Source organism: Stegodyphus dumicola, chromosome 4 (genome assembly GCF_044657685.1).
Source record: "Stegodyphus dumicola isolate Sdum_Otavi_A_Nest chromosome 4, ASM4465768v1".
Taxonomy (NCBI): domain Eukaryota; kingdom Metazoa; phylum Arthropoda; class Arachnida; order Araneae; family Eresidae; genus Stegodyphus; species Stegodyphus dumicola.
The window spans coordinates 33,730,124-33,964,848 of NC_140771.1; the positions used below are offsets into that span (position 1 = coordinate 33,730,124).

General features: G+C 32.6%; 2 protein-coding genes and 2 long non-coding RNA genes across 11 annotated transcripts; 3 read left to right on the forward strand and 1 right to left on the reverse strand.

Annotated features, from left to right (window-relative positions):
- The first annotated feature begins 9,793 nt into the window (after window positions 1-9,793).
- Window positions 9,794-20,876, forward strand: LOC146997516 (uncharacterized). 2 transcript variants are annotated; one of them, XR_015040602.1, is made up of 2 exons: window positions 9,794-13,810; window positions 19,854-20,876. It is a non-coding gene; the product is annotated as an uncharacterized LOC146997516 (long non-coding RNA). The 2 variants fall into 2 exon arrangements; XR_015040604.1 differs by having other exon boundaries at window positions 19,857-20,876.
- Window positions 20,877-25,018: 4,142 nt separating this feature from the next.
- Window positions 25,019-44,265, reverse strand: LOC118180538 (uncharacterized). Of its 3 annotated transcripts, none has more exons than XM_085814710.1 (2): window positions 43,648-44,265; window positions 25,019-25,659 (listed from the first exon to the last, which is right to left on the reverse strand). In XM_085814710.1, the coding sequence occupies exons 1-2, from the start codon at window positions 44,107-44,109 to the stop codon at window positions 25,597-25,599; spliced, it is 525 nt and encodes a 174-aa protein (XP_085670836.1). In that variant the 5' UTR covers window positions 44,110-44,265; the 3' UTR covers window positions 25,019-25,596. The 3 variants fall into 3 exon arrangements, with proteins under 3 accessions (XP_085670836.1, XP_085670835.1, XP_085670837.1); XM_085814709.1 differs by lacking the exon at window positions 25,019-25,659 and adding an exon at window positions 28,560-28,874 and having other exon boundaries at window positions 43,648-44,257; XM_085814711.1 differs by lacking the exon at window positions 25,019-25,659 and adding an exon at window positions 38,235-38,370.
- A 1,554-nt stretch (window positions 44,266-45,819) lies between these two features.
- LOC118192339 (uncharacterized) lies at window positions 45,820-101,114 on the forward strand. Of its 2 annotated transcripts, none has more exons than XM_085814712.1 (8): window positions 45,820-45,969; window positions 46,398-46,526; window positions 67,076-67,271; window positions 72,361-72,550; window positions 75,594-75,642; window positions 80,883-81,085; window positions 88,130-88,256; window positions 90,449-101,114. In XM_085814712.1, the coding sequence occupies exons 1-8, from the start codon at window positions 45,862-45,864 to the stop codon at window positions 90,665-90,667; spliced, it is 1,221 nt and encodes a 406-aa protein (XP_085670838.1). In that variant the 5' UTR covers window positions 45,820-45,861; the 3' UTR covers window positions 90,668-101,114. The 2 variants fall into 2 exon arrangements, with proteins under 2 accessions (XP_085670838.1, XP_085670839.1); XM_085814713.1 differs by having other exon boundaries at window positions 98,886-101,114.
- A 19,563-nt stretch (window positions 101,115-120,677) lies between these two features.
- Window positions 120,678-165,933, forward strand: LOC118192337 (uncharacterized). 4 transcript variants are annotated; one of them, XR_015040605.1, is made up of 5 exons: window positions 120,683-120,869; window positions 133,572-133,694; window positions 146,471-146,532; window positions 158,163-158,272; window positions 163,169-165,927. It is a non-coding gene; the product is annotated as an uncharacterized LOC118192337 (long non-coding RNA). The 4 variants fall into 4 exon arrangements; XR_015040606.1 differs by lacking the exon at window positions 158,163-158,272 and having other exon boundaries at window positions 120,678-120,869; window positions 163,169-165,933; XR_004758745.2 differs by lacking the exons at window positions 120,683-120,869; window positions 133,572-133,694 and adding an exon at window positions 144,177-144,739 and having other exon boundaries at window positions 163,169-165,928.
- The last annotated feature ends 68,792 nt before the right edge of the window (window positions 165,934-234,725 follow it).

Genomic DNA, 234,725 nt, shown 5'->3' on the forward strand with positions numbered 1-234,725 from the left:
AGTTGTTTACTGAATAGTTGCAAAAGGCACCCTGATGCTGATGGCAGTCATAGCGGAAGATGTAAATATGTGTAGCACATGATATTGGGGCCCTTTGAACTCTTTGAGTCGTATTTCCAAGCAGATGTACAGTGAGGTATCATTATATATGTGTTAAATCCTATCTTCCTAATCAATTCTTAGAATTTTAATAATTGAGATATTTCCAATAACAATACTAAAAATAAGTATTTGGTTGGCTCAAATATAAGACATACTTATATATAAGATAATTCTATGGATTTAAAAACATTAATTTGAGAAAGAGTTTAGATATAAGATGTTTTCAAGCATGAACCTGAAAACTTGTTCCTGAACCTGAAAAGCTGAAAACCTTAAGCTGTTCTGACTAATTCAGTAGATCCTTATTATTATGGCTTTTATTTTGTAAACAGTGACAAGTCTATCAACAAATAGCCAATGCATACCATCGTCAAATCACTGGCAGTCTTAATAATGATCATTTATAACTTGCTGGTTTCTCAAAGTAGGCCATGTATTTTCAGAGTTTTATATAAATGTCAACAATTTATAATCACTTTTATCAAAAGAAGAACTCTGAGTATTCCACATGTAAATGCATTTTCTTAAAAAAGGAAAATAATAATAATAATAAAAAAGTTACAAATGTTTGATTTATCAAAAAAATATGAAGGTGCTATATCTTTCTTCTAAGAAAACTTACTTTACGTTATATTAAAATATGCAAAAATGGGTGTTAAATGAAACTGCATATGAAGAAAAGCATTTGAAAGTGCAACATAAAAAGGTACACTGCTCCAAAAAAAAAAAAAAAAAAAAAATGGGACAGTGCTATATCTCCCATTCCACTGGGCCGATTGACAAAATTCAACCTGCGTTTTTCATGTCTCGAAAGCGCGACTTAGGATATATATTAGATTTATATATAGCACTATTCTAACATAGGTATTTTGACACAAAATCGGATTTTTTCTGAAATAACATACCAATTTTTTTACATATTTCGATTCTACAACTCAAATTATGCCAGAATACCAAGTTTTGTAAAAATCGTACGAGTAGTTTTTAAAATATTAGCTCTCAAAATTTTAGCTCTTCAATGTTAATTGAATTTGGCAAATATTTATTAATATCTCTCTTTTTATTAATCTTTTTTGATTTTTTTCTCTCACATTTCGAAATTTAGGTTCATTCCAAATAAAATTTACCCATTTTTTGTGTTTTATTTTTAAAATTTCTATTTTAAAATAATTTTTATAAATTTTTCGAAAAAAATTTTGTATTATAACCTATAAAATTTTTACCATCATCTTAAAGTAGGTGTATTTTTAAGCATATCTGCAAAAAATTAGGCTTTTTTATTCAGAATTTTCTAAGATATACACGAATTTACATATTTTCGCGGTTTGAAATTTGGCATATTTTTTTGAGCGATAATAATGCCAAATGTGGTCTATGGATTTTTGTTACACTGAATTGCCACAGCTATTTTTAACCTTAAATTTCAAGTAAAATTTTACAGAAAATTAATTATATCTCTCAATAATTTTTTCCCTCAATGATGCATAATAAATATTTATTAATATTATATTTAAAGCTATATTTTAAATTATAGATGATATTATTCAAATTTTTAACTATTTTTTTTTAATTTCTCTATATCTTTTAAAAAAAAATAAGAGTAAATTTTTGTATGAGTAAATTTTTACCTTCGGCGTATTATCGTCTGCTGCTTTACTTCGTTTAAATCGAATTGTCTAAAAACAGAGAATTTTCGTTTGATGTTTCTTTGAATTTTATGACAGTAACTGCATAATTTATTTCTAAACAAATTATTGCTTTTGAAGTGGCTGAAAGAGCGGCTGATACATATTTTTAAAGCACAGTATATTTTTATAGAAACATAAGATTTAGAATAATCATTTTTATAAAAGTCAAATTATGATATAAACATACAACCCTCTAGAGACTGAATTAATGGAAGTTCGGTGGTTGTGTAGAAATGATCTGCAGCTACTTAATGGCTGGATAAGTCAGCAGATTCTGTGGACAAGTAAGAATAATTGTATAAACGACACCCAACATTCTGGATTCAATTAACAACGAGGATACGATGTTTATTAAATGAATTCAAGAAGTTTTAAAATATAAAAAATCAACTAATTTTTTTATCTTAAAATGTATTTTTGTGCGTAGCGTATTTTCATTATATTCTTAAAATTCTAATTTAGAATGTAATTGTCAAGAACTGAATCCTAATCATTAGTAATATAATAAATCCTTCTTATAAATTGCAAACATTTATAATTTTATATTAATCTTGCACACGATATTATTTATTTACACTTCAATTCTTACCGTCAGCTCTAGTAGAAGTTACAAATCAATAATATTTAATTAAGGATTGGATTGGATTATTTAATTATCGTAAAGCACACGAGGGTTATCTACCTAAAGGGAGGGATTCCTTCGTGGAGGACTTTATAAGGGAACTGGCTCGTATACACGTTACACATGGGGAAAACCACGAAAACGTCCATGCAGCCAGCCCGTTTGCTGGATTCGAACCTCGGACCGAACTACCAGTGTTCAGCATCTTTACCACTCGGCTGCTAGTGGGCTATTTAATTAAGGAACAACCATCTAAGTTTAAAAACAGCATACCGTAGCAGCAATTCAATTATTGGCGCAGCATCTTTCACGTTACTCCCGATTGGCAAGCTACATAATTTTTAATGAGTATTCGGGTTTTGCTAGTAACTTCACTTAGAAATTGCGCTTAAACTAGGTTAGTTGGTTATTTGAACATAGAAAGAACATGGGAGCTATTTGATTAAGATGCTTTCATAGAGAACCCGTTGTAAAGAGAACCTAGAAAACTACGAAAACCAACCATGCAAAGCCTGGGTTAGACTTCGCAACAAACAATTAGTATTTAACAATCTTCAAATGCTAGACAACTGGTGAGGCTCCAATTAAATCTCCAATTTAATATTTTATTTGTAAATATTTAAAATATTGTTGTATTCTTAGACACAAAAGGCAGAATTTAAGTTTTGTTAACTCGTTAGTAAACTACCAAGCCATAGTGCAAATGAATATTCAATTGTTTTTGCAATAATTGTATTCACTTAATATTCTTGGAATATGAGCTAAAGAAGGAACGTTCTCGGAAGATTAAAGAAATGTTTAAATCCAGTGATATTAGGTTTGTCTTACAAGCTCAGGATCAAAACGATTCTGCAATTGCCCGAGTAGTTGACTTGTAAATGACTGTGAATTAAGCAGTTGACTTTTAATCTTACGTTTTCAATCAGAAAACCTATTCCAAATGTTTTGTATTGCATGAAAATGCATCTTTTCATTATTCAATAACCAGTCGGAGAACCGCTTGTGTTCCGAAAATAAGTATGTGTACTCAATCGTCCTGCATGTTCTTCAAATTTGTCTTCTTGTGATTTTTTTCTTTCCCAAAAACTAAAGTTGCCTCTCAAAGGAAAGTTTTTTGACATTGAAGAGACAAAAGGAGTATGACATCTACTTTTAGAGGCATGTCAAAAACAGATCTCTACAAGCCTTCTCTTCCATTACATGTTGTGCAGTCAGACAAAAAGTTGCATCAGCGTAAATTTTATAATCTATTTTTATTCCACTCTGATTACTTTATTAACATACAGTGAATATATACTAAATCTTTTACTTTAGCTTAAGTAATTTGGAAGTTTTGACGGAATTGTTGTCGGAACTAGGACTTAGAAAATAAGTCAAATTAAATATTTCGATAACCCAATAAATTCAAGGTCGAAGTTTCAATATTGTATTTTCGGAGGGAGGGGAAATTTTTTCAGTTTTGGTCCATTATCCTAAGTATATTTGCTTCGATTCTTTATTTTTCCATAAAAGCGAAAAATTTACGCTTGGTATATAACGCATAGCTTCAAATTAAAATTTAATAATATACAGAGTGGTTATAATTAAAGTTCCACACTGAAACGGTCATAAAAGGAAAACTGCTGGATCAAATGTTATCAAACTTGGTAACCGTGTAAAGGAGGTCATGGGAATTTATTTTCCGCGAAAAAAGAAAATTGGAAACCTCACCACCAAGGGGAAAATGGCGCTGTATGCAATATTGTTAAATGAAATATGGGTCGGAATCTAACTTAACCTTTTTTTACACAGGTTTAACATGTTGCATATCCTTAAGAAACTTTGAAGTAGGCAAATTACCATTTAAAAGTGTTGAATTCGATAAAAGTCGAGTGCGCCATCCGTGTAAGTGAGAAATTCGTCCGTGAAAACCACGAATTAGCGATTAGAAAATGCGAGATCGCAAATCACTCGCACAAGTGCGTACAATCTGGAAATCGTTTTCTTACAGATCGCTAATTTGTAATTTTTGAAGCCTGAATTCGGCACTAAAACATGAAGATACTGATTCAAAACGCTTTTAATTGATTAGGGCCAAAGAAATCCCTCATGTTATCTACCTAGTTCCATTGCATTCTCCTACTGCATTCGATTGCATATTAATCATTCCACACCATTTAGTGTTGAATGACAGCTAGTTTTATAACTGAACCATTTTTCTCTGAAGAGCAGGCGACAGCTGGACCACTGTGATTGCAGCTCACTTAGAGTCAATGTTAAAATGTTTCGTGATACATGAACTGCATGGAACAGCAGTAATATGACATTTTAGATACTACGATTTTTATGCAGGGCTGGGCCCCACCTCACGTGTGTCGCACAGTTACTTAGGAAACATTTCAAGAATGAACGTCTTATAGGCTGACAATTCCCCTCTTCCCACCAGACCTCAATCTCTGTGACTTTTGGCTATGGGGTTATCTCAAAAGCACTGTTTATGTGATATTCTAAACAATTTGGCAGAAATGAAAAATGTCCGTAACATTCCTCCTGATATGCTAAGAACTGCTGTTAAGAATGAAGTAACAGGATTTAACTTGCTCTCGGGAAATGCTGGACGTTACATTGAACATGCTTTGTAACACGTTTCGGAAACTATTAAACACATTTTAAATAGATGTTTTCATGTCTTTAATATATTAATTATATTAAAGACATGAAATTTGTATTTATATATATATATTAATTATATTAAAGACATGTCTTTAATATATTTCATTTACCAATATTGTATACAGCGCCAGTTTTCCACTGGTGGTGAGTTTTTGAACTCTTTTTTTTTCCCGCGGAAAATAAATTCCCATAACCTCCTTTACACGATTCCCAAGTTTGATAACATTTCGTCCGGTAGTTTTCCTTTTGTGACCATTTCAAATTGGAACTTTAATTATAACTACAATGTAAATTAAACTTTAAAAGTCTGACAGTTTGGTTCAAGTCCCAGCTTTAAAAATATATATATTTAAATATAATATTTTATATTAATCCTCTTAGAATGTTTTAAGAAGCTAATTTTTCTCTCGCGTTATAGATTGTATAAAAAAACGTGATCTTTAATATGATTTAGATTGTTTCCGCCAATATAAGAATCGGGTCACTCGGTGGTACAGAATAAACCCTGCTGGACTGTTTTATTTCTTTGTCATTTAGCAAAAATATCTTTCTTAAAATATTTATGCTTTGGACTTTGCTCTATACTTTGTTTATAGTTAAAATGTCTAGAAAATGAAAAGCTGTCTTCAGCTGAAACGCAGTTGATGCAATTGATATTTAAAAAAAATTGACAAGAATGCAAAATTTATTGAAGTCTAGCAATCGAAAAATCTTAATTTTTTTGTGTGAGCACTGAAAATAACCGTAGAAGGAAAGAAGAAAATTAGGGAGAAAAGTAAGCAAAAATTTGCAGGGAAATTTGGCTGTCAGACATACCAAAATGTTTCAAAAGGTTGGACGCTTTTGAATATACCTTCAGGATACTTCAAAGAATTTAGGTGTTCAAAGAGAAAACACTTGGATGTGTACACCACCACCACCACCAAATACCATCAATTGAGCTTGTGTTAACAGAAAAGACAAAAACGATATTATTACAGATTTAATAAATTACAGATTAAATAAGTGAAGAGCGACTGGTTGTAGACTATATGGTTGTATAAATTTAAATTACGTTATAGAACATCATATCGTATCATAAATGGAGAATCCCATGATTTTCTCAGTCGAATTATTTGAAGATTCAGGAGTTTATCCAGTGATGTATGTGGATGTCACCTAAAGACATTTTGTTTTCCTCCTGATGAAACAGCGGCTGAGCGGTAAATCGCTGAACACTGGTAGTTCGGTCCGAGGTTCAAATCCCACGAACGGGCTGTCTGCATGGGCGTTTTCGTGGTTTTCCCCATATGTAACGTGTATGCGAGCCAGTTTCCCTTAGAAAGTCCTCCACAAAGGCATCCCTTCCCTTAGGCATAATTAAATAAACCAAAACCTCTTGATGAAGCCAGACGTTCCTTTCATCTCATACCTTCAAAATGTTTAGCCTCTAAAGACTGATAAAGGCTCTGACCAAATACTTCGTGATGAACTTTCTAAGAGAAACCAGCTAGCATACATGGTACACATGAGAAAATCCACGAAAACGCCCATTAACTAGCCTGTTTACCGGGATTCGGACCCCGGAGTGAACTACCAGTGTTCAACAATTCTCTACTGCTCGGTCATTTGTGGGCCTTTATGAAATGGAAGGCGATAACTTTATTTAAAAGGATTGTCAGAAATACCAAGATATTTCGAAATGTTGGATGCTTTTTAATATACTTGCAGAATGCCTAAAGAAAAAGTGCAAGAATAAAGTAGAATGCCTGAAGAAAGAGAAAAGAAAAAATAAATTTTTGCGTAAAATTTAATATTTCTACTTTTTTTTTAATTTAAAACTTTTTAATCTTATGATATTTGATTCATGTGATTTCAAAAATAAAATATTTGACTAAAATATGAATAACATTTTAAGAAACCAAATGTAGGATGAAACTGTGTAGAGCAATGGGCACAATGATTAAACTGTTTAAAGCAGTGTATGCAAGTCATCCTATGTTAAAATGTCCGTTATACATCTCTCTTATTTATATAATTTCTTTTCTGAACGGAACATTGAAAGGCGTGTTAACTGTGCTTTACTGTAATTTCTCTTTTAATATATGCAGTTTTCAAATGCATCATAGTCTGGGTTACAAAACATTCTTTGGAAAGAAACGCAATTCAAATAAATAAAATCAAATTCTGGAAAATTTATATTAATAAATATATTTAAAATGCTCAGTTCGAAGGAATAAATAGAAAATTTTAAAACAATTATCTGAAGAGACAATGCAACACAAACAATTTAAAAAAAGTATAAAAATTAAAAAATTTCCTAAAATAATAACTATGACAAATAAATATATATAAAGAAAACTATTTGAAAAAAAAAATAAATAAATAAATAAATAAACGCTGCACCATTATTGACGCAGTTTGAATAAGTAAATAGAAATTTTTAAAACAGTTATTCGAAGAAAAACATGTAACTTAAAGAATTAAAATGAAATTCGAAAAAGAAAAAATTACTTAAAATAATAACAGTTATAATAAAAAATATATAAAGAATATTATTTGGAAAAAAGAATGATGGTGACTTTTTTTCCTCTCACGGGAAAGAAAACAAGGTTGCCATATATTAAGACGTTCGCCAAGTGAACTATTCCTGGCGCAAACTGAACAAAAAGTGCCAAAATAAATTTGTGAATTTCTCCGTAAATTTCGCTCCAAATTTTACAAAATTTCATATTTAGGCGTAATTTGAGTTATAGAATCGAAATATGTAAAAAAAATTGGTATGTTATTTCAGAAAAAGTCCGATTTTGTGTCAAAATACCTATGTTAGAATAGTGCTATATATAAATCTAATATATATCTTAAGTCGCGCTTTCGAGACATAAAGAACGCAATTTGAATTTTGTCAATCGGCCCAGTAGAACGGAAGATATAGCACTGTCCTTTTTTTTTTTTTTTTTTTTTTGAGCAGTGTACATTGGAATGAAAGGCATAAGATTTGACAGCTGATTGAATGATTTCAGAATTCTGTTTGTAAAAGTGCAGTGATTTGTGAAACTGTAACTATTGATTAAGAAGGGTTATATAAGACAGGTGTTCTCTATATATACTCTGTATATACAGCCACATAAATGAATAGGTATTCGGGAGGGGGGAAGTGTGAACATGGGGGGGAAGTCGGTAGGTTTCTCCAATAATACTGTATAGTTGGAAGGTTATGCTGGGAAAATGAGGTACTATTTTTCATTCTGAATCTAAAGGCAACCATTCTTGGAACTGCTTATACACAAAATGTTGCAAGATTATGGCACTACGCTGGGTGGTGGAATAAAAATTATGATATGGACAATTTGTGGAGTTCATGTGGTAAAAGTCCTTGAGATGAGAAAATACATTTGATGCTGTACTGAAAGCAAGCATAGACACATGACTGCCACAAAGAGTACATGAGAAGTAAAGATGAACGTAGCATTTCAGAAATGGGAATCATAATTACATTTATCTGCAGCAAGGAGACCTCGCTGATTCTAGATAAGAGTACAAGGTATTTCTCCTGTCGTCTTAGCATGCCTTTGTGGTGTGGTGGTCTGCACGCTGGGCACGTATTTCAGAGGCCCACAGTTTGATTCTCGGCGAAGGCGTTGCTCATTTTTCATCACTCTTGCTTCAAAAAATAACTAATGTATCTACAGTAGCACCCAAAATAAAAGGGTGGTGAATGATGATTCTTCCACACCCAGGAATTGGCGATTGGGTCCCCTAAAAACCCCAGTCGCCCTTTAAAAGGGGGAGTATATAAGGTATTTCTTCCGCCTTCCTAGAATGCCTTCATGGTGTGGTGGTCTGCATGCTGGGCACGTATTCCAGAGGTCCGTGGTTCGATTCCCGCCAAGGATGTTGCTCATTTTTCATCTCTTCTGCTTCCAAAAAGTCCGAATGTCTCTACAACAGATTTTGTCAGATAATTGAATATATATTTTTAGAACTTACGTGTTCGTGCTTTGTGATGCTATTTGCAGAAATTGCAGTATGCAAAAGTCCATTGATCACATTTTTGATCTATCAGCTCTAAGTTAATAAACAATATCAAGTATCATACAGATTATTTAAGCACGTAGTCAGGATTTCATATTTCAGAAGAGCAAAATTTTAAAAAAATTTTAAATTACAATGTCTATTATCACAGGAAAGGCATGAATTTCTTAGTATGAGGGTATATAATAAGACATTGCCAAACTGTAGCTCTCAGGCTCCTTCACTGCAGCTTGCAAGCTTCATGAAACTCTTAGTCCATTAAATATGACATGCCTGCAACAATCAGTAATTTTATTTCTGAAACAGAAATTTTGCAATGATAGGTTTCTTTATCAACTAGTAGTTTAATTTTTAAAATTATATTATGTATATAATAAATTAATCCATTTTAAATCGTACATCCCACACTAATCATTATGTTGACAGATCAAATGACAAATAATTCAGTTTCTGTGAATTACAATAATGACCATGTTAGAGCGGGTATTGTTCAATAAAACAGCATAAAAGACAATTGCAAAGATAATTTTAAACTAATGCACTTTTTCCCCTTAGGTTATTAATTCAGAAGTCAAACAACAAAAATCAGCGTTATATTTACAAATTTTTTTTTTTTTTCCACAGTCTGTGAAAAAAAAAATTTTGTAAATATAACGCTGATTTTTGTTGTTTGACTTCTAAATTAGTATTTGATCGGTGTGTTGTTGTGTCTTACCCTTAGGTTATATTTTATTTCAGGCAATTTTTTTTCTGCAAACCTTTTATGACCTTTCTTTGCTCAGCCGCAATCTATGTGTCTGAGAAGCTTTGCTATTCTTTGTATAGTACTGCTTTCTTCCAGTTTTCATGTAACTTCAAAACTTTCAAAAGGAACCCTTTATAAGCAGAAAAAATGTAGTCACACATATTATCGTTGTTTCAAATTGGGATGTATTTAAGATCTAATGGACTCATATGTAGACGTTTTATGACTGATGACACTTGGTCAATATATCACAACCTTCCTATGTACATTTGTAAGCAAGTCATGTTTTTTTTTTTTTTTTTTTTTTATTTTTTGTTTAATGCTTGCAGTCACTCACAATAATATGCTGCAAATATGATTGCTAGGCATAAATAATCATTTACTTCGTCTGTGATTGTACATATCAAATTTTCGGAGATTGTGGGGAGAATAGACTTATTTACTGGATTGATCATGATTTCAGCTCTTAATTCAAAGCCACTAAACCAGGTTTTGCCAAATTTTCAAGCTTTCGTCATATTTTCGTTTTAGTTCATTAAGCAATAAAGAGTGCTTTCCCTCCATGTGTTATAAGAATACATGCCAAATTTCTCTTAAAAAGCCTTTTGTGAAGCCATACCCCTGTGTGGTTTGCCGTAATTCGTATTAATATAAAATACTAAATATATTAAATTTGCCATAATTCGTATTAATATAAAATACTAAATATATTAAATTTGCCATAATTATTCGTATTAATATAAAATACTAAATATATTAAATTTGCCATAATTATTCGTATTAATATAAAATACTAAATATATTAAATTTGTCATAATTTGTATTAGTATAAAATACTAAATATATTAAATTTGCCATAATTTGTATTAATATAAAATACTAAATATATTAAATTTGCCATAATTTGTATTAATATAAAATACTAAAAAATATAAAATAGGTATTAATATAAAACTTCCTATAAGGTAAGCAAAATCTATCAAAACTGATTGGACAGTTTGCACAGCTCCTTCAAATCAGCTGTTCCAAAATCAAGCAAGCTTAGAAAATGTTGCATAAATTATTTTTATTATGCAACAGAAGAAATAGAAAATAATACATATATACATTATATACAAATGGTAGAATTCTTCATTCTTCAACTATTATGTTAACATTCGTGATATTTAATTATTCTAGACATCCTTCTTATTTAGTCCACACTTAAAAGTTTCTTACCATTATTTATTATAGTTTATCTGTATGTTTTGTATTTAAGTGGATTTCAGAATAATATTTGGAAAACTGCCATCTGTTCTACAACATGAATGTGTAAAATATTTTTATTAAACCTTTCATAATATATCAGAAAATGTCCATCATAATATAAGCTCAATATCAATCAATTCAGATCTATTAGATACAGTCAAAAGTCTTTAATATGGACTCGTTGGGACTTTGGTGATTCCGGATTATCGATTTTTCCGGATTATAGATCATCGGTTTAAATCTGGTAAGATGGCATGCAGAAATTAGACAATTAAAAATATGAAATCGTAATTTATGAAATAAAGAGCAATTGTGATCTTAAGGGTATCAAAATTTACAAAAAAAAAAAAAAAAAAAAAAAAAAGCTTAATATTTATTTGTTTACTTTATTAAACATTTCTTTTAACATGCACATGCGTAAAGCATACATTATGCACAGTTGAAATTAGAAAACTATTTTATGCGTATTCGTGATATTTATAATGACGAGGAAATTGATTTAAATCATATCGGAGTACATCGAGATGAAACACTACATTTAATAAGGAATTATAAGCCGAATAAAATAAAAACATCTGCCCTGAAGATAAGGATAGTGCTGACAGATCAACTTCCAGTTCATTGCATGCCACAACATCCCCCCCCCTGCAGAGCAGCATGAAATTGATTTTGGAATGATTAGAGAAACAAATCACCTTTCTGTTACTTCCTTCATGCCTTTATCCATTTTTTTGCAGCAATTCCACTTTTTGTTTAATGAACATCGAAACATGCTTTCGCCTTGTAGATCCTTTGGCAGCTCCAGAATCGGAAATTCTATTTGAGATAATCGAAAGTTCAAGCTTACATTTAGCTCATTAAACTTTATTTTTATTATCCTAATCAGAATTTTTATGATGCAGTTGATAACAAAGTAGATTTCATTGCAATTGCATCACCTGCTTTGCATTATTTTTTTACATGAAATTATTATTTTTTTTTTTTACATTACGATTTACTAACAATGTATCTCAAATCTTGCTGAACAGTATCAGGTAAATGTAATGTTTTTAACTAGCAAAGGGGGGCACCAAAGATAGGCTGAATCTTGAGTTACCTTGAATTTGAACCTGAAATATTTTTGAATTTTTTTAATATCAAACCTCTTGAATCCTACACTTGAGAAGGAGAAATAAAAGAAAAGAATGTTTACTTAATTTTAGAAGTTTTTAAATAAAGAAAAATTTGAAATTTTCTTTAAGAAACAAATTTTAGAATTTATTATTTAAAGATACACCTGTATCTTTAAATAATGAATTCCTTAAAGTGATGAATCTTTAGGTTCCTTTTTTTTTTTTTTTGACACAATTTAATAAACATATTTGAGTAGCATCTCAAATTGTTCAAACTGTTCAAAATTCAACAACCGTGGATGAATACTACAAGTGGTAGGCCGCTATAGTCATGTTTGCATCATAGCATTTATGTAGGATGCTGTGAGATTTTAAAAATGTACAAGACATACTGCTAGTAGCTTATCTGTATCTAAAATTATCCAGGTGATTTGAGAGCTAACTTCAAGAATGTTCTATCAAGTGTAGCACACAGATTTCTTTAAAATTCTGGTGGATTTCCTTGAATGCTATGTTAAAACAGTGTGGCAACAACAGCTGTCACAAGATGATCTTCATGATTCAGATGTCACTGAAATTGCAAAAAAATCTAACCTTTTTTTTTTTTTTTTATTGAATTTTCACTTTTGTACAAAGTAAAAAGGAAGTATTATAATTTATATAAGAGAGTATTATAATACTCTTTCCCTAAACGAATCATAAAACTGATTGAAAATTGATTCAGAAGTGATTTTTTCATGTCATCTATATATACGTACGTATATATGTGTGTATGTCACATAACTCAGAAACAAATAGCTCCAGAACTATAAATTTTGTATGTGGGACTGTATATATCCACTCTGTTACTCAGCTCAATTTCTTTATTCTTATATGTTTGAAAATTGTGCATTTTTAGCTTTAAAAAAGATTGAATTATGTTGTTGTTATTTTCCCGGTTAATGTTTTTATGCCTTTAGTTAACCTGCATGTTATAGTTATAGAATTATCAACAATTTAAAAGTTGCGTAAGTGCGGCTAAGCCTAATTTTTTACTATAGCAACCATATTTGTTTACATTTAAAACTTAGCAGACTAGTGGATTTGTTGCCAATCTAGAGAAACTAAGCTTTGCAACAACAAAGTAAGGTCTTTTATTATTGCGAATTAAATTATGTTTAATCCATTCTGGAATTATCATTTAAGTTATTAAATTATCCCATATGTTGACTTAGCATAGCGTCCATAACAAATTAAATCAGTTTCTACACCTACAGTGTCTTTTTCTCGAGTCAGACCAAAAGTAAACTTTCAGTCTCATGCATCAAAAAATCTCTCTTTTCTTGCCAGCTGGCCGAATTGCTCTTTTTTGCATAGAAACTTCAATTTTAATTTTAAAAATTGTTCTTTTAATTTTTTTAGACTGTATTTGGTGTTTTAAGTTTTTCTATAACTTAAAATTTTTAATTAAGATATTTTGTGTTTTTATTATTTTTGCCTTGCTGCGAAGCGAGAACTGAATTATTTGAATGAGAAATATGCTTCTAATGAAATTCGAGGAAATAAGTGTTTCTTATCATCAGAAAATACTTTTTGCTAATCTGTTTCGGACAGAGGAGAATGTTTACGAGGAGTGCATGCACATTAGGTAAGCAGCGCTGAATTATCTGTGAAAAACTGTTTTTTATTTGTTTAATTTCTTTATACATCATTTTAAATGTGTTATAGTACAGTAAGACCCCGCTTACGTTCCATCGAAGTAGAGCGTAATGCGAAACAGCGCTAAGCGAGGCTATCTTAACATGTAAATAATGGGGTTAGGGGAAGATGGATAAAAAATGGTTAGGCATTAAATTTAATAATGTTTTTTTTTTATAAAAATAAAATCAAACATTTATTTCCTACAAAAATAAAAACAATATAAATGCATATACTTTTAAAAACAAATAAAATTCTCAGTCAGATCATTCAGTCTATTCTGGGTTTCCAATTTTCTGCCTTTTTGTTAAGAAGGCATTATGATAGATTGGCTTAATGGCATATTGCATTCAATTTCGTCGTCAATCCATATAGACAGTCATTTTTCCATTTCCTCTAGAATGTTATTTCTAGAACGGGTAATTCTAGTTGCAGAGCTTGACGTAGTTGCAGTTGCCAATGACAGTATTTTTTCTTTATTCTTAAGAATTGTCCTTATTGTTGAAGTCGCCAAAATCAATGCAGCGCTAATTTGAGATTGACGTTCACCAGAATCTAATCTTCTAATCACTTGCATTTGAGTTTCCAGTGAAATGCTTTTTCTGGTTGCTTTCTTTTCTTGTTTTTTATTATCACCCATGATAAAAACTAAAGATCATAATATTTGTCACTGTATTAATCGTTATAGTATTATACAAATTTAAACTTACAATAATGTCAACAAATGTTTCAAATGATAAAAATGCATCCACCAAGCAAGAAACACAACTACACTGTTTCAGATATGTTATTTGGAAACCTAGCACTGCGCACAATTTCGGAGAATCCTCGGGTTGAAATAAAAGAGCGTTAAACCGAAACAGCGTTAAGCGGGGTCTTACTGTATTTGAATAGACCGTGTGGCAACGATTAGATAATTCTTGAGACGATATAATTTTTTTTTTTCATTCTGAGTTATAAAATGAACGAAATGTAACACTGTTAAGTGATCCTAGCGTCACAGTATCACTATGGTAAATACATATAGTGAATTTTAAAAAGCGCATTTATTTTATTGTGGTTTATGCGCTATTGACGAAACAGAGTTGATTCAATTCAATAAGTTTAAATGAAATGCAGGAAAAAAATGTGTATAATTTATTATTCTGTACATGGAAGTCAGGTATTTAGTTAAGCTAATCTTTCCAACCATTTTTCCAATGGTTGAAAATTCCCCAATGTTTAGGGATTCATTTAGCATTCCCTAATGTTTAGAAATCGAAAAATCAAGTAATTTAAAAAAGAACCCTTACAATCTGAGTTTGAAATTTCAAAACTTTTTGAAGGTTTGCAGGATCTGAAAATTTGGATATTAGACAAAATGTAATAGATGATTCTGTTTGCATTTTAAGAATTAAATCAGTTATTTAGGGCTAGTTTTGATTTCAGTATATCAGTTAACTGAATGAGAAAAAATATTTTTTGTGCAAAATCCTGAAAATGTTGACAAGATATTTTAAAAGAATTTGCTTTCTTGAATAGCATATGTGTGAGCCAATCTCCCTTAAAGTCATCTACAAAGGTATCCTTTTTCATTAGCAAATAGTCTTCATGCATTTGGCCATATTTGGACAAACAAATTTTTCTCAAATAGCAATTTCTCCAAAGCATATGCTATCCCGTTTCTTTTTTCCAGAAAACTGCACATGAATTAAAAAATTATGAAAAATCACTGGATCTATTTTTTAAAATTAATACTTTATTCTTCACTCAAATGAAAAGTCCTATTATGTTTTTACATTTGTAAAGCATTTCATGATCCATTCTTTTGATTTCAGTTTATTTCTGCTAAATTAGTCACCAGTTTGAATATCTGGGATGGAAACTAGAAGAAATATTTGCTTTTTTATTTGTAATACAGATGTTCAGTTGCATCTTACAACTGAGGCATAAGCGTTCCTGAATATAGAACAAGAGAATGTCCAGATAATATAGACTTTCTCAAATTTTCTTTCAGGAAAAATACCATTCAGAGATTATATAAATTTAAAACTTTCAGATTATTAACAGAACCTGAAGTATTCAGGCTAAAAGATAGAAAGCAGTAATATTTAATATTGACAAAATTATGTTTATCTCTTAAATATGTTTTAATTTCTTTACATGTACTAGTTGAAAGTATATTTAATTCTATAAAAGGTATAATGATCTTACTGTTCTGTAAGTGGTATAATGATCTTACTGTTCTATAAGTGGTATAATGATAAGTGGTATATAGAACGTGCTTGAACACTGATACCTAGATGTTGCACAGACTAAGAAATCTTATTATTTTCAAGAAACAAAATCACATGTGAACTTTTTGAGTCAAAAAATACCTCTGAAGCCCCTAATGGTAAATACCGTATTTATGCGAATCTAATGTGCCATCGAATCTAATGCGCATCCCCATTTTAAAACTTTAAATAATAAAAAAAATTTTTGTCGGCGAATGTAATGCACATCAATGGTATGATAATTTTATTTAAATTTAGATACCATATTTTATACAACAATGGATTTATACATAAAGTAGCAGAACACAGAATTAACCTATTAGTGGGCTATTGTTATGTGAAACAATTATTGTTAATTACCACTACTGTATATATGGTACCTATCGTAAAATATGAACATGAAATAAATCGTAACATTTCTATCTAGCTAACAGTTTCTACAATCAGTGATTAATAGTAAACGTCTTTATTCACTAATGTTTTCATCACTGGAATCCTCGCAGCTCTCTTCGTCAGAAGCAGATTCATTTCTTCTTTCCTCATCATCATCCTCAGCGTTCCAGAGCACGTCATCTTCACTGCCATTCAATGAATTTGAAATGCAGCATTTCTTGAAAGATTTCACAATCATTGGTGCTTCGATGCTTTTCCAGGCAGCAGAAACCCAGTGTGCAACAATGTGCGGTGCAGCACGCTTAATTTTTCTTGTCAGGGTTAATTCACGGTTTGGCTCACAAAACCATTTTTCGTACTCCGCCTGAACGTACCCCTTAAAAGGTTTATTTATACTAACGTCCAGGGGTTGTAACACAGACGTCATCCCTCCAGGAATGATAACAAGATCACTGCCTAGGCTGTGCATCTTCATTTTTAAGTCGTCGGTGAGATGACCACGAAATATGTCCAGACAAAGCATTGATGGTGGATTGGAGAGCCCACCGGGATGGCGTTCCCATACATTTCGGAGCCAATCAAGCATTAATGATTCCGTCATCCACCCCTTCTCTTGATTTCGAATCAGGACATCATCTGAGGACAGCTTTTCATTCTTAGGGGTTTTAGGGCATGTTTTCCGTTTGAAGATTAAGAAAGGGGGAAGTTTGCACCCGTCTGCTGTTATTGCCAGCATCACTGTTACGCGTTGTTTTTCACATCCCGAAGTTTTGATGAAAACTTCCTTAGTCCCCTTCTCTGTAATGGTGTAGTTATGAGACATATCAAACCAAATTGGCGTCTCGTCAGCGTTGCCAATTTGCCCCATTGAAAAATTCTTTTCCTTCTGAAGTGTGATGACATACCGCTGAAATGTTAGTAGTTTTCCCTCAAAATCTGCAGGAAGCTTTTGGCATATTGTTGTACGGCGTCTTAGAGATAAGCCCATCCGCTTCATAAACCGATCCACCCATCCACGGCTAGCCTTAAACTCTTATTTCGGTATTCCAAGAACTTCAGCCTCCTCTTTTGCTTTATTTCTTATGGTGCCACTAGTCACAGGTTTTCCATTCTTCCTCCTTTCACGTACAAATTCCAAAATGTTTTCTTCAATTTTAGGGTGTCTTCCTTTGCGAGGGCCAGTGAATTTCTTTTTACTAGCTTTAGTTGCAAACAACGCCAATTTCTGTTGCCGCCACAAGCGAACATTGCTCTCAGCTATGTTGAACTCTCTCCCTGCCTTTCTATTGCCATTTTTTTCAGCATAAAGAATTACTTTACGTTTGAAAGTAGCGTCATATGACATTCTTCTCTGTTTGCCCTCCATTTCGTGACTACGTACTCTGCAGTTTATATCCTCTATGCAATAATGTGTCAACGATAAATGTAAGGGTAAATGTAGTCGAGAAATACAGTAATCCATTGCTACGATTTAAATTTGGTTGACGTCATCGGTGAACTTTGCACTCGAATCTAATGCGCACCCCAATTTTGAATACTACATTTGGCCAAAAATGATGCACATTAGATTTGCGTAAATACGGTATTTCAAGGATAATTAAAATTGATCCAATTTCTGCTATATTGAAAGTTGTTTTACACTTTTTACATCTAAATTTGCATTCGCACTGCTCTGTTGGGGCAAGACGCAGAAAAATTGCTTTTTGCATGTGTCAGTTCACACAAAGATAGAAACTTTCGCTTTAAAAAGTTTCATACTCACCCATTAGATGGCTCTTCATATCGGAAACTTGAGGGAAACAGTGTAGTTTTGTGTGATATTTTGGCTTCCTACAACTGTTTTTTTTTTTAAATTAAAATTGATCCAATTTCTGCTATATTGAAACTTGTTTTACACCTTTTTTCCTTTATGTATAAAAAGAAGCAGAAGTTCATGGGCTATATTAATTTGTCAGAGACAACTGCAGCAAGGAGGTTCAAATAACTTTAATGAGGAGATGTGCTTAAAGAACATTGAAAGGCCTTTTTCAATTACTTTCGCGTAGAACACTAAATTTGAACATAATACGAATTCCAGAAAAGAATCGTAGAGATATCTAATTTAATTTATTTATGCATTTTGTTGAATAATAAAAATTCTCAATTGCAATTTCTGATTTCAGAGAGTAAATTTTTTGCAGAGGAATAAGACACTATAAAATTTGTTACAGGATGTATTTAGTACTTAATAAAACTGGCTTTATTAATGTAATAAAATATATTTTGTTATAATGTAGGTAGGATCTATAAGTTTACTAAATATGATGCTTGAAAAAAGAGAGCAGTTTCTGAAATGATAATAATAATAAGGATGAGAAAATTATATATTTTTTTATCCTTAAATGCAACTAATTACTTCAAATAGTCATTCATTTATTAATGAAGAGTCTTTATTTAAAGTTTTATTTTATAAAGTCACTTTCGTCTAAAATTTATTGAAGTAACTGCATTTTATATTTTTCTTTTCTCTTTTGGAAACTGAATTCCATAATTTGCTACTACTCAAGCAAGCATTCTTTAAACTAATAAAAAAATATTATCACGATTAAACCTTTGGCTTGGGTAAAACTTCTGTGACATGGAGCCATTAAAATGCCTAGAAATATCTAAGATTGAACTTTGTTTTAATTAAATCTCACATACTGGTGAGCTTCCTTTCTATATAAATAATAGTTTTACTAATTTTTTAAATGAATGATATGCTCATCACCAGTTGTTTAAAATAAGTTACTAAATTTTAAATTGGGTAAGGCAACCTTATAGTAATATCACTTTTGCTAGTCTGCCAAAATGGCTCTTACACAGATAAACCTGTAAATTGTACCAAAGCTTATTGTTATATGAAAAATAATTCACATGCGAAAATAACATTTGTAGTCATTGAAAAATAAATGCAAATTCCTTGGGGGGGGGAGATTCACGGTAAGTAAAATTTTAGCGAGTTTACACATTTCAGAAGGAAGGAAAAAAGCAACGCCTGAACCTGTAATACATAGTAGCTATTGAATTTCATTCTCAGTGCTAGGGTCTCATCAGGGAAAACTGGTTTCTGTTCTTCTTCAGCAAACTGAATAAGTATTTTTGCTCTAACAATAAACTTTTTTTTATAAATAATTTTTTAAAATACTAATTCCGTTACAACCATATTTCATTTATGGTTAATAAATATCGTCAGTTACTCTTAATAAACTTCAGAAACTTCTTTTAACTAGTTTATTTAATTACTGTACAAACTTATACATATTTAATTATCGTCTGTATTTTTTTAAGTAAGATGATTCCATTTGATTTCATATTTTCCTCAAGAAGAATTTTTGGAAGCATATTCATTTTAAAACTGGATATTTGAAACAAGATATCTGAAACAGACACAGAAAGTGGCAGAAAATTGAAGTTAAGTCAACTCGTGCAGTCTCCAGTCATCCGGAAAGCATTATCTCTGAACTCATTTTGATTGATTAGTGCTTTATGCACTAATGTCTGAGTGTGAACTGGCTTTGATAAATATATGCATACCGTAAATGTTTGTGCACTGACTTACTTGTACAACATGATTTTAGTTATAGTTATATTCATTTGGTTTGTCCAATGCTGAACAAATAGATGATCAGCAATATGAATGCTAGAATTTCATTTATATGCAGTTCAGCATTAAATTATCAACACTGATTGTTTGCTGGGATTAGTTCTGGCCAGACAATAAAAAATTTAAAGAAGAATGGCGAAGTCCAGAAATGTTACTAATAATTTTAGATTACAGAGAGGAAATACCTGAATTTAAAATGAGGAATTAATAGGCTATTTTTAAGTTAAATTATAAAGCTGGTTTTCATATTTTTTATCTTATACATATCTGGCTGTAACAAAGTAACTAAAGTTTTCTGCCGAAAAACATTCTCAATAAAGTTAGGGGGAAAAAAAAAAAGAAAGCAGTACCTTTAGTGCGAGTAAGTAGTTACCACCCAAATCTATGGTTTTCTGCCAATGTTTTAGTAATTTTTCACCCAAATAGCACGGCAACGTTGCAAACTTGTTGCGGATGTCATTGCAATATGTCGTCTTTAAGATGCCCAGATGTCCATAAAACACCACTGTTTTGCAACCATTGCAAAGACATCTTTATTATGTCTTTGCAGATGAGGTTTTTATTTCACAGATTGTTATCACGTCTTTCTTGAGTTATTTCGGTTGTGAAAGCATCGTATCACAACGTCTTAACGACGCTTAAATGTTCGCAGAACTCGACCTTTTTGCAACAGTTGTGAAATTGTTATTATGTCCTTGTGTTACATATTGATTTATGCAGAAAAATAAACTTGATAATTAATGCATTTTTCTTCTTTTTTAAAATTTTGTATTCCTTGTATTTAACTAAAGTTTAAATATTTTATCTTTCCTGAAAACCAGAAGATAATACAATTTTTTCTCTTTAGAATAATTATGCGTAATTAATATAGCCTTAATTATTTTCAGCACTTTAAACTATATTTTTTAAATAACTTAAATTCCAAGTTACGATTATTTAAAATTTCATCATTTTTTCTTTTAATCCTTTAGTAAAGTGAGAGTAATTATGAAAGTTGTTATTATAAATATATAACATTAATAGTAGGTTTTAAGTAAATAAAACTCAATCAGATATAAATAAAAGTAAAGATATATATGTGGGTAAAAAAAAGAGAGTTTCTGATAACAGCATTATCACATTTATTTCTGTTGAATCTCAGAGACATTGAAAATTGACCCCGTCATGACAAATTAGGAAGTGGTTCTAAGGTAACATAATCAGTATTTTACCTAAACTCAAGTACAAATTTATTCGTGTTTCACAGTAAAAAATATAACCATTAACTTCTATATCTCCAAGATATGTAAATGAAAGACTGTACAAAGTAGTTAATAAATGTGATCAAAAATATTTCATTCAAAAATATACCTAAATCTAATAACCGAAAAAAACTTCCCATATTCATATCAAAAATGAAATAATAACCTAACAAACAACATACATGACAGCACTATTTAAGAAAAAACAGGAACTAGTAGTGTTTGAAAGTATAAATAGCAGAAGGAAGGTAACAGAACTAAAAATTTTACTTAATAAAAAATTAGTTGTGTTTTTTTAAATAGTAAGCAATTAAAAGTGCAGTAATTATGGATTGCAGTATTTACTAGTAATGCTAATGTTTTTTAACAACATTTCTTTCGATCATATGTTAACGTATTTACTTATTTTCAGTTTCTACATTTTAGAATAGTGGTAGATTACATTGATTATTTCATGCACTTTTTATAATACTGTACAGAAATAATTTAAATAATATAGTATATGATAGTATGCTAAGTACGTTAAAGTAAGCTCTTGGTTAAATAGCACACTCTGAAACTTTATGTTTCTATTTATTATGAATTCCTTTGTTATCACAAGCACATAAAAAGTAAGCGAAGAAAATAGAATATACTTAAATTTAATAAAAAATAAAACCTAATTTCCAACCTTCATTTATTGACACAATCTAATAAACATACATAACTGTAATAGAATATACTTAAATTTAATAAAAAATAAAACCTGATTTCCAGCATTCATTTATTGACATAATCTAATAAACATAACAGCAATATTTAAAAAAATGTGAATTACACAGTGTTTAGAAGAATAGATACCAACGAAAAGTAATAAAAGTGCAATTTGTAATCAATAAAAAATATTTAGTGTTTTTTAATATTACACAATTAAATATCACATAATTATTGATAACTATATTTCATAGTAATGTTAATGTTTCCTTAACACTTTTTTTGATCATACATTTCATACACTTTAAAATCATTAACCTTTTCTGCATACTATAGAATGTGTATTATTAATTTTAATGGTTCTTGTTAATACATATACAGTCAAAAGTCATTAATACGGACTCGTCGGAACTTCGGTGATTCCGGAATAGAGGTTTTTATAGATTATAGATCATCAGTTTAAATCTGGTAAGAAGGCATGCAGAAATTATAAAATAAAAAATATGAAACCATAATTTATGAAATAAAGAACAATTATGATCTAAAGGGTATCAAAATTTACAAAAAAAAAAAAAAAAACTTAATATTTATTTGTTTACTTTATTAAACATTTCTTTCAATGTAAGTTGTTTAAGTTGCTTCGTTTTATGTGATAATACTTTCTCTTTAATTCTATAAACAGACATAATTTCTTGTTCAGTTACAAAGTTCCGCTGTTCAAGTTCTATAATTGCTGTGTCGAGAATACCAACTAATTTGTCAATGGAAATTTTTTCGTTTTCAATAACCTGTGTCACTTTCTTCACTTTCGGAAGCGAATTATAATGCCGATGAATTTGATTTAAATCATATCAAAGACGGAGTACATCGAGATGAAATACTACATTTAGTAAGGAATTATAAGCCAAATAAAATAAAAACATCTGCCCTGAAGATAAGGATAGTGCTGACAGATCAAATTCCAATTCATAGCGTGCTGCGGTGTCCCTCCCGCCACCGCAGAGCAGCGTGAAATTGATAAACAGATTTCGGAACGGTTAAAGAAATAAAGGCTATCCCTTTATCCATTTTTTTGTAGCAATTCCACTTTTTGTTTGATGGACATCGAAACATACTTTCACTTTGTAGATCCTTTGGGAGCTCTAGCATCGGAAATTCTATTTGACATAATCGAAAGTTCAAGCTTACTTTTATAAAATTGCTCTAATAGACTGCAAAATATAATAAGCCGGATCCAATTTGAAGATTAATTAACAACGCAATCTGCAACATTAACTGAAATAGATAATTAGATAATTTTAGCTTATACCGTCTGTTATACATTAAATGCACATGCATAAACATATTATGTGCATGCACAGCTGTAAAGGTCTTACGCGCATCCGTCAACAAGACGCATGCGCAGAAAGTTTGTAGCTTTGAGGTCCGAATTAACGACTTTTGACTGTATTTAATTCATCTTCAGCCGTCATATTAAGTACTGATACCAGTCCAATAATTTTTTGTATTTTGAAACTAATGAACATACCGTAACAGCTTCCTTTTGGTTTTACACGAATTAATTCTGAGCACCAACATAACAATCGTTTAATATGAATAATATACGATACAGCACTTAGGACGTTAAAACCGAATTGCTAATCCGTGTATCCAAATATTGCACTGCTGGAAATAATGAAGATTGGAAAACACCAACTACGGAAACACATAAAACACCAAAACAGAACACTATATTCACGATTAGCATTGTAGCACATTGCTTTTGATATTTAAGATGACGCAAAAGTTACCACGATCACTTTGCAACGTCGTGTACTACTTGGGCAAAGCCTTTGGCCTAGAAACTTGTTAACCGCAAGTTCAAAAACAGATCAACCTCATTTCGGGCATCCAGTTCCAAATGGAAGATACCGCCAGCAAGATGTAGCTGCAGGTGTGAAAAAAGGTAGAAGTCAAAGGAGCTGTGTTGGGGCTATATGGTAGTTGTGGCAAAAGATCCCATTCGAGTCTGTACAGAGTTCCGCCGGTGAATGCAGACACATGTGGTCTTGCATTATCTTGATATGGAACATTACCTTTTTGTGCCGTAGCTCAATTTGATGTTTATCCTTTATAGCAGCATCAACTTGAAGTAGCATCTCACTGTACACCTTACTGTCGAGGGTTTTACCTTTTTACATATACTTTTTGTGGATAATACCACAGCAGTCCTACCAGATACAAAGCATGATCTTTCTGTTAGTCCAACTGCGCTTTGTGGCACTGCCAATGGGCTCACAGGGCACAGACCAGCTCCTTTTCGGCCTGTGTTGTTGAAGTAAATAGACTTTTCATCACAAGTGACAATACGGTCCAGAATTTTGTTCTTGTATTGATATTCAAGCAGCTAAGTGCAAGCCCAAACAAGTCTTTCCTTATCAGCTTGAGTGGGCTCATGCTGCACCCAGTGATTGTACATGTCTGTCAAGTTTTATGCGATGCATAATGGACATAGCACTGACATCTTAACTCCATAACAACCTCTTGAGTGGTTGCATGCTGATCTTCTTCCACAAGTTCTCGCAGGTGCAGCTCATCAACATCAGTAAGCTGAGCAGAGTGCTCTGTTTCTTAAATGTCATATGATAGTCAGTTTCTTGCTCGCCTTGAAGTCAATTCACAATGGCCTCAGAATATCCTGAGAACATTTGGGGATGCAATATATACTCACAACTGCCGAATTTAGGAACCAGAATATCCACACCCTATCTTAGAGGTTATGTTGCACTCATCAAAAGTGATGGTATGATGTGGATTTTGTGCATCATTTATTTTACACCTGTACATCATTGACAGTCTACGGGTCCAATGACATGCTTACAGTGATGGCTTGTAACTAAAATTAGTGGGGGTGCTGTTCCAAAAAAATTTAACTTTTGTTTTAAAATTGTGTAGAAGGAAACAAACGTGTATAAAAATAAAATTTTTATTTAGGAACATCATAAAAGCTTACGAGAAAAAATTAAACATTTCTTAATTACTTTAACCTAAACTGTTACAGTTCAATCTGTATCTATTTATTTAAAAATGAAATCGATTCTTGTTTTAATTTGTGCGAAAAGATAAAAAATTTTCTCCTTGATCTCTGGATGACAACTAAGGAAATTTTTCTTTATTGAAAGCAATGCAAGCGCATTTAGTCTTTCCAAATTTCTAGTGCTTCTTAGAAAAGTTTTCATTCTTTTCAATGTTGAAAAACAGCATTCTGCTTCTTTCTGATGTAGGCATGGGAACTTTCAAGAGAATTTTTATCAGTTTCATAATTTCACTAAGAACATCATCTAGATTATTTTCGAAAGTAAATTTCAGTAGCTCAATTAATTTGCAATATTTATGGGTATCAGACCTACAATAGAATACTTTTAGTTCAGTTTCAAGTTTTTCTTTGTCAATTATTGGATATGCTTCAGTGGTCAGTACTATTTCTTCTGTAGACTGAGAAAGAAACTAGTCTGTTTTATCGGGCGTTGCGCACCACCGGTGGCCCACACTAGTCTGTCTCATCAGGTGGCACGTACCACTGGTGGTACGCATTCGATTGTGTTATTAGACGCTGAAAATTAAAATAATGAAAAATTAACATTTATTTATTTCATAAAATAATAATAAAAACTTTAAAATTAATAAATGAATAAACTTTAAAATTTAATAAAAACTTTTTTAATAACAATTATAATTAATAACTATTAGCAAACGTACAACTCGTATACAGGTTTGAAAGGTAATAATCGTGCGCCGCCAGCTAAAACGCGGCAAAAATTCGAGTGCCATCTCATGGCGAAGAATATAAAAATTGGCCCTGGCGTGAACATGTTAAAGCTAGCATTTCACACCACATGCTCAACATTTCCCAGCACACACTTCGGTCAACTGTGGAATATGCCATCTTGTGACTTTAGATGGTACCTGAAACTGATGTGAAAAATGTTTTGTCATAATAAAATTTGAAAAAATTATTATAAAGTTGAGGCTAAATGTGTAATTCATTAATGCAGTGCCCTTGGGCAGTTGAAGCTGAAAGACATTCTCATACCTTTATTAAGTTTCGGCTGACTGGTTTTGCCTGTTTTTGAAATAGAGTTTTTTAATTCTGGACATCCTGTATTTGGTAATTCACCTTCTGTCCAACAACAGAATATTATCTTAAATAATTTTTAAAATAACTAAAGGGAAAAATAATAGTAATACCAATAATAAAAACTATTTTAAGAAGAAACACAACCTTTTCATGATCTTGTGTGTAAAACATCAAGTAAAAATTATTGCATATTCAAATGCATAATAGAATCAATCTGCCTTTACAGCTCAGTTACAGTCCTTCAACCAATATCAAAGACTGCCTAAGTTTATATTCGTGACATACTATAATTATCACGGAAGTACCATTTGTTTGAAGTTTATTAGTAAATTAGACTATTTACTTTTTCACAACTTATTTTTTAAGAATAAAAAAAGTGGTCTCAAAGGAGGAAATTTCCAATGGAATTTCACAAAATTTTCAAATTTAAAATTAGTAGTTCCTGGATTTCAATCCACACAGCATTAATATTGGGTCATCCAAAACAGATTCTGTGTTTTTTTTAATTATAAATACAAATGAAGTAATACAAAACATAAGAAACATTAAGTCACACAAGCCCTTTTCATTCTATGACTTCTTGTCATCTTTCAGACTGCTGGAAAAATCCTTTTTTAAAAAATCATTAGGTTTATTTCTAAAGAAGGTAACTGACAAGCTGTTTAATAGATCCCAATAAAGTAAACTCCAGGCCAATCGAAGAATTTTCAAGTGACCGGAAAATATGAAAATCCAAGAGGACAAGATATAATGAATATAAGACATGATATAAAATATCTAAGTTTTTGTTAGATATTCAACGAAATGTGGGGCTGAGCATTAATGATGGAAGACAATACTTTCACAGTTGATCAGTTTTGGATGCTTTACATCAATTTCTGCTTTAAAAAATTCTATTCAAGAACTGTATTTTTTGAATTTATTGTCTTATTTCTAACATATAATTCTTTTGTACGCCTACAGTACACAAAGCACTGCTTTTTTTTGGTAGATGCAGTCCCTACCTCAATGTCGCTAAAGGAGGTTTTTTTGGCTTAGCCCTTGTTCTTGTAACGTTATTGTGTAATATTTACTTTGCATCTCTAGTAATGAGCCATTTAAAAAATTTTTAATTAGTTTATTTTTTTCCTCGATAAAGAATCGTGCCAAACCTCAAGCAAGTATATTCATGTAAACTATGGAGTAATCATGCATTGTAGAAACTTACATACCCATTCTTCTTCGAATGATCAGACACTATACACTTTTTGGAATATTTATTCAGTGTGATAATTAACTCTATGACTCAGATTTCCAGCGATAGTCTCTTTTAACTGATCCTCATTCAGAGTCTAAAGCAGGAATTATCTCGAAACATGAAATTTTCGCACTTGTAAGTTTTTAAACAATCTTCAAACTGTGTCATCTAAAACAGCATTTTTTCCATATATAGCACAATTTTAGGAGCAGCCTGACTAGCATTTTTTAAAATAAAGGAGCATAATAATGACAGAATTGAACTTTTGAATTCTTCAATCTAAATATTGGACTAACTTATTACTGGAACATAAATTATGCCAGAATATGCACTAGAATTACATTAAAACATCCACTTCGATCAACATCACTCTGTTGGTAGTAACAAAATAATTAGAAGAAAATATGCTTGAATTTAAAAAATTGCAGAATTTTTATGATCCAATAAATGTCTCCTAATGAGAAAAAATTTAACAGTTTTCATGCGAGTGAATTAAAGAAAAAGTTTAGAGTTGTTCCTGCATATAAAACATGGAATAATACACTTTTAAATTTATTTAACAAATTCTGTCATATGTAAAATGATTTAAGTTTTCCATAACAACGAAGTTTCTTCATCAGCTTAAATAAAAATCTGTGTACAGAAATTTATTAAATACTAATTTAATGTAAAAACCAGTTACATTTAATAATAATTATTATTTTATAAATCACTCAAAAATATCAAACAATGTAAAAATTATTTAAAATTTCCTTGTATCTTAAATGCTATGAGATTGCCTCAACATATTTTCCTCTCTCTATGCATGAAAGATAAAAAAGTGATCTCAAGATGTTAATGTTGGACTTTACAATAGAATTGCATTAAATTTGATCATACAAAATTTAATTCATTAAGAATTTTTCTCACATCCTGTTAAAATTAATTATGATCAGCTGCCACATTTGCATTGTTCAGTCCTTATCAGAATTTGCATATCAGATAACAACTTACCTCATGAATAAAATACACATGAATAAAAATATTACTTTTACACTTCACTGCATATTTTAACATATAAAAGTTACTCTTATGACAATGCAAAAACCAATGTTTTGATTTGCCTGAATATCTTAGTGTTGATTAAAACTAAAACGTATCAGAGTGATGCTAAAATTTTATTTACAGGGTACATTGTACAAGTACAGCAATATGCACCTTATAAGTCTTTAAAAACACGTAGTTAAAAACTTTTGTACTATAAAAAATAAAATTCTTTACATTGTATTATGTAAAAACATTCTGTTTACAAAAAGATACATTATCTCTTATCAGGGCATTTCCCTCCCTCTATTTCTGCCATCAAATCTTTCCATGGATCTTCTAACATCGAAGGGTTTATGTATTGTCTTATATCTGGAGTATGTCCTGGATTAGAATCACTGGAGTTTGGACTTTCAAAATGTTTTTTATTCTATTGACAGAAAAATAAAACAAGATATTAGCATATTTATATGTGCATATAATTCAATAATCATAGACTGCAAGAAAGAATGAAATTAAGATTTGTCTTACTTTTTTCCTTAGAACTTACAAAATATTTATTTTGTGAAACATGAATATTACCATTACTGTCATTATATTAAAATTTATGCTTATAATCAGTTCCCACTTCCTTTTTAGTACCTCCTCATTTACTGCCAGGAGACTATCAAATGAAATACTGTGTAATGTTTTTTTACTTATTTTACTAAGTAATGTTAGTGCTAAATTGAGCATATATATTCCTTTCTATTAGCTTTGCGTATGCAACCTTTGTTTTGAACTTGTGATGGAACCAAGTTTCATATTTGAACATATACAAAATTAGGCCATGTGCTTGGAATGAAAATATAGATTGAAGGCTAACCTTTACTCATGCTGTATATGCACTTTAAGTTATAATGGCCTAGCTTATTTCGCTTGTTTACATGATTTTTTTAAAAAGAATGGGTGAAGTGTCTTTTTGCATTCCTCAAGGCAGAGAATCTGCATACTCCCAGACCTGTCTAAAATGAGCATTGCATGTGGAACATCATGTGGTTTTTAGAGGCAGTGCTGAAGAATGGTTATCATTTTTTGATTTATTTAAAACGGCGATAATGGATAATGAACGTTTATCGGGTGCACAAAAGCTACATTAAATTGTGAGGCCCACCACGCAATTTTATATTTCCATTGAAATTTTTGTTTTTTGTTGCATGTACACAAAAAAATCTTAAATAAATGAAAATTTGAAATAATGATAAAAAATCTCATAAAAATGTAAAAGAAATTGCAGCAGTAAGTGATAATTTTGCCAAGATCTAATCTTAATTGTATACAGAAACTGGATGTCAGACTAACTCGAGACACTAGTCTACACACGCTTGGGTCTATCATAATTTTGTTATCACTGCACGAACAGTTATTATTTCAAACGAAAATCTGTCAAAGAACCTGTATGTTAAAAAAAAATCTTCGCTAAAGCAGGAGTGGTTTCATTAGACGGAGCAGGGGAAAATATACTCGAAGTTTATTTTGCTAGGCATCCATTCAGCCTCAATACCTTTTTGAGCAAGTGCAAAATAGCTGTCAAACTGGTGTCGAAGTAGATCCAGCTTTAATATCTTTCTGCCCATGCGTGAAATAGTTGTCGAGCCAGTGTCGAAGGTCGGGTTTTTTGTACATGGTGCTGATAGTTGAATAAAAGTCACATCTGAAGACAGAAAGTCTGAAATTTATTTAAGTATATGTTTACTATTGCAAGTAATTTTAAACATAGTAAGAAATTAATAAAATATTAAATTCATAAAAGTTATAAATTTTCAAGTGTCAAATGATCACTATTTGCATTAAATTGGTATTTTTACCAGGGCTTTGAACTGAATGAATGATTTCTAAGAAAAGTTGTTGATGTAAGCAGGAAATTTAATGATTGTTGGGGGAAAATTTATTCTTTCACAATGCAGAATTCAAAATTAATTAACTGGTAGAAAGATAGTCGCTTATTTAAAGAACATAGCACTAAAAGGCACCACAAGACAAAATATACAGTCAAAAGTCATTAATTCGGACACCCATAATCCGGACCTCAAAGCTAAAAACTTTCTGCGCATGCGCCGCGTTGACACATGCGCATAGGCATTTACGCGTGCGCGTAAGACCTCTTACGACTGCGCATTTGCGTGTGCGCAAGCGCAGAATACGTTTTCGTGTGCGCGTTTTATGTATAACAGACGGTATAAGCTAAAATTATCTAATTATCTATTTCAGTTAATGTTGATGATTGCGTTGTTCCTTAATTTTCGAATTGGATCCGGCTTATTATTTTTTGCAGACTGTAAGAGCAATACTATAAAAGTAAACTTGAACTTTCGATTATTTCAAATAGAATTTCCGAATCTGGAGCTCCCAAAGGATCGTACAAAACGAAAGTATGTTTCGATGTCCATCAAACAAAAAGTGGAATTGCTGCAAAAAAAATGGATAAAGATATCAAGAATGTGACAGAGAGGTTAGTGACAACGAAAAAATTTCGATTGACAAGTTAGTCGGTATTCTTGGCACAGCAATTAACGGGACTTGAACAGCGAATCTTTGTAACTGAACAAAAAATTATGTCTATTTATAGAATTAAAGAGAAAGTATTATCACATAAAACGAAGCAACTTAAACAACTTATATTGAAAGAAATGTTTAATAAAGTAAACAAATAAATATTAAGCATTTTTGTAAATTTTGATACCCTTTAGATCATAATTGTTCTTTATTTCATAAATTACGGTTTCATATTTTTAATTTTAGAATTTCTGCATGCCATCTTACGCGATTTAAACTGATGATCTATAATCCGGAAAAATCGATAATCCGGAATCGCCGAAGTCCCGACGAGTCCGGATTAACGACTTTTGACTGTACTATGTAAGTTTCAGTAAGAAGTATAATGTTTTACCCGTCGCTGCTATTGCGCGGTTGAAATAAATGCATATAAAAACATAACTATGGCAGATATTTTATATTAGCTGATGATTTTGTGTAAGGAATATTATGAAGATTATTTATGTAAAAAAATATTTATCTTCAACAATAATTTTGTTTAAAATAATTACTTTCGTACTTGAAGAAAAATTTTAGATCAGGTATTTTTGCCAAAATGATTTAAATGAAAAAATAGACATCTTTAGAGGTGATCTATGTTTGGTTAACTTAACATTCCATCAATTGGCTATTTGTGTGGGGATGAAAGGGAAAACAGGTGTTGTGCTTGTATTATGTTAGCAGGAAAAGGGTATTCTGCCTTTTTTACTCATGCCTTTAGATGTTCTAGTTGATCATTAGCTTTATAAATGCCTAAGACAAGGTACCTTACATTAAAAAGCAACATTACCTGTTGGTTCAACTTTTGAAAAATTCAACCTGTAAAATGTGTTACCTGTTATTCAAGAACACAAAGTTTTTTTTTATCTCAGCCTCATCTTATTGAACAGTACAATGACAAAATGAGAGGCGTGGATTTATGCAACAATTTAGTAGCCAATTACAGAATAAGAGTTCCAGGCAAAAAATGGTGGTGGTTAGTATTTACTAATTACATTCATGTATCCTTGACAAATGCATGGAAAATATCACGACCTTCTACAACTGGAAATACAAAGTCTCTTTTAGATTACAGATGTGAGATTGCATTATTCCTTTTGCAAACTGTTGACAGTGTAGAGTTAGCCAGAAACACATCAGCAACAGCAAGACCTAATAAATTCAGCAATCAAAAGTCATTGCATGAAAATGGTAGACATTTTATCGTAAAGTCTGAAGATAACAGAAGACTTTTGTACAGAATGCTATAGCTAGACTGTTTATAGATGCAAAGTATGTAATGTAGCTTTACAACATGATTGCAGAAGCTTTTTATGCTTGAATCTTTCAATTGAAAATTATCTGTATTTGTGAAAGAAATACAATGTGAATTTTAATTGTAAATTAATTACAAGTAAAGTGATTTGTAGATTTATAAAATGTTATACAGCTAAAAAGTAATCCAGTGCTCCACTCGAAGAAAACTTCGCACCAGTACAATCATACTCACTAAATATCTGTATTCTTATTTAGTTAATGGGATAAATTACCTGCGTTTAAATCACATCTGAAAACTCAGCAAACAATGTTTGATTAGGCAATTGAATGACTGTTTATTACAACAACAATCCACCACTGTGAAAGCAACTTATTGCCATGTTGATTGCATAGAAAATGAAAACACTTTTGGATTGTTTGGAAGCAGTTATAAAAGATGTTTTGCCCAATAAAAGCAAATTATTTTCAAGTAACAGTCTTTCACTGCAAACTACAGTCAAAAGTCGTTAATTCGGACACCCATAATCCGGAATGATCTATAATCCGGACCTCAAAGCTACAAACTTTCTGCGCATGCGTCGCTTTCACGCATGCGCACAGGCGTTTACGAGAGCGCATAAGACCCTTACAGCTGCGAATATGTTTGTGCGCATGCGCGTTTAATGTGTAACGGAGTTATACGCTAAGCTAAAGTTATCTAATTCAGTTAATGTTGCAGATTGCGTTGTTCCTTAATCTTCGAATTGGATCCGGCTTATTATTTTTTGCAGACTGTTAGAGCAGTTTTATAAAAGTAAGCTTGAACTTTCGATTATGTCAAATAGAATTTCCGATATATATTTACTACAAAGCGAAAGTATGTTTCGAAATCCGAAATCTGTTTATCAATTTCACGCTGCTCTGCGGCAGAGGGGGGGGGGCAGAAACGTCATTATTAGATTATGATAGATTAGAAAGATTATGTCAAATAGAATTTCCGATATATATTTACTAATATGTAATTTGTATCTACAAAGCGAAAGTATGTTTTGAAATCCGAAATCTGTTTATCAATTTCACGCTGCCGATTGGAAGTTGATCTGTCAGCACTATCCTTATCTTCAGATGTTTTTATTTTATTTGGTTTATAATTACGAAAACATTTCGATTGACAAATTAGTCGGTATTCTCAACACAGCAATTATAGGACTTGAACAGCGGAACTTTGTAACTAAACAAGAAATTATGTCTGTTTAATAGAATTAAAGAGAAAGTATTATCACATGAAACGAAGCAACTTACATTGAAGGAAATGTTTAATAAAGTAAACAAATAAATATTAAGCTTTTTCTTTTTGTAAATTTTGATACCCTTTAGATCATAATTGTTCTTTATTTCATAAATTACGGTTTCATATTTTTAATTTTGTAATTTCTGCATGCCATCTTACCAGATTTAAACTGATGATCTATAATCCGGAATCGCCGAAGTCCCGACGAGTCCGGATTAACGACTTTTGACTGTATATATCGTCACACAGATTACATATCAGCTGAAATCGTAGTAGCTTGCAAGATAAAATTAGCCAGTTCAAATCATATCCCTTGGCATTTGACGAAAGTACAGATATTTCAGACACATCCCAACTTGTGATATTTATTTGTGGTGTGAATAATTCATTCCAAGTGACAGAAATGTTAAACCTTTTAATATAAAATTTAAAAAAAGCACACATAACTACAGGAGAAGATGTTTTCCAGGTAACAGAAAAGTGTTTAACTGAAAATAGTTTACATTTTGAGGCTCTTTCAGGATTAACAACAGATGGAGCATCTGCTTTTTAAAATAAAGGAGCTATAAAATTACTTATGCTAGATTGCAGAGGCATTCATACCAATGATATTTTTATTACTCACTGTTTGATACATCAAAGAAATTTATATGCTTCAGTATTATCCATGAATCATATTATGAAAGTTGTTATTCACATGCTCTTCTGCATTGGCAATTCAAAGAATTCCTTAGCAAATTATCTTCTGAATATGGTGATGTTGTATATTTTACCAATGTTAGATGGCTAAGTCATAGAAAATGCTTAAAAAGATTTTTTAATGAATGGGAGGAAATAGATATGTTTATGAACGAGATTGCAAGAACCTTTCCTGAATTTAACCAATGATGACTAGATGTTAGATCTTTGATTTGTAATATATATAACGAAAGAACTTAATTAGCTAAATAAGGACTTGCAAGGGCAAGATAATTTAATAATTGATGCTTGTAATTTCATCAAATCTTGTAATAAGTTATTGTTATTTGAGTGCCAACTTAGAAATAATAACATTCAGAATTTTCCGCTTTTAAATAACTTTCAAAAAAGCAAACCTAATAATTTCTTGAAATATGGTCATGAAATAAATAAACTTATAATTGCATTTGATAAACTTTTTAAAGAATTAGCAAAATATGATATAATGTTTTAAATATTTTGATGTCCATTTCATGTTGATATGAATACTGTTCCTGAAAAATCTGGAAAATTGCTACAGTGCAATAATGAAATGAAACAAATTTTTGTGTTCACATTAAAAATTGATTTTTACAATACTTATGATTACATTCGAGAGATATTCCATGCTTCTGGATTCACATGTTTGTAAAACATTATTTTCGAAGATGAAATTTACGAAGAGTTCATCAGATGCTTCATTAACTGATGCCAATTTAGAAAATCAGCTAAGGTATGCAAAGTCAAACATAAATAGATTTACAAAAAGTGAGCGAAAGAAAGGATAAACAAATACCTCATTAATTAAGGCTAAAAAATTTATCATATTTGAATCATAGTACAGCAGTAAAGTTTTATTCATTTTGTACTGTATTTTTTAAAAGTATGTTTACCTAAAATGTAGCCTGCTGTAACATTTCTCATCATCGAAGGGGCTTGTGAAACCATTTGGGTTGGCAGGTCTGCAAGTATACCCTTCTATTGGCCCAAACATAATGTAATGTTTTTCTTCATTTTAATATACCACTCTCAGACTTGATCACTTTTTGCAGGCATTAGTAATGTGGCCATCATGACTCGACTTTTATCAAACTTCTTTAAGCCTGCTGAATGACAGTGATAACTGATTTTATTTAAACTTTTCATGAGCTTTGCATGTGTCACTAAATTAGGTTAAGTTATTTGACTTTGTGCGAGAATACTAGTGAGGTAATTGGTTAGTAAATCGTTACATATCGGTAAAATGATAAAAACTAAAGATGCAACCAGCTCTTTCAACTTGGGTTCATATGAATTACCAGTATTCAGCAGCTAATGAAATAGATCCATTTGATGTTAATTCACTGTTTGTTAATGTTCCAGTTGAAGGACCATTAAAGTGCTTTTATACCAGACTTTGAGAATTTTATTTCACACACAGTCAAATTCATGATTTAATTTTTCTCATTTTTTTAAACAAGACCCACTTCATTTTGCAAAATAATTACTATCGCCATACTGAAGATGTAGGTAATACCTTTGGTAGAATACTTGTTGACATTTACATGACCTATTTTGAAGTAAAAAATTATTTGACAGATTATCTTCTAGGTTTTAGATTTGATATATTGATGACACACACACTTTTTCACAGTGACAAACATGGTTTATCCAAGATTTTATCTGTTTTAAATTCATTTGATCCAGCCATCTAGTTGAATTAAATCTGATATTGCCCTTCCTAATATTTAATTATTTGCAATGACTGAATTCAGCTCATAAAACATTGTCTGTCTGTTTGCCATCCTATGCTGAATCATATCATCCTGCTACAAAAAAGGCTTCTTGGTAAAAGTACATTTACAGGTACCAAAAATTGGCGATTTTTAGTGGTACATGGATACCGAGTTTTGCGCACACCCATTTACATGTTGACCTATTTTAACTTTTAAAAAACCAGATAATTGCACAAACTTAGCATTACGCACTCCTTTGACTTTGTCCATGTACACATCGATATATGTTCATTTAAAAAGTCAAAGGAGCACCCAGTTCTAGGTAAAAGTATATTTACGGAACATTCAACTACTCAGGTTACCATAAATGAAACAACAACTTCGCGATAATACAAGGGGTACCCTTCAGTCTACTCTAAGTGGCTTCTTTTTTCTCTTATGAATATTCTGCTCTTAAAGTGTTTAGAATCTTTGCTCTCTTACGAACTCGAATTATTTGAAATTGGTTGCTACTGATAAAGGAATGTTTCCCACAGTCATTAATAAAGACTTTAATCTTTTTTTCCCCTGTGACCAAAATACACATTCTACTATTAGATACCCTGTATCTGCTTTTGTTACCTAAGTATATCTTGTATTTGCTTTTGTTATAGGTATACCCTGTATTTGCTTTTGTTAATAGTATACCCTGTATTTGCTTTTGTTAATGAGTATGCCACCTGACAGAAAACCATCAGATGAATTTTATTGATCCTACTTGTGCTAACAATCAGACGATAAAATAGGTTCTTATGCTGTAACTTGTCAATGATGAAATGGCCGCTAAGCAGCACCATGTTGCACCAGTTATGAATAAGTGCTATATAACAACACACTCATAATGTGCACTTTTGCTTGATGTAATCTCGATTAATTCTTGACAAGCCATCTTTTGTTTTTATGAACAAGGATATAAATTGATGATTATTTCTGCACTTATTTTCTTGCATTTTGGAAGAGGGGATTTGGAATGTGCCTTTAGCAGAACACAATTTTTTTTTGGGGGGGGGGATGGGAAGCACCAGGCTTTGGCAATATTAAGGCCAGAAGTGATGGTCATTTTATTATGGAGGTACCTAATAAGCGGCTACCATCACTTGCTATGACCCTATGGTATGTCAGTTAAGAGTCACTAACCATTTTTCCATCTGGATGGCAGGATTATTTTCAAAATTATGGAATTCTGCCATAAAAATAAATAAATGTGTATGAACAAAATACTATCAGCTGAATATGACTGTTAAAATAGTAACAGATTGCAACAATAACCTGTAGAAAGTTTGTATTCATAGCGTTCTAAATAAATCTTTCGATAAAAGCAAAGGACCTAACAAATTAGTAACAAAAGCCTTTTATGAAGTGTAAAAAGAAAACGGGTGAAATACTGATTGTTTATTAAATAGAAACATCAATTCCTTCAAAATTTCACACAAACTACTGGGAAAACTTTGTACAACCTTTGTTAACTTTACTGGTTCAGTGGTAACCAATTTTCATGGTCAATGGGATAATATTTAAGTACTATAAAATGTCAAAGGAATCATCTTAACCAAAAAAAGAAATTTCAAAATAAGAGTGAAGCAATATCTACTATGCTACTGAATTGTGATCTGAGAAAAATGGGTACAAATTTCTGTCATGTTTAAGAGATATCAGGACAGAGTTTGTGTGAATGAAAAATAGGAATGGCTATGAATGTCGTTTTATATTTGATTATAATAGTAAAATTATGACTACTGACAAATACTTCACATGACAGATGCCAAATAAGATCATTCAAACTGCTTTTTCTAACATATTTGCAATACAATGACAACCATCGAGGAATGAATATGATAGGTCTCTTTCAAGACCACATCAGTGCAGTTTCTCTGATATTTTTCTATAATTTAATACAATAATCTGATAATGCAATAAAAGCAAGCATGTATGATTTCGGGTGAAGTACAGAATCGCCCAATTATTTGGCGCATATCAATGTGTACATGGACAAAAACAAGGAAGTGCACAATGCCAAGTTTGTGCAATTCTTGTTATTTTCAAGTTGGTGGTTTTGAAACACGTGCCAAGAAGTGGGCGATTCTTCACTTTCCCTGATTTCTTTGTATTTATTTATGTACTGCAAGCAGAGCCAGATTTAGACTTGATAAGGCCCTAAGCTATTTGAGATATGGAGCCCTTAAGAAGTTTGTTATATGTTTTAATACTATTTACCTACCATTTAATTTTTTGGGGGGCCCCTAAGCTATAGCTTGTGTAGCTTATATGTAAATCCGTCTCTGACTGCAAGGGTTCCCAACCAGGAGTGCTCACACCCTTGGCACCATGAGGTAACATTCTAGGGGACGTTTTGTCTAAAATAAATGAAGTAATTGTTTAAAAGTTATTGCACAACATTGGTGCACAAGCACATAAAAAATTTGACATGCATATTTTTAATATCACTGTGTGATGTGTATGTAATTAAATTGTGGATCATATGGAAACATCAAACTCATTTTATGAGTTAATAACCCATACTTTTCAGTATAAATAATATATCACACGTTGAACTGAAGAAAGATCTTTTAGAACTGCACACAAATCAAGCTTTTGAAATACAGTCTGAAAGTAATACTTGGCACGGTATTCACGTTAGCAATACTTGGATCAATATTCATGTTAATTTTTGTACTATTTTCTTGTGTCTATGTGTTATTTTTGTTTATTATTAATTTGATATTGCAACCTTGTTTTCTTCTTCTTTTCTTTCTTTTAGAATTAAACTGTGATAGAATGTGTGAGAGTACAATAACATATTAAAAATTTTTTTAGGGTTGCAGCATATGAAAAAGTGGAACCTGTGATGTATTGCTATTTTTCATGTGGTTCAAGAATAATAGCTTGTTGTGAGAACATTTTCTCCGTGTTTGACCACGAGAAAGGCACCATTTTAAAAAACTATATGTTATGAATAGTCAGAGATGAAATTATACAATGAAAAAATTCTATTCTAACAACATTTAGAAAGCAATAAGTTTTGTTTAATGTGGAAACAGAGTTTTAAGCAAGTGACAACAAAGTGAGATTTGTCATTTAATATTTAATGGTTTAATTGATGGAATGTGTCTATATAGGACCTAGAAAGTTGTTGTATATTTTGCAGTTTGGTACACCTTGCACCAAAAAAAAGGAGGGTCTTGGGACAGTTCTACATCTTCCATTCTATTGGAGCGATTGTCAAAATTACGTTTTCCATCTCTTGAAGCGCGAGTTAGGATATATGTTAGAGTTATATATAGCATTGGTCTAACATAGGTATTTTGACACAAAATCACACTTTTTCTAAAATAAATAACATATAAATTTTTTTCCATATTTCGATTCTGCCACTCAAATTATGCCTACATATTAAATTTTGCAATTTTTGGTGAGAAATTTAATAATTAACTTGGCGCATTTTTTTCAGATTGTGCCAAGAATAATTCACTTTGCAAACTTCTTAATTTATAGAACCTGTTTTCCTTTTTTCAATGCACATGAGTGGGGAAAAAGGTCATTTTTCATACTTTAGTATCGCTTAAAACGAATATGCCAAATTTCAAAACACGCCAATATGTTAATTCACGTATATCTTAGGAAATTTTGAATAAAAAACTGCAGGTATGCTTAGAAATACATCTACTTTAAGATGGTGGCAACAAATTTATAAGTTATTAATCAAAATGTTTTTCAAAAAATTTATAAAAATTATTTAAAAATAAACATAGAATGTGAAAGGAAGAATCAAATTAGTTTAATAAAAAAAGAGATTAATAAATATGTACCAAATTCAATTAACATAGGATAATAACATGGAGCTAATTCTTTGAAAAGTACTTTGTGATTTTTACAAAACTTGGCACTCTAGCATAATTTGAGTCGTAAAATCGAAATATGGAAAAAAATTAATATATTAGTTAAGAAAAAGTTCAATTTTGTGTCAAAATACCTATGTTAGAACAATGCTATATACAAATCTAATATAGTATATGCAAAGTCACGCTTCTGAAACATGAAAAACGCAACAAAAAAAAAAAAAAAAAAGTCAGATTTTGTGTCAAAATATCTAATGGATGTCACGCTTCCAAGACATGGAAAACGCAAATTTAATTTCGACAACCGGTCCAGTAGAATTGGAGATATAGAACTGTCCCCCTCTTTTTTTTTTTTGCAAGTGTACATGTAATATTTGTTGGATTAATATGGTTTCCAATCACAATATAATGTTGTTCTTCGGAAAAGTGCAGTCACCCACTGCTTGGCACGTTTCTAAGAATTGCACTAACACTGTATCCATGTGCACATCAACCTATTTTCACTTAAAAAGTCAAAGAAAATTGACAAAAATCCAATTCTTCTTAGTCTTGTAAAAAACGAAAAACAAATAAGTGGGCGATTCTGCACTTTACCCATTGTTTTTTTGGTAGCTGTACATTCTCATTCTAACCTCAATCCTACCTGTTCATTACTGGAAATTAAATAAAGGCTAAGCCCTAAATAAAAATTCTATGTCAAAATTCAGCACACAGCCACTAGAACGTTTGCTACATACAGCAAACATGATCACGAAATAACAAATCTTTTATTATTCCCATTCTGAGAGTATGGAAGAGTACGAGTTCTGTATGGAAGTGCTCCAAAGTTTTAAAAAGAGCTTTTGCAAGTATTTTTTTAGCTAAAGCTTCCATTTCCCCTCCCCCAAAGTTTTGCATTCTGAACATTTAGTACAGTCAAAAGTCGTTATATCGGACACCCATAATCCGGAATGATCTATAATCTGGACCTCAAAGCTACAAACTTTGTCGCGTTCACATAGGCATTACGAGTGCGCATAGGCAATTACGAGTGCGCGTAAGACCTTTACGGCTGTGAATATGCATGTGCGCATGCGCATTTAATGTGTAACGGATGGCATAAGCTAAGCTAAAATTATCTAATTCAGTTAATGTTGCAGATTGTGTTGTTCCTTAATCTTGGAATTGGATCCGGCTTATTATTTTTTGCAGACTGTTAGAGCAATTTTATAAAAGTAAGCTTGAACTTTCGATTATGTAAAATAGAATTTCTGATATATATTTACTAATATGCAAAGGATCTACAAAGCGAAAATATGTTTCGAAATCCGAAATCTGTTTATCAATTTCACGCCGCGGCGCGCAATTAATTGGAAGTTGATCTGTCAGCACTATCCTTATCTTCAGGGCAGATGTTTTTATTTTATTTGGCTTATAATTACTTACTAAATGTAGTATTTCATCTCGATGTACTCCGTCTTTGATATGATTTAAATCAAGTTCCTCGTGATTATAATTCGCTTCCGATAGTGAAGAAAGTGACACAGAGGTTATTGAAAACGAAAAAATTTCGATTGACAAATTAGTCGGTATTCTCAACATAATTATAGGACTTGAACAGCGGAACTTTGTAACTGAACAAGAAATTATGCCTGTTTATAGAATTAAAGACAAAGTATTATCATATAAAACGAAGCAACTTAAACAACTTACATTGAAAGAAATGTTTAATAAAGTAAACAAATAAATAAATGAACAACAAATTATGCCTGTTTATAGAATTAAAGACAAAGTATTATCATATAAAACGAAGCAACTTAAACAACTTACATTGAAAGAAATGTTTAATAAAGTAAACAAATAAATATTAAGCTTTTTCTTTTTGTAAATTTTGATACCCTTTAGATCATAATTGTTCTTTATTTCATAAATTATGGTTTCATATTTTTATAATTTCTGCATGCCATCTTACCAGATTTAAACTTATTATCTATAATCCGAAATCGCCGAAGTCCCGACGAGTCTGGATCAACGACTTTTGACTGTAGTCATATCTACATATAGAGATATAAATTATCCATTTTAGTAAAGTCTCTTCTTGTATTTCTAACACCTAAACCATGTATTTCGTATGGTAATATTTGTACCTGGTGATTTATATAAGATGATCAGTGACGAGTCTATATAGCTAGCAAGTAAACTCAACCAAATATGAGTATTCTTATAGATCGTAGTAACCATGTTAAGAAGCTATTATGTAAAAAGTTTTTCATTTGTAATTCTTTTTTTCTGTGTTGGACAATGCATAATGAGAAAAATTTATCTTTGTAGTTGACTACCCATACGTAGTACTGGTATTGGAAGCTTTCGCAATATATGTTAAAATATTCGGTACTGTTCAGTTTTGAGAGCCCTTATAAAACGCCAAACTATTGTTGATGCCAGTGCTGCCAAAAATAATTGTGGCAACCCTAACGCAAGAAAGTATAATAGTAAATAACTATTTAAGATTGATGTTTTAATTTAGATGAAAAGTTAAATTCATGTAATACTTTTTTATATTATAATTTATATAAAAAAGGCTAAACATGACTGAATTGAAGCATAAGAGTAAATAACTATTTCAGATCATTATTATAGTTTATATAAAAATTGTTAAACATAACTGAATAGATAGATGCCTGCATCACTACGGAGTTATCGCTAAAGCATAATTTCATCTCGTTGGTTGTTCAAACATAATTTTCTATGATGAATGATGCCTTTTCTTTGAAAAAATTCTTGGTAAAGGTGCAGAATCGCCCACTTGTTTATTTGCCGCTTTTTACAAGGGTAAAAATAATTAGATTTTTGTCAATTTTCTTTTACTTTTTCAGTGAAAATACGTCGATGTGTACATAGATAAAGTCAAGGGTGTGCGCAATGCCATTTTTGTGCAATTCTGGGATTTTTTTTTTTTTAAGTGAAAATAGGTCAATGTGTACATGGATACCGACTATATGCAATTCTTAAAAACGCATCAAGCAGTAGGTCATCCTGCACTTTACCCAAAATTCTATTGCAGACTTTTTGTCATGGGCAATTCCCAAATTGTTAAATCCATAGGATAACAAAAAAAGGATTTAAAAATTAAACTAGTATTTCAATGGCGTCTTAAGAAAAATAGAACTGTATAAACTTGCGCAATCTGAAATCAGCGCATACACTAGATTTGGCGCACTGTTAAATGGGTGTGTTTGCTAGATTTGGCGCATACATTTTCGCTGCAATTTTTTTACGGTCCTCAAAACAGAATAGTATCAAATATTCAATCACTGGTAATAAAAGTCCTTTCTAAAAGCATGAACATTTCCAGAGACACTATAATAAATTAATAACAAAAATATGCATTTTTATAACACTTTTACAATTTGTGTCTTTTACTGAAAGTTTCTTAAAATGCAATAATAAAAATTGTTTCAGATATGTCCCAATTTTAATTCTACTTCAGAGAATGTGGACTAAAAGTTGTTGTTCCTGTTAAAATTTAGTCGTAAATGATAGTAAAATAATAATAAAATCCTCATGGTGTTAGGTTTGTTTTGTATGGCAAATATGGGGAAAATCTGTTTTCATGAAGTACTTAAGATTTGGCTGTTATTTTGCAGTACATAAAACTCTTTTATAGTCAAGTTCAATGAAGGTAATTTTCCTTAGATAGAAATTAAAATGAATGAATGTAATTTTACTCAGTACCTTTGACATAACTTAAGCATTGTCAAGACATATATATAAAACCAAATGTACCTATATAAAGTACCTTATTTTGAAACGTACCTGAAACCTTCGATTCTTGTATTGCAAACTATAAGGACTGCCTCGCGAAACATCTCCGAAATAACTGGAACTGTTGCTGTCAGGACTGAAGGATAAATTAGATCCGCTACTTATTTGCTCGCGAGTATTAGAAGAACGATTGAATGGCTTGGAGGAATTTTGATGAAAAGGTGGCGTACAACGAGGAGAATATCGTTCGACCGGACTACTATAATTTGGACTTCTTGCAAACCCCATTTGATTAGGTGTGCACGGTGAAACCTGGCGATGGAATGGTGGCGTACCACGAGGAGAACATCGTTCGACTGGACTACCGTAATTTGGACTTTTTGCAAACCCGATTTGATTAGGTGTGCATGGCGACTGGAAACGATGATTATGTGGGGAGTGAAAACGGTTACTTTGTTGGAAAGTTATTCTTGGATTATTAAAGTTATATCTTGGTGAAAAACTGTTATTCATTTCAAATCTTCAAAATGACCATGCATAGAGTAGCATCTAATTCGGACACGCGCGTTATAATCATACGATAAACAAACGTTCTAAACTTAACTCTTGTTCGAGGCTATGAAGTTTAGTTTCCCTCGTGATCACTAGGACCGCTCTAATGGCTGACGAGGATATCCGGGAAAAAAAAAAAAAGAGCTAGTGTTCGTGGCTAGTCAACGCCACCTAGTCGTTTTCTACTGCCTTGGTGGCGACATTTTATTAGCCAACAGAAGTAAATATCGTGTAAGGAATAACAGCGAGGAAAAAAGGAAACTGAGTACAGGTTATTTTTGTTTGGTAATTAATTGCTAATTTGGTTCTCTTATAGTATTAAAAGTCTTATAGTATAATCATTCACATTCATATCTCTGCGCATACTATCTATCTTGTTAGAAGGGACTCATCCCTCTTGTTAGAAGGGACTGCTTACTATTTTGCAGCGTTTTCTGCTCGGAAAATGTAAATATTGAAACATGGATGTGAATATATCCCAGTTCAGATTAAAATACTCATATATTATTTCTTATTCGTATAATAAACATTAAAATATTAAATGTGCTTATCATATTTACATATATATATATATTGCTACAAATATCCCAGAACAAATAAAAATACTGATAAATATGTTTAGTTTGGGACTTAAAACTGTTTAAGCCATATATCTTTAGGAAAAGTAACACTGCTACTCTACACGCAAATTTGAAGCTCCTTTCAATTCAGACTACTGCACCACGAAAGCACTCATTACAAAGATGAATGTCATGTTACTAGAGAAGAGTCCTAGAAATTAGAAACTGTTTGACACAAATTTAGTAGTTCTGTTCATGATATCATGTTTCACATATCTCGGCAGTATTACGTACCTTGCCGGTATACGATCTTGCGGTTTCCTCTTCAAAAAAGCGACCCAAAGCTATTTCACAACCTGATTATGCTCAATTGCCATTTAAACGGCGACGGTATGAACCAAGGAGGCCATGATCATCAGTCATGACGTCACGTTTCTGACATATTTTCGCCTTCAATTTTGTGACGTCATGCTTACTCCATCTATTCTAAGGCTACTATAAGTATCTCTAGTAGCTCTAATCTATTCTAACCTCCTTCGTATGAACATATGGACGCCCAAGTGGATGCCTATCTCACGTTCTTGAAACCCAACCGCCTCCTCGTTCCTCCCCGATCTGCTACTGAGAAAAATCCTTTAATAGGGTAAAAGTAAGGCTCCTCTAAAATAAAAGTATAGAGGAGCCTTAGGTAAAAGTATCACTGCTGTCTCCCTAAAAGAAGTACGTCATCATATATCATACATAGCCCGAGACACTGCTATCCCAAATTATACGCCACCAGCAGTCTATATTATGCAAAAAATAAGAAAATTAAATTCTTTTCAGAATTCTGATTTCAGAAATTACACCTTTAAAAGATTTTAAGTACATGGAAAAAGAAGCCTATCTGTTATTTTATAAGAAATTACTCTAATTTCTTTAAATACCCTTGATTTCTAGTTTTTATTTCAGAATAGTTCAAAATTTCTTTTTATTTAATATTTTATCTCAACAAATGTAAGTAAGAGATCATGAGAAGATTCGAAAGGAAATGTTTAGAATCTATATACTCTCATGCATATAATAATAATAAGTTTCACTTGCATCTGAGTGGCAATTGAATCGTGAGAATACTTTTTATTTTCATTGGTAGAAAACATGTCGGGAAGTTATAATGGCTGTTGTTCATATGCGTAAAAATTCTTTACCTGCTACTCGTCAGTGGTATGGAGATGCCAATGAGGATCACTCCAGAGCAATGTTACGAAGGTATTTCTATCAGGTAATGCTCACATATGGTAATTTACCGCTGTATTAAACTTATAAACGCTGTAATACCACACCCTAGTTGTACAATATGATAAAATTACAATTCTTGGAGTTTTGTGTGTTGTTTTATATTTTAATCTCAGCATCGGATTAGAGTTTTATTTTTATTTATCAGAATCATTAATATAGAAGACAAAAGTGACTGTTTATGAGTACGTAAATATTAAATGTATCTCTATTGCAAGAAAAGGAATCTGCTATAAAAATTGCTTAAAGTGTATATTCTAACTTGCGTGTTTGATTTAAGTTGATAAAAATGAATAATTATTGTAAATGCAATACAATAAAATGTGTAGAAATCTGTATTGTGAGTAATTTATACTGATTGAAGTGCCTACTATTTTTATGTTGTTAAATTTTAATTGTATTTTCTTCTCCCAGCATAAGTTATGTTCAGCGTGCAGTGGGTATTATGGACCTAATTATGGGCAACCCTTTTGTGTCACATGCCATGCTTTTTTATATCCTGAAGATGTAGATATTCCCGACGGAGGTGTAGTATATCAAGAGGTAGGTTGGAGTGACTGCTTAATTATTTTTAAATGCCAGTTTAGTTTTTGTGCAATAATGTAATTCCTTAAATTTCATATTCGTTGTTTTTGAATTAAACATTTCCCCCTTTTGTCAGTGACATATTTTCTTCAGTAATTGAAATCTATGTATGGAAAAGTTCTTTATTAACTTCTAATCATGAAAAATAAATTATTTGATAAGATCTTGGCTCTGTTTCCCCCATGTATATTGAATACATATAATTCAATTTCCAGTGTAAAAAATGTAAAATATAATTTTTTAAAAGTATTTTATATGAAGAAACGATTGAAAATTTCCTTGTTAAAATACTGCTTCAATTAAAGCTTTTAAAAGTTATAATATGTGCCATAAATGCCTTTATTATTTCATTTCTTATCCCTACAAGAATTTCATTTTGGAGTGAGTGTATATACATATATATAAAATGAATGACTCGTTCTTTGGTTAGATTGAAGGGTGTCCCTTGTATTAATGCGAAGTTGTAGTTTCATTTATGGTACCCTGAGTAGTTAGTTGAATGTTATGGAACCCTATTATGATGTAATTGGCTACATGATTGTGGCAAATTTTTTTATGATGGGAAAAGATTTGTAAGGGCTTGTAGTGTGTGTTGGTTAGAAAGTACATTGCTTGTTTTCACAGTAGAATCGCTGAATGTTGTAAGACTAATTTGAAGTTTCTGTACAATTTAGAACGAAAGGGAAAAAGAGCATTAATTGACTGTGTAAATGAAATGTTTACTTAGTAGCCATTATAAGTGTCCTGTTTGTAGGAAGGAAATGTGTATGGTCGAACATAAATATCGCTTTGAATGAGTTTGTCGCAAGAAAGGTTCATGCAAGAAATACCGCCAATAATCCGGAACTACAGAGGATATTTTTTACTCTTATTTTTGTGAATTTATGTGGCGATGCCGATATATGGATTCCAGTTCAGATAATTTTAGGAAGTTTTTGGATGTTGTTAAAGAATTTTGTGTGCCACAGACTGAAGACGCAGAAATTTCTAAATAAGGTAAGTGAATATTTATTTTGTGTAGTGCTTAGATGCATAAGATAAATGGAAGCACTTTCGCAGAGAACCCGGTAAGTATAAAAATCGCCAACTTTAACAATAATAGTTCAAACATGGTAACCCGGTGGATTCATCCTATTCGCTTGTTCGACGGTTGCAACCATTCCTCTTACGTTCATTTTGTTGAATTATTGTCGTAGTTGTTCGCATTTACCAATTTAAATTATTCTTCACTTATTTATTATTATTTTTTCTTATTTTCATGTTATTTTTGATGAACTTTTAATAATAAATGCATAGAAATACTTTAATATAATTAAGGATGTTTTCGGTGACAGGTACTGGTTCACGGAGGAAAATATGGCGGGAAGGGGGTCAGTGATAATTGGTAACACGGCTGTTAACGTAGCGTTAAGCATGCAGAACCATGCGGTTCCAAACCCTAAAATATTTTGACTTCATGGACTGTCAAAGTATGCATTTTAAATAATTAATTAAGTAATGTTTTTATTATTGGCTATTGTCGTCTAAAACTATTTAGATATTAAATAGAGAAAAACAATATTTATGGCTTGAAACTTTAACCGTATAATATATTGTTAATGCTTTTCCAATAATAACCTTTGAGAAGATTTCAGGTGTGACACACAATTAGATTAAATTGAAATAAAAAATATTGATTCTCTAAAATGACAGAATAGTTTTATGGATCCCTAAAGTCATCAAAATTAGCAAACCATTACTTGTGTAATGAATCCAAGTGCAAATGACTCTTCAGAAATAATAAAATGTACGATTTTCTAGTTTTATTAACAATGCTTCTGAAGAGAATTTTAGTACTCTTGAAGATTATTGGTATTGTCAAATATATTATGAAAAAGACAGGCAGTTGTTTCAACACAAAATGCTTTAAGCTGTTTGCAAGTAAGTTGAAAAAATAACACTGTAAAACACATGTATTAAAAGTCATGCATTCATTAATTTATTACAGGGGCATGGCTCTTATTGAAGTAAGACTGTCACTGAATGATTGTTTGAAATCAGACAATTCTTGCTGTCTGAAACCTATTTTTAAATGATGTAAATATGCAGTTGTGGCTCTCACCGACATAAAAGTTTGACCACCCCTGATCTATTAAATACATCTATTGTATTTATACATATTATACTAATTATCAGATACAATTTTGAGAATATCAACAAGCAAAACACTTAAAAAGGAAAAAATAAAAAGACGCTTATAATAGAAATATTAGTATTCTATATGAATTGCAGAAAGTACATATAATGAATAATACCATGACCAAACACTTAAAAATAAAAGAATAGATTAAGTATTCCCTATCTTGATACTTGAGAAAGCAATCCTGCCATACAACACATAGTTAACTTTTGATTATACGATATTGCAAGCATTTTTTTACAAGTGGTAAAGACAGCTGAATACTGGTAGTTCAATCTCGGCTCAAATTCCGATCAATGAGCTGTCTGTGCAGGTTATTTTTTTCCGCATGTGTTTTGTGACATTTTCGTGGTTTTCCTTAAGTGATGTAAATATGAGCCTATTTACCCTAGAAAATATTCACAAAAGCATGCCTTTTTCAGCTAGCCCTCTCATGCTTTGCATATTGAATTAAACACACAAACCCTTCGTATTCTTAAAATGATAAAGTAATTAAGTTCACATTACATGCAACGAAGCTTTTTAAAAGCTAAGATACTTTCTTTAAGAATAGCAGTGCTAATTAGTGTTGTACTTCTCAGTTATATGTGAAATAACATCTCAATGTTGCTGCTTGTGACACAACATTTGTTCCACGTAAGTCTTCTTATGCAGTCATAAGCATGAAATAAAAACAGATGGCGTGAAAAACCTAATTCATACATCCTTAGTGACTGATATTTGACATAGTTTTTATGTTGCATCTGTGAACTACAATATCAGATTTGATTGAGTGAAATTGTGACTAAATTTCAGAAGACTTTGGTAAAATTATGCTGTGAAAATTTAAAAGTGAAATTAAAGTCAAAGATAAATTGAACAGTACAATCAAAAAAGAAATGTCCATAAATATATTAATAATAAATAATGATAAAATAAAAATTTAAAATATTCATATAATAAATATTTGCAATAAGTGTAATTAATATAAATATATGCATTTGAAATGATCTAACTTGGACCATATTTGCAATTTTTGTAACGTTATTAAATGTGGACTTTAAATAAAATTTTTAGCGGCATACATCAGTTGGGTTTATTTAAATTATGGAAAAGCATGGGAGAGATATCCGCCTAAGAGGAAAGATGCCTTCAAGGAAGTCTTTCTGAAGGGAACTGGTTTAAATCCATGTTACATATTGGAAACACAATGAAAACAATCATGCAACTTGCCCATTAGCTTGGCTAACCAAACTATCAGACTTCAGTCACTTTACTGTTTGGCTTCTGATAATCTGTATGATCAGTTGCAAAGCAGTGAACAACAAATAATATGTTTCTTGGTTCTTGTTATGAGTTACACGCAAGAAAATAAGTCTTAATAAAAATTAATATGCCAAATTTAGAGTGAATATGTTGGTTTTTTTAGGCAATACATGAACATACACAAAATTAGTCGGAGTAGAATATAATTTATTAATCCCGACTCGTCGGGACTTCGGCGATTCCGGATTAGAGGTTTTTCCAGATTATAGATCTTCAGTTAAAATCTGGTAAGATGCCATGCAGAAATTATACAATCAAAAATATGAAATCATAATTTATGAAATAAAGAACAATTATGGTCTAAAGGGTATCAAAATTTGCAAAAAAAAAAAAAAAAAAAAAAAGCTTAATATTTATTAGTTTACCTTATTAAACATTTTTTTCAATGTAAGTTGTTTAAGATGCTTCCATAAAGTTCCTTTTTGTCATATATAGTGCACTTTTCAGTGCCATACTTCTTGCATAATTTTGAGACGGATAGGCCTTTTATCCATTTTTTGCAGCAATTCCACTTTTTGTTTAATGGACATCAAAACCAGGGATAAATAGAAGGGCTGGGTCATTCTTTTGTTCAAACCCTCGCCGACGCGAGCCTCATGGAGGGGGTTAGCTGGAAGTAATCTGACATATCTGTGTTGCACCTACTCTGATTTCACGTGTTTAAAAGTGTAGTTTCATTCAGTTACGAGACGTTTTTCTGGAGGTCGCATATCCCAAATTAATTTTAATCATATATATTTGTTTTCGGTACAACTTTGATATACGCCCAAGTTTCACCAAATGTGGCAATATGTGTTTTGCGCTGGTTTTTGGTGCAATCGCGTGTTGTATGGCAACCCTGTTGACATAAAAAATATCTTTCGCTGGAGCTCGTTGGTTTGCGAAGATAGGGGGAAAGATAAAATGGTGGAAGTTGTTGAATTGAAGTTCGGCAAAAGGAAATATCATCGTGGCCATCCTGCTGAGGGGCAGTGGGTATTTGGAGGTGTGAAAGAAGGTTTGGGAGATTTTTTTTAGTGGCTGTGCATGATAGAAGTAGAGATTTGTGATTATTTGTGAACCATAGTATGAATTTTCTGGATAGTATGCCTGGCTGTCATATAAATACGATAGTGATTACATGGCGGCGTGTTAAAAGTGGTATGAAATTGGCATTTCCGCTATTCGGAAAAGCATTAATTCATGGTAAGTGCATTTTATTTTATTCTTGTTCTTATTTTGTAGAATGTTATGTTCATCGTTTTTTTTAGTATGACTTTCTGTTGTTGTTGTTTTTTTAATTGTTTGCAATTTATTTTGTTGATTAGTGCTTAGTGTCTAGCTTGTGCAAATCGTAGATGTTTTTTAAAGTTGAAATAGAACGCTGTGTACAAGGTAGTCTTTGAAATTTATTGTTAATTTATTAAAGCGAGGTGTGGGTAGTTCGTAGATTCGTTCGTTGGCTAGATTGTGCCATTCGTAGATTTTTTTTTTTTTTTAAGTTAAAACATATTGCTGTGTACATGGATTGTTCTGAAATATTTTTGGTTAGAAACTTTACATTTTTGCTATCTAAATTTTTTGTTTTTGTTTCGTATTTTAAACTTAAATTGTGTGTTCAAAACGTGGTTTTTGCATGTGCGAAAAACCGCGTTTTTGGAGACATTTTAGGCTTAAAATTCAATACGTAGACAAAAAATTTAGATAGTAATATGGCAGCGTGGAGTTTCTCACCAAAAATTTTTGGCGAGAAATGTGACGACTTGCATATCAGAGTAGTTCCATGTTTTCTAATAATGCAAATATTTAAAACACTTTGTGTGTGTATATATATAGTTTTAGTCAGTTTTCCATTTAAATTGTATATTTAAAGTATCCTTTATGTAATATGGCTCCTTGTGCTGTAGCAACATGCCATAACCTTATAGAAATACGAAAGGAAGAGATATTGTATTTCATGCTTTCCCAAAGGCGAATTTGCTTTTGTCGAAAGAATGGATACATAAATGTCGAAGACGGGATTCTATTAATGTGAAAAACGCAAGAATTTTTGGTGAAAATTTTCTGTGCAGTGATTATGAAGATGACATGACAAATTGCTTGCTTGGTTTGTCGCAAAGAAACTGTTGAAATGCAATACTGTGCCGAAAGTAAATTTATCGTGTGCGGTAAACGAAATAACACCAAGAAATCGGAGACATTTGAAAAGAAAACTAATGCAGAGTGCTTTTGAAAGATTACATGAATTAAGCCCAAAGAAAATTTATTTTGAGGCCGAGAACGAAATTGATGCTGACAATAATAAATCAAATGAGAATGATTTTGAAATAAAACTCACAAGTGACAATGCCCTAAGTGTAAAGATAAACAAGAATGTATTGATAATTTGAAGAACAAAATAATATCCTTAGAAAATTGTAATAAAATATCAAAAAATAGAGATAAGAAAAATTTTAAAATGTTTGCTCAGTGACAAAAAAGGTGGACGACATCTAAAAAGAAATTTGTATCGGAAATTCAAAAATTGAAATCCCAAACAGTGAAATTTAGGAATAAAAAGCGCAGATTGGAGAATTTGGAAAAACGTCTAAAGCATATTTTTACAAAGACGCAGATTAACGCATTGCTAGAAAAGAAGGACAAATCAGGTGGACTAGTGAAGATATTTCACGTTGCATTGTCATAAGAGCTCTGTCATCTAAAAGCTACGATTTTTTGAAAGAAAAAATGGGAATGCCTTACCTAGCACTAGCACATTAAAGAGATGGGGCACTAAATTTTCATGTAGTCCAGGAATTCAGAGTGATGTCCTTGCTGTAATGAAGGAAAGATGTGAATATTTGAATTCTGTAGAAAAAATATGCGTTCTCAAATTCGACGAAATGCATATAAATTCTAAACTCTGCTATGACTCTAAACTGGACCAAATTCTCGGTCCTTTTCAAAAAGTGCTGTTTGTTTTAATCAGAGGTCTCATTTCGCAATGGAAACAACCAATATTTTTTTTTTTATTTTAACACTCCAATGAAGAAAGAACTTCTTTTTTCACTCATAAGACATATTCAATCATCTGGAGTAGAAGTGAAAGCCGTAATGTCTGATTTAGGAGGATCTAGTACTTTGTGGAAAGAGTTACAGATTTCGATTAATAGTTCTCAGTTTCCAAATCTAGTATTGCAAATGAAAAAAATATGAGTTTTTGCAGATTTAGCGCACTGCCTCAAATTACTGAGAAACCACTTTTTAGATAAAGGATTTGTTTTAGAAGATGGAACTGCTTTAAATGTTGGTATTATTAAAGAGGTTTTAAATAGAGATTCAGGAGAAATTAAATTGGTTCACAAATTAAAAACAAATTATTTAATGGTCGAGGGAAACGAGAGACAAAAAGTTGCTCCAGTGAAAATATTATTTTCTAGAACTATCGCGAAAGGTATACTCCACCTCACAGGAAATCAAAAAGCATCTGACTTCTTTGAGTTAATCGACAATTTTTTGATGTTGTGAATAGTACCAAGCCATACCCTCCTTCAGATAAAATACTTAAAGCAGCATTTGGATTAAATGAACATCATGAAAAACAAATCCAAGTTTTGGAATTAATGAAGAAAGTCATTGGTGGATGAAGTGTTCTGGGAAAATCCAACATACTGCCTTTCCAAAAAGGAATAAAAATTTCAATAATTTCTCTTTTTGGCTTACACCAGGATTTGAAATCATCGTATGATGCTGCCCACCAGCGGCCGAGCGGTAAAGTCGCTGAACACTGGTAGTTCGGTCCAAGGTTCGAATCCCGCGAACGGGCTGGCTGCATGGGTGTTTTCGTGGTTTTCCCCATGTTTAAGGTGTCTACGAGCCAGTTTCCCTTAGAAATTCCTCCACGAAAGGCATCCCTCCCATTAGGCAGATAGCCCTAGTGTGCTTTGCCATAATTAAATACACCACCATCATATGATGCTAAATATATTTTAACCTCTAGATTAACTCGGGATGCACTTGAAAGTCTCTTTAGTCAGATTCGAGGGCTTGGTAGGTTTAATGACCATCCATCACCTAGTGAAGTTATACGCCGCTTAAAGCAATTAATACTCGCTAATAAGCTGCCAAATTTATCTTCAAAAGTGTGCATGACTAAAGAGAGCAGAAATATTGATTCATATTTAACCTCAGAAATACTTGAAAGGGCTTTGAAAACTGAGGAGGAAGATGCTTTTCCATTAAATACTATTGATGTTTTGGATTTGGATTTCATCGAGGAACCTTCTCCTATGGCTTGGGAATTAGAATTAAATTCCGCCAGACAATTTTCGACTGCCGAAAAAGAAGCATTAACATATTGTTACGGATTTGGTACTTAAATAGCTAATGTTGGTTGAATTGTAAATTAAATGGTTTTATTTATTTATTTCCCGCACAGTGCAGCGCGTGACGAATATTAAAAGAAAGCTAAGCCGAAAAATTGAAAATACAAGAGTGCATGCATTTAACATTTAATAAATATCTCTTTTTGATTTCGAGAAAGTTACCGCGTGCGATTTAAAAATCTTATAAAAAGGAGGAAAACCTCTCAATTTAGTTAGTGATTTTAGTTAGCTTGTTGTTGTTTTAAGAGATTGTTTAAAAAAACTGCTCTTGTTGATTGTAGCGAATTCGCGGATTAGCTTTCTTTAGCTGTTTTGAATTAAGTTCTATTGAACGTTTGAGTAATTAAAATATACCTACTGTGAGATATTGTAATACTGCATGATAATTTGAGGAAATTTAAGCATATTTGTTGTGATAATAATAAATTTTGTTCATTTTTCATCGGACTTGTGCATTCATTTCGTGACGAACCCGTACGCACGCAACAATATGTTGCAGGTTATATTGCCTACCGTGCGCAAGTCAAAGGCCCATCATTGGGAACAATATCTAAAAATAGTGCTGATGAACCAGTATTTAATTCAGAATGGATTAAATTAGGTTAAATCCTTAGGAGGTTTGACTACACCTTCCCATTCATAGATGAATACAGTTTACGAATTCGAAAACATATTTTGTGCAGTTCATGGTACAACTTACTATAAAGGGAAGCATGTAATTGGCTCTTTAATTAATAAACTGGAGAAACATTATCCTGAAGTTAACAGAGAAGCAATTCGTTTATTTTGCAGAGTGCGAACTTTTATTAGAATACTTTTCTTAAATAGAAATGCATATGTTTTTTCCCAAAGAAAAGCAACCCAAAAGGCAAAAAAGTGGATTGCTTTGAATGTGGCAGCCAATAAATTATATTTCAACAACTTGTAGTTGCATTGTGACTGTACAAGTAAGCATATATAATATGTTTTGATTTGAAATATTTCTAAATGACATTTTAGAAGTTAATAGTGTAAAGCATATTTCAAATGAGAACTAATTTAAGTTATTTTTATTGTATCCTGTGTTATTATTGATATGATTTTGTGCTAGCTTAGCATTCTAGATGAAATATAATAGTACAACATTAAAGTAATTGGCATAAGAAGACCTGCCTTTTTAACATCCGCTTTTGAAAAATTAAATAATTTTTTTAAGTACTGTGAGTAAAGTTGTTTTGTCTAAATTAAGATAACGATCTTGCATGTATTTATTTAAATGTAATATTGATGTAAGCCTAAGTTACAAAATTATTTAAAAAATATATATTATTTTATCGGGAGAAAAATATGCCAATGTAAGATTTACAATTAGGCTGAAACTCAAACTTAGATTAGCAGAAATTTTGTCATATATAATCATATGTGTTTAAAACTATGCCAATTTAAGGTTTTTTTTTTTTTTTTTTTTTTTTTTTTTATTCATTTTAAATAGCTGTTATTATAGTTATCTTAGAAGCAGCAATAGAGTTCTCTTATTTAACAAGCAGATAAAGAAATGATTAGAAATAAACAGGCATTTAAAGAAAAAAAATCTCTGCAAATTAAAAAAAAAAAAGGAACGTTATGCTAATAGCACATTTTATCTGTTATTTTAAAATTGAGTAAGTACTATTAAATTTTGTAATGTTCAGTGTAAAATGCATACTGCAGTAACATTGTCTCTTCTAAATTATAGCTATCTTTCACACACAGCTCATTTTAAACGCTGGTTCTTCAAATTTAAAACACTAATTTCTATGTTGTCAATTGTATCTCTGTGCTCAATGTCATCATGGCTACGTCATCACTCCCCACTGCCTGCTTCAGGGGAAAAAGCTCTATGGGCTAGCCCTTCTCTTTTAAGTCCTGCATCGAAACATGCTTTTGCTTTATCCTTTGGCAGCTCCAGAATTGGAAACTTTTTTTGACATAATTGAAAGTTTAAGCTTAAGTTTTATAAAATTGTTCTAACAGTCTGCAAAAAATAATAAGCCAGATCCAATTAGAAGATTAAGGAACAGTGCAATCTGCAACATTAACTGAAATGCCTTAGATAATTTTAGCCTAGCTTATACAGTCTGTTATACATTAAACATGCATGCATGTAAACGCATTATGCGTTTATGCATGCGCGTAAAGTTTGTAGCTTTGAGGTCCATATTATGGACGTCCGGATTACAGACTTTTTACTGTACTAAAAAAACTTTTATGTAATTAGGTAGTTGCAATTAAGTTTTTTTTTAATGAGAATATATATTGATATCATTTATGTGATGATAATAGGTTTTCAATCATAGTTTTTAAAGTACTTTAAAATTATGCAATGAAGCTATTAATCATAAAATTGGCTTTTTGATTTTATACTTTCACAATTTCTTTAGAAACCTCACTGTTAAAAACAGGAATATTTTGGAATTTTATAATATAGAAAGATATTCAAAGACATATCTGAATTTTACTATTTTTTTCCCCATTAAATAGATAACTTTGCCAAGAAAAAGGGTCATTATTACATGATTATTTTACTTTCATTATATATTGTTGAATTCAATACAAATTTATTTTCATATATCACGTTTAACCGGTTAATTTTGAATTTTCACTTTCATTTGCTTAATATATTGTTTTCTCTGCTAACTTGAATTTCTGTTACTTATTCTTTAATTATTTTGATTATATGCACTAAATACCACATTTATGTGGCTTACTTCCATGTGTTTTAATATCTGATAACCATACGCCGATCATCCTCAGCATCAGTGAACTTGCCGACTAAAACTGCAACAGCACCAATGGGTTCTTTGCGGATGAAAACCCAGACAAACTTCCTTTTTTATGTTATTTTATTGTTTGATTTAAAATGTAGTTTATTGAGATTATGCATTTTTTGTTTGGCTCTACTGTAGAATTGGGTGATCTTTTGACTTTTTAACTGAAAATAGATCGATGTGTACACGGATAAAGTCAAGGAGTGCGCAATGTCAAGCTTGTGCAATTTTCTGATTTTTTTTTTTTTTAAAGTAAAAATATATTGATGTGTAATACTGAGTTTGTTCAATTTCTTTGACTTATTATTTCGTCTTTGGGTAAAAGTGCAAAATAGGCTGCACCAACAAAGTTGAGAAGGCAGAGCTGTGCGACGTTCATAAATGGGTGGGACTAAGCTTGTGACATCACAATGTATTCTTGCATTTATGCTATGCATACTTTATATTTTCTCTAAAAAATAACAATAATGACTTGTTTATTATTGTAAATTAATATCAAATTCTTTAATTAAGATACAATAACACGGTGAACAAATATTAATTAATTTTAAGGCATTGGCCAAACTAAGAGAGCTTTAAAATTTCGCGTTAAGGAACATGAGGCATATGTTAGAAAAAAGGGAACACAGAAGTCTTCTGTTGCCCAACATTGTTGGTCCGAAAATCACACTTTCAATTTTTCTGCTGCCAAAATTATTCAAAAAACTTCTTCCATTGGTGAACTGGATTTTCTAGAGGCATTTCACATTCAAAAAAATCTTTCTGTTCTAGTTAACGACCCTAATTCCAATCCATCTTTGCCTTCAGTCTTTAAAGAAATTATGTTTTAGTTCTGTTTTCATCAACAGATGGTGCCAGTGGCTTGTATCCTGTCCAGGCTTTCTTATCTTATCTAATCATTATACCTTATTTCGTTCATTTGCGTTTTTGCAGCTGAGGATGAAGGTTCGGTTAAACCATCGAAACTAGTCCTGTGAAAATTTGAAAATATAACGCTGATTTTTGTTGTTTGACTTCTGAATTAATCAAATTACTTACTTTAAATTTACATTTCTAACATTTAAGCTTAGGTGTTACTGAAAATAAGTATAATAAATTTCTTATATTTAAAATTGCCATGGTACAGTAAGCGAATTCTACCAATTATTGAAACGATAAACAACGTCGCAGTCTTTAATACTTGTATTTCTTACAGCTTCAATATTTTCAAAGATTTTGAAGCTTTAGTATTTATAAAAATAAAAAAGAAATATTTTTTTAAATTAAAATTCATACTTTGGAACATTTCAAATTTATCATTTTTACAAATTATCTTATTGCTACGTAATGACATAATTCCTTACATACCAGTAATAAGACAATTTTTCATTATTTTGTAAAAATTTTAAACTTTACATTAATAAAAAAAGAAGGAACTACTATTGTATATGCACTTGGTTGGCGAGAAATTTCTCTCCAAACATCTTTGGTGAAAAACTCCATAGTGCCATAATTACTATCTAAACGGAACGTCACGGTGCACAATGAATTGGAAGTTGATCTGTCAGCACTATCTTTATCTTCAGGGCAGAAATTTTTATTTTATTTGGCTTATAATTCCTTACTAAATGTAGTATTTCATCTCGATGTACTCCGTCTTTGATATGATTTAGGTCAAATTCCTCGTCATTATAAATATCATGAATGCATGCCAAATAGTTTTGTGGTTGCAATTTTCTAATTTCGACTATGCGTAATGTATGCTTTATGCATGTGCGCGTTGAAAGAAATGTTTAATAAAGTAAACAAATAAATATTAAGCTTTTTTTTGTAAATTTTGATACCCTTTAGATCATAATTGCTCTTTATTTCATAAATTACAGTTTCATATTTTTAATTTGATAATTTCAGGCATGCCATCTTACCAGATTTAAACTGATGATCTATAATCTGGAATCGCCGAAGTCCCGACAAGTCCGGATTAAAGACTTTTGACTGTACTACAAATTTGGAACACTAAGCAATGCTTCACATATACACACATCTTATCAATGAACTCGTATAACAAGTGAAATTACGATACCAAACACTATGTATTAAAATAATGAGGTAAAAGTTACTTACAGTGTCAAAGTTAAAAGTTTTGCTACTGTTGAGTAGATCATCCTACTATCGATATTTATTGTAAGTCGGAAAGCATTATCAACGTATCAAAACCAAACGATTAAAAATATAATTTAAATTAAAAAAAGTCTCAAATATGATTTACAATTAAAACAACAATATAAGTTTAAAATACACAAGTGATATGTTTAACATTGCACATAAAATACGTTGCATTACTGCTCGTTATCACACACAACCTCGTGTTTCCTTGTACACAATGGTCCATATTCGCTCGAAAAACATCAAAGAAATGCACAAACTCTGTGTCCATGTATACATCAATCTATTTTCACTTAAAAAAAATCAGGGAATTGCACAAACTCGACATCACACACAACCTCGTCATTGTGCACTACATTGGCTTTGCCCATGTACACATCGATCTATTTTCACTTAAAAAAAAAAATCAAGAGAATTGCACAAACTCTGCATCACGCGCAACCTCGTTATTGCTCACTACATTAGCTTTGCCCATGTACCATGGATCTATTTTCACGTAAAAAAAAAAAAAAAAAAATAAATAAGACATTGAATAAACTCTGCATAGCTCATATACTCAGAAATCTGCTTTCACTTAAAAAAAAAATCAGAGAATTGCAGAAACTCGCACATAACCAACTCCATCAATTTGAGTTGTAAAAAAAAATGTTTCCAGAAAAATGACACAAAACGAAAATAAAGCTACCAGAATAAAGTAATTACCGAATATTCAAATTGCCATATTTGACAAGCACCTGATATTTTACTTAAGTCAATAATAATTGAAACTTACCTTCAGTCCTCTCCTTTTGCAGAATATATTGCTGTGATCCCACTGTGAAATATATGCATCTACTGGCATGTGTAGGATTTATTCTGTTTCCTTCTCCATATGTACTCAGCCAGATAGGAATCAAACTGTCCTCTTCTCTGACGAGGACTACAGAAACTTCTTTTGATTGCTGCCCAAGTTCCCTCAATACTGTTGGTATGCCCACCTGTCTTTGGACCTTTGAAACACAAGCTATGATTGACTTTCAAGTGTGCATATTCTTTGGACTCGAAATAGCCGTAGGCTTTCCAGCAATCCCATATAACAGTCTATCCTGGCAGAACATTCTGTTTAATGATTTCCAACAATGGTTTGGCATCTCTGCTTTCAACCACTCACTGTCCCTCTCTCAAGCAAACTAAAAATCCATTTCCCTTCGACTGTTTTCTCTCTATAATATTTTTGCTTGTCAAACTTACTTTCATCATGTTCCGCAATCACGCCTTCCCCACTTGACATCGCATTCTCCTTTAAGCATAACTCCGCGCACACTTCCGTACAAAAACTTTTCTGATCTCGCATCGTATTTTTAGCAATACGTAATTCTGTTCATATAAAATCATTTCTGCACTTCGCCAGCCATATATAGGTAACTCGCAAAACACCACACCACACCACACATGCTCAATTTATTCATCATAAACCACGAGTGCTTTCGAACAGACCTTGAAATTTGATGCTTACATTCGCCTCCAGTAACTCTGCACAACCACTCAAAACCAGCTATACGGTTCTTTCGCTCTGCTATTTTCATATCAGTTTCACAAATTGGGCATTTATATGATCTCGCAATCAAACTTTTCTCCATACACTACTTGATTACACTTTTCTTACCTCTTCGCTTCAACTGAAGAAAAAAAAATCCAGATTCAGATAATCATCCATTCCAGATTAAGAAGATAATTCATCCATTCCAAATTCTGCAGTAAGCACTGAATCAGACACACTCATCAATAATCAAAACTTAAAGCAAAAATCTTTTTTTTTTTCTGTATTTTGAGAAATTATGGTTATAATTTTTAAATCATGCATTCAATATTTTCAGTTGTTTGGTAATGATTGTTTACAATTGTTTGGTATCTTAATAATACATTTGTGAGAGATAACTCGTTGCGTTAAATGCTAACACTACCTTACACAAAAGTAGATCAGTGAAAATATAATTTAAGTTTTCTTTAAATATGAAGCTATAACATACTTATAACTTGTTTTTAAGAAGAGATGTAACCAATATTTTGTCATAAAAATGTGTGTAAGTAAATGCTAAGACAAGTAAGCAACATATCGACTGATGCAGCCTATTCTAGGATTGAGGCTTGTCTTTGTGTAGTGACAGTTTTTGCTACAAATATCACCACTACACAAAGCTAAAAATAACAAGTCAAAGAATTGCACAAACTCGGTATCCATGTATGGCCTAAAATCTTCAATTTTTGCAAAGGTGCACCCATAAATATATTTTTACCCTTTCTTTCTTTCCATAAATGAGGAATTTTCAAATTTTATCCATTTGAAACAATAAAAAAGTGTTTACTTGAATGACATAATCCAGATGCTCTTTAAGTACTCTGTGCACTGATTTTCAGTTGGATTTCAGAAAGGTTTATTCTTATGGTTCAAAACTTTATGTTGTTTCTCTCTTGGAGATCTTTAGCTTTTATTGTTTAAAAGTTGGGTGTTTTTTTTAATTAAAATCAACAGATTTAGTTTCTAGACAGATTGCTTTCATGTAAAATTATGTCTATATGTTGATTTAAATTTTAAAAATGAGTAATGCTGTTGTGTTATGCACCTGCCATACTTTTTGGCACCTTTGAAAGAGAAGCCAAGTACGTGCCAAGAATCAACAATAGCACCTTCTGAGAACTATATATGTATGAGTGTGTGAACAAGAAGAATTAAACACACACACATTATTACTATAGTACTGTGGAAATGCAGGGTAGGTGCATAACAAAAAAAGTATAAAATGAGGATATGCCCAAAAAAATGATGACATATTTTAACTTTGCGTGTTATCCATTTTTGGAAACTTGGAAATGTATATGAAATATCTGTCTGGCTCAACATATCAATTATATAATTAACAAAATTAGTGATCTGCATTGAAATTGATATCAGTAATAGAGTTATGGATATCAATAATAGAGATATTTGTCACTGGTGATAAATAAAGTCAAGCTGTAATTAGAAATTATGAAATATTAGCAGTAATTATTGATTTGGCAGTGCGAATGTTGTGACTGCAAATAATCCAAACTGATAATAGATAGATAAATATTATTTATCCTGGAATATTTACTGTAAAGCAATAGCATTCACATGCATATTAATTTTAATTCATATTAGCAGCAGTAGACATTCATCATAGGATCAGTAACAAAGTATAAACATGGCTGTCACATTTTACATTGTATAATCCTTGCAAGTTCAGTGCTTCAAAAATAGATACAGTCAAAAGTCGTTAATTCGGACACCCATAATCCGGAATGATCTATAATCCGGACCTCGAAGCTAAAAACTTTCTGCGCATGCGCCGCGTTGACACATGCGCATAGGCGTTTACGCATGCGCGTAAGACCTCTCACGACTGCGCATTTGCGTGTGCGCAAGCGCAGAATACGTTTTCGCTTGCGCGTTTTATGTATAACGAACGGTATAAGCTAAAATTATCTAATTATCTATTTCAGTTAATGTTGATGATTGCGTTGTTCCTTAATTTTCGAATTGGATCCGGCTTATTATTTTTTGCAGACTGTAAGAGCAATACTATAAAAGTAAACTTGAACTTTCGATTATGTCAAATAGAATTTCTGAATTTGGAGCTCCCAAAGGATCGTACAAAACGAAAGTATGTTTCGATGTCCATTTAACAAAAAGTGGAATTGATGCAAAAAATGGATAAAAACATGAAGAATGTGACAGAGAGGTTAGTGAAAACGAAAAAATTTCGATTGACAAGTTAGTCGGTATTCTCGGCACAGCAATTAACGGGACTTGAACAGCGGAACTTTGTAACTGAACAAAAAATTATGTCTGTTTATAGAATTAAAGAGAAAGTATTATTACATAAAACGAAGCAACTTAAATAACTTACATTGAAAGAAATGTTTAATAAAGTAAACAAATAAATATTAAGCTTTTTTTTTTTTTTTTTTGTAAATTTTGATACTCTTTAGATCATAATTCTTCTTTATTTCATAAATTACGGTTTCATATTTTTAATTTTAGAATTTCTGCATGCCATCTTAAGAGATTTAAACTGATGATCTATAATCCGGAAAAATTGATAATCCGGAATCGCCGAAGTCCCGACGAGTCCGGATTAACGACTTTTGACTGTACAAGAAAAGAAATAGCTGTTTAAATGCATCACCAGAAGGCGTTAATTTTTGTAAATGTGATATATGGAATATCAACTAGGATGTTATAAGGATGGAATATGGCTAACTATTATTTCACTTAATTAATTGAGATAAATTCATTAATGATATTAACTTGTAGATGTATACTAATCTTGAAAAGGCATAAAAAGAAAACTTGTTTCTGAAAAACTCTAACCACGACCAGCGAAGAAGACTCCACATGATACCACTCTTGCTTTCTTTTTTCGTCATTTCAAGAGGGCAAAAAACCCACCAAATGAACTATTTAAAACAAGCGTTTGCTGCCACACAGTAGAATAAAAATTCAAAGTAAAAATGTGAGGTATGCTTTCATACAACCCACAATTAATTATGTTTAATAGAAAACCAGTACCAAAAATGAAGTTTTCTCTTAAGATATCTGCTAAGATTGAAATAGGCATTGGCTACAGAGCAGCTTAAATTTAACCCTCTGAGCATTATGACCGGCTTTATCCGGTCATCAGAACTTATACTACTTAGCATAAATTAGCTTGTAATTTAAGATATTTTGCTTTCTTTCTTTCTTTAATAATGCAAATATCATCTTAATGAATGTAAGTTTGTGAAAATACAAACTAAAATAAGTAATTACATAAACTCAATAAATCCTGTTTAATACCGGTTTTCATGACGGATCTAAAATCTTGTAATGCTCAGAGGGTTAAAGTAATTGTATTACTCATATACTTATATTCTTTATAGCAATGCATCACCATATATTGGCTTTAATAAGAGTTGAGATGTCACATACATTTATCTGTTCTTTCACTTTTTTATTTTATCACTTAATCTTTTAATTGTCTGGATACTTTATGGATTCACCTTTAATTTTTAGAATTATTTTAGTAAAAATAAATTATTGCATTAACTTCAATTAAATTCAGTTCTTGAACAGGAGATTCGACAGAGTTTTCATGCTTAGAGATTGTCAAATAAGGCAATGTTTATAGAATTAGTACAAATCCTTTGGCTTATTTTTGATAGCAATCAGTAATAACAAATTGAAATGCAATGTTAGCTTTGAAATAAGATGGTCTAGTTTCATTTGCTTTTTATTTTTAACCATCATCTTCATCATTGTCACTTTAGAGAGTAAGTGCCTTGTGGGTTATTAAACAGGCAAATAAAATAATGGGTACTTTTTACTTTCTTGTATGAAGTAAAGGGGATTTTATAATTATAAAAAATTTTGGGTGTTATATTTCAAAAGATATATCAATTTAAAAAATTATTTTGTGTATCGTCTACATACATATAGAGAATAAAGGATTCTTTTTTTTTTTCCAAAAGGATTGTAAAGTGGGGCAAATAAAATAATGAGTGCTTTTCTGTTAAAGCCATGTCGCTTGGTACTTTTTACTTTATTGTATAAGTAAAAGAGGTATTGTAATCATGAAAAATTCTGAGTATCATATTTCAAAAGATATATTCATTTGAACAATTTTTTTTTTGGGATGTCGTCTGTACATACATGCAGAATAAAGGATTCTTTTTTTCCAAAATGGATTAAAAAGTGGGGTAAATAAAAATAATAGGTACTTATGTTAAAGCCATATTGCTTGGTACTTTTTACTTCCTTGTGTGAAGGAGAGGAGATACTGTAATTATGAAAAATTTTGGGTATCGTATTTCAAAAGATATATCCATTTGAACAATTTTTTGGTGTGTCATCTGAACATGCAGACAGAATAAAGAATTCTTTTTTCTAAAACAGATTATAAAATGGATTTTTACTTCCTTGTAAAAAGTAAATGAAGTATTGTAATTGCGAAAAATTTAAAAATTTCGAGTATCATATTTTTACAAAAATATCCATTTTGATTGCTCTTGAATCCATTTGAACAATATTTTTGTGTGATATCTGTACGTACGGATGGAATAAAGTACTCTTTTTCACAGCACCGCACCGATTGTAAAATAATCCAGCACTGATTGTAAAATGGATCCAGAAGAGTTTTTTTTGGGGGGGGGGTGATGTCGATTCGTACGTACGTATATATGTAATATGTATCTCACATGACTCAAAAACGAGTAGCTTAAGAATGTTGAAATTTTCTATATAGGACTGCCATAACATGTAGTTGTGCACCTCCTGTTTTGGCTGCAATCGGCTCCACCAAACGTATATAAATATACATATACATACTCACTCTGTTACTCGCTTTGGTGAACTTTGTACCTTTTTTTTCTTACGTATTGGTAAATTGTGTATTTTTTGCTTTAAAAATGATGAATTATTTAGTTAATCTGCATGCAGTAGTTGTAGAATTATTAAGAATTTAAAAGTTGTTCAAGTGCAGCTAAGTCTAATATTTTTTACGATAGCAGCCATGTTTGTTTGCATTTGAAACTTAGCAGAATAGTGAATTAATTCTTTCTGCACCTTCAGTGTTTTTTTAGTAAATGGGACCAAAAGGAAACTTTTAGTTTTGTGCACCGAAAAATCCGTTTTCTTGCCCACTGGCCAAATTGCTTATTTTTGCTTAGAAGCTCTTTTAATTGTAAAACTTTTTTTTTTTTTAAACTACATTTGGCATTTTTATGTTTTTCTGAATTTAAAAGAAAAATTAAGGAAGATGTGTGTATGAATGTTATGTATTTTTATTTTTACCTTGCCACAGAGTGAGAACTGAATTAATTGAGTAAGAAATATATATTTAATGAATTTCAAGGAAATATGTTCAAGTGAAATGCACCAAAAAAATGTGTATAATGTAATAGGCCATGCAAGGAAGTCATGTAAGTGGCTACATCAGATTTTTTATGATGTCTGTGTATACATATGTACATTTTTATCTCAAATAGCTCAGAAACAATTAGCTGTAGATCATTGAAATTTTGTATATGGAACTGCTATAGATACAGATGGGGGGGAATTAATAAGTTGAATGTTGTGCTGCCAAAAGTGTATGGTAAGGCTTCCAATCACCATAGAAATGTAGCTAGTTAATATTGTTACATTCCCTTAACTGCTTATAAATTGCACTGAACCAAAAGCTTTCATAGATGATATGTCTACTTTGCCATCTGATCTGGAATCTGAATGAATGAGCTTCTCATGTTCATCTCCTTTTATGGTTACTGTTTTTGCAGTTTCATGTAAGAATGCTGCACTTTTTTAAAATAGACATCGAAGTACGTGGGAGAATGAAATGTAGTTCCTGTTTATTACAACATGACCTTTAAAAAAAAAAAAAAAAATTGACAATTTTTCTAATTTTAAGGCATATTTTATGCAAGTGCCTTGTTGATGAAAAGAATGTGAATTTTCTAAACTTTCAGTTTATTTTTTATTATTTACCTCTTTTTTCCCAATATAAACTACAGAAATTCTCTGAAATGAAGTTGTATATTTATAAAAAGTTTTTTACCTATGCACAATTCATAAATATTTTCTCTGTTTTACTGTTGTCTTTTGTAGTTTTATGTGTTGTAAATAGTTTGCAGTTTTCTTTTGTTAATTATGAGTTGATATATGTATGTAAAACATAAAACTGACCTTTCAATATGTAATTTTCTAAATATATAAAGAAGAGTGATTCAGATGACTCAGGCAATGAAGAACCAGCTGATTTTTATGAGACTTTGCAGCAAAGACGGGAAAGGCCACCAGCAATCCTCCGGCAGCCCAAAATAGATAAACTCTCAGAATGTATATCAGCTCTTACCTCTCCAAAGAGAAAAGAGGTTTTTGAAGAAGGACTGATGGAAAATCTACCTAGTGAAGGTATCTGGTGAATTAATTTTAAATATAATCTATAGCATTTTTAATTCATAATAAAAATGCAGTGTTAACTTACTGTATTGCATTATGCAGATGAGATTTGTGTGCTTTTAAAAAAATTTCATAGTAATGCTTTTTTGTGATTATTTAAATTTAGACTGTTTTAAAAATTGTTTTATTTAAGATCTGCTACTTTTCTGTTATACTCTTGCCACTCAAGTAGTCAGGTTTTTTAATTGTAAACAGTGGTACTCTTCTGTTATTGGGGTGGGGGGGGCTGGATCCAGAAATGTATGTATGTATGCATATGTGTATGTCCATATTTATGTGTGTGTGTATAGAAATGTATGTACACACATGTGTGTATACACATTGATATCTACATGCATACATGAACACATCCATCCATGCATACATACATTTCTGAATTTGGTTCCAATAGCAGAAGAGTACTGAAACTATATCTCTAAGTATAATAGTTTATAGATGACAAATATACATATCGTGTGGCAGAGGATGGTTAATAGATCAATCATCACCTGCTAGACATTAAAAAGCTTGGCAGATGCATAACAGAAAAGAATTCGATATTAATATTTGAACTAATTTAAATTTATTTGACTATTCATCTACATCTGGGGACCAAACCAATCGTTGATTTGCTTCCTTTGTGCAATTTATTTCTTTCAAATTCCTTGGTTTGTGTGTTAGTTTTTTGTATTTTATTGCAGTAGATTAGAAAATCTGGGATTTACTGAGTGATGAACAAGTAACAATTATATTCTTTCAAGATAAAGATCTTTCGTATATATAAAGAAAGATTGTGTTTAAATAAGCATCAGATGAAAGTCAAATATGTGTGAAAGCTAAATGGTTTTGCTTATTTTTAAACATGCAAAGAAAAGAAAGGGATTTGAAAAGGAATGTGGTTTGAGAACTCATGCATTCTGTTTCTCACCAGTCTATGATTTATTTATTTGTGGTACAAATAGCAGATTTCCATTGATTTAGCAAGCAACAGCTTCAATTAAATTGCAACATGGTGGTAGACTGGGACAGTTATCTCTGAGAAGTTTTTTTATGTCTTATCCTAAAACTAAGATCAGTGGTACTGACAAAATCATTGAAATTAATGAAAGCTTGTACAGTGATGAAAGTACAAACCATAGCATAAGTCGTGCATTTCCTCCACAGTGGGGAGGTTTGTATTGATGAACAGGTAAATGTCTCCTAGCCGAAATTCCAGATCATTCTGCTAAGACTAATGGACACAGTAGAGAATAATATACTAGATGGAACAATATTTTCAAACTGTGGGAGAAATTACAAATTATTGGAGTTGAAAGCTGCAGGATATGATCACTCACAGTGAATCATTCATTTAATATTATTGATCCAGTCATGGTTCTGTTGAATGTTTTGGGGGCAGTGCTAAGTGGTAGCACAAATGTCAAAAAAGCACTACCCTTCAACATTTTCACTCCTACTTTGTACATTTTATGTGGCACTGCTTACATCTGAATGACAAAATGTTTTCTGTCATATTAGCAGATATTTGTAAAAAAAAAAAGTGCTTTGTAATAATAAATTGCCATCTGCAAACTATTCTTATAACTAGAAACTGTTTTTAAAAAAATTACCAAATTGCATAGCAGAGGCATAACAGAAAAGTAACCAAGATCTTAATAATCCATAAATTATGAAAATTTTGTCATATGCCAGAAAGTGTTTTTAAGTATAGTGTAAAAAATATTTGACGTGAAAGTGTAAGAAATGTTTGATGAAATTTGCTTTTATCATACGGATTTTTTTAATTCTGCTATTTAGTAATTTATGCAAAAGAATTCTGAATATCAGAAGTTGGTTTAAGAATGAAAAATGCCTCTGAAGTATATGTAAATCTTGCTTCAATTTAAGAAGTAATGAAAGTTTTTTAAAAAATGCAATTAAAATTGAGATAATATTTTCACTTTAATATACAAAAGATGTAAATATTAAAACTGTATAATTCATTAAAAGTTAGAAATAAATCATGGAAATTAAAGAATGCTAATAGTATAAAATAGTACATAAATTTCTGAAAAGGAATGATTAGTTTTAATAGCCTTTTATTATTATCATATTTTTGATGTCATCTCAAAATAAGATGACAACCTAGATGCATAAGCTTGTGTAGCATTTGAATGTTTATCTTATATAAGAGGCTTGCCTATTTAAATGTAGAAGTGTTTGTCATAGGATTGAGTTCTGAACTGTTTTGGCCATGTTAGTAGTTTTTAGAGAAAGTTATTTTGTTGTCTATGGCTTTTATTTTAAAATGTCTATGGCTTTGTCTATGGTCGTTTTTATTTTGAAAGCATAATCAAAAATACTTTTGGTATAAATTGGAATAAAAAAGTTCTCCATTAGTTATATAATATAAAAGAATATAAAGCTAGCATATGAAAGAATATGAATTAGAATATAAAAGCCTTCCATTCGTCGTACCCTTCTTTCCGAGATGGTTAGTTGCATTGCACCTGTGAGGTGTGTAGTTTTGAAAGCTAAGTGAATTAATTTTAGTTTATGTAGTTTTTAACCTGTTTATAATTCTTTGGAGATACAAAGTAGTAAACAGCTTGTTTAATTAATACATTTTTTTCAGTTAAAGCATCACAACTAATTCAACAAAAATAAAGTAAGGCAAATGAAAGTAAATTTATAAAAAGCTTTGAGAATCTTATATGGGATATACTGGCTCCAGTATCACATAGTCAAGATAAAAGTGTTATTTTAAAAGGTGTCTGATTCAGCACCATCTTCTCCGAACTGGAAATTTTACAAGCATGACAGTCTCTATAAAGTGCGGTAACATGGCTCAAACAAGTATTTTTTCCTCAAGTAGTACATGTATACTTTGTATATTTTTTTGGTTGTTGTTTATTATTTTGACATGGTTTCCATAATTTCCATTTCGCAACCTGATTGCTAGACACTATAGGTGTATTTTCTGTGGCTTGAGGTTGTTTCATGATCTCTGCCAATCTAAGGTGAAGTACTGAGGGTAATTTTTTCTTCTCGCTGCTGCTCAGAATCATTTCATCCATCACAAGATGTTTACCCAATTGATGCAAAAAGGGCCTTTGGTTTTTCAGGTTGTCATCATTTCAAAAGAATTTAGTCACATTGCAGCCAGCTACTGGGTGATTACAATATTTCCTGTATGTACTGTTAATTTACAGGGTACCAAAGTTGTCCTAGTATTGCAGAGAATAAGATAAAAAAGGAAAATGTAGAATTCATAAAAATATTACATCCGTAATACTTGTGCCAATGGTCGCTTTACGCCTGTGGGGTGAATAGAGCTACTGCAGCTCTGCACCAACATGTTTGAAGCTGACTGTACGCTGATTTCAGTAATCGTAAGTTAGGAATATAACATTAAGCCCTTCCTTTGGAAGTGTGTTAATGGCAGAGGAGGCGGAAGTGAGGTGAGCATGACTAACAAAATATTAAACCATGACAGGATGCTTATTGTTGAAAAATATGATGGAATGTAATGCTTTACTGTAATAAATGAGCTTAATGTATCTTGTGGTCAGAAATGGTCGGTAAGTGAACTCGTAAAATAAAAGCTGCTGATTAATTGTCGGAAAGTTGTAAATCACTGAATTTTGTAAAAGTTTAGTGTTTGGATATTGCACACAGATATTTATACTAATCATCTGTTCTGTGTTTTATACAACAGCTATACATCATATTAAGTAGGAATTTTGAGGGGGGAGAGTTCCTTTTTAATTAGGTTTTTGATAATATTAAATTCAGTAATTTTTTTAAAAAGAAAAACATTAATGTATTTATTTTTTCTGTAAGGGGAGTTTCAAAATATTGAAACTCATTTTTATGTGTGAAAATGTTCATGCATTTAGGTTATATTATATATGTAAGTATTTTCATGGCAGTTTTCTGTTTCTTTATTCATGCTTTAAGCATCCTATTTGTACTTCATGAGTTGTGATTTTTAATGGATGGGAAAACTTGTAATATTATATTCCATGCATCAATTTATAATTCATGTAAAGTTTACAGAATTATGCAGCATCATTTAATACTTATAAATATTAAGATTTATGTATTGCTAAATTAAAAAAAGATACCTTAAAAAGGAAGTATCAGACCATTTTATGGAATTTTTTTAAAAAGATGATTTATGTACACTCTAGGACAGTGGTTCTCAACCTTTTTTATCCAATGCACTCCTTTCATCATTGCTATAAGATCACCTCCTTTCTTTTCCAAGACTTAAAAAATACACACACACACATATATATATATAGAGAGAGATTGAGAGATAAGAAGTAGTCAATCAGGTGAGAAGTAAGTACAATTATACTGAAAATTAGAAATTAATGCAAAGTGCTGCTAAATTTAAATGAAGTATACTGATTAAGATGGTCCAACTCATCAGGTTGATGGTTAAGGTGGTCCAACTCATCAGTAAGAAGGCATGAATTACACCGAATTTTTGTAATACATGAAAACAGCAAGGTAAAAATCTAATATACTAAAACATATAGTGATCCTAATGCATAAAATAAAAATTAGAAAGTAAAAATGCATGGGTTAGTCTCCCTAGTTTGGCCAAACTAGTCTGTCCAAAATTTTTATTAAAAAAAAAGAACTGATTTATTTATAATAAAAGAAAAGCTTTGTGAAAATAAATATGAATATATATAATATTTTATGCGTGCAATTTTTGAATGTTTTCACTCAATTATCAGAGAACTACACATATGTAGCAGTAGCATTGTGCACATGAAACATTATATATATTATCATTGCATAGCTGTTTATGACATGATATAAATAGGCTGCTATATTTGTTCTTTTCGGCCACTTTTAGCAAATGACGCACCCCATTGACAAACAAGTACCGAATTTTCTTATGTCTTGCAAAATCACATAGATTGTGTCTGAATGCTATATTTTATCTCTAATAGACATACCTTTTATACTTAAACTTTCATTTTAAACTTTGTTATATCTGGGGAAATTGCATATTTATCTTATAGTCTCTCTCTCTCTTTTTTTTTTTTTTTTTTTTTTTTTACAGTTCTCACTGTCATATTTTCATTCTTGGATGATTTTTCATTATGGAATTGTTCACAAGTGTGTAAACGCTGGTCTAATGTAATTGAAGCTAATAATTCTGAAGAAAAGTGGCGACAATATACCAGAGTGCGCTGGCAGTTGTTTAAGCCATCTTTTATTGTTCCTTGTTGGAGGACCATGTATACCAAATTGTGAGTCGCTTTTTCTGTTTTTCAAGTATAATACTATGTTTAAGACTTACATTATAGAAAAATCAAATTAATTTCGTTTTACTTATACTGTGAAATTTTTGTTCACAAATTTAATTTGTTTCTAAAGACTGTTAATCATTATCAGAAATTTTCATAAACTAGAACTATTTTACCTATAGGAATTAATAAAATGGATTAATTTATTCCTGGACCATTGATGATTGCATATTTAAAATTAACTATACTACTTTCCACATAAGGTCATACCCCTCCCACCCCCCAAAAAATTAATCTTAGACAGGAAAAGATAAACACAACATTAAGCAGGCAAAGTAGACAAAAATTAAGTTTAATTGTATTATTATCCGTATGAAGAAAAATGGGTGTCATAAATGGAAAGTGATTAGGAAGGAGTGTTGTTATTTGGATGAGAAGTCCCCCATTTCATAAGAAACAACAGTTAACTGTCTTTTCAGGGCATCTTCGTATATCTTTTCTCTCTCTCTCTCTTTTAATATCATTCAGTTCTGCTTGATACTCACTGGACCTCCTATTTTTAGCCCAAAGGTGTTAGCCCAGAAGGACTATTAATTTCATTTTGGCATTTTGCGCTGAAAACTCTAAATGTCGGTTCACTTTTCAAATTGTTGTCATCAAATATTATCACCCTGTGTTATATTTAAAGAAATTAAATAATGAAGAATATAAATGTATGCATGTTTCTCGCATTGTGCTAAAACAACGGCAACCAGAGCCATCAAATTTTGAATAACGTAATTTTCCACCGAATATGGACATCTGGAAGCCCTAATTTGGAATTTGTTTTATTATCGATTTCATATTTTGCAACATCTCGACGAATTTTCGATTAACAAACTCAAATATTTCAATAGAGCAATGGCAAAACTGTATTGGGGGGGGGATATTTTTATCTCCAGCATGCGAGACGGTGTATCGGAAATTCTAAAGATATGCTCATTAAAAATTGTTTTGCGATATTGCTGTTGAATGGAATTTTATGGTTTAAGTGCAAAGAACATGATATTTAATAAATAAAGGTTGTTCCATCTCTGTTAGACTATTGCTGTCTATTTGTACTGGCTTAACATTTGCAGCGCTACATAATGTCAGTGTCGAGAGCCCAGTATTAATCGGTAAGTGATAGGCATGCACTCGGTCCACACTGAGTCTCTGTTTCCCTGTCCAATCAAAGTGGCAGTCAATTGTAATCCTTACTCACTCTTTGCCTGTTCAACTGGCATTATTATACGTGGGAAAAAAAAATAAAAGATAAGTTTTTCAATGTGACTTTTATGAATTAATACAGTCCACAACTACCAATTGCTATCAGCAAAGGTAACATAAAAGGATTAAAAAAAGTCCATTTAGAGGTAATGTAAAATCTGAAAGCTTTCGGATTTTTTTTTTAGCCCAAAGGACGTTAGCCCTTTTAGCCAGTGCGCGAGACTGTATCTGAAATGCTCAAAGTATGGTCATTTAAAATTATTTTGTGATATTGCTGTTGAATTTTATGGTTTAATTGAAAAGAACAAGATATTTAATAAATAAAGGTAACACACAAAATGTTAAAAAAACACCCCTTTGGGTGTAATGTCAAATCTAAGAGCTTTCAGTTTTTTTTTTTTTTTTTTTTTTTTTTTACAAAATTTGTGCAGTGTAATTTGTTATTGTCTAGGTTGTAAAATATTTCTAAAGTGAGACATGACACTGGCATTAAAAATGGTTATACTGTAGTTTCCCTTTGCATTTTCTCAATGATATTATTATATCTTGTTGCTGGAGACATCAATTATGTTTTGGTAACCTTCTCTGCAAGTAAGCAAATGATGGTCATTTGCGGTTTTGCAGCTGAGGATGGTGGTTCGGTAAAACCATCGAAACTAGTCCTGTGAAAATTTTGAAAATATAATGTTGATTTTTGTTGTTTGACTTCTGAATTAGTACTTATTCGGCGTGTTATTGTGTCTTAAATGTCTTAGTGTTTTTGTAATTTTGTTAATCAACAGAGTTCTGGTAATATAAAACTTATTAAAATGTTTACATGTAACAAATAATAATTCTGTTATTTTATTATATAAAATTTTGTGTGAGTTGCTTAATTTTATATTAATATACTTGTTTGATTTTTACATTATTTATAAAACAATAATTTTCCCCTCTTTCATGCATTTAAAAAGATGCTTTATTATGAATCTGTTTATTAGCAGTGTGCTATTTCACGCTATATAATAAGTAATCAATGTATTTTCTTCTTTTACATAATTATATATATATATATATATATTATATACCTATGTGTGTGTATGCATGTATTACATTTCACAATTAATTGCTTTCCTTTCCCATTTAATTTTTTTTTATTTACAATTTTTATTTATTTTTCTCATTTTGCATTTTTTGTATTTTCATTAGCATGTTTGATCATTGTTACTTTCTGTCTGCCATTAAGTTTACTATTTATTATTATTATAAATTGTTTTAAAAAGCAAGCTCTAAAAAGTAAAGGCATTGAAGACTTTGTGAAGTATTATGTTTGTTGTGAGACGTATGGATGTCTCCTATTGGATACAAATCACATAATTTGCTTTAAATGCTCTGATTGTCATAAACTCAGAACAACTTATGTACAAAATCTCCCTGTATAGATAAAATGCTGTCAGGCGACATATCTGGGCTTGTTTGGAGATAATGTAGATAGGCTTAAATTACTTGCTTCCTGGCTTTGATAATTAGAATTAAGCAGGAAATATATTAAAATGATATTCTTGAGTATTAATTCTGTATGAGAGTCACAATTCTAGATTTTTTTTTTCACCAAATAATTCGATCATAATGAAAGACATTCATAATCCAAAGTTCCACTGTATTCAGTATTTTTTAGACTTAAGTTATCTAATCTGATAATAAAAACCGTTAATGAATTCTTTTGAAGACAATATTTTGGGGGAGAGGGAAGTAGATGTAAATATTTTGGAGAATTATGAATAATTACTATAAATTTCTTATAATATTTTATTTTCAGAGCTCAAAGTGCACCTTGCTTATTGTGCCTACATCAAATGACAGAACAGGTAACCAATTTTTAAAATCTGTACCAGTATAAACAAGTAAATACTGAAGAACTAACTTTATTTTGTTTTTCCAATTCTTGGGTGCCATTGATTTTTTAAGAACTTGTTCTTAATTTTAATACCACGACCAAAAAAAAGATAGATTCTAAACAAATGAATGAAATAAAGTACAGGATAAGTCAAATTAAATGTCAGGATTTAAAAGCTATACTACCCAAAATGTAATTGAAGTATTAATTCAAAAGATACATACTGTAAAAGGTGTAATTTTAAATATTTCACCAAAAATGGTGCCGTAAGTGCAATCACTCGAAGCATCTGGGATAATGAGTTTGTATGAAGACAAAGAAGGAAGATGCTGTGCCTTCGTAACTTGGTGATGGAACAGCATTTTGCATGCTTAAGTATCATGTAAACAAGTGTATCATCATTGTTCAGCACCATTTCCGAATGAAATATGGACAGGCATTGCTGGATGGTAAGGCCGTTCATCATTGGTATTCATAATTTTAAGTCAGGTACTGCATTTGCAAAGGAAAATCATTAGGTTGTTCTTTAGTGGGAGAAAACGTAATTCAGTCTGTTCAAGACAGCTGTATGAGAAGCCTTCAAAAATCTACTTATCAAGCTGGATGAAAGCTGAGTGTACCGCAAAAAAAAGTTTGTAAGAAACGTCTGCAGATTAAACCTTATCGTTTAGTTGGTGCAACAACTGAAACAAGATCTGGCTCCTGAAAAGATAATGTTCAGTGATGAATCAACATTTTACACTTTTGGATTAGTGAATAAGCATGAGGTAACAATTTGGGGGTACTAAACATCCACATGCGACAATACAATGTGAACATGATTCTCTGTAGATTGCATTACAGACTTGATGTGTGCCATGCAACAAAAGGAATGTGTATTGAACATTTGTTCGGACTAAATTCAAAACTTGATTATAATACCTGTAAATGTGGCTCACGTATTCACACATTTAAATATTAGTGTTATACCTATATACCTCATAAATGCAGAGGAGACTCATTAAATACAAATATACAGTGGCAAGCAAAACTCTGCAAATTATTTGAATATCATATACTAATAAAAATACTGAGGAAAATCACTTCTAAAATCAAGGGAAGAATGGAATTGAAATTAAAAAGTAATCGAGAAACTAAAAATTAATAAAAAGAAATATATTTTTTTAGTTACATAGCATTTAAAAATAGTGATATAAATATAATACATACATTAATTACATTTTCTGTTGTAAAATTTTGAAATCCCATCATTTATTTTGTCTTGCCCTCTTTTTCAGTAGATGTAGCAAATAGAATACATTCACTACCGACATGTGAGGGCACTGCTTTCCACAGACCAGTACTGTAGATTTGTATAGTAACATCCAGAACTAATTTTTTTTGCGAGAATTCGGGGCTATTTTAATCAAAAATATGATTTTATTACTATATAATAATATTATGTAAGCAACTGAAAACCTGAGACCACATGTCACAAATATGAGCCATAGTTTCTTATAGATCATTCCTTAATATGATTGCTGCTCTTATGGTCTTCATTAATGAAAGTATTAAAATGATGTTTCAGTAGAATTCAGTTGCTAGGTAATGGAATCAAGAATGTAATATAGTAGCATTTATGAAGGATTTTCTTTTTATTAGAACAGCAGTTATAAAGAAGAAAATTGAATTAATTAGAGAAAACAAAATCTATAAAAATTAACACCATGTTAATTAATACCTAGTTTGGTAATCTTGAGTGTCAGTCACAGCCTTACAATACCTTGCGATCAAGTGAACCAAGCTTTTTAATTCTGAAGCTGTTATAATTTGAAACCAGTTTGAATTATTGTTTCTATTAATTGGATTTATTTCTGCATTGTTTCTGCTTAGCAAGTGTCTTTACTTAACTGCATAGATTTTTGCTTGGCCTAATGCCATGCTATTCTAGCAATGGAATATGATTATCTTATTTCTTACACCCAGCAGCAAAATGATGTGCTGCTGAATTCTCTTGAAGTATAAATGCTTCATTATCTTGGAGAAGTTCACATGCCAAAAGTTTCAATTTGTTCTCAAGTATTTCACGTGTGAATTGTTGAGCATTTATACTGCTATTAATGATTCAAAATTTTCCCATATCATTTGTGCAACCCCTGATCCTGTCACCAATTCAATATTTCGAGATAAGTGTAATACAGTCTGGATGCAAATTTTATCCTTTCTACTCTTCACATACTAATATTGTCATTCCCAAACACCAAGGTTTTGGGCATTCCAAATAACATTGTCCCATTATTCTGCCATCTAGATTAACAAGACATTCAGCCCAGTTAAATTTTTTATATGGGAAAGGGTGGAAGTTAAAATGCCTTTTTTTTCATGGAATTCTAGCATTTATATAAAATTCGTGCAGTCTGCACTGAACAATCCTTGACTCAACTTCAGATTGGGCTGTACCATCTCTTCTTGTAGATACCCAGTTTTATTATTTAGATACAGTCTCTTATTTTTCTTTTATTTTATTACCTAGAAAACTTATCTACTACTCTCTTGTTTATTCTAGTATCACATAGTATTATGCATCGTTTTCTGCTTTTAATAGTATGATTTTGTAGAAGATGACTGTTCAGAAATTTCAAAATGCTCTGATTAAATTTCATCCAATTTTTCTAGTATTTTCTTTTCAGCTATAGCCTTATTCACCTAATAGTACTGTTTAATGTTTTTTCCTGGATGATCAGTTAACCCTTTGAGCTTTTTCTGTAATTTTATTGCATTTTGAAAGCTCAAATTAAAAATTCCAAAATTAATCAACAAAAACAAACAAAAAAAAAATATTTTGCCACTATCTGAATTAATTTATTTTATTATATAATTAACAAGCTCTGATTTAAAAGCAGTAAACATAGATTCATTTCAATTATTATTAATTAATAGCCAAACATGTGAAATAATCTTAGTTGGATTCATTAAAATCATTATGTACTATTTTCCTGTTTTATAATAACTACTTCAGGCAGTGGCCACACAAGCAACTAATTTCTGTATATGTTCATAATCCCCAGATTTTAAGAAACAAGACAGAAGATTTTGAATGCATTGTTTGGTATATATTTTAATTTGAATTTATTGCAGGAAACAAAAATCAGTCACTCAGGCTTCTTTTTACTATGCCTGATAATTTTGGTTAGTTTCTAAAATCATTCCTTGATGTTTATCAGCCTTTGTATTGCCATGCTTACTGTTCTCAGCTTGAGCGAAACAAACAATTTCTGAAAGCATTCTGTTTGGGTAGTGGCTCAGGTGGTATCTGGGGCTACTGAGTAATGAGCAATGGATGGCTAATTGCTCAAGAAATTATTGCAGATTTTTGGCACATGCACAAAGCTTTAAAAGTGCTACTCTTCATTGGAGTTGACCTACAATATCATGAGCTGTAGATGGCCTTCAGTTTAGTTTGGCTGCTAGTTTTGTTAACTGGAATACATTTTCTATTTTTAGTTAATAGTATTCAATATCTTTAATATTTGATGATTTAAAATCTGGTGTATTATGATAGATATTCATTGATGGTTGTTCATTTCCTTTATTATTGTAACCTGTATAAATTGTTTCAATTAAAAAATAAATGTAAAAAGTTCAAAATAGCTCCACAAATTAGTAAAAAATCTGATGTGTACACCACATGACTTCCTTGTACGGAATATTAAATTATACGCATTTTTTCTTGCATTTCATTTAAACTTATTAGAATTGAATTAAACCTATTTCGCCGACAGCGCATAAACCACAATAGAATAAATGCATTCTTTAAAATTCACTTAGGTTTTCTTAACAGTATTATATTTCGTTCATATTATAACTCAAAATGAACAAAATTTATATCATTTAAAGAATTATCTAATCATTGCCACATGTTATATTCAAATACTATAATAAAGCTAGAACTATGTATAAAAGAAATTAAGCAAACAAAACAAAAAAGAAACAGTTTTTCCCAGAAGATTGAGTATTTCTCATTCAATTAATTCAGTTTTCACTTCGTGACAAGGCAAAAATACATAAAAACTCATATCTGTATTAAAAATTACGAAGTAAACCATAAATGCTTATTTCCTTGAAAAAATTCCAGAAAGGATTAAGCATGATTTAAATAATAAATGAAGGCGTTATTTTTGTTGTTGCGAAGCTAAGTTTCTCTAGATTGGCAACAAATTCGCTATCCTGCTGTTTCAAATGTAAACAAGAGCAATGGCTGCCATCAAAAACATTATTAGGCTTAGCAACACTTAAACAATTTTAAAATTGTTGATAATTCGAAAAATATTCCATACAGATTTACTAAAGAAATAAAAACCTTAACCGGAAGATAAGAACAACATAATTCAATCATTTTTAAAGCAAAAAATGTACAATTTACAAACATATAAGAGTAAAGAAACAGATCACTGAGCCGTGTAACAGAGTGGATATATATATATAAATATATTTATATATGTTTGGTGTGGCCAATTGCAACCACAATACAACATGCACATCTAACATGTTATAGCAGTCCTATATACAAAATTTCAACGTTCTGAGGCTACTCATTTTTGAGTTATGCGAGATACGTTCGTACAGACACCACGAAAAATTCTCTTCAGAATTCATTTTAAGGCAGTTTTATAATTTTCTTGGTGGAAAAGAGTGTTTTATTCTGTCCTTACATGCAGATATCATGGAAATACATTGTTAAATTGCATTTGAAAGAGGTCAAAATGCGATATTTTTGTTGAAATATGCTGCCTGAAACTTTTCGCGATTGCAATACTTACTTTTTACTTCGTACGAGGAAGTAAAAAAGGAAAGAAGAAAAGAATATGAACAAAAATTTTAATTTGCTTTATTTTAATCTGTATGAATTATTTTTATGTATAGAATAAATTAAAATTCTACATATTACCAGAAATTTCATAAATGAAATTCACTGGTTGCTGAATATATTATTATTAATAGATGTCTTTCAAGAATAATGTTTTACAATATTAATGCTATTATTGGTTGTCTTTTGTTGTATTTTCCATTTAATAATTATTTGCAACTACTCCTTCAAAGTATATTCAGCCTTTCAAAACAAGGTAAAAACAACCTGCTTTTCCTGAAAAATTCACTGGTTATCACATTTCACATTTAAATTACATATTTATGTAAATTTTATCCTATAATTTGTAAAAAATGTTTAATTAGGTTCAGCCAACTGATGTACATAATTCGTGGAGGAATGTAAGATTAATGAATGAATTGAAATCACTTCACTCTGATCCACCTGAAGGTATTAAAGCTGTGCCGTTAGATGAAATGTGCTATCACTGGCAGGCGACAATTACTGGTCCTGATGATAGTCCTTATGAAGGTGGAACCTTCTTCTTGTATTTGCAAATACCTCCAAGGTAAACTTTGGTTCTTTTTTTTTTTTAAGGCAAGCAAAATGCTCGTTCTATATATAAACATATCAACATAATCACAAGAAAAAAATAAAGAAATGATAAATTAATTTCCATGCAAAATTACTTTTTCTTAATGACGGTTATCTACACTTTTGATTTCTTTTTTTGGAATTTGATTCTCTTTTTTTGGAAATTTATGCTGAGTAAAAATTGAATTTTACTATTTGTATAAGTTAACTCTCATTTAAAATTCTTAGATTAATTAAAATGTAAAATGCACATCTAATAAAAATATGTATAGTACGAAGTCCAGGATCAGAGTAATCGGACTTTGGTGATTCAGGATTTTTTTAAATTTCTGATCGACAGTTTAAATCTAGTAAGATGACGTGCAGAAATTATAAAATTAAAAATATGAAATAGTTGTAATAAAATAACGAAGCACCTATGACCTTAAGGGAATCAAAATTTACAAGAAAAGCACAACATATATTTGTGTCAATAAACATTTCTTTCAGTGTAAGTTTATATGAGGTGTTTTTTTTTTTTTTTCGCCTACTACTTTTTCTTTCTTCTTTTCTTTTTTTAAATGGTTAGACATAATTTCTTGTTCAGTGCAAAGTTTCATTGTTCAAGTCCTGTAACTATTGTTTTGAGAATACCTACTACTATACTGGCAAACAAAATCTTTTAGCTCTCAAAAACATGTTTGACATGACTGTGCTATCAGTAGTGATATTTTCTGATACAGATTTCTTCTTTATTAAATGATTGATAACTGAGGCATTGTTATTGCAACACCTTCATTTATTAATTCTCCACATTTCTTCATAAATTTCATAAGTTGTAAAATTTTTCTATTTGCTTGCAATATTTAAAAACCTTCAAATTCATGGCTATCATCATTATCAGCAGAATGCAATATGGTAGCCTGCCATGAATTTTACTAAACATTACAAAAAATATTAGCAGACGTGTTCCCCATCACCATCACTGCACACAACAGATTTTATAGTAAACTATAAAAAAGAGAGAGTTTCTTTTTTCTTTTCGAAGGGTCTGTTTATAAAATTTAGCATAGAGTTATAGAGTCTACTTTATATCTGCATTTCAGCAAGTGCGACATTCATATCCATAGGTTGAAGGATAGATGCTTATTTGGACTAAAGAATAAGATGGAGACATTAACTGTACTCAAAGTATGAGTGAAGCAGTTGTCTATAAACAGGGCAATTTTTGCTTCATCTCCAGGAAACCAACCAGTTTTAAGTGTTCCTGAGACTTGCATATGTAATAATTTTTAAACCAATCATTCATTAATGTCTATGTCATCCTTTATTATTATTATTATTATTATTTTACAATACATGATGGGGAAAATCTTTGCTTTCTTACATGCCATTTTGTGTTTTTGTTTTTTCGATTCTGAAAATTTTATATTAGTGCATTCTTGGAGCATTTGCATATGCCAAAATCATGAGTTTCATTTTGGAATCTTTGATAATAGTTTGGTGGGACCTTTTCTGCAAAGGTTGCCTAGGTATTTTGGTCCACATATTTGCCAGAAAAAACCAGTTTCATCAGCAATATAAATCTGTCCTGGGGATAATTTTTTTGCTGTTAATGAGTTCAGTGAATTCATCTGCAAATTGTTTAGATGTTTCAGTATAAGATGCAGCTTTTTTTGACTGAATTTATAGTTCCCTTATATCGTGGTAGTTTTAAATTTAGTTAACTAACTTGTTGACTATGTGCATTCAATTAAAAAAAAAAAAAAAGATTTCCCCATAAAACATTTGGGCTTGACCTATTAGCAATACATCTTTAATGGCACATTCTCGCTCCAATACTGTCTCACCCATTCAATAATAACTTAGTTTTAGGATCATCAGTTTGGGCATAATGAATGATTTTTGTGTTATTCACTGCGAGTAAGATGTCAGACTCCACAAAGGCGATATTCCTCACACAATTTTAAGACATTATGTGCCTTCACCGTCTTTTTAAGTGATTACACGTTTTGCTTGTTTAACATCAAAACATGTGTTTGCTTTGAAGATCCCTCTACAACTTCAAAATTAGAAACTGTGTTTGGAATAACAAGAATTAAAACTTTAGGTTTGATAAGATAGCTACAATAATAATAGCCTTCAAAATATAATAAGCTGGATCAAATTAAAAAATTAAGGAATAGTGCAATTTGCTATGTTAACTGAAGTTCTTTCTCTCCTTTTTTGGTGCTATGCTAATAAAAGGAAACTAACATAAACAGCATCCTATCTTGGACAAATGCCTTAGCCTTCACTTATTGTCAAAGTCACTCAGAAAAATGCTAAGTCTGTGCAATTACTCGAGAGCCACAAGTGTAGTCGTGGCTAATGTCAATGCAGTGTTGCAAACAGCTTCCATATTGCATTAAAGTAGTTGCACATAGGTACTAATATTTTTATTTAAAAGCCTTCCTCTTTTTTTTTTTTTTTTAAACAGCTTAGATTCGTATTTTTATAAATATTTATTTCATTTGCTTCAATATGTAAAATAAATTTTGGCTTATTTCTTTCCCCGTACTTGATACTGGATGTTCCATCTCAAATCTTTCCCCCCTTCAATTTTTTTCCGTCTTTACTAAATTTCTGTCGATAATAGTTTTCCTTCCCCGATTTTGCAAATTTGGGATTTTTTTGGATATTAGATCATCAGTTTAAATCTAGTAAGATGTCATGTAGAAATTATAAAATTAAAAATATGAAATCATGATTTATCAAACAATGAAGTACAGTCAAAAGTCGTTAATCCGGACTCGTCGGGACTTCGATTCCGGATTATCGATTTTTCCGGATTATAGATCATCAGTTTAAATCTGGTAAGATGGCATGCAGAAATTACAAAATTAAAAATATGAAACCGTAATTTATGAAATAAAGAACAATTATGATCTAAAGGGTATCAAAATTTACAAAAAGAAAAAGCTTAATATTTATTTGTTTACTTTATTAAACATTTCCTTCAATGTAAGTTGCTTCGTTTCATGTGATAATACTTTCTCTTTAATTCTATTAAACAGACATAATTTCTTGTTTAGTTACAAAGTTCCGCTGTTCAAGTCCTATAATTGCTGTGTTGAGAATACCGACTAATTTGTCAATCGAAATGTTTTCATTTTCAATAACCTCTGGGTCACTTTCTTCACTATCGGAAGCGAATTATAATGACGAGGAACTTGATTTAAATCATATCAAAGACGGAGTATATCGAGATGAAATACTACACTTAGTACGGAATTATAAACCAAATAAAATAAAAACATCTGAAGATAAGGATAGTGCTGACAGATCAACTTCATGACGTTCTCCTCTGCCGCAGAGCAGCGTGAAATTGATAAACAGATTTCAGATTTCAAAACATACTTTCGCTTTGTAGTAAATATATATCAGAAATTCTATTTGACATAATCGAAAGTTCAAGCTTACTTTTATAAAATTGCTCTAACAGTCTGCAAAAAATAATAAGCCGGATCCAATTCGAAGATTAAGGAACAACGCAATCTGCAACATTAACTGAATTAGATAACTTTAGCTTAGCGTATAACTCCGTTACACATTAAACGCGCATGCGCACAAGCATATTCGCAGCTGTAAGGGTCTTATGCGCTCTCGTAAACGCCTGTGCGCATGCGTGAAAGCGACGCATGCGCAGAAAGTTTGTAGCTTTGAGGTCCGGATTATAGATCATTCCGGATTATGGGTGTCCGAATTAACGACTTTTGACTGTATTTGTGATTTAAAAGGTATCAAAATTTACAAAAAAAAAAGGCTTAATATTTATTTGTTTACCATATTAAACATTTCTTTCAATCTAAGTTAAGTTGCTTCGTTTTTTGTGCTGATACTTTATCTTTAATTCTTTAGACAGACAATCTCTTATTTAGTTACGTTGTTGAAACTGCTATTTTGAGAATTCCGACTAACTAGTCAATCGAAATTTTCTTATTTTCAGTAACGTTTTGTGTCACTTTCTTCGCTGTCAACAGCGGTATTTTCTAGTTCTTAGAACCATACTACAGATTTCGCCATTCATTAATTGGTTGATGATTGAGAAGCATTGTCATCACAATGAAAAACTTCCTTTATATCATTTTCATTTATTACCGCTTCTCCACATTTCTTTACAAAATTCGTTAATTGGAAAATTTCACCTTTGTTTTGCGATATCTGAAAACCTTTAAAATAAATTAGCGGCTATCATCTTCAAATTTAACTATCCTTCACTATACATATTTGGCTACGATCATGAGCTTAGTGACTAACGACAAGTTGTTCCGATAAATTTTATCTTGCTTCTATCGCACACTGAGACAATTAAGCCTGAATTGTATTAATTTAATTATACTTATGTCTATATCTTGCACATGTTAAGGCTTATCAAAGTTCTGAATAAATAAATTTCCACGTGTACTTAAGGCGTATTGAGGCACGCTAAGTATCTTACTGCCGTTTGCAGTCTCTATGGGTCCTAAATACTGCGACTCGGTGCGGGCATATGAGCCCTGGCGCTCGCTGGTTCCGGGTTTATGTGAATTACACATCAGTTATTCTTAATTCAAATACCCTTAAATGTAATCTTTGGGTCTATGAGTATCATCAACAAAATCTATTTTTAGCATATGGAAAGAAATTTTTGGTAAATTTTTCCTTGTCAACATTTTTTAGCGCATTTAACTTAAATCTGTAATCATCGCCAAGCGTAATGTCAACATAAAAGGTTACCATATTCCTTTTTTATTCAATTACTAACATAAAAAAATTGTTTAGGCATCGCTACATGAGTCATTACTCAAGTTGTTATGTTTTGATAAACATGCGGTGATGAAAGTACAGTCAAAAGTCTTTAATCCGGACGTCCATAATCCGGAATGATCTATAATCCGGACCTCAAAGCTACAAACTTTCTGCACATGCGTGAATGCATAATGCATTGACGCATGCGCGTTTAATGTATAATGGATGGTATAAGCTAAGCTAAAATTATCTTAATTATCTATTTCAGTTAATGTTGCAGATTGTGTTGTTCCTTAATCTTCTAATTGGATCCGGCTTATTATTTTTTGCAGACTGTTAGAGCACTTTTATAAAAGTAAGCATGAACTTTCGATTATGTCAAAAAGAATTTCCTAACCATTCCGAAATCTGTTTATCAATTTCATGCTGCTCTGCGAGGGTGGGGAAACATCTCGGTGCGCAATGAACTGGAAGTTGATCTGTCAGCACTATCCTTATCTTCAGGGCAGATGTTTTTATTTTATTCGGCTTATAATTCCTTACTAAATGTAGTATTTCATCTCTATGTACTCCGTATTTGATATGATTTAAATCAAATTCCTCGTCATTATAAATATCATGAATGCACATCAAATAGTTTTCTGGTTGCAATTTTCTAATTTCGACTATGCGTAATGTATGCTTTATGCATGTGCGCGTTGAAAGAAATGTTTAATAAAGTAAACAAATAAATATTAAGCTTTTTTTTGTAAATTTTGATACCCTTTAGATTATAATTGCTCATTATTTCATAAATTACTGTTTCATATTTTTAATTTTATAATTTCTGCATGCCATCTTACCAGATTTAAATTGATGATCTATAATCCGGAAAAACCGATAATCTGGAATCGCCAAAGTCCCGACGAGTCTGCATTAATGATTTTTGACTGTATAATAACTAATGATTCGCCAGGTTGGCATCAGGTCAACAATGTATCTATGTGGAATGCTTCGGTTTGACATGTGTGCCAAAGCAGATACGCAGCAATGGAGCCTAATTACTGATCGTATAAATTTATGTTAAAATGATTATTTCTTTAATAACAAGGTATTTTATTTAGTGTCGAAGTGAAATTAAGAATCGGAATTCTCCAGATGTTCTATTATGCGGGGAGAGGGGTAATCAAATGTGCATGCGTGAAGCCTACAAGAAAAACGGTTTTGTTGGTTTTGAGGTCCAGGTTTTAGATCATTTTGAATAATAGAAGTCCAGACTTTGTATTGTAGTTGCTGCTTTTTAAATGATTGCATGAAATGGGCAGAATTAAGGTAAAAAATAACTGTAATTAATAAACATTGCAATTAAAAAACTGTATGAGATTAAACAACAAGCATAAAATTAAAAATGATATTTTAGTATAGTAGAGAAATACAGCCTTTGGAAAACGTACAATGCCGTTTAAAATAAATTAAATAAAATCTAACTGTTGATGGACAGTACATTTTTGGCATTTTATTTATTATACCATTTTACATTCTCTTTCAAGCACTTAACAGTTTGGATGTCTAATGTTTAACACTTTAGATACAATCATCAAAAGTATAAGAATGATTTTTTGTGAAATATTCTGAATCCCTAAATAGTGTCTGTGCAAGTGATGGTTTAAAGACTTTTGGCTAAAAAGAAGCCAAACCAAAGTTCAAATACCATTGACGAAATATACGAAGACAAAAAAAGTGCTGAGTGGTATGGCTTTAATGGGAAAGAACCTTAAATTTTAAAATGTAATGTTTTTAATTATTGTATTATGTTTTGTAGTAAATCTATACAATTATTTAGCTTTCATACTTAATAATTTAATTATGTGTGTAGTTACCAAAATTAAGTTGAATTTGGATAGAAATCATCTTGGACATTTTGAACATCCAGATGAATTAGTTGACCTTTAATTTTTATTGGATCCCTCCCAAATGTAAATATTGAAATATTAACTTGTATACAGATGCATCAGTACTCCAGATGTCAAGATTGCTTGGGATTATAGCCATTTTAGTCATAGTCAGCCTGCATATTTGTAGTTCTAATGTACTTATGTATAAATGATTATTTCTCTTTATTTAAAAGGAAAACAGAAATATTTTGATGGATTTTCATTGTTTACATTACTAGGATGTGCAACTTGCAATTCACGATAAATCTAAAGATCAAATTACAGGTTTTTATGTCTTTGTGTTTGAATTGTTTTGTGCACTTATAATTTTTTAAAAATTTTTATTTCTTGCATAGTTATCCAATGGTACCACCTATTGTTCGCTTCATCACGAAAATATTTCACCCCAATGTTAGCCGCCATGGTGATATTGGAATAGATTCAATACATGACAACTGGAGTCTCATTTTGACTATATCTAAGGTATATTAGTTGTAATTGTTAAATTAGAATTAACATCCCTCCTTTTTTAAAATTTTAAGTTCTTAAATCTTTTTCCCAAGTATTATTATTATTAATTTTAAATATAATAGGTGCTGCTTAATATGATTGAAGTTAATGTTATTATTCAAATATTGTTATCGAATTGCCAATGTCCCTCCTGTATGTGTATGAAAACATGGAAAGTACATTGCTTATTGTGATCAACAAGTCATTTTAAATTATCAAAATGCTATAGAATAAATATTTTAAGCTGAAATAGAGCCTCCAAATAAAAGATGAAATAGTCACTTAAAGTTAAAATATAGTATAGAAATAGCCTAGTTACAGAAATATGATGCCAAATAAGTGATTATGTCACCAGTCAGCTGATTTTAATTTGAAGGAACCATGTTCAAAGAAGACAGATTGACTAGGCCAAACCATTTAATATGTGGAATTGTAGATGATCTTGTCCTTTTGTGCCAAAATAGCTTTTCACTATTTTTGAGTTTTACAATTTTATAAGTCCATGATATAAGTCACTTATATCATGGAGTCTTGCAAAAGGCATAATGATTTAAGTTGACTTTTTAAACTACTATGATCAACTCCCAAAAATGACTTAATGCAATACTGCTGGTAAGTTAAAATATTTCTGAACAACAGCAGAATTGTAGCATTAATCAGGGCTGCCATGCTACTCGGAAAACTGAGAAAAGTCAGGGAATTCGAAAATTGACCAAAAAAGTTGGGGAATTTAAATATTTTAGTCAAAATCTGGAAAAGTTGGGGAATTTCATACTGCGATCCTCAAAATAGCGATTTTCATGCCAACGCTGGAAGGAATGATTTTCTTGGTGAATCATGTATATCGCATGAGCATCATTCAGACAGCTTGGAGTAGAGCCATTTTTTGTAACGCCAGTCAAATTGTCTTTTAGAAGCATCTTTGTTTTCCAGTAACCTCAAGAATCCAAGCTTGCATGTATGCAAGTGCATGTTAAATGAAAGAAAATCCCCCACCCCATTCTCGTATAAAACAAAATCTTTTAAACCATTTATTCTTTCTTAAATGCCGTATTTTTCATTTTGCAGTAAAATAAAAAAGTAATTTTTAAAAAAAATCTGAAAGGCTTCAGATTTTAAGTTACGTCCAAAGAGGTTTTTTTTAACATTTTGTCTGTCACCTTTATTTATTAAATATCACGTTCTTTGCACTTAAACCATAAAATTCAGTTCAAGAGCAATATCGCAAAATAGTTTTAAATGGAGCATTTCTTTAGAATTCCCAATGCAGAGTCTCGCATGCTGGAAATAGAAATGTTTTTTCTGTACAATGTTGCCATTGCTCGCTTTGAAATCCTTGAGTTTGTTAATCAAAAATTCGTTAAAGTTTTACAAAATATGAAATCGATAATAAAACAAATTCCAAATTTGGACTTCCACATGCCCATATTCACAGTAGGATTACTTTATTCAAAATTTGATGGCTCTATGTACCGTTGTTTTATCACAATGTGAGAAATATACATACATTTATACAAATTTTTCATTTTTTAATTTCTTCAAATATAATGCAGGACTCTAACATTTGGTGGCAACAGTTTGAAAAGTGAAACGCACATTTATAATGAACCAACCCAAAATCACAAAACAAAAACAATGGTCCTTCAGGGACAAAGCCCTTTTGACTAAAAATGCCATCTAGGCTAACCATTTAATATATCTATATTCGCCAAACCATCTATTTTTGTAATTTAGTTTTTAATCCTTAAGTAACTATATATTATTGCTATTCATACAATTTAATGTGTCTTCTTTCTTCTAAATGTATTTACTAATTATTTTAGGCAATTTTCTCTGGCATACTCGTGAAAATATACAGCAGCATTTTATCAAACTGAATAATGAATATGTAAAAATAGTCATAATTTAAAAGATATGGAATTTAATATTTTACTGATTTAATTTTTTATTTAAATTTTGTATATTACAAAATAATTAAACTTGTAAATTTCATATTATGTGTATGATAGGTTTAAAAATACTTTTTGGGGATGCAATTAATAATACACAGATATTGCTGATAAAAATAGGCATGAAAATGCATTATTTTGTAAGTAGTGTTTTCATTTTTCCCAAGTATGTTCATTGGTCAATTTTTAGATTCTTATATAATTTATTTTTTATAGATATTAATAAGTATTCAATCACTCTTGACTGATCCTTATTGCCATGTTTGTATGGAACCAGAAGTGGGACGTTTATATCAAGAAAACAGAGCTACTTTCGATGGCATTGCCAGGTTGTGGACATTGCGCTTTGCTATGTTTCACAAAAGACCCCCCATTATGGAAAAGCCTCCATATGAAAATGGAATAGAAGAAAATGGGTTAAACCCAAATTTGTGAGAAAACATTCAGCCTTTTAACCAAAAGAGGGATAAACTGGTTCTGGGCCAGAATCTCAAATATGCATAGAATTGAATGATTTGTATGATAATATTTGTACACGTGTTTTATATGGATATCCTTAAAGTTGAAGTGAATGATGTGAGTGGTGACAGGATTTCAGTGGAAAGCAAATCATGTAAAAATAAAGTAAGCTTCATCCTTTTTCTTTTAAAAAACAATAGGAAAAGGTGAAAATGTATTAAGTTCTAAGCCTTATAATTTCCAGGTGAAAGGAAAATAAAGAGGCTGGTAATGAAAACTAATTCTTTGGATATATTGTATAGATACAACTGAAAATCATTTTATTAACTTTTAGGTAGGTGAAAAATATTTATTATTGAAGATCTTAGCACTGAAGGATCAAGATTTGCTGACCAAATATGATATCAATGATATGGAAGGAAACTATAAATCAATATTTTCTAGGTCATATTTTTGTTTTGTTTTTTCACTGAATGATATAAATTCAGTACTTGAATCAATGTAGCTTAAAAAAATCAAGATATCTGACCTAGATTTTCCATTTTAAGTTAAGCTAGTAAATCAAAGTGCTGATTTTGCAAAAGTGACATTAAGTTGTTTTTACAAATAATATGGGAATGTTATTTGGCAAAACATGTGTATATAGGTATTGGTTCGTATGAGAGTTATTGGTCTAGAAATGATGTTTCAAGGATGTTTTGTACAGTTTGTTTTGTAAATATAAAACTGGCTATCTTCTGCAGAGTGTTTTTATTTTTAAATACATGTAGGAAACATGTATTCAGAAATTTTTCCATGACTGTGCAAAATTGTGTTATACCTCAGAATTTGGCATGTAATTTTTATATCATTAAATTCAAAATACATATTTTCCAGAAATTGCTAAATTTTCTCACCTTATTATTAACAATTTCCATTAAAAATGTTAATTTGTAGCATCTGTTTATTAGTATTTTTTAAGACAATATTTAATTTTTTCTTTGTTTTATATGTGGCTGTGTTAATCACTGTATTCATGGATTTAGCGATATACTATTCTATTCACCACCAAGCACCTGCCTTTTATATATGATTAATCATAAATATGTGGAAAGAGGTTTTGCCTTTATCTGCAGTAATTACAAGTTATGAGTATGCCCAGGAAAGTTTTTTTTTTTTTTTTTTTTAATGTAAATATTGCAGTATGTCTTCTTCTTTTCCCGTGCAGTATTAGTTCAGCTAAATTTTGTAACATACACATTACACATTCATTTATATTCTAGTTTTTACTTGAAAGAATAAGAAAATAGAAATTGAAAGATGTAAATATTTTGGAATAAACAATTATTCAAATTTTATTTTATGAATGCATATTTATTCAATTGCAGCGTAAGGAAAGGAAATGCAGAACTATTGCAGATTGAAATCAGTAAATGTTAATACTTAAGAGGGCTGTGTTAAAACTCTCTCTCAGTATATATATATCATTCATATATATATATATAGTACAAAGTAATCCAGATGTCCATTATCCGGAATGATCTATAAGCTGGGCCTCAAAGCCACAAACTTTTTTTTTTTTTTCCTTGTATGCTTTACGCATGCGCATTTAGCACAAAAAAACGAAGCAACTTAAACACCTTACATTGAAAGAAATTTTCAATAAAGTAAACAAATAAATATTAAGCTTCTTTTTTTTTTTTTTTTTTTTTTTTGTGAATTTTGATACCCTTTAGATCATAATTTCTCTTTATTTCATAAATTACGGTTTCATATTTTTAATTGTATAATTTCTGCATGCCATCTTACCAGATTTAAATTGATGATCTATAATCTGGAAAAACCCTTAATCCAGAATCGCCGAAGTCCCGATGAGTCCGGGTTACAGACTTTGTACTATATATGTATATATATAGCATAAAAATGTGAGATGTTAGAAATGTATGAAAAGTTTATTTTTTTTTGTGAATCAGTAGTTCCTCCCCCTTAATCAGCACCATTCCTCATGTTCTGTTATATAATGCAGCGTATCTCAAAGCTTCTTCCTAATTTTAAGCAATTGCTTTGTTATTGTTTGCAGTTCAAGTTAAAAAGGTATCATTTTTATTTTTTGTGGCAGAGTTTTGCAAATTTAATCTTTACTCAAGCTTTTATTATTTAATATCAGCAACTGTCTAAAGTATCACATTCTTTTGCTAATTATGTATTAATGCATTTATGAGAAAAGGACTGCATATCAATAAGCAAATGACATATTTCAAATCTATTTTTCATGTAAAAACTGAGGCCTATTGTTTTTGTAGCAACATGCAAATTGCAAATTTAAAATTTTCTGAAATCTTGCTATAGAGTAAAATATTTACTAGAGGTTATTGGTTTGCATTATAGTCTTTAGTATTCGGCATTGAGTTAAAATAAGTTTAACATAAAAGAAAATAGCATGGTTATTCCGTCTTCCATTGAAAGAAGATATTAAGTTATTTATTGATACATAGTGTTTATTAAAAAATTTTCAAACAGATTTTAAGATTGTAAAAACATTTTTATTTCTGGTTGTATCCCCTCCCCCACTGAGTAGTAATAGTCTGTATGTGTTTTTTATAGGAATAGCAATATGGTTATTACCTATTTAAATCCAAAACAGAGACAGTTCTTTTGCTGCTGCTCTCTGAAAAATGTTTTATTGCAGTTTACTTTTAATTATTAGTACATAATAATGTGAACAGCTATTTTTATTGTATGTTCAGTTACAAATAGTTTAAAACAAATTCTAAAATTTTGTTCTACTTTATGCGTAACTTATTATGGATTCCATGTAATTGTTTTCTAGATTTTTTTAATGTAATTTTCAAAAACTTAACTAGTAAAGATGGCATATCAATGTATCAAAATTTAATGTTCATTGTTAAACTATATTTAACATTTTTAAATTTTTCTTTCCTGTTTATATATATATTACTTTTTAAGTGCCATTTATTATGTGTTGCTTTTTTTCTCCTGCCAAGATACATGCTGAAGCTGTGCCACATATTTTCTTGTTACTTGTTTTTCTTTGAATTTTTAGTTATGTTTCACTATAACTATTCTCTAGTTTGGAAGTAAAATTTTGTGTCTGAAATTAAGTTACAAAATTTTCACTTCAAAATTTGTCTAATTTTTCGTAATTACGTAGCTTAATTTTGATGTAGAGCATTAGTAATGAATTCATTCACATAAAGTATTTTGTGAAATTTTCATTAACTAATCATTTTGCAGTTAAATTTTTCTATAGTAAAGTGATTTTGGTACTTATGTATTAGCACAATTACTGTGCACAATTTATTGATTTTTTGTAGAAGACTGGCGTATAATTGCAAAAGAAAAAAAAAACCATTTTTTTTTTACATATGTATGCATTATTACATGCATATTTTGCATTAAGTATTTATCCCCAAAATCTATCAATAAATCTACTTTCTAATTCTAGAGTTTTTTACCCAAGAACGGCTATTAGTTCTGAAATAGCATTTTGCATCACATCGCTATAAATAGCTGTATAATTTTTCAGATTGTTGCCGCCAAATATTATCGCCCTGTACTATATTTAATGAAGAATTTACATGAATATATGTATGTTTCTAACACTGAAAAAACAATGACACCTAGAGCCATCAAATTTTGAATAACGTAGTTCTTCACTTTAACGAATTTTTTTTAAGGAACTCTGTGATTTTAAAGTGAGCTGTGACAACACACTGTATGGAATAAATTATTTTTTCTCCAGCATGTGAGATTGTCTGTTGGAAATTCTAAAGATGTGCTTTTTAAAAATATTTTTAAGCCAAATGCTCTCAAAATTTGTATGTATGTATAAATGAAATAAATATCCCTTTGGACATAATATAAAATTTGAAAGCTTTCAGATTTTTGTTTATTTATTCCCCCCCCCTTTCTGGTGAAAACTCTATGGCAGTTGCTTTTTAAGTTCTGTTCAAAGCATTATCCCTTTTAACAATTTTTGACAAGATACATATTTGTACAGAAATATTATCACATATTCTTCCATTGAAGGGAAATCTCACAAATGCATGTTTTAAAATTGAGTTCAAGATAAACAAGTATCATGATTTGTGCTTAAAAATTGTAGAACTTGGTATACAACAAAAGGAATAACTATGCAAATGATGATACCATTTGTGAAAATTGAAGAATACTTATGGACAGGCTGCTAGAGTTGAATTCATTCTAAAAATTTGCTGATTTCTACTAGGTAATTGTACTAATACATAAGTACAGGTTTACTCTCTTCAGTTTAAAATGGATATAGAACTGCTGTACCTTGATTTACAATTGAAAGTTGGAAACCTAAAAGCTTTAAATTATTTGGATTTTAAATTATCTCTACTGGTAACCCCCCTATAACACTAGCAGTAGGTTCCTAAAAAGTGCCATATCATTTGAATATGTGTTATACAAACCAAAAAACTATTAACAAAAAGTGTTATCTCCTAAATTTAATATAAATGTGGCATGTGTGTGTGTGTATAGAGAGAGATAGATATTCACTGGTTATCAAAATTAAAGCACGATGACAGAAATAAAACATAACTGATACTAATGAAAAATTAACAGAAATTTGTGAAAAAGGAAACAAATTATAATGTTTGGCAGTTGATAATTTGCAAAAATATTGAACTCAAAACCAAGTTTATGAAAATTTTAAAATAATGGAAAAATTAAGTCGCCTCTTGTGGATTTTTTTTTTTTTTTTTTCTCTAATATGTTGTATGGTCACCTGTGACAGTATGCATACCTCACATTTTGATTTCATAGACTTTACCAAAGTATTGATCAAATCTTGTGGACTTGCATATCATGCTTCTAAAAGTGCATTTTTCAGCTCATGGAGTGTCTGGTGAGGAATTTGTCGTGCTGAAATTTTGCACCCAAGGCATCCCCCACTTGCTCACTCGGGTGATTAAGGTGGCCAATCCGTTTGAGTTATATCTTCTGTCTGCAAGTATTCTGAACTGATGATGATCGATGAAGCTGAGCAGTGTTATCCATTAGCAAAAACTCTGGGCCAACAGCATCCCTAAACAATCTAACTTGGGGTTCCAATATCTCATCCACATATCTCTATGTGGTTACAGAACCTCATTGAAGGATATGAAGCTCAATGCAGCCATTTGTCATGATTCCTCCCCAAACCAATAAAGTGCAGTTGTGGAAACGGGATATTTCACGGACAAGGGAAGGCAGGTTGCATGTTCCTTCCTCACACCATATCAAAACGTGTCTAGAATCACTGTTCAGACTATATCTGGTAAACAATGCAGTTTAAATGGCCCCCTCTGGAATTGGTTTTCTTGTGCTAACCTCATTAGGCCTTGCACCAACAGAATGGCTAATTCAAGTTCCTGGGGCAGCTTGAGGGTCTAAAACCAACTTGTTTGCCCTTTGAACAGGCTGTCCATCAACTGATCCAGTGCCTAAAAAGTGGCTGGAAACTCGATATGACACTTTGAGGGATATTCATAATCTTAGGTGGCCTCCATTTGTGTTTGGCCTCACTCGATTTCACCAATGATTTGTCATTTTTGACCTTCACTTAAATGATGCCTTTGAGCCATAACTACTGCATACTGATCACTCTCCAAAACTACATTCACTTTAAACAACACTACAGGCCAGAATTCCAACATTCATTTATTGCTCATCACATCAATCATTGGATACGCATGTTTCCTGCGCTAACATAGGCAGGGAAGTGCAAATTTGTGTTTACTTGTATTTAATTAACATAAATAATTACAGCATTGAGCATTGATTGCAACACTGATTTAGCATATTTTTTCTCATCATCCTTAAATTTTGATGACTAGTGTGTATAAAATATACATATAAACACATTTCATACTAAACTACTAACATATATTTCATACTGAATCATACTGTATGAAACTAACAGCCAATACAAAAGGGAGGGATGTGTTCCAAAAACTTTTAAAGGCAAAATATTTGTTTTAATGGTTTCTCACCCTTGCTTGATTTAAGTTTAGACCATTTTCAATGTCAGATGTCGTTTCTCCTTTTAACAAAGGATTGAAAAAGTATATTTTCATCCCCAAAGAAAAAATTTTTCTTTCAAAAGTTGTTTTCTTAATTTCAGACTTTGTCAATAATTTTGCAATAATTATTCATAAAAACGATGAAGCTAATTAAAAGCACATACCCAAAAAGTTTTCATAATTTTCCCTCCCCAAATCAAAATTATGTAGCAACTCGGCACTTGAAGCACAAAATACATGCTGTATAAATGATAAGCACGACTTAATTTCAAAAGAATTTGGAGTGATAGAATGTGATTATATCCAGAATTTATTTTTCTATGCATAAATAAATAGATTGTTATTTTGTACTACACATGATGACGTATTATGTAACTTAATTTTATAAATGTTTAGAATAAAAATCATGTTATCAAAATATGTACATGCATAAAGTATTAAAAGAGGATTTATGCATATTCATGTGCTAAAAATGAAACCGTGCTGCAGTGCCATATGAAGGTTTCTGCAATTTCCTTATTGTATAAGAGTGAAAGTATATAATAAGAGGGATACTTCTATATGTGTGTGCTTGTGGGAAATGGTTCAGATGTTGATGTTGTAGTTGTTGATGATGATGATAGATTCATAAAGAATTTGGAGTAGTGGTTTTAAAAGATTTATTTTGTGAAAAAAACAATGCATTTGTTGTATACGAATATTTGTGGTGAAAACACAGTAAATTGGCATTGTATGCCCACTCTCTAGTGAATTTTTATATTTCTACTGTGTATAGAAAGAAAGTGTAACCAATGGAGGGTAAGCTTGGAAAACAGCAAAGAGTGTGAAGTCCACAAGCCCAAGATAGAAACCCAGTTCAGAATGATTTAGTTCTACTTCAGCCATATCCTTATTGGTTAATGTTCAAAAATTTGAAATTACTAATGTCCAAAATGTTATTATGTAAGGATCTGCATCCTTAGCATCATGCAGGTATCATATGAAAAAAAAAGTTTTGAAATGGCATAATTTAAAGAAATTAATTACAAGCAGTTCCTGTTTTTTAAGACAAAAAAGGGATGTAACCAAATTAAAATGGAGAGTTTAGGGACTACTGCCTATTAAAGTTAGAATTTTGATTTACATTTTCTTATATATATACACACACACACTTCTTTCATTTTTTAACTAAGAAATATTTTTATGAAAACAGTAATTCATCAAAAGTATTAGATATTAAGTATTACATAATGTTTTTCTTCTCTATCGGCACTAATCACTTTAAAACAGAGGCATCTTTTAGCAAAATATCCTCAGCTTCTGATCTGCTTGCAGCTGACTTCTAGGCTGTAGCTTTTGAAAAAAAAAAAAAAAAAAAAAAACTGTTATTTTCTATAGTTTCCCTTTAGCTTAGTGAACTTTTTAAATTTCACCAAAGCCTGAAGTTTTTTCTCAGTAAATAGATCTTCCATTTAGGAAATATAGCTCCTGTTGTTTAGCTTATTGTTTTTTTCCCCTTTATTTTAAAATTTTCCCCTGGGGATTACATTTTACTATATGGTATGATCCCAAGGTCTGTGCTCTACATAGGTATTTAGCAATAACACTTTTTCTGGTTTTTGTTTGAAGTGTATTAGAAGGAAACAGTAATGTAAACAAACATGCTGTGTTATAGTGTTTTTTTTTTTTTTTTTTTTTTTTTAAACCATGTTGGAGTAAAATTGTGTTTTAGGAATATTGTGTTGTATGGGGGTTATGTGTATTTTACAGTTTTCTAAAGCTTTTTTTTAAGGAAAGAAGCTAACCTTTTAATTCTTGTAATTGCTTTAGTATGATGTAATTATTTTGTTATCTTATTTTTTAAACATTAGAATCATATTGTGATAAATTTTTCTGTAAAGTTTAAATCATGTAATTTTACCAATTGTGGTTTTGAAATTTTAGCTTTGATGTGAAATGACAGTGTAAACAAATTGTAAAAATTTAGATGTAAAAATTAATAATTAAATGTTAATTTCATGTGTAAAATTAACTCTAAACTTCATGTGTAAAATTAACTCTAACTAACTAATTTTAGAAACTCTAACAGTTTCTAAAATTTAAATTAATATCTAAAATTTTAGACAATTAAGAGCTAATTTAACTTTTAAAAGAAAATAATAATGCTCATGTTTCATTTCTTGCAGATATTTTATTCAACATAATGAATGCAGTTGAAAGTCTTGATGTTTTGATTTCATTTTTTATACAAATAGTTTTTGTACTTTGTTAGTTTTATGTGAATATGAAATGTATATTTAGTCTAAAAAATGCTATGGTGATATATTGCTGCAGTGATTATAATTTTCCTTTTGTTTAAATAGAAAAAAAATTTAATTTTTTATGAGTAAAAAGCATTGTTTAAAATTTGAAATATATTTATTTATAATTTAAGTGACATGAAAGTGTTTCAAACTCATAAATACTTTATCTAATTCTCAATATTTAAACCAGAATTGTACAATACAGATATTTTTACTTTCACAAAAATTTGTTGGGAAGTACTATACCTGCGAATGATCAATGGTAATATGTGCCTTTTTAATGTAAAAATATTCCTGGAGCAATCCAAAAAACATATACAGTTTGAAAAATAAGTGAGGAATTGATAGACTTTTTGAGGTATTTTCATAAGTAGTTTTTAGTGGAAGGGTATTATTATGGAAAGAAACAAATATAATTATTTTCAAGTAACTATATTTGTTTAAAAAATTATAATTATTCATAAGAACTTAAAGTTTCTCATAGATCAGTTTACTGTAATGTTTGCCATAAGAATTTCTTTCTTTCTTTTTTTTTTTTTCTTTCTTCTGTTGGAAACTTTTGATGTATAGCACTTTTAAGTTCTGTGTTAGTTAACATACTAGAATTGCATATATAACTTTACATTTTGTAAATAAGTCTGATTATAGCTACAGGTAGAAGATTTGTTATCCAGTTAATTTTTTATTTACTTAATTATCTTAGCAAAGGCATTTTTTTCCACCAAGTCTGCAAGTTCATCTTTGAAGAATTTGCAGTATTTCTTCATAGTTGAAGGAATATGATAGTCTTCTCTTATTATCAACACATATTAACTTTTAAATATGTAAATTAAATGTTAAACTGGATGTGATAGTTTGTTCCTTTATGTATAAATCTCTTTTATAACATGTGAACTTGAAAACTTGTTTTATGGTACAGAGAAATAACTTATATAAAAGTTGTTTAAGACTCCTTCCGGATAAATTATTGTAATTTATGTGCATGTAAAAGTATAAAAACAAAAATCGTTGAATGCAATTTTTTTGTACTAATTTCTATATTTTATACATATACAAAGAAATAATGAAAGTTAGAAATACTGTAAGAATATTTATCATGGAAAAATTTTTAAAGATATTTTTAGGTAATATAAAAGCTTCTCTGCTTGTTAAACAGGTTAGTTATTATATGCATTATCATTAAAAATTTTATTCCATTTTTATTTTAATCACAAGTTTAGTTTGAACAGGGTTAAAATTTATCAATAAATATCTTGTAACGATATTAACATCTGAAAACAATTAATGTAATTTTTTTACCTTTCTCTTTACTGCTGCTTTTTTTTTTTTAATATATATTTATTTTATTTGTACTTTACTTCATTTACAGCATCATTAATTGGAATGTTAATGATAAGATTAGGTTTCATCTGTCTCTTATTTCACTACATAAAATGTGAACTGGGTGAACATTGAAAATTTATAATTTTCTAAAGATTAATAAAGAAAATAAGAGTAGTCAGTTTTGTAATTACAAATCTGAATTTTCCTTTTTTTGTAATTTAATAATTTTTCATTTCATTTGTAGTTGAAAGCTAGTAACCTTTAACATGCATAAGTAATTTTAAACTAATATATTATTATTCTGTTTCAAAGCATGCCTATTCATTTTTAACTCATTTAAACAATTAATTGTAATAAATGCATTTTATGAAAAAGTTTAAAATATTCAGTAAATTTCATTATAAATTACATATTTTTAAATTTCAGTTTGTGTTTTACTTGTTTCTTTAAAATTTCTCATCTTTGTTTTGTCATAGCTGCCCTTCTTCCAGACCTTTAATCAATAATTGCATTGTTATTCAAGTGAATAATTTTAATTTGGGCAATCTTTAATTGTGAAAATCAGTACTGAAATCTGGACCCTTACCACCGAGACTTAGTTTTGTTGCAATTGTTTAAACTGCCATTCTATAATTTATCAGTACCTATAAATTATATTGTCTCCTGAAACATATTGTTTTCTGTAATTTTTTAATATATTTCAAAGTTATATTTTTAGAATGTTATTACTTCAGCAATGTAATTGAAAACTCTGATGAGTGCAATAAAAATATTTGTATCATGAAACCATTTTCAGTAGTCTCATTCTTCACTAACCACATTATCAGCAGTTTTCAAACTGCACCTTGGGATGCCATAGGTGATTTTAAAATTTACCATGCAATATTGCAATATTTTAAAAGAAATGAAGTTTAATCTATTTAGTTTAAGATCTTTAAAGTCTTGGTGCTATGATAAGAACAGCATTTAACACACACACCATTCAAAACCAGTGTTTGTGAAAAGCACCTACCAACTCATCAGTTGGTTTGAAGATTACTTTCCAAGGGATGTTTGAAAGTTTACATGTATTTAAGGCAATTTTAAAATCAAAGCTTCATCTGTGCTTAACTTTGGAAAAGAAATATTCTCGAGCTGTCTTGTAATAATAGTCTGAAGGCAAAGCAGTGAAGAACTGATTTTGGATATTATTAAAAGCTGAATAATCCGTGTTCAGTGCCATTTTAATATAAAGCTGAGTATTTGGTGGTCATTGTTATAAAAAGCAAGTATTGTGAGAATGTATAATTGCAAATAAGTAGGCTATGTCCACCCTGATTCCAAGATTTCAGAAGCTGTGTGCAATGAAAAAATATTCACATTTCTCACTGATTGCAATTCAATAATTGAATTGTTTAAAATGTATATTTAATTGGTACATTTTATGTAAATAATTTCTGATACGAAAAATATTTCCTTTATTTTTTAACTTAATGATGTAAATGCATCAACTGTAGTATGCGTAGTTTTTAGGTTCTGACTTTGGGTGCTTTCTGATACATTAAGACGGGGTTTTTTAGGGTCTTCTCAGCTGCTCCTGGAAAGTAAAATAAATAAAACGTGAATGAAATTAAAGAATGAGAAACAGGTAGTATTACAAGCAGAAATTTAGAAATTATATTTTGAAGGTAGAAATTCATCAAATTCTGTGTCTCATCTAGCGGATATGCTTGGCAATTGCTTAGAACTGCATATTCAAGAAGTTTCTTGCTCATTCTCAATTGCTTGAGAATTCTTGGAATCATCTGAAAGCTTCTCAAAACCTAGCAAGTTTGTAGGATTAATAACAAATCTGTCTAATTTTAACATGTTAAACCTTTAACCATAACTCGTCATTCTGGACAGGAGATTTCCGGAATCAGCTACAATGGCCGAGATTTAAACATCGGTATTTATCGGCAGCTATTTGTTTGTAGCTCCATCATCTAGTTTGCTCTGCCAGGCTCAAACAGCAAACAACTTCCACAGTTCCATTTAACCTACTTTATGTTTATCTCAAAAATCTGCATAATCATCTGGAGGGGACAAGTTGTGTGAATAAGCTGGAAGGGACAGAAAAGATGCAAATTAAAAAACAGACTTGCTAGTTAAAAATAAATCGTCACAAATTCTAAGGTCATAGCGATAATATCATTTCTTAGTGATTCTTCTACGACTTTTCTGTAGATTTTCTGCACATTTCTGTATTAGTTATGTAATTAATAAGTAATCATTGATAAAGTATAACCTATTAAAAGCAGACTGTGTACGACGTGTGACTAAGGGAAGTCACCATATCAGTTCCTCCTCCTACGGTTGTTTTGAGATAGTGATCATATGTGCAAAAAACAACTCCTGGGGTCTCTTTATGTTATACAGTCAAAAGTCGTTAATCCGGACTCGTCGGGACTTCGGCGATTCCGGATTATCGATTTTTACGGATTATAGATCATCAGTTTAAATCTGGTAAGATGGCATGCAGAAATTATAAAATTAAAAATATGAAACCGTAATTTATGAAATAAAGAACAATTATGATCTAAAGGGTATCAAAATTTACAAAAAAAAAGCTTAATATTTATTTGTTTACTTTATTAAACATTTCTTTCAATGCAAGTTGTTTAAGTTGCTTCGTTTTTTATGTGATAATACATTCTCTTTAATTCTATAATCAGACATAATTTCTTCTTCAGTTACAAAGTTCCGCTGTTTAAGTCCTATAATTGCTGTGTCTACCGACTAATTTGTCAATCGAAATTTTTTCGTTTTCAATAACCTCTGTTACTTTCTTCGCTATCGGAAGCGAATTATAATGACGGGGAATTTGATTTAAATCATATCAAAGACTGAGTACATCGAGATGAAATACTACATTTAGTATGGAATTATAAGCCAAATAAAATAAAAACATCTGCCCTGAAGATAAGGATAGTGCTGACAGATAAATTTCCAATTCATTGCGCGCCGCGGCGTTAAAGATAAACAAAGTTTACATAAACAAAGGATGTCCATTTATCCATTTTTTGCAGCAATTCCACTTTTTGTTTAATGAACTTTGAAACATACTTTCGCTTTGTAGATTTTTTACATATTAATAAATATGTATTAGAAATTCTATTTGACATAATCGAAAGTTCAAGCTTACTTTTATAAAATTGCTCTAACAGTCTGCAAAAGATAATAAGCCGGATCCAATTCGAAGATTAAGGAACAACGCAATCTGCAACATTAACTGAAATAGATAATTAGATAATTTTAGCTTAGCTTATACCGTCCGTTATACATTAAACGTGCACTCGTAAACGTATTTTGCGCACACGCACAAGCATATTCGCAGCCGTAAAGTTCTTGTGCGCATACGTCAAAGCGACGCATGCGCAGAAAGTTTGTAGCTTTGAGGTCCGGATTATGGCTGTCTGAATTAACAACTTTTGACTGTATCTTAATTTAGCTGCATAGTATTTAAAAATTATATATGGATAGTAAAAATTTAAAATAAGTAATTAGTGAATATATTTTGAACTGAACTGCATGTAATGATCAACTTGCAGAAATATAATTTATTGTTACGACTATAATGGTGCTGTCAGGGTTAACGTAAAACATCTGTTGTAACACAAATTAGTACGTTTTATTGAACTTTGAATTAACCTTCCGGTATGATTAACTTTTGATACTATCACACTGAGGATAAATTGAGATGTTATGGTTAAAAATTTGTAATATAATTCAATTTCATAGGCATTGGGCGCAGTTTAGATATCTTCTTGTTTAACTTTCCGTTACTATCTACACCTTTTGGCTACCCATGCAATACAGTTCGTAAATATCATTAACTTGTAAGGCATAGAATGAGTCTAAGAGTATTCATAAGTGGGAAGATGACTCTAAAAAGGGCTTCATGAGTCAAAAGGTTTAGAAACCCCTGCATTCTGAAATAAAAGTGTTTGAAAAACCATTGTTCTATGTGATAAGCCTTTTTTTTTTTTTTTTTTTTTTTTAACCCATTGATGAGACTTGTTTGTGTTTTCCATACATTACCTCCTCATTTAAAACGTTTTCTGTTTTATTTCCGTTAACGATCTAGAAATAATTTTCATGATCTCATGTTTATGGCAATGAACAGCAAATTGCAATCAATAAAATTCCGATTTCCATACTCAAGGACCTTATTCCGGATATGAATTCCTGGGGTATTTATAAGATTCCTTGCCAGTGTGGTTTAATTTATATTGGCCAGACTAAGAGAGCCTTAAAATTTTGCGTCAAGGAACATGAGGCATATGTTAGAAAAAAGGAAACACAGAAGTCTTCTGTTGCTCAACATTGTTGGTCCGAAAATCACAATTTCAATTTTTCTGCTGCCAAAATTGTTCAAAAAACATCTTCCATTGGACAATTGGATTTTCTAGAGGCATTTCACATTCAAAAAAATCTTTCTGTTCTAGTTAACGATCCTAATTCCAAACCGTCTTTGTCTTCGGCCTTTAAAGAAATTATGTTTTAGTTCTGGTTTCATCAACAGATGGCGCCACTTGCTTATTCCTGCTCAGGCTTTCTTATCTTATCTAGTCATTATTTCCTATCCTGTTCATTGGCGGTTTTGCAGCTGAGGATGGTGGTTCGGTAAAACCATCGAAACTAGTCTTGCGGAAATTTTTGAAAATATAACGCTGATTTTTGTTGTTTTACTTTTGAATTAGCAAATTGCAGTTCAAATCGTGGTAGTAAAATGAATTTTGATTAATTAATTTTTAGATACAATTTTTCACAAGTGGGTTAGAAATGACTGTCATTCTAAGAATTAATTAAAAACTAATAGAAAATAAACAAATTTTAATCACTCTCCAACCTATAGCTGTTTCCTCCATTTCTGTAATAAAATTAGCTTTAAAAACGAGATTGCTATTTTTTAAATTGGTGCTGTTATCTTAAATTTTACGGTGTCTGTTTTTATTTATTTTCAATTCTACTATCAAAAAATACACTCTTAGGGGGGGGGGGGGAAAGACGCACCAAGAAGGAATTATCCAAATGGGACGAAAATCGGTAGAAGTGATGTACATGAACAAATATATATATATATATAACAAGCAAGGTTGTTAATACAATACTGTATGACCAATTTGGTCTAGATAACATTTTGCGCAATATGCTGCAAAATAAGTAAATTAGAAATTGTAGTAAGCTCGCCTAAAAGTTACCAGGAGCTGTGGCTCCAAAAAGTTCAATATATATATATATATATATAGATAGATTACAGTTTGAGAAAAAAATGGATGATTTATTGAAGTGAGCTTCACAAAGTGAAAAAGTCAGTAACGCGTTTGTCCACCTCTGGCCCTTATGCAAGCAATTATTCGGCTTGGCATCGATTGATAGAGGTTGCGGATGCCCTCCTCAGGGATATCGTGCCAAATTCTGTCCAACTGGCGCTTTAGATCGTCAACATCCCGAGCTGGTTGGAGGGCTCTGCCCGTAATGCTCAAAACTAGCTCAATAGGAGAGAGATCCGGCGACCTTGCTGACCAAGGTAATGTTCGGCAAGCAGTAGAAACATGTGCAGTGTGGGGGCGGGCATTATCTTGCTGAAATGTAAGCCCAGGGTGGCGTGATATGAAGGGCAACACAACGGGCCTTAGAAATTCGTCAACGTACCGCTGTGCTGTAAGGTTGCGACGGATGACAACCAAAAGAGTCCTACTATGAAATGAAATGGCACCCCAGACCATCACTTCTGGTTGTCAGCTGGAAGACGGTCAGTTTGGTATCACACCGATGTCCGGTGCGTCTCCAGACTCGCCTTCGCTGATCATCGGGACTCATCGCTGAAAAATATTCTACTCCAGTCAGTGATATTCCAGTGCGAATGAGCCCGACACCGCTGTAAACGGGCTTGACGTTGTGCAGAGGTGAATGGTAGTCGGCACAAGGGGTGCCGTGACCTCAGCCCACATTCTGTGAGCCGCCTATGAATGGTCCTTGCGGTCACTGAAGCACTAGTTGCACGTACAATCGATGGTAATGATACATCTGGGGCTGTGAGTGCCGCTCTGACGATTTGCTCGGTCTTCACGTTCTGTCGTTTCTCTAGGCCTACCGCTTTCTTCTTGACGCTGTGTGCGGCATGGTTGCATGGTTCACCCATTCCTGCCAACATTTTATAATAGTGGCATCACTCCTGCTCAAATATCGAGCTATTCACCGATAAGACCAACCGGCTTCTATGAGCCCAACTACACAACCTCTCTCAAATTCTGACATCTGCGCATATCGTTCGCGCACCTGTATGCGAGGCATTTTTACTGTCTACCAGAGTACACGGAATGAAATTCGTGAAGAATTTATCACCTGGAATCGTAATTTCTCCTGTTAAATATCCTGCCAGTTGCTCAGATCAGATGCGCTGTAGCGACAACCGTTCATTCATTCACAACCAAAATGTAAAATTTTGCATTTTCCTTCGAAACCTGTATGCATATCAATTTGTGTCCAATTTGCTTTATATCTTCTCGGTGCGTTTTTTTTTTTTTTTTTTTTTTTCCTTAACAGTGTACAAAGTTCAGCTACTACGTTAAGACAAATATCATTTTGTATTTGAACTGGTGTATCGTATGTTACATGCTATATATTAAATTTATATTAATGCGTGCGTACGGGTTCGCAATAGATTGAATGCACACGGGTCCGATGATATGTTAATAAAATTTATTTAAGAAAAAAAAAAAAAACCTCTTCAAAGTTCTGCAATATTTTACAGAAGTACTCATACAGGTGTTCACAGTATCACAGAGTACAATCAGTAGTTAAATTTCAAAGTACTAATAATGTTAAATACAGTGCAACTAAAAGGCGAAGCTTTCAATACTCCGAAGTCGCTCTTAACTAACAGCTCAGAATAACAACTGAGGGCAGATGTTCCAGCTTGGCGATATCGCTGTAAATCCGCGAGAAAGCCATTTATTGAACGTTGAAAGACTTGCCCCTGTATTCTTATTTTTACGGTCGAGCATCCTCCTCCTAGATTTTCTTGTTATATTATAGGGAAAAAAAAAAAAAAAAAAAACCTACAATTTCACTAAAACTATCCGCATACGTACAAAATTCGTTGCACTCCTCCCTAGGAATACACGTCTCGAGCAGTACAATCCCTGGACAATAAACCATACTTAAAAGTACGGAAAATTATTGCAGTACTAATAATGTAAATTTACAGACTTATATACAAATAGGACCATGGTCTTGTATACTATTTGCATTATATACACTATATGAACTACATACTATGACCACAGTAAGCTTGTCGTAATGAACGACCTTAGGGTTAGAATTCGATGACTTATGGATCCGAACTAGGACATGGTTCAGCCTATTTAGAACTGTGTAAGGACCGTCCCAAGGTGAATGTAGTTTAGGACAGAGTCCTTTCGGTGGAATCAGATTCCATAACCACACCTTGTCACCTCCGTTGAATCGATGTCCTTAAGTACTCGTGTCGTATCGGGTCTTCATCTTCTCCGTCGCCAATTTAACACGCTCTCGCATAAAATTATGTGTCACTTCAAACCAGGGACCTTAAACGTACTCCTCAGGCGATAAAGGTGCATTCCCGAGGACGACCAAACAAGAGATCACAAGGCAGACGAACGCCAGTACTAACAGAAGCTGGAATTGTTAATAGCCAGTAGTCTCGTGAACAGCACTGCGATAGACTAGTTAAAACCAAGAAGGTTAGAACAGAAGGAGGGAAGATTCAACTCATACGGTGAAGCTTGGAGGCCATGTTACTGTTATCTCTATGACTTGTGCTAGGACGTCTGTAATTGCGACATGTTTTTCTTTTCTTTTTGAAGCATGCAAGCTTGTGTTGCGTATGGATGCACAAATATATTTTCGAAAAAGATTCCTGGGATTACTTTTAGCGTTAAGTATTGATTTTCTTTTTCTATGAATTTTTAAATACAGTAGACTCCCGATTATCTGCGGGCGGATTATCCGCGCCTGCCACACAAAGTTCTTTTAATAAGCATAAAGCAAAGAAAATAAAAATGTTCACAAAACTGAGCGAAACGTTAAATTTGCTAAACGTGCTTATTTATAGCAAAAATATCCCAGGCCTTCTCGGAACCTTCCCCTCTGATGAGTAAGTGATTTCTTACTCACCCTTGCAGTGCCCGCTCCACCACCCTCTCTCGTCTTAATCTTACTGACACGTCCGCTTCCTCCTGCTCGCCATTGTTAGTTTAAGCCTGATAGGTTTGCAAACCGGTCGGAGTTAATTTCTTATCTTTTATTGTGTTCAGTGCTTGTGCTTTTTGGTTTTGTGTTTTTCGTTACCGATTTAAAATGTCAGGAAAACGAAAGAAGGTTGTGTTGACGATTGCGCAAAAACTAGAATTAATTTCCAAAGTAGCAAACGGCGCTACAAGGCAATAGATGGAATTGGATTACGGAATCGCGGAAACAACAGTGCGTGACATTCTAAAGCAAAAAGACAAACTGGTGAACTTTGCATCAATGTCGAACATTGCTTCCGCAATGAAAACGCGAAAAACTATGAAGGGTTTTACCTTTGATGGCTAGACACGGTATTGTATGGGCTAGACACGGTATTGACAGAGTGGTTAGCTCAAGTTCGAAAAGAGGGTTACTCCTGTAAATGGTCCTATCATTGCGGCGAAGGCAAAAACCTTTTTTGAGTTGTCAGACCTCAAAGGAAATTTTGATGCGTGTTCTGGCTGGTTGACTCGTTTTAAGCAGCGACATGGAATCAGAGAAATTGGACTTCATGGGGAGAAACATAGTGGTGACCAACAAGCAGCCGACGATTTCCACCATGAATTTGAAGAATTTGTTTTAAAAGAAGAGCTATCTTTTGAACAAATTTACAATGCCGACGAATCGGGACTTTTGTGAAAATGTCTTCCCACTCGCACTTTAGCATCTGAAAGTGAAAGTAAAGCGGCGGGTCATAAAAGCAGCAAGAAAAGGATCACTATCATGTCTTGCAGTAATGTTACCGGTGAACATAAACTTGTTTTCATTGGAAAGAAACAAACAACAACAACAACAAAAAAAAAAAAAAAAAAAAAAAAAAAAAACGAGATTTTTCAAAGGCACAAGGATAGAAAATTTGCCCGTTGAATACTTTAACCAAAAAAAAAAAAAAAAAAGGGGATGGAAGAACCGAAACATTTTTCAAGATGGTTCGAAAAAATCTTTGTTCTTCAAATGCGCAAACAACTTAAATCGAAAAACCTGAAAAAGCTGTGTTATTGATCGACAACGCACCTTCTCACCCAGCAACAAGCGTGCTAAAGTCTTCTGATGGACAAATTTTTACCAAGTTTCTCCCCCAAAACGTTACTGTGATAATCCAACCTATGGACCACGGAGTCATTGCAACAATAAAGAGAACACACCGAACCAAGCTGCTAATGACCAAAATTGAAGAAGGTTATGATCTGAAAGAGTTTTGGAAACACTAAACAATCTTGGACAGCATTTACGATATTGTATCTGCATGGGACTCAGTGAAACCGCCAACCCTCATAAAATCATGGAGAAAACTCATGCCTAATGTTGAAGCCAACAACAACCTAACCCCTTTGAGTTGTGAAGAAGAGAATGAAGATGTAGACACGCCCACGGCAACTCTTGCCGATATGGTGAAAACAGTTCCGGGTGGTGAGAATGTCGTTGCTAAAAACATTAACGAGTGGTTGGAGTGTGACGTCAACGAACCTGGCTTCGAACGCTTGACAGATGACGAAATTGTGAAGAAAGCAAGGGAAGAGACCGAGAATGAAGGAGAGCGAAGTGAAGGCGAAGAAGAGCCCATTGTGCAGATGCGGAAGACTCACAAAGCGGCTTTGAAACAAGTCGACGGACTGCTGAGCTATTTGGAAGAACAAGACGACGCGGAGTTGGTCGAGAAACTTATGCTACGAAAAATGCAATCTCGGATCAAGAGAAAATGCTTCCAAAGCAAGAAGCAAACAAAAATGACTGATTTTTTCTAAAAGGTGTAGTTTTACAGTTATGCTTTTGTAATTACATAATACATTACAGTATTAAAACAATACATATGTTTTAATTTTTCTGTGTATCCTTGACGCCTCTCGTAAGTACAAAGCACTTTTCTGTTTTCATTAACAAAATACATTTTAGGTTAGTTTTCAGTGATATACTAAAATATTAAGCGTTAGTTAAACATTTCCTGCTGTTTATTTTACGTTTTATTGTACATAAAACGATTTTGCAAACTTGGAATGACTGTTTTCTCTTTTGCTATACCCGTTTTTAGCTTTTCTCGGATTATCCGCGATTTTTGTTATCCGCGGCGGCCGCGCCACCCAATTCCACGGATAATCGGGAGTGTACTGTATGATAAAAAATATCACAATGTCATGTTGTTTTCTTTCCAAATTTGAAAAAAAGGGCTTCATAATAATCAAAATATGTTAAATACATTTTAATGTTTCTGTTTATAGCTGGTATCTCTGTTCCTTAACATACAATGATATATGCTGGGATTTAACCTGTATAATTTAAACGTTTTAGGTAATTCGTTGTATAATTTTCATGAAAAGAAAGAAATTAATTGTTACTATTTTTATGAATTGTAAAGGTGTTAAATAAAGTATTACTTTTCGTTATGTATTAATTATTATTCATTTTTAAGTTTCGTGAACTGTTATGAACATAATTTGTGCATTTTATCAAGATAAACTGATCTGTTGTTAAAAATTGTTTGCATAAACTTACAAATTTCTGGGCAGTGTAGTGATAAAAGTAAGTAAAATATTAACACAATTGAACATGTGGGAAAGGCGTATCCAAGAATTTATGCAGGTATATCTTCTGTAATTCGGAGCTTAATTCAGGGAAATTTGTTTGAGATTCATAAATATGAAACACGGATAAACTGATATCATTAAATTCACATAAATCTGTTTTATTTTATTAATGTTTATTTCCTTGTTGTTGGTTCTGAAAAAGATATATTATACTTAAGACTTTCATTTTAAAAAAATGCAACCTGTGACTATTTTTTAGATAATTATTGCTTTTTAAATATGTGAATTAATCTTTTAGTGTATTGCAGCTTAAATATGAAGTATTTAAGCGTACTAAAATAAAATAACTTTCTTTCCTATCTCTTAAACTATGTATATGAAAAGATTCTTTAATTATTTATGATAATATTGTGAATAAATCAGAAATATCACTTTTTAAAGGAAAAACTGGAAAAGTACACCCAACAGGTTGCTAATAAAACCTAAACAAATCCTTGAAATAGGCAGAAACATGATTTTTAAAGGATTTAATGCATATGCATTTAGATTTCGAACTATTTCTTACCAATTTTCTGTACATAGTAAATTATGGATATCATCTTTATTACTTTAAAAACAAAAATTTAACAATAGCGAAGCATTTCATTATAAATTTAACATATTTTTACTCGAAAATACATGCACGGAACAGCTTAAAAACACGTACGTTTCACTGCCGTAATGCAATGCTTTGAAGTTACAAACATGGATGCCGCTTGTTCGGTGGAGTTTCATTCCCCGATAGGGGAGGAAACTGCGAACCCTCCCTCCTTCTATTCTAACCTCCTTAGTTAACACCCAGGTAATTTCTTTTCCCAGTCCTGCTAATTTCTGGAAATCACCGACGAGAGGCTATTAAGGATGGTTCGATGAAACCTTTCCACCATGCCCGTCTGACTAGGGATGTAAAGATGTCATTTGGGTTTTGCGATGCCAAATAGTTTGTAGAGTTCTTAATTACATATGTGATAAAATTCCTCTCTTGATCGGAATGTAACTGAAAAGAGACTCTCGAACCGGGAAATCCAGCACTGTATGCCTTTGCTACCGTGACAGCTTCTTGATTAGCAATAGGATACGCTTCAGGCTGCTTTGTTGAAGTAATCAATAACAACGGGGATGTATTTGTAGCCATCAGCATTTCGCGGCAGAAGTGATATGATGGCTAAGGCGTTGTGTTCAAAAGGTGCTCTTAGCTTGTAACATTGTAGCTTCTCTCGACTGCGTTTCTTTTGTCCTTTCCGATCCGCAAAAGCATCGTAGGATTGGCACCAACTTTTGCATGTTATCCCTTGCATTACTCTAGTAGAAGTGTTACGTAGGAAAAAAATTAAATTTAACTTTAAAATAAATTAACTTCTTTTTGGTACCGTGACAAAAAAAAAAAAAAAAAAAAAAAAAAAAAAAAAAAAAAACTAACTACTACTAAAAACTACTAAACTTTGTAAGTACATAATCAAAACTTTTAAATCTAAAAGACATCAAAGAAAGATATCCTCCCTGGTGTTTTGGTAGAATCACGATTAATTATGCACATCCACCCCAAAATCTTTAATAGGCTATCTCTCACTAAATGAAAAACTAATTTATATCTCCAACCTGAAAACACATAAATTTGAATACAAAATCTAGAGATAGCCTTAAAACTTTAACATTTCAAATACCACACAGATCTCTTCAAACACCGGGGAAAGATACAAACTCACAATTAAGAAGTTTACTCAACATAATCAAAATAAATTCTGTAAACAGATCGTATAGTCACCAACACTAAAATTGATTTTTTTTTTCTACTACCGCAATATAATTACCCAGGTTCGGTTGAAAAACCATGTTTCCGTAAGGATCACATGGGTGACCTACAGTAGACCACAATTAATACACACACACAAAAAAAACATACAATATTAAAGATAATAAACACATTTATTGAAAATTCCCACACATTATAACTTAAGATAGCTGGCCAGACTACCCCTACAAAATCTTTTAAAGTTACTCATAGTTTTTTTTCATATCAATCTCATATTTAACATTAATCCATTAATACAAAAATCATCGTGAAACACTTCACAGTTCTTAATCATTTTAAGCGGGAACTCAAGAATATTAAACTCATTTAAAAAAACTAATTTAGAATAAAACATATTGAACATAGCACTTAAACACTAAAACAAAGATTCACTTCCTCCAATTAGTTTAATTGACTTCTGACTATTAAACATTAAATAAAAAATTACTAACTCAGCTGGAAATTTGGTAAAAATATTCAATTTTTATCTACTTAACATGTCAACTCTTGCCTTAGTATTAAACATTTCCAAATTTAAAAAGATTATGTATCAAAATAAAAAGTCACTCACGAAATCGGCGTACCACCTTTGAGAGACTCAGGGAGCTGCCCAAATCCACTGATCCAATTTCAAATCACCGAAACAATAACTACTAAATCTTCATCGTTGTTTCCTTTATAATTACATTAATAATTTCCGGAACCGGAGCCTTTTCATAGTTCATAGTTTTCAAATTCCTCCGTTAAGCAGCACATTAACTCAATCAACTTCCCGTTTTCGAAGTTCCACTGGAGATAAGAGAAGGGGGTCGAAACTGGAGACAAAAGAACAAAGCAGACCTCAGGCGATGACGACTTTCCATATTTCCATCTCTTCGAAAGCAAAATAGATACTCCAGCACGAACGAGCAGTTCAGACTGTTCCACAAATGGGAAAAGAAATCTCAGCGACGAAATTGAAAATAATAGGCCGCAAGAATCGCCGCCGTCAAACATGTCGAGCACCCACACTGTCTCGGACCCTCCGTACCCAGAAATCTCGGAGATAAAAACTTAACTGTATACCGCGGTCGACCACCGAAGAACCGCCGCATTTTTCCTCCGCACCATCTCAGCACCTCCTGACCGCGGCCGGCCCCGTAGGAGCCGCCGTCCAGGTAGCAAACCCCTAAGGCTCCAAAAACCTCTTAAAAGTCTTCTCTAAAAATCGCTTTTTTTTTCAAGTCCAAAAGATGCTCTCCTGCCTTCCGTGCAACGGCTTAAGAAACCTCGGTTTAACTCTCCAAGAAACGCCTCAAAATTACTATTGGTTCAAACAACACTAAAATTAAAAATTTAGCCAATCTTAAGGAAACTTAGAATCCCTTTCGCCAACTAGAAGAAAGGTCATAAATCGCCACTGAAATTCTCAGAAATTCAGAACTTTCAACAAGAAGACAGACCCTTTCTTTCCCACGCAACAGAAGAATGTTTCCAACCTATAACTCTGTCAAAAATCGCTGCCCCTTAGAACTATTCGCCTCTGAACGAGAAAAACACGTGTTTTCAACCCCCGCGAAAAAAGGGGAAAAATGCAGCTGGACAGTGACCTCTAACCTCCAAGGAAGCCGAATCGTGAGAAACGGAAATACACCCGCGCCCTTTTAACTGTAACACAATTCTGCCAAACTTAAAGGGAGCTTTGCCGTAAAGTTTAACAATATTAAATATTATACATTAATTTAAAAATAAGGATAATACAATTTCACAGTAAAATAATACGCAAAAATTATACACAACAAAAATACATAAGAATTTTCCATAACAGAAGCACACTCGAGCTCTTTACAGAATCTTCATTATTCCAAACTGGCCTCTTGTTCGTCTGCTATGTAATTGTTTAAGGGCGTCCACGATCCGAGGCATTGGAAGTATCAGCTGCCATCGAAATGCCTTTCCATCATACGATTCGAACTACGGTATAAAATGTTGTTTCGAATATGAAGAGAGTCCCAGAGAGCCCAGTTATAGTTTTATTTTAGAACTATTGATGGAATTGTCCTGCCAGGTAGGTTTCCCGTTTGAAGATTCCCTTAAGTGAAATATGGTTTTTGTCACCGTCTTCCAATTGATCTTTCCTGACTTCTTCATCACTCCATAGGTTTCAATAAGCCGGTGTTGAAGTGCGACCGGATTAACCAGCTCGTATTTCACTTCAATCCTGACACAACGTCGGCAGCTTTCTGGGCAGGGCATTGGCGTTTCCGTGTGGCGATTCTATCCTGTGACGAATAGTTATGTCATATTCTTGGAATTTCTGTGTCCATCTGCCTATTTGGCCTTCTGAATTCTCGAAGTAAGACACGGGTCAACGATGCATGATGTGTGCGGAGCAAGTATTTTCTGCTGTTGAGTTGATGGAAATGTTCTACATCTTTAACTACAGCGAGCAATTCTTTTCTGGTGACACTGTAATTCCACTTCGGTTTAAAAGACATTTGCTTCGGTAGGCTACCGCACGTTTTTGACTATATATTTCTTGGGACATAACTGCACCGATACTGTCATTGCTAGCATCCGTGTCAAAAGTAAATTGTTTGACAATTTGAATATATGTTAGGATTGCTGCAGATGTTAAAGCCTCCTTCAGTCTGTTAAATGCATCCTAACAATTTTTTGCCGATAAGATCCTCCCATATATAACAGACCTCCCATAGTTGTTATGACGTTATAGTGACCTCGCAATGTTACATTTTCGTCACATTACATTTGTGACCACGATACAACGTCACAGATGTCACGTTCTGATGTGGATATGAATGTCGCACGGATGTCACATAGACGTCATAGCAAACATTTAACGTGACCGCAAGAAATTTCTCAGTTTCCCCACCCAGCCTGACTGTTCTTGACCTTGCTCACGTAATTCTTCTTTAACGGGAGGCATTGTTACACGCTGATCTTGCACTCTTGATTCATTGTTAAATGTTTCGATACCTTTAGAAATAAATTATTTTTATGCTAACAACCTGCAGTGTTAGTTATTTCTTTTTTTATTAATAATATTGATAGTTTATAGCGTTTCTTTATTGATGTGATACTTATAAATTGTGGAACTATGTTCTGTGGTGAATGAATTCACACTCTACCGTATCTAGTGTTCGCAAGAGACCAAAGAGAGCGTAGCGTTTTTTCTGTCTTGCTTATTTTCGCGACCGTTATTTTAGTTCTGCTCTTTCTGTTATGTTTCTGTTAGCTGAAACTCTCGTCACTGCTAAATTTTCAGGTTAAGCACTGTTTATTGTATATATTAACGTGGATGTATCAGTATAATTAATTTATAATAATAAAAGCATAATTTAAAAACTATGAACAAAGAGAAATAATGAATTGGTAATCGATTCACTTTTATTTGCTTTATCAAGAGTGCGGAAGCAAGAGCATCAGCAAACGTTTAGTTGGTAGATGTAATTCAACTTCTGTTGATTTTAATATTAAAAGATAATGTGAAAAAGGAATTTAATCTATGCATTTTATTGCAGTACTCTGCTATTTTTTAGAATTTCACAAATTAATTAACTATTTCCATGCATGATACTTTGCGTCATATTACAAATACCATACTCATTTTTCACATACCATATTTCCGTACTATTGCATATGATGCCATACTTCCATAACCAGGTTCTATTATATGTAATAAGGTTTTTAATTATTATAATTTTAAAAATGGCATATTATTTTACAATATTGAATTTTTTCTTATGTTCCCCTTTGTTAAACTTCCAAGATTATTACTAAATTCAATACATTAGATATTTTCTTCCAGTAAATTCTGAACGTTTTTAGGTATAAATATGTTTAACTTCTATTGTTCAAGTAACCCAATTTTTTTAGTAAGAGATTTAGAAAAAGTATTTCTTAGGTTAGGTTATTTGAATACGGCAAAACGAACAAGGGCTGCCTACCTAAGAGGAGAGATTCCTTTGTGGAGGACTTCTTAAGGCGAATGCGCTCGTATTTTTTACATTACATATTAACCCTTTCAGTCCTAATGGGTTACATAAGTCCCATTAGGTATTTAAAGAAGCCTAGAGGGAATTACACGCGTCAATTTACTACGTAGTTGATGTCCCACTGGTAGTGAGCATCATTTCTAACATCCCCCACTACAAAATGTTCTTATAGAGGCTTAGTGAATTTGTCTATTAGAAGGGGAGCATGTGCTACGTCTTTAGACTTCTTTAGTTTCTGGTTTTGCATAAAATACGTGCCAAAAAAAATTGTCTAGGTAAGCTTGTTGACATTCGATTTCTACTTATAGAATATATTTTATTTATGTAAAGATGGCGTGGTACTTTTCCATTTCGCCGGCGCAAATCTCGCCAAGCAGACTTTATTGGCGACAACATACAATATACACAAAAAAAAAAAAAAATGTTAACGAATGTTAGTTCTAAGAATTTTTTTATTTTGAAGGCATAAACATTTTAATATCGTTTAAAATTTTGTAAAACGCCAATAAATAAAGACAATAAATTTGTAAAAAGATGTTAAATCAAGAATTTACTATACTTTCATGGTTCAACATTCTGATTCGCCGGTTTATGTCACTTGATCCCAAGTGATTTCATCTCACATAAACTACGTTACAAAAATCTATTTCTCTCAGTAATTATCTACATTAATTTCAAGTTAAAATTTAACTTGAAATATAAGTTTAAATGCAAGAATTATTTCAATTCGTACGAATAGCTTACTCAGAAATTATGTAAAACCGCAGTGCTTTACTTCGCTAGTGCATTCTCATTAGAATTGATGAATTTAACCCTTGACTTTGCCTTTTCTATATTTTCGCCTTCGGGTGAGCCGTGTGATTGCATCCTAGTTGACTTAATTACCGCGAATGGCCTTAGGGCATAAAATTTAACTATCTGGTAAAAATTCTATGTAGTTCTATGCCAGTAGTGGAAGAAACAATCAATCTGATAAGAAATGGCTGCGACTTACTTTGAAAGTGAGGCGTAAAAGGTACCAGTGAGGATATTCTGTTTGGCATCAATTGTACCATGACTGGTGAATTTATCGCCTGCGCTGGCAAAACGGAAAAGTACCAAAAAGATATATCTATATATCTATATCTATATCTATATCTATATATATCTATATAGATATAGATATATATATGAATGAAGTACATTATGCGAATGGATAAATAGAAATTTTTAATTTTGCATTGAAAGTTTCATTGGCATGCTTCTTCAGAAAAAGTCTGATTTTGTGTAAAAATACGTATTTTAGGAAGATGCTGTAAATAAGTCTAATAAATATCCTAAGTCACCCTTTCAAGATACGGAAAACGCAGATTCAATTTCTTCAATAGGTCCAGTAGAGTGAGTAGAACTGCCCCCCCCTTTTTTTTGACTGCATGTACCTGACTCCTTATCAGGTATTTATCATTCTTTACATGTTGTTAACACATACATGCTGTAAACATTTTGCTGAAAAAAATATCTGTTTGCACAGTCCAGTAGTTTAACATTTTGTAAACCAAATTAGTAATCAAAATCTTCCAAGTTATGGAAAAATAAGATGTAGTTTCGTATCGAAGAGCAACTTAACTATATAAATTACTATTGCCGATTCAAGAATAAATTGTTTCTTGTGGGGAAGTGTCCTTTCTTTTCTATTTGGGTGCAAATCAGGGCTTAATTTCTAGGATTAGAAGTGCCGGAGCCCTATGGAAGACCGTCAGCAAAAAGGAACAAGAGTAAATAAATAAATAAAATGACTATTAAATTCATTAATAATTTAAAAATTAAACAGTTCATTATTATTAAATTAATTAATAGCTATTTAATTAATGTTTATAAATTGTTATTTAATAAATAATTATTACATAATTAATTAATTATAACTTAATTGATAATTATTAGATAATTAATTAAAAATTTAATTGATAATTATTAGATAATTAGTTATTATTTATTGAAATAATTAAAGATTGAAGTAATTAAATAATTAAAATTAAATAAAATGTAAAGAGATAAATTGAAATTTAATAAGCGATTTTTAATATAAATTTATTGTAAAATTTATTGTTAAAATAATATTTTCGAGATAAAATTTCTACTGAAATTGTAATTCATTTACATAAAAGAAGTGCCGCAGCCTTCTTATTCAGGGCTCCGGTGCGTTCCGGCTATAATTATGATTTATTAAAAAAACTAAGAAGCACCGGAGCCGATATTCGGGGGAGCTCCGACCCAATTTAAGCTCTGATCGTAGGGGGGTGAAAAAGTTCTTTTATCATCACAAAAGTTAAATATACTTAAAGTATATCTGATGAAAATTCCAGGGCGAAACAGAATGAGGGTATGAGTGGGTGGAAACAAAAAATGAGGGGAATCCTGGTGAGAGAGAACGTTCTCTTTGACCCCAGCTCTCTGCTGTTATAATTATAGCCATTAAGCAGATGTGTATCAGCTGTAAAATGAGTCCTGAATCTGACTCCTAAGGATGAATGTAAAGTTGCTGTTTATGCTTTCTCACACATTAGTGGATACTGTGGGAAAACGATGTATAGGACGTATAGGATGTAATCTCAGTATTTCACTCTTACTGTACTTGCTGTCACTTAACGCACATTTAAGAACACAAATTTTCCTTCCTGCGAGGATAACTAACCATCGATAACAATACACTAGATACGATGGCATGGCGAGAAATTTACGCGTTCCTAAACAAACTCCCCCGAATTTATTGCCCTTCTTAAAGGAAAAGGTTTCCGCATGTGAGTCAGGGGACTTTACTTGAACGTCTCATGTTCTCATGAGTTCGTATTTCTAGGGAAATAGAGTATTGCAAGGTCTGCTAATTGTTAAACTAAAACGTTAGGAATTCTAATTTTTTCCCCTTTAAATTGTGGTTCAGTTTTATAAAAAGAAGTACCGGAGCTCATCTTATTTAGGGCTCCTGTGCGCTCCGGCTAAAATTGTAATTTATCTTAAAAATTGAAAAGTACCGAAGCCGGGCTTCGGTGGGCTCCGGCGCAATTTAAGCACTGGAGCAAATGTTATTTGGGGAAATGACAATAAACCTACTGAACATCGGCGTAGATTGCTTTGAAAATACTAGCATATTCTTATTGAGAATCTTCATTTTTACAAATATTCATAATTACAAAAAGATTTTCAGTGTTGCGAGAATTTTCTATCCTAACTATTTTCATTCTTACAAGAGCATTAGCTTATTCCTCTTTCAAGTACCGTTAGCAATTGACTTTAAAAACATTAGCACTGTTTTCATTGAGAATTTTCGCTCTTAAAATATTGATTCTTCAAAAAGCTTTTGATTCTTACAAGAATTTTTTATTTGTGTTGTTTTAATTCTTACAGTTTCTCTTCTAGAATAAATATTGGTGCCTTTGTAAACATTAGTGTAATTTTCAGATTCTAAGAAATTGAGAAAAACAGGCTAGGAAATATGATAAATTTCGCTGCCGAAAGTAATCAACCTGGAGCGTGAAATACCTATTGAGTAGCTTCTTCAGAGAGACTATTTTAAGTGCTTTGGCTACTTAACTCTGCTTTTATTCCATATGTAGTACAGAACCTGGTTCCAAGTGAGTGCACGTTCACAAGGGACAGTTTTAACTCATAGCAGTGCTGGTCGTTGCTCATCCGTTGACTCGGCAGAGGAAGCTAGGAGTGGGTGGGCAGTGTAATGTGGGACGGGATGGTGATGAATTTCGATTAAATGAGCGTGTGTAAAAGGGAAAGACCGGTTTTCCAAGGGAGATGACGTGCAACTTTCATTCAGTTGACTGCAGTACCCAATCTTCTCGTTGAATTTCTATGAGATATTATTCGCAGACGGGACAGGTCGATTTAAACAATGCAAGTATTTATTTTCAGGGTAAGTGACGCATTTATGCATATGGGAAAAAATGGTATTTTTAAACTTAACGCAGTTTTAAGTCCACTTATTTCTTGATGGATATCTATATTGTAAGTACAGAAGGCTGTTCGCAATTTGGGAAAGAGATTTTCTATTTAAATTTTTTTGTTAGCATTTTGAGATAACGATTTGGCATTTTCAATACAATCGTTTGCTATTATTTTGTTTTAATTGAAATGCCAGAATGAGAGATTTATTTCAGAAGTGGTTCCGAAAAGTGATAGCTGGTTCGTAGGTTATGTAAATGCATTTTCCGAAAAAATAATATTCGTATTAACATATCATAATGCAGTGTAAAAATCAAAGTTATTGCATTTAAAAGAAAGTTTTATTTAATGTATTAAATTTGAAAGCGGAAAAGCGTCTAGCTGAAAGTAAAAATGCAGAAATGTCCGTAGAACTGCATTCTAAGCCTGTTTGAATGCGGGTTAAATCAAAGTGTTATCCTTATAGAAAACCTCCCGACTCTAAAGATCCATTGCATCAAAACTGGGAATGTCTTCTGGCACTGCAAGTAAAATCATTCATAAAGGAATATATAATTAAAATCGGTGTTTAAACCTAAAATTCATCTGTTTTGCCAAAGCATGTTGCAGAAAGAAAAACGAATTGTAGGAAATTATATGAAAAATACCTAGCTGTTGATAAATGGAAATTTGTGGTAACGTTCCGCTGTGTCATTGGTGTATTTAAGTGTCTGTAGTAAAAAAAAGATTAGTTTCTGTTACCCAACAGACAAAAATGGCTGAACGAAATGGCTTCGTTTTCTATTAGTATAGAAAAGTTCCCAATAGGATTCATGACATTTGCAGGGCTTTGTTACAACACTAAATTAAAATTTAAAAAAATTCATGTAAGATTAGAATTAATTTACTGTACTATCAGCAGAATATTTTATAAAAAAACTCTTAGAGAAGAAATTCTAGTCTTATTAAGAAAAGGACATCAATAAAACTGAGCTTCATATCGACAAAGCTTATAGTCCACATTTAAATCAACTGTTTTTTATTTAGCAAGGAAAGAATTAGGAACAGAAATAAAATATACCCATTTAAAACGAAATTTAATAAATAAATAAATCTAAAATCATCTGATGTTTCTCCTATGGACTTTTGCGTTTTCAGTTTGCTGAAACGAGCGACAGGTGGTGTGGTGTGGTGTATTTAATTATGGCAAAGCTCACTAGGGCTATCTGCCTAACGGGAGGGATGCCTTCGTGGAGGACTTTGTAAGGGAAACTGGCTCGTATACACGTTACACATGGGGAAAACCACGAAAACACCCATGCAGCCAGCCCGTTCGCGGGATTCGAACCTCAGACCGAACTACCAGTGTTCAGCGACGTTACCGAGCCACAGGAAAACGGCGTTTAAGAACGTTGAAGACTGAGATACAACAACAACCCACGAGGACTGGAATAAAATTGATATGAGATTGCTAAAAAAGTTTACTTTTATGGAGCCTTCGAGCTAAAGCTTTAGCCAAGAATCAAGGCTATCATATAGAAGCCAGTCGCCGCAAGAAATAGATCTTTTATGCATAAAAACTAAATATTATATGGTTTCCATGAAGTGCAAACACCTTCTGTATAATCTATTATGTCTGTGCTTTACTGTTACTAACTGGTTAAAAATATGCGACATTTATGTTACTGTTTAAAATCTGCAGTCTATAAGGTTATATCAATTTATAAGTTCCCTTTGAGTATGTTTTGAAAAAAATTGTTACGTACCCAAGCAACACCGAAACGTTCCGAAAACGTTCAGAGACCGTGTCACACCGTTCTATAACGTTGTTAGGTGTATTTAGAATGTTCTACATAACGTTCTAAAGTGGTGCGTGTAATAACCGTGTTTCTAGTACTTACATTTCGACGTACAACACTGGTGTTTTTTGAAACGTTCCCAGAATGTGTTATAAAATACGTTCGACATAACGTGTTAAAGCTGTGCGTGTTAGAACCGTGTCCTTAGGACGTATATTTCAACGTACAATACTGGTACTTTTCGAAACGTTTTCAGCATGTGCTATGAAAAACGTTCTAAACGACGTGCTAAAGCGGTGCGTAATATAACCGTGTTCTCAGGACGCATATTTCAACGTACAATACTTATACTTTTCGAAACGTTCTCAACATGTGCTGTAAAGTACGTTCGGCAGGACTTGCTAAAGCTGTGCGTATTATAACCGTGTTCTTAGAACGTACATTTTAAAGTACAACACTGGTACTTTCTTTATCTTGGGGTGATCTTCAATAATACTCTCTCATGGGCCCCACCCATTACATCTATTATCAGAAAGTTTCGTAAACATACACTATTCCCCTTAATTACTCGAAACAGCGTTCTTTCTATAGACAACAAGTTACTCATTTACAAGTCCTTTCTACGTCATTATTATGTTATGCTTGCCTTGTGTGGGCTTATTCTAGTAGATACTTAAGGAAAAGGATGCAAACTGCACAGAACGGGGTTTTGAGACAAATTGCCAATGCCCCATGGTATTTTCGAAATCGCAGACTACATACTGAACTGAAAATAGATCATATTAGAACTTTTTACTATCGACTGGCCAAAAAAATTCATGAAGACCTGGAGTCCATTGGTAACCCGTGATTAAAATTTATGATTATGATGTCAATGATCAATTGAACATGAAAAAGGCCTGTGGCCATTCTTAGTGATGCTGTTGACTAACTTCTGTATGGCATGTTTAGTGTTGTGCGTAATGTTACTTCTTACCTGTACTGTATTTGTAAATTATTCTATGGATGTGTTCATGTTTTCTTTTAATATTGCACACTGGGTCTTGCACTTACCAATATTTTTGCATTATTTTTTGCTATGTACTGTTGTTTCTCTTCCTGGTAGTGGCTTTCCTGGACGGCATTTTCTCTATGTGATCATGTACCATCCTAACTTCATTATTAAGCCCATATAATATATATATAAAATTCTTATAAAATATGTAAAAATTAAAATTTAAAAAAAATGTGTATTAGAAATCTTGGGCATATTTTTAGTTTACATTCTGTTCGAACTAGCGTATTTTCGATTGGGGGTAGGGTCCTTTGACCCCGGCAGCCCGGTGGTACACCATCACTCGTTGTGTACTGGTACTTTCCGAAACGTTCCCAGATGTGCTATAAATTACGTTCTGCATGATATGCTAAAGAGGTGTATGTTACAACTGTGTTCTTATAGCGTACATTTCGACATACAATACCGGTATTTTTCAAAACGTTCTCAATATGTGCTATATGCCCCCCTCCAGAGGCCGAGCGGTTAAGTCGTTGAACGCTGGTAGTTTGGTTCAAGGTTCGATTCCCGCAAACGGGCTGGCTGCATGGGCGTTTTCCTGGTTTTCTTCATGTGTAACGTGTCTACGAGCTAGTTCCCCTTAGATAAACCTGCACGAAGGCATCCGCCCTTCCGTGTAGTACCTAAGAGCGGAGCACGTAAATAATAATAATAATAATAAAAAAAAAAATGTGCTATAAATTACATTATACATGACGCGCTAAGGCTAATTACACAGTATTCTTAGGATGTTCGTTTCAGAGCACCCACTGGTAATTTTCAAATCTTTCATAGTATGCTATCAAGTGCATTCTACATCACGTGCGTGTTACACCTGTGCTCTTATGTACATTTTAATGTATAACACTGCAGTGTTGTACCATGGTCTTTGTTAAAACGTTTGGAACGTTACGAACCAGTCATTAAATTGTAATCCCATAAAGCGTTATTTAAATGCCTTTCAAGGGATCGTTAAAAATGGAGATGTACAATCAAGTTTTCAGTTTAAAAAAATATAATACATATATATATATTCACTGTAGAAGTTTAATGGTGGTATATAACTACTATACCATTGTTATTGTTTTAATATTTAATTTTATCATCTCGCTTTTAATTTCTTTAAAATATTATCTATATTAAAAAAAATAAATATTTCATTTTTAAAAACCATAGCAGTTCAAGCTGTATACTAATAAAAATGAAATGACCGTACCTTTATTTCAATTCCACAAAATGATTCGTTTTTATAGAAAGTTTTAATTTTATTTTTTTTAACCCCAAAGGCGTTAACCCAGAAAGACTATTAATTTCGTTTTGGCATGTTCCGTTGAAAACTTTAAATGTCCGTTTCACTTTTAAAATTGTTGCCAGCAAATATTATCGCCGCTATCCTTTAGTATAGCCCACCCAGATTTTTCAACAAAAAATATCGCCAAGCATAGAGATAAATGATAGGATATGAAAACTCATATCTTTCTCCAAACGCAATGTAAACAACCGTACATTTCTGGAATTACGGTTACAGCTAATAATGGTCAATTACATTTATTCAATTTCTACAAATTACCAAGATATTCATTTACTCAAAGTTAATGCACGTGACCCTGTATTCTTACTTTTCCGGCATAGCTTTCTCTTAAAATTTGTCTCGCTCTGTACTGCAGGAGGAAATACAATAATTTTAATTATATTTCTACTAAAATTCGACTAAGTAATGCTATCTAATACACTAACTACTATCTAAATACAAAATTCGTAACACTGTTATCGGTGATTATTTAACGCTCAGACATCGTAGAGAATACTTTTGATAAGATTTTTTGCTACTTTGATGGTGAGATTTTTGCATTTAGTTACGGCTTGCTGAAAACCTGCTGTTAATGATGTTGTAGTTAAGTATCAGGAGATCTTAAAGGAAAATTTAAGGTGGGAATTTTCAAACAAGCGTAAAAGTTTGGGAAAGCCAGGTATTCCAAACAGATATTTTATGTATGAATAAGCAAGATAATATGAACTTTTTTAGAGGATTTTGATGGATTGTGAATAATTGAAGGACAGAGTTTGTTGTGGAAAATGTAACATATCATACGAGCTAGTTAGTCAGAATGAGTCATCCATTGGTAGTATTTGGAGATGCAAAAAGTGTGGGGCTGAGAAATCAATTACGCTAAGATCTTGGTTCGCCTGTGGTAAGCTTAATTTACACTTAATTAATTCTTAATTACATAATTATTTGTTAAGGGGGGAAATATCTAAAGATTTTCGGTATTATTTTTAAAAATGATATGCTTTTAACCTTAATCATTTTGATTATGATTAATTAACATTTTTTCTTTTAAAATCGTGTATAATAGTCGTAAATTTATTTCTGTTATCCATGGTTGCCATTTTTGAAACGCGCAGTTTCGTCGGAAATCTTGATAGTAACCATTTTTCAAGACACGGTATTTGACGCGTTTTGGCGCCAAACAAATTCGCCAAGTTTTGAAGGTGGGCTATACTGAAGCTATTCCATTATCGCCATGTGTTATATTTAAAGAAATTAAATAACAAAGAATCTGCTTAAATGTATGTATTTTTCTCAGATTGTGATAAAACAACGGTACCTAGAGCCATCGAATTTTGAATAACGTAATCCTCCAACGAATATGGGCATCTGGAAGCCCTAATTTGGAATTTATTTTATTATCGATTTCATATTTTGTAAAACTTTAACGAATCTTTGATTAACAAACTCAACGATTTCACAACTTGCAATGGCAACACTGTACGAAAAAAAAATTGTCTCCATCGCGCGAGACTGTGTATTGTAAATTCTAAAGCTATGCTCATTTTAAAATTATTTTGCGACATTGCTGTTGAACTGAATATTATGGTTTAATTGCGAAGAACATGGTATTTAATAAAGGTAACACACAAAACGTTAAAAAAGCATATTTGGACATAATTTATTTGTTTCTTCTTATTTTTTTCTTTCTTTCTTTCCTTTTTTTTTTTTTTTTTAATTTTTAAAAGACTATTAGTCTCAAAACAAGATTTTGCATTCATTCACTTTGTCGATTATAAATGCTCTGTTTTGCTTTTTATTCGAGTTTCTGGCCATCCAGTAAATTGTAAGACAATAATTATCCTTCAAATTTAATCTGTATGTTATTTGTTGATTAATAAACTATTATTAAAATTATTTAAAAAATAGATGCGGTTCTTAAGAATATGGCATTTTTTTATATGATTGATTAAATAAAAATGTATTTAAATCATGATATATCTAATTTAAAACATTCAATACTTTTATAAAATGACGTTATATGCTTTTCAGTTTTCAAATATGCTGGAGCTACATAACATTCCCATGTTAGTTTAAATGTATATTCATCTAAGTATTTACAAAATGTTTCGCATTTCCACGTGGTTCATCTCTGTTGATAATCTTTACTGATAAACCATATTTAACTTTTTCGGCAACTGTTAAGATATAAAACCTTTCAGTTTTTTTATCTTTCTTTTTTATTTTAGCCCAAAGGGGCGTTGATCCAGAAGGGTTATTTATCTCGAAATGGCATTTCGTGTTGAATCACTAAAAGCATTGAATTACGTTTCAAATTACTGCCATGAAATATTATCCCCCTGAATTATATTTAAAGAAAATAAATGATGAACAGCCTGCATGAAAGTATGCATGTTTCTCGCATTGTAAAAAAAAAACAACGATATCTAGAGCCGTCGAATTTGAATGACGTAGTCCTCCACCCGAATATGGACCCTTGGAAGCTCGAATTTTGAATTTCAATTTTTTTATTACCTATTTCATACTTTGTGAAATTTTAACGAATTTTTGATTAAAAAAACTCAACGATTTCAAAGCGAGTAATGGCAACACTGTACGGAATCATTTTATCCTTTTTACAATTTTATCTTCAGCGCTAGACTACCTATCGTAAATTCTAAAGATATGCTTTCTAAAGATATACCGTCCATGGTATATCGTTCTAAAGATATACCGTCCATGGTATATCGTTCTAAAGATATACCATCCGTGATATATCGCCAAATGGCGACAAAATTAAATATTTTTACCCCAAAGTGGTATTAGCCTAAATGTTCTCGAAACGTGTAAGTGTATGTAAATAAATATATATATATTTAATAAGAAATCTTTCCATATACCGTCTCTCCAAGGAACACAAATTGAATTAAAAACCATTAAAGAAAAAGTATTTTTAAAATGTAAATAGCATTTTAAATAGAAATTTAACTTCTTGTTAATAAATCGGCTAAGGAAAGTTTTTAATCGCAAAAATCCAAATAAAATCTGAAAGGTTTCAGATTTTAAATTACGTCCAAAGGGGCATTTTTTTAAAGTTTTGTGTGTTACCTTTATTTATTAAATATCATGTTCTTTGCACTTAGCCATAAAATTCAGTTCAACAGCAATGTCGCAAAATAATTTTAAAATGAGCCTATCTTTAGAATTTCCGATACACAGTTCCGCGCGCTGAAGATACCCCCCCCCCCTGTAGAGTGTTGCCATTGCTCGCTTTTAACTCCTTAAGTTTTTTAATCCAAAATTCGTTAAAGTTTTACAAAATATGAAACCGACACTAAAACAAATTTCAAATTTCAAATTTGGGCTTTCAGATGCCCATATTTGCAATAAGATTACGTCATTCAAAATTGGATGGCTCTAGGTACCGTTGTTTTATTATAATGCGAGAAACATCCTGTTTGCGTTTTCCTTTTCTGACACTAGTTGTTACGTTATTTTCTTCTTTCACGTTCGTACGATGTTCGTGTGGATTTGGAGTGAATAACGACGACAGCACTTGATGGAATATCGAAACATACTTTATTTACCAATATTAATCAGGACAGCTCCAAAATCACTTGTACAGTCGTCGAAGATCTACTATAAACCGCTGGAACAGTCAGCAACACAGCCTTCACACTGTCAGGGAACAACGGTGGAGACAGCTTCACTGCAAAGCACCCGACTGCTCGACTCTGCTCGGTCGTTCTCGGAACTCCACTTACTCTCAAGACTCTCCACGCTACAACTCGCGATGCACTCGACGACACTCAGAGCACAGCTCCCGACTCTTCGGTTCAGTCGTTCCTGGAGCTTAACACACTCTCTAGACGATGCACTAACCGCGATACACTAAGAGACTCTTCGATACACCCGACGACGAACTCGGCGCTAGATTTCGAGACACTCGCTCAATGACTGACTATCAGCTCGCTAGACAAGGCACACGCTCTAACTGACATCGGACCAGCAGGGTTTATATAGCTTTCAGCTTGTGTTTGAGAACATTCTGGGGTAAATCGGTAAGAATACGTTCCAGAAGGTTCTCCATCCGTCCATGGTATATCGCCAATTTTGTCGCAAAATATTGCCAAATGTGGCAACCCTGCCTACCCTTGTCATTTTATGGCAACCGTAAAACTGTTTTGAAGAAGCCATCCTACCGCGCTTGTACATTTCTTAACAATACATACATTTATGCAGATTCTTCATTATTTAATTTCCTCAAATATAATACAGGGCGATAGTATTTCGTGGCAACGATTTGAAAACTGATACAGTCTTTTAAAGTTTTCAACGCGAAATCGCAAAACGAAAGCAATAGCCCTTCAGGGACAAAAGCCCTTTGGACATAAAACGCCCCTGTTTCAGCATAATATAAAAGCTTTCAGGTTTTTTTTTTTTTTTTTTTTTTAATCCCCGTTTACGTATTTTTTAATGTGTCGTCTGACGAACTGTTTGATTTTCAGCCTTAAGGAAAGCACTGAGAGCACAAACTGCAGACGTATAGTCTAGTTAAATATGCTTGCAGCATAACACAGGAAAGAAACGCATATTATCTGCAAAATTTCTAGTCAGCAGACTTCAATTCTTATTCTGCCCTTCCAAACGATGCCCTTTCCAACTACCAACCGGATTTGAATTTCTGTCGTGTCTGAGATATTCCGTATCCCTTTCTGCTTCATATATCATCTTATCATATCGGGAAAACTGTTTTAGTTGCTCAAGGAAATATCAATAAATACACGTGTGGTAAAAACAGCATCTGACTGAAGTTATGGGCTCTCTAAATTTAATATTTAATATAAACACGAATAGGAATGAACTTAAACAGACGCGAAATGACACATGAATGTAAAAGACGTATAAACGGCGCGTCACTGTATTTATTTAGGAAATTTATGATTATTTATTGAATAACTTTATTGCTTATTTAGATAATGAACTGGTAGTTAAAAATCTGCTCGCTGAGAGCATCGTCGTAATTGAAAGCTCAGGTAAAATGAAGAGTAACAATTAAGGTTAAAAAAATTATGGTGGGAGGTATAAAGATGCTATTTTAGGTATATTAAAAAAAAAAGCACAGAGTTAACACATAATAAGTTTAGTATTAGTATGAAAGGGATGAAAAGTATTTAAAGAGAGCAATTTTGAAATTTGCTTCAGAAATTAAAATTTAATGAAAAGACTTAGCGGTACAATTATGTATTGTTCGAATTTTGTGTATATGTAAATAATTTCAGAGAATTAAATTGTAATATCTCTTGCGTCATGTAACAAGAAAGGCCTCCAAGAGTATGAAGCATCGCTGTAAAAACAGAGATACAGAGGTAAGACCATTTGAAATTGATGTAAATTGCTATCTAAATTATCCTGGTGATAGTTCTTAAGGCCCTCATTCTCCAGCTGTTGTAGCGGACATTCTCTCGAGTAAAAGGATTATTCGCGCAGGAGTCTAACAAAGTTTGGTCTTAGCACCGTATCGTTTTAATGTTTATATAAAGGATTTACCGGAACTACTCAATAGCAAAGATGACAAATATTCAGATGATACAGTTGTTATGACGAAATAGATCAGGCCTAGCTATGCAACTGATAATTTACAATTCATTCTGAACGCAGTTGTGTTACACACATATGCGAGTTATGGAAATTTAAATTTGATTAAGATAGATGCAGCATCGGTCTGTTTAAACATTACAAGAACCAACAAGTGAATCTAAACCTCAAGATTAATAATCAAACTCTACCGGTTGTACGTTCCATAAAGTATTTAGGAATTGTTTCGGACGAACAACTAAATTTCAGCGATCACGTAATATATGCCTTAAACAAAGCCAGCACTGCTTACACGGCGACTTACAGTCTTCTAGGGAAAAAAATCTAACTTGTTGTATTTGCTTATGCTCACTTGTCTGACGTAGTCAGCCCAAGCTCACGAAATTCCTCGTGGCAAGGAGCGCTAGATTACGCCTGCCGTTGGCAACAGCCTTAACTACCATTCATGTGACAATGCGATTTAATTCAGTTCCGCCCCCAATTTTAAAGGAAAGCACCCTGGGGGATGGGCCCGAGGGTTTCCCCCTCTCCCCTTTCACCAAACCACAAGAGAAGACTTTCGGTTCGCCACATATTTGGAGTGCCGCCATGCCACTTCTACACTATATATTTACAAACATCCATGTCTTCTTCAGGATTCGAGCCCGGGCACTTGGACACGGCAGTCAGCGACGCTAACCACTATACCGGTCGGGCGGCTAACCTAGTTTACGTATCAAAAGAAACTTAATATGGCGCTCTAATTCGTCCTGTTTTATTCTATGCCATCCCAGTGTGGGCAACCGCACTAAAGACTTATAAGAAGATAATAATAATTTTCCAAAATAAAATCCTGAGAGCAATTACTAACAAACTGGTTTGTGAATCAGTGAAACCACCAAGAGCAAGAAACAAGGTTACGTTTTGCAAAGAAAATTTTTTCAACATCGAAGAAATTGGTAGCGGAGAATTAAGTGTACGTGAAGTAGTAAAAAACTTTCTTTAGTTGGAGGACAACCAAAAAAAAAAAAAAAAAAAAAAAAAAAAAGGACTCACAAAATGCAGCTGTTCAAAGAAGTGTACTACGAAGATGTGTTTGTGCAAACCTACTTTGTAATTCAAAATGCCATAACAGTCAAACTTTTTGTAACAGGTAGTAAGAAATATTAAATATGTACTAGCTTTTGCTTACTTTTTAAATTTCATAACCCTTATTGGTACTATTCGGTTTCGAGTGCCGTAAAAAAATTGCAGCGAAAATGTACGCGCAAAAGCGCCAAATCTAGCAAACGCACTCATTTAACAGCGCCCAAATCTAGCGTACGCGCTGATTTCAGATTGCGTAAGTTAATATAGTTCGATATTTAAGACGCCATTGAAATACTAGTTTAATTTTTAAATCCTTTTTTAATTTTAAATCCTTTTTTGATATCCTATGGATTTAACAATTTGGGAATCGCCCATGACGAAAAGTCGGCAATAGAATTTTGGTTAAAGTGCAGAATCACCCACTGCTTGACGCGTTTTTAAGAATTGCACATACTCGGTATCCATGTGCACATCGACGTATTTTCACTTAAAAAAAAATTCTAGAATTGCACAAAAATGGCATTGCGCACACCCTCGACTTTATTTGTGTATACATCGACCTATTTTCACTTTAAAAGTAAAACTAACAAAAATCCAATTGATTATGCACTTTACCGAGAATGTTTTCAAAGAAAAGGCATCATTCATTATAGAAAATTACGTTTGAACAACCAACGAGATGAACTGATGCTTTAGCGATAAGTCGGTAGCGAAATAGCGATGCAGGCATCCATTCAGTTATGTTTAGCAATTTTTGTATAAATTATAATAATGATCTGAAATAGTTATTGACTCTTATGCTTCCATTCAGTCATGTTTAGCATTTTTCATATAAATTATAATAATAAAAAAGTATTATATGAAATTAACCTTTCATCTAAGTTAAAACATCAATCTTAAATAGTTATTTACTATTATACTTTTTTGCCGCAATTATTAGGGTTGCCGCAATTATTTTTGGCAGCATTGGCACAACAATAGTTTGGCGATTTTTTACGGCACTCGAAACCGAATAGTACCTTTTTATTTATTTTTTCTGAGCTATCAATTTAATTTTTTCAACTATTGCCAAAGTTATTTTTAAAAATTATTGAAATCTTTTCAGTAGTTATCGAGAGAATTGTGCATTAATTCAGTTTTTCACATGGGATCTTATTCCTGAAATGGCAGAAATGTTGCATTATTTAATTTTTATATCTTGTAACTCTTTGAAAAATAATTGTAAGACAGTTTCATCGACATGATATGAAGTCATACCTTAGTTTGATCACACTAACAATTTATATTACCAATTAAAAAGTTAAAGTGTATTTTAACATTTTTGGGACACATTGTATACAATATATCTGCGAATGGAAAATCCTATCATAAGTAATCCCTCGTTTCAGGCTTTTATCTGATGTTTTAGTAATTCCTAGGTTTTACCGCAAAGGCTTGGTCAAAGTCAGAAATGCAATCATATTAAATCACACTTCGGACTTTAATCAAGTCATTTTGATAAAAGTACTTTACCGGTAAGACTTAGAATTTACCAGACTTCGGAATTTTACAGTAACGCATACATAAAACCAATGACCTAAAGCTTTCCCAAATTCAGAAAAAAAGACTTGTTTTTTAAAACCACGTCAACGGTCAAGAATGCTTAGAACAACGAAAAAACCAAAGAATTTAGAGATCTGTGGCAGAAACAGCCAATTTTTCCATATGCGAGGAATATTTTTCCATATCTAATTTGTGTGTTTACGCCAAGGGCCTCACAATATTTTCTTATGCCATTGTTCATAACAACGAAATTCACTTTAGACATAGACATGGCAGTATTGCTTTTGTCACATAAACCAATTAAATCTGAATTTTATTTAAATTTTGCAAGATTATAAAATTTTGCCTTTCACCTAATGTGTCATATCATTTCTTTTGTTTTAGGTTGACATGAAGTTCTTTTACTTTTTTTGGTATCTATTTGCTGTGGCGGCCAGCGCTATCTCTTATACTTTAGTAGGACAAAACTACACAGTGATTGTGGGAGAAGTAGATTCATTTCATAGGGTAAGTTGATTCATTTGTTCTCCAAAGAAAGCAAAATACGAAGTATTTTATTAACTTATAAAGTACTCATTGAAATGTGGAGATAAAAACGGTTTGAGTGAAGAATTGACCATATTAACTTTATTTATACTATGGGTTTTGAAACTGTAAGGCTTTGATTATGTTATTTGAACACGGCAGAACATACACGGGCTATTTGCCTAAGAGTAGGAGTATTTTGGTGGATGACTTTCTAAGGAAAACTGGCCTGTATTCACATTACACACGAGGAAGACCACGAAAACCAACCATGTAGCCAACTTCGCCTGGATTTTACTCAAGGTTGAACTACCAAGATTTAGTGGTTTTAACTTTTCGGACACCGAAAGGAAAAATTGTAAGGCTAAGCTATTTAACCTGTCACAGACTTTTTCATTGCTGTATGGATTTTCATTGCTGTATTACATGCAATAAGGAACTGTAAAGCTTTTGAAGTAAAACTGTCAAAATCTATCGTTAGGAATTAGATTATTTTGCTTAGGAAGCCATTTGAGGGCTATTTGTCTGAGCTCTACTGAGATTTTGACGAGAATACTTTTAATACCACTAGGAAGGAAGTCATCTAAAGTAGGTTTTTCAATTCATATGCAAGATCGCGAGTAGTTAAGTGCCAGACCACCTCAGAGGAAAGTCCTAAAACGCAGATCAGACAACCATTGCAGAAGCAAGTTTTCTTTGGCTGCACAGAGCTAGAAAATTGATAAATAGATATTATTATTTGCTTACATGTGCTTAATAATTTTATATACAGATTTAACTCAAACATAATTAAATGCTAATGAAGCTGTTAAGCGATAAAATATGGTCTTCCTATCAATGATCTATCAGCGGTCATGCCTATAAAACTGTTGAGCACTTGTTGTTCGACCGACGCTAAAATCTGGCGAAAGGACTGGCTGATATTTTCATGAGTTTTCCCATGTGTAACAGGACTAGGAACCAGTTTTCCTTATAAAGTCCTCTATGGAAGTATCCTTTTCTTTTAACCAGATAACCCTAATGTGCTTTGGCGTAATATAATAAATCCAAATATCTCTTATCAATGTGCTAATTATATTACATCAGTATATTTTTCATTACTTAATTCATAATTAGTTACATTTTATAAATTATTACTTAATAATTGTATAATAAAATACAGTAATAAGCATAAACATTTAAAATTGTTGAAGTACTTTTTGATGAATGATTTACACATGTATTAATTTTAATTTACATGTTAATTATTAAGCGATACCATACCAGTTTTTATAAATTATTAACAGATATCATGCCATAAGTAACATGTTTTATACAGTTGTATCCTTGCATTATTGCAGTACGAAAGTTATGGTAAATCAATTAAAATTTAGTGCTTTATACGTAAGATACAATAACACGCCGAATAAGTATTAATTTAGAAGTCAAATAGCAAAAATCAGCGTTATATTTTCAAATTTTCACAGAACTAGTTTCGATGGTTTTACCGAACTAGCTGCAAAAGCGCAAATGGCCATTTGATTAAGTAGGGCATTTGTTTGAGTACTGTTTGTTCAAGAAGGTTAGAAGATAATGACTTCTTGATGTTGGGGGCTTTGATGACAAATAATACACTGATCCAGCCTGAATAAACAGGTATCTATTTTGCAGGTCATTCCTATAATATGTAGCGGAGTCTAAAGCAGCATGGTATATTATAGCAGTGATCTTGAACTGGCAACCCGCTGGCCGGATGTGGACCTCGAGTAATTTTACTGTGCCCACGAAGATATTTCAATTATACATTTGTTACACGGTTTCAAGTTTCTGTTGTTTTCATTTTCATTAAAAACGAACATGAATAACAGATCAAAAATTTAAAAATTCAGTTAATTCATTTCCAGTGTAATATAAATCTTAGTAAAACGTTTGAAGATACAGATTTTATACAGAATAAAAGATATTTTATTCGTACTTGTCAAAAATAAATACAGTTAATTTTTTTTTTTTTTTTTTTTTTTTTGTACTGAGAATAATCACTTTGTTTGGGAATACGTGAGCAGCCTCCCCCCCTCTAAGTTGAAAATTAAAAAGAAAAGAATCCGTCTTACTGATGAGCATTTATAATGCGTGACGAAGATAATTTCTAGTAATTTCTCTCTATATAAAACTCTATCAAAATAGAAACGCATCAAGTGTCAAGCTGTCATAAACAATAAAGAAGTTCATAATTATTTACATACAAACATATGTATTTCTATTTATGAGTCGAAGAAAAGAAACAAAGAGTAAGAGAAAGAGAATAGGTTGTTATTATTTACTCTCGATTTTGTTTCCACTTAATAAATTTTCTTTGAAAATTAAAAAAAAATGTACATTATTTTTTAATTTTTAGTTTAAATTAAAGGAATTTATTTAATAATTAATTAAACATGTTAGAATTATATAAAAGAAATGCCAGTTTAAGAATTTAATATTTAGCTGTTAGTATATTTGAATTGGAAACTGTAACCAACGAAAATTTTTTAAAGATGCCAAAATTCAGATTTCAGTAAAGGAAAAAAAAAAAAAAAAAAAAAAAAAAAACATACACGTTTCGAAAGCATTTGCGTTAATGTTCCTTTGAGCTAAAAATATTTAAAAACAAACTATCTTTAGAATTTCCGCTAGACAATCTCCCGCCCTGGAGATATTTTTTTGTATAGTGTTGCCACTGCACGCTTTGCAATCTTTGAGTTTGTTAATCAAAAATTTTTTAAAGTTTTACAAAATATGAAATACACAATAAAAAGAATTCGAAATATCAAAATGCGGGTTTCCAGGTGTCCATATTCGGGTGGAGGACTATGTTATTCAAACTTTGATGCCTCTAAGGTACCGTTGTTTTTTTCACAATGCGAAAAACATGCATACATTAATGCAAATTTTTCATTATTTAATTTCTTTAAGTATAATACAGGGCGATAATATTTGGTGGCAACAATTTGAAAGGGGATTCGGACTTTTATAGTGATTCAACGCAAATTCCCGGTTTCAGACTAATAACCCTTGTGGGATAAAGCTCCTTTGGACTAATAAGTGTAAATTTGAATTTCTTTCTTTTGCGATATTCTTCTTATGGTCTATGTATATTCTAATAAACATTTAGCAAATGTAATTTAAAATAGTTGTTATTTTTAATAAAAATTTTCACTTCGTTTAAAACAAAAAAGTCTGTCCCATGAGCTGTTTTCAGATCGGGCTTTCGGCGCGCATACAGTTTGAATTTTATACTGTATTATCGTAACTAAGACCACCTGATACTGTATATTTTAAAAAGCTTCAACAATGTTTCTCATTTTAAAAAGCTTCAACAATGTTTCTCAAGTTTTTGGAGGCATTTGGTGATTGTAGTTTTGCTCTTTGTGTAATCCAGGTAAGATTTCCATCTGCACGTTTTATCAAGGATAACTCCATAGTACTTAAGTATACACGGGGTATTTATAGAATATTTCAATACTGATGGTATTATTTCGTAGAGATGCAATTTAAAGTTTTCGGAAATTTTAGAAACCTTTACAATGACTTGTTGCAATATGAGTTTGCGTAGTATAACATTTTTCAAGACTGTCGAGGTTCCGGTACTCATTTCTCCCAGGATTTCTCTACTTTTCCAGAAAGTCATCAGTTCATTTAATGTAATAATTATTTAGTACAAGTTGTATATATTTTTACTTAAGTTAACTTTTAGCTAAAGATTGTACTTTGCATTAAATATCCCGCTCATAAATAAATTAAAATAAAAGAAGTTAAAAATGGTCTCAGATCTAAAATTTATTGAAATTACGAAAAACATTTGCAAGGTATTTTCTCTCTCCTTAAGCGCGCCTTTGTGCCTAGTTGGAAGAATATCCGCCTAGCATCGGGACGTTGGAATTTGAATTCAGGGAAGGGCACATTCATGTTTCCTGCTTCGACAAATTTGATGAAACTACACTTGTACATTTAAATGAATTCAAAATTATTTTTAAAAATGAAAACAATTAGCTCTTCTATGCGTATTCATAAAATAAAAGGGTTTTCATCCGCAGAGAACCCGTTGGCGATTCGGAAAGAACCCGTTGGCGCCGTTGCATTTTTACTCGCCAAGCTCGCGGTTCGAGCCGTAAACAGATTCTTTGCCGTAAACGTGATATTTTGTTAACGTGATTTTTAGTGCATGTAAATTCAAGTTAGCAGACAAAACAATATATTAAGCATGTGGTAGTAAAAATTCACAGATAATAAGCATGTAGATGTAAAACTAACCGGTTAAACATAATATATTCATTTAAAATATAAATTAGTATTAATGTACTGAAATTAACCGGTTAAACGCGATAAACGAAAAAAAATTGTCTTAAATTCCAGTTAAAACAGAAAACAATATATTCCTTACACCAGCAGTGGTTTGCTAATTTTGATAACCATGGTGATGCATCAAACTATTCTGTCATCTTAGATAATCAATAATATTTTTGATTTCAATTTAATCATCTATTTATGTCACACCTGCCATCCTCTGAAAGGTTATTGTTAAAAAAGAATGAACATTATCTCGTTAAAATTTTACGCCATCAAAATTGATTTATTCTCATAATTTTAGATGACAATAACTAATAATAAAAATAAAAGCATTATTTATTTATTTAAAATGCACATGCACATTTTTGCGGCCTACGGAAACAAATTATTTTAGAGGTTGGAAATCTCATGATTCTGCTCATGGTTCTTAAGAGCTGTTAATAATTAAGAACACAACGTGAACAGCCTTGTTACAAATTAGCATTCACCCCTCCCGCCATATTTTCTTCCTTTCATCCCCGAGGAGAACCGGCATCTATCTACGAAAATATTTCTATCTATTCATTGTTAAAAAATTCAGAAAAAATAATAATAAATAAGAGAAGAATAATATAAATCTGCAAATGCGAACAACAACAGTGATAATTCAACAAAATGAACGCAAGAGGAATGGTTGCAAACTTCAAACAAGCGAATAGAATAAATCTGCTGGGTTACCAGGTTTGAACTATTATCGCCAAAGTTGGCGATGTTTACATTTAAGGGGTTCTCTGCGCAAGTGCTTCCAAATAAAATGCTTTTCTCTTTTGTTTTAATCATGTTGCAAACATATACGCAAGGTTTGATGTAAAGCAAAATTACCTTATAACAAAACGTTTATCACTATATTCTAATTTGTATCGTTTATTGTTGATAATAGATGGCAGCACTACTCGAGAGAGACCATGAAATGGTTTTTGCCTTTCCATGACACTCAGAGATGTTATTATGGCTTTAATTTTTAGTCCAAAGGGATTTGAATCCCGAAGGACTATTAGTTTCGTTTTGGCATTTTGCGTCGGACGGATAAATGTCGGTTCACTTTTCAAACTGTTGCCATAAAATGTTAGAGTCCTGCATTATATTTGAAGAAATTAAATAATGAAAATCTGCGTAAATGTATGTATATTTCTCACATTGTCATAAAACAACGGTACATAGAGTCATCGAATTTTGAATAACGTAATCCTCCAACGAATATGAGCATGTGGAAGACCAAATTTGAAATTTGAAATTTGTTTTATGATCGATTTCCTATGTTTTAAAACTTTGACGAATTTTTGATTAACAAACTCAAGGATTTCAAAGCGAGCAATGGCAACGTTGTGCAGAAAAAACATTTTTATCTCCAGCGCGTGAGTCTCTGTATCGGAAATTCTAAAGATATGCTCGTTTTAAAACTATTTTGCGATATTGCTGTTGCACTGGATCTTATGGTTTAAGTGCGAAGAACATGATATTTAATAAAGAAAGGTAACACAAAATGTTAAAAAACGCCCCTTTGGACGTAATTTAAAATCTAAAAGGTTTCAGATTTTTTTTTTTTTTTTTTTTTTTCAACCTTCAAAGTAACAAAACAATTTGTGGAACAGCTTTAGAATTGGTCCTTTTGGCGATTTTTTGATTTGACGACAAACTTCCGTCGCCAATGTATACCCAGCTTTGAAGATCGGAAAAAAAATGGCGGATTGTCAACAAAACCCGATCTAGACTAAATAACAATTCTAAAAAATAAGCTCTTAATCAGAATAAACAGTCTTTCTCTAATTTTCAACATTTCTAGTACTGCTATGATAAATTCTTGAAACACTACCGTAAATGAATTTATGGCAGTGATTATGTTATGAGTAATGAAATTTACAAAAGGTTAATATTTTAAATTACGAAACATAGCATTAATGTATTAAACATTAATATTTTAAGTAGTTAGTTAATATTTATATTATATTAGTACTTAGCTAATATTTAAAATTTACAAAAGGTTAATTTTTATGTTATGAATAATGAAATTTACAAGAGGTTCATAAATGCATATCAAACTAGTAGTATATGTTACTTTAGTTTCTTAGATTCTGTTATTAAAAGAAAATAAATAAGTATTTCAAAGTGAAGGAAATCAAATTAAATTATAATGAGCAAGTTTTGTAGCAGCGTTAGAAATACTTTTTATGATTAAATTTTGTAAATGGTAAAAATATTAAGAAGTGTGTATTTTTTCATCCCTAAATTTATTACAAGTAATTTATGTTTATAATTTAAAAGCTAAAATTAAATTATCATAATGAGTAAATTTTGTACCAATGGTAATAATACAACAATCATCATAAATGATGATTTCTGTGAAAAATTCGAACAGTCATTGGAATCCACTAGTGTTGGAGTGATAAACCACTGAACAGTGGTAGTTCAGGGTATATGGCTATATAGGAGTTTTTGTGGTTTTTCGTATATGTAATGTGAATCTGAGCCAGTTTCTCTTAAAAAGTACTTTATGAAGGCATCCTTCTGCTAGCCAGCATATATATTTATTTTCTATTCATAATTCTCTCTTATTTTCTTATTTCTTAATTCTAAATCTTACTTCTGAAGTAAAGAAGTGTTGCATCTATAGGTCGAAAAATATGGTCAATATGTTTGCAAAATCCTGTTCAGTTTTGGACAGCATTTAAATAAAATAAATAATTTGTATATGATGCAAACAAAAATGCATTACACTATTTCATGTAGTGAATAATTAATCGGCACAAAGTATAATGTAACATTCTTTATTTTGTAACCAGAGTTATTTTATGCTTGGGATCTTTACTATCAATTTCATCCATCCATTTTCTCACCAGAATCTAAATGAAGTTTTTAGTTTGTAAAACAAACCGTGTTTTGCCTTTTGAGGCCACGTTACTAGATAGCTAGATAAGATAAGATTTGTAGTCTTCAGTCTTGCATTGTAATTGCTGATAGTTGAATTCCACGCCGTTTAAGTTTTTAATCAACTTTGCATTAAATTGATTTATTTGAATTTAAATTTTACATTTGAACTTAATTGTTATCATAAGTTATCTTGCCACAAATGGTTGACTGAGTTGTAAGCACAAAGTGTGCCTTCTGTTCTGTACATCTAAACTTTATAAGAGAATAAAAGTATATCTTAATAAGAATATATCTAAACCTTATAATAATAACATTTAAAGACATTGAAATCAGTATCTAAATTTTGTACCAAAGGTAATAATACAACAATCATGCTTGCATTAATAATACAGCAATCATGCTTGCCATGTAATCAAATTTTTATATATAAATTGTACTCTTACTTTTATTATAGAGTTTTTATTACAAAAAATTCAGATTTCTGTTAGATAAAATGTTTAAGTAATGTAGAAAATTGGCATAAAATTTAAAATAAAAAGTCGACTGTTATGTCAACATACTATTAATAAAAGTAATAATACTCAGTGAAGGTTATCCATATACAGCTATTAGGTTGTAAGATTTACAAAATTTGAGAACTGTAAATTATAAGCAATCTATTCCATAATCTAAGCAACATTATATTTTTTATAGTCAGCCAAATTATAAAAATGTTATAAAAGCAATAATTTTGGTCCTGATTTGAACCTATGAATTCATGCAATTACACATCCCTATAGTTCTAATATGAGGCAAAAAAGTATTTTTAGACCATGGTAATTTTGATCTCCTTAGCAAAGGAAACACAAAGAGTTTACTTCATGCTACTGAAAATGTTTTTTTTTTCTTGGGGGTTGGAGCTTATAATAATATGTAGAGTTGACATATGAAAAAATGTCAAGACTCATGTGATGTAATATTAAAAGCATCAGTTTTAACTATCAAATTTTAAGCTTTTTTAAAAATATTTTAATTGCGCTTTCCTAACACAAACGTAAAGTTACGTGGACAGAAATGGCGGCATGCTTTTTCAGCTTAGTATTTAGGGTTATCAAGGTTATCATAATTTTACATTTATCGCTCCAAAATGTCGCCAAACTAATTTCTCGCCAAAAAGGACTAATACTAAAGCTGTGCCCAATTTGTTTATTATTGCAGTATGCTAAAATACTGAAATACTTCAAATATCGAAATAATCAAAATGTGGTATTATTATTCAATCTTTCATTACTTTTTAAGATAATCGTAATTTTAGATTAAAGTGATTTTTAGTCACTGACAATTGAGAAACAGTTATCCATATTTATAAGATCTTTAAGTTCTTGCATCTATCACCCAGACTGGACATTATATTATCCCCATAAGGTTAAATTTATTTATAAACACGATTTGAGCGGCCTCAAAATCGAACGCTAATTTTCTGAAAAGGCTCAGTATTGCATTCGTAAAGTAACAAAGTTTTACCTTAATTAGATACTACTTACCGTCAATGCTTATTCATTTAAGTATGACTATTTCATTTTTAAAATAGACAATCCTGTAAAGTAAGTACTAAGTAAATTCAAATGTAATTGGTCTAAGTAAATCAATCAATAAACTAATTAAATAACGATATAAAATTATAAAAAACTACCAAAGATTAATAAGAGAACCTATATCTTATATTTTGAATAAAATAAGGAAATTAAAACTTTTGAGGTTTAAAAATTACTAACATAAGGCATTCGATTAATTTTATCAGGAAAAAAAAGTATGAAACAAATTTCTTATTTCTTTGATAACTATTATCCCTTTATATTTTAACTAAGCACTCATAAAGATGATATAAAAGAGGCAGCACTTAAAATTATTTTTTTAGCTTTTTAACTCTTTTTAGCTTTTCTATTTTAGCAACTTGATCATACTGTGACTAAAAATGAAATTGTCTATCTGCTATGTGCCAAGGGTATTGGGACATTAAGAAAATTTTAAAAACATATAAATGCTAATAGCATAGATAAATAAGAAAAATAAAATTCAGTTCACTTAAATATTTCTCTGACAATTTTGTCTTATAATGTGCCATTTTAAACAGTTCCTTGATATTATTTTTATTTACATAGAATAAAAAATGTTGTGATAATTAAAAATTAACTTTTTTTATATTTTACGCTCCTCCGATAATGTGAAAACTTTCAAAAGAGCAAATCTAGAGCTGAAAAAAATACGGAAGAAAATTAACCACCGTGAAGTTAGAGGATTTTTCGGGAAACTGGAATTCACTGGAAATTTATCTTTGAATAGGGAGCCTGGTGGGGGAACTTCTATTAACGTATAGTGAGAACAGTGAAAACAAGCCTCAAGAAAATAATTGGGAAGTCATCTCTACCGATGAACTGAGAACTGTCTTAACAGAAATGGAAGCTGTCATAAATTCAAGATCTATTACCTATGCGTACAGTAATTACTAGGAGTTATCTCTATTAAGTCCTTCGCATTTTCTTATAAGGAAACATTTGATTTCTTTACCACTGGCAAATATGATGGAAATGTTAATGAAAATAGATATAATATGCTAAAATGACTCAACTGTCGACAAAATCTGTTAGTTCATTACTGGAAAAATAATGATCTAACAGATTCAAGGGAATATTTGATAAACTTAAAATCTGCAAACTGTATAACACCAACAAAGGTCAAAGGAGACTTTAAGGTGAATGATGTAGTCTTAATCGGAGACAGCAAGTTGCCTAGAAATATGTAGAACCTAGGCAGTATATATCGAACGCGACAGCAAGATACGATCGTCCAGTGTAAAACTTAAATCTGATATAGTGAAAAGAATAATACAACTTTTGTATCTATTGGAACTTTCAGAATAGATTATATGCTGATAAAATAAGAAAATTTAAAGTTATGACTTCATTTAGAATTCTATTATATTATTCCTTTTTTTTTTTCTTATTAGTTATTATTGTTTTGTTATCTATTATTATAGTATTTTCATTATGTTGTTTTAATATTTATTGTACTAGTATTGAAAATTAATCATTATTGTTGTTGATAAGTAAGTATTGTGTGATATTAATTAGTTAGATTTAACTGATGAACTTGCTGTTCATGTGGGGCAGGATGTTATGAATTGATAGCTCCCGCTGTTAGGTGGCGCTCCGAGCATCCTGTTTCTGATGTTATTCTAGAACTTAAATTTCATGGAACAGCGAATGTGTTAACCCTAATAGTAACGAAGGCGTGTGACTAATAATAATGCTTGTAAGCATTGCATGATATGTAAATATATTTGTGAGTGGTAATATTAAACGGAATAATCACTTGGATCTGGATTTAACGTTCGATGAATGTCAATCTAATGATCAAATGAATACTAATGAAAATAGTTACTACAGCTGGTACCACATCGTTATTAAGTGAAGCCGATCTTGGAGTTTACGTTCCTAGAGAAATGCGCCTCATCCGCCCATGATACCCGCATCGACCGCTTGCTATCTTCGTCATCGTTGATGAGGAAATAATTCGACATGCTGTTACCCGTCTGCAAGGTTGCAAGGTCTGAACACGTTGGAATCGATAAAGGAACATTCGCAGAACAGAAGCTTAAAGACTGTGGACTTCGGTATTTCCAAACTGGAGGCAACACTTCTTGCAGTTTGCAACGGATCTGCAATAGTCGTATTATGCACTTCGGTAACAATTTCAAAAAGGAAAAAATAGTCGTCCGCATTGCAGTCTACTACATGTGCATCAAGTTTCTTCAAATTTTTTTACCAAATCACATAAAGGTTTATTGAATACAATCAGCTTATGATTTTGTCGCTATACTCACACTGTTTCCACAGCATTTTCCCGGTTTATATATATATATGCTTTAATATAGTCTTGCAGTTCTGAGATTTATAATACGATTTATTTTGCTAATTGCAGCTGGCTTGACAAAAATTGCTGCTTTTTACTTCCTTGTACGAAATAAAGGAAGTACTGCAATCACGAAAAATTCCGGGTTTCATATTTCAACGAAAATATCCATTTTGATCGCTAGCGAATGCAATTTAATGATGTTTTTGCGGGACATCTGTGCGTAAGGACTCTTTTACCCCGAAACGAATTAAAAAACTGATTTAAAATGGGTTCAGAAGAGATTTTTTTCATGGCGTCCGTACGTGTACGTACGCACGTATGTATGTGTGTATGTATCTCGCATAACTCAAAAACGAGTAGCATTAGAACGTTGAAATTTTGTATATAGGACTGCTATACCATGTAGTTTTGCACCTCCCTTTTTGGATACAGTCGGCAGCACCAAAAGTACATAAATATATATATATATATATATATATACCCACTTTGTTATTCGGCTAAGTAAGCTCAGTTTTTTTTTTTTTTTTTAAATCTTATATGTTGGTAAATTGTGCATTTTTTGCTTTAAAAATGATTGAATTATGTTGTTCTTATCTTCCGGTTAAGGTTTTTATGCCTTTAATTAATCTGCATGCAATAGTTATAGAATTATCAACAATTTAAAAGTTGTTTAAGTGCGGCAAAGCTTTATATTTTTAATATAGCAGCCATATTTGTTTACATTTGAAACAACTTACAAGAATAGTGAATTAAGTCTTTCTGCTCCTTCAATGTCTTTTTGCCGAGGGGTATCAAAACGAAACTTTCATTTTGTACACCGAAAAATCTACCTCCTTGCCTGCTGGCGGAATTGTTTGTGTTTGCGTAGAAACTATATTTTTACTTGTAAAAATTGTTTTAACTGCATTTAGTGTTTTATGTTTTTCTATATCTTTCAAACCTTAATGAAATTATTTTGTGTTTTTATGTATTTTTGCTTTGAAGCGAAGTGAGTACTGAATTAATTGAATAAGAAATACGTATATCTGTATTGAAATTTGAGAAAACAAGTTTAAATGAAATGCAGGTAAAAGTGCGTGTAATTTAATATTCCGTAGAAGGAAGTCATCTGGTGTACACCTCAGATTTTTGTAAACATTATTTACTGTAAATTATTTGTACTATATATTCAATCCGCAATCAGAGCATTTTTTTTGCCACGTGAAGTGTGTACTAGCTGTTTCGCGCTAAAACAACTGCAGAATTATAAACATCTTTCAACTGCAAAATAATTTCAGATCTTCTTGTATTCTATAACTTTTTAAAGATTAAATTTTCAGCAGTTCTATTTAACTTTTTATTGCAAATTGCCTTCTGTTGACGCCAAAATGTACATTTTCGCATACTTCTTATTTATTCTGTATTTTATAATTCTGTTGCAAGATTTAATCACTTTGGCTAATTTTCAAATTTTCAAAACTGAATTTTTAAAAAATTTAGAATGTAGCCAATTAGCGCTGTATCGCCAAATCTCGTTTTTCTTAACTATATTGTTTCTCAGAAAAACTGTGAGTCTTCATTATTTGTTGTACAGATACTGATAACTTAATTATGTTGATATTGATTAATTTTGGACTAATTCATATAATACTAATACATCTTTGTTTTCTTCACAGGGAAAATGTGCCGTATATTCGGTTTGGAACCGTACCTGAAAGCCACAATCCAGATGCCGTAGGTAAGTTTCAAATTCCTTTCAAGAAATGGAACTTTTGTAAGGCTGTACAAGAAACGTTAATATGTTTTATAGAACAGTTAATATTCCAATTCATGATGCGAAAAACTAAAGTTTCACAGCTCTGAAAATAAACTGCGCTAAGAATTACACTTTCAACTACAGGATGGCGCACGAAACACCGGGCCTGACTCCCCCTCCCACAAGTGTCCTCTATTGAGATACACTGTTAAAGACAGTACAGGTATCAGAATGGAATGCAGCAAACGCCAGGGTGCTTGCGCATAATGCATTATCCTTGTCGAATTACAGTCATCATTGCTAATTATGTCTGTTAAAAGAATGTCTGTTGTCAGAAATTTTTGATAAGTTCAAAGAATTTCTTTTACAAGGCATAACTGTATAGTTGGAGTATTAAACATTAATATAAGTCAAGCTATACAAAGTAATATTACGACCCTTAAGTAATACGTATAATAAAATTGCTCTGGGGCATTTTACATGCTTGCATTGCATACATTATAGCCGTAAGTATTAATATATTCATATAAATTAAACAGTATTTTTCCTGGAATTGTGTCGCCAGTTTATAGAAAAACTTTTGAGTTGAACAATGCTCTGTTTTCCACGGCTTTTGTTACTAGGCATGTATCATGGAGCTTTATAAATTTGACATAGAACAATATTTTGCATAGTCTGTAATTGCTTCCGATTGGTACTGTATGAGTAGGCCCAGGCAGGGCAGACATAACATAATATAGGAGGCAAGATGGGTTTGTTAAATGAGTAATTTGTTGTCTATAGAGGAAAGGTGTCTCAACTAGGGAGAAGAGGCTATCTTTACGCTCTCTAAATTTCTGTATAATGGATGTAATGTGTGCGGTCCATGTCTTGCTAAGGTCTTGCTTAGGCCAGTGAGCCCTGAGTTTCAGTTGATCTTTATTTTCAGGGTAAGTAAACTTGTCATTGCCTTGTCGACATTTGTTTGTCTTTTCCATTTAATTAGAAAGAACCTAAGTGCATGTTTATGGTTTTGTAAATGCTGTATGACTGGCCTAAGAAAGAAATGAAATTTATGCAAGGAATCGCTTTGTCATCAGCGTACACTACACGAGTAGTGCTTGATGTCTGTGGAATGCCGTTTATATAAATATTATATAGAATGGGTCCCTAGGAAGGACTCTTAAGGAACACCGGCTGAAAAAGCACCGAGGATGGAATACGTATTGGAGAGATGAAAGACAAATTAGCAGTTGGTTAGGTAGGAGTTAATAATATTTGTGATGTAGCCTGAGAAATACAGGCTGCATTTTGTATATCAGTTCATCCAACCAGACGCGATCAAAAACTATATCTAGGAAAAATCCTCTAGTAATTTTCTTCCTTTACAGCCCATCTGAAACGTAATCAACTGCTCTGTACAGTTTGTGAATCGCAATAAGCTAGCTTTGAAATCCAAACTGATTTGGAATAGAAATAGTAGTTTCATCAATGAAGAAGCGAATTCTTTTCAGAATCGCAATTTCAACTACTTTGTTTAAAGAAGTTAACATATAATTGGCCATTTTCCGATTTTTGGCTATACTGAAAGCCGAAGGAAAATTTTTCGTTATTTTCATTACGTCTCTAAATTTGTTTTATTTGCTTTAATAAACAAAAGAGTGTGCTACATATTCAATCCGCAATCGGAGCATTTTTTTACCACTTGAAGTGTGGGCTAATCTTTGGAATATGGTAACAGGTAGTTTGGTGACATTTTGGTAAGGCGATAAAGGTTGCTAGCTAGGACTTTAGCAGTGTACATGGATAAAGTCAAGACTGTGCGCAGTGCCATTTTTGTGCAATTCTGGGATGTTTTTTTAAGTGAAAATAGGTCGACGTGTACATGGATACAGTGTTGTATGTGCAATTCTTAAAAACGCGGCAAGCAGTGGGCGATTCTGCACTTTCTCCCAATTTCGCACCTAATCTTCGTCATGATTAAGCACTTTGTTCCATAAAAATTCTAGCATAAGCGTAATTCGGCTAGCAGGTTGTTGAAAAAAAAATGTTGAGTAAAAAAAAAAAAAAAAAAAAAATGCCTTTACTTCGTGAAAACAAAATGGCGTCCAAACAAAAATTAGCAGGTTGCTGTAGCAGGGTTGGTCGCTAAAAATTCGCCAAGTTACCATAATCCAAAGATTAACCGAAGTGTGTACTATCTGTATCGCGCTAAAACAACTGCAGAATTATAAACATCTTTCAACTGCAAAATGATTTCATATCTTCTTGTATTCTATAACTTTTTAAAGATTAAATTTTCAGCAGTTCTATTTAACTTTTTATTGCAAATTGCAACCCCTTCTTGAATTATTTGTATTGATCTAATAGTTCATATATTTTCCAAGCAATGATTTAAGATATACTCATTCTTTCTTAAGGGAAATTATTTCAAGCAGTGACTTTCCGAATAGAATATTTTTAAGAAGAAATGTTTTACGCAATAGTTCTTATAATAGTTATTTTCTGCTTTTATTTTTACTACCACTTTTTCTGTTTTCATTTTTCCCTAGACGTCCGAAGAAAAACAGAAAAAAAAAAAAAAAAAAAAAAACTGTTTGAGTATCAGAATGTAGCAAGGAAAAAAAAAAAAAAAAGTGAGAGGAAAATTTAATAAACCAGAACTTTAAAATTATTCAGTTTTTCTAAAAACCAAAGAATACTCAAGCTGACGCTACTAGCACTAGTTATTCGTCAACGTCTCAGCTACCATTGAAATTACCAAAAGAACTTAATAATTAGAAAGAGTTTAGAAAGCGTTTTCACCCGAGAATTACCTTTAACTTCAATGCAGCCCGTCAAAAAAACAGAAGAAATACTATTGAAATCTACAATTTCTGCAATAGATACGCATTTGTATGTGTCTGATGATTCCGGATTATGCCCAAGTCCATTATTGCCATCTCAAGTTCAAGCGTTAATAGAAAATGGTCCTGAATATTACCAAAACTTGGTTTCGTGTTTCAGTTTCCCAAAAGACAAAATTGGACGTAAACCTTTTTAGATGTACTCATGTCGAATCTTGCCAGACAACGAAAGAGTTAATCCGATTTCTTAGAACGATTACGAAAGAATAAACCTGTTAATTCGGAATTGCAAATTTTATTAAAAAAAGAGACTAAGCATTGGCGCGATGTTATTGAGAGAATTATCTATGCCATTCAGTTTTTAGCCAAACAAAACTTAGCCTTCCGTGGTTCCAGTAACAAACTATTCGAAAGAAATAATAATTTTTAAAGTGTATAGAAATCATCACAATATTTGACCCTATCTTATCTGTATATATTAATAAAATTAAAACTAAAAACATATGCTTCATTACCTTGGAGTTAAAATTCAAAATAAAATAATTAACTTATTAGGGAATAATAAATGGCAAATTATTTCAAATAAGGTCAAACAGGCAAAGCATTTTTCTATTTTACTTGATTGTACCCCTGATGCCAGCCATCAAGAGCAGATAGTATTGTATGAGGTAATTTTAATTTAGAAAATACAGACATGAGTATTGAAGACAGGTTTTTAGTATTTTGTGTTACAACAGATACGAAAAGTGGAAGACGAACAACGTTCTTATCAAAGACTTTAGAGGAAAATGATTTTGACGTTAGTAATTTACGCCAAGAATACGACAATGGTTCAAACATGAGAGCTAAACAGCTTTCGAGTAATTATGCTCAAATTGTTGGTTCTCCGGATTAAAAAGTTAACCTAAGTTTAACATAATATGTAACTGCACTTACTTTTATTATGCAGAAAAACAATAACAGCAAGCGATCACAAAAAAGATAAATATTGCACAAATTACTACGTTTGCAACAGTAGACACAAAATAAGGATTAAGCGATTTGTCGAATGCGTCTACCCTTACATACGCATCGGCATCAAGTATTTGCACGTTCAAATAAGACAGAAGAGAACACCAGAGACGAAATCCTGCCCTGGTTATAACTCTCGGTCAAATAAGATAGTATGCTAGGAGGAAAGCTGGCAAGCGCGAGGCTACCTTAACACAGTTAAACGCCGAAATCCCTAAAGGCGATCCAAGAAGCCGCTAACCTATCGGTCCAGTAGACGAGCTAAGACTAAGCTGAGCAACTCGCATTCCACGTCCCTGTTCTGAAGGGATGGTGAGTGAGTGCACCGCTATGATGGCTTCCGACCACGGACATGAACCAAACGGAATTATATACGATCACGGCGGGGAAGACTCCAGAGTAACAAGGTTGAATATTATATACTAATAACAGTTTTTACGTATTGTTAACTGCAAGGCACTAAGCGTTATTCTGGTTATCTGCTTTAAGTTCTGAACTTTTGAAACATTATAATATTATCCACGGTTGTTTCTGCTTAGGCAGTGTCCTGAGATTTTCTCTATTTTATCAAGGGCTATTCTGTTTTTGAGTGTGTTAGTCGTCCACATTGCCCAGACACAGTCCGCTGGTTTCTTCAAATGCCAGGTTCTTGTATGTACACAATGGAAGGAATAATGGTCCGTGTCGCCTTCCTCTCCGCATTCGCAGAAAGGAGTATCCCTAAGTCTGAATCTGTTCAGGTATACTGGGAATGGTCCATGACCTGTCAAGAACTGTGTTAGGCTAGCACAGTGGGTCTTAAAAACATCTGCCATCAACAGGGACCCCAACCCCGGACTGCATAACGAAACACTGTCAGACAGACTGTGCCACCAAACCAGCCTGCTAACACTAAGTCGTCGTATACAGATGTCGGCTTTATACGCTCCCAGGGGAAAACCAAGGAAGGATATGAATATGCAGTTTTGAGGCCCCAGTTGCACTGGAAACTTCAAGCAGTTTAAAGGCTCGCTGAATTCGCCAACTCCATCAACGGGGTTGTTTCACCCCAGACAACCACGAATATCTGACTATAACCGACGGATCTATCTCCACTACAACCAACGGAATGAACAAAAAAGTACCATACGGTCGCTGCCGAGCCTGAAACAGCCATTGCCAGCGATGACTCCAGTCCAGTGGAGACTGATTTTAAACACCCGTGGCCGAGACTGCCTAGGTACAGATCCTAATCAGTAGCTTCCCAGGTTTTACCTGAGTCGACCCCCCCGGAGGGGTATTCAAATAAGACAAGAATTTTCCTGTTCAGACAGGCAGCGATACAAACTGCTTGTTTTAATGAGTGCCCGGCGCCTTTTCGAATCGGCGCCGTCGTGCGCCGCACGACCTTGCACCTATTGTCGGCGCGGGCTTGCTCGAGGGTTATCTGTCTATGGGGAGAAATGCTATCAGGAAAGACTTCCTAAGGGAGACTGTCTCTTAGTCACGGTATACCCGAAAAAAGCCACAAGACCTGCTGTGTTTGCCTAGAATTTAAATCCGGTCGAACTGCCAGGATTTAGTGATACCACTCCCCCCTTGGTGGGACCCTCTATGAAGGCATTCCTATTTTGAGGCAACTAGTCCTCGCCTGCATTGTCAAAATCGTGCCAGCAACAAGCATTCTGTTCTTTATATGAACCGAAATTTTTTTTTATCTGGCTAATAATATTCGCTGCATATGCATATGTATTTATATGCTATGATTAAAACTTCAGCGATTTTGCACGCCCTTTAAGATTACCAGATTTCATGCTTAAAGCCTCTTCTAGAAAGTAGGTAAAAGCAGTTTTATTATTTAGTTTCATTTTATACTTGAATTAATGAACAATAAGATGTTATTTTGGCTTGAATTAATGAACAATAAGATGTTATTTTATACTTGAATTAATGAACAATAGATGTTATTTGGATTAATTAGAGTGCATCCCTTAAGAACCATTAATTTCTTTAGAAGTTTCTCTATTATGCAAGCAATTTTGTCTGATTTATCAGGAGATAAAGACAATTGACTGCCTAATAGTTTTGCGATTTTCATTCATTGTAAATTAAATGAAACCAGTTTATCTTTAGATACTCTTTTACGATGACATCTTCCAAAAAGTATTTAAATATCATTAAAGATCATGTAACTCCTAAATTGAACCAAAACATAAGTTACTTGCATAAAATTTCGGCTAGTTTTAATTTGATGAAATTCTTATACTGCTCAAGAGATAAAGGGTATTCAGACAAGTTAATAAAAAAAATTATCTTTAAAAGAGGAATGTTATTCCGTCTGTAATAAGGTATACGCCTTATTACTTACTATTAAATGTATAATTCTATTAAATTATATATTCAGTATTAAATTATACTCGCTATTAAATTAACTCACTATTAAATGTATAAGAATTAGGACTGGATTACAGAAAAGCACCCCCAACGCTATCTACTTAAGGGGATGGATAATTTCGTGCAAACCTTTTCAAGAGAAAATTACTCGCATTTACGTTCCTGAAGGAAAATTCTACATCTAATCAGCCTGTTCTCCGAGGTTTGATTGGATTGATTTGGTTTGCTTACTGAATTACGTCAAAGCACATAACAGCTATATATATGAGGGATGCTTTCGCGGAGGACTGTTTAAGAGAATCTGGCTTGTGTCTACGTTACACACTCCGAAAAACCATAAAAATGCCCATGAATCCAAACCTTTCGCTGGAATTCAAACCCGAGTGAGCTACAAGTGTTCAGCCACCTTTACCGCTTTGCTACTGAAAAGCCCGTAAAAACTGATAAAGAAAAAGTATTAAAATGGTATGGGGGTGAACCATGAAAAGAACAGTGTTCCAAGCTTCTTAACGTTGCACTGTTAATTTATTTGCTTGATTAAGTCACGAATTTCTTTTGGAAATTTAATAAGTTTGTGTTGAGAATTAGTAGTTCTCGTTGCGACTTCATAGGCCTGTGAGATGATTTCCGCGATTTCACTTATAGCAATGTCAATTTTTCTGGATTATCAAGTTATTCAAACGTCGCTAATATTGGAAAGTGATCAAGGGAAAGTTCCACTTTCGTTTCAAGTGCCATGCATATAGAAGCACTGGAAATAATGATATATAGGCTATCACGGGAAGTAATTTGGCCTATAAGTGGTTTCTCCCGGAGCTAGATTGCTACAGGATGGGTCAGAAAATTCTCGAGCAGTATTTTCTCTTTAAAGTTCGTACTTCTGCATCCTCATTTTGAATGTTTTGCTTTGAGAAAATGATTCCAAGAATGATTTACGTTAATAATGTAATGTTTGTTGAATGCTTAATCAGCGATCATTTCCAGATATTTTCCTACTTGAATCGCTTGCTCTCCATCTGAATGGAGGGTACTCTCGAGATGCGCTTGGGATAATTAAATACATTGGGATTTTCACTATCTGTGTCCGCATTGAGGTTGGCAGTTGAGTTAGTCGTAGCCAAGATTACGAGGTAGGTGCTAGTGTGTTTACGGCGCCAGTTGGCAAGCTGATTTCTGTTTGGATGTTAGTCGTATTTATCAGCATTGTCAAGCTTAAATGAGAGGACAGCGCATCTTCACTCCAGTCATCGTGTAGGGTTTCACTTATTTTCACTAATAGTTATTTAAATTTGTTAGCCTTTTCTGACTTCTCTTATTCGCCGCGATGTAAATTAGCATTTTATTGCTATTTGCATTATTTTCTTATTACGAATATATTCTATACATTATATTACTGTAAGTGTTTTTTTTTTTTTTTTGTGAGGCGCTAAAAAGGTATTTTGCCACGGGCGGCAGTTATGCTCGCTACGCCACTGTCTTGTCCTCGAACTATTATCCTGCCATTTCTGAGTCAACTTGTTACAGAAAACTGAAATGTGTAGTTTTCCATTACTCTTTAAATTTAGTGTTACATTATCTTTTAAGTTTCTCACCACAAATAATCGGTGATTTCAAGCACGCAAGTCCGTGCCGTCTGTAAACTATTGTGTTCAATAAAAGGGTCTTTTACACCCTTTCTCTGTTGTATTCATCTTCCATTCTTTACGAGAAGTCGTAAGATTAACATTTAAGCAGGTCTAGTTACATTACATGACTGCACAAAACCCTCCTTTACGTTTCTTCATGGCTTTTGTACAGGCAATGGAAACAGTCTACCGTAGTAGTCGCAGCAGTGAAGCAGGTGAGATTTGTCCGTAAAAATGCCAAAGGAACGATTTTTCGTGTGCCGCTGTGTATTAGTGGCCGTTAGTTTAAAAGCACCATTTTTTTTTTACGCCTGAGATGATGTATTATGTTCACATAAGGTATAAAATCCTGTCCTGGCGAAATAAAATCTGTAAACGTGACATGTCTCTGGAGTTAAAAGGAAGAGAACAAGGAAAACTAGAAAAAGTCCGTGGAAAGTATTTCACTGCACAAAACAACCTTTCCTAATCTTCCTTGCGACTTTTTATACAGGGTGCTGCACGCAAAACCGGGCCGTCCCTTCATCAGACATCAGAAGATGAACTTAATATCAATGAATAAACAAAGTCAATGCATAAAATGAAATGTAATGTTTTTAATGTGAACAACAATATGAATATATTTTGAATATGAATTCAACAGTGGCAACCCGCTCGGGTATCGAATACGACATTATCACACACTCACCCGGCTTCACATAACCAGATCTACTTCTCAATTCGTTTGGACATGTTTCACTGGCTACAGCTGCAGCTGCTTTAAGGGGCTATCACTTCTAACGATAGTCCCTGCTTGAAGGGACTTTTCTGAGAAACGAGATTTTGGTAGCACTAGTGTAAACGGGAGGATTCCTAGAATAAAGAGCACCGCTGGAAGCGAAGTCCCGTCTAGTTACGGAAACGATGTAGCGGCTATGCGGGGTTTTTTTCAAACCTAACCGAAAATGTCTCGGATGGAGCTCTGTCCCGGGTAGAGTCAAATAATCAGACGAAAGTTATACTTCTGAAGGATCACGTGACTCGAATCTGAGCGATAATCGATTACTGTTCGGCGTTTAAGTCTTTGTAGTAAGTGAAAATGGTAACCTAGCTACGTGGGTTCCTGGAAATGTGCGCGTTCTGAGAATTGCCCCTTTCGACGTCCAGTCCAGTGTAACCGAAACATAATGTGATTTTACATCTATATGTGCACCTGCAGATCACATGCCCCGACCCCGGCTCATCACGCTATCTCTTAGTAGGAAGCTGAAAATAATTTAATTGTCGCCAAAAGCGCAAGGGCCGGTTTTGCGTGCCTCACATTGTATAACCATTTCTCAGCACTTTGCCACTCGGCAAAGTATAAGATCTTTATAGTTTTTCGTTCAAATTTAATCTATCTGGCACTGCTAAGAAAGCGAATTAAAATCAATACAAGCAGTTTTTAATACGTTTAAATCTTTATTTACTTTTTAGTGTATATGTAAATTAAAATACATATATTTGTAACATATCGCAATATTTTATTTTTTAATAACATATCTAATTGATACAAATTAAAATGTATTTACTTTACTCACATCCAAATGATGATTTTTTTTATGAGCCTTTGCTTTTTTTTTTTTTTTTTTTTGTAATTAATAAAAGAAATTTCGAATGTTTTGTGCTCTATGACTGACAAAGAAGCATTTTCTTTAAAATTTAGATTTTTGCTTAAGAAAAATTGAAATTTTTTCTAGTAATTTTTTTTTTTTTTTTTTTTTTTTAATTGTACCTGCAATCTGCATCTTTCGAATTGTAATTTTTCTTACGTTTTGTTTTCTTTTGCTTACGCCTCATTCTTCATTTTGTTATCTAGCATAACATTTTTGATGGTACATTAAATGCTTAATATTGGTTGTTGGTAGTAAATAAAGTATGCCGAATCAAATGAGGGCTATCTGCCTAAGGGAAAGGTTGCCTTCGCGGAAGATTTCTAAGGGAAGTTAGCTTGTATTTACGTTGCATATAAGGAAAATAATGAAAATCAACCACGAAGCCGCCCTCTTTGCCCGAACTCGAATTCGTCTCAGGCAAATAGGTATGACTCGAATTACCAGCATTCAGCGTTTTTACTGCCACTGATGGGACCAAGAAAATACCTGAAGATACTGATGAACTTCAAGACTTCTGATATTGGGATGTTACTTATATTTGATTTCAGCAGCTTTCATGTGTTATCCGGAACCACTACTTACCAATCCCATCTTTTTTAGTCACATGCTAGCTCGTTCTAAAACTCCCATCGACAGAAATTGTTTTCAGAAATGGTTCGCATTACAGATTTGAGTTCTGATTACAATACATTTTAATGTGCATATCTCAGTCTAATTCACTCTTTCTCAGGTGTGATGTTATGGAAACACTGAATCATGCGATAGATTGGCCCAGATTCATAGCACCTTTGTGGGCATGGCTGGCGAAGTCAGATCTCTTTTATAACCATCGCATTTCAGAGACATGCAATAAGTTGTTAGCAATCAATACAATTAGCTGTTAGCTTATTGTATAAGAATTTCACAGTGTATTACGTATGTTTCTTTACTTGTAGAGTCATTAGGTAAATTTGAAGCAGGGGACATGAAAAATGAGCTACGCCCTCACCGGGACTCAAACCTGGACCTCTCGAATACCCGCCGAGTGCGCTACCTCTACACGACGAAGGCATGCAGAAAGGAGGGAGAAAGTACCTTATATACTCCCCCTATTAAAGGGCAACTGGGGATTAGGAGACTCAGTCGCAAAATCATGGTCGTGAAGAATCATCATTAACCACTTTTTAGTTCGAGCTCCACTTGTAGAGTCTTCTAGTGTTTTTTGGGAACATAAACTGGTAGGCCCCACTGAAAGGCGAATTCTCGCTAGGTCTTGACAGAACAAATGACTGCTGGAGAAATCATACGGAACAGAAATGCATTCATCCAGTGCTCACACTTTAACCACCACTTGTGGCTAAGTAACTTGAACAGAAACTAGTATGTAGAATCGCAATAAATTAAAGTTTAACTACACAACTGGCTCTTAATCTGTCTAACCTGCTTAATCGGCTGCACACAGCAAAGCCGAGCCTAGAATAGCAATATAATCTAAGGAAATTGGCTAGCACCAACTGTTCAACTACAAAGTTACTAAATGAACCACGCGGTATAAATGCAGAACTAACACGCCTACCTTGAGCTCTTAAAACTGCTGCTTAAATACTGTTTCCAACACACTTAAATTTGCACATACGTCGTAAAATTTACATTCTGGCTGGAAAATGAAATCAAAAGGGAAAGAAAAGTTGCTTAAACTAAAAATAATTGGGTTGAATAAAATAAGATCTTTACGTACTAACTATGGCTGTAAACGATTAAAGACACAATAGCCCCTATGCTCTCTCGATGTTTCTCAGCCTATTCGACTGGTAATTCGATGGTTTCGAATTCGACTCTAGGCAAAGGTATGACTTTTTTTCAAGTAGGCCGATCCCTTCCTTCAAACATTTCTCGGCTGGGCATGGAAATAATCTATTCACATTAATATCTGGCTAAATCTGTAAAATAGAGGTTTACCCTTTTGAAATTAACATATGATTGCTTTGAAAATAATATATGTTTTTGAAACGACCATCTTCACAGAAGACTCACACCATATGGAGTAGTAGGTGATCGTCTTAGAAACTGTATATCACTGTATATCTCTGTATATCTATTATGTTATATATCGTAACAAAGGCTGTAAATGATAACATATTAATATTTGGATTCTTTTTCTCCAGAATGTAGGGACTTGTTATTGCATAGATGTGAAAACCGCATGTTTCAGGTTTCGAAATTTCTAGAATCGTTATCTAAAAGATTTGCCGGAACAAAATGTTCTACAAGGAAGGTAATATATATACATATTTGTTTTGGATAGCCAATGAAATAATAAAACTTTCTCTTCCATATGGTATAATTAATTTATTGTTTATTGACATAGGGAATGGTTATATGTTAATCTAAGAATAGCCAATTTTTGTTTAAAAATTCATTAAATATAACAATAAATTTATCCTAATGCTCTTACTTATAGTATCCGCAAAGGACAGCTAAACCTGTCATTTTGATTTGCAGCCTCAATATCGAGAGCAGTATTCGCGATGCATTATAAGGCACAGCCGATATTATAAGCCCAAAGGAAGAAAGGCCATCATAAATACCTGTACCTTATTCGGAATATCGAAACTAAAGCCTTTCAACTAACCTCAATAACTGTCACACGTTTTGGGACAGCAGCTACAAAATTTAAGAACAAAATATTTTTAAACAAAATGTATACTTTCTTTCTTTTCGTTTCGTCAACAGAAGGACGACCGATCTACCGAGGTGTTAACATACCGGTTGAAAAACCTCACTGTTGTAATTTTCTGTAACACAATGCCTAAGATGCAATTGCTAAAGATCTCCATCCACAACTTGGAGACCTTTAGTGTGTGCATCTTACGCAGGACGCAGCGGCGACGTCGGCGATGACACTGTAGATAATCTTGTGAAAGCAGCAGCTCCTTTCCGAAGAAGGCGAGTTCCTGAACATCAAGCTTCCAAAATCGCAACTATGACCAATCCTAAACAAGCATTTAAACCACGAGTGGCAAGAAGAATAGAACAACACCACAACAGGCCGGCGTACCTACCAGTTCTTCCCTTGAACCAGCACAAAAGTCCAAAACTTTGCGTTTTTCTTAACATGTTACCTGACCGGTCGTTGCTCATATCCGAATTATTTTATTAAAGGGAACTTCTCTAATAGCGGCAATTGCGTCTAAAGGGTTAATGAAGATGCAGAGCTATTCATCTGCCCTCTTACAAGTGACCTGCACCTTTGGAAAATCCAACAATCTGGATTCTTAGTTTCAAAAGACTGGTGATATCTTACCATCCACCTATACCATCAAATCATAAAACTACACCAAAATCTCAGTGCTCTAGGAATAAACCAATGTCAAGTCACACCTTAGGATTGAGCGTGAAAACGCGGAAAGAGCAATGACTAGGGTACACTCCAATAGTTCTGAAAAACATAAGTAATTTCTATAATTCTTCAAAGCCCCAAACGTACTCAGCTGAACCCATGAACTTTATTTATGAACTTTGGACTATAATTTGAGAGATCTGAGGTGTCTTACCTGTAACAAATACCCTCATACAACAAGAACCAGACATTCCAATATACACTCACTTCCAAAAGTTAAGCACGAAAATGTAAAATGCAAAAAAATCAACAAATACTGCTTTAATTGACATAAAATTCGGCAGGACAGTAACATATATATTTATGCATAAAACAAAATCAATAATTATACACAGAAATGAAAACAATATTAAATTTTTGTAAGTTATCAGATAATGACATACTGGAGACTTAAACAGAATTATGTATAAAGTGAAAATAAACAGCATAAAATGAAAAAAAAAGGACATTAATAGGGTATGTAATTCCCCCCCCCTCATCTGTATACAAAGTTTACACCTTGTGACCATGCTTTCAATTAGGTGGTCAAACACCGCAGAATTAAGCAATCACCATTCTTCTTGTAGAGCAGTTTCCAGCTCAATAAGAGTGGCTGGAGGTGGGAAACGTGAAGATACAGCACGGCCGAGAGCATCCCAAAGATTTTCTATGGGATTAAGGTCAGGCGAATATGCTAGCCACGCCAGACGCGCAATCCCTTCACTCTCCTGGTAGTTATCGACGATGTCAGCTCTATGGGGACGTGCGTTATCGTCCATTAAAACAAATGCAGGGCCAACTGCTGCAGCGTACAATCTCACAATGGGTTCTAAAACTTCATCTCGATACCGGACAGCCGTCAAAGAACCACGTTTAAATATGTTCAGGTCGGTGCGGTATCCTAATGAAATCCCTGACCACACCATAATGCTTCCGCCTCGGAATGCTTGATGTTCGGTGATGTTTTGGGACTGATTGCGTGTTTGTTGTTCCCGTCATATCCTTATACGCTTGTCATCTGGCTACAGAGCAAATCTTGACTCATCAGTAAACATGACATTGCCCCAGTCAGACACATTCCAATTGACATGTTCCCCGCACCACTGTAATCGTGCCCCTCTTAATTGTACGGATAGAGGAACACAAACTCGAGATACCCGGGCGTACAGTTCACTCATATGTAAACTTCGGCGTATAGTAGCTGCAGATATCGCCTTACCGATGGACGCTGTAACCGCAGACGTCACACGTGTGGAGATCACTTTGCGATTCCGCTTGGCTACAATAGCAATATATCGATACCGTGGGGGTTGTAACCCTTGGGCGACCGCCTACGGGCCTTCGGACAACTGTCTGTGTGGTTTGGAATTGTTTCCATAAACGTGAAATTACAGAATGATGAACGCCGAAGAAAAGAGCAACATTTGGGATCGACTGTCCTGCTTCAATGCGCCCCACAGCACGCCAGTACTCAGAATCTTCCATTCGTCTTCTGGAAGTCATAGAAATACGTATGTCTTGAAAACAAATTGTACGAAAGTTTTAAACTCCTTCTATCAGCACTTACAATCAACTTCTGTAACCCTTCATAAAGCTGGCTTCTTATAAGACTGCCTTTTTTGCCTATTTCTTGCCATGAAAGCGCGATTGGCTGTTATCTAGCATATTTGCATACTTCCATCTACCTCTGCAGCGAATTGCATCTTCTTCAATTCTGATCGGCTTCCGAAAATTAGCATTTTCCTCTCCGTGCTTAACTTTTGGAAGTGAGTTTATTCGTAAAATTAAATCCTACATGTTTATCTACTTACATAAAAATGTAAAAATTTCATTGCAATGATCTCCGAAGTATCAGCTCTATTGTATTATTTATATAATCCAATATTGTAATGAATATACTCAACAATTTGTGTTACGTAACTTTGCCTAATTTTCTATTAATATCTACTTGAGTTTAAAAGTAATAATCCCATTCTATAACTCCAATGTAATGATTTCTTAGGAGAAAGATTCAAATCTTTTGATAAAAGATTTTACCTTCACTCAATCCCTTTTGAGTAGTTATGCGGCCGCAGTCTAGTTTTATTCAGTATGCATCATCACCGAACTTAGGCAACTTCATAGGGTTGTTGAACTCTAGCTGGTTAATGTGTTGTACAATATTTTTCGATTCTGCCTGGTGCTCCATGCACTTTTACCTGTTTATCTATTAGAACATAATCTTTACCGAATGCATATTGTTACATTCTACGGGTTCGTGGATTGAGTAATTGATGATAATATTTGATGAAGAATCAAAACACAATTTATTTGCCTGCATTACACAGGACAGTTCCAAAGACACGTTTAGAGCTGTCGAAAAACTACAATAACACGCTGAAACAATCAGCAACACAGCCTTCAGGCTGTAACGTCAGAACACCCGTGTCGGGTGAAAGAAAGACAGGTTGTCTTTTAAATTATTTATTTGGTAAGCTAAAATAGATTCTTGATTAAAGCATAAAAATAAACTGATCATTACAGCCCTAAATCATACAATATCCGCTAACGCAGCTTGGACGCAAAAAAAGTCCTTTTTACTGTAGTTACAGCATAAAAAAAGTATTGTTCTACAGAAACCACTGGCGTGGTTTAGAACGCAAAAGATGCGTCCTGTCACCTCAAAATCACATGAAGAACTCTCTCACAAAGATTTCACTCGTTTTGTTATCTGCGAAGAGAAACATAATTAGTTCCTTGTGTCCGGAAACTCCCAGGGTTTTTTTTCTGCAGTCCTGCTTTTTGCAGGTATGGCCCATTTCGTCCGCGAACAAAACAGGAAGTTATAATTCAGCACCTGTGCCCGCGAGGGGTGCTAGTAGCTGTAACGTCACAAGGCTACAACGGTGAAGACAGCTTCACAGCAAAGCACTAAAGTACACCTCCCGACCTGGTCACGGTTTTGAGAAGACTGCATAGTATCTCTATGAAGCTCTACATTCTTTTGAAACTCGAAGCTGCAGCAGTTGGTCCTGATTTCCTCTTTATGGACATTTATACCAAACTCCATCGATCCAGTATCGTTGCGTATCCAATCTTTCGAGATTCTAGAACTTGTTGTAACTGCACGTGTACATCCTTCATCCAGAAGGAGGCAGTTGAAAACTACCTTAAAGGAAGAATGACCATTGCTAGCATTTGCAGTGGGTGATTATCTCATTGAAAGCATGGGTAATTGCTGTAAATTTTGTGTGTAGGTCCTGGGTGGTCACGTACCTAATTTGTTTTGTTTATTTGTTTTTAGCTTTAAACATTTGTTTCTAATGATCCACATATAATGCCATAATATAATCTACGAAAATTAAATATTATTTTCGTGTTGTATGGATTGCTTGCCTTCTTTTAAGCATAAACACATTTGCTATCTACATGCGCAGTTTTGTGTAACTCAAAGCTTTAATTTTCCTTTTTGTTGATTTTGCCATCGCGTGCGAAAATTTTGGCAGGCAAATGCATAAGAAAATGAGAAATGTTAGAGGCTTAGGACGAAATGCATGAACTAGTGTTTTTAAACAAAGATGCCTTAAAATGGGCAGGAACAGTTAAATTACAGCTACTAATACATAATTTGAAAAATAACAATTAATTATCTAAAATATTGATTAATTTTAAATAAATAATAATTATTAAATGCATCGAAATAGAAGTTTATTTTTTTTTATTAAAGGTATGTGTTTTATTCATTGATTAAATCTTTGTATAAATTTAGCAACTCGACTTTCGTAAATTTAACATTCTGTTTCTGTTTTTCAGTGGTTTTTTAAGTGTATAAAATCAGAAGACCAACCATGTGAGCGATGGCGACGGAAATTAATCGACGCTAGATTTCGAACGGAACTGACTGAATTTCTGTGGTCTACTCGTTACTGCGTGCTGGGCCTTTCACCAAATGCCACTGATTCCGATGAGTCAGAAGTGATTGATTTCTTGAATGGCAGCGAGCTCCAAACTCCAGACCCCCAGTTATAAAAGGATCCTAAACATTGTTTCATTAAGATTACACTATTAGATTCATCATTATTAAGATTAGATAAATCATTATTTGGTTATCAGGTGATTATTAAAAAGCGCCCAAGGTCATCTCAGGTCGCAGCATCTCACAAAGAAAAGGATATGGAGCACCTGAAAAACTGCCGTATATAAGGACTTAAACTGTTTCAAGTAGATTCTAAATGTAAAGCTACTTTATTTTCTATATGAAATTTTGCTTTTCATGTAATTTTCTTGCAGTTTCATGAATTTTGATACACTTCAGAAAATTACATAAACAAATAAAGTGGCACACCAAAGAGCAGTTTGCATTTAAAAGCTTATCAGACAGGCGAATTGTTTTCGGCATAGCTTAAATTTTAGTTCAAAATGTCATCGATGGATGGCGCTGCATCATTAATTACGCGAAAATTTGCAAATTAAACTCCTCTAAAAGAGTATGTACATTTGCAGCTCATGATTACTTGCTCATTATTGGTAATTCTGTAATACGTTAACAAATGTTAACTAATATATACTACACAATGTTGAATTTTATGTTTCTTATAAATGCGTACGTTTCGTTCTTTCGAGCCAATTACGACTCTGCTCTTGAGTCTTTGAAATAATTACTTTTGTTTACATTGATAAGCAAAACGAATATTAGTTCCTCATTTACGTGTTATTAATTAGCTCTTAAAATTTATTGCTCAATGAGTTTTGATCTCTACGTTTCATTTTTAAAAGCTTAATAAAAGTAATATTCTATCGAAACGTAGACTCTTCCTTTTATTCCGTTATTTTCTCAAAACTAATAAATCATATTTAATGTGAGAGAATTGCGAATTTTGCAACACTGTGATTCTAACGATGCCATCTATCGAGGAAAATTTCACATCAAAACATATTAAAGAAGAATCCACTTTTGTGGTGAATCCTTAGGTGTATGCTGCATTCCGGTATGCCATAAAAATTCTGATACGTCATATTTGTGTGTATGCATAAGACGGCGTACATTTTGTAGCGTGTTTTTAAATCGTGCCACAAATGAAAAATTTTATTCTTATTTATTATTTTTTTGGGTCAAATAGTAATTACGGAATCGCATTTATCAGTCAGTTTTCAAATAGGTTTTTTTTTTTTTTTTTTTCAAATACCGCCTCGTTGCATCACACTAATGTATCCAAGCGGCATTGGAGGCTGCTCATTACTTACCGTAACATATCACCAGTGATACTGTTAATAGCAAATCTGATGAAGGATTTTCAATTCCAGTTGCTTGCCTAGGTATTCCCATAAGGAAAATTCAGCACATGTTGGTTGAAGGATAAAGGCGACCAGAACGAAAAGTACTCTCTGGGGAACTGTGTATTGGAAATTACGGTGGAATATATATGGTCACCTCTTCTTGTGAGAACCATTAATGGTCCAAATCCATCTTCAACATCCTTAACTACGGAAGAAAAAAAGCTTGCAGCATACTAAGGAAGAAAGAAGGCATCCAACACTGATAACGGCTGCAGCCAAATCTTCATCGCTGTTGCAGCAGAGCTATCAACTTGACAGAAGTCGTATTGAAAGACTTAAAAAAATTGTTATCATGTAATTATTATTTGATATAGAAAATAGTAAGTAAAAACAACTACTACGAATTCTGCCATACCACGAATTTAAATTCAGTAGAGCTGTTACAAGATTATCTCCTGATTTATGATTGAAGCGAAAAAACATATTGTATAACAGAAAGCTGAATTTTATAGAAATTTAACGTTTCATTGCGAACAGTCTTAGACTCGATCATTTTTGCATCACAGTGCTCTAAAAGCTGAGATGGATTTCTGTTGAACGTACATGTTTCCTTTTTTCTCGCTATATTAAAAAAATCTCAGCTTTCCTACAGTATTCTTCTTGCTTACTGCAGTTTTTTTATTCAAACTTAATAATCAAATTTGCTTTATTCATATATATATGTGTGTGTGTGTGTGTGTGTGTGTGTGTACATTCTTGTTGAATTTATCAATGTAACGTGATATTTGCAATCATAAGCCTGTAACTTTATTCAATAAGCATTTGCGTTGGCTTGTTGAAAGTGAAGTACGATATATGTAATAAATAAAATATGGTAATCACATCATGCCTTCACGATTGCTTATTTTAATAATTATTACAAAATATCAGATGCTTTTTGACGAGACAAATAACATGCGTTTCTTTCTTCAGGAACAAAAGTATTTTGCACAAGCGCATTTAGTTAAACAGCCTTAAAAGGTTATATAAGGGACCACTTGAGCTATCTGTTTCAGAAAAACAGAGAAAATGATGATTTTAATTCCAACTTTAAGGAAATATTTATAAAATTTACGTCAAAACTACTTTTTACTTCCTTGTACGAAGTAAAAAGGAAGTATTGTAATCGCGAAAAGTTTCAGGCAGCATATTTCAACGAAAATATCCATTTTGACCACTATCGAATGCAATTTAACGATCTTTTTGCGTGATATCTGTACGTAAGGACAGAATAAAAGACTCGTTTCCTCCAAAAAAATTATAAAATTAATTCTGAAGAGAATTTTTCGTGGCGTCTGTACGAACGTATGTACGTACGTGCGTGCGTACGTACGTACGTACGTATCTCGCATAACTCAAAAACGAGTAGCCTCAGAACGTTGAAATTTTGTATATAGGACTGCTATAACATGTAGATGTGCACCTCGTATTTTGGTTGCAACCGGCCGCACCAAACATATATAAATACTATATTTATATATATATCCACTCTGTTACCCGGCACAGTGATCTCAGTTTCTTTACTCTTATATGTTTGTAAATTGTACATTTTTTGCTTTAAAAAAAAATGACTGAATTATGTTGTTCTTATCTTCCGGTTAAGGTTTTTATGCCTTTCGTAATTCTGGAAGCAATATTTGTACAATTATCAACAATTTAAAAACTGTTTAAGTGCGGTTAAGTTTTAAATAACATGGCGGACATATTTATTTACATTTGAAACAGCAGAATTGTAGATTTGTTGCCAATCTAGAGAGACTAAGCTTCGCAACAACAAAAATAACGCCTTCATTTATTATTGCGAATTAAATCATGCTTAATCCTTTCTGGAATTTTTTCGAGGAAATAAATGTTTAAGATTTACTTAATTTTTAATAATTAGTAATTTAATTTTTTTTAGATATTTTGAGCTTTTATGTATTTTTGGTCTTGTCGCGAAGTGAAAACTGAATTAATTGAATGAGAAATACTCAATCGTTTGTGAAAAACTGTTTCTTTTTTGTTTTGTTTGCTTAATTTCTTTTTTACATCGTTCTAGCTTTATTATAGTATTTGAAAAGAACATGTGGCAACGATTAGATAATTCTTTAAATGATATACATTTTTTGCATTCTGAGTTATAATATGAATGAAATATAATACTGTTAAGTGAACCTAGTGCCAGAGTGTCGCTATGTTAAACAAATAGAGTGAATTTTAAAGAATGCCTTTATTCTATTGTGGTTCATGCGCTGTCGACGAAGTAGATTTAATTAAATCCAATAAGTTTAAAAGAAATGCAAGAAACAAAGGCGTATAATTTAACATTCCGTAGAAGGAAGTCATGTGGTGTACACATCAGATTTTTTGAAGTTAAATTCTTAGTTTCCCTGTTTTAGAATAACATTGCAACTCCTTATCACTGCTAAAATTATTATCGCACAATCATTCAAAATTTTACTATATTTTTGTTCTCGTAAGTTTTCAAAATTAACAGTGTCTTTCTGTTGTACCAACAGATGGCGTAAAAGTGTTTATGCTTAACTTTGGTTCACGAAAGGCTCCATTCACTATCGAGAGTTTTCTCTCATTTATATGTTACCGTGAAAGACCGAAATTGGAGAATGTCGACTTTCACCGGAGAATATTAACATTCACCAAATGCGTCGGTGAAAGACCGAATATTTCACTACATTCTTGTATATTCGGACCCTCACCGGTGTATGTCGACAATCACAGATATGCTCTGGTGAAAGTCGAAAAGAGAGGTCATAAAGTGCCATAATAGTTTAAGTTGTTGCAATAAATAAGATTTGAATCACATAATTTAGTAAGTTTTTTATGACTGTTATTTTATTTTCAAATTTAGCACGTACTGTATAATTAAGTAAGTTTTAACTTCTATTATTTTCCTTTCTCATTTTGAATGTATTGTGTGTTTTAGGTTCTCATGTTCTTAAGTTCTTATTTCAAGTGTCAAGTGAGTTTATTCGCGACTGAATTACGGAGAAGAAAATATAATATTGTTATATGTTCAACATTCACCATTAGTACATGATGAATGTCGACATTGACCGTTGTAAGTCAGAAATAAGAGTATTTGGAAAATATTTCGGACATACACCAAGAGACTATGTGAATGTTGACATTCACCGATGAATGTTGATATTCACCGGTGAAAGTCGACATTCTCCAGATTTCGGTGTTTCACCGTAACATATGTATAAAACAGTGGGACGAATTTAAATTCAGTAGATCTGTTACAAGATTATCTCCTGATTTATGATTGAAAGGAAAAAAGCATATTGAACAACAGAAAGCTGAATTTTATAGAAACTTAACGTTTTATTGGACACAGTTTTGGACTCGATCAGGTTTGCATCACAATGCTCTAAAAGCTGAGATGGATTTCTGTTGATCGTACATGTTTCCTTTTCTCTCGCTATATTAAAAAAAAATCTCAGCCTTTCCTGCAATACTCTTCTTGCTTAGTGCAGTTTTTTTTTATTCAAACTTAATAATCAGATTTGCTTTATTCATATATATACGTGTGTGTGTGCATTCTTGTTGAATTTATCAATGTAACGTGACATTTGCAATCATAAGCCTGTAACTTTTATTCAATAAACATTTGCGTTGGCTTGTTGAAAGTGAAGTACGATATATGAAATAAAATATGGTAATCACATCATGCCTTCACGATTGCTTATTTTAATAATTATTACAAAATATCAGATGCTTTTTGACGAGACAAATAACATGCGTTTCTTTCTTCAGGAACAAAAGTATTCTGCACAAGCGCATTTAGTTAAACAGCCTTAAAAGGTTATATAACGGACCACTTGAGCTATGTGTTTCAGAAAATCAGAGAAAATAATGATTTTAATTCCAGTTTTAAGGAAATATTTATAAAATTTACGTCAAAACTACTTTTTTAAAGTTAAATTCTTAGTTTCGCTGTTTAGAATAACAATGTAGCTCCTTATCTTCTGTTTTCTTAAGTTTTCAAAAGTATTAAATAACAGTGTCTTTCTGTTGTATCGACAGAGGGCGTAGAAGTGTTTATGCTTAACTTTGCTTCAAGAAAGGCTCCATTCCCTACCGAGAGTTTTCTCTGATTTATATATAATCTGAAGATACTCCAAGACTATAGTCATAATCGTATGAGAAAAAAAATCCGATGTGGACACCACATGACTTTATAAGGTATTTCTCCCGCCTTCCTAGCATGCTTTCGTGGTGTGGCGGTCTGCACGCTGGGCGCATATTCCAGAAGTCCATGGTTCGATTCCCGGCGAAGGCGTTGCTCATTTTTCATCACCCTACTTCCAAAATACCTAATGTCTCTACAACTTCTTTGAACGACACATTTTTTTGCTGCATTTTATTTAAATTAATTTCTTCAAATTTCGTTAGAAATATATATCTCATTCAATTAATTCAGTTTCTAGTTTGTGGCAAGGCAAAAATACTAAAAACTGAAAACATCTTCATTAAAATTTGAAAAATATGGAAAAACATAAAACACTAATTACAGTTAAAATATATAAAAAACAATTTTTGTAATTAAAATTAGAATTTCTACGCAAAAACGAGCAAGTCACCTAGCAGGCAAGAAGGCAGATTTTTCGAAGCATAAAACTTAAAGTTTACTGTTGTTTGGTTCCACTCGGTAAAAAGACACTGAATGTGCAGAAACTGACTTAATTCTTTATTCTACTAAGTTTCAAACGTAAACAACTGTCTGCTCCCTTAAACCTTAATCTCACTTAAACACCTTTTTAATTTTTGGTAATTCTACAACTATTGCATGCAGATTAACTAAAGGCATAGAAACTTTAACTGAAACATAAGAACAACATAATTCAATCACCTTTAAAGCAAAAAATGCGCAATTTACCAACATATAAGAATAAAAAAACTAAGCTCACCGAGCCGAGTGACAGAAGTGGGTATATATAATGTATATTTATATACATTTGGTACTTCTGACTGGAGCAAAAAGGAAGAAGCACAACTAAATGTTATAGCAGTCCCATATACAAAATTTCAACGTTCAGAGACAACTCGTTTTTGAGTTATGCGAGATAACATACATACATACGTACACGTACAGATGTCACGAAAAAACCTCTTCTAAATCTATTTTAAATCCATTTTTTAATCCGTTTTGGGAAAAAGAGTCTTTTATTCTGTCCTTACGTACAGTTGTCACGTAAATACATCGTCCAGATGAATTCGAGAGCGGTCAAAATGTAAATTTTCTTTGAAATATGATACTCGAAATTTTTCGCGATTGCGATGCTTACTTTACTTCGTACAAGGAAGTAAAAAGAAGAAATGCTCAATATTAAAGAGGGAAAGTTAAATAGGGCTATTTTGATACAGAACATTACGCTTTATAAACCAGGAAATCTAGAAAATGATCTGCGCTTCGGCCTGGCTTCGATTTATAGATCTTCCAACTCTTAACTGGGCGTGTTAACCACTTACATGACAACAGCACGCAAGTGATCTGGTAATTCCTTACACCTTTACAAAAGAAACAAAAAAAAAGGAGTAATAAAATTATTTAGATTTGTTTTTTTGATGTTGTGACGCCCATACTTGAAATGACAGACATGGACTAGTTATTAAATTGAAACCAAAAAATTAATAATGTTTAAACAAAATTCTGGCTTTTGAATATATACATTTATTTATTATACTTTTTAACACAATTATGATAATATTTTCTTTATTGGAGAAGTAAACTACATTCTTACTTTTTTGCCTTCATTGTACAATCATTGTAAATTTATACAACGCTTAGTACATTCTTGGAAGGTATTTGACTGCTTCGTAGAATTCATCTTTTGGAATACGAGTATTTAATCCTCTGGTTACGGTTTTCTATATCTCTTCAGTATTCTTAAAATAATGGTATCTGAGGTGACACTTCTCTTAAGGGAAGAGTAAATAGTCTGCTGGTACCAAATGTGCTGAATAACGAATTGTGAAAGTTGAATTATGACATCTTTCCTTTCGAAAATCTGCATGATGAGAATGAAATTGTGGGATAACGAATTGTCATGTAACTATGGATTCCATCATATGCCGATTAGGAATAAGTTCCTTGTGGATTATCCGTTTTCAACCGAAAAGGTCATGAATATGGTCTTAACTCGAGACTTGATGTTTCCGTTGCATTTTTCACTTCATAATAAAACTTTATTACTAGCCGAACATGCCAGACCTACGCGTCAAATCTCAATCAGCGATTGTTCTGTGTAATTCTAGGTAACTGTAAACTGGTAGAAAGTCCTAGGTAAGCTAGTGGAAAGTATAAACCGAAGACACCATTTTGCACAATGTAATGCACTAGATACTCTCGCGATGTTGCAAGACAATCCACTGCTATGAGAAAGCTGAATGTGCATTGTAGTGTCATCAAATAGTCTGTGAAATTATTACCAAAGCCATCGAAATCCCTGTAGAAGACGTAGGTCTGGACACCGTAGGATTACTACAGCGGCAGACGATCGCTTCCTGTTGCTATGTGCAAGACAGCGTGGATCACTAACATCACAAGAGCTGGCGTAGCATTTCTCCAGTGTTGCAGGACGGTCCATATCCCGCAAAACTGTGTCGCATCGACTGCATGAAGATAGGCTGTACGTTCGACGACCTGTCCTTTGCTTCTGTCGCATATAACAGCACGGTTGAATTGAGCCCATGAACATTGTAGTTGGACACCAGAGAAGTGGGGCTACGTACTTTTTACAGAAGAGTCTCAATTTAACATCCAGAACAATTCCCGAAGGGTAATCATATGACAGCCAGGGACACACTATCGGGCACCAAACATTCTCGAACGAGACCAAAACAGAGGAGGAGGCATACTTTTGCGGCCTGGGGTGACAACGAACACCTCACTGACCTCTACGTGATTCCTGGTGGTTGCGTCACAGCTGTCCGATATCTACAGCGATCCGTCAGAAGCCATCCGCGAAGAAATTCTACATCCTCTAATGAATTACTTTATAGCTGCAATTGTTATCGACGCGATATTTATGGACGATGACACTCGCCTGCACAGAACTCGACTGGTGCAGAGCCACCTGGAGAGTGAAACCATTCCACATCTGCGTGGCCTGCTAGATCACCGGAGCTGAATCCCATAGAACATGTGTGAGACATATTGGGACGATAGATAGCAGGTTGCAGTGTGCCGCCAGGCACCCTCCACGAGCTTCGACATGCATTGTTACAGGAATGGACGCTACTGCCACAACAAGCATTCAACAACGCTATTATCAGCTTGCCTCGCCGTTATCAAGCACGCATTTCAGCTTGAGGATATCATACCCGTTATTAGTATAATGCTTTCATTGTGCATTATTTTGACTCATTTGATCTTTCGCAATGTGATGATCGTAATACATGTGTTTTTGTATATCACTGCTTTGTTGTTTTATATGTAGTCTAGTAATTCCCCACCATCCTTCTGGATCAATTTTACTCGTATCCATTAAATATTATGGCCCACCAGCGGCCGAGCGGTATAGTCGCTGAACAGCGGTAGTTTTCGAATCCCGAGAAGGGTCTAGCTGCATGGGTGGTTTCATGGTTTTCCAAATCTCTGACGTGTATATGAGCTAGTTTCCCTTAGAAAGTCCTCCGCAAAGGCACTCGTTCTCTTAGGCGGATAGTCCTCGAGACTTTATCGTAATCACACATAAACCAAACCAAGCATTAAATTGTTTATGTTTTATTCCGTGTTTTGCTCTCGTTGCTTATTTTTTGAGCAGGAGTGTACCGTAATAGCAGTGTCCTGCATCATGTGCTACCTCTTTGTTCTGGTCTTTGTAATATTCCTCATTTTATATAGCCAAGTCTCGGAGGGCTTTAAATTAAGCTCTAGTTTCTTTTATTCCATCGATAGATTCAATAACTTGATGAGAACTCTTAGCCAGTTCTGTCGATGGCGAAAAGAAAAAACAAATTATATGGAGTTAAAAGAATCAGGGAAATATGATCTTCAGTTATATTTTGCTCCTGAATTTATTTTTCTGTTAATGAAGCAGCACCACAATATATTCTTACAATTCCGAAGAAAACTTTTAAGTAGAAGGTGTTCAAAAGCCTGGAAAGTATGCAACGTCAGTAATGGACTGAAGCATATTGAATATTAAAGGTTCTGAGAGGTTATAAGTATTATAGACAAAAATAAGGGAAAATACTAATCTATCATTGTTTAAAAAACATGATTTTTGCCTCAGATAGAAGATTAGTACTCTGAAAAAAATCTTTATGAGCATAATAGTACATCATGCTACGAAAAGAGAAATTTCTTCTCTAAAATATTGAAAGAATTAAAGATAGAAGATTAGTACTCTGAAAAAAATCTTTATGAGCATAATAGTACATCATGCTACGAAAAGAGAAATTTCTTCTCTAAAATATTGAAAGAATTAAAGATAGAAGATTAGTACTCTGAAAAAAATCTTTATGAGCATAATAGTACATCATGCTACGAAAAGAGAAATTTCTTCTCTAAAATATTGAAAGAATTAAAGATAGAAGATTAGTACTCTGAAAAAAATCTTTATGAGCATAATAGTACATCATGCTACGAAAAGAGAAATTTCTTCTCTAAAATATTGAAAGAATTAAAGATAGAAGATTAGTACTCTGAAAAAAATCTTTATGAGCATAATAGTACATCATGCTACGAAAAGAGAAATTTCTTCTCTAAAATATTGAAAGAATTAAAGATAGAAGATTAGTACTCTGAAAAAAATCTTTATGAGCATAATAGTACATCATGCTACGAAAAGAGAAATTTCTTCTCTAAAATATTGAAAGAATTAAAGATAGAAGATTAGTACTCTGAAAAAAATCTTTATGAGCATAATAGTACATCATGCTACGAAAAGAGAAATTTCTTCTCTAAAATATTGAAAGAATTAAAGATAGAAGATTAGTACTCTGAAAAAAATCTTTATGAGCATAATAGTACATCATGCTACGAAAAGAGAAATTTCTTCTCTAAAATATTGAAAGAATTAAAGATAGAAGATTAGTACTCTGAAAAAAATCTTTATGAGCATAATAGTACATCATGCTACGAAAAGAGAAATTTCTTCTCTAAAATATTGAAAGAATTAAAGATAGAAGATTAGTACTCTGAAAAAAATCTTTATGAGCATAATAGTACATCATGCTACGAAAAGAGAAATTTCTTCTCTAAAATATTGAAAGAATTAAAGATAGAAGATTAGTACTCTGAAAAAAATCTTTATGAGCATAATAGTACATCATGCTACGAAAAGAGAAATTTCTTCTCTAAAATATTGAAAGAATTAAAGATAGAAGATTAGTACTCTGAAAAAAATCTTTATGAGCATAATAGTACATCATGCTACGAAAAGAGAAATTTCTTCTCTAAAATATTGAAAGAATTAAAGATAGAAGATTAGTACTCTGAAAAAAATCTTTATGAGCATAATAGTACATCATGCTACGAAAAGAGAAATTTCTTCTCTAAAATATTGAAAGAATTAAAGATAGAAGATTAGTACTCTGAAAAAAATCTTTATGAGCATAATAGTACATCATGCTACGAAAAGAGAAATTTCTTCTCTAAAATATTGAAAGAATTAAAGATAGAAGATTAGTACTCTGAAAAAAATCTTTATGAGCATAATAGTACATCATGCTACGAAAAGAGAAATTTCTTCTCTAAAATATTGAAAGAATTAAAGATAGAAGATTAGTACTCTGAAAAAAATCTTTATGAGCATAATAGTACATCATGCTACGAAAAGAGAAATTTCTTCTCTAAAATATTGAAAGAATTAAAGATAGAAGATTAGTACTCTGAAAAAAATCTTTATGAGCATAATAGTACATCATGCTACGAAAAGAGAAATTTCTTCTCTAAAATATTGAAAGAATTAAAGATAGAAGATTAGTACTCTGAAAAAAATCTTTATGAGCATAATAGTACATCATGCTACGAAAAGAGAAATTTCTTCTCTAAAATATTGAAAGAATTAAAGATAGAAGATTAGTACTCTGAAAAAAATCTTTATGAGCATAATAGTACATCATGCTACGAAAAGAGAAATTTCTTCTCTAAAATATTGAAAGAATTAAAGATAGAAGATTAGTACTCTGAAAAAAATCTTTATGAGCATAATAGTACATCATGCTACGAAAAGAGAAATTTCTTCTCTAAAATATTGAAAGAATTAAAGATAGAAGATTAGTACTCTGAAAAAAATCTTTATGAGCATAATAGTACATCATGCTACGAAAAGAGAAATTTCTTCTCTAAAATATTGAAAGAATGTTGCCTTTTCGCGGCAACCAAGTTTTCCAGTTGAAAATTTTGGAAGAGAAAGAGAATAAATAAAAGAGCGGGGTACATCTAATTTAAATAAGTCCTCTCCGCATGGATGTTAAAAAATTGCAAATACTTAACGCGACAAAATCATAAGAAAAGAAACGGGTTCCAATATCAGATGTTAAAATATCATCAATATATTGAAATAGTTTTATTTCGTAGGTTGAATGTAATCACTTTAAATGTATTTCATTTGTGTTTAATAAATTATCCACGTCTGTATGTTTATGAAAACTTGTAACTTAAACTCATTTTCCTAATTATGGCATTTAAACTCTTAAACCAATGTCCCACGAATGAAGTTAGAAAAAACACACTATGTGCCCTTTTTCTAATTTCATTCATAATAAACTAATAAAAACTATAGTTCAATTACACGAGTATTTACAAAAATGTGCAGTTTGCAAAAAAAGGAATTTTATGAATGAACTCATATTATCATGTAAATATCCTTAAGATTTAAGTTTTAAACATTCTCTTTTAGGATGCGGTAGTTTCCTGAAAGGAATGACGAAAAATTACCCCGATTATAATAATCGCCGAACTTCTATAATTCGCTGATATCTTTAATGTTTTCTTTTTTTGTGGTGATAAATTTAATTTGATAGAAATGTTTTAGTAGAAAGCAAGTATTAGTTCATATAATCCAACAACAAACATGCATCTGAAAATTATCTCTACAGATTTTTCAGTGTCTTATTTTTGCCTACAAATCACAATAATTACAATAAATGTGTTTACAGAATTTGGCTAATTTATGAATGCGAATTTCAATTAAACATGTAAAGTTTTTAATTTTTATTTACTTATTTTTTACTTATTTGAGTTATTTTTTCTTTTTTACTATTTTTCTTCCAAATGTTATTGTAAATCCTCGGCTGCAATATTATTAGTGTAAATGCGGGTAATACGATTATTAGTGTAAATATATACATATCGTGAATTTTTAATACTTATCCGGCAAAATTTGCCTTTTTAATTAGGAATAAAATTATTGTACTGTAAATTATTGATCTCTATGAATAAATCAAATTATAAGTAACTAGCCTGTGATTCACTACACAGAAAAACTACACAAACGGTACTTCTTCGATTGTAAGTTGAATTTTCTTCTGGTATGAACGCCTTCGAAAAGGAGGTTTAAATTGATGGCAATTACCGAATGGAAAAATTTTCCGAAGTAATTATTTTTTGTAAATTACTAATTAAATTTACTATTTTTGTTAATGAACTGAATCAATTATTAAAAGAATATTTATATACTTACATATCTGAACGTTTCATTTCATTTATTTTATTGCCTAGAATCAAAATCGTTTATTCCATTGGGGATACTAAAATTAAGGGATGTGCTTTGAAATCGATGGCGTCTTAGAATTGAAGAAATATGAAATTAGGTTTGTTATCCTTCAAGTAGAATTCACGTTTGGAATGCAAATTTTAGATTAATTTGGTTGCAATGTTTCATCTATTTCGATATTCATTTCAAGTACCTAGCGGTGAATATTTCGAAAACCAGCTTTAAACAGGAATTCATGTTAAAAATAAAGTACTTTCACTTGTTCTTTTTAGTCTATAATTAATTTGGTTCAGAAACCAATTAAAAAAGGAAGTACCGATAAATTTCTGAACTTACAATAAAGCTTTATTAAAGAAGGAAAGAAATTCAAACTTCGCTTCTGCGTTTAAGTCCCGTTACAAATGCACATTATTGATTGCTATCAACTTATTGAAACAAGAAGACATTGTATGTGTTATGAATATTCTATTACTTCCTATTCAAGGCTCTCTGTTTAGTAATCTTCTCATAAGATTCTTTCTTCCTGCGGGGGAATAAGTTTACAAATCTACAGAAAGCTGAAAACGCGGGCGTATTAAATAAGTAATTAAATGTAACATTTCTTTGAGATTAATATCAGCTCAAGGCTGATTTTTTCCAGTTGTTAGATTGTATTTCTAATTATTAATATTCAAAATATGATATAAACTTCCATTTATATTCAGAAACTCCTTATCACCAGAAATAATTTCAGAAAGTGGCAGTGCTGCTATCTCCCTTTGTGATATCAGTGCGCATTTTCTTTTTTCCACATATGGATTAATGTCAAACTTTAATATTTTTGTAAGTTTTAACTGGGAAATTACTGTATTAAAAAAATTCGACTTCATCTAAAACGTTGCGAGTTCTATGTCAAACGAGAATTTTTCCTGTGATTTTGGATACACACAGATAATCTGTAGTACACAGGTAATCCGAAATCTGTGCACAGATAATCCGCAGTACGGGCTTCGGTGAAGAGATATTGAATATAGCGTGCAGTTCGCTTCCCTGAATGAAGCTCAAATTTCAAGACAGAGCAAGAGCTTCACAAATAAGTAGCTCCAGATTACGAAACTGAAAAAAAAATTGTCAAATAATAATAATGATAGTAATGAAAACCTGAAAACTTTCAAATTTTATATTACGCCTAAAGGTTTTTTTTCATTAACACACGCATACACTTCTCGACAGCCTTTTCAAAGCATTTCGGCAAAGACCCTTTGTACTAAAAATATTTAAAACAGCATATCTTTAGAATTTCCGATAACGTCTGGAGATAAAAATGTTTTATTATGAACAGTGTTGCCTCTACTTGCTTTGAAATCGTTGAATGTTTTAATGAAAAATTCGTTAAGTCTTACAAAACATTATGTAGATAAAAAAACAAATTAGAAATTCAATATTCAGGATTCCAGGTACCAATACGTTATACAAAATTTAGTGGCTCTAGGTAACGTTGTTGTTTCACAACGAGAAATATATATATATATATATATATATATATATATATATATATTCATGCAGATTCTTTATTATTTAATTTCTTTAAATATAATACAGGAAGATAAGATTAGGTGGGAACAAGTTGCAAAATGATTCAATCTTTTTACTGATTCGACGCAAAATGCCGTTTCGAGTCTAATATCCGTTTTGGGCTAACGCTCCTTTGGGATAAAGAAGAGACGTAGTTTTTCGGTACAACCGAAACCCTGAAAAATCAATATTCTGGAGAAGAGAAGTGATTAAAAAAAGACTTTATCAATTTGAAAATATAAAGTGTTTTTAATATCTTTAAACAATAACTGATAACTGATACCAGTCATAAACACATTTCATCATTGTAAAATGAAAAAAAAAACATAGTTTTATTAATTTTTGGATCGCAATGTTTTTTTTTTTACTGAATTGGGTTATTTAATTGAAGTAAAGCTCATAAAAATAATTTGCTTGTGCTCCATCACAGTTTGGAGAGCTTCATCGAGAACAACTGGGGAGGGGGCAAAATTCTCCTTTAGTGCTCATCGGTTTCTCAGTCGAAGGGGCTTCGGGTACAGGCCAATGATCACACGCTACTCTTGTGATGTTAAATCACTAGAAACTGTTTCTAACATTTTATTTCGTATTTGTTCCACAGTTATTTGCAGTATCCAGCATCTATAAGTATTCCTAATACATTCTATCAACCAGAGAGTGAAAGTTTCATATTTTTTTTATATATTTCATTTAATTTAACGTCGGAATGTTTCATAACAAATCCGCGAGAGGAAATTGACCAAAACATGTTCAACCGTCTGTCTTTAAGCGTGACAAACGTCACGTAACACAACAGTACATTACCAAGATGGCATCCGTCCTAGGTCGAGCCATTCAGAATTAAATGTCATCTCAATGGGAAATTTTATTGCCGGGGTCGAGGAGGAGATGAGTACAGTTTGCGTCATAAATTCGCGGAAACTTCAGGCATTCATAACAAAAGAAGTAATGCTCGGAAAAAAAATTCGGGTTGCGGGAATATGATCAGAGGGATTATGGTCATTTTGGTTTTCATATGCAAAACAATTATTCCAAAAGGAACCGAAAGAGGCCCCTCAGACGACATACTGAGACATTTTATCCGAATCAGGCTACAATAAAACATCTGGCTGGAAATGGATTCGTCGTGATGTTGACAACGTATTATCATTACCAGATCGAACGTATGCAGTTAAAATTTTCTACAAGAATGGTGAATCTGTAAGTGTTGCATTGCAAAAGTTTCGCACGGAAAAATAACAGAAGGTTAAAAAAAGCCCTATTCCATTGGGAATGGGATACTGAAATGTAACGTTTTGAGGAAACAGGCAGTTTAGAGAAACGTCTACGAATCGTTCACCAGATTATCATTGAGTGCGGACCGCGTCTATGTTGCACAAGTTGACATGAAAGAATTGTCAGTCGTAAAATGTAAAGCTGGAAGAATGACAGTGCTTATAAAGCTGGGACAGGGTACCCCATAATTGCCGATTCGATGTATTATCCGCGGAATCTTGAATCTGTATCTGCGCAAATACAGAGGCACTTCACCTGTTATTACCGGCAGATACATATTAAAGGCAAAACTTTGCTAAGTGGATGCTGGCTCAAATGAAACGTGACCCACAATGATTGCTGAACGCTATGTGAATGGACGAAGCCTACTTTTCACTGCACGGTAACATCAGTACGTAAAACAGTTGCATCTGGATGGCATCAAAGCCTCGTGACTACCTGTACAAGACTGCATTCTTCTCATGTGACTGTTTGGTGTGGTTTTACCGCATCGTTCATCCTGGGCTTTAGTTTTTTTGAAGAGCGTTACACTATGTCCGGCTGGAAAAACCTGTGCAGTCACTGCAGAACGGCAGGTTACGCTTCTGCATGACTATATTATTCTTGCTTTGTTGGAAAGACATGCGTTTCCCTTCGTCACTTTCATGCAGGATGGTACCCTGTCCCACGTTGCACGTGAAGTCAAGGTTTGGTTTGTGTGGTTACGGCAAAGCTTCGAGGGCTATATGCCTGAGGGGATGAATGCATTTATAAGGAAAATTGACTCGTATACACGTTACACATGGAGAAAATCACGAAAACGTCTATGCAGCGAGCCCTTTCTTAGGCTTCGAACCTCGGATCGAACTACTAGCGTTCAGCGACTTTACCACTTGGCCGCTGGTGAGCCTGCACGTAAAGTCAAGACTTTCGTGTTGGAAACTGTCACTGAAGACGAGTCATAAGTCGAGGTTGTAAGTTTAAGTGGCTATCACTAGACTTTACACCAGCAGAATTTTGGTTGTGAGATTGCTTAAAGTCTCGTGTGTAAAGGGGCTCCCCAGCCACTTTGGTGGAAGTGAAAGATGCCATTCGAATGATTGGCGTTGACATCGATACCGACATGTTACACTCAGTTGTAATAAACGTAGTAATGCGCCTCTCTTGCATACTGCCTTGTGCTGGTGTTCATGTTGAACATCTTACTTTAAAATAAACGCACAGTTTTTATTTTATCTGCGTCATTGTATGTTTGTGGTTTGTTTTTAATTTATGGGAAAAAATCAACTACTTTTTGATCACATTGGTGCAAACCGGAATTTTGTCCGAGCATTACTTCTTTTATTATGAATTTTTGAAGTTTGCACAAACTTAAGATGCTCTCGGTGCATAAAGAAAAACAACAAAATAGATATAAATAGGCATAAATTACATGTGCAGATTTGTCAGTATTTCATATGGTTTTACAAACTGAACGTAATCATCATTATCAATATCGTCAATTTCAGTTGTTTACATGTATAATATTGAAACACTTCATTAAGCATATTTTTAAGTCATACTATCATACTTACTAAGCTTCAAGATGTATACAAAAGCGCATTAGAACCAACATAAAAGAGTATTTAAGAACACATTTGAACGTACAGACGAGCTAAGAAACAACACATGTTATAAACAAAGGAAAAATAAAAAAATAAAAACAAATGGTGAATGAAGATATATACATTTCTTAAAGAGCACAGTTTTCACCGACGACGAGAAATTCTCGTGTATGTGGAAGCACAGTGAATAATAGTAGAATGTTCAATCCCAAGGTTGCACAACTTTATTCAAAAGTGTATTCTCTATCTAAGCCGTCCAGTGTTTAAGAGCCAGTAATTTGAGATGGTGGTCCTGAGTAAAGGGCCATTCAAGTATGTAGTTGTTGAGCTTAACTAATTCCACCACGTTAACAGATATCCATGTCACTGATGCCCTGAGCAGGTTCTTATTTTACTTAATGTTTAATCCAGCTCTTTGTTTTACATACATGCCAGGACAAGAAAATCATAAGGGCTACCAGTACTTTACCAAATGACGAACAGATATCTTTCCTAGCTGCTATGAACCTAGCTTAGCAATACCCGCTCAAGATCCTGGATAGCCATCCCAATGCAAAGCCTATGATTTTTGTTGTGACTGATGCATACCAAAGATATGGCTTGGCTAGTATGAGAAACCAAATTTATATACTAATGAGAAGCGCAAACTTCAGTGTTTATTTAGATACATTTTCTGCTGTTACATATTAAATGCTAGGTTAACATACATTACATATGATAAAACTGTACAATTCATACATCAGTTTACTTACGTTACATACAGGAGTATTTTGCATTACGTTAGGATGATGGCATACTTATTTTAGGCATTCTCGAATAAATCGCTTCGAGACTTTAGCATTCGTAATACCAATCATTAGTTTCTGCTAATATTTTTTACTTCCTTGAATTCATCAACACACGTAACGCTAGTAACCATTTTTTAAAGTTCATTTCAACTGGTGGTCTCACTGATGCGTTATACTGTATCTGTCACATTAACGTACGTACTACTATGCATTTAATGTACCCCATAGTACACTATTATACACTGAATAAAGACCATTATACCTTTAGATATTGGTCACAATTGCATGCACTTATTCCAAAATTTAAAAAATTCATTGTATTTGCTTTAAGCCTTTAATACTGTTTATCATGTTAGAAAGATTTAACAAACAATGGTTTTCTAAATATTTATGTAGAAAGAAAGTATTGCATTATGCAGTATATTAGACATATTAAAAGAAAAAATACAACTTTTTTCTTTTTACCCAGTGCTTCTTTTAAGTGACGGAAATAAAGTTTTTCCCTTTTAATGTAAGAAACATCATTACATTGATAAGCTTTTCCTTAGATATTTGGTTTTAAATAAATATCCAATAAACGCAATCACATAATCTTGTATATATAAAAATATACATATAAAAATGTTATATGTGTCCGTATCATTACTGGTCTGAGACATAGCTGTCTTTCAGAAGCTGATCTTTTTGAAGCCGCTGTGTAACCTCTTCAACTTAGAAGACAGGCTAGTTGGTGAAGCACTATAACAAACTTTATAGTTAATGGCAAACACAACAAAAAAATCAGCATCCTTAATAAGTGGAGCAACCATCAAAGATGAAAGAAAACCAGTACTTTATTCAGATCGCGTTTCAGCACTTATCTTATTGTGACGTTGAGCCTCACTCTCTACAATTTTGCTTGAATCCCTCGGATGGACTCTCAAGGCTCATGTATTGAAGGAAAAATTCTTGATGATTAACTCAGATGTGATTCTGGCTCATAGATAATTTTATGTAGATTGGCCTTTCATTTAATGAGCCACTTTTCTCCAAAGGGTATATTAATAAGTTGGAACCGATTTTTGAAATGCCATCAGGGAATCATCATCTCATTTCTTGCAGATTTTACAATAACCACGAAGAAAAAGTGATAACATACTTTAACAAGTTTTTTTAATTTGATCTATACTCAAAAATGTTTCAATTCCCAAGAGCGTATAGATATCATTATCTATCATCTGTTGTCCTCTTTTCCTCTACTGAGCAAATACATGATTCCCTCTTCTAAACCGAAGCTCCAGGGTTAGGAAAAGCTTGCAATTTCCTTTAAGAAAAGATGAAAAGATGGAACCATTTTATCGCAGTGTTGTGGAAGACTGTTTTCTCATTCATCAATTTGCATAAATTTTTCCGAGCTGCTCTCTTGAATGCTCTAATTTGAATGCATCAATAAAAGCAATCTTACTTGTTTGCACTTCAAATCGCTTTTGCAAAACAAAATACCTTTGATTTTCTGGCTGTAAATATCTTTGTTTCTGGCTGTAAATACGTAACATCCTGAAGAAGTATTTACAGCCAGAAACCTTAGAATGTTTCGACAGTTCTTAGTAGTCACGAAAAGTTTTAGAAGGATGTCCAGATTTTCCTTGAACAGCCTGTATTTCAGGAAATGAATTAGCAGCTTTAAGTCAAATGGAAATGGCTAACTGATACGGCATGCAAAAATGTGGGAAGTAAAATTCGGAAGATTTTCAGTACATTATATGTCACCTTACTTTATGTCGTTAAAATTTACCAACATTTTTAGATTAGTCAATGAATTATGAATGATAACACAGCTTTAAATGGATGACAATTCATAAATATCAATTCATGGAACCCGTTTCATATGCATCGATTGCTTTTTTAAGTGAAAGAATAATGCGGTGTTTCATTAACGCATTGTTGCATAAAATGCAAAATATTTGCATAGCATCTCGATTATCTTAATTAGAATAGTAAAAGCTTAACTACCCGAATTAAGAGGGCTTGGCACTTTTTGTATGATTTTTTATTCAAGAACTTTTACCTATTTTTTATGAATTTTATTAAATGTTTTTATTAGGCAAAATTATTTTAAGCCAAGAAAAAGTTTTATCGGTAATTTTTTTAATTAAATATTTTTGAAGGAACATTTAATAATTAAACTACCATTCTTCTTTTACGGTATTCAGTGTTTCTACCTCAATATTTTATTGTATTTATTAGAATGTTCTCGATAACTTTAAGAACCGATTTTATAATTAACAAATTAATTTTTGACGAAAAAATAAAAAGCACATTTGTATGCAAAATCTTTGGAAAAAATATGATTTCATTTACATTTTCATTTCCAATCTTTTTTCTTTACAGTGTTCTGCAAACCTCAGAAGCATATAGAAATTGAAGTACACATAGTTGATCCACAAGGATATTTAGAATATATTTAGAAGTACACTGGTGTGCAAAAATTAAGGACGAGACGGTTTTTTTCAATATAACTTTGTACAAAAGCTTTCCAAATCAATACATTTAATACCGTAAGATCCCCAATACGTAAGGACATGAGTAATGTAAGCAAAACTTACTAAAAGAGAAATCAGAGGGATAAAAAGAAGCTTTATTGAAAAAGTAGCATGGAGCGCAATGCGACTGAAGGCCGAAACATCCCTGTGATGGGTGTCCAGCAAGAAACATCCGGTCTTTAATAGGGGATATGATCTCCTCTGACTGCTAGGCAGGTTTCACAGCGTCTGCCCATGCTGAGAATGAGGGTGTCAATGAGTTGTTGAGGCATTGCTGCCTATTCGTCTTGCAGCGCCAATCGAAGCTCCGGAATCGTTACTGGTGGTAAGGTACGAGCTGCCAAGCGTCTGCCTAGAAAATCCCATACATGCTCGATGGGATTGAGATCCGGAGATCGTGCCGGCCAATCCATACGTTCAATATCCTCACTCTCTAAGAGCTGTTCGGCAGCTACTGTGCGATGACATGGTGCATTGTCGTCCATGAAAAGGAACTGCGGACCCATAGCGCCTTTAAAAAGACGCACATATGGAAGAAGAATCTCGTTACAATAACGGGTCCTGTTGACTGAACCTGCGTCGAAGATGTGAAGGTCTGTAAGACTACCAAGCATGATGCCTCCCCAAACGAGAACACCGCCACCTCCATACCTGTCCCTTTCAATGATGTTCGAGGGATGATTTCGACTTCCCCGCTCTTTCCAGATGAGTATGCGATGAGAATCGCTACTCAGACTGAATCTGCTCTCATCTGTAAAGAGTACTCGTCCCCATTCATTGTCTCTCCAATTCCGGTGTTCCCGGCACCACAGAGAACGCCTTCTCCGATGGGCAGCCGTTAGAGGTACACACCGTACAGGGCGTCGTGCAAACAGACCACCACCGTGCAGTCTTCTGGCCACGGTAAAACGCGATATCGGTCGTCCAGTCGCCTGTGTCGTTTGTCTAGCGATTTCTCCCGCTGTCTGCCGCCTGTTTCTTCTGGCCTGTAAGGCAATATACCGGTCATCTGCGGGTGTGGTTCCTCGTGGACGACCACTACTAACCCCCCGGATAGCTGTTCCTGTAGTTTGAAATTGTCTCCAAAGTCGTGAAACGATGCTGTGAGCAATTCCGAACTCTGCAGTCACACTTGTCACACTGCAGCCTTCCTCCAACTTCCCAATGATTCGACCTCGGGTAAAAGCATCCAGATCGTCTAACAGATTGATTATTCGCCATTTCTCGCTGAGGCAGCAACTCGGTGTGATTTTAACTGCTATACGGCGTGCAATCTCTTTGCCAAAAATAATGATCTTACACCGACAACATGCTTTATACTACTCAGACACTCCCCCATTACGTCTACCTGCATAATCTGCACATGTGCTACCGTACATCACCTTACTTAATCTCCTGATTGGTCTTTCTGTCCGCTCTGCCTCTTCGTTCAGCTGATATACTAATTTTTCGACTTCGTCCTTAATTTTTGCACACCAGTGTATATTTAGAAGTCCTATAAGTGCAAAAAGACGCAGTCGTAGCAGATTTAGCAAATATAATATATCTTTTACTGAAGTTAAACATTTTGCGGCAGTGGCATAGCAAGCATAACTGGCGCCCGGGGCAAAATACCTTTTTTGCGCCCCCCACAAAAAATACACTTATAGTAATATAATGTATGGAATATCTTCGTAATAAAAAATAATGCAAATAATATTAAAATGCTGAATCTGCCATAAAATACTGTAAAATATATTAAGAATAGTTACTACCTAACTACACTAGCATTGGATTCGGAAATGTATCTGTGTCGGCGGAAAAATCAGACATACGATGATCTAGAATTAGTTAAAAAAGTATTATTTATTTTACGTATTTTTATAATCGTTTTTAAAAAAGTAAGATTTTTAAAGAATTAAAATCTTATATTATAGATAAGTAGATCTATTTATTAATAATAATACAATATTATAATACATTAATATAATTAATTACTATGTATACATTTTTCTTGCCTTGGATGAAGCAAACTTGTTAATTACTTCATCAAAGTCGATCCTTTCAAATTCTCTTTCAAACTCTTCTCTTTCCACATTTAAATATGCCAGATGACTTAGGGGATCTTATTGTCCCATCGTTGATTGTAAATATGTCGAAATTTATTTTAATTTGCTGAAAGAACGTTCATAGCTAGGATTTGATAATGAAATAGTAAGGAGTATTTGAAGTGCGACTTTTAGGTTTGGAAAAACATTTTCGCTATAGATCTGTAATGGAGTTTTAGAACATCTTGCAGTCACATTCACTGCTCAAAACAATTAGGGGATATTGTGGTTCGGTATGAAATAACCATAAATCAACAATCTATTTAAGAAAAAGAAATAGAAGAGATTATAAAGGAAAATTATAATGTTTACAAAGTTGGGAATATGCAAAACGCAATCCTTTGTAGCGGAAGGGTTAGAAGTTTCCGAAAATGTCATTTCCAGACTATGGAATCGGTTTCTGGAAACTGGATATGTTTGAGAAATTCAGGACAAGGTCTTGTTATCGTTTTAAAATAAAAAAGCGGGAGCTATACGTGCATTTCGTTTAAAAAAATTAAAATATATCTCTATTTTAGAGAAATAAAGTGGTCAGAAAGAATGTTTTGTATACGGAGATATTTGGTTGATGTACTGCAAACATTTTATTACACAGTTTATCAAGCAATACAAGGAAATAAAGAATTAATTATATTACAGTGATTATTAATTTTAAATACATTTTCCAGAAATCGATCAAAATAAAAACTGAAATTTTGCAGAAAATCTGGTTTGGAGACCGTTTGGCGCCCCCTTGCAAGTGGCGCCCGGAGTATCACCCCCCTTGCACCCCCCTCGCTACGCCACTGTTTTGCGGCTATAAACAAATTGGCCTACTAGTCGTGCCTGCTTCAGAAAATTTACATTTTTGATTGCCAAGAGAGCAGCAAGCAGTCTAGTTTGGCCGAGGTGCAGAAAGCAAGTGTGTAGTTATGCTTAGTTTATGGAAACGATATCATTTGGAATTAACTACGTCATCATTGTTATGTAAAAGTCAAATGATATGGATTAATCTAGAATTGATGCAGTCCAGAAAAGTTTATTAAGCAATTCCTGTTTAGAATAGAGAGGGTAAATACCCAAATTAAAACGAAGAATTAAAGGACTATAGCTAATTTAAGCTACAATTTTGATTTACGTATTTTTTATGTTGTTTATACAATAAAACTATTATTATTCAACAGGTGAAGATAAAAATAAGTTACAAGCTTTTATTTGAAACTTTATCTCAGCGGAAATATTGCTAGAAATATCATAAAATGTAAGTAGAGGTTTATTTTAAATGTTTATTTATTTATTGTAAATTACATTCAATTTTAGCATATAAATTAATTATTATGTTTTAAAAACATTTATAATCAATATTAATAATCTTAATTTGTTGTTTGATTTATTTTTTAAAAAAGTATTCTTTGAAATTTGAACAGACCATAGAAATTTTTATTGAAAACTTCCCAGCAGCATGCGTCATTTTTTTCTCTTCTTTTAGCTATTTTTTCTCGTATAAGATTTGTATTTTAAACAAATTTAGGAACATTTTAATTAATTGAAGAGTTTAATATTTATTACACCCCGATTTTCAATAATGCTACAGTCAGGAACTTAATCAGTTTCATTATACCACTTCTTTCTGCTAATGTCTGTCACAAATAATTTCCGTTTCTGAAGAAGCATAATAAAATGACTGATAACGCACAGAGAAATATTTTATGAATTGAGTAAAAAAAAAGAAAAAAGGAGAAGAAAAGCACTCTCTAGGTTCAAAAATGAATAAAATATTTGTTTCTCGAACTTAGTGCTTAAAATCAATCAGATTGTATACAAACTGAGTTTCTTGATAGTTGCAGTCACATCTAATCACGTTCCTTTTCTTTTACACTGATTTTTAATAAATAACTGGAACAATTAAGAAGTGAAAAAAAATTTCACTAAGGTTGTAGAGACACTAGGAAATTTCAAGAGGCAGGAGAGATGAAAACTGATAAACCACTTTGCCGGGACTCGAACCACAAGCCTCTCGAATACACGCCGAGCCTACTGACCATTACACTACGAAGGCATGCTAAGAAGTCGGGAGAAATACTTTATAGGTGAGTGTGGTATTTAAAGCGCTATCAAAATTTTTAAAGCACTTTTTTGCCATTAATCATCGTCCGATTGTTTAAAATTTTTATTTCAGTGTAGTAAGGCACATTCTTAGCAAAAAAAAACTAGAAAATCGGTAATTTCATCGATTTTTGGATACCAAATCTTCCTATAAATACAATAGATTCTTAGTTATCCGAACTACGTACAGTAAAATTTCGGCTATTCAAACCAAGCAGGGTCAGGATGGATTGGGATAATACATTTTTGTATTTAAAAATGATTATCAGGACTATTAAACTATAGTACGCCATTCATTTATGAATTTGAAGTCTAATTAAATAGATAGATTTTGACATACATTTATCTCTAAGATATGGAGAAAAATGTAAAACTGAATGTTTCGACTCTGCAATCGATATTTAATACACTTTCTCCTTCAGCCTTCGTTTTCAACACACATCAATCTAAAATTTAAAATTTAAAAAGGGTAAAATTCTTTTTATTAAAAATTATATATCAATCGAAAGATTTTTGGCCTAAATTTACAATTATAAATGCTTTTAGAAAGCTGAAAGTGAAAGTATATTATCAGTTGTTTAAATACATAGGTTATGGGAAAACTCGAAAGTCTGTTCTCAAGTATGGCACGTCCTTAATCGAGCCAACCTTAATGATTTCTTGTGTAGAACATACTGTCAACGTACATCGAAAGTAATTCGGCTTATTAAGCTGACATATCGGAAAAGTTAAGTTTAATATAGTGAAGAATTAAATTCCCGATAAAAGCATTTCTGATTTTTCAAAATTTTCTGCTTCAGAGAAGGCTAATGACTCTATAAAACTTCACGTGAGAGTTGCATGAAGATGATCCTTCATAAAATGCTGGCGCTTTTAGGTCAGTCTTAAGACAGAAACCTTTAAATCAGCGGTTCTCAACCTTTAGCCTAACGCGTACCAGCTAAACAAAAATTGAAAACCTTTAGTACCACCATCACAAAATGCTACTACCACCACCACTCTTAAACAAAAGCTCAGATCGCATAAATTTACGTGTGTTGGAGAAACAATTCAATCAGGATGTTGGGGTTTGAATTTTTGAATTTAATAGTTAAAAATGCTTTGCTTCTTTGCGTACCACGTATTTTTCTCTTACCTACCACCAGAGGTACGCGTACCACCGGTTGAGAAACCCTACTTTAAACAGTTCTTCCGCCCTAAGACTTTGAAATCGTACTTCGGCATGAAGGTGTTCACATCTTTACTGGACACTAATCAAATGGCGCCGAAATACGAATGTGAAGTTTCGTTTTCCATATAACTTTAATGAATTCAACTATTTCTGTCTTATACAAATCACAAATCCTCAACATACAAAGTTATATATCCACATATAAACATCTAATCATAATCCGATAATATTAGTTCAATTAAAAATAAATCGTAAAACAGTTATAGGTCAATTACTTTCTAAAATCCATGGCGATGACAACTAGCGAAAACGTGTTGCCAAAGCAGGGCAATTAATAGATTAATTACAAGAGGCATGAAAGTAAACAGCATACTTATGAACACCTTTTAAATTAAAAAATCTGATGTGTACACCACATGACTTTCTTGTACGGAATATTAAATTATACGCATTTTTTCTTGCATTTCATTTAAACTTATTGGATTGAATTAAATCTACTTCGCCGACAGCGCATAAAACACAATAGAATAAATGCATTCTTTAAAATTCACTTTGTTTACCATAGCGACACTCTGGCGCTAGGTTCACTTAACAGTATTATAACTCAGAATGCACAAAATTTATATCATTTAAAGAATAGAATTATCTAATCGTTGCCACATGTTTTATTCAAATACTATAAAAAAGCTAGAACGATGTATAAAAGAAATTAAGCAAACAAAACAAAAAAGAAACAGTTTTTCACAGACGATTGAGTATTTCTCATTCAATTAATTCAGTTCTCACTTCGCGAGAAGGCAAAAATACATAAAAACTCAAAATATCTATATTAAAAATTACGAAGTAAATCTTAAACACTTATTTACTCGAAAAAATTCCAGAAAGGATTAACCATGATTTAATTGGCAATAATAAATGAAGGCGTTATCTTTGTTGTTGCGAAGCTAAGTTTCTCTAGATTAGCAACAAATTCACTATCCTGCTGTTTCAAATGTAAACAAACAATGGCCGCCATCAAGAGAAGTATTAGGCTTAGAGGCACTTAAACAACTTCAAAATTGTTCATAATTCTAAAAATATTGCATAGAGATTTACTAAAGGCATGAAAACCTTAACCGGAAGATAAGAACAACATAATTCAATCATTTTGAAAGCAAAAAATGTACAATTTACAAACATATAAGAGTAAAGAAACTGAGATCACTGAGCCGGGTAACAGAGTGGATATATATATGAATATATTTATATACGTTTGGTGCGGCCGATTGCAACTAAAATACGAAGTGCACATCTACATATTATAGCAGTCCTATATACAAAATTTCAACGTTCTGAGGCTACTCGTTTTTGAGTTATGCGTAACTCAACGTATAACGTACGAACATCGCATAACGTACGCATAACGTACATCGCATAACGTACGAACGTACGCACGTACGTACATACGTTCGTACAGACGCCACGAAAAATCCTCTTCAGAATTCATTTTAAAGCAGTTTTATAATTTTTTTGAAGGAAAAGAGTATTTATTCTGTCCTTACGTACAGATATAACGCAAAAACATCGTTAAATTGCATTCGATTGCAGTCAAAATTGATATTTTCGTTGAAATATGCTGCCTGAAACTTTTCGCGATTACAATACTTCTTTTTTACTTCGTATAAGGAAGTAAAAAAAGCAACTTCCATAAACGTGACAGTATTTTTGTACTATAGTGATTTTAACTAGACAAGATTTTTTGTTGTTGTTGTTGTTTAAATAAGATCAGCAAACATGAACATGCTTACATTGCAATGCATCAGGCTGAAGGCGCCGGCATCTTAATAAAGATTGCTTTTTGAAATTGAAAACTATTTTTTATAATACTGTAGGCATTTTTATGCTGAGTACTGTTGTAAAGGTTTAAATTTGGGAAAAATTAGCCAAATTGCGTAAAGGTGCCGGAATGTTCATGACAAGTAGCTAGTATAAATGTTTTGTATCTTGACGAACACCGGCTGACCTGCATTAAAATATTGCCACTTTTATGAATGAGCGAGGTTATGACTTTATCTTGTAACACATCTCGTTTGTAGAAAGCATTTGATTTGGCTAATTGAAAATTCCTAATTATCTGCACACTTTATACGCGTAAACAGCCATAGCTGTGTACTTCTTTGGAATCAGTAGAACTACATAAGTTTTTAATAATAAATATTGAAAAATAATTTTTTTTACGGTGTGTAAAGTCTTTCCGTGTTAATAGATTTTTTTATAGCAAAGCGAGTTTTAGTTGCGCAACAGAGCTATGCAATGCTATCTTTTTCAAATTATAGGGAATTTTGGATCCCACTGATAGCAGTTTGCAGTATCAATAATTTGTCAAGAGTATACGTTTTTCTGAAAAAAAAAAAAAAAAAAAAAAAAAAAAAAAAAAAAAAAGGGGTAGAAAATGTAGCAGAGGAGGTGGAACGGAAATTATCATCCTCGTTCGCATCTTTGTTCTGATACTCGTTTATTGTTATTGTATTATCTGTCGGTGGAAAAAGGTGTACATATCTCTGTGTTTTGCTCTCCCCGTGTGAGAGGGAAATGGTCATTTATCGGGATGGAGTGTATAAGTTGCATCACATGGCGCAATCAAATGGCAATTCTTTCTTTATCGTCCTTGGAAGAAAACGGTAAATTCCCTTTTGGTAGAAAACTGAAACTAAAGACGAAAAGGCGCAAAAACGGGCGCATGCGCGACTCGAATCAACACAGACAGCTCATAATCATAGTCAGGGGGTTACTATACTGGCGCATTATCGCTTAGAAATTTGGTTTAAGTTTCTGGGGCGGCACAATCGAACTTCGAATAAGCGGAAACGTATGGAATCACGGAAAGAATTTTGAATAATAGCAAATTTAAATCAAGGAGATTTTTGAAAACTGATTTCGAAAGTTTTTTTTTCATTGGAAATTATTGCGTTGTGGGAATTATTTTGATACAAATAAATGACAATATGTTGGTGCGGTTGATTCCCAGAACGTACCGCTAGAAGGATACCATGCGGTAAAAGTGATCACATCCATCGTAAAAAGTTGAATGAAATTTTCCTCCACGTGAGGTTAGCTATTTAAACTTCACGATACTTTCCTGTTTATCGCCCGCATTTATTCCAAATTATTATTCCAGTTTAAACAGGTGTTTACAGTGGTTTACATTTGTTTCCGGGCAATTGTGCTTTTAAGTTTCATTTGCAAATATCAGTTACTAAATTATTATATTAGAGAAATTACTTTATTTTTTTTCATATGTATTATTGATCATCTCTTTTAAAACCTGCTTGTTTTGTAAAAAGTTAGTTAAGATTTTTAATAAAAAAAACTATTCAAAAACATTCTGAAAATGAACTCATATAAGTGTTCGGATGCTTTGAATAAACAGCTTATGTTTAATAAGAATATGAAAACAGCGGGACATTCAATATTTCGTTGGAGATCCTTTGGCTACAATTGCACTTTTAATGTGCTTTGGCACAGATTCTGCTAATTAGTTTGTGCAAGAATGTTCCTTTTTTTTCCATTCCTATAAAAGAATCGATTTCAATACAGCCTACGAAGAAATTTTATTATTAGCCAGAAAGAGGCTAATATTCTCGAAATACGATTTTGCGTTGATTCATCACAATCGGCGCAAAATTATCATTTTCTTAATTATCATTTATTATCATTTTTCAATTTGCTACCACCAAATATTATCGCTCTGTATTATTTGTAAAGAAATTAAATAATGAAGTATCTGCATGTATATATGTGTGTGTGTGATTATGGCAAAGCCTCGAGGGCTATCTGCCTAAGAGGAGGGATGCCTTCGTGGAGGACTTTCTAAGGGAAACTGGCTCGTATACACGTTACACATGGGGAAAACCACGAAAACGCCCATGCAGCCAGCCCGTTCGCGGGATTCGAACCTCGGACCGAACTACCAGTGTTCAGCGATTTTACCGCTCAGCCGCTGGTGGGCCTGCATGTATATATTTATGTGCCTCGCACTGTAAAAAAGAGCTATAAAATTTTGAATAATGTAGTATTCTACCTGGAAGCCCGAACTTTGAATTTCAAATTTGTTTTATTATTTATTTCATATCTCGTAAACATTTAATGAGTTTTGAAAAAGCTAACGATCTGAAAGCGAAGAGTATCAATGTTTAAAATGAAACATTTTTATCGCCAGCTAACGAGATTGTTTCCATTCGAAAAAATATAAGATATTTATGTTCAGTCTTAATTAACTCAGCTGTATAAAAGCAATGTGTTGAAGCGGCCGGAAATAATATACTTTTATCTTCCATGAGACAGCATGTTACCACAAAAAAGCTTAAAATAATTTAAATTTAATCTTGTTAAGCTAAGGGAGTTAAAAGCAACAAACGCAGCTCTTAAGTATATTCTTTCCTCGTTTTTTTTTCTCCAATTCACTTCACACATGTTTTATACGATTTAAGTCTGGAGAACATGGCGAAGTTTTGATAACTTCAAGAAAGTTATATCATAACCACAAGCGAGCATTTAGAGTTGTGCGTTTAGGATAGCTACCCTGATACAACTTAAATATATTTTTCATTTCGAGTTTTCCTGCAGATGCTTTCAGGTTTTCATTAAGAACATTTATATATTAATATGAATGCATAACTTTGTCGATAAATACTAAATTTCTTATTCCAAAAGCAGCGAAAAATCTTCAGACCATTATGTCTCTAACCCATTGCATAACATTAAAGAACAGGTTTTCAAATTCAATTATTAACTCGAATTCGTCTATCGAATCCAAACAAATTTTGATTTATTTTCAAACGGATCATTGTTCCAATATGATAAAGAATTGTTTACTCTGGAATTTGCAAAAACTAACGTTTTTTCTTTTTTTTCTTTTTTTCTTATTGACGAAGAACTTCTTTCTTATTAATTATCTATTGTATTTAATTCTTTTGTAAACTTCATTGTTAACTTTTATTGCAAACTGTTTTTCTAAATCTGCTGACTGTTCTACAGTATTAATGTTTGGGTCCTATTTGACTTTTCTTAGTATAATTCCGCGATTACTAGGTTTCAATTTAAAACGGCGTCCAAACTTCATTGCATTTTCAACAGTTCTCCACAATTCCCATCGTTTTATTACATCAAAGATAATTAAACGCTTTGAGATTTTTTTAGATATTTCGAATATTTTTACCATTTTTAAAAATATGAATTATTAAATTTCATAGCATAATTGGTTTCCATTTTAGCATCTTGCTGTGCTCACTTCAGATATGGAGCTGTTAATTATATGCTAAAAAATCTCCAAATGCAGACGATAATTCTTGGGATGAATTTTCATTTAAAACAAAAATTATAACAATAAAAACATTTCAACAAAAATTTGGAGTGTCCGAATTATTATACTAGTTACTGATTTATGCTTTCAGAACTTATTTTAATACAAAGAATATTTTGCTGTTATTTATTTTACATTAAATAAGTTTTAAAACAGAAAGAATAATATATCAGAAACAAATTTGAAGTCTGCGTTTCAATATTAAATACAAGATTTATGCAAATAAACTTAAAAATTACATGTGTCCGATACAAATGTTGAGTACTTTCTTTTTAACTGACATGCTGCTTTACACAGAACAATCGAGTACCAATAAAGCTTATTTATAAAAATCTTGCATTTTTTTAAAACTCAAGTTTTAGTTCATTTTTCTATTTATTTCGGGTATAGTTCCGTTTGCACTGCCAATGTATGTATGTAATTCGAGTGCCACTCAAAGAGCGAACTAACTTTGTTCGGCATACGTAATGCAGTGAACAAAGGCGGAATTATTATATTTGAACCATGCCCCAACTTCTATCAGTACGCCTGCAGAAGCTTTAGGATTACGTGGTGAATGAGAGGCAATAGACGGTATGAACAAAAATTATGGCAATAGGGAAGCAGTATAAGATTAAAAAAAAAGAATACGCATTTCTAAAATATATTTACTTTTCAAGTTCAGAAATATCTGCATTACAACGAGAAATTAACAGATTGAAGAACACAACAATCAGTTGGGGGGGGGAACAAATTAAAGTGTGAAAGCTTTCAGATTTTAGATTACGCCCAAAGGGGCGTTTTTGCCACTTACACACACATACACGTCTCGACGGCATTTGGGCTAATATTCTTTGGGCTAAAAATATTTAAAAATAACTTTTCTTTAGAATTTTCGATAGGCAGTCTCGCGCGCTATAGGCACAAATGTTTTATTTCGTATCTGGTTCTAAAATCATTGGGTTTTTTTAATCAAAAATTTCTTAAAGTTTTACAAAATATGAACTAGACAATAAGCAAGTTCCAAATTCGGGCTTTCCAGATGGTCATGTTCAGGTGGAGGAATATGTTATACAGAATTTGATGACTCCGTTGGTACCGTTGTTTTTCACAATGCGAGAAACAAACACACATTCATGCAGATTCTTCATCACTTAATTTCTTTAAATACGTATAACACAGGATGATAATATCTGGTGGCAACAATTTGAAAAGTGAACTATAAGCAGCCGTTTATAGTGATTCAACGCAAAATGCCGTTTCGAGACAAATAGCCTTTCTGAGCAACGCTCCTTTGGTCTAATATTTAACACTTGTATAATATTAACACTTCCATAACATTCAATAATAATAAACACTTGAATAACATTTTAAATGACAAAAAAACTATTGCGTTTTATAAACTTAAACTCCATTTGCATCTTATTTCTCTGCAAAAATTTCACAGATTTAATCTATTATTTATAAAAACTCTCACGACAACAGTCCGAAAGAAAAGTTCATAACCCATCAAAATGGCCTTATCAATTGATTTCGAAATTGAATAACATTTTAAACTGGAAAGGAATAAACTTAGTGCTGATTGCCTGTTACTGTTTATATTAGTCTATGGTAGATCAATAACTCCATTCTACTTATAAATTTTAAATTTATTTTTATACTGTTATAAGATTATGAAAAATGTATAGATTCGGCTTTAGCTCTACTATTTATTAATAACATCACTTGCTACTATGTTGTAAGTGCCTTTATTTAAAGGAAATTAATTAAATATGGTTATACTAAAGATGTTCAGGTTTTCTCCTTCATGGTATTGTTTTTGGGACTTGTCTCAAGAATTAAAAGTCAAGTGTGTCTAAAATGGTTTGTCTTGGAAAAATCTCACTTTATTTTTAAATTTCTATATAGTCAAAATTTATTTTATATTATAGTGACACTGGAAAATTGTCTTTCTTTCAAATTAAAAGAATTCCAAAAATTAAAATCCTTACTCTCAGAAGCGAAATAAAAAACTTCATCGTGGTTGTTTTGCATCTCTTTATAAATTATTTCAACATTAATTCCTAACGGAAATTAGATAACGTTGTTCTTCAGAAGAATGAAAACGTGTGAAGCATAACTTCATCCGTCCGAAAGGTATGTGCAATGAAAGAATTATTGGCTACACGTTGTTGCCATTTACAAAAGTCAATATATTGCTGAAAATCATCTGGATGTAGACCTAGCATGGCTGTATAGTGAAATGGGTATAGCCTCTCTGATCGTAATAGCCTAAGCACAGTACTGCACAGTACTCTCATTCAGGCTCCCTGGCTAGTGCGCGTCTGCTCAGCCTCATTTCACGGCGCGCGTATGTATGCCTATAATGCGCTGTGGGCATTTTGAATACCTTTCTACGTGAACATATGTAAATATGATTTTCATGTTTCCAATAAATTTTTTTTCCCTCCTCCGGATACGACGTCATACTTCTCTTTCTCATTTGTCTCAAAAACTATGGATCGTAAGGTACAGTTAATTTTTTGGCAATTTTTATGTATATTCGAAGCGAGGAATATGTCTGTATCAAATTTGAACAGATGTCATGGAACACCCTTGTGTTATGAGATAATACAAAACTTCTCAAATTTGGTACTTAAAATAGGTATGTAATTAAGAACAATATATTACTATAATAAGTATTAAATGCATTCTTAGAATTATGCTAAATGCAACGAGAATAAGCTCAGTATGAAGATAAGCTCTCGTTAAAATTCAATTAAATTTGTTTGCTTCAATCCTCAATGGGGTCGTTTCACTTTTGTGTTTTGTGTCGGATCATTCCCCCCCCAAAAAAAAAAGTATGCTGCCACCAAAAGTTATCACTATTCATTATATTTAAAGAAATAATATAGGAATTATAAATAATATACCATTATAATAAGAAATGCATGGCAACACTTAACAGGCTATCGCGAAATCTAAAGCTATGCTGCTTTTCAAAAAGCTTGGGTTTGTTAAGTCACTGATTTGTAAATCCCAAATACTATTTAATCATACTAATATAAATACTATTTAATCTACGATCGATGCGATATTTTCAATTCAAAACAGGAAAACGAATGTGCACATGAGCACATACAGTTAACCATTGTCCATTGTATGGGAGAATAGAATAATTAAAACTGAGTAGTTTTTTATAATTAATATTATTTTATAGCCAAGATAGATTTTATACCAAGATCATCTCCATTTTATTTACAAACAATCTACCAGAAATAGCTGGCTGCTATTCTGTAAATTCCGTGCCTTAGCATGGAATTGGAGGATAATCATATGCTTAACACCTCAATCGTTTTACTTCCTTGTACGAAATAAAGGAAGTATTGTAATCACGAAAAATTCCGTATACCATGTTTCAACGAAAATATTCATTTTGACCGCTATCGAATGCAATTTAACGATGTTTTTGCATTACATCTGTACGTAAGAACAAAAATATAGACTATTTTCCCCCAAACGACTTGTAGAGCTGATTTAAAATGGATTCAGAAGATATTTTTTCGTGGCGCCTGTACGGACGTATGTATATAAGTATGTATGTATCTCGCATAACTCAAAAACGAATAGCCTCAAAACGTTGAAAGTTTGCATGTGGGACTGCTATAACATGTAGATGTACATCTCCATTTTGGGTTGAAATTGGTAGCACCAAAAGTATATAAATATATGTATATATATTGTATATATACAGTGGTGGCCAAAATTGTGGACACTTTTGGAAATTTTTACGTTTCTGAACTTTGTATGCTTATAGAAAACGTTACGTTTCGCAAAATGCTAACTTGTATATATCATTTTAAAGAGAATTTATTACTGAATTCAATACACAACACAAAATTCAATTATTTGCAATAAAAAAAAGCTAAACAATAATACTTATCGATATACATTAGATAGTGATGATTGCAGTGAGTTATTAATACTTAGTAGGGTACCCTTTATTTTTGATTACAGCTTCACATCGACGTTTCATTGAGCTGACAACAGTTTTAAGATCTTCTTTCGTTATTACATGATGCCAGGAAACAATTATAGCCTCAATTAGTTCCCTTTTATTTGATGGGCGCCTCATTCGGACAAGAGTTTTCAAACTGTGCCACAAATTTTCGATAGGATTGAGGTCAGGACTGTTTCCTGGCCATGACAAAAATTTAATGCTCTTTGTACGAAACCACTCTTTCGATATTTTGGCCGTGTGGCACGGAGCAGAATCCTGCTGAAAAATAAACGAAGGCATTGTTGGGAAAGAGATCTCTGATGGAAGGTAGAAGTTTTGGTTCTAGAATAGTGTCAATGTATTTTCTGGCATTCAGTGTCCCATCGATGACATGAAGGCGACCAATACCATCTGCTGACATGCATGACCAAATCATAACACTAACTGGGTTCTTCATAGTTGCTTGAATGCAGTCAGGATGTAGCTCTTCTCCTATTCTACGTCTTACATATTTTCGCCCATCACTACCGAATAACGATATCTTAGTTTCATCACTCCATATAACTTGTGACCACTGATCATCTGTCCAATTAATGTGTTCCTTTGCACACTGCAGTCTTTTTTTTTCGTTGCTGAAAATTAAGATAAGGCTTTTTTCGTGGAATTCTACCTCTCAGTCCAACATCTGTTAATCTTCTCCTGATTGTTCTTGAACTGACAGAAACACCAGCATCATTCAGATCACTTCTGATGACATTTTTCTATCTTGGAGACATAGTCTTTTTATTCTTCTGTCATCAATAGATGTGGTGCACCTTTTTCGGCCTTTTCCTTCTTTGTTTTTTATTAAATTTGTCTCCTGATATCGTAAACAAAATTTTCGGACTCCAGATGTAGTCACTGAACCACCCACCTGTCTTGCAATTTCAGCATAGGAAAGACCACTTTCTCCTAACACAATAATATTTCATCTCTTTCTAGGTGTCCAATCTACTCTTTTATTTGATATCATTGCTTCTTGATTAAATATTAAAAATTTTTACAAAAATTCCTACTTGTAATTGCAGTGTATAAGAAACAGGTCCTCCTTCTACAGAACAAAGCAAAATAATGAATTGTTTCAAGTGTAAACATGATGTCAGCTTCTACTGGCAGTTACTAACATTTGATTGGTTCTCAGAACAATAACAGTGATTGGCCAGGAAAGCTAGACATTACAAACCACTTCATAACTGTGTTTCTTATTTATATTAAAGTACATATAACTTTTTTATTGCAAATAATTGAATTTTGTGTTTTTTTATTGAATTCAGTAATAAATTATCTTTAAAATGATATATACAAGTTTGCATTTTGCGAAACGTAACATTTTCTATAAGCATACAAAGTTCAAAAACATAAAAATTTCCAAAAGTGTCCACAATTTTGGCCACCACTGTATATTGTTTCAAAAGAATAAATTGAATTTAAATACAAATTTAATTAATTCTAACAAACATGTATGTACGTAAAAAGCAAATTTAAAGTTAAAATAATTTTAAAAAAATGTGCAAACATATAAAAGATTTAATTTTCGAACTAATCTACAATATCATTTAAATTCAGATAGCATAAGTAAATCAAGTGCAAAACCAAACCATGAAAATAAATTCACCAATTTATCAAATTAAAATTAATCTAAATTTTTTTTAAAAAAGTGCATAAGTGAATGACTGTTAAGCAGGCAGGAGACAGACTTATCAAGGGGAAGTTGCCTCCAAACCTAACTCTTCAATCATTCAATTCGTGTTTCGTCATTCATGCAGGCAAGGGTAAAAGTCAAAACCAAAAGTAAATATATAGTGAAGAATGTCCAAAAAGAAATACTAATAAAGTGGTACCTTGAGAAATTAGCAATTAAAAATTAAAGGTCTAAAAGAAAAATACGAATAATGAAGTATTTTGAGAATTAAGCAATGTAAAGTCTAGTATTAAATTAAATTTTAAAAAAATTAAATTTTCCAGTAAAATTAATTTAGAAACCAATGCATTTTAGAAACCCTTGTCTACAGAAACCTCCTCGACACGAATATGCATATCAATCAAAAAGAAACTAAAAAGGAACTAGACATAATTTATAAAAAACAAATATATACTTAAAAATATATACGTATCTAGAAAATACTTAAATACTACATAAAAAATACTTAAAAGCAAGTAAATAGTAAGTTTTAATTCTAGCTTACCTACCCTATTAGCGTTGGGGTCTGCAAAAGTATTTCCTAAGTGATGTAAGTGTGTTCTGCAAATTATATAGATGGCGTTTAGGTAAGTAAAGTTGAGTGCCAAGCTGCTATCTTTGTTTTATTAAAAATTTTGTAAACTTTAATATTAAAATATTTAAATAATATAAATCTAGAAAAAATCAAAGAATATCCTAAAAGTATGTAATTCAAGTTTTAATTTTAACTGACCAACTATTTATGTAGGGAATTTAGTAGCTGAGCCAATCAAGAGATGTAAGTTTGCTCTGCAAATATCATAAAAAGAGTACTCTAATTGAAGTAAAGTAGAGTTAATGGTTATGTGAATTAATAAACGTATACTTGTTTATAATGTTAAATGTGTGTTGAAAAATTGTGTAAATAATGCAAAGAATAACGTTAAGTGAAAAAATAATTTTTTAGTGAAAATTGCAAATTAAAAAGTAATTAAGTAAAACTGAAATGTTTAAAATTTTAAAAATGTTTTAAAGTAAAAAGTCTTAAAAATTCTTTTTTAAGTAAAATTTAAATTTTGAAATGAATTCCTAAAAATTTTTTATTTAAGAATTGTTTTGATTTTATATATATATATATATATAAAATTACAAAAAATTCTTTTGAAAACAAAACGCAAACATGCCTAGTATTTTCGCGCATTAAGCTGCAGAAAAATTATCATTAAAGACATAAAGTAAGAAATTTAGAACTAATATTTCACAAAGACCAGAAATTGAAATTCGTAATGCAACAAAGAATTTATAAATGTTAAAACCAAAACATTTCAAACAAGCAAAACTCAGCTGCAAAAAAATTATGAAATAAAGAAAAATGAACAAAAATCAGATCCACTCTGTTACTCGGCTCACTGAGCTCAGTTTCCGTATTCTCATGTGTTTATAAACTGTGCATTTTTTGCTTTAAAAATGACTGAATTATGCTGTACTTATCTTTCGGTTAAGGTTTATATGTCTTCAGTTAACCTGCATGATATAGTTGTAGAATACTCAACAATTTAAAAATTATTTAAGTACGGCTAAGCTTAATCTTTCTACCATAGCAGCCATATTTATGTAAATTTGAAACTCAGCAAAATACTGGATTTGTTGCCAATCTAGAGAAATTAAGCTTCACAATAACAAAGTAACGTCTTCTTTTATTATTGCAAATTAAATTATGCTTAATCCATTTTAACATTATCGTTTATGTTATTAAATTATCCCATCTATTGACTCAACATATCGTCCACAACAAATAAAATCAGTTTCTACTCCTTCAGTGTCTTTTTGCCGAGTGAAACTAAAAGTAAACTTTCAGTTTTGTGCACCGAAAAATCAGCCTTTCTGCCCGCTCGCCGAATTGCTTGTTTTTGCGTAGAAACTGTAATTGCAATTGTAAAATTTTTTAAATTATTTTAACTGTCCTAAGATCCGATCCCTAAAGATCCTTCACCTTCCGAACTTGTCAGAAATAAAAACTACGATAAAATCTTCGCAAATTATTTCAAGCAACTTAAAACATTCGCTTATCCCATCTGTTGCGCATTGTGCCAGATTATATGCTCTTCCCAAATATTCATAAAAGTGGTATTCCTTTCCGCCCTATTGTATCAAATTTAGGTACTGCCTCGTATCCATTAGCTAAATATTTGTTTTCTAGATTTTCCACTCTCTTAGACAATAACATTTACACCATAAAAAATTCAATAGAGTTTGTAAAAAAGGTTAAAAACATTTCTCCTAATAATTTACTCATGGTTTCTTTTGATGTAAAATCATTATTCACCAATGTCCCGGTGGAGGGTGCATTAAGATGTCTAGAAACCAGACTTCGCGAATTTCATTTCTCTTGCATCGAAATTGATGAGCTAATTTCTCTCACTCAACTCTGTTTGAAACAAACACATTTTGTTTTCCAAAATAAATATTACAAGCAAACTGAGGGATTAACCATGGGAAGCCCCCTCAGTCCCATCCTGGCTGATATCTACATGCATTATTATGAATCAAAATTGTTTGAAACTTTAAACTTCCCGGCATGGTTCCGCTACGTAGACGATACTTTTACCCTGTTTGAAGGTAATAAAGATGATTTAAATAAAGTTCTTTCAACAATGAATTCTATTGATCCTGCTATTCAGTTCACTTTTGAACTTGAGACTTGCAATTCTCCTCCGTTTCTCGACATTCTGGTCACACGTAACATATCCAACTTCAGTACTACGGTTTACCGTAAACCGTCATCGGTTTGCCTTCCACCACTCTTTAAATCATGTCATCCGACTAAACAAAAGTTAGCTTCATTTTATTCCTATGTTTTCCGTGCTCTTCAAGTTTTGCTCCTCCAAACTATCCCTTGAAGAAGAACTAAATTATTTAAAAGCAATAGCTATTGGCAGGGGCTTTTCACCCAACATTATTAATCAAGCAGTTAAAAAACTCTCATCTCAACACACTAAAAGGCGCACTCTTGTTTTAGGAGATTATAAAAATTCTGTTGTTATTCCCTTCTTTCCATCAATTAGCTATAAAGTTGCATATATTTTGTAGAAATTTATTTTTCGGGTCGTTTATTCTCCCATCCATAAAATTCCGAGTACAATATTCAAGGACCCCATTTCGGATATGAATTCCTGGGATATTTATAGGATTCCCTGCCAGTGCGGTTTAATTTACATTGGCCAAACTAAGAGAGCCTTAAAATTTCGCGTCAAGGAACATGAGGCATATGTTAGAAAAAAGGAACCACAAAAGTCTTCTGTTGCCCAACATTGTTGGTCCGAAAATCACACTTTCAATTTTTCTGCTGCCAAAATTATTCAAAAAACATCTTTCATTGGAGAACTGGATTTTCTAGAGGCATTTTACATTCAAAAAGATCTTTCTGTTCTAGTTAACGATCCTAATTCCAATCCAACTTTGCCTTCGGCCTTTAAAGAAATTATGTTTTGGTTCTGGTTTTCTCAACAGATGGCGCAACTTGCTTATTCTTGTCCAGGCTTTCTTATCTAATCATTATATCCTATCTCGTTCATTTGCGGTTTTGCAGCTGAGGATGGTGGTTCGGTGAAACCATCGAAACTAGTCCTGTGGAAATTTTGTAAATATAACGCTGATTTTTGTTGTTTGTCTTCTGAATCAATATTTTAACTGTATTTGGTGTTTTATGTTTTTCTATATCTTTCAATTTTTAATATAGATATTTTGAGTTTTTATGTATTTTTGTATTGTCACGAATTGGAAACTGAATTAATTGAATGAGAAATATATCTCTAATGAAATTCGATGAAATAAGTTTAAATTAAATGCAGGAAACAATAAGCATAACTTAATATTCCTTACAAGTCATGTGGTGTAGACATCAGATTTTTTTAAATTTTATTTTCTGTGAAGAATTTAATAAGTTGTTTTGCAGTAATCGTCATATGTAATATTCTGCACAAAAATTCGCTTTGTTCTCTCTACCTATGCAAAGATATACGGCGAATATATCTTAGAGAATATCAGAAGAGATCAAGAAAAGAGCTTAACCATTAGACAGATTAAATCATAAGACGTAAAATAGCCAGAATGGATAAAAAGTTATTTGATTTCTCGATCATTGCACACTTCCTAGAAAAGAAATAAAAGATAGGAAAAAAAAACTATAGCTACTTCTTATGAAACTGTCCTTTGTATGTTTAATTAAATTAAATGTATTAACTAACATATTCAAGACATTTTAACTTGTTTAAATCTATTATTTTGTTTACTATTAATCAGTATTATTTTAAAAAAAATATTTTGTATTTTCTAATATACTGACAATTATTTAAAGCAGAAATACTGCAATGAGGAAATATAATTACGAGAAAAATATTTTTCGTTCTCTTTTGTCGTTCGATTCTGGAATACCTCACCCTGTTCGCGAATACATCTCGCCCAATGGGCATTTGCACTGGACATTTATACTGTGTCGCTATGTCTAGAATCTAATTAAATAATCGATAAGTAATGTTATTTTAAAATTTTTGATTCATTTGAATTTTTTGTTCTGGTCTCAGTGTGATGAGAATTAAACAAAACTGTTGAAAGTGAGCTATGATTTTCACACAAAAAGTAAAGAATAAATAAATTAAAATGCTTTTAATTTACATCAAAATTTTAAAATTGGATCATGTAGTTGCTATAGAAAAACTTGGAAGGTCACAAGGAATCTCGTTCGTTCTAAAAATAACAGCAATAAATTTTCCTCCCTGCAGTTCTGATGCGCACTTACCGATGAAATCTGAATACAAAATCCTGTACATTAAAGTGTTATGTGATCTGAAATGGAATTCGGTATAAAAAGGTCAAATGCGTCGCAACTACTTCTCTTCGCTCTCCCCTTCTACTTCCAGACGCTTGTGTCGTCTTTGCCGTCTTCTATCTATGCAGAGTTAACTTTTCTAATTTTCGTACTTTAGGAAGATGTAATCTGTACAAAACTGGAGGGTGCAGAGCGCACTCACAGTGATAATGTGCATTGTTATCCAGGAATAAAATTATATATGAAGTTTATCGTTATGTGTGTTCTTCAAGTGTTACCTTTCTAACTACGCAGCAAAGTCTTCAAGTTAAGTTCCTCTCCAACGCCAATCCGTTGCTACTTTCCTTTACCAAGTATCTCTCTACAATGCCAGTAAAATTTCATCCTTCATTTCATTTCGAAATTCGCCATAATTTTCCCTACAAGCTCTGTAGAGTATTAGGTTTTTTTTTCGGAGTAGAAAGTCTGAAGAATCGGATATGCTATCGCTGAGATATGAATTCCGAACCTTTTCGTCTGCTAGCCTGACCATGAATTTTTAATCATGGTACCTGAGGATTTCTGCAGTATATTCAACATAGACTTTCTTTCCTCGAAAGATTTAGGAAGCAAAAGAGGTACTGGAAGAAAATTCGAAATGACTGGCCAAAAGTCCTATAGAGAATTAGCATCTTCTTTAAAAGCTGCATTTTGAGATTGGAAATAAAGTTTGATTTTCGGAAATGGTACCTAAACCAACTATAAAACCCGAAAAGAATTATCCAAGCTTTTTAAGTTTTTTTACAATCATTGGAATACCAGACTTATTTTTAAGAGCTTGTGAATTCTCTGAGCTATGAACTACAAACGGTTCGATTTGCAGTCACCAGCTGCCTTACCACCAAAAAGAAGACTTTTTTTTTTTTTAAGCTTTAAAAGGCTTCTTCTCCACATGCAAATAAATGCTTTCGAAAGTTTCGTTTAAAACAGTCTTAGCCTTTTTCTATCATTTTCTTCACCTCATTGGGGTCCGCCCTTGTACAGGTATAAGATTTAGTAGATGTTAGTTGTGTATATCATTATATTCGGTTTCGCATCCCTGAAAAGGCATCATCATAAATGACTATACTGTTTTTGTGAAAAGCAGACCCTTGAGATCCTTTAATTCGTACGACCTCTCAAAAAATTTATCCTAAATTAAGAACTGTAGTAGAAACTTTCTCTTCTGAACCTTTTATCTTCAGAATTAAGATGGAGTTTAGGCAGATACCTCATTTTGTACAATGCATGCAGTTATTAAATTAAAGAACGAAAGGTCTGCATGTTCATTAATGTTTGAAATCTTAATAGATATATAATGACGCGTAGCTGCTTTGTTAGAAAATACATGAACTCTGTGATAAAAGATTCACACGTTTATAGCTATCGATTCTTTCCGAGTTTTGCAAATCCAATTTGGCCAATAGAGAAATTTATAACCATCAGCTAAATTCATACAGCATTATCAGTAATGATTCCATTTCAGAAAGAAGACTTTATCATTTCGAAATTCGATTTCAGTTGAATATTTTTCACTTCAAGTATTTGCTCTTTAGTAATGTTTCTGATTATCTTTGCCTAGATTTACTTTAACTGCGATCTCAAATTTATTCATACGTTCTTCGGAAATTGAAAAATTTCATATTTGCCTTTAAAAGCAAAAAATCTTCCTTTATCGTAATTTTTCTGTTATTGAGATACGGAGGAACGATACTAAATGCTCATCTGTCAGTCTACATCTGAAATAATTCTTTCTAAGATTCATAGTTGAAAACACTTGTTCACATATATAAGATGAAACAAGCATAGCACTGATTTTCTAGGCGTGAGATATTACATTTGGAAAACTTACTTTCGATAATGATTTTTAAAACTCTAAATTTGGCACATTTAGAAACAACTTCTTCAGATGATTGTTAGTTTGCAACTCAATTAATCCAAGCTGCAATTCTGACGTCACTGCTTCCCAATTTACGTTGAAAGGCACGGTAAAAATATCCAATTCTGTTTGAATGACACTGAAATCTTGAAATCAGAGTTCGAACTCAAAATGCAGTTTTTTTCAAGCCATCTTCATCATCTACCATACTGAGGGTATTGAATTTAACCTCGGGAAATGAGACAAATCGTTCTTAGCTAGCTCCCAGCAAACATATTAAGTTTTATTTAAGTTAAGATTAAGTTTTTTCTAAGAAATCTAATTTACCTATATTGGATTCCTACGTGTCTGCTACCCGAGAAATAGATAACGCTTGTTGGCTCCAATCTGCAGCTATAAATAATAAAGAACTTCCGCTTTTAACACTTTACCGATTGAAAGCTGTCTGTGCTTGCAATTTCCGCCAATTTATGTTTTGTAGAACAAAAATAGAGAAAGCAAAAAGATCATCGGTCCTTTAAAAAAAAAGGAAAAAAAAAAAAAAAACAATATTTAAACAAAGTAGAAAAGGAGATGGATATATAATATATAAACATATATTTCTTTTAATTTGCCTCGGACCGGCAAATTAAAATTCTATCCGCGGGCCGGATAGAACCTTCTGGCGGGCCGTAGTTCGTCCATCCCTGATATAGACTATGCGGGCTGAAATCTATCGGTAACTACCCTTCCGGGAGAAGGCGAAGGTCAAAAGAGAGAGACAAATTCCATCCGAAAGGATTAATTGCGAAAAATCCCATTTTAGTGGGCATCAAAAAATCCTGCACTAGGTAAATCAATTACGTTCAAAGTATTTTAATTGTAATATTACAGAAAAACTTTGCACTACTCCGTTAACCGTGTAAGGTATTTCTCCCGCCTTCTTGGCATTCCTTCGTGGTGTGGTGGTCTGCACACTCAGCGCGTAATTGAGAAGTCCGTGGTTCGATTACCATCGAAGGCGTTTGCTCATTTTTCATCTCTCCAGCTTTTCCAGTTAACCTAATGCCTCTACAACCGTTTTAAATTCTATTCTAGGATTTATATTTGTAGTAGAAATCATTTTTGTATATTGAATTGAAACAGACGGATGTAATTAGAACTAACAAACAAACTTGAAATTCATGAAATTAAAACTAACAAACAAGCTTGAAACATTTCAATCTCAAATTTCCAAAATATCAGGGAATGAAAATTTTCAGCTGCTTAATATCTATCAAAAATACTAGAGAGAAAATTATAATAAAGCTTTTCAGAAAGGATTAGAAATGTATACTGCCCTTAAGAAAATAAAGGAATGAATATGAAAGGAGTACATCAAAAAAAGATTCAAAACTAAACTAAAAAACCAAGCGTAAAATTTTGAACTGAAATTTGGCAAATCAGCCTACTTTATACAGTTTGAGGGCACAGCGAAGTCGCACATGTTTGGGTTAAGTCGAGGCAACATAAATCGCGGTACTATTATACAACATTTTGGTTAAAACGTATTAATCTATCTATATATAAAGAAGAAAGTCTGTGTGTTTGTCCTCTAATGACTCAGTCACTACTCTAGCTAGCGTCACCAAACTTTCTGCAATTCTTTTCTGGGTCCTGGAAAAGGTCGACATCCACGTTTCCCTCCACCCAAATAGCTAAAGATATAAACTAAAAACTCGGAAAAAACGGTGAAATATTGTGTGGAACTTGAGCTTTTACGACCATTTAATTAGAAAGACGAAAATCATTAAAAACTGCGTGCCATTGTTGCTGATATAATGAGAGAGAAATAGCTTATTTTTCTATCGAAATTTTTTATGTGCGTTCCGTATCGCATCAGAGTGAAAAATGTGTGACTATGAATCCTATTTTATGCATCGTAATTAGAGAAGGATTACAGCGGCATCGTTCTCTCTGTTGTTGGATGCATTACTCTGAATCTAACTTAACTGGCATCGGTTCCTTCCGCTAGCTTAAAATAATTTATAATCTCGGAATAAAACAATTATAGTACAACATTTGAAAAAATGTTTTAAAATAAGCTATTTAATAAAATTATGACTTGGAAACAGCAGCAAGTAAAAAGCAAATAAGCTTGGCCTCTTATCTTTTACTCTCCGCTGGAAAATTTTCTAATTCAAACCTTTTATCGTTTGTCAGTTATAGGAAGTAGAAATGTAAAACTTTAAATATAAATCTTTGGCTTTCTTAAAATGCTGCTAATCAAAAGGCGAACTATACTTAAAGAAGATTAAACTTGAAAATAATTTTTATTGATTCATTTTACAGAATCAAAATGAGGTTGTTGATGACGCTTTTTACTCTCACTGATATTATTCCTAGAACTGATAATATTTTTCGATGTTTGTGATTAACACTTCAGTGAACTCTTCTGTCCGCTATGAGGTTTGATAAAAAGACGCAGCATTTGTAGATTACAGAACATTCACGTGCTGTTCAATTCGAGGGTAGCGCCAAATGGGAAAGAATGTCTACAATCGATAAAGAAACATCATAATTCTCTGACTCATCTTAAATAAGAATAAAAGTTTTAAGTACTGCTTAGATTATCCGAAATGAGTGAGAACAAAGCTATTATTCGAAATGAGGGGAGAAAAAGTTATTATCCGAAATTATTTTAATTTTATGGGATAAAGACAGGTGAATATCGAAAAGGAATAGGTCTAAGAGAGTATATTATCCGAAATAGGAAGAGCCAAGAACAGTTATTATCCGAAATAAATGAAATAAAGAAATATTAATATCTGAAATAAGTAGGACTAAGAATGTTTATCACTTGAAATAGCTGGACCAAGAAAAATTATCCGAAATAAGTAGAAACAAGGGAAATTATCCTGAAATTATTAGGATCAAGAAAGCTTTTTATTCGCAATGAATTGAACTAAAATGGATAATTCGATATCAGTGGGACCAAGGAAGATTATTGTAAGAGATGAATGTGAGCAAAATAGGTTTTTATCCTATGCTATACGAAATGTATAGAACTAAAAGAAGCGAATTATTATCCGCCCTCTGAAGTGAACTCTTTCAACTCTGAAGTGAACACATTTGAAAGTTTTTATTTACATAAAATGGATATAACCAAGGAGGATTATTTTTCCGAAATTAATGATACTCAGAGTGTTGTCTTAAGATAGATATTTATTCAGAAATTTCCTCTGATTTATTTTAGCCGAGAAGAAAAGCTTTCATTTCACATTTCAGTTACACGTTTCGGCAAATTAAAAAGAAGTCTTCAATATTATTAGGATCAAGAAAGCTTTTTATTCGCAATGAATTGAACTAAAATGGATAATTCGATATCAGTGGGACCAAGGAAGATTATTGTAAGAGATGAATGTGAGCAAAATAGGTTTTTATCCTATGCTATACGAAATGTATAGAACTAAAAGAAGCGAATTATTATCCGCCCTCTGAAGTGAACTCTTTCAATTCTGAAGTGAACACAGTTGAAAGTTTTTATTTACATAAAATGGATATAACCAAGGAGGATTATTTTTCCGAAATTAATGATACTCAGAGTGTTGTCTTAAGATAGATATTTATTCAGAAATTTCCTCTGATTTATTTTAGCCGAGAAGAAAAGCTTTCATTTCACATTTCAGTTACACGTTTCGGCAAATTAAAAAGAAGTCTTCAATATGATAAAAGTTAAACGATCCGAAATTCAGATATCTGGAGGTCCATATATCTGGATTGCTTAGTCTTTTCTATGCCAAGTAAAATCAAGTTATTTATTTATTTTAAAATTGAATTATTAATTTATTTAAGTCTTTTTTTTGTAAATTTAAATAAAATAAAAAATGCGGTACAACAGAAATGTATCATAAATGAGATAGCTAAATGCAGACAAAAGAATAATAGCAGGCAAAGGAAAATATTAAACTTACATATCAGCCCAAATAAACGTGAAATTCGTTTTCAGTTCGTTGGAACTCCTTTCAGTTTTACCAAATCATTATTATTACTGCTAGCACTTGTCAGGTACAGGTACTAATAGAAATAAGTGAAACACTAGACCATCACAGTTAATCACCGAGTACTTTCCCCACTTACTAGCCTCCTACCAGAGTTTCACCAGCTAAGAATTATCGCATCAGAACGCTTAAACATCATGTTCGTTCCACGCCCCAGAACTAGCTTCACAATCTTCAGCAGTCCATCATACGCATCCCATATATTTGCAGTTTTGTATAAGCGAATTATATACATATATTATAAGAAGGTGCAAGCATCCGATTTGAATTAATTGAATTCGTACAAGGCTCTCAGTCTTTCCATTCATTATCAAACTCCATTAACCACTGCTGTCTATATTTATGCAATATGCTGAAATGTGCTCATATATTATGCAGAGAGGATTAATTTTCTTGAAGCAATAAAATCAATTTGTCAGTCTTGATCGCGCATTCTTATTAACAGAAAGATGAAACTTTAGGTCAACATAAACAGGGTAATTAATATATTTCCTTAGTTATGGATCTGATGAGTACATCATTTTATCGAATTATTAATTTGAGACTTGAAATTTTGTTTATGATATTATTTACTTTTGCTATCGGTTGCGGATTGTTGATTAGGCTTCTTTTCAAAGCGAGCTCATTGTTTGCTAAGTTTGTATATGAAACTCAGATGTTAAAAAACATTTAACAGACTATTCCGATTCCTTACATATACAGATTTCTGTAGAAGAAATATTTCTGTCATGAAAATATATCGGAAAAGGATGGTGACCAGACATATACTGGGAAAGATCACGGTGAGTGTTAGTATATTTGCCATTCACATTTAAAAGCAAACTGTAACCTCTTCTTCCTTCTATTGCGTTGCTACATTCATATTACCAATTTATAAAGCATTTTGTTTTAGTTGCTTTTAAATATGACTAAGGCCACAGTATTTCACTGGCATTTTTTAGCTAGAAATTTGATTATGAGTGAAACCGTTTTCATTGCGAAGAGAACTTTGTCTACTGTCTCTGGAATGATTTTGCAACAACCTATTGCTTTCTGATCTGGACCATCTTCATTAGGAACATCTTTTTTAAACACTGCATCTGGTATAGCATTTATTGTTAAGTGTTACTGTTTGAATTTATTTTTAGATTATTTGAAAGGTGAAGATGTGAAGGTTTAAAAACCTTATTAGCCGCTAAATGGACTATATATATATAACCTTGTTGTTTGTACATTTTATGTCACGTCTTAAAGTTTTGTTTCTATCATAATCTTTATATATAGCAAATCTTTTGTTTGTTGTAGTATATAAAATTAATTTCCTGTTTTCCTTACCTGCGGTTGATTTTAGCTGTCTTCTAAGAATATTATCTATTCTTTGGGGATCTAAGCACTTTAATACACAAATTAATGTTGCTGATTGAGCTCCTTGTTTTTAACTTTAACGCATTTGGGCATATCGCCTAAATGTTTCAATTATTAGTTCAGCTGTATTGTTCAGTTGTTTGTTGTCGGAGTAGCTGTGGATTAAGTTAAATTAATTCTTTTCTCATTAAGGTAATGAAAATATTGTTTTTTGTTTTTGTAATTTTAAATCTCTGTGAAGCCATTACTGAAATTTTTCTGTTGTCCAGATCAAATAATGTATAATAACGACCGGACAGTAAAACATAGTCTAGTATGGATCGATCTATTATTAAAGTCTAGCATGGATCGATCTATTATTATAGTATGGATCGATCTATTATTATAGTATGAATCGATCTATTATTAATTTCGTTAACTAAATAGTGTGAAGTCAAAGTTAATTCGGACAATCCCATGTCATTCTGAATTTGGAAAAGGTAATCTTAACACTGATTATGTAAACTGAGTCAAATGAATTTATGAATTCTTCCAGTAAACGTGCTCTAGGATTTATCACTGCATTCACTATTCCCATAGCTAATTAAAGTCACCGCATATGACGTGAAGGAAAGGAATTAATATACACGTTCTGCTAACTCATTTATTTAATATACTTTTTACATATAGTTTTCCGTAAAATAAACACTGGTGGGTATTTTTTCATTATTTTAAAAGATTTTGATAAATTAATTAACTTTTAAGAATTAATAAAAATTTATCTTTGATGACTATTTTAATATGCTTTCCCCGAAAGGAGGACATTCGTCAAAGAACTGAGTAAAGATTTGAGTAAAGATTCTCTTCTATATTTGTAATATCTTAATAATGTAAATTTAGATTTATTGCTTCTGCTATGAGGAAAGTTAAAACGTGGAAGTATACCTGAGCAGGAGATATTGTAGCGCATTTAAAACGGGTTAAGTTTTTGAAATGATCTTCAGTTACAATGAATGGGAGACGTTAATTCGTACGTTTAATTTTTATGTTAATGTTTTATTATTACTTGGAAGGGAAAAAGTATTAAATATAAACCCATTAGAGCACTGAAAATTAATAAAAAGTACTAAGAGCGGTTATCATACTGGTATCCCGAATGCAGAATGTTATGATGGACCTTTTCCACTCTTTTCCTTTTCCATTCTTTTCATCCATTATATTAAAAAGAAAAAATTAAAATAAAAAAAAAACATGCGCGATAATAGGAAACATAGCGGAACCCAAAATTTCCGTTCGTACTAATTTGCTTTTTAATATGTATTTTAGAAGCATCTAAAATTTTCCTTCGTTAAAATCTCGTAAATGAACAAATTTTAACTCCATTTTTCTCGGATATGTGTAAAAATTTATTCCAAGTCCCACCTCTATTTTTTTAGATCAACTTTTCCAGTAACATAGTAGCAATGTGCCATTATCATACTAGCAACTTTCTGATAAGCCTCCTTGATCGATGTAATGGTTTTAGCGTTGCTGGCTGCAGTGTCAATAGGCCTGGATTTCAGTATCGGAGAAGGTTTAGATATTCGTAAATATACAGTGTTTTTGCCATATGGGAGCACGTAAAATACATGGCGAGTCCTATTGAGTGGTTTGGTGGTAGGGGAGCAGGTTGGACCAATCGCGTCTCTCACAAATTTGGGATGGAAGTTGTAGAGACATTAGGATTTTTGATGCTGAGAGAAATGAAAAATGAGCAATGCCCTCTCGCGGACCTCTCGAATTCGAGTCGAGAGTGCTGACCACTACACCACGAAGGCATGATAAGAAGGCGGGGGAGAAATACCTTATATACTTCCCCTTTTAAAGGGCGACTGGGGTTTAGGGGACCCAAGTGCCAAATCCTGGTGGTAGAGAAGGATCACTCACAACCGTTTTTAGTTTGGGCGCCACTGTAGAGACATTAGGATTTGTGATGCTGAGAGAGAGAAAAAATGAGCAATGCCCTCGCCGGACTCAAACCATGGACCTCTCGAGCGTGCTGACCACTACACCACGAAGGCATGCTAAGAAGGCGAAAGAAATACCTTATAAACTAAGCAAATTCGAGTTGTCACCTCCAAGGTACCAAAGACCCATGCCAATGCCAAAAACAATCATCTTCTTCTCGCTATGTGGGAGCGAAGGTTAAAATTTGTGAACTTGTTCTGATGTTACTGTGATATAAATCACAGCTACATTCTGATAAAACTGATCAGAATTCTAATGAAAATGTAATCAGAAATATACTGACCTTCAAAATATAACATAATACACACTGACAGAGCAAACACAGTGCAACAAATTTTAACAATATAGTGTTGTTTATTATTTATTAACAATATAGTGTTATTAATTAGACAACACTTTTCAATGAAAACTTCAATGACAACTTTCTTTCAATGAAAAAATAGTATTCTATTTTGCATTTATTTGAATAGAAACAAGCTGTACGTTTGGTTATTGCTAATCCTTCAAGGATAGCATATGAAACTAAACCAAATACATTAACTAATACACCTTCAGGAAATCCAAGACAAAATACAGGCACCAACGACCTTCATGATATAGTCTAGAATGACAAATGATTAAGAGACTTTATCATTACATTTTAGGCAAGTTTAAAATATTTTTTGTCTTCATCTTTTTCAGTTTAAAATTCAGCACAAGTATTAAGGACACATTTCCCTCCTTTATACTCTGTTTGGTACTTCAAATTATTAAAGCAATGCGATGATCGAATGGAACACTGAGGTGTTAACAAGATAGTAGCAACAGAAGTAACCCAGTATCTGTTAACAGATAATAATCTAATGATGTAGAAAAGGAATGTTCAAACTTTTAGATTCTTTGGGCTGCGCTGAAAGAAAAGTGAAACGCCCGCACATAAAATATATAACGTAGTTATAGCATATAATAAAATTACGCTTCGTTTCTTAAAGTATGGTTTTGTTAAAAAATGAAAAAAAAATAATAACTTAAAACTAGTGGGATAGTTGATTTTGTATCTGAAAACATTTCATCGATGCTCGGTTCGATGGAGATGATTGTATTAATACGATTGAGATTTTGAGGTGAGAAGTCAATTAAGCACTCAAAGAGATTCGAAACACGGATCTTCCAAATGCTAGTTGGAGGTGTTAATCCTTTACACCGGCATTACCAAAGAATATGATTTGGAAGATGAAGCACAGCTTCAATGACACAGCAACGCCAAGGAGAAAAGTTGAGTTGAAAATGCGTAAGGCGTCGACAAGTGTAAGGCTTAAGAAGATAGGCCTTGAAATTCATCTACAAATGCGATCCAAAAGCGGCAGCAACATTTGAGAACCTCTCAGAGGGTTATATCGAATAATTCAAAAACGTGGATTCTTTACATAAAACTTTTATGTCTCTAATGTTAGAAATAGTTTTAAATTGCCAACGTTACGTTAAAAACCCATTTTATGACATGAGAAGGTAATAAAAAATTACATGTAATGTAGGATTGAATGGAAACTGTAACATTTTATTTTATAATAAACTCTAACATTTTATAAGAAATCAGACAAATTTGAAAGTATCTCAGTATCGAATTTTCTTATGCAATGCAGATCTCTTACTTTCAAAGTCTTTTCTCTAACTTTAACCGATGGTTGTCTAAAATATCCAAAAACCAAACTTCATCAAATCTACCAATTTTTCAACATAATAAATATATTCAGTATTTCAATATATTATAGTGCGGCGACGCAGGACTGCTACAATTTCACAGCTGCTACAATTTCACCACTGGACACTAGTCTCACTGTCTACGGTTGTCCGGAAGTTTCATGAGATAGGGCTGCATGCCAAAAGACCCGCTGTTTGCTTCCTGTTCACTGCAGCACACAAGAGAATGCCTTTAGCATGGTGTACACAAGATGCACTTTAGACCAGACTTTAGTAGCGCACCGTGATTTTCACAGATGAGTCTAGATTGAACCTGGACGTACCTGGATTTTAGGCGTACCTAGTATCTGGAGAGAGAGCATAGGATAAGAAAGATCATTACAGTGGTGGAAGTGCAGTGGTTTGGGCAGGCATTTTGTCGGACGGTTACACATCTCTGATCTCAGCATGTGTTCGATAAAGGCTCCCTCACTGCTATAATGTATAGAAGGAAAACAGAGCCCTATGTTTGACTTTTCAAGGCCACATTTGGTCCTGACTTCCCGTTAATGGACGACAACGGGTCCTCATAGGGCTCAGCTGGTTGAAGATTACCTGGAAAGGGGAATATATTCGCCACATAGATTAGCCAGCCAGATTTTCTGGCCTTAACCCTGGGTAGAAAATGTATGGAATGTTCTTTGGAGGTAATTTCATCTTGCCACCTAACCCTGAGAATCCCGGAGTTAAAACTTCTGTATTGTAGGAATGGAATCGACTGCCTTATCTCTAGCATGCGAGTACGCTGAGCGACCTGTCTGGCTGTGAGAGGGGACCATACCCCGTGTGGTGATCCACGGTTTGAAAATGGTTTCTGAATCAGAAGAGATTCGTGCACTAACCTAGTGCTTCGCATTAGAGAGTAAAGAACATCTATGATATAAAAATATACTTTTATTTACACAGCGAAAACGCGCAGCAACATTATTAACGAAAGCTCATTCTCCTAATAACATACTTCTTTTTACACTCCACTTGCGCATGCGCAATGACAATTACCAAAGGAGCTTGGCAGATACTGCCATCTGTTGGATAAACTATTCGCTACATATTCCTCCCACCTGAATTTACTGGGAGGTAAATTCACACATCTGTTAAGTATAATATATGCATAATAGTACAGTATACAATATTGAAGTATAAAATTATGCCTACCAAGATGTTCTAATTAAATTGAAATACAAATTTACCTGGAGATGCAGCATTCCATAATTTTCTAGACATATTAACAGATAATACTAAACCTAGAAAAATAAAAATAAATCAAATTATTACAAAGTATTCAAACAAGTACAAAACATTTCACAGACGTATCACTGGTTTCACAGTTCTACCACTGCTGGTAGTCATAGGAATATTTTCAGTCATATCCTTTTGGACTGGGTTATCCAGCTCAAGTCTGTACAGTCTTTGCACTGGTCTCAAAAACTCAGAAGTCTCTGTTTTTATGACAGCAAGTCTTATTTGTCCATCACGACCAGGTAGCAGCTTTATGACACGCGCCAGGTTCCAAAAAGCACGTTTTTTGTTGTTATCTTCAAGTAGAACAATTTCACCCACCTGGAGAGGTTTAGCTATAGAGTTTTTAATGGACTGCTGACGTAACTGTCCTAGATATTCCACACGGAATCTTGCTCTAAGTTGTTCTCTCACCTTTTGTAGATACTTAGCTCGTTTACTCAGTTTTTCCTTATCCACTGTATCGATATCAGGTACTCCTGATTTGGAAATCTCCCGCAGGAACATTTCTGGAGTTAATGGGGATGAATCTTCAACGTCTTCCGACACGTAGGTAAGTGGCCTAGTATTGATTACTCTCTCACAGTCGCATAGTACTGTAAGCAACTCCTCGTAATCCAGGGCAGCACGACCTAGAACTTTTCTCAGAACCTGTTTCACCATTTGAACTAAACGTTCCCACCAACCGCCCCACCAAGGTGCGGAAGGAGGAATAAATTTCCACTGAATTCTTTGCTCAGCGGCTTTTGATCGCAGACTCTCCCAATCAATTGTATGCAGAAGGCTCTCTGCTCCTTTAAAATTACTGCCATTGTCTGAGTATATTATAGATGGTCTTCCGCGAAGAGAAATGAAACGTCTCAATGACTGGAAAAAAGCTTCAGTTGTCAAGGATGTTACTGACTCCAGATGAATGGCCCTATAGACCGCACATGTGTAAAGAACAATATAAGCTTTTCGACCATCCTTAAGGTAGAGGGGTCCTGCCAGATCGACACCCACTATCTCAAAAACATTTGCATCACGTACTCTATCTTTCGGCAAAATTCCTGGAGTTACATCACAACTTTTGGATTTAAATCTTTGACATTTAACACATTTTCTAATGCAGTTTCGTACTGTCTTACGAGTTTTGAGGATCCAATACTTTTCCCGCAAATGAGACATCACCATAGAAGTACCAGCATGCAGCAGCTCATTATGTGCATTCATTATTAGTAAGTTTACTACTGCATGATCAGATGGCAAAATGACAGGAAACTTAAAGTCATCAGTATCGCCGCGATAAGAAATATTGGTTTTAGCTCTGATCAAACCATCACGATCAACTATAGGTCTGAGGTCTTTAATTTTATCATCGTTCACACTCTTAAATGATTCTCTTTGAACCAATAACATAAGAGTTATCTCAGCTCTTTCAATTTCCGAAACTGACAAAATTTTGGAGGTTTCGTTTGTAATTCTTCGTAATTTAAAGTAAAACCTAAGAATCCAACCAAACATGCGTACAATTTTCTTTATGGATGAAAAGTACCTGTAATACCAATTGTCAGGTTTAGAATCTTTGTTAAGAGTTGTCAATACTGATTTACGTCTTTCTGAATTTATGATCTCTTCGTCCGGCAAATCGGTGCCTCTTGACCATGACGATTCTGGTTCTAACAGCCATGATGGGCCCTCCCACCATTTCGACAGCAAAAACTGTTTAACTGAACAGCCTCTAGAAGAGAGATCGGCGGCATTCAGCTCCGAAGGGATGTAATGCCAATCTTCTATTTTTGTAAGTGTTCTGATTTCTTGGACACGATTCCAAACGAAAGTTCCCCACCGTACGTCTCGCTGGATCCAGCACAAAGCGGTTGTTGAGTCAGTCCAGAAGATTGTTCTTAAATTTGGCATGTTCAAATCTGAAAAGACCATACGTCCCAAGCGTGCTCCGATTAAGCAGGATAATAATTCCAAACGAGGAATGGATATACTCTTTAAAGGCTTAACTCTAGTGCGTGCTTGCAAAATTTAAATAAACCTTATTTTCGGTCTTCACTCTTAAGAAAATACAGGTAGCATAGGCATGCTTGCTGGCATCGCTGAAAACATGAAGACTTACATCTCCGTTAACCGATCTGTCAATATTAAGCCATCTAGGAATTTTGACATCAGACAGCAGTTTCATTTCCTTTACCCATTGTATGGACTTCTTTTCTAAATGTTCTGGCAATTTTTGATCCCAATTTAATCGTAATTTCCAACACTCTTGCAATATCACCTTTGGGAACAGGGTAACGGGAGAAAGGAAGCCTACTGGGTCAAATAACTTATGCGCGCAAGAAAGGAGTGTTCGTTTACTCGCGACAATCTCCTCTTTCTTTAGTGACTCAATTTTACAAGAAAGAGTATCATCCTTCAAATCCCAGTTTAACCCTAAAACGCAAACGAATGTATCTAATTTAGAGTTGGGAATTATTTCGGTTTCACAATTCGACTGCCATCCTCTAAGATTAAACTTTCCCAGTGACAATAACATTCTCGATTCTAGTACAAATCTATTCAATTCTTCAACATTCTTAAAACTAGTCAGGCAATTATCAACATAGAAGGACTCCTTCAAAATGTTGGCTGTAACTGCAAACTGATCTGGGGCACGATTTAAATGATAGTTCAACGTAGCGGCTAACAAAAATGGACTACAGTTAAGCCCAAAAACCACGCGACAATGTCTGTAAATTTTAGTATTCTCTTCTTTTGCACCTTTCCAAAAGAAACGCAAATAATCTCTATCCTTCTCTCTTATACCAATCTGCAAGAAAGCTTTCTCAATGTCTGAAATTACTGCAAGAGGATATTTCCGAAAACGATTCAACAATGTTGGAATTATTTCTATTAGGTTGGGACCTTTCTCAAGACAATCATTTAAGGAAAGTTCTCCTTTGGCGTGTGCCGAAGCATCAAAAACTGGCCTTACTCGCGTAGTTTCACTAGATTCTTTAAAAACCGGCCTATGAGGCAAATAGTGCTCTCTATCTACTTCGCCTTCATTTACCTCTTCAATAATTCGTTCCTTCAACCAAGTATCAAATACTTCCTGATAAACTTTAATTTGATTCGAATCTAATAATTTCCTTCGCGTATTAGGCGTTTTTCTGCTAACGTTTTATTATTAGACAAGCGAGAGGGGTCCAGTACCCAAGGTAATGCAGTTTCATATCTCCCGTCTGAATCCAAATTCAAATTTTCCTCAAAATATTGCATGGTCTCCTCATGAATTTCAGCTTTCTTTTTAGACTCAACTGGGTCATTTATACCAATAACGTCTAACTTCCACAAGTTTTCTGCTGATCTTTCGTTTAGCAATAAAGAGACACATGCAAGAGAATCATTTATACCCGAAGATTCCTTCGCTGGAATTTTACCCATTAAAATCCATCCTAAACTTGTTTCCATCGCGACCGGACCACTTTGTAAACATTTAATATTTCCGGTGAATAATTTTCCAGCAATATCAGAACCTATCAACAATTTAATGTCACTTTCGTTTTCGGGAGCATTACCCTCTACATCTGACACTTGAATATTTAATTTACGAAGTTCTTTCAACCAAGGACCTTTAGGTATTTTCTTAACATCAGAACAGATAACAGATTCACTTAAACAATGCACACTACATACATATTTATTATCAAGGCTACTTAAATTAACTATATATTTAGAATGCAATTTTTCTTTTGTTTCTACACCTCCGAATAATTTATGAACTAATGTCACTTCACCAACACTGTTACATTTCAAAGAATCTGTAATATCTTTCGTTAAATAACTTCTCTCGCATCCCGTATCTATAATCCCTCTGACTATCCTTTCCCTGTTGCCATTTTTACCCTTACGATTAATGTTTGTAGTAACACATCGGAGCTCGCGGATCTGCTAGCCAAAACATTGACCTCATTTTTCGCCACAGGCTCTACTTGTTTAGTCTCTTTCAATTGAGAAGGAACTTGTTGACACATTACTGCCAAATGCCTTTTCTGGCAAATTAAACACTTAACCTTGGACTTACAGTTACGAGAAATATGGTTTTTCTTCAAGCATAATAGACATAAACCCTTCTTAAATATTAAATCTTTTTTATCCTGATATGTAAGCGTACTAGCTTTAAAACATTTTTCTGTTAAATGTGGCTTATCACAAAATAAACACGATTCCTCAACTTTCTTAATAGGAGCATTTTCTTTAAATTTGTCTCCTGTATACAAATCATTACAAGTAGGAATATTAGACTCATCATTAATGTAACTTTTAGATTTTCTACTTTTATCAAAAGAAAAACACGCTAATTTAATTCTCTCTTCAGATATCACTTCATTTTTCAAAAACAGAAGAATAGATTCAAGATCGCTCTTACCTTGTTGTGACGAGCTCTCCCGTTCCCTCTCCCACACGCGTAAGATGTCAGGGGGCAGGCAAGATTCAACTAACGGAAAAATAACACTAGCGTATTTATCTTCAGTCACACCGAGAGATTCCAGAGCACGCAATTTTGTTTCTAAACTGTCGTACAACGATGATAGCGCAAAGTCCTTTTTGGTTGCATTATTATTTATCAACACAAGATTCAATAAATCCCGAACGTACACTTGTATAAGAATATCTTCACGTCCAAAACGATTCTTTAAATGTTCGATGACTTTCGGATAATTTTCTTTAGTTGTCGGGAAACTCTGCACTATTTCCCGTGCTTTCGATTTGGCAGCAGTAGCCTGGATCAGATATACGAATTTCAAATGATCATCTAGCACTGGATCTTCGTGTATCTTACTAAAGGTATTCCAGAAATTCAACCATTGTCGTGGATCACCTGTAAATTCAATCAAATTTATTTTCGGAAGCTTCAAATTCGTTGCCGTTGTTCTTGAATCAACAGTTCTGGTTTCATTTACCGATGCATGAGTCAGCAAATTTTTCTCTATTTTCACAGTGATTTGCTTCACTTTCATCCTGGCTGCTATTAATTTCTCCTTGTAAGTCTCACATGACTCAAATTCTTTAGTATATTCTTCTTGCGAGACTTCTTTCGATTTTGATAGGAGATCCAATATTTCTTCATCCACCTGTTGTAGTCGAATTCCTTTATCTTCCAGGATTTCCAGGGACGATAATAGAATTTCAATTCTGACTAATTCAAATGTCCATGTAGGCTATTATATGCTTTCGTGAAGGCTGCACGCAGTGGTATTCTTCTTACTTTCAAGGCTTCCATTTCTGCTGTTAAACCATCAAAAGTGTCCTTTACCTAACTAATGCGTCCTGTCACGGACGCCACTTTTTATTGTGGTGATCCACGGTTTGAAAATGGTTTCTGAATCAGAAGAGATTCGTGCACTAACCTAGTGCTTCGCATTAGAGAGTAAAGAACATCTATGATATAAAAATATACTTTTATTTACACAGCGAAAACGCGCAGCAACATTATTAACGAAAGCTCATTCTCCTAATAACATACTTCTTTTTACACTCCACTTGCGCATGCGCAATGACAATTACCAAAGGAGCTTGGCAGATACTGCCATCTGTTGGATAAACTATTCGCTACACCCCGTATTAGACTCATTTTCAATCATTTTCAATTCGATATCACTGCGTGGATTTTGAACATCTTTGCACTATCAGCTTACTGAAAATCATGCGTACATAAAATGACTTTTGAATGGTACATCTCTTTCTCTGTTTTACATGAACATCCATACCAAATTTCATTAAAATCTACCCAATGATTTTACAGAAATCCTACATAATGTGCAAATTATCTTAATTTTACACAAAAGTGTGTACTACAAATCGAAGGGAACAATTCCCATAATTAGTTGGAAAATTTTCAATATGACAGTAATAATTCTATTTATATGTATGATAATTTAAAGAACTCAAACGAATCAATAAATACCTCAATATTTCTATTAAAACATTTAGGGTATATTAAAATTATAATGTTTTAATTAATGTTTTTCAAATATGAAATATTAAGCAGTTAAACATGTAAAATAGAGTACATATTGTGTTCCTGCTCGTAAGTTTCCTAATATTTTTGCGGGAAAAGTAACATTCGAACTCTTTTATATGAAAAATGCAAGACGAAATACATTAGACTGGATTATTTAACTAGAGTAATATTTTCAAAGAAAGATTAGGAGATATGACTTTAACTACCGCGGCTTAACTACAATCTTACAGCCACTTGATGTCTCAGCTGATGAACTTATTGGAGACGGAGTTCGAAGGTTTATGCAAAACAGATGGACGACGATGATCCTAGTTTGACACGTAACAGTAAAATAAAACGGATGAGTTTGATCATTGTGTCCAAGGAGTCATGGAAACATTAATATCCCGACAACAACTGAAATGGGTTTTTAAAGACTAGGATTTTCAACAGTTAGTTCTGGTTATGAATTTAATGCTACAAACGGGAAAAAATGTAAAGCCCGGATACAGTCAGATTATTTGTTGGGATCGACTCGGGATGAAGTACCAGTGATAAAAAATCTTAAGCCCTTAATGTAAATGTTTCAAGCTTTAAAAAATGAAATAATTATATCTCATTCTGTTTTATACAATTATTATATTAATTATTTATTCATTATTTTTTATGACTTATAATGCTATCCTGGCAAAAAAAAAAAAAAAAAAGGGGGGGCATTTTTGAATGTTAATATGCATTGTTGCGGAAAAATAAAAGAAAATCAGTATGGTAATATAATGTCAATAATATGCATTATTGTGGAAAAATAAAACAAAAACAGTAGAACAATATAATGTAAATAATATGAACTATTGTGGAGGAACAATAGGAAAGACAAAAGCATCACTGCTGGTCCCTTAGAAAAATCCCGACTTTTCAAGAGGATAAACAGAGGTGTGCTATTGTGGCAAAAAGGGCAAAAACGAAACATTTTTGAATGCTAATATGCATTATTGTGGAAAAATAAAACAAAAACAGTAGAACAATATAATGTAAATAATATGAACTATTGTGGAGGAACAATAGGAAAGACAAAAGCATCACTGCTGGTCCCTTAGAAAAATCCCGAATTTTCAAGAGGATAAACAGAGGTGTGCTATTGTGGCAAAAAGGGCAAAAACGAAACATTTTTGAATGCTAATATGCATTATTGTGGAAAAATAAAACAAAAACAGAAGAACAATATAATGTAAATAATATGAACTATTGTGGAGGAACAATAGGAAAGACAAAAGCATCACTGCTGGTCCCTTAGAAAAATCCCGACTTTTCAAGAGGATAAACAGAGGTGTGCTATTGTGGCAAAAAGGGCAAAAACGAAACATTTTTGAATGCTAATATGCATTATTGTGGAAAAATAAAACAAAAACAGTAGAACAATATAATGTAAATAATATGAACTATTGTGGAGGAACAATAGGAAAGACAAAAGCATCACTGCTGGTCCCTTAGAAAAATCCCGACTTTTCAAGAGGATAAACAGAGGTGTGCTATTGTGGCAAAAAGGGCAAAAACGAAACATTTTTGAATGCTAATATGCATTATTGTGGAAAAATAAAACAAAAACAGTAGAACAATATAATGTAAATAATATGAACTATTGTGGAGGAACAATAGGAAAGACAAAAGCATCACTGCTGGTCCCTTAGAAAAATCCCGACTTTTCAAGAGGATAAACAGAGGTGTGCTATTGTGGCAAAAAGGGAAAAACGAAACATTTTTGAATGCTAATATGCATTATTGTGGAAAAATAAAACAAAAACAGTAGAACAATATAATGTAAATAATATGAACTATTGTGGAGGAACAATAGGAAAGACAAAAGCATCACTGCTGGTCCCTTAGAAAAATCCCGACTTTTCAAGAGGATAAACAGAGGTGTGCTATTGTGGCAAAAAGGGCAAAAACGAAACATTTTTGAATGCTAATATGCATTATTGTGGAAAAATAAAACAAAAACAGTAGAACAATGTAATGTAAATAATATGAACTATTGTGGAGGAACAATAGGAAAGACAAAAGCATCACTGCTGGTCCCTTAGAAAAATCCCGACTTTTCAAGAGGATAAACAGAGGTGTGCTATTGTGGCAAAAAGGGCAAAAACGAAACATTTTTGAATGCTAATATGCATTATTGTGGAAAAATAAAACAAAAACAGTAGAACAATATAATGTAAATAATATGAACTATTGTGGAGGAACAATAGGAAAGACAAAAGCATCACTGCTGGTCCCTTAGAAAAATCCCGACTTTTCAAGAGGATAAACAGAGGTGTGCTATTGTGGCAAAAAGGGCAAAAACGAAACATTTTTGAATGCTAATATGCATTATTGTGGAAAAATAAAACAAAAACAGTAGAACAATATAATGTAAATAATATGAACTATTGTGGAGGAACAATAGGAAAGACAAAAGCATCACTGCTGGTCCCTTAGAAAAATCCCGACTTTTCAAGAGGATAAACAGAGGTGTGCTATTGTGGCAAAAAGGGCAAAAACGAAACATTTTTGAATGCTAATATGCATTACTGTGGAAAAATAAAACAAAAACAGTAGAACAATGTAATGTAAATAATATGAACTATTGTGGAGGAACAATAGGAAAGACAAAAGCATCACTGCTGGTCCCTTAGAAAAATCCCGACTTTTCAAGAGGATAAACAGAGGTGTGCTATTGTGGCAAAAAGGGCAAAAACGAAACATTTTTGAATGCTAATATGCATTATTGTGGAAAAATAAAACAAAAACAGTAGAACAATATAATGTAAATAATATGAACTATTGTGGAGGAACAATAGGAAAGACAAAAGCATCACTGCTGGTCCCTTAGAAAAATCCCGACTTTTCAAGAGGATAAACAGAGGTGTGCTATTGTGGCAAAAAGGGCAAAAACGAAACATTTTTGAATGCTAATATGCATTATTGTGGAAAAATAAAACAAAAACAGTAGAACAATGTAATGTAAATAATATGAACTATTGTGGAGGAACAATAGGAAAGACAAAAGCATCACTGCTGGTCCCTTAGAAAAATCCCGACTTTTCAAGAGGATAAACAGAGGTGTGCTATTGTGGCAAAAAGGGCAAAAACGAAACATTTTTGAATGCTAATATGCATTATTGTGGAAAAATAAAACAAAAACAGTAGAACAATATAATGTAAATAATATGAACTATTGTGGAGGAACAATAGGAAAGACAAAAGCATCACTGCTGGTCCCTTAGAAAAATCCCGACTTTTCAAGAGGATAAACAGAGGTGTGCTATTGTGGCAAAAAGGGCAAAAACGAAACATTTTTGAATGCTAATATGCATTATTGTGGAAAAATAAAACAAAAACAGTAGAACAATATAATGTAAATAATATGAACTATTGTGGAGGAACAATAGGAAAGACAAAAGCATCACTGCTGGTCCCTTAGAAAAATCCCGACTTTTCAAGAGGATAAACAGAGGTGTGCTATTGTGGCAAAAAGGGCAAAAACGAAACATTTTTGAATGCTAATATGCATTATTGTGGAAAAATAAAACAAAAACAGTAGAACAATATAATGTAAATAATATGAACTATTGTGGAGGAACAATAGGAAAGACAAAAGCATCACTGCTGGTCCCTTAGAAAAATCCCGACTTTTCAAGAGGATAAACAGAGGTGTGCTATTGTGGCAAAAAGGGCAAAAACGAAACATTTTTGAATGCTAATATGCATTATTGTGGAAAAATAAAACAAAAACAGTAGAACAATGTAATGTAAATAATATGAACTATTGTGGAGGAACAATAGGAAAGACAAAAGCATCACTGCTGGTCCCTTAGAAAAATCCCGACTTTTCAAGAGGATAAACAGAGGTGTGCTATTGTGGCAAAAAGGGCAAAAACGAAACATTTTTGAATGCTAATATGCATTATTGTGGAAAAATAAAACAAAAACAGTAGAACAATATAATGTAAATAATATGAACTATTGTGGAGGAACAATAGGAAAGACAAAAGCATCACTGCTGGTCCCTTAGAAAAATCCCGACTTTTCAAGAGGATAAACAGAGGTGTGCTATTGTGGTAAAAAGGGCAAAAACGAAACATTTCTGAATGCTAATATGCATTATTGTGGAAAAATAAAACAAAAACAGTAGAACAATATAATGTAAATAATATGAACTATTGTGGAGGAACAATAGGAAAGACAAAAGCATCACTGCTGGTCCCTTAGAAAAATCCCGACTTTTCAAGAGGATAAACAGAGGTGTGCTATTGTGGCAAAAAGGTCAAAAACGAAACATTTTTGAATGCTAATATGCATTATTGTGGAAAAATAAAACAAAAACAGTAGAACAATATAATGTAAATAATATGAACTATTGTGGAGGAACAATAGGAAAGACAAAAGCATCACTGCTGGTCCCTTAGAAAAATCCCGACTTTTCAAGAGGATAAACAGAGGTGTGCTATTGTGGCAAAAAGGGCAAAAACGAAACATTTTTGAATGCTAATATGCATTATTGTGGAAAAATAAAACAAAAACAGTAGAACAATATAATGTAAATAATATGAACTATTGTGGAGGAACAATAGGAAAGACAAAAGCATCACTGCTGGTCCCTTAGAAAAATCCCGACTTTTCAAGAGGATAAACAGAGGTGTGCTATTGTGGCAAAAAGGGCAAAAACGAAACATTTTTGAATGCTAATATGCATTATTGTGGAAAAATAAAACAAAAACAGTAGAACAATATAATGTAAATAATATGAACTATTGTGGAGGAACAATAGGAAAGACAAAAGCATCACTGCTGGTCCCTTAGAAAAATCCAGACTTTTCAAGAGGATAAACAGAGGTGTGCTATTGTGGCAAAAAGGGCAAAAACGAAACATTTTTGAATGCTAATATGCATTATTGTGGAAAAATAAAACAAAAAACAGTAGAACAATGTAATGTAAATAATATGAACTATTGTGGAGGAACAATAGGAAAGACAAAAGCATCACTGCTGGTCCCTTAGAAAAATCCCGACTTTTCAAGAGGATAAACAGAGGTGTGCTATTGTGGCAAAAAGGGCAAAAACGAAACATTTTTGAATGCTAATATGCATTATTGTGGAAAAATAAAAAAAACAGTAGAACAATGTAATGTAAATAATATGAACTATTGTGGAGGAACAATAGGAAAGACAAAAGCATCACTGCTGGTCCCTTAGAAAAATCCCGACTTTTCAAGAGGATAAACAGAGGTGTGCTATTGTGGCAAAAAGGGCAAAAACGAAACATTTTTGAATGCTAATATGCATTATTGTGGAAAAATAAAACAAAAACAGTAGAACAATATAATGTAAATAATATGAACTATTGTGGAGGAACAATAGGAAAGACAAAAGCATCACTGCTGGTCCCTTAGAAAAATCCCGACTTTTCAAGAGGATAAACAGAGGTGTGCTATTGTGGCAAAAAGGGCAAAAACGAAACATTTTTGAATGCATTATTGTGGAAAAATAAAACAAAAACAGTAGAACAATATAATGTAAATAATATGAACTATTGTGGAGGAACAATAGGAAGGACAAAAGCATCACTGCTGGTCCCTTAGAAAAATCCCGACTTTTCAAGAGGATAAACAGAGGTGTGCTATTGTGGCAAAAAGGGCAAAAACGAAACATTTTTGAATGCTAATATGCATTATTGTTGAAAAATAAAACAAAAACAGTAGAACAATATAATGTAAATAATATGTACTATTGTGGAGGAACAATAGGAAAGACAAAAGCATCACTGCTGGTCCCTTAGAAAAATCCCGACTTTTCAAGAGGATAAACAGAGGTGTGCTATTGTGGCAAAAAGGTCAAAAACGAAACATTTTTGAATGCTAATATGCATTATTGTGGAAAAATAAAACAAAAACAGTAGAACAATGTAATGTAAATAATATGAACTATTGTGGAGGAACAATAGGAAAGACAATAGCATCACTGCTGGTCCCTTAGAAAAATCCCGACTTTTCAAGAGGATAAACAGAGGTGTGCTATTGTGGCAAAAAGGGCAAAAACGAAACATTTTTGAATGCTAATATGCATTATTGTGGAAAAATAAAACAAAAACAGTAGAACAATATAATGTAAATAATATGAACTATTGTGGAGGAACAATAGGAAAGACAAAAGCATCACTGCTGGTCCCTTAGAAAAATACCGACTTTTCAAGAGGATAAACAGAGGTGTGCTATTGTGGCAAAAAGGGCAAAAACGAAACATTTTTGAATGCTAATATGCATTACTGTGGAAAAATAAAACAAAAACAGTAGAACAATGTAATGTAAATAATATGAACTATTGTGGAGGAACAATAGGAAAGACAAAAGCATCACTGCTGGTCCCTTAGAAAAATCCCGACTTTTCAAGAGGATAAACAGAGGTGTGCTATTGTGGCAAAAAGGGCAAAAACGAAACATTTTTGAATGCTAATATGCATTATTGTGGAAAAATAAAACAAAAACAGTAGAACAATATAATGTAAATAATATGAACTATTGTGGAGGAACAATAGGAAAGACAAAAGCATCACTGCTGGTCCCTTAGAAAAATCCCGACTTTTCAAGAGGATAAACAGAGGTGTGCTATTGTGGCAAAAAGGGCAAAAACGAAACATTTTTGAATGCTAATATGCATTATTGTGGAAAAATAAAACAAAAACAGTAGAACAATATAATGTAAATAATATGAACTATTGTGGAGGAACAATAGGAAAGACAAAAGCATCACTGCTGGTCCCTTAGAAAAATCCCGACTTTTCAAGAGGATAAACAGAGGTGTGCTATTGTGGCAAAAAGGTCAAAAACGAAACATTTTTGAATGCTAATATGCATTATTGTGGAAAAATAAAACAAAAACAGTAGAACAATATAATGTAAATAATATGAACTATTGTGGAGGAACAATAGGAAAGACAAAAGCATCACTGCTGGTCCCTTAGAAAAATCCCGACTTTTCAAGAGGATAAACAGAGGTGTGCTATTGTGGCAAAAAGGGCAAAAACGAAACATTTTTGAATGCTAATATGCATTATTGTGGAAAAATAAAACAAAAACAGTAGAACAATATAATGTAAATAATATGAACTATTGTGGAGGAACAATAGGAAAGACAAAAGCATCACTGCTGGTCCCTTAGAAAAATCCCGACTTTTCAAGAGGATAAACAGAGGTGTGCTATTGTGGCAAAAAGGGCAAAAACGAAACATTTTTGAATGCTAATATGCATTATTGTGGAAAAATAAAACAAAAACAGTAGAACAATATAATGTAAATAATATGAACTATTGTGGAGGAACAATAGGAAAGACAAAAGCATCACTGCTGGTCCCTTAGAAAAATCCCGACTTTTCAAGAGGATAAACAGAGGTGTGCTATTGTGGCAAAAAGGGCAAAAACGAAACATTTTTGAATGCTAATATGCATTATTGTGGAAAAATAAAACAAAAACAGTAGAACAATATAATGTAAATAATATGAACTATTGTGGAGGAACAATAGGAAAGACAAAAGCATCACTGCTGGTCCCTTAGAAAAATCCAGACTTTTCAAGAGGATAAACAGAGGTGTGCTATTGTGGCAAAAAGGGCAAAAACGAAACATTTTTGAATGCTAATATGCATTATTGTGGAAAAATAAAACAAAAACAGTAGAACAATGTAATGTAAATAATATGAACTATTGTGGAGGAACAATAGGAAAGACAAAAGCATCACTGCTGGTCCCTTAGAAAAATCCCGACTTTTCAAGAGGATAAACAGAGGTGTGCTATTGTGGCAAAAAGGGCAAAAACGAAACATTTTTGAATGCTAATATGCATTATTGTGGAAAAATAAAACAAAAACAGTAGAACAATATAATGTAAATAATATGAACTATTGTGGAGGAACAATAGGAAAGACAAAAGTATCACTGCTGGTCCCTTAGAAAAATCCCGACTTTTCAAGAGGATAAACAGAGGTGTGCTATTGTGGCAAAAAGGGCAAAAACGAAACATTTTTGAATGCTAATATGCATTATTGTGGAAAAATAAAACAAAAACAGTAGAACAATATAATGTAAATAATATGAACTATTGTGGAGGAACAATAGGAAAGACAAAAGCATCACTGCTGGTCCCTTAGAAAAATCCCGACTTTTCAAGAGGATAAACAGAGGTGTGCTATTGTGGCAAAAAGGGCAAAAACGAAACATTTTTGAATGCTAATATGCATTATTGTGGAAAAATAAAACAAAAACAGTAGAACAATGTAATGTAAATAATATGAACTATTGTGGAGGAACAATAGGAAAGACAAAAGCATCACTGCTGGTCCCTTAGAAAAATCCCGACTTTTCAAGAGGATAAACAGAGGTGTGCTATTGTGGCAAAAAGGGCAAAAACGAAACATTTTTGAATGCTAATATGCATTATTGTGGAAAAATAAAACAAAAACAGTAGAACAATATAATGTAAATAATATGAACTATTGTGGAGGAACAATAGGAAAGACAAAAGCATCACTGCTGGTCCCTTAGAAAAATCCCGACTTTTCAAGAGGATAAACAGAGGTGTGCTATTGTGGTAAAAAGGGCAAAAACGAAACATTTCTGAATGCTAATATGCATTATTGTGGAAAAATAAAACAAAAACAGTAGAACAATATAATGTAAATAATATGAACTATTGTGGAGGAACAATAGGAAAGACAAAAGCATCACTGCTGGTCCCTTAGAAAAATCCCGACTTTTCAAGAGGATAAACAGAGGTGTGCTATTGTGGCAAAAAGGTCAAAAACGAAACATTTTTGAATGCTAATATGCATTATTGTGGAAAAATAAAACAAAAACAGTAGAACAATATAATGTAAATAATATGAACTATTGTGGAGGAACAATAGGAAAGACAAAAGCATCACTGCTGGTCCCTTAGAAAAATCCCGACTTTTCAAGAGGATAAACAGAGGTGTGCTATTGTGGCAAAAAGGGCAAAAACGAAACATTTTTGAATGCTAATATGCATTATTGTGGAAAAATAAAACAAAAACAGTAGAACAATATAATGTAAATAATATGAACTATTGTGGAGGAACAATAGGAAAGACAAAAGCATCACTGCTGGTCCCTTAGAAAAATCCCGACTTTTCAAGAGGATAAACAGAGGTGTGCTATTGTGGCAAAAAGGGCAAAAACGAAACATTTTTGAATGCTAATATGCATTATTGTGGAAAAATAAAACAAAAACAGTAGAACAATATAATGTAAATAATATGAACTATTGTGGAGGAACAATAGGAAAGACAAAAGCATCACTGCTGGTCCCTTAGAAAAATCCAGACTTTTCAAGAGGATAAACAGAGGTGTGCTATTGTGGCAAAAAGGGCAAAAACGAAACATTTTTGAATGCTAATATGCATTATTGTGGAAAAATAAAACAAAAACAGTAGAACAATGTAATGTAAATAATATGAACTATTGTGGAGGAACAATAGGAAAGACAAAAGCATCACTGCTGGTCCCTTAGAAAAATCCCGACTTTTCAAGAGGATAAACAGAGGTGTGCTATTGTGGCAAAAAGGGCAAAAACGAAACATTTTTGAATGCTAATATGCATTATTGTGGAAAAATAAAAAAAACAGTAGAACAATGTAATGTAAATAATATGAACTATTGTGGAGGAACAATAGGAAAGACAAAAGCATCACTGCTGGTCCCTTAGAAAAATCCCGACTTTTCAAGAGGATAAACAGAGGTGTGCTATTGTGGCAAAAAGGGCAAAAACGAAACATTTTTGAATGCTAATATGCATTATTGTGGAAAAATAAAACAAAAACAGTAGAACAATATAATGTAAATAATATGAACTATTGTGGAGGAACAATAGGAAAGACAAAAGCATCACTGCTGGTCCCTTAGAAAAATCCCGACTTTTCAAGAGGATAAACAGAGGTGTGCTATTGTGGCAAAAAGGGCAAAAACGAAACATTTTTGAATGCTAATATGCATTATTCTGGAAAAATAAAACAAAAACAGTAGAACAATATAATGTAAATAATATGAACTATTGTGGAGGAACAATAGGAAAGACAAAAGCATCACTGCTGGTCCCTTAGAAAAATCCCGAATTTTCAAGAGGATAAACAGAGGTGTGCTATTGTGGCAAAAAGGGCAAAAACGAAACATTTTTGAATGCTAATATGCATTATTGTGGAAAAATAAAACAAAAACAGTAGAACAATATAATGTAAATAATATGAACTATTGTGGAGGAACAATAGGAAAGACAAAAGCATCACTGCTGGTCCCTTAGAAAAATGCCGACTTTTCAAAAGGATAAACAGAGGTGTGCTATTGTGGCAAAAAGGGCAAAAACGAAACATTTTTGAATGCTAATATGCATTATTGTGGAAAAATAAAACAAAAACAGTAGAACAATATAATGTAAATAATATGAACTATTGTGGAGGAACAATAGGAAAGACAAAAGCATCACTGCTGGTCCCTTAGAAAAATCCCGACTTTTCAAGAGGATAAACAGAGGTGTGCTATTGTGGCAAAAAGGGCAAAAACGAAACATTTTTGAATGCATTATTGTGGAAAAATAAAACAAAAACAGTAGAACAATATAATGTAAATAATATGAACTATTGTGGAGGAACAATAGGAAGGACAAAAGCATCACTGCTGGTCCCTTAGAAAAATCCCGACTTTTCAAGAGGATAAACAGAGGTGTGCTATTGTGGCAAAAAGGGCAAAAACGAAACATTTTTGAATGCTAATATGCATTATTGTTGAAAAATAAAACAAAAACAGTAGAACAATATAATGTAAATAATATGTACTATTGTGGAGGAACAATAGGAAAGACAAAAGCATCACTGCTGGTCCCTTAGAAAAATCCCGACTTTTCAAGAGGATAAACAGAGGTGTGCTATTGTGGCAAAAAGGTCAAAAACGAAACATTTTTGAATGCTAATATGCATTATTGTGGAAAAATAAAACAAAAACAGTAGAACAATGTAATGTAAATAATATGAACTATTGTGGAGGAACAATAGGAAAGACAATAGCATCACTGCTGGTCCCTTAGAAAAATCCCGACTTTTCAAGAGGATAAACAGAGGTGTGCTATTGTGGCAAAAAGGGCAAAAACGAAACATTTTTGAATGCTAATATGCATTATTGTGGAAAAATAAAACAAAAACAGTAGAACAATATAATGTAAATAATATGAACTATTGTGGAGGAACAATAGGAAAGACAAAAGCATCACTGCTGGTCC

Bases quoted from the DNA above. Each gene is read 5' to 3' on its own strand.
- LOC118180538 (XM_085814709.1), bottom strand. From the start codon at position 44,109: ATGAATAACAGTTTTTCACCAAGATATAACTTTAATAATCCAAGAATA. The intron at 28,875-43,647 runs GTACGTTTCAAA...TTCTGTCAATAG, and splicing joins ACAAGAATCGAAGGTTTCAG to AATAAAAAACATTTTGAAAG.
- LOC118192339 (XM_085814712.1), top strand. From the start codon at position 45,862: ATGGCTGTTGTTCATATGCGTAAAAATTCTTTACCTGCTACTCGTCAG. The intron at 67,272-72,360 runs GTATCTGGTGAA...TTTTTTTTACAG, and splicing joins GGAAAATCTACCTAGTGAAG to TTCTCACTGTCATATTTTCA. The intron at 75,643-80,882 runs GTAACCAATTTT...ATGTTTAATTAG, and splicing joins TACATCAAATGACAGAACAG to GTTCAGCCAACTGATGTACA.